Raw genomic sequence first — 288,358 nt, 5'->3', positions numbered from 1 at the left:
AAAAATCATAAAGGGTATATTCAAAAGTTCTCAGCTACACTTTTAGCATTTCTTGAACAATGTTTAGAATATCAAAAAAACACATGTACATACATGCATAAATGTCCCTAATGTCATTGGCTAATTATTTGACTAATTACTCTATCTTAGAATTATTCTAGCTTTCATAGTGATAGAAAAGTGAATAGAAAAGTGGGGTAATTGACAACACATAAATAGAAATGATTATAACATTCTAATGATATTTTAATTTTATTTATTTATTTTATTTTTTTGCTTTTTGGGTCACACCCACCAATGTTCAGGGATTCCTCCTGGCTTTGCCTCAGAAATTACTCCTGGAAGTGCTTGGGGGACCATATGGAATGCCTGGGATCAACCCGGGTTGGCTGAGTGCAAGGCAAACGCCCTGCCCGCTGTGCTATTGCTCCAGCCCCACATATTTTAATTTTAGAGAGATCAATGGTACACTAAACTCAGAGTACTCAACTTTGTATCCATGCTTGTACTTACTTATTTTCTCTCTCCTGATTTCAAAGTCTAGACTCTTCATCTGACATTCACACTACAACATTACTTTCTCCAGTTTACCATTCTGAATTGGTAATTGCTTTTATTCGTTTGAAGTTTTGGAGAAATTATCTAAATTCATTGATTTTTCTGAATTATGGGTATAAAAATATGTAATCAATACATATTCCTGAGACAGCAAAAAATATTTATAATGGTGCCATACAAAATAAAATTATTTTCTCCTTAGATCATTTTTCAGTAAGTGTTATACAAATTCTGCACTCAATATCAGCCTCAGCAATAACACCTGCTTTTCAGAGATGTGGGGCACAGTAGTACTGTAGCACTGTCCTCCCATTGTTCATTGATTTGTTCGAGCGGGCACCAGTCACATCTTCATTGTGAGACTTGTTGTTACTGTTTGTGGCATTTGGAATATGCCATGAGGAGCTTGCTAGGCTCTGCCATGTGGGTAAAATACTCTCGGTAGCTTGCCGGGCTCTCCGAGAGGGGTAGAGGAATTGATCCTGGGTTGGCTGTGTGCAAGGCAAACACCGTACCCACTGTGCTCCAACCCATGGAGCACAGTAGAAGATAAAAATGTGTCCACTGAATGATACTATATTTTTTACTTTTTATATGGGTGCCAGTGTTCCAATGATATAAATCTATTTTCAAATATGTTGACTTGGCATTTTAGATAAAGAGTTTGAGACATGAGTACATTCTCTCCTACTCAGGGTTGGGATTAGGAATGGAGGGATGTTCCATTTAAATAAATTTAGAGCTCTGTCCTGTATTGAATAGTACTGAATCACATCATTTTCTATTCCAATATTTTCTCAATCAGGAAGTAGTTGGCTTGTATCTGCTGAAGATGATTGGGTGTTCAATAGCAGCAGGGATCTCTTTGACATTCGGTTCTAAAACCTGCAGGGCATGCATAGCCCTATATGACAAGGAGGGTACTATTATGAAATTGAATTATTCTGAACTTGGGTTCTAGACTACTCATATCTGATGTTGCTCGTTCCCATTACCAATTTCTTTGTCAATCACCTCAATAGGCAACTCTACAAGTTGATTAATCATCAAATTCAACAAATATATTTTATAAGCCTTACTCTTTTAGTGGGCTGGAGCGATAGCACAGTGAGTAGGGCGTTTGCCTTACACACGGCCAACATGGCCGCCCCGATCTCGCCCACACAGCAAAGCCTGGCAAGCTCCCCGTGCCGTACTAGATATGCCAAACACAGTAACAAGAAGTCTCAAAATTTGTTGTGAGATGTTACTGGTTCCCGCTAGAGCAAGTTGATGAACAACGGGAGGACAGTGCTACAGTGCTACTCTTTTAGTACCAAGAGAGTAGCAGCCATCACTTAGAATATTGGCCATTACTGATATCAGCCATTCTTTATTAAATGGAATTTTATGTTTCATAGCTATCTCTATGAGATCCCCACTTTACATGCGCAGATGACAGCAGTGAGTTTTATTTTGCCTTTTATTAATGTAGCACTGTAGCACTGTCCTCCCTCCTGTTGTTCATCAATTTGCTCTATCAGGCACCAGTAAAGTCTCCATTGTGAGACTTGTTGTTACCATGTTTGGTATATCAAGTATGCCACAGGGAGCTTGCCAGGCTCTGCTGTGTGGGTTGGATACTCTCGATAGCTTGCTGGGCTCTCCAAAGGGATGGAGGAATTGAACCCGAGTTGGCTGGGTGAAAGGCAAACGCCCTACCTGTTGCTGTATTGCTCCAGTCCTTTATTAAGGTAATGGTCAAATATCTTGACATGTATATTATACAACATAGGCAGTGGTTTTCACGCATAAATGTTAAGGAACAGTAACTCTGATTGCTTTCCTCCAAGGCCTTGCTAAGTATGATCATTAACAATTACCAATATTCAAAGTTTCATTGAAGATTTATTTCATTCTCATGTTTATTTGATGGTGTCAGCATTTTAACATCTCTACTCTTTAGAGTAAATGGTGGAAAGAGACTTATTACAGGATTACATGGTCTAATAAGTCAAAGGTATTTTTGTTTGTTTTGTTTTTGCTCATCTGAACCTTGCAATTCTGTGCCTTATACCTTCTTGATGACTTTCTTAGTGGAGAATTCACTATTACTATGTTCCAGGAAAATGATCCTACAGATTTAGCAATTAGGTGTGTGTTGAGTAGGTGAAAACTATACAAGAGGGACAAATGAGAAGTATTCAGAGATCTGGCCGTCACAGTTCTTTAAAGGCACTAGGGGAAAAAAAAAGATTTCCTGACAATGCTTATTCAATAATGCAGAAGTTATATACTCTGTAGGCATGCTGGCAGGATAAGCTTCCTGATTAAGATTGAGAAACAATGTAAAATTTAAATTACACATCAAAATGAATACATGGCCTAAAGGAAAACAAAACAAAGTCAAAACCATAAGCAAAAATATATTTATAATGTACATCACATATATTTGCATGTTATGTCTTAAGTTTATAGAACTCTGCCCACTACAAAGTAAATATTTGTTGAGTGAATATATGAATCATATGGAAAAATTTTTCCAGACTACACTTTCTAGAAAACAAAAAAAATAGCTTTTACACATATTTTGGAATGTTCAACCACAAGTCATAATATGATATATTATTCCATTTTCCACCTAATAAATTGGCAAAAATTGAAATACCTGTTTTAAAGGAAAAAAATCCCTTCCTTTTGGCAAAGCTGGGAGGAAATAATTATTACGCTAGATCTCTGATGGGCATGTAATTTATGTAAGATTTATGAAGAGTAACTTGGCAATATTGAACAGAAGGAGAAAAACATATACCTTTGTGACACAGTAATTCCAATTTGGTAGGGTTGAGAGCCCTACTCCTATTATTATTAATAGCAAAATAATGGGGAAAATTAAATTCTCAGTGATAGAGGATGAGAATTATAAAATTAATCATATCTACTTGGTTAAGAGCTATAGAAAGTAGGAGAGAACACTGCTACGATCTCCACTACATAGGACTAAATGAAAGAAATATTATTTAAAACATCATTTATATTATCTTTTGGTTTATAATGGTAGAAACATTGATTTGGGGTTTGTGGCACTAGGTGGTTGATGAAGTGTGGTAAAATAAACCATAAATTTAATATTATTTAAATCCATGACATAAACTATAATAATAATAATAATAATAATAAATATATGATAAAATAATAAAAACTAAAATTAAAAGGTAGAAAATACAAAACACGGAGGTAGTTTAAATGGCACAACACATGTGTGACTTGTGCAAAATCCTGAGTACGACTCTCATCACCCCATGGCCCACCAGTACCTTGAATCCCCCATCCCAGCACCACAGTGTCCAAATACTACAGAGCCTGAGCTACAATTCATCAGCCCCCATTAGCAGCCAAATATTACTGGGAATAGCATCTAGGCCACTTAGATGAGATGAGCTTAGATTTTTCATAGAATAGTTTAAGTCTATACACAGTAATACTTTAGGGGAGGGTGGGCCATACTCAGGGTTAAACAAAGCTTACTCCTGGCTCTGTGCTCATCAGAAATCCCTGGTACTCAGGAAATGGCACAGGAAATGGTATAGGTGCTATGATTGAACCAGACTCTGCTGTATGTCAGGCTAGTGCCTTAACTCCTATGCTATCTCTCTGGTCCACACAGAATAACCCTTGAAGGAATTTTGAAACTAAGTTGACTGTTAGACATGAGAACTGAAGAGAGATAACAAAGAGCTGTGGAGGAGACTTAGATATGCAGCATTTTTATTTTATCTTATTTTATTTATTTATTTATTTTGCTTTTTGGGTCACACCCAGTGATGCTCAGGAGTTATTCCTGGCTCTGCACTCAGGAATTACTCCTGGCAGTGCTTGGGGGACCATATGGGATGCCGGGGATCGAACCCAGGTCGGCCACTTGCAAGGCAAACGCCCTACCTGCTGTGCTATTGCTCTGGCCCAGATACATAGCATTTTTGCAGCTGAAATCTTTGGAGCCATGAAGAGAAATTTCTCTCAAGGATCTTAAATTAATGAAAAGTTTACTTTGGGAATAAAAATATAGAAAGAACAATAAAATGCCATTTATCCAGATTAATCACAAAATGGCATACTAGGATTTTAGCATTAAAAACACTGACGTATTTATGAGCAAATGTTTATTTACTCTGAGAATTCCAGATGTCAGAGATACCAGGCTGAGCTCAACAGGAATAGGCAAGACAGCTATTCTTCTGGAGCTTCCATGTCAGTAGGGAAAAAAAAAAAGCAAGTGGGTCAGAGTGATAGTACAGCAGGGAGAATGTTTGCCTTGTATGCGGTTCGATCCCCAGCATCCTGTATGGTACCCTGAGCAATGCCAGGAGTCATTCCTGAGTGCAGGGCCAAAAGTAAGCCCTGAGCATTGCCAACTGTGACCCAAAAAGCCTATATATTCACATATATACGTATGTGTGTATAACAAGTTATATTTTAAAATTCTGATGCTTTGGGATGGTAATAAGCTTACTGTAGATATGCTGGGGGTGGGGCTTGGTGGCCAGACGGATAGTGGCGATATTGATGGTGAGAAATGTATACTGATGGAGGGGTGGGTGTTGTAACTCTACATGACTGAAACATGATCACGACCAGCTTTGTAACTGTGTATTGCATGGTGATTCAATTAAAATTATAGAATAGATAAAAGCATGATTTTCTTTATGCACTGACTTGAGAATTTGGAGGTAGAGTGATCTGGGAAATTCTCTGAGGAGACAAATAATGGAGGAAGTGACATCTGAATGCTGATTTAAATAGTAAAAAAGAGGTCAACATTTTATGGATCAAAAGGATTCACACTATACTCATAAAGACCTGCAGAAGCCAAAACTGGGAGAGGTAGCAAGTGTAGCATGATTAAGGCAGAAAAAAAATGCAGTGTGAAAACAGAGCCATGAACAAGTACTCTGTAAATATGAATTAAAGGTAGATGTGGACACTTATTATGAGCCAGGCCTTGGTAGCCTACTAAAAATTTGAATTTCAATTTCAAGTGAATTTCAAGTGGAACAAGAAGCTACTGGGATGATTCATGTGGTCTAGATTTTTAAAAGAAAAGGCTTAGTTCTTCTATTTGGCTGCAGATTTTAGAAGCAAGAATTAAAAGCAGGTGGACACATGTGAAAGTTAGCTGATATATGTTTAATAGTTGGGAAAAACATGAAGATTTAGGAATATCTATTTGAAGTTAAAGGTGTGGAAGAGAAGTGTGAACCATGCATAAATCAGAATATATGTAGATGAGATGTTAAACAAATTTATACCTCTCTAGAAATAAATAAGAATATTTCTTTAAAACATAAATTGATTAGCATATAAAATAATCAGTCTTCAAACTAAATACAAAAGTAGTATATTTGGAAAATATTTGCTTCTAACATGATTTTCCAAGTTTTTATATGTGAGTTTAAAAGACATAAAGTAGAGTTTTACTCCCATTCTAAGACAAAGGTTATCAATAAATAATTTTCATAAAATATTATAAAGGCATGGTAAATTTACATTTTGGTATTATTAGAGAAATAGAAAATTAATATTTCTCATGAAATCATTGTATTCATCACCGACAGGGAAAACAACTTTGCTTGAATAAAAACATTCAAGGCTTGTGAGATTGTGGTGAAACTAATACAATTGGGAACAGTTGTTAGCATTTTAAAAAACAATATGCACCAAAAGACATGTTCAACCAATTTGACTCCTAATTCCACCTTTAGGATTATATATCATGAAACAATAATTCCATACAAGAGAACTATTCAAGAGGACTATACATAACCAGATTTTCAGGTCAATATATTTTCACTTCAAGAAATCAAAAACCAGTAATGTCACATACAGAGAAGTAGTTAAAATAAAAATGTTTGTGTAGACTAGCTGATTTTTTTCTTTTAATTTTTATTAAGACACTATGATGGCTGATTATTTTAAACTACTAAAATATTTCTCAGTGACACAAAATACTATTTTTATTAAAAGTGATATAAAGAGATCCATGAGATTATTGGTAATTCAGGATTTTTTAAACTGGAATAAATGATATTTGTATTATATTTTTCTTTTGTTTTCTTTTGTTTTGGGGTAACACTCAGGGTGCTCAGGACTTATTCCTGGCTTAGTGCTCAGGCTTACTCCTCCCAGGCTCTGAGTATTAAGTGGGTGGCAGGGGTTGAACCTGGAGTGGCTGCATGCATGGCAGATGCCTACCTTGCTGTACTATGTTTTCAGCCCTTGTATTTGTATTGTTGTAGTGCATTCCATTTTTCTGTTCCCATTCCCAAGATGTGAAACTCAGGAGGACAAGTATTCTATCCCTTTCCTCCTGAGTACATATTCTAGCATTTTTTCAATTACCACTTTGTTGACATATACTATAGTGATGAGACAGTAACTTACAGAGGTCAATGAACCAAGCAGAAGTCTTCAAAAGTCATGATTTGATGTTTAGAGGAAGTTCCAGTGAGAGAGAGAGAGGTGAGCCAGAGGCAAATTTTAGAGTGTTGCTTGAGCTAACAAGATAGATTGTACTCCTAGTAGTGTTAGGTGGAAGTAGGAAAAGTAGATAGGTTTCTACTAAGGACATAAATGCTGAAACAGGAAATGCTATGAGAGTGCAAGATAAAAATATTTAAATACAGGTTTTAGCCCATCAATGTGAATGAAGAATAGAGGTCCTAGAGATGATGTCTTGAACTAATTTTTGGTTTATTTCAATGGACATTTATTCTAGCACAGCAGTAGGGCATTTGCCTTGTGCGCAGCCAACCTGACTGAGCCAGGTTCGATTCCTCCGCCCCTCTCAGAGAGCGAGAGTATTCAATATGCCAAACACAATAACAAGAAGTCTCACAATGGAGATGTTATTGGGCCCGCTCAAGCAAATCGATGAACAACGGGAGGACAGTGTTTCAATGAAAAGCACTGAAGTATTCATTCTCCTCTAAAAGCATTTTTGAATATTCAAAGAAAGTCAATGGAGACTCTCTTCTTTCTTTTCCATTGAGAGTAAATGGAATCTATTAATTTGTAGGAAATTTTATATACACGTCGTAAAATTAACAGGACTTGCTACATATAACGAGAATTTCAATACTGCTCTTCTGTAAACCAAATTTCTTTTTTTATGTTCAGGAAAGGGATTTCAACCTTTCTCTACTATTGTTTGGATTGGAAACTGGGGCAAATACTCTGGACAACAGCACAGGAGGCCTACAAAATACTAAACAGGGAACCAGCATGTGATTTTTTGCCATCCCACTTGTGGGTCAAAGAAAATAAGAAATCTCAAAGAGATATTTATCCTCCCAGGCTCCTTGCAAAATTATTCACTATAAAGAGTGATCCCTGAGTGATCTGGAATACACCTAGGAAATGAATGTATAAACTGAGAAATAAATAAGTCAAACTACGAATGACAAACGATGCTTGGTATTATGTATTATCTCAAAAAGCCAAACTCATAAAACAGACAAGGGCAGTAGTTACCAGGTGCTGAGTAGAGTGCCCACCAGAGCAAAAGCACTGAAAACCATAAATGTCATATGTGGGCATCTTTTGTGTATATATGGTGGTGGGGAAGTCTCAGTGGAGATTGGGAAATGTTAAACAAAGGGCCCAAACTATTCTTATGACTGAAAGGCAAAATATGAACAATTCTGGGGATGTAATATCTAACATGGTAAATACTGTATTATATATCAGAAAGTTACCAGGAGAGTAAAAGTTACCAATTTTTATTGTGTTATCTGGTACAGTTAACTCTAAGAATAGGACTTTTTCAAGATGAAAATATATCAAATCAGTTCTAGAGAGAGTACAGAAGGCAAGATACTTGTCTTGGAAATGGCGGGCCTGGGTTTGATTCTAGGTTACTATTATACCACTACACATGGTCTTCCAACCACTGCCAGGAGTCATCCCTGAGCACAGAGACAGGAGTAATCCCTGAGGACCATTGGATGTAACCCACATTTCCCCCTCCGCCAAAGAAAATACAATATATCAAATTGAGATGCTATGCATCTTTTGCGGTGGGGTGTTGGTTGGCCACACTCTGCAGTGCTCAGGGGTTACTCCCAACTCTGCACTCAGAAATCACTGCTGATAGTCTCAGGTGACCATGTAGGGTGCCAGGGATTGAACCTGTGTCAGCCACAATGAAAGAAAGTGCCCTACCAACTGTACTATCTCTCTAACCCTGTTGCTATGCTTCTTAAGTGTCACCTATCAATGAAATCTCATTGTGTCTGGTAAGAGAGAAATAAATTCCTGGTAAGAAATGCAAGGTATTGCTGTGAGAAGCCTTAAGAGTGTATGCCATTCACTTCAAAAATGCTCTCAAAGTGCCCTCCACGTAGTGTACCCTGAGTTCAGAATTTCTCTTCTCAGAACAAGAGACATTCTTTCAGAGTGACTACCCTACAGGTAAACCATCAAAATGACTAGCTTGTTCCTTTGTGCATCTCTGCCCCTCGTTACATTTCATCGCACTGCATCTTAGTTACAGTAAAATTCTGAGTCTTGGGAAAGAAATGGAAATGTAGATCTCCCCTTCGTTACTACCACTGTAGCACTGTAGCACTGTCCTCCCGTTGTTCATCAATTTGCTCAAGTGGGTACCCATAATGTCTCCATTTTGAGACTTTTGTTACTGTTTTTGGCACATCGAATACACCACAGGGAGCTTGTCAGGCTCTGCCATGTGGGTGGAATACTCTCAGTAGCCTTCCCGTTTCTCCTACAGGGACAGAGGAATCGAACCTGGATGGGCCACATGCAAGGCAAGCACCCTACATGCTGTGCTATGTCCAATTCCTAACAAGAAAAATTGGAACAGCATACAAAACAGGTCACTTGAAATAAAGGTAGATGCAATTCTGAAAGAATTGATGCACTCATCATTCACAAATGGTGCCCAGAAGCTACAATTCTGTGAAAGAACTCACAGCTCTTAGTGAAGTGTTGTGAAGTGGCAGAGTCAAAGCTGAAACTAGTGTACTCACATCTCATTGCATCCCTGCTGAAATAGTTTAACAAGAGCAGGAGAAAATAAAATGTCTAAATTCAGTATCTTGCTTATTGCTGGGTGTTCACTTTCCTATATGTTAAATGTCGCCCCAAGATGAATCATAATATTTCACTTTAATTCTGCATAGTATTTTCTCTGTTGAATGTACCCACCAGAACAACAGCACTGATTCTGCCGTAAATGACGTGTTTGGGCATTCTTTGTCTTCGATCCCTCCCATCCTCCAACCTTGCCTATTTTCTACAGTAGATATTAAAGCAAAGGCTTAGGCATTACTATGGTCTTTGGAAGTGTGACCCCCAAGAATTGAGTTGAGGAACTGAGGCATGAAGTAGAGCATAAGAGTCTATTACAAGTACAGATGAGGGAGGTAATGATTATTCTTTCCTTATTCTTATAGAATTATTTTCTGAGGGGTCATACAAGCCACACCTCTAAATAGTCTATCTGAAGGGAGAGATTAAGAACGTCTTTCTTAGATCCTCTCTCCAGAAGCCAACGATCTGTACCTAAGGAAGTTTGGGATATGGGTACTTTTGTATTTTAGGAACCCAAAAGTCAGCTCTAACATAGGAGGTTGGACTTGCAGAATCCAGGCAGTAGGCAAGGCTGTGTCTTGTGGGAAGTCTGTTGGAACAAATAGGCAGGTAAGGATAGACAGGAATGAAGCCATTTTATCCAGTGCAGGAAAGGACTTGTGAATACACAGATGGCTTACTGCCATCCCACAGATTCTGAATCCATGGATCTATGGTAGGAAGTGGCATGCAATTTACCTAACAATTTTGTAAGAAGGTTTCCATCTGCTAGTCCCAGTCCCCAGGTTGGTAAACTGTTATGTCTTCAATCCACCTTGTCCCTCCCACAATGGCAGCCCCACCTGAGTACCATCTGTTTGGCATTTATTTCCTCTAAACTACAGGCCATCCCTTCCTGCTAAAGCTGAATATTGACTCTAGTTATTCACATATCTCTGGAATCTCATTCTTCTCTTCTTTTCCTAGGCTATCTACCTTTTGTCTCTAGCAATGAAGAGTTGACATGATCATCAGAAGGAGGGGAAAACAAAGCAAATCTATAGGTAAATTATTTATTTTTCAAGCTTACTCTGTTAATAAACCTTATTTTTAAGAAAATGCTTTGGGCACTTGTGACTTAAATGCTTCAAACAGAAGAATTTGAGGAACTAATTGAGCAAGAGGTCAATCTGGAATTGGAACTGTGTATAACCCACAAACTATGTATAACCCACTTTACACAGCAGATCATGAATGGAGACAGGATTCTTTTTCTTCTTACAGAGTATCTGTTAGATACTTTCTGAGTTTCCCTTAAAGCAATTAAGATAAGTACCACAAAAATTATAACATGTTACCCCTTTAATACTATATCTGCTAAATAAAAAAAAATGAGGTTTGGAGGTGAAGAAAATAAAACACTCATTGATATTTCAGTATCAAAGTCTCTTTTTTACAATGAAATTTTATTAAGATTTTGTGGCTCATAATGCTATTAATAATGGCTTCTAAAGCACATAATTACAGCACCACACCCATCACCAGTGTATTCCCTCCCTCTCCTAAGGATTCCAAGACCCCTTCCTCCCAACCCTCCTAACTCAAATTGTGTGGATTAATTCTCCCACTATGTTGTCTTTGAAGCTTTATTGCTATGTTTAAGTCCACAAATGAGAAATATCATTCTGTATCTATCTATTTCCTTCTGTCTAACTTCAGTCAGGATGATATTCTGTAGTTCCATCCATGTTCCTGCAAATTTTGTGACTTTGTTCTTTCTTCGGACTATATACGAGTATATACATACACTGTGTATATATAAACAACTCCTGTAAATAGACATTAGTTTTTGTTTGTTTTTGCTTTTGTTCTTGGATCATGCTCAATGATGCTCAGGTGTTACTTTCTCCTGGCTATGCACTAAGGTATTACTCCTGGAGGTGCTCCAGGTATTGTAAAATCTTATCACGCCGAAGGTTGTGTGTTCACGGGCTCACTGGATGGCACTGTCTCACTGCCTGCGTTCGGTGCTCTTGAGCTACTGTGTGTGGCCTGGATTGGAACGGCTGTTGGCCAAGGGCAGACGGAAGAAGAAACAAGGGCCAGGCCGGTCTATATCAATAGTAGTTTATTCCAATCCTCTTCACTCCTGTCTTTCTCTGCCTCCTTTTCTCCTGGGCCCCAATTTTGGAACCTCTCTCCTTCTGGCTCTGACTCTGGATCTCTGGAGCCCGAGCTCTCTCGCTTCTGACTCCCTTTCCGAGCTTAAGTCTTAGTTTATATAGCAGTCACATAAGGCGGGGACATAAAGGTGGGTTGAATACTGACGAATCAACAAAGAGAGGTAAGACCACTCCTCCAGGAGATTAATTTAAGGATAAAATCTCATCTACAGAGATTACTTCAGATTACTAGGAGATCCACCCAAGGGTGGGATCCCAACAAGGGTGTGTTCTTCCCTCAGTTAGTAATCTACTTAAATAGTTGTAACAAATCTACTTCCAATATTTCTAGCAATGTCATTCTGTATGAGCACAGTAAGAGATATAAATTTAGTTTGGTTCTTCCTGAGAACATCTCACTATACATTTCGCAGTCCTCAGGCCAGGTTAATCTTCCTAGCTACAGCAGGGTCCTAGTCTCGTCGTTACTTACTTTTGGATCATGACAGCATTTGTCCATGATCATGCCCTCAACTTATAGTTGAGTATCGTGGCGATGCCAGGGTAGCTCACTGCTTGCCCTGGGCCCATTCAGTCCCTCGTCGGGACCCTGCTTTTGGGGTGCTAGGAACTAGGGACAACTGAGTCAAGAAATCAGATGCCCAGGAGTAAATATTATTCGGAGTCAATCAACTCCCAAGTTACAAAGCATAATATTAACTGTCTTCCTGTGTCCACACAGAAAGGACATTGCTTACAATACAAGTTCAGTGTTCTTAGATGGGTGTGACCTGACAAACCTAAGCTACCTGAGGAAGGACAATAGAGTGTTATCCTACAAGGTATGACATGGGATGCTAAAGATTGAATCTCAGTTGGCTATGTACAAGGTAAGCATCCTACACACTACACTGTAAAATCTATTCACAATACTATCTCTCCAGCCCCTGTAGTTGGATGTTTGGGTTGTTTCTGTATCCTGGCTATTTTACTGTATATAGTGATAAACATACCTATGCATATGCCCTTTCAATTTAATGTTTTTTGTGTTCAGGGGATATATGCAGAGAAATGGTACTGTAGGATCCAATGGTAGTTTTTTTTTTTCTTTTTGGGTCACAATCAGTGATGCTCAGGGGTTACTCCTGACTCTTTACTCAGGAATTATTCCTAGCAGTGTTCTGGGGACCATATGGAATGCCGGGGATCGAACCCAGGTCAGCCACATGCAAGGCAATCACCCTCCTTGTGGTAATATGGCTCTTCCCCCTCCAATTTTTTGATATATCTCCATATTACTTCCCATACTGGCTGAACCAGAGGACATTGCCACCAAAAGTGGACAACTCTACCAACAACTGCTCTTTACAGATTTTTGGATACATACCATTCTTACCAATGTGAGATGATATCTTATTGCCTTGATTTACATTTTCTTGATCATGAGCAATGATGAGCACTTTTTCACATGCCTCTTTGCCATTTTTATGTCTTCTTTGGGGAAATGTCTGTTCATCTCCTCACCTCATTTACATAGAAAATTGTTGGGTTTTGGTTATTGAGTTTTCAAATGTTTTATAGATCATAGGTATCAACACTTTATATGATTACTGTGTGCAAATATTTTTTCCATTCAATAGGTTGTCTTTTTTATTAGAGTTTGAGTTTTTTTTCATTGTGCAAAGGCTTTTTAATTTCATGAAGTCCCATTTGTTTAACTAGGTTTTTGTTGTCTTTGCCATTGTGATCATTTTGTTGAAGATTCTTCTGTGGTCAATTTCTTGGAGAGTTCTGCCAATGTTTTCTTCAATGTATCTTATGGATTCTGGTCGAAATATAGAGAATTTTGTTAATTCACTCTGAGTTTACTTTCAGTAGCAAAGGCTCTTTCAAACTTTGCAGCTCTCCCCAAGAGAGGCCCTGCAGTAGCCTGAGGGAAAGTTCCTATTTAAGTGAAGTAATAATTTAATAATAACTAGAAGAGGATCTGTAATGTCAAAAGGAGAGGATAAAAAGATTCTACAGAAAGCAGAACCTTTGGACAATTTCCACTCAGTCATTCAATATTTATTGAACACCTGTCTTACATTAAGAACTTTGCTAAGTACCACAGAGTACAGAGAAGATAACAAATACTTTTGCCCTCCCGAAGTTCATGGTTTACTCTAGGAGATGATTAATATGTAATTAATTGCATAAATTTGTGGAAAAGGAGCTTCTAACAATTGGGGGCAAGTGAGATGGAATTTCTTTACAGAAGGCCTTTTTAGTAAGACATAAGCCAGAGCAGAAATATTTACTGTGGTCTAAAACAACTTTATATACATAGCAGATGTAATATCTGTTTCATAAGATGTACTCACAACTGCACACTTTAGACCTACAAATACATTCACATATATGTAACATCCTTCATGGCATATAGTTTACAATGGATAACTCTCTGAATCTTCTTCTGAATCTGCCTTGCACCTCAGTCTCACAACTGACATCTGACTGATATTCTTGTGGAAATGAGTGGGAGAGTAAAGGCAATAAATGAGTATCTCATGTTTGTGGAAGCGTGTACATTTCTATGAAATGATAGTAAATTTGATAGTATAAATAATAGTCTTTATGTTCTGGTAAATGCGCAGAGCAGGAATTATGCAAATATCCACGAACAGGCCACTTCTTAGCCACTTCTGTTATAAAGTGTAAGTTGAACCACTGATAGTTGAGTGACCCTACCAAAATATGCAGCTAGAATGCAAATAATAAAAGGAATATGTAAGCCCCAAGACAATACCTTAGGAAATCATTTCCCCTTCTTTAATACAAAATATGCATAAGTTTAAGAAATCATATTCAAATTTACCTCTAAATATGAATTATCAAGAGTTGTTAAAAAGATAAGATTGATAGAGAGAAATCAACACATAGTAGTAATATTATTGGATAAGAATTGTCATTCAGAGAGACCAAGAGCAGTGTAGAAAAAAATCCTTTTACGGTTCTGGGAGGGATGATCACACCAAACAGTGCTCAGGGATCCTTCCTTTCAGGGAATGGGTGATCAAATCCAGGCCTGAAACATGCAAGAAGTGTTCTGACTTCTGTACTATATCCCCAGCCCAACTTTTCCCCTTTACTTCTCAACTTTACCCATTTTTTTCTTCTTCTGTCTATATTCCATCCTTAGTGTTTTCTTTTTAAAAAAAACTTTAAAAAATACATGTTCTGACTTTATCTGGTAATAGCCATGTATTCCAGAGGCCCAGAAGGCCATGAAACTGTACCATTTAACAGGCTTTTATCCATGAGGAACTACCTTGCGGTAGTCTTTTACTAGAACAAATGACAGGGGTGTCCTAAGTCACAAGCACTCAACACAGCTGCCTTCAGGAATTTTCTTATAACACTTCAGAGAAGGCAATCAGTGGATACAGATAATTAGATTATTAAGGATTTCTTTTGGGAACTCTGAGAGAAATAAGAAGACAATATAGCAGTAAAAGCCATGTAGTTTCTTTCTCTGGACATAGCAGAGGACCTCATGGAAAAAAGGAGGGTGTTCTCAAGAATTTCAACCTACAGCCCAGACCAAAAGTCCCTGAGAGATTAGTCTGATTGCTTATTCCAACATTGTCCCCCAGCACTACCACGCACACAGATTGTACACCCCATCCACAGGAACAGTATCTCTCTCCTGTTTGTCCTACTTGATGACATCTTGTTCATTATCCCAAGGCAATGGTTATTTAAAACTTGGATATAACTATGTTCCATACCATAGCCCACCTAGGGAAATGTGTACTGAAGTGACCCTGGTAGTTTTCTCCAGGATTCTCTCCATTAATATTCCTGTTTCTACAAGAAAATGTGTTTCTGGTTTCAGAGACACAATAGCTCCATCATTTGAGCTAGGAAAGGTCATTGGTTTATTGGATCCTTACTAAGAAATTGGTACTTGGGAAAGGTGGGATACCAGCACCACCTGCTATGCAGTGTTTTTATATTCCACAAGTCTGGACAAGGACACTGGGTAACAAATACTGGAGGAATCTTTTATATCTTTGAATTTCATACTTGATAAGGCAACAAGGTCATTTAAATGTCATCCTCTGCTGATTATTTTGTTACTTTGCTGATTCTTTCATAACATAATCTTTTCATAAAGGTCTACCCAAAAGAAATGAAATAACATTTTATCTCCAAGGGCAAACTGTGTAAATAATTATGAAAGTCAAAAAAGTCTTTAAAAAGGTAAGGCCCATGAGAAATATTAAACTAAAATACTAAAAGGACATTGTGTTCACTACTGCTCATATTCCGAAGAGGAAGCTTCAAGCATTTTGAATCCTGAGTGAGGAATTGGACTGTAATTGATTTTCTTTTACTATGCTAAAATGTATTTGAGGCTATCACCAAGAATCATCCATTTTTCTCAGAGTTCTATGATCCAAATCTAACCTCTTTGCTAGCTTCCTCCCTTTTTCTCACACGGTTTTACCTTCAATCTCCTTCTAGTCACCCACTAATATCTCTGTGATTGATCCCAAATTCCTTCCTATTTTCTTGATGTGTGTCTCTAAATCTTCATTTTTTGAGGATTACATGCTATTGCCCTTATCAATGACCTTGTAATTTCTAAAACATATCAATATAAATAAAATACATTTTTATAAAGTACTTCTTGCTATGAACTTCAACATGTTGCTTTCTATTTGAAGTTTTTTTTTGCTTTTTAGGTCACACCCAGTGATGCATAGGAGTTACTCCTGGTTCATGCACTCAGGAAATACTCCTGGTGATGCTCAGGGGACCATATGGGATGCTAGGACTTGAACCCAGGTCGGCCGCATGCAAGGCAAACACCCTACCTGCTGTGCTATCACTCCAGCCCCGAACTATCTGAAGTTTAAAGATAGTTTTAATACTTTGCATACAAAAGATGTATTTGGGGGGATAATGGATTGCCAGGTAATGCACAGGTAACACAGGACTACTTCCTGTTATTCTCTGCTAACAGGACTGGAAGGAAGGCTAAGTCCTGAGAGTCTGGATGTTCTAAGCTCCAAAGGGTCTTAAAAACCATCAGCACCATGCAGTGGTGCTCAGAGACCATCATGACCATTCTAGCCATTCTAGCAATGCCGGGGACCTGTAGGACCACACCCAATGATGCTGGGGAGTCATACAGTACCAAAGGTCCAACTGGAGGCTCCACACATGCAAGCATGTGACCTAAGCCCTGTGCTAACTCTCAAATTCCCTAAGAGGTACTTTCCTAGCAAAGGAAATTAGTTCCTCTGTGATGCTTTCCTGCACCTGTGTGGAGAGGTTGACTGAGCTGGAAACCACACAACTTGAAATTCAAGAACTCTTTCCATTTGTCGAAAACCAGCATGTTGAGTTTCTACTGTCAAAATAATCTGTACGTGGGTTTATTGGAACTTTGGGAAAGCAAGCACTGACTAAAGGAACTCCAACACTTGGAAGGATATTCAAAGACACAGAAAACCTCTGCCAACAGAACAAGGAAAGCAAAGGAAACAGCTGGGGAGAAGAATTTTTCAAGTGTATGAATAAAATGGGGGCTCTTTCAAAGAGAGCTCACCTTAGAGAGTATTTGATGCCCAAGCCAAACCCCATATTTTTAAAAAATCTATTAATTTTTCCATGAACTAGAAATAAGGCCTCATAGAAAAAGGTTCCATACCAACATCTCTGCAGTTTCCTGAGTATAATGAAATATTAGGCAGAGACGCAGCCAATGATTTTGAAATAAACTCAGTCCTGAACTTAGACAGGAGAAAAGATCGTAGTTTCCCTGTTGCTCATACAAGAGTGTTGTGTGTCTTGCAAGCTCAGACGGAGGAAATTCAATAATTTGCTTGCCTTGTCAAAGCTCCAGGAGTCCTGAGGATACTTGAGATTCTCTTGTGTTCTTCCCTGCATTCTCTCAGGGTCACAGAATCTGACATGTTTTCTGCAGGTTATGACTGATGCAATGTTGAATCTGTGTTAGCTTCAACAACTCCCAGGAATTATTTGCTTTCTTTTAGGGTTTTTCTTAGGCTTGATAGGGTTGTGAAAGAGCATATAGAGTGCACACATGTACACACATTGCTAACACACTCAGGAAAGCAATCAAAATTATGGTGGCACATGCTGCTTCTTGGAAATATCACTGTATCACTGTCATCCTGTTGTTCATCGATTGCCTCAAGCAGGCACCAGAACCATCTCCATTCATCCTAGACCTGAGATTTTAGCAAGTGCCACATTTGAGGTTCCTTTAGGGTCAGGGGAATGAGACCCATCATTGTTACTGGGTTTCGGCATATCGAATATGCTACGGGGACCTTGCCAGATTCTGCTGTGCAGGCAGGACACAGTAGCCTGTTGGGTTCTCTGAGAGTGAGAACTAGACAATAAGAGGTTGAGCAGCCACATTCACGTCAACGCACTTCTGGGAGCTGGGTTTTATAGTCCCTGGGTCTTGGCTGTTGAAGGAATAACATGGCACTGGGGGCAGTTGGTGGGTGTAACGCCTAGCTACTGGAAGATGGGGTTTCTTGGTGGAAGAGGCCCAGTCCCCATCTGAGCAGGCTTGGAGATCTCAGCCCCATGTCCCACACACCTGGGTTCCTCTGCCGGTTCCTTCATGCATGAGGCTTGTCTGAATATCTGTGACTGGTTCCGGAGGTCTTCAGCTGCTGGGGCTCTGCTTGAGGCAGGGAGGGAAACTCAACCTGCCCCCACTCTAAGGGGCCCTGGTGAGGATGCCAGGTGCGGGGGGCAGGAGACTCTGTGCTGTTCTTGAAAATATTTGTCAGCAATTTAAAAAACATTCTATTTATTTCTTCTTAGGTTTCCACAGGCTGTAATTTCAATGGGGACATCCAGCTGGCGATCTGACAAGACATTTGTATAGACTCCTTCCCTCTCTCTGCTTTCCATCATTGGTGCCTCAGTTGTGTGCCACAGAGTGGTCTCCTATTTTTTACACCTTATATACTAGCCCTACATAGTTTGGGTAGTAAACCAAATCTTGTTACAAGGGAATCTGTAGAACACTCAAAACAATATGGTGGGAGCAGTCTCTCTTCTCACTCTACAGAACCAAGATTCAGCCACAGTCTGGATAGCAAAGGTAAGGTTTTCTTTAATTCTACTCTAGGTCTTACCTACAGATGCCATCAAGTGAAGGCTCTTCTCTTTTCATTTAATAGTTTTCTCATTTTTCTTCCCCTCCCCTCTCTTGAATCTCAGCTTACAGACTTTTCTTTTATCAAAATATCTCTCAGAAATAGGTCTTCCCTAGTATTTTATCAGAAATCATCTAGCCAACTATTCCCCTTCTCTAAGTCTTCTTTATAAGAGTGTGAAGTAACATTTCAAATTGAACATCCTGTGGCCAGAGAAATAACTCAACAGGACAGAAACCATGCTTTGTATGTAGGAGGCCCAGGTTAAGTCCCTGGCACCACATGTTCCTCCAAACATCAATGGGAATTACTCTTGAGCTGAGTCTGGAGTAAGCCCCTCAGTGCTTCAGGGTACGGTGAAAAAGAAACACTCCTCCCCACATCAAGAAATAAAATATCTTCATTAATTGAAACTATAGGGTCAAAAGTTGGTATAATACAGTTCTCAGAGCACATAGCTACATATGTGAATACACAGCATCTCCAAGTTCCATAGTACTGAAATACTAGTAGAACCACAGAAAATTAGATGGGAAAGCTGCATAGAAGTACACTAAGATCAATGAGTGAAAACAATGGCACATTAGGCTTACCTAGCACCTAATAGTTCAGTAAATACTCAATGACTTTAGGACATTGTGAGAATATGCTGTAACAAGCAATATAAAGTAAATTATTTTGTGCGTTCCCAAGGAGCAGTTTGGTGGGGCACTAACTTGGGACAATGATAGAGGAAACATCATGGAATTGGAGTTGGAATATTGAATACCTGAAATGCCTTCACTATGTTATGAGCAACTTTGTAAATCACAGAGTTTAAAGTTTCAGACATTTAAAAATAAAATAAATTCCTTTATTTTATTAAATAAAAGTGTTAGTACAGTAGATGAATCAAGGTCCTTTGAATGGTTTATAGCCTCAATAAATCATATTGTCTACTGCTTTTATTTCAAATGGGTAAAAATAACTACAATTATTCCTGAAAAAAATAATTAGCATTAAATCAATAAAAACAAAATTTCACACTTGATGCATGTTAGTATTTTAGTGTAATCTTTTCTGCAAAATATAGTATTTCATCCATTTTGGTAAAATATTTCAATAATGCAATGAATTAAATTTTATATTTCATTAGACATTTAGTAACATTTAACTGAGAAATTTAGACTAAATAACATTCTAGACAAAAATCTTCTTTTTTTTCTTTTTTTTTTTTATTAGTGAAACACCATGAGGTACAGTTGTAGATATACAATTTTTTGTGCTTGGGATTCGACTATACAATGATCAGATACCCATCCCTCCACCAGTGCCCATTTTCCACCACCATGGAATATCCACCCACCCCCATCCCCCCATCCCCCCCTGCCTCTGTGGCAGGGCAATCCCCTGTGTTCTCTCTCTCCTTTTGGGTGTTGTGGTCTGCAAAAGAGGCATTGAGTGGCAAACATGTTCAGTCCATAGTCTACTTTCGACATGCATCTCCCCTCCTGGGAGGATCCTCCAAACACCCTTTATTTGGTGCTCCCTTCTCTATCTGAACTGCCCTTTCCTCTAGGATACCCGGCTGACCTCTAAGTTATGGAGTAATCCTCCTGGTGCTGATCTCAGCTATTCTTGGGTATTAATCTCATATTTTGTTACTTTATATCCCCCAGATGAATGCAATCTTTCTATGTCTATCCCTCTCTTTCAGACTCATTTCGCTTAGCATGATACTTTCCATGTAGTACCACTTGTGTGTAAATTTCATGACTTCATCTTTTCTAACAGCTACATAGTACTCCATTGTGTAGATGTACCAAAGTTCCTTTAACCAGACATCTGTTCTTGGGCATTCAGGTTTCTTCCAGTTTCTGGCTATTGTAAAGAGTGCTGCAATGAACAAACAAGTGCAGATGTCACTTCGACTATACATTTTTGCCTCTCTGGGATATATTCCCAGGAGTGGTATTGCTGGGTCAAATGGGAGCTCAATTTCTAATTTTTTGAGAATCGTCCATACTGTTTTCCAGAAGGGCTGAACCAGTCGACATTCCTACCAACAGTGAAGGAGTGTCCCTTTCTCGCCACATCCGCGCCAGCATCGGTTGCTTTTGCTCTTTTGAATGTGGGCCAGTCTCTGAGGTGTGAGATGGTATTTCATTGTGGTTTTGATCTGCATCTCCCTGATGATTAATGATGTAGAGCATTTTCTCATGTGCTTTTTTGCCATTCGGATTTCTTCTTTGAGAAAGTTTCTGTTCATTTCATTGCCCCATTTTTGGATGGGGTTGGATGTTTTCTTCTTGTGGAGCTTAACCAGTATTTTGTATATCCTGGATATCAACCCCTTGTCAGATGTGTATTCAGCGAATATCCTTTCCCATTCTGTAGACTGTCTTTGTATTTTGGTCACTGTTTCTTTGGAGGTGCAGAAGCTTCTTAGTTTAAGATAGTCCCATTTATCTATCTCTGTTTTCACTTGTTCGGCCAGTGGCGTGGGATCTTTGAAGATACCATTAGCTTCAATGTCATGGAGGGTTTTGCCAGCTTTATCTTCAATGTACCTTATGGTTTCTGGTCTGATGTTGAGGTCTTTAATCCATTTTGATCTGACTTTTGTACATGGTGTTAGGCAGAGTTCTGAGCCTATTTTTTTTGCATGTAGCCGTCCAGTGATGCCAACACAATTTATTAAAGAGGCTTTCCTTACTCCACTTCACATTACTTGCACCTTTATCAAAGATTAGATGATCATATGATTGAGGGGAGATGTCAGTGTATTCAACCCTGTTCCATTGGTCTGCAGTTCTGCCTTTGTTCCAGTACCATGCTGTTTTAATTATTACTGCTTTGTAGTACAGTTTGAAGTTCGGGAGGTTGATTCCTCCCATTTTCTTTTTCCCAAGAATTGCTTTAGCTATTCGTGGGGGCTTATTGTTCCATATAAATTTCAGGAGTGTTTGCTCCATTTCTTTGAAGAAGGTCATGGGTATCCTTAAAGGGATTGCATTGAATTTATACAATGCTTTCGGTAGTATTGCCATTTTGACATTGTTAAGTCTCCCGACCCATGAGCAGGGGATATCTTTCCATTTCCTCATGTCTCTTTTATTTCCTGAAGTAGCGTTTTGTAGTTTTCTTTGTACAGGTCCTTTACTTCCTTAGTTAAGCTGATTCCTAGGTACTTGATTTTCTGGGGCACAATTGTGAACGGGATTGTTTTTTTCATGTTGCTTTCTTCTCTCTCACTGTTTGCGTATAGGAAAGCCATGGACTTTTGGGTATTGATTTTATAACCTGCAACTTTACTATACGAGTCTATTGTTTCTAGGAGTTTTTTGGTGGAGGTTATTGGGTTCTCTAAGTAGAGTATCATATCATCTGCGAATAGTGAGAGCTTGATTTCTTCCTTTCCTACCTGAATGCCCTTAATATCTTTTTCTTGCCTAATCGCTATTTCAAGTACTTCCAGTACTATATTGATCAGCAGTGGAGAGAGTGGGCATCCCTGTCTCGTCCCTGATCTTAGAGGGAAGGCTCTCAGTTTTTCCCCATTGAGGATGATGCTTGCTGTAGGCTTGTGGTAGATGGCTTTAATTATGTTGAGGAAGGTCCCCTCTATACCCATTTTGGCTAGGGTTTTCATCATAAAGGGGTGCTGGATCTTGTCAAATGCTTTCTCTGCATCTATTGATATAATCATATGCTTTTTATCTTTTCTTTTGTTGATATGATGGATTATGTTGATTGTTTTTCGAATGTTAAACCATCCTTGCATCCCTGGGATGAATCCTACTTGGTCATGGTGTATGATCTTTTTGATGAGTAGTTGGATTCTATTTGCTAGTAGTTTGTTGAGGATCTTTTCATCTGTGTTCGTCAGGGATATCGGTCTGTAATTCTCTTTCTTTGTGGTATCTCTGTCTGCTTTTGGTATCAGTGTGATTTTGCTTCGTAGAAACTGTTCGGCAGTGTTTTTGATATTTCAATTTCGTGGAAAAGCTTAAAGAGCATTGGGAGTAAGTCCTCTTTAAAGATTTGGAAGAATTCACTAGTGAATCCATCCGGGCCAGGACTTTTGTGCTTGGGGAGACTTTTTATTACCATTTCAATTTCCTCGATGGTGATAGGTCTGTTCAGGTATTCCAGGTCTTCTTGTTTCAGCCTTGGGAGTCTGTAGGAGTCTAGGAATTTATCCATTTCCTCGAGGTTTTGATGTTCCGTGGCATAAAGCTTCTCAAAGTACTCCCTGAGGATCCTCTGAATTTCTGTGGTTTCTGTTGTAATGACCCCCTTTTCATTTCTGATTCGGTTTATTAGGGTTTTCTCTCTCCCTTTCTTTGTGAGTTTTGCTAGAGGCTTATCGATCTTGTTAATTTTCTCAAAGAACCAACTCTTGGTTTCATTGATCTTTCGGATTGTTTTTTGGGTTTCCATCTCGTTAATCTCTGCTCTGAGTTTTATTATTTCCTTTCTCCTGTTCGGGTTGTGCTCCTTTTTTTGGTCCTTCTCCAAGCTCTTAAGCTGTGAGGTTAGGTTACTTATGTGTGCTCTCTCCTCCTTCCTGAGGAATGCTTGTAGAGCTATAAACTTTCCTCTTAACACAGCTTTTGCTGTGTCCCATAAGTTTTGGTAATTCGTGTTCTCATTTTCATTCGTTTCTAGGAATCTTGATTTCCTCTTTGATTTCCGGTCTAAGCTACTCGTTGTTCAATAGTGCACTGTTTAATTTCCAGGTGTTTGATTTAGTTTTCTGTTTTTGTGTGTGATTTACTTCTAATTTCAGCGCATTATGGTCTGAGAAGATTGTTGATACAATCTCTACCTCCTTAATTTTATGGAGGCATGTTTTGTGGCTCAGCATGTGGTCTATCTTGGAGAATGTTCCATGTACGCTTGAGAAGAATGTGTATTCAGCTTTTTGTGGATGAAGTGTCCTGTATATATCTACTAAGTCCCTTTCTTCCATTGTTTCCCTCAAATGAAGTATGTCCTTGCTAAGCTTGAGTCTGGTTGATCTATCAAGAGGTGACAAAGCAGTGTTGAAGTCTCCCACTAGTATTGTGTTGCTATTGATGTCTTTTTCCAAATCTATGAGTATTTGTTTTAAGTACTCTGCTGGTCTCTCATTAGGTGCATATACATTTATTATTGTAAGTTCTTCCTGTTGTACAGATCCTTTGATCAATAAGAAATGGCCTTCACTGTCTCTTATGACCTTCCTCACTCTGAAATCGATGTGGTCTGATATAAGGATGGCTACCCCAGCTTTTTTATGGGAGCTGTTTGCCTGTAGGATTGTTTTCCAGCCTTTGACTCTGAGTCTGTGTTTGCTTTGACTATTGAGATGCGTTTCTTGCAGGCAGCAAAATGTTGGGTTCAATTTTCTAATCCATCCTGCCACTCTATGTCTTTTAATTGGTGCGTTTAGCCCATTGACATTGAGAGAGATTATTGTTATGGGATTTTGTCCCATTGTTCTGTCAAAATTTGGTGTATTTGAGGGGCCTTTCTTGCCTTAAAGTAGCCCATTTCGTTGTTCTTGTAACCATGGTTTTGAGTCTATGAAGTTCCTGAGCTGTTGTTTGTCTGTGAAACTGTGTGTTGTTCCTTCTATTATGAATGAGAGTCTTGCTGGGAAAAGTATTTTGGGGGAGGCATTTATTTCATTGAGTTTTTTCACTATGTCCCACCACTGTTTTCGGGCCATGAGGGTTTCATCAGAAAAATCAGCTGTGAATTTTAAGGATGCTCCTTTGTAAGAAATTTCTTTCTTCGATCTTGCTGCTTTCAGAATTTTGTCTCTGTCTAAGGTTTTGGTCATTTTGATCAGAATGTGTCTTGGGGTATTTCTATTTGGATTTCTTCTAGCTGGTACCCTTCAGGCCTCCTGAATGTGGTCACAAGTTTTCTTTAGCTCTGGAAACGTTGTAGCAATGATGTCTTTGACAGTTTCTTCTTCATCAAGGTTTTCTTCCTGTACCTCTGGGACTCCAATAATTCTTATGTTACCCCTCTTGGCTTCATCACGATCTTCTCTTGCCATCTGTTCCCGAATTGTGAGTCTCTTTTCCATTTTCTGCTCTTTTCTGGAGAGTCTCTGAACTTCATCTTCGAGCTCACTGATTCTGTTCTCAGCAGCTCTTACTCTGCCTTCCACTGAGCTTTTCAATTCGCCTACGAGATTTTTCAGGTCTTACATTTCTGATTGCATTTTCCTCATTTCTGCCTTCAAATCCTCTTGTCTTCTATTGGCATTGCTTTCCATTGTTTCTTTTAATTCCCTAAGCATCCTAAGTAGCTCCCTTCTGAATTCCCTGTGACAGAGGTTGTCTAACACTACAGTACTGTTGGTGTCATCTGGGCTACACTCTTCAATATGAAAGTTTGGTGGGCTTTTGCGTTGCTTTACCATTGTGAGAGGTGTGGTTCAGTCCTTCACGTTCACTGTTACTATTCTGCTTGATATGCAGTGTGAGTTAAGATAGGCTTATGAGTTATTGGCTACTGTGTTTCTAGTGGCTGAGCTAAACTGGAGAAGTTTCCATCTAAGAAGGTAGCTTATGGTTCCTATGACATACGTAGTGGGAAAATATTTTGCGGCCGCTAATGCGGCCGTGGCTCCGGAAAGAGTCCCTGGCACTGGGCGAGGAGTTGGGAACGTCTCCTGCTTGCAATGAGGAGCCGTTCAGCTTTGTTGCCCAGAGCTGGGCCTCCGTGCCCGTCCTGCGCAGATCAGGGGAGAAAAACGGCTTTCTAGGAGCTGTATCTAGCTGCGCATGCCCAGAGAGGGTCCCAGGCCCTTGGGGGTGGGCTGTCCCTATTTGGAATTGGAGCCGTTCAGCTTTGTTGCCCAGAGCTGGGCCTCCGTGCCCGTCCCGCGCAGATCAGGGGAGAAAAATGGCTTTCTAGGAGCTGGATCTAGCTGCGCATAGACAAAAATCTTCTAACTTGTTCAATATTATGTAGAATAGATAAAACAAATAGAACAAGGTAATGCCATATAACCTATTTTGTAGACTTTTTGTTCATTAATACCTGCTAGATCTGGTATTTAGGATGAGTTAATCAAACTTTTCATTTTATTACACATAATCAAGCTCACTAAATCCTCTCTTGCTCTAGTGATTTTATTCATTCATTCACTTATAACAAACTACCTTCCCCTTCATCCCCAGGCACCAATTTTAATGTATGCAATGTGCTTCTATTCATTTGAATATGTTTTTACAAAATAGGCAAAAACTTAAACTTGGCTAAATAGCGTTAGTTTATGTATCTCATTACAGTTCCCATTGTTTTACCATTAAGGATTATGCTTAAGATAAATTCTGAGTTTTTTCTGCTTAGAATGTAGAAAAACACAAGAGAACATTGATTGCCACCTCAATAATTTTTTTTAAAAAAGAACATATGCCCTCGAATTTCTTTTTGTTCTTCTGTGAACTGAGGTCTCCAAGGAATGAAGTGAATTTTCTTGCATTGGCTAAACTCAAGAAAGATATGTAGCACTGACTGAGTTAGGGAGGGGAAAAATCATAGCAAAGGTAGCACATGAAGATAGATTATATGCTATTTGCTTCACGTGAAACCCTAAGAGTTCCAGACTCAATAGGAACTTATTGCTGCTTGCCACAATTTTCTCATGAGCCTTAAACAGGTGTCCAAAAGCAAGAGTGGATACCTGAGAAAGTCTTTATGAAGCAAGGATGACCTCCACCAGCTAACAGGAAACTTCTCTGCCACAAATAAGGGAGTTATACCCAGAGAAGGTATTGACCAAACCTTATCTAGAAGAGCCCAAAACTCTCTCTGCTCCCTTGTAAAGGTCACTGGAGCCAGGGATATGGAATGAAATGCAAAATATCTGCTTTGGGGCTGGAGAGATAGCACAAAGGTTAAGACTCTTGCCTTGCATGTGGTTGACATTGCCCAGTTCAAACTGTGGCATTGCATATGGTCCCTGAGCACTCCCAGGAATGATCATAGAGCCAGAAGGAAGCCCTGAGCGTCTCTGGGTGTGGTTACCAGAACAAAAACATAACAGGAAATAAGAAATCTGCTTTTGTTCAAAACCTCCTAGGCATGACTACTTACAAAGGCAGTTTGATCTATGGAGAGAGACAAAATGTCCTTAGATTGAAACCACACAATATTTCCTAGAGTTCAGGAATACAACAAGGTCTAAAAGATCTTGTGCCTCAATACTTATACAATCTAAATGAATCATATGAACATTAACTTCTAGAGATGAATAACATTTACATCACATTACACTTTCCAAAAGTCTAATAAAGAAATTATAAAAGACACAAATAACCACACACATAAAAGAACCTATCATCAAAAGATATATCAGTCAACAGTACCACATTCACAAGGTCCATATACTGAAAACATTTACAAGGACTTTCAAATAAATGTAATAAATATTAATGAATCTAATGGAAATTACAATCATTTTCCATGTTGGAATCAATATTGATGAAGAAATAGAAACTTAAGCATAGAAAGTCACTCTAAAGAGAATCAGAGTAATGACAAAAGATTATATCAAAGCTGATTAAAAAAATACTTTAACAGGTTTATTTTTAGAGGAGAAAACTTAAAGAACATAGGTGAAAAATTGTAAAAACAAGCTCAGAAGAAAAAGACCAGCATTGGCAGTCATGGAAATATTAAGTATTAATCCTAACATATCAATGCTTGTTTGAAATGTATTTTATCTAAACACTAACAAAAAGGTGGAGACATTCTATGGTTTATGTTTAACAAAATCATATCCAATTATATGTTGCTTAAAATGATAAAATTTGACACACCATGAAAGAATAAAGAAAACTGAAGTGGCTATGCATCCAGAAAAAGAACAATTCAAAGAAATTTTCCAGAGTTAAAATTTAAACATTTGATTCAACAACAGTTGTGTATATATATTTATACACATACTCTTAATTGGACTTGGAGCATTCAACAAGAGGCCATAACCTCACAAATCAAACCTCAATAAACTTCAAAGAATTAAAACAATATACAAAATATTAAACATTATTTGACCTAAAAAATGAATCATAAGCAGAATATATAGAAATTTGTCTTGCATATGACCCTGGGACAATGGTGGAGGGTATGATGCTGGAATAGCTAATATATGAAATTCAATTATATCAGTTTGTAAACCACTGTACCCCAAATTTTAAAAAGTATAAGAATAAATGGTATATAAAAAATTTTCAAGAAATAACGGTAAACAAAGTAACATATTAGTATAGTTCAATAAGATAATGGGCAAATTAAGAAAAAGTTTCACCAAAATTTATAGAACACATTAAAGTATCTAAAATAAAATTCAGAGTATTTAATGTCTACATTTATAAAATTATAGGTCTCAAATTAATGACTTCTCAAATAATAACTGGAAATATAATAATATGAAAGAAAACAGTAATAAGTATATTAGCAACTTTAAAAGAAACAAGATAAATCGAAAGGAAAATTTTAAAAAGCCAAAATAATTTTGTTAAAAACAGTGAACTGCTACAATCCTAGGAAGAAAGATTAAGAAAAATATAGCTTGACAATTATTATTATAGAAAAATATACAGAACTGTATCTTTATAGTCATTCAAGGAACAATATAAAAATAATATAAACAACTTTATGAAGATAATTTGATAACTAAATAAAATAGGCAATTCTTTGAAAAATATAAATTACAAAAACTCAGCAGAAATATTTACTCTGATCATCTAAAAACAAATAAATATATAGATCTCAAAAGGAAAACCTCCAACTTGTATGTTTTTAAGACAATATCTTGCAAAAAATTTAGGAATAATTATCAGTTATATTCAGACTTCATTCAAGTAGAAGATTACTAGGTAGTTCTCATATCAATATCCACATAAGATGCTGAGAAGGAGTTAAAAGAAAAGTGACAAGCCAGTATTCATTGCAATCATAGACTCAAAATCTTAAACACATTATTATAAAATTAGGCCCAACAATTTGTAAAAATAAAAATGGCTTCATCCAGGAATGTATATATTTTCAAAATTTAAAAAATAAATATGATTCACCAACAAACTAGAAAATTATCTTTTGTGCATAAAAGGCATTGAAAATTAATTTTTATTTATAATAAACATTCTCCACAACGCCATCTTCTGATATATTAGATCATTTAACATATACTTAGATGTAAAAGGTGAAATTTCTTACCTGTTTAATAAGAAGACAAGGAAGTTTCATCTTCTTCTCATTAAACCTGTACTGGAGTTTCTAGAAAATAAAATTTAAGGCAGTAAAATAAATGCAAAGTACATATAGAAAAAGAAGATATATAGTTGTCCTAATTTGATAAGCATAGAAAATTTCAAGAAGTACAAAAAAATCAACTTAATAGATGAATTTAACAGAGTAACCAATATACCAAAAGAAGGTATTAGTCAAGTTACAAAACATCAACCATAGGGGCTGGAGTGATAGTACACCGGGTAGGACATTTGCCTTGCAAGCTGCCAATGTGTGTTCGATTCCCAGCATCCCATATGGTCCCCTGAGCACCGCCAGGAGTAATTCCTCAGTGCAGAGCCAGGAATAATCCCTGAGTATCACCGCGTGTGATCCAAAAAAGGCAAAAAAAAAAATCAACTATATTTCTATATACCATTATATATTCACATTTTGAAATCAATATATTTGAATTCTCCATTAGAAAACACGCATATGAATCAAGCTATTAAAATATAGGGATGAATAACATTGTAAATAACAGCTTTTTAAAAAATAAATTTAAATGTGTATAAAATATACACAAAAATATTTTGTGTTAAAAAGAAATTAGGCAAATGATGATTTCAACCCATATTCATCATCAGAAGACTTATTATTTTTATTTTTTATTGTTCTACAAACCAAATAACCATCTCTACAAAATCTAGGACTATCTTATATTGAGAGGTTGAATTTAAATTTTACTCTGAAGTGCAAAGGATACAGAATTTTAAAAAGTAGTTTTAAAAAGAAACAAAGTTGTAGGGCAGTGCCACTAAATATCAAAATTCACAAAGATATAGTAATCAATAAATTTAAAGACTTGAAATAAGAGGGAATGAAGGGGAGATCAAGGTGATAAATCACTTGGAAAAAATGGGGGTGAGGTGGAAAAATTTGTAATATGATGGTGGGAGTGTGTAATGATGATGGGATTTGTGTTGGAATATTGAATTTATTACTGTCAACAACTTTATAAAAATAAATTTTGAATAAATAAAAATCACCTTACATATATAAACTTATTTCAAGTCAATGACTAAATTGATATTTTCTACATGAAACCTAAATAAAAATTGACATCCACATAAAAAAAACCTTCCTTGATTCTTGTCTAATACCATATTTTAAAATATATAACATCGCAAAGCAGTGCAGAGAAGCGATAAAGGAAGACCACAGAGAGAGAAGAGCAACAGTGTTGGCAGATGTGGCAGAAGCTGGGAAAAGCATTCACAATGCTCACCTGACCTTTGCCAACTATAAGACCAAGATGATTGCCCTGTGACATCCTTATGGATCTATCGCATGTTCCAGAAGGGCAATGGAAATTATCCATCTTTTCTACTCAGATATCTTTGATAGCCACGTCCACCTGTCCACATACCAAATTCTGCAGGATGGATATGTTGTTCCCAATGTTCTCCCTTCTGAAATCCAACATGCTATTTTGTCCGTAAAGAAGTGAACAGCACCTGGCCCAGACAAGGTCAGATCTGAACACCGAAAGTACCTGCTGTCAGTACCCATTAATACACTGCCTCAGCTCTTCACACGCTTCTTTTTTCCTTTTTTTTTCTTTCTTTTTTTTTATTTTTACTTAATCATTTTTTTTATTAGTGAAACAACATGAGGTACATTTATAGACTTATAAATTTTTGTGCTTGGGTTTCAGTTATACAATGATCAAGTACCCATCCCTCCACCAGTGCCCATCCTCCCCCACCACGGGTCCTAGCATCCCTCCCTCCCCCCAACCCCCCCCCCCCCCGTCCCACCCTGCCGCTGTGGCAGGGCATTCCCCCTTGTTCTCTCTCTCTTCTTTTGGGTACTGTGTTTTGCCAGAGAGGCATTGAGTGGCAATCATGTTTGGTCTATAGACTACTTTTAGCATGTTTCTCCCACCCTGGGAGGGTCTTCACAACACCCTTTATTTGGTGCTCTCTTCTCTATCTGAGTTTCCTTTTCACCTAGCACATGTGGCTGGCCTTCCATTCATGGAGCAAAATTCCTGGTACTAATCTGAGCCATTCCTGGGTGTTAGTCTCCCGTTTTGTTGCTTTATGTTCCCCAGATGAATGCAATCTTTCTGTGTCTATCCGCTCTTTCTGACTCATTTCGCTTAACATGATACTTTCCATGTAGTACCACTTGTGTGTAAATTTCATAACTTCATCTTTTCTAACAGCTACATAGTACTCCATTGTGTAAATGTACCAAAGTTTCTTTAACCAGTCATCTGTTCTCGGGCACTCAGGTTTTTTCCAGATTCTGGCTATTGTAAAGAGTGCTGCAATGAACAAACAATTGCAGATGTCACTTCGACTATACCTTTTTGCCTCTCTGGGATATATTCCCAGGAGTGCTATAGCTGGGTCAAATGGGAGATCAAATTCTAATTTTTTGAGAATCGTCCATACTGTTTTCCAAAAGGGTTGGACCAGCCTGCATTACCACCAGCAGCATGGCACTGAAACAAAGGCAGAGTTGCTGACCAATGGAACAGAGTTGAATATACTGACATCTCCTCCCAAACATATAATCATCTAATCTTCGATAAGGGGGCAAGAAAAGTGAAATGGAGCAGGGAAAGCCTCTTTAATAAATTATGCTGGCAAAACTGGATGGCTACATGCAAAAAAGTGGGCTCAGATCTCTGCCTAACGCCATGCACAAAAGTAAGATTGAAATGGATTTATGACCTCAACATCAGACTGGAATCCATAATGTTTGTTGAAGACAAAGTTGGCAAAACTCTCCACGGTATTGAAGTTAGTGGTATCTTCAAAGATGTCACGCCACTGGCCGAGCAAGTGAAAACAGAGATAGACAAATGGGACTATCTTAAACTAAGAAGCTTCTGCACCTCAAAAGAAACAGTGACCAAAATACAAAGACAGCCTACAGAATGGGAAAGAATATTCACCAAATACACATCCGACAAGGGGTTGATATCAAGGATATACAAAATACTGGTTAAACTACACAAGAAGAAATCACCCAACCCCATCAAAAAATGGGGCGAGGAAATGAACAGAAACTTTCGCAAAGAAGAAATCCGAATGGCAAAAAGGCACATGAGAAAATGCTCTACATCACTAATCATCAGAGAGATGCAGATCAAAACCACAATGAGATATCATTTCACACCACAGAGACTGGCCCACATCCACAAGAACAAAAGCAACAGGTGCTGGCGCGGATGTGGCGAGAAAGGGACCCTCCTTCACACGCTTTTTATGTCACTTTCTTCTCTCTATTTACGTATAGGAAAGCCATAGACTTTTGGGTATTGATTTTATAGCCTACAACTTTACTATACAAGTCTGTTGTATCTAGGAGTTTCTTGGTAGAGGTTTTAGGGTTCTCTAAGTATAGTATCATATCATCTGTGAATAGTGAGAGCTTGATTTCTTCCTTTCCTACCTAAATGCCCTTAATAACGTTTTCTTGCCTAACCACTATTGCAAGTACTTCCAGTACCATATTGAACAGCAGTGGAGAGAGTGGGCATACTTGTCTCGTCCCTGATCTTAGAGGGAAGGCTCTCAGTTTTTCCCCATTGAGGATGATGCTTGCTGTAGATTTGAGGTAGATGGTTTTAACTATATTGAGGAAATTCCTTTCTATCCCCATTTTGGTGAGGGTTTTCATCATAAAGGGGTGCTGGATCTTGTCAAATGCTTTCTCTGCATCTATTGATATGATCATATGCTTTTTATTTTTTGTTTTGTTGATATGATGGATTATGTTGATTGCTTTCCGAATGTGAAACCATCCTTGCTTCCCTGGGATGAATCCCACTTGGTCATGAACCATACTTGGTGTATGATCTTTTTGATGAGTTGTTGAATTCTATTTGCTAGTATTTTGTTGACAATCTTTGCATCTGTGTTCATCAGGGATATTGGCCTGTAGTTTTCTTTTCTCGTGGTGTCTTTGTTTCCTTTTGGTATTAGAGAGATATGGACCTCATAGAAACTGTTCGGGAGATTTTCTATTTCTTCAATTTTCTGGAAAAGCTTGAGAAGAACTGGCAACAGGTCCTCTTTAAATGTTTGGAAAAATTCGCTAGTAAATTCATCTGGACTTGGGCTTTTGTTTTGGGGAAAAATTTTGATTACAGTTTCAATTTCTTTGATGTTATTAGGTCTATTCAGTTAATCCAGATCTGTTTGATTCAGCCTTGGGAGGTTATAGGAATCCAGAAATTTATCCTTTCTTCCAGGTTTTCTGTTTTGTGGCATACAGACTTTCAAAATAGTCTCTGATGATCTTTTGAATTTCTTTGGTTTCTGTTTTGATATCCCCCCCTTCTCCTTTCTGATTCAGTTTATTTGGGTTCTCTTTCTTTGTGATTCTTGCTAGTGGTTTATCTATCTTGTTTATTTTGTTGAAGAACCAGCTCTTGGCTTCATTGATCTTTCGGGTTGTTTCTTTTTTGGTTTCCATGTTGTTGATTTCTGCTCTAAGTTTTATGATCTCTTTCCTTCTGCCTGGTTTGGGCTCCTTTTGTTGGTCCTTTTCTAAAATCTTGAGCTGTGAATTCAAGTTACTTATGTGGGTCCTTTCTGCCTTCCTGAGAAATGCTTGCAGAGCTATAAATTTTCCCCTTAACAGGGCTTTAGCTGCATCACATATGTTCTGGTAGCTCGTGTCTTCATTCTCTTTGTTTCCATGTATCTTTTGATTTCGTCCTTGACTTCCTTCTTGACCCACTCATTGTTCAACATTGGGTTGTTTAATTTCCAGGTTGTTGATTAGGTTCTCCGTGTCTGTGTGTAATTAACTTCTATTCTCAGTTCATCGTTGTCTGAAAAGATTTGTGATATTATTTCTACCTTCCTGATTCTTTTGAGGTATGTTTTGTGGCCTAGCTCATGGTATATTTTGGAAAATGTTCCATGTGCACTGGAGAAAAATGTGCTTTCTTTCTTTTTTGCCCTGAATAGGTCTATAAGCCCACTCCTATTTCTTTCCTCAAAGACAAAGTTTCCTTGCTGAGTTTTGTTCTTATTGATCTATCCAGATTTGATAAGGCGAACCTTGTGTTGCTAGCAATGTCCTCCTTAAAATCTGTTAGCAGTTGTTTTAAATATTTAGCTGTTCTCCCATTAGGTGCATATACAATTAAGAGTGTGATTTCTTCCTGTTTTATTATTTCCCTTGATGAATAGAAAATGGCCTTCCCTGTCCCTTCTAATCTTTTTTAACCTGAAATTGATGTTATCGGATACTGGTATGGCCACCTCAGCTTTTTTGAGGGAGCTGTTTGCTTGCAGGATTGTTTTCCATCCTTTGACTTTGAGTCTGTGTTTGCTATGACTGTTCAGAAGAATTTCTTGTAGGTAGCAGAATGTTGGGTTCTGTCTCTGAATTCATGTTGCCACTCTGTGTCTCTTAACTGGTGAATTTAGACCATTGCCATTGAGAGAGATTATTGTTATGGGGTTTTGTGGCATCTTTCTGTAAGAGTTTGTTGTGCTTGCAGGGTTTGTCTTGTCTTATAGTAGCCCTTTAGCCCTTCATTTAGGTTTGGTTTTGAGTCTCTGAAGTTCCTGAGCTGCTGTTTGTTCAGAAAATAGAGTACCATTCCTTTGAGTTTGGGTGAGAGTTTAGCCAGATAGTGTATTCTGAGTGAAGTGTTCATTTCAGTGAGTTTTTTACTATATCCTACTATTGCTTTCGGGTTAGGAAGGTTTCCTCTGATAGGTCTGCTGTGATTTTAAGGGGTGCTCCTTTGTATGTGATTTCCTTCTTTGCCCTTAGTGCTTGCAGTGTTGTATCTCTATTCATGGCATCCATCATTCTAACTATGATACGTGCTGGAGTGTTTTTGTTAGGGTCTCTTTTAGCTCGCACCCTTCGGACTCCTTGAATCTGAATGGCTGCATTGTCCAGCTCTGGGAGCTTTTTAGCAATGATTTGTTTAACCGTGGTTTTTTTCATTGAGATTGTTTCCCTGACCTTCAGGTACTCCAATGATCTTAATGTTGTTCCTCTTAGAATCATCTCCTAGGACTCCGATCCGTTCTAGAGCTATTTTGAGGTCCTCTGCCATTGTTTGTTGTTGCCTGTAGGCTTGGTGCAGCTGATCTTCCAGTTCACTGATTCTGTCTTCAGCTGTGGCCATTCTACTGTTGAGCACACAGACTGAGTTTTTTTATTTCATCTATGTAATCTTTGATTCGTGACATTTCTGTACGTAGCTTTCCAATTTCTGCTCTCATTTCTTTTCTTAATTTCTCAATTGTTTTTCTCATGTCCTTTAATTTACTGGATGTCTGTCTCTCTGTTTCATTGAGTTCATTGAACATATTCATTACTTCATATCTGAATTCTTTGTCAGAGAGGTCCCTTAGGTTAGTAGCACCTAGTGAGTCTTCTGGACTCTTTTCATCGTCCTCCCCTCGTGGTGGGGATTTGCATTATTTCTTCATGTTGGTGTGGAGGTATGGAGACTGAGATGTTACACAATATTGCTGGGTATGGTTAACTGCGGCCGTGTGAGTGTCAGCCAGCCTAAAAATTAGGCCACGCCCAGTTCTACAGAGGCCACATCCCCTATGGGTACCAGGTGTCTATGGGGGGTACAACCTGGGGGTGTAAACACATGGAGCATAGCGTTGGGAACAAACAGGAAGAGGATTAGGGATAAGAGCATCTCAGGGTCCTAGAGGACGCCTGGGGCACGTTTGCTGGGAAAGTCAAGTCCTGGGTTTGTGTCACTGACCTGGTGGTGGCGGTGCCGGTTTGCTTACTTCTGTACTCTCTACGATGGTCATATAAGCATAAATCAGTGTCAACTATTTTTTGACTACTACCAATAATAAAAGTTCTTTGATACCCTAAGAAAAAAAAACTATTAAGTCAAAGGTGTCCAATGAGGTAAGCAAAGTTTCCAGGTCCTCCCTGGGAGATTCCACAATTCCTAAAGTTCTACAGAATGATGTTTATAGAACTTTTCTCATTTGGTTTCATGATTTGCATAGAGATAAGTTCAGAGGCATGAAAAATAAGACGCAGAAGTATCTTAGGGTTGCATTCTTCAACATTTTTTTTGTTTGCTTTGGGGTCACACCAGTGGTGCTCAGGGCTTACTCAAGGCTCTGTGCTCAGGAGTCACACCTGGCAGTGCCCAGGGGATTTTATATGGTGCTGTGATGGAACCCAGGTAACTGGCATTCAGGCAAACACTCTACCCTCTACCCACTGTTTTATCTCTCTGTCTCCTTCTTTACACATTTATACCTGTCCTGATAATGATCTATATACAGACCAGCACTTACTACCAAGGAGGTAGACCAGTGGTTTTCAATTGTTCTATACCTGTGGACCAGCACCAGTTCTTAGTCAGTGGTTGAAGATGCTGTTTTAGAAGATGCAAATATATCCCATCTGTTATATGACACAAAGATAAGGGGATCTAGTCAATGGGCCAGAATTCACCCCACTTAAACAGCTACGACTCAGCTGAGGTTTCTCATTCCTTGGTTAAAATAAGTCTAACCCAGTTTCACCTGCTACTTTCACTGTTAACATTGACCAAATTTACATCCATATACTGGAATCACATCAGGAGTCTGTACCTTCTCTAAATGCTGTTCAACATAATCTCTTTTCGTTAGTGCATAGACCATAAAGAAGTCAATACTGCTCTGTAATTTATTGAGATGTCAGCTACACAAGCTTCGTTGGAGCCTGACTACTGCTTCTTTCTTCCTTTTTAAAGATGCATTGACCTCATGCAGAGACTCTTCAAAGAGTTGTATTTGGATGATCGATACCATTTTTATATTTATAAGGCTAATCAGAGCCCATCTGCTTTTCTACTAAAGTGCTGCTCAATAAGAGAGTCACATAATAAAAATTATAAACTTTATTATATTGATTGGGGGGGTTCTACTTGATACTCTGACCACAAATATAATTAAATATTTTATTTTTAATAACTGCAACTTGACACAAAATCATTTCTTTGGGAAATACTTCCCCAATGTCAGAACTGCAGCATCTAATGCTCCCAGTCCTGCCATTTCTCATTCTAATTATTAGACTTGAACAGGTCTAAGACTTGTTTCAAACGCTTCCAGTCTTGAATTTGAACAGCTGTTCCCCAGGCCATATATAGAAAGGCAGTCAGCTGTCTACACTGACCTCAATGGTGCAGTCACCCCAAGCCAGAGCTCCCCCAGAGAGACTCCAGCCCAGATGATAAATACTGCAGGGTCAACTATAAATATGCGAATTTCACCATGTTTCACCTGCTGTTGTTTTGCTGCAGCAAGGGCCTGCTGCCCTTCTTCATCTAGCAGTGAGTACCGCTGGCACTTAAAGCCACATTTCTTTCCCTTCAGAAGTAGGATGACAGAGTGCAAAGAAAATGGCTTCATCAGAAGGTGGGGAAGAGGGTTCAAAAGAAGATACAGCAGAGGCATACAGGATTGAGTAGGAGGAGATAGAACAAGCTACAAGAGACATCTCACAATGAAAAAGGCAGGCCTAACTTTAACTTGTCCATGTTCCCTGCCCATCATTTAGGTTCCCACTGGCCTAGACATGTGTAATGCTGACCCAGATTGTAGACTGTTTACTAGGTCATGTAACCAGATCCTTTCTTCCTGCTGCATCCTAGTCACTGCTACACAACTGGGCATTTCCTCCAAGGGGCAGCTTTTCCAGGGAAGCAGATGAATGACATCTGAAGGCACAGAAATGCTGAGCCTTCAGTTTTCTATCTGAATATGCACATAGGCTAATTTAGTCCATATGGTGTCTTCAATTGGCAATCAATATGTCCTTCCTGACTGTTTTCTCAGCAATAGAATTTCCAACTTCCAGTCTGAAGTTCTTTCTTCCTTCCTTCCTTCCTTCCTTCCTTTCTTCCTTCCTTCCTTCCTTCCTTTCTTTCTTTCTTTCTTTCTTTCTTTCTTTCTTTCTGACTTTCTTTCTTTCTGACTTTCTTTCTTTCCATTCCTTTTTTCTTTATATATATATATTTTATTTTTCTTCACCTTTTTATTGATTCACCATGAGGTACAGTAACAAAGTTTTCATGTTTGATCTTTGATCATACAATCATCAAACACCCATCCCTTCTCATCCCTTCTTTAGTGCAAGTTTTCCACCCCCTCTCACCCCGCCATTCCACACCTTCCCCTGCTATGTGCAGACAATTTGCACAATACTCTCTCTCTAATTTAGTTGCATTCATTATTTCAACTGCAGTCCCACCACCACTCATACCTGCTGAAAAGGCAATGCTAAACAATTTGTTTTGCATTGCTTATCATGGATAAAATATAAAGTTGCACAGCGTGAGAGTGGCCGTGTGCTTTAAGAATTCTAAAATTTTAATAATTAGGGTCTGGAGGGGGCTGTAGTGATAGCACAGCGGGTAAGGCATTTGTCTTCCATGCAGCCTATCTGGGTTTGATTCCTCTGCCCCCTCAGAGATACCGACAAGCTACTAAGAGTATCCCACTTGCATGAAAGAGCCTGACAAGCTACCCGCAATGTATTTGATATGCCAAAAACAGCAACAAGTTTTAATGGAGACATTACTGGTGCCCGCTTGAGCAAATTGATGAACAATGGGAGGACAGTGCTGCAGTGCTAGAGGGTCTGGAGAGATCTCTGCAGCATGTTGATCAGTTCCAAGATTTGTGTGTGTGTGTCTCCATGGCCATGGGGGAGCTTAAGTAGACAGTGGCTGTAGATGGGCATCATCTCAGAATCCCATCCAGGTGGGGGGAAGGAGAAGGCCGACTCCTCCCCTGTCTCGTGAAGACTGGCATTTGCTGGCACCGACACTCCATACCTGGAGCTTTCGCTGAGGTCTAGAAGATGGCTGCCGCCAGGATTCCTAGGGGGCAGGCAGACGGACACTACCTGCTTCAATCTGGAGTGGCTCGGCAAAAGTGGTCTATTGCAAAGTCCAGAGCTATCACTGCAGCAAGTTGCTGGGGCCCAAGATTCATGTGTGTGTTCTTCTTTTCCTTTTCTTTCCCCTCCAGTGAGGAGCTAACTTAGATCTGGAGCAACAGAAACTACTCTCAGCAGAGTTGGAAGAGGTATTGGTGTCAGGAACCTAACACAGGGCCCTGTATAGGTGCCCAACCCCTGAGCCATCCTCCAGGCCTCTCTACCTGAATTTCTAACGCTCTCCAAAGATATCCATCAATCATCATTTCTTTTCTCACTAGACCAAATTACTAGTTTACTAAAAAAAGTCGGTATGGGAAATCAATACCTTAATTTTAAGTGAGAGCCCGGCAAGCTACCGAGAGTATCTCGTCTGTACAGCAGAGCCTGGCAAGCTACCTGTGACGTATTCAATATGCCAAACACAGTAACAACAAGTCTCACGATGGAGACATTACTGGGCCCGCTCGAGCAAATTGATGAACAACGGGAGGACCATGACCGTGACCATGAATTTTAAGTGTTTAGATATTTTATTAAAGCATCCCTTTCATTTTGGTAGAGACAAATAAAACAGGAGTGGTTTCTATCATTATTTACAAAGATTTTTTGTGCACACTACTTAAGTCAATATTCATGGTTTCTTTTGTTATATCACCATGTAAAATGTATATATTAATAATGCAAATAAAAGTATTTTCTATTGTAAGTTTACTTAAAAATGATGACCAGCCCTATAAACTAAAAATTAACTGTTAACTTTTCAGTTACTAGAAAAATCTTACTCATTTTTCTATAGCAATAGAGAGTGGTGAGTTTCCAGTAAATATAGCTATGCCTTGGATGAGGAAGACATGCCTTAATATAATGTAAATTAATGTTGAATGTTAATGTGCACAATATTACTTTTTAAGATCAAGAAAATTACAATATCAGAGAGGAAGTCTTTTATAGTAAGTATTGCCTTCAAGATGTGGTATTGCCTGGACATGAGTAGTAACAGCAATAACCTCTGAGAAGACCATGATTCTAAATGTCATTTAAGCTGAAGCATTTCAGTTCCTCTACAGCACATTCAAAATCTACAGCACTTAGCTGGTCTATACTTAAGCTCCATTCTATCCTATGACATATTCCTACATACTGACATAGGTTTCAGTGTTCAATAGAATTGAAATTTGGGACCTACCTCTGTAGCACACAGTTATGGATAGTGAGTACCAACTAGGTTTCTTAGAATTGAATTTGCACGTCTCTCATGAACAAAGGATTCACACAATAGAAAAGTCACTGACCTTGGAGGGAATAGTATGTATGACAGTGCAAATTTACATTTATCAGAATGATTAAAATCTCAAAGAAAAATCATTAATTGGCAATGAAAATGTTCATGTTGTCAATGTGTAGAAGATTACATATGACATAAATAAATATCTAGATGTCATTTAGCCATCGTGAACAAAATAACTTTGAAATCTCAACTATCTTCATAGGTCAACTATTTCCACATTTCACTAATTTATAGTGCTGGTAAAACCTGATGGATGAATTGCTGGAACATCTATACAAAATGACAAAATACACAATACAAGAGCAGAAAAAATACCATACAACCCCCAAATATATTCAAGAATAATGTTACCAATAATAAAATATCACTTAATTGTATCCTACATTATATTTATTTGCGCTCTCCTATATTAGATTTGTTATGATTTGATTAGCAAGGAGAACTAAGGTGGCAGAAGTTTAAATCTAATCTAAATGTATTCCTGTTTCATATTCCTCTTTCTGGGCCACTGAGACTAATAGGCCAAGTCAGCTCTACAAAATCATGTAGAGGCAAGGGTCCTTCCATCTTGGAACCCTACTATAAGTTACATCTCTATAATTTGAACGACCCACTCTCACCACATCTATATTCAAATACTCAACACAGAGCCAAAAAAAAAGACAGAAGTAGAGAACAAGCAATTTAATTGTAAGGATCATCCCAAAAATTGAGTATAAAATTTTATTAACATCTCGTTGACCATTTTATCATCTGGCACATATGGCTTTGAGGTAGGGTAGGAAAGGTCATTTTGAGCCCTGTACCATAGTCATTAAATCTGATGATAGCTATAGAAAGTATAGTGAGTCGTATTATTTGAATTAAAAAGGAAATGATTGACAACAGAGGAGAGTTTGTAAACTCTGAATTGGAATTCTCTTTCAGTATCATCTTAGAACGTCTAGTAAACTAAGTATTTAACTGTCAATATTCATCCCCAAATAAGAATTTTCAACTTTCTAAGATCATTAATTATATTCAGACAAAATAGAAAATCTAAGATGATTACAAGAACTTTTTTGTTTTTTACAAAGAAAAAAACACCCAACCTGAAATAAAATTCTCTTATCTAAACTTTATCTAGATTATCTAAGGTTATAACCTTTCTATATTATCTAGAGTATTCTGCCTACACAGCAGAGCCTGGCAAGCTACCCCTAAAGTACTCGATATGCCAAAAACAGTAACAATGATGGTCCTCATTCCCCTGAAACTGAAAGAGCCCCCAATATGTCATCGGGCTACACTAACACATGACAGAGCTGAATAGAGGGAGACATTACTGGTGCCCACTCAAGAAAATTGATGAACAATAGGATAACAGTGATACATTGATACAGTGATCTAAACCTTTATGCATGCTATAATTTTTAAATTATTTCCTCAAGACAAAGTTTCAGAAGTGCAAGTGTTGTGTCAAAGAGAATGTAATTTAAGGTTCTCCATCTATATTACTCAAATTTCCTCCAGAGCTCTGTATGAATTTATATCCTCATCAGAAATATGAGAAATAAACCAGGGTATGTTTATTTCAGTCATTTTTGTAAAGAGTTTATAGAGGTATAATTTATATACTATAAAAGTCACATACTGACGTTTACGTTTTAATGACTTTTGTAGATTTACACAGTTGTATAACCATCATCACACGATTAGAATGTTTTTATTACCCTAAAAGCTTCCCTCTCGATATGCTGCAATCATTCTCTGCTCCCACACAGTCCCAAGAAAACACTGGTATTCCTAGAGATTTTAGATAGAAAAATTTGAATTAGAAATTCAGAGATTGTACATAAGTGTCTTATATGATGGTCTTCAACCTTTTTAACATCTAATGCCAGTTGGCATCAGAATTTTTTTGTGTCTGGTTTAATAATTTCATATATTTTCTATATTTCACTATTTATAATGCTTTTTAGGTTTATCCATGTCACATCATATATCCATTATCTGTCTATTCCTACTCCTGACAATATTTCATTGTATAAATAAGGCTTGCCATTTCTTTGCCATTTCACCAATTGATAGATATTTGGATTGCTACCAGTTTTCCTGAAATTATGCCTATCAAATACTGTGAATATTTCAAACCTTTTTTGGACACAGGTTTTAATTGTTTCAATCTTGTTAGAGTCATCTCAATACATCCGTTTTATTTTATTTCATTTTGGGGAGGCCTCCCAAGCAGGTTCAGAATGTCTAGGGACATCTCCAAGTAATAACAGTCAGAGCCATAACAGATGGTTCAATACTGGAGCCCCCAGTGTTCAGGACCCCCACAACCATACCTACCAGTGTTCGGGAAGACATACAGAGCCAAACATTGAACTGAGTCCTTGTGCAGGCACTTCTGACCCTGTGCTGTCTTCTCAAGTCCTTATTTCATCAATTTTAAAAACACTTATATTCACGTTACTTGAAATATAAAAAATAAATTTATTCCAATGACCTGAGAGTAGTGTTTCTTTCCAAAAAAGGATGTCAATTTAGGGTGAGAGTTTACCTTGCAATGCCATCTCTAGATGATTCATTTTTTCCCCCTTTCAGATTTTGTTGTTAGGAAGGGTTTGTTCTCCTGATTGACTTGAGAAGATGTGATCTCATATTTCCTGAATTCTTGGTCTACATTACATTAATTGGTGATATTTTGGTCTGGGTGGGGGTGGTTGGGGAGACTCCCAGCAGTGCTCAGAAAGTTCTCCTGGCAGGGATCATTCCTGGAGGTTACAAGGGTCTATATTTGGTTCTTTGAAATTGAATTTAGATCAGTCATGTGAGAGGCAAGCACCTTATCTGCTATACTATTCTTCGGTTCCTGCATTTGGACTTTTATGTTTTTTTTTTTATAAGAGTTATACCTACTTTTTTCGTTTGGCTTTTTGGGGTCACATCTGGAATTGCACAGGGGTTACTCCTGGCTCATGCATTCAGGAACTACTCCTGGCAGTGCTCGGGGGACCACATGGGATGCTGGGAATTGAACCCGGGTCGTCCATGTGCAAGGCAAATACCCTACATGCTGTGCTATCACTCCAGCCCCTACTTTTTGTATTTTTTTTATTAGGAGTTCAGGAGAGCTGAGAACTACTTATTACCTGTGACATTCAGCCAAATAGGGCCGGGGGCCTCAGAGCTAACCCTCCCAGCTGCATTCTGGGACAGTGGAGCACAGGATGCCAGCAATCAAACTCAGGGACTCACCAATACTCCAATACTTGAGCTTTCTCCTCTACCTTGGAGTTTATTTTTTTATTGTAAATATATAAATCTTGACAAATGTTTGTGGACCACCTTCAATACACCAAGCACTGTTTGGACTAAAGGAAATAGAGTAAGAATAGAGTAAGAACCTGTTTTTTCTGGAGATTTACCCACTAAATATAAAAAATAAATATATTCCAATGAGCAACCAACAAACACTACTTTTGTGAATTGATGGAGACTATATCCCCCAAAGAGCCAATTGTTGATAACTACCCCTATAAAGAGAAAGGCAAACTCAATCAATTTCAGGATGGTTTGGAAGTTATAGCATAAGGAACATCCAAACAGACCACAAAGCCTAAGAAAGTCAGCCTTATGGGAGAAAATAACATAGTCAAGAGAGTCTTAAGTCAAGGTAATCAGGAGAGAAGAGAAATTCTTATGACCTAAACAAAGATTTTGAAAGGACAGTAGCAACAAAAGGAGAAGCAAACTAGGGATTTAGCATGAGAGGCCTCAGAAACCACAGTAAAGACTAAGCTAAATCTACTTCCACAAAAGCAACCAGAATTTTACTTGGTTATTTATGATCATATCCTCAGGATTAGTTTCCCTCAAAGACAACTAATTCTGGGGCTTAAAGCCTTGATATAGGCTTTCACTGTTTCTCATCACCCTAAATCCTATTTTAGGAATTAAGAGAGTGATGCATAAGCTGTATTTTGTCCCCCGTATTAGAATATGCCCTCCACGTGGTACTGGGCTGCTTATATTTCCCTGTTTTAGTATTATTTCACATGTGTTTTGTTTGTAAAAGTTTATCAAAAAATTTTGGATCAAAGAAACAAAGTAATTTTCTCTTTATCATAATATAAATTGACTGAACACATGATTTTAAGCATCGTTTTGCTGACAGAGGCTATACTTTTGTAGAGAGGATGATCTAAAGAAACAACAGGTTTGGCTGGATGTAAGAGTGAAGACTGGCGGATTATTCTGATGACATTCATATAGTAAAATCTCTTGATTGTCACAACTATATAAAGCAAGTCCTACTAGAATTTTTAACTAAACTGGAAACTGAGGCACAGAGGAGTCATACGTCAGGTAAATCACACAATGTGCTGAGGTAGTAAAGACAAGATCCATGGGGTTCTAATCCAAAAAATATCCTCTCAACTCTGGACTATTCCCGCTCTAAAATGGCATGCAATATTGATCTGAGTGTGCAGGGGGCCCAGGTAACCACTCTCCGGCCCACGGAGGTGGCCCAAGGATTGATCCGATGGTGCAAGGAGGGACCAACCGAATGAACACGAGACACAAGAGACAGAGTACAGCTTAGAAACAGAGAGAAAAAGGGACAGGCTTTATTGAGGGATACAGGCTGTTTATATAGGGTCCAGGTAGCTCAGTCAGGAGCAGAGGCAATATAACCATATATGGTAAGGTCAGCAACAAGAGCTTTACCTAACATTCAAGGTAGACATTTGCACATCAAAGGGTCTTGTGGCAGTAGGTGCATCCTGAGCTTTACATTTGTATATCAAAGGGTTTTAGGGAGTAGATGCATCCTGGAGGTTACTATAGATAAGGCCAGATAAGCTGTCAGCCTGATGTGTGGCTATAGATCAGGTATCTGCTGAGATCAGGAAGTCCTGGGAGACTGTCACCAATGTCTGTCCCAAGCAGTTCCTAACATGGGAACCATGGCCAGGGTCTATGAGAGGGCTCTTGGCTTCCCACATCTCCCCCTTCGATATTATATAAAAGCCTCGTTCAGGGAGGTAGTGGCTGGGTCCCCCCGAGATTGCAAAATACCTCTGTTTTGTGGAGGGGAGGATGAGATGCCCATCCCTCAATTCTCCTTGCTAGAAGGGAATTGTGGAAAAAGGCAGGGACAGAGGAACCTCCATGCAGACCCAGCATGCCTCTCAGGGAGTCGGAAACTGGCCACAGGGCCATCCCTTGCAGTGCTTTGCCTTGCAACTGACGGGCTCCAAAAAGAAAAAAAAGGGGGTGCAGGGAGCGGGTCCGACGCCACTACTCCCGCGACGGGAAGGTCCATTTGATAGACAGGTGGGAGAGCTCAACTGACCCAGCGGAGGCCTGTGACAGCCTAGCATCTTCCATAGCCTGGCGAATATAGTGCACCTATATGGGGTTGGTAGATAGAGAAGCTATCTGTTGTCTAACAAAAGCGACAATTCGGTTAAAAATGCAGGGGCCCACTGTAGCAATCAATAAAAGGGCAGTCAGGGGACTCAAGGGTGGCAACAAGTAAGGAAGTAGAGTGTGCAGGGCCCGCCCAGAGCTAGAAGGCTCAGGTTGCCAGTGTCTCCGCTCCAAACCTTCCCTTAGTTCTAGCATGGAGTTTTTAATCACTCCACTGTGGTTAACATAAAAGCAACACTCCTCCCAGGGCAGCACACAATCCCCCCTCTTTCATAAAGAGCAAGTCCAGTCCTGGGTGGTTTTGAAGGGCAATCTCCGACGTTAGCGAATCCTCGAGGTGAGAGATGGATTTTTCAAGGCGCTCTAAATCGGTATCCACGGCGACACGAAGTGTAGCTAAACCGGAGTGCTGTGAGGTCATGGTGGTGATGCGCGTACCGGTGCCCGCAAGGCCAAGGGTGAACAGGGCAGAGATGGTGAGGGCGGTGACAGGCTCCTGGTGGACGGTGGGGTGTGGCAACATCGCGCCGGGACCAGTAATCATAAAGGGTGGAAGTTGGGTGGTACAAAATACGGGGACCACCAGAACAGTCATACAGAACTGTGAAGAGGAGTCGAAAACAGAGGCAGCAAAATGAGGAGTCAGGCCTGTCACTAAGTAGAGCCACCAGGCATCCTCAGTCGGGTCAAAGGAGGCAACCACTAGGGCCCAGAGAGTGTCTGCAGAGCCAGACTGGAGAGGAGGCAGAAATGGTGCTGACCTTATCTTAATCTCACTTAACAAAAACTGTACTCTGCAATGCTTCCATAGATACTCAAAAAGCCTTAAAAAATGCTCACAATTAAAGATCTTACAAGGTATGTTCACTGGGCAAAAGATCACTTTACATTAGAAATCAACCAGAAGACATCTTAAAATTCTGATTTCCAGGAAAACACAAATACAAAAGATTAAAGCACTCATAGATTATTATGAAACATTAAGTATTTCACACTTGTGTACAAAGCTTTCTGAAAAACAGGGCTAGGTTGATACCTGGTGACAGGGTTTTGCATGAAATAAATAATAGCATGTACTTTCAAGCACTGGACAGGTTGATTAACAATGTAGTTAATAAAATTTCCCACATTTTCCATGAAATTCTCCATTCTCAGACAGAGACCATTACAGAAGGCTGACATCTGAGATTATTCCACTTTATAACTCTTGGAAGTTCTAGAAATTTTAGTTACGAAGAGTCTCAGAGATCAGATAGAGCACTGGTAAGACTAATTTTGCAACAAATTTTATAACTCTAGAAACTCATGTTTAAACTAAACCATTACTTTTTTGAACTTGTTTTCATGTGTCACAGTTATTTTAACACCTTCTAGATCAAATATTCTAATCCAATGCAGATACAAATATGTACATTAACATAACAACATAACATAACATTAACATAACATGATCAATTTTTACAAAACATGATAAAACTTCTTTGGCTTAATTACAGTAGTTCTTGTACCTTAATTATTTAAAATCATGAGCTTTCTATACCAGATATTTTTAACAATTCCACAAGAATACAAACATGCTTTCAGACACAGAAAAAAACCCTTTGGATTATTTAACCAAACTTTGATATTAGCATAAGAAAATATTTGAATTGCTGTGTGAACACAAAAAGGATGGCAGCAATCTATCTTTCCCACCGCCCGCGTTCAGTAGTGTCCCCAACTCCAGGGAGGTGGATGGCAATGGGCAGGAAAAGGAAGGAAACCTTATGGCCAGGCTGCTTGACCTTAGTTGCAGTTTATTCCAATCCTCTCTTCATTCACTCTTGTATCTCTTCTGCCTCTCCCAGCCCATTCTTACAGTCTCATTATATCCCATAAAAGAAACTCAGGTTCTCTCAAACATGTTTTCCCCTGTTCTCTCAGACCTCTAGTAGAGAGCCCTGAAATCTCCTCATATAGATCATGGTACCTCTAAAAGGGCAATATAGTGATGTCATCAAAAGAAAGAACATTGAGGCAGCAAAACATACATTGCTTCTTTACATCTGCAGGCCAGTAATTTTGGCCTCACCTTTTACAAGCTACAAGCACTTGGATTAGCACAAAGACCAATCTACATCTCAAAGATCAGGCCTGGCTAGCACCTGAGTGAGATCTGCTCTGTGAGAGAAGCTGCCTCTAACAGCAAGGTTTCTGTGAGATAAGGGAAGCTGCTTCTTGCAGTATACTGAAATTTTTTACTGAAGGCAGTTTGAAAGGGAAAAAATGTTTAGCTTCATCCAAACTAGTCAGGACATTCTTCTAGGACAGATTCTCACTTAGCAGATTGACTCACAATTTACAATACAAGTTCAGTGTCCTAGAAGGATCTGATCTTACAAATTAACAGATTCTGACTAGGGGAAAAGCTGATTAACTGGTTGGGGAGGAGAGCATATATAAGTGGTTACTGAAAAACAAAGGAATAGAGGTGACTCAGGAGCACTGTGATGGGTGTAGCCTGATAAACCTTAGCTCCTTGTATCAAGGAACAATGAACAAATCCAATTGTTATCCTATAAATTGCCACTGTTTAGGAAAATAAGGAAACTTCATTTTAATGGCTTCTGTACCTCTGTAGTTTATAAAAGCGGCCTACTTTTTCATTAAAGTTAGGTCTACTTTTTCATTAAAGTTAGCTGAGGCTTGTAAGATAAAGTCTTGCTTTCTCTGAACTCTTATTTCACTTTAGTTTCAGGCTCTAGTTCCATAGCTCTTCTAGATAGTACAAGATTCTTAAGTTCAAAAGGATTTCAACTGTTAATCACATAATCATTAATGTTATTCTATCAAGAAATTTAGATTGAGAATTCTGCTTTCTCTATAGGCTCAACCTTCTAATAAGGATTCACCCTTGTCTGACAGGTTCCAAAAACAACTGCATTTCTTAAATCACTGGGTAGCATATCACTAACTTCTCTAAAATTTCTATTACTGATTTCAGTCTGGTTCCAACACTCAAGTGTTCCACATAGACAGATAGACAGACAGACAGACAGACAGACAGACAGACAATGAACTGACTAAAACACCAAACATACATATGCACACATCTGCAATTGATCAATCAATCTGACCCTTCAAAAGATGACAGGGAGAAACTGATGGTCTGAGAAAGCAAGGGACAGTCCCCAGGGCAAAGAAACCTTATCAGATTGGGACCACTGCTCCCCATTTCCCAGCCTAAACAGCCAGTCTCCTGCTGTTAAAAATGGATCAGGAAAGCACTTGTTGGTATAAGCTGGCAAAATAAATTATCACAAAGATGTTACCACTTTTTGGCCAAGGCTAATTCTGAGGCAGGAAGATTCTTATCAGACATGGGGATAGGCTCCTTAGTTACACACTTCTTTGTTTCCAATGACAGTTAATCATAAGATCTTGCATTTTCCTGCCTCCTCTGCTTTGATATTCCTATTTCTTTTGTTTACCTGCAAAGATCTGACTCCAAAATGATCTGGTAATGCAAACTGCCATTCACTGGCTATCTTTCCCCACTCTACTCAGGTGACATGGTGTTATGGTGGTCAACAAGATACTCTTTATCTAAACTGCCTAGTTGGAAGCTCCTAGGATATTTTTCTAATTGCAAGCAATAATCTAAAAAAAAATGGATGGTTCCTTGGCAAAACTTTTTTCCAGGTCTATACTTTGGCCTTTCCAGGGGATTCTAACCCCCTGTAAATTGGCCTTTACTTTGGCCTTTTACCCCTTTTCTTTTCTTTTTTTTTTTTTTTTTCTGAACTGCCTTCATTAGCATTTCAATTGACCTCTATCTTCTAGTTAGACCTGGGTGGGGAAAAGGATCTTAAGCCTGGAAATTGGCCTACCTTAGTTTCCCAGAGTCTTTCTCACTAGTGGGCTTCCTCCTAGTGGAGGGTGACGCAAAACAGACAAAAGAGGGGTGCCTCTTTGCAGAGACCATTCACACAGAGATTATCACATTCCTTCCCTATGCCCCCTAGAGATTTCCAGGGGAGTATACCTTCACAGCAGATTTTCTACAGATTACCTCTTTTACTGGAGCCACATGGTTTGTTGAGAAGGAATCTTGTGGGGGCCAATCCACACCAAAGGAAGGTCATTCTGATGAACAATAAATGCCAAACTTACCTTTCTTGACCCTCAAGCCCAGATCCTGAGCTTTCCTGTGGCTCTCAGAGAAGTGATTAAGAATTAAAGCCTTGGGGGTCGATTGATTCTGACCCATGTCAAACAATCTTAACAAGTAGAAAGATATTAAGGCAATACACACACTAGGAACACACGCACAGATCACACTCCTACACTCACTCGGACCGGTCCTCCACTTACACGGGTGCGCACCACACTCACCAGTCACACAGAGATATCCGAATTTGCCCAAAGGGTGTGTACGTGATTTTCACCTTCAGGGTTTCAGTTCTTCCAAGTCTTCTCCTGGCGCCAGGTTTTCCAGATCAAGTTACTAATTAGTGGTGCATAGCTCTGGAATTCTGCAGCCAAAGAGAGGTCATTTTCTCTTGCAAATACATTTTAGGGTTGTAAGGGGGAGGTCAGGAAGAAAAGGTAGGGAGGTGTGGGGGCCATTTGGGCTCTTGATATCGGGCAGCCTCCTGCTGCCTCATCCTTTGGGGATAGGACAGAAGGGGAGTCATGGTGGGGAGCAGAGGGTGGATCTGTGGGATTGTCCTTAAGAACTGGGTATAAACGAGGAACATTAGCCTCAGAAACAGACATGAGGATAGTAACTGAGGGGTACTGGGACATGTACTTCTTCACGGGAGAGGAGGCCCGAGAGATTTTTCTCTCGAAAGAAGGCCTCTGAATCTTTCACAGCATCCTCTACATCCGATTCAAAATGCCCTACAATCCACAAGGCTCCGGGGACCTCTCCTGGGCCGAGGGTCAGATAGAAATCATTCAGGCACTCCCAAGTTTTTTTTTCCTCAATCTCATTTAACATGACAAAGCTACTCTGTAGTGCTAGTAACTGGAACCTGGAGAGAGTCCCTAAGACCCACAACAAAGAGTTTCCTTTTGCTAAGCAAATTTCCCAAGGTCCTAATAAAGGAGGGTGGAGGGAGAGGGAAAGAGAAAGGCGGCGTTTTCAAATCTGGGGACGTGGATGTGCTTAACTGACGAGTACCTAACGACGCACAGTTTTTCTTCTGCGGGGGACGCGATTTTATTCTGGGAATCGCGGCTGTGACCCCCTCATCCTGTCACGGGAGACTTCTAGCTGCGAGCGCCCTAGTGGCTTTTAAGTGCTCGACCCGTGCCCGCAGGGAGGAAACGCCGGGAAATGAGAGAGTGAGAGGGAGAGAGATCGGCCCACTAACTGGGCCACCTGAAACACATTTGGGCTGATAGAGGGGGAGGGGATAGAGGAGGCCGAGAAGGGCCGGGGACTGTGGAGCAGAAGGGCCGTAGCCCTTTAAGAAGGTCTCTAAGTTTCATTGCCAGTAAGAAAAGGCCGAGATGGGGATTTAAGACAGTCACAGCCCCTACATTTTCAAGAAGAAAGAAATTGACAAGGTCCTTTTTCTTTACGTAGATTCCTCGGTGCTTAAGGGAGGTCTTTAAACAAACAATTCCTTCTTGCTTAAACTCTGACCCATTTTCGGAGGTCAGGAAAAACAGTGTTCAAAGATACAGATACACACGAATATGGAAAATGAGAAATATAGGAAGGAGAGAAGGAGTGAGACAGACTAAAGAAATAGAAGGCAGACAAGACGTAAAGAGAGACGAGACAGGAGATGGGTCACTGGAAGGCTGTCCCCTGCGTGAATACCTGGGAAAAACAGACGCAAGACACGGGGGAGGCCCAACAAAGGGGCCCACTCAGTTGCTTGCCTGGCCAATGGGAAACTTAGCCGTAGTGGATCAGCCAAAGGTGACTTGCGGCCGACGTCTAAGTCAGCACCACCATAGACCATATGTTTCCCGTGGATTCGCAGGCAGCCCAACCAGGTTCCGTAGCCTTTTCGGGGACCTTAAGGGTGCCCAGCCGTGGAACCAAAAACTCAAATCAGAGGCGAGGACGCCCCTGACCGCTCATTCACTCACACACACATTCCACAAAGGACACAACAAAGGAGCGCAGGGTGGCCTTATCCAACCCAGTGACCGTCTCATATACCTCATATGAGACTGAACACTCAATCCTCCCCTGATGCTGCCCCCTCGGCCTCGATCATGAGGTGGGGATTTTGATTAGGCACGCACTCACCTTTCTGTGCGTCCCGGCGGCCGCCGCTTCCTGCTTCCTGGAGGGGAGTTCCGAGGTCGTCTCCTAGACACCGCCCCGCTTAGGCGCCAGTTGCAGGGGGCCCCGGTAACCACTCTCCGGCCCACGGAGGTGGCCCGAGGATTGATCCGATGGTGCAAGGAGGGACCAACCGAATGAACACGAGACACAAGAGACAGAGTACAGCTTAGAAACAGAGAGAAAAAGGGACAGGCTTTATTGAGGGATACAGGCTGTTTATATAGGGTCCGGGTAGCTCAGTCAGGAGCAGAGGCAATATAACCATATATGGTAAGGTCAGCAACAAGAGCTTTACCTAACATTCAAGGTAGACATTTGCACATCAAAGGGTCTTGTGGCAGTAGGTGCATCCTGAGCTTTACATTTGTATATCAAAGGGTCTTAGGGAGTAGATGCATCCTGGAGGTTACTATAGATAAGGCCAGATAAGCTGTCAGCCTGATGTGTGGCTATAGATCAGGTATCTGCTGAGATCAGGAAGTCCTGGGAGACTGTCACCAATGTCTGTCCCAAGCAGTTCCTAACATGGGAACCATGGCCAGGGTCTATGAGAGGGCTCTTGGCTTCCCACATGAGTGTAGGTTCAATGAGGGCAGACCAGATAAAGAGCAACGCAGCCAGGACTCTGCACGTGGCAGATACAAGTTTTAAGAAACACAAGTGATTCCTCTGAAAGTCCACCAGTTGTCACAGGGACTAAAACAGGATCAGGATGACTGAAAAGACAGAAAAGCTAGAATCAACAGACTTTTTCTTTTAAGTCAATGCCAGGAGTTTGGCCTTCATCTCCAAATCACTAGCTATCTAATGGAAGATTTTAGGTTGATCGTGTGTGAATGAAGACAGCATAATGGGACTTGGTGGGTGGATTTGGGGGAATAAAGGAAAATTGGTACATTTAGAGATATGCAGATAAGTTAGCAAATATTCCAGTTATCTGGGCAGAGAATGTTGATATCCTGGCAATAATGATCACAATATAGACAGGAAAAAGTGGATATATCAGAAACAATTTATAAGGAATACTTATAGGACACCAAAGTAAATGGACATGTCATGTTAAAGAATAAGAGGTGATGGCTTTGGATAACAGGTAATACATAGTTCAAAAGAGAATAATTTTCTTTTTTTTTTTCTGAAAGAAGAACTACTTTCGGATTTTGGTCAGAATGTTGCTACATTTTTTTATATTCTACTTTGATGTATTCTATTTAATATGTGAAGTACATATGTGACCTACTGAGAATGAGGTCACATAAGATTCACTGTAAATCAGAAGCTGAAGAACAGGAGTATTGTTGTCTCATAACATGCTGTTCAATCTATAACCAACTCTCTGAAGACAAGATCAAAATAATGTATATGTCCCAATAGGTAAGCCATCCTCCTTGCCATTCTTGGAGAAACATTGAACATCACAAATAGAGTAGTTTTAATACTTAATTTCAATTAAAATGTCACAACAAAATGTCAGAATACTTGATCTTAGATCTAAAAAGAATATAAAATTCATATACAAAGATGAAAATAGGATAAATATTCATTTAAAAACACAATAAGGCATTAGAGTAAACAATGATAGATATAAGTAAAACAAAGAATATCAAAAAGCATATGTGTAGGTGTATATTTTAGTGTATGTGTGAAATAGATGAAAAATTTTGCAAATGGTGAAAATATCATTTTTGATAAATTGCTTTCTAATAGTTACATTGTCTCAATCTCTTTAAAAAACCAAAACAAATAAAACTATTATTTTATCCTCTTCACTAAAAAACAAGAGCAAAAATATATATACAGATTAAAATTGCATGGACTAAGTGTAGCACTGTCACACTCTCCTCCCATTGTTCATTGATTTCCTTAACGGGCCCAGTAACATTGTGAGACTTGCTGTTAATGTGTTTGGCATATCAAATTCCTCATGGGTAGCTTGCCAAGCTTTTGCCATGCAGGTGAGATACTCTCGGTAGCTTGCCGGGCTATCCGAGAGGGGCGGAGGAATCAAACTCGGGTCTGCTGACCGGCCGCACACAACACAAACACTCTACCCACTGTGCTGTCACTCCAGCCCAAGTGTAAAAGTAGAAATTTATTAAATGATGATTTTGTGAACATGATAGAAAATCTAGAAACAGAAGTTTTAAGAGGTGGACCATGTGAAAATAATATACTACCTGAAAGGCTAAAATAAGTGAGAAAAAGAGACTGCTATATATGAAGGATTAAAGTTGATTGTTCTCAAACTATAAAAAGCTCTGTGAAAATAACATTTCTAAATAAAATCACAATAGAAAAATGGATAAAGGACACTGAAATTGTTTCATTTAAAATAAATTACAGATATTCCTTAAAATATGAAAAAGTACATAATCTTATTTATGTAAGTCAGAAGGTAAATGGAATTGTAATTAAGTTGGACTGGAGCAATAGCACAGCGGGTAGGGTGTTTTCCTTGCACACACCAACTGGGGTTCGATTCCTCCGTCCTTCTCGGAGAGCCCAGCAAACTACCGAGAGTATCCCACCCACATGGCAGAGCCTGGCAAGCTCCCCTTGGCATATTCGATATACCAAAAACAGTAACAAGAAGTCTCACATTGAAATGTTACTGGTGCCCACTTGAGCAAATCAATGAACAACGGGAGGACAGTACTACAGTGCTACAGTAATTAAATTAGATTTTGCCTATATTGTTTTCCCTGTGTTGTATTGGAGGTATAGGAAATGTAAACAAATGTATTCTTGGTGGAAATATAATCTAACATGATTTTAATGGTGAGTAATATGTCAGTGTCAAAATATGAATCTACCTATCCATATATCTTTGTAAAATTATTGAAAAATTTCTGGAATGTATCACAAAAAGTTGTTATTGGCATTTATATCCAAGAATATATATATATATACATATATATATATATAAATGCTTGAGCTCCATGAGTGAAATGTAGTTTAATTTCTTCAAAAAGCTGGTTCTTTGTAAAAATAATATTTCGCTTATGATCAAAGAGGCTTTTGTCCTTTAGAAGAATTTTAAAAGTTAAATGGGGAATTTGTAGGATAACACTGTTTTGTCCTTCCTGCATAGCCTCAGGTAGTTTAGGTATATTGGGTTGCTCCCATCACAGTGCTCCCATTCCTCTGTGTTTATTTGTAACTTGTTTCTTTGTGCTCTGTTGACTTGTAAATATTATTTTTCTCTTCTCCCTAAGTTCTTTGCATAGCTTATTCAGAGCAATGTCCTTTTTGTATGGTCACAAGAAGGCATACATTTGTAATGTGACTCTCAGTGATATTTTCCTCCTTGGCATCTCTTCTCCCACCTAAGCCTCAGCTACCTTTACTTCCTAGCTCCCCCAAAAGCAGAGTCCCAAGGAACTGGATGGAACCAGGGCAAGCGGTAAGCTATGTGCTACCCTGGCATCAAGATGGGCCTGGCCAAGCGCCATAATGCTTATGCTGTCTTGATCAAAAACAACAACAACAACAAAACCAAAACAAAACAAAAAAAAAACAACAAGATTTGGACCCTGACAGGGTTAGGAATGATTAATTTGGCCTGAGTGCTATAGTCTGAGATCTGTGGCAAGCTGTTCCCAGGAGAGCTGCCCTATAAGCCTCAATGTTACCTTTTACTGTGTCCATATAAAAATAACTAGTATTGAGATATTGATAGAGTTATTGAACTAGGGAAAAGAGAAAAACACCTTAAGGGGTATTTTGCCCTTGGGCAGTCAGGAAGGGATTTGGAATATCCTAGGTGGTGTTCCCTTTAAACTTGGTGGGCCCTCAGGTAGGGTTTTCTTATGTTGATCTGACTACCTGACTGGGTGCAGTGTCAGCCTGGAGAGAGAAGGGAGTTGGAGAGGCAAGAGAGCTGGGGAAAGGAGAAAGAGCAGGGCGGCAGGCAAGATGGACTGCGGAGAGGTTAGCAAGGGGGAAATAGAGAGAAGAATGTAGAAGAAATACAAGAGCAAGCACATGGAGAGAGAGAGAGAGCCCAAGCTGCGAGATGGAAAGTGTAGAGAGGGGAGGGGAGACAGGAGTGAAGGAAAAGAGGATTGGAATAAACTGCAACTAAGACCAACCAGCCTGGCTCTCGCTTTTTCCTTCATCTGCCCTTGGCCAACAGCCTTCCCGATCCAGGCCACACACAGCAGCTCAAGAGCACCCAACGCAGGTGGTGAGATAGAGCCGTCCAGAGAGCCTACCAACACACAACCATCAATGTGCATAGTTTTTACAGGAATTCTAGTACATGGCTTTTGAAATATTTGACCGAAAAACTTATGTTTTGCTTGGTATTTGGCTTCCAATGAGGTATTATAAATTAAATAGAGAAGAGTTTTGAATATTATTCCTGCAGAAAGAGGTGGGCCAATGAAATTTGTATAATTTAAGGAGTATCTGACATGGAGATGTTTTGTAAAAGTATTGGAAAAGCCACCTGAGACAATGCAGTATCTGTAGCTATAATTAGGAACCAAGCTACCTCTGTTATGTTAAAAATGGCAAGGGAGCAAAGTGTTATCCAGATTTAGAAATGGATTGTCTGGATATGGTCCTTAGAGCAACAGAACCTTAGATCACTGATCATGTAGCTTAACCAAACTATGGCAACATAGCAGGCAGGGAGCTGAGAAAATATTCTCCTTACTGCCCTCCCTCCCTGCTTCTCATACCTTGCTAGAATTACCCACCAGCTAAAAAATTACAATGAAATCCATTGATATAGTCAGCCTCCTAGGACACCAAGAAGAAGAGCAAAAAAAATGAAAGCAGATCTGGAAAGGAAAATAAATGGTTAACTGCACAATAGTAAAATGGGTTTTTGTTCAAACACCTTCAAAATGATCAATTGTGTGTCTTTTCATAAATCAATTTTCTAAATTTTACATATTTTCTATCAGGGCTCACTGATAGAAATTAAGAGATAGAAATCTTATCAATAATTTGAAAAATAGGAATCTAATACAAAGAATTATTACTAGCCAAAATGTGAGTAATTCTGTGTAAAGAATTTTAAAGGTATAGAAATAGCAAAAATGGCAGCAATGGAGCTTCAGGAGTGGAACAAGAGTGAGCAATGAAGAAACTGTTATATATCATTAGTGAATAAGTGGAATGTATAATTACTAGCATAATAGCATTTACATTAATAACCCCCAAACTGAAACACATAGATATATATCTTAAATGAAAACATGTGTAAGCCCTACGTGAAGTAAATATCAAAATCTAATGAACAAAATCTAAGACAAGTAAACAAATAGAGCGATCTCCATGGTTATGGAAAGAAAGATACACTATTGCCAAAATGTCACTCTTTTCCAATTTTATCTATGTTGTTACTGTTGTTACTGTGTTTGGCATATCGAATATATCACAGGGAGCTTGCCAGGCTCTGCCATGCGGGCGAGATACTCTCGGTAGCTTGCCGGGCTCTCCGAGAGGGGCAGAGGAATCGAACTTGGGTTGGCCATGTTGGCTGCATGCAAGGCAAAAGCCCTACCACTGTGCTATCGCTCCAGCCTCACATTGGGTAGTGCATTGGACTTCTAGAGGCTGAAGGCATTCAATTTTATCTATAGAGTCAATAAAATCCCACTCAGAGTCTCCACAAGATTTTATGAAGAGCAACAAACTAACTTTAAAATTTATATGGAGAGCCAAAAGATCCAGAATAGCCAACATATTATGGATGGAGAAACAGAGTTGGAGTATTGATGGCTGCCCACGTCAAAGACAGTAATCTTCAGTAGTGCTCAGGCAGTGTAGGAAAACAGACAAAACCATGGACAGAGTAATAATAACTGCACCATTTTTTGACCTTGGGGGTAAAAGAACAGAGGCAATGCAATGGGCCAGAGAGTCTCTTATGATCTGACAAATAAGACACAGAACTGTGGATGTTTTTAAATATCCATATAAAAACAATAAATCTAAACATGACCTTATATCCTTCACAAATACTGATTCAAAATGGACCACAGACCTAAAAGTAAAATTCAGGAGTATAAAATTTCCAGGGTACAGAAGAAAACTTAGATAATAGTGGGTGTTGTGAGGATTTTCAGAATATAATTTGAACACCAAAAGCACCATACTTGAAAGAAATCACTGGTGAGCCAGACATCATGTAAATGAGAAACTTCTACTCTGGAAAAAAAAGGTAATGTAAAGAGAAGGAAGAATCAGGGCACAGACTAGGAAGATTAGGAGAAAATATTTATAAACTGCATGAAGGACTGTGATACAAAATGTGCAAAGCACTCTTGAAATGCAGCAGTGAGATTAGAACCTGAGCCAAATGTCTTCAGGAGCATCTTATCAGAAAATATAGGCAGATGGTAAATAAACTGATGAAAGTTACTCTGGTTTATGTTAGTGGGAAATGAAAAAACAATGATACCACCACATACTTATTAGAATCTAGAATACAGATACCATGAACCCTGAAAATGAACTCCCATTCATTGCTGGTGGGAATACAAAAATGCTAGTCACTCTGATGAAAATTGGGTAGTAATTTTGGTGTTTGATGGTTACTGTTTCTTTTTTTGAAATGTAAGTACCTGATCTAAACTGTGATCTCCCAGAACCTATTTCAAAGGGTGTCCAATTCAAAATAAGACTATCTTAAAAAATACATTACACACAATTCCAGCTATATTTTGTTAAAGTCATCTGGTTGATTCAGATAACCACTTGTTGGGGTCACATGCTTTTTCCATTCCAATGCTTCAAATTCCCTCCATCATGTTTTGATTCACCACTAAAAAGGGAAGCCTTGGTATCCCTGACCCCCAGCTTGACTTTAATAAAAGCAGAGCCTCAGTGGAGGAAGCACTCACTCTCCACAAACTTTCTATATGATGCACAAGTAGCCATGAAATTCCCAGGATCACTAAGCAGTAATTATTATGTTGTTCACAGATTCCTGATAGTCATTTCTAAGTGAGCCTTGCCACTATAGTAAGTATTGCAAGAACTGGTCTAACCACAGCATTCATTCTGGAAATGCTGAGATTGACACAAATCATGGCTGACAATTTGTCTCCACAAAACCTGCATGTCCATATTGACAGGAAATTTTGTTTTGAGTTTCCAGAATTTGAAAGAAAACCTGATATTCATTAGTAAGTGGACATACAAACTGTGGTATATCAAGACAATGGAAACTATTAGAAATGGGAGTTATCAACCAGTGAAAAGTAACTAAGGAAATGTAAACATTTAAAGATGCCACTGTGACATGACTACATTGTATGGTTCTGGTGACAGCATTCTGGAAAAGGCAAAGCTTTGCATATAGTACATAAACAAACAAAATGAATGGTTACCAAGTGGACCCATAGGAAGTATAAAAATGAGCCTTACATAAACTATGAACTTTGGGCTATTATGATGTGTGAGTTTATGAGTTTAGTAGTTGTAGCATTGTGACTGAGCAATGCTGATATAAAGGCAGAGGAACTACACACATTGAGGGTCTGAGGCTATTTGAAATTTTGTTTTCTCAGTTTGACTGTTAACCAAAGAAACTAAACAAAACAGCAACAATATGTACACATACAACATAGGTACAGGTCACGGTCATGGTCACAGTCCTCCCATTGTTCATCGATTTGCTCGAGCGGGCCCAGTAACGTCTCCATTGGAGACTTTGTTGTTACTGTGTTTGGCATATCGAATACATCACGGGTAGCTTGCCAGGCTTCTTTCTTTCATCATTGTGATAAGTGAGAAAAGAGAAAGTCTTGAATACCCTCAGGTACTGCTCTCAGGTGTGTTGAAGGTTGGGTGACTTGATCACCAATAGTAAGTTTCTCACTATTGCAAAACTTAGCAGAGAAATTTGTAAAGGGTTCTTGAATAAGTAGAGATCATGCTGAAAACCAGTGGCAAAAAAAAAGAAGTGAAGAAGAGCCTTCTCTTTGAAAAGCTTTCCATGAGGTTCTCCAGCTAGTCATTAGTCAAAAAATAAATGATTCTCTCTTAACATATTTAATTTTATGGTATAAAGAAAAGATAAAGCTTAAGCATACAAAATTAGAGAGAAGTACTGACTCATCACTCCATTCGTTTAAAAAATACTCATTTATTTTAAAATCTACTGTGTGCTATTGGGTTCTGCTGCCTTATTATTTGAGCTTATGCATGGCTCATCTCAAAGAAATCTAAAGCAGTATGAAATCAAATGTGGTTTGAATTTTACAAAATTTTTTTGATATACTTAAAAAGTATATTTAAAATTAAGTCTGAAACCTCTGGTTCTGTTTTGTTGATTAAGATTAGAGAAAGAGAAATATTTGAAAATAACATTCCCTTTCTGAAAAGCATAGATTCTGGACAGAGAAATTTGTATCTCTTTTAGAGAAACCCGTTGTTTTTCTCTACAGAATATACACAGTGTTGTTCCCTTGAAAAATTCTATGATGTTTATTCAACTTCTCAAATTTTCCTAGAATACCCACTGTTAGTTTTGCTTTCCTTGCCTTTGTCATTACTATGTCTTCGTATTTACATTTTTATCTCAATTCTGTTCTATTGATCAGTGTATGTTTTATTCCAAAGGCATGTTTTATTTATTGTTATAAGGGCTTCCTATTAGCCTTAGGACTACTTCAGTGATACTCAATCTGGTAGTATGGGGTAGATGACTTTCTGCTGCTCTGGCCTGATATTGCTGGCAGCTATTAGGATCATCCCAACATACCTGGGAAGAGGCAAATTGTGCTTGGGATCAAACTTGAGACCTTTCACACGGAAAGTAAACACTCCACCCCTTTGAGCTATCTCCCTGACCATGTCATTCTATTTTAATTACTATCACTCTATACTATAGTTTGAAGTTTAGGAATTTTTTTTTTCTCAAGAGCATTTTGCTATTTAGGATCTTTTGCAGTTTAAAAAAAACTTTATGATTCTTGTTTGATGATGTGAAGAATGTTATTGGGATTTAAGAAGGATTACATTTAAATCTGTATATTCCTGGATGAAATACAGCTTTTTAATATTGCTAATCCCATCAATCCATGAAAGCAGACTACCTTTCCAAATAAACTGAATTCATAATGGCACAGAATCTAAACAGACACCTCTTCAAGGACATACAGATGGTCAAGATGCATATATAAAAGATGTTATCATCTTAATATTAGGGAGATTTAAATCAAAGCAGCAATTATATATTACTCTACATCTGTGACAATGGCTATTATCCAAAATAAAAGAAACAAGTGCCTGAGAGGGTATGAAATAAAGGGAATCGTAATATATTGCTGGTGGGAATTAAAATTTCTACAGCCATATGGAAAGCAATATGGAGATGCCTCACAATATTAAAAATAGAAAGTCAATATAATAAAGTTATCCCACCTTTGGGTATTGTCCTGAGAAACATACAAAAATAATATTTAAAAGAGATCTCTGCAGTCCTGGTCATATTTACTGTAGTCATATTAACAATAGCTGAGTTAAAAACAACTAGTAACCACTGACCCATGATCATATAAAGATGCCATGTATATAAATAATGAGGCTAGTATAAATATATTTAAAATTTTAGAATTCCTGGAGCATGCAGCTACAAATGCAGCCGTGTGACATTTAATATGTTGGTAATCTCTTATACAAGGGTTTTATTGGCTCCAGGGTAAGATACAACAATCTTCACACACTTTCCTCTAAGGAAACATTTTTGCATCATTTTTAGTGGATTATTCATAACAAGCAATACAAAATAAATTGTTTAGATCCTGCTTTGGGGGCAGGGTTTGGAGGTCGAGGTGGAAACATTTGAAATATGGTGGTAGGTAGGTGTAATGGTGGTGGGTTTGGTGTTGTAATATTAAATATAACAAATTACATAAAAACTTTTTTGTGAATAACTTTAAAAAATAAAATAAAATCAATGAAGCTCTACTCAGGAAAAAAAAGATGATAAAATCCTACCTTTTGCATCAACGTGGATGGACCTAGAAAGTATTACAATTAATTAAATTAGTCATACAAACTTTGTATGATTTCACACAAACTTTGTATAATTTGTATGATTTGTATGATTTCATATAAGGCTAATAAAGAAAGTAAATAAATTAAACAAAAATAATTAAACAAAAAAGTAAAGTAAAATTAAACAAAAAAGTAAATAAATAAAACAAAAATAAATTTTAAACTCTAAAACCAGTGACCAGTAACAAGTCTCAAAATGAAGACGTTACTGGGCCCGCTCAAGCAAATCAATGAACAACGGAGGACAGTGACAGTGACAAGAACAGTGACTGGTTACCAGAAAGTAAAGGGGAAGACGGTGGCTAAGTTAGATAAGTGGGCAAGTATCTGGTGAAGAATGGAACTGAATTGCTAGTGGTGAAATTAATGTACCAGGGCTTCTTAACCTTTCTCCCATCATCCTTTCACCTGAACAATTTGAAAACAAATTAGGTATTCCATGCAGATGCTACCAGAAACACCTTATATTCATCATGCTGGTGATTTTGAATTAATTTTAGGATGCTGCACATTTAGAAACTTTTTTGAGGAGTGGTTGTGAGTAATGGCCATACTTGCAATGCTCAAAGTATTCTACAATCTATGATCAGTGGAATTCGGAGGACCATGTGGTGCCAGGGATCAAACGCGAGATCTTACATGCAAAGCATGTGCTCAAGCCATTGAACTGTCTCTTTAGTGCAAAACTATTTTACTGTTTCCAAACTTTTCACAACCCTTATGTTTTGGGGTTACAACCCACAGTTAATAAGCTACATTCTATACTAAATGTTAACGTTTAATGTACATATGAAACATGTTTAATGCAATTAAAAAATTAAATGGGATGAAATTTTAAATCAAATATATGAAAAACTTGGGCTGGAGCGATAACACAGCGGGTAGGGCGTTTGCCTTGCATGCAGCCAGCATGCAATCGACCTGAGTTCGGTTCCTCTGCCCCTCTCGGAGAGCCCAGCAAGCTACTGAGAGAATCTCGCCTGCACAGCAAGGCCTGGCAAGCTACCTGTGGTGTATTCGATATGCCAAACACAGTAACAAGTCTCACAATGGAGACATTACTAGGCCCGCTTGAGCAAATCAATGAACAATGGGAGGACCGTGACCGATATGAAAAACTTAGGCAAAACACTCTCCTTAATGACACAGAGTACTGTAAATACTACTTGCTTTTCTTGTCTGCATATCATGACAGCTCATTATCACAGAATAAGAAATTCATGATTAAAAAGTTCACACCTTAATGTTTGCAATACTATTAGAGAACATCACTCCCTCATAAGCATTTTCCTATTACTATATACTCAGTATAGTGATAGGGCAATGTGCTTAAAAAATATATCTTTGCAGTTGAATTTTTGTTTACCCTTCACCACACAGGCAAAAGTTAATTTGCTTTTCCTTCTTAAATTTGAAGGGGAAAAAATCCTCATTGTTAATTACATAATTTTTACTTCAAAAACTCATATTCTATCAAATTAGCAAAAATTATATCTAGTTGGATTACATTCATGAGTGATGAGCAGTTCTCTCTTTTAAAGTCTGTTCCCAAATTATCTTCCTTCCCCAGTGGAAAGAAAACCATGAATGTCCCATGTTCCACCATTGGCACCATGTAAACTCATCTACCATCCCTGTTCCAGAGACTCATAAATAAATTTTGAAAAGATGAACTAGCCTCAAAAATTTCTCAGATACCGAGTCCTGACTGAGAACTCCAGGGAATTCTCAGAAGGGGTCCCAGGCCAAGTTCCTACCCTACCAAAGCCTGGTAGCCATACTCACCCCCAATAGCTAACTCCGTGTCTTCAACCGGACTGCCCAGTTAAATATTCTGCATTTTCTGGAGTAACATCTACAAACCGTACAATACTAACATCCTAGTAGGAGCACATCTGATTGGATGGTAATGTAAGGTAGAAGCCAACTAATCTCAACTAACAACATTAACAGAAGGCTTAGCTCAGAACAGCTTAGTAAACCCTCAGACAAAGACTTAATGTCCCCTTGGTGAGATACAACATTTTTCACAAATTTTCTTTGACTAAAGTATTTTTTTAATTATCCCATTAGTCATTTAGTGCTAACAAATAATATAAAATAAATTATTGTGGACCTGCTAGAGGGGCAGACTTGAGGGGTAAAAATAGTGGCAGTGGTGGAGAGAAGGTGACAATTGGTGTTGGGACTGGGATTGGAATACTGAATGCCTGTAACAAATCGTCATCAAGAACTTTGTAAACCATGATGTTTAAAAAAGTGGGAGAAAATAAATTTAAAAATAAAGCATGCGTGACATCCTTTCTTCTTTTGCAAGCAAGTTGGGCAAAGGTTCTAGCAGATGTGAGCTTACACAGAACCCAATAAAACCAGCAGTTCATCAAGATATATGAGGGTAGCCATTTCCTTTTAAATTACAAGGCTACTTCACTCATTTTAGATATTAAAGAATGACAAATGATGGTTATTATCCAACACAGACTTTCCTCACTATTACTTAGAGGTTTTCATGCCTGCTAAAACATACACAAGGAAGTCATTAGATTCAATCTCCTATTTGCTTGCTAAACACAAAGGCCAACCCCCTGCGGTCAGCCAGTTTCACCCAAAATCAACTACAGCTACTGAATTGTCTCAAGTGGTGAAGTTTACTTATCAGTACAGGTACTAGAAACACTGTTTCTGGAAAGTGATGAGTATACTCATCCTCTGAAGCATGATGATCAAGGAAACTATGGAAAAACTGGTGTAATTAGAAAAATCTGTTTTCTTGACGATATTAAAAATAGGGGTAGGTAAACTTGAAACTTGACCACATCAAATTGAATCACAATGATCAAGCTGAATATTGTTTTCTTATTCTTGTGGCTGGAGAAGAAAATGGGAGATAACTTGTAGCAATGCATTCAAGATACAATAGAACTGGAAGGAATTGTAAGAGACAAGATGTGTGCAGAGAATGAAAATCCACAGCATCATCTTTTCATGAGGATATGTTGTGCTTGCTCAGAAACCAAAGGATTATGGACTTGTTTTTAGAGAAATTCTTATATTATAAAAGCCCTTCTCTCTTTGACCCCTTCTCTCATACTTCTCCATCTCTTTGTTAAAGACTATGTACATCTGATTTTTTAATTTAAAAAAGCTTACAGAAGCTATGTAATTTTGATTAGCCATTAACTTCAACCTAGATATTTATTAGTTTTCTAACCTTTTGTTAAGACTCCTACCATGAAGCTTGCTCTTACTGCTCTACCGATGTAAAGATAATATGGGATGATATAATTGTTTTCCAGGACATTTATTTTAAGATGTGGAGGTTAATGTTCAGTTGCCACTCAGATAAAATTTAGCTCTATAATTAAAATCAGTAAAAGCCCTGCTATAAATCTAAAGAGGTTTTATTTTAGTAGAATTGCATTTGTATTTGAGGGACAGAATTTTTCTATGCTAATAACTAATAAACAAATTAATATCTGAAAGAGACTTGTGCCAATCAAACTAAATTTTCACAAATTAAAATGGGTTATACCACTTAACAGTTGCAAATGTTTGGTAATTTTTAAAAAAGTTTCAAATGGAATAAGGAATAAATGAAAGATCAAACTTGTTTGTTTCTTTCAGTTTAATAAGTATTTCTCATTTATATGAGGTTTTGAGTGAAGTGTGATTTAAATTATATATTATCTGTGGATCATATATTTTTATTATTTCCTTTATTCTTCCATGTTCTTCCACAAACACAGTATCAGATACTGATTAAAGGCTTTTTATGACTTAATTCATGGCATCTGTTCTCACTCAAAGAAAGAAAAAGCAGCTTCAAAGTCTATTACTCACTTAGTCTACCTATCTTTGCAGGGGGTTAAACATATATATATATATATATATATACACATATATATATATATATCAAATATGCTGAATTTAACTGTAGATTCCTATTTGGATGTCCACAAATGAACAATTGGCTTTCACAAGTATCAGTGGAAATTCTTAGCCAAACAGGTGAAGCTCAGTCCTGACTGTTCTCATAAGTGAGCTCTCTGTGATTTATTTGCGTGAATAGAACTTAACATGTTCATAAATATTTTATACTCTATTCTCAGAATTGGGCTGGAGCGATAGCACAGCGGGTAGGGCGTTTGCCTTGCGTGCAGCTGGCCAACTGAGCTGGGTTCGGTTCCTCCACTCCTCTCTGAGAGCCTGGCAAGCTACTGAGAGTATCTTGCCCGCACGGCAAAGCTTGGCAAACTACTCATAATGTATTCGATATTCCAAACAAGTCCCAAGATGGAGATGTTACTGGGCCCGCTCGAGAAAATCAATGAACAATGGGAGGACAGTGCTATAGTGCTATTCTCAGAATTGTTCAGGTTTGTGAACAAACTATTGAGAACATGTCTCTCTATAAATGATTATGACAAGGGAGGAGAGGAGATGCTCACTTAAAGATTCAAGCACAGTATTCATGAAGCTAGAACGCCATGATTTTGGCAGTTAATGTTCATTAAAGTGTTTTCTTAAGAAGATATGCTATCTATTTTCAAAGAACTAAAGTTGCCAGACCACTGGATGGGGTGCTTAATACTGAAGTTCCTCTCAACTTTGGAATCATTCATTGCTTACTGATTTGGAATAACAATGCTTTGCCAGTAAAGAAACTTTATTTTCCAAAAAATTTAAAAGGTATTTTTTATCCACTCTAGGTTAGTCTATGCTGTGATCAGTTAACTCTAGAATCGAGGTGGTTTAGCAAGAACACTATAAGCTTCTCTGCAGGGAGAAAAAGGCACACTTCACTGATGAAGCCTAAAATACTTATGGTTAATATCCAACAAAATAACAGTGCTTTTGTCTATGAAGAAGCTCTTTTCCAAAAAAATTCAAAAGCTTCTTTTATTTGTTTTAGGTTAGTCTGCACCATGATCAGTTAACTCCAAAATTGAGATGGTTTAGAGTGTTAACGTTGATAGCTAATTTCTGCTCCACAATCTACCTTAGGTGATTTCAGGTTAAGCTGTGTATGGTTCATATTCTAGAGCCAAGTAAATGAAATAGCTATAATTAGGTACGAAGTTAGAAAGAAAGAAAACTTCTATATCAACAACAAAAATTCTGTACCAGCCATCAAATTTACCATCAACATGACAGAAGTATTTTTCTTTTGTTTTTTTTGTTTTGTTTTGTTTTGTTTTGTTTTTAAACTCATTTTTGTTCACAAGGGCAGAACAGGTCACACATCCACCAAATGTTTAAAAAGGCCAGGAAGTATGTGTTGAGGAGGCAGAGTGCTGGAAATGTTTGGGCAAAGTACTAATGATGTCACTCAATGGAAATATTATGTGAAAATAGGAATTAATGAGCAAAAACTGAGAGTTTTAACTGTTTGGATATTACAGACTCGGCCTACTCACTCTGGGCTTTTCATAAGCCTACTGATATCCAAATCATTTTCTTCTCCACAGAATATTTAAGTGTAATCAATTTCTACAATTTGAATTATAATTTAAAGCATTCTTTGATTTCCTTAGGACTTCAAATAGTAAGCTTGCAATGAACTAGCAACTCACAGATGCCAATCATCCAGGTCCATGATTATCTGAGTTTTCAATTATATAAGTACTTTCCCATATGGAGGGAAACTTCATAAGAAGCAGAGTTCTTTGCAAAGAAAATCCCACTTTCTTAGGATTTTTGCTTTTTGGACCACACCCAGCGATGCACAGGGGTTACTTCTGGTTCATGCACTCAGAAATTATTCCTGGCTATGTTTGGGGGACCATATGGGATGCTGGGAATCAAACCCGGGTTGAGCCGCATGTAAGGCAAACGCCCTACCCGCTGTGCTATTCCTCTGTCCCTCTAGGAGAGCCCAGCAAGCTACTGAGAGTATCTCGCCTGCACGGCAAAGCCTGGCAAGCTACTCGTGACGTATTCAATATGCCAAACACAGTAACAACAAGTCTCACGATGGAGATGTTACTGGGCCCGCTCGAGCAAACCGATGAACAACGGGAGGACTGTGACTCTGAATCTTAGGATTTAGGTCCAGTGAAATGTCTTTAGTTCTCCTCAGTCTCTGGTAGTATATGCTCACTGTGTACATGGAGGAAAAACAAGCAATAGAAATAAGAGTTTCTCTTGAAGTTCTCTAGTCCTAGATGTTATTTATTTCATCAACTGTTGTATTTTTAATGTTATTTTTGGGAGAGCCATTTTCCCTTTTTAGTGAGCAGCTAGAAGCTGAACAGTTTTTCTTCCACAAACTATAAGTTTCTTAAAACTTGAGAAGTTGGGAAGAGGAAGAAATGCAAGGCATTTCAAAAGTCGTTTACATTTAGTCAGTTTTTCCATCTCCTCTTCTGAAGATAACAAGGAGTAACTAAGTTTACCCTGTTCTGGAAAACTCTATTAGGGAGAGTGTGGCCACAGTCATCTGAAACCTGGTTTTCAACCTGTGTCCAAACAATTTCCTTTCCTGTCAACATCAAGGACCCTTTTCTCAACCATGTGCAAGTTTTCTGACAAGAAAATTTTTAAGCTGCTCGTAAATAGTGACTGCAGTTCCTTTATCAGAGTATCCTATGCCTGATTGGCCAAGGCTACAAGAGTTTTAGTTAAATTCTCTACTGGGGAAAGAGAGGCTCTCATATCCTTTCCCTGCTGCTATAGGTAAATTATATAATATGACTTGGCAAGGGCAGTTGACATCTCATTACATTTATCCAATATTAAAGGAGCATGCCTGCTGCATAGCAATCTGTGAAAGTGCCTCATATACAGAACTTATTTTAATGGAAAGCACTAGTTGTAATTTGAAGTTCAAAATAATAGTCACTTAATTTTGTGAACTAGAGTATGTTTTATAAGAAAACACTCACTCATTTACCAAAGCCAGCTATCATTGAAGTCATCTGAATCTTTTATTAGATAGATGTTTTTGGGGCGAGTGACAGTATATTGTACATAGTCAAGATGTGTTATACACAAACCACAAAGTTCTGATTTCCCTAACGGACAAGATGAAATTTTTCCTCTAGGGAATATTCCAAAATGAACTATTTTGTAAAGTAAAATATTAGCCAGAAGCAAGCTAACACTGATCAGAAGTTTGCTGTCCTTTAATAATACTTATTCACTAACTTGTATATGTAACTTTTCATAGAGGATTGTGTTCTTGCTCTTTCTTAATTTACAAAGACTTTTTCTTTAAAAAAAAGGCCCCATTTGAAAATCAGTTTACAAGGGTATTTAAAATAGCAATAGCAGAGAGAACTCTTGAGAAAGTTTTCTCTGTTGTGTACCAGCAACTACCAATCAATGGCTTTGAATCTTCATGGAAAGCTTTTGTTGTCTTTTTCCTTCTGACAATCAAAAAATGGTCCCACTTTGAGCCATTTTATCTATTATCCTAATAAAATATTCATATATAGAATATATAGAACCTTGCAAACCATAGATTTGAAATTCCACTTCTGTAGTAATTTTTGTAAAGTGGTACAATTCTGTGCAAACTCTGATTACTGACTTAGATTCTGGAGGGGGTTAGTATAATTCACCCTTATTATCTGTCTAATGAGAGTATAAATGCAGAATGATTTTTACCTTCAGGCGAAAATTCTCTTTAGGCCCATGCTTTCTGTTTTCATCTGAGTGGTTTAGTGCACTGCCCTGGAGGGTCTTTATTTTCTTAGTAACTGGCAACCTCAGCTAGAAACTCCTCTTTCCAGGGCTTCCACTGGTGCTTTATAAATACTGCAAGGTATGACTAGAAGCTTCTCTTGCCTCCTCATACTCAGCAATTGCAGCTGCTAAAACTACCAACAACCACTTAGTTTCACAACTGTTTTCTGTAATCTAAAACCACATAAGCACTGGATTTATGAAAAATGAAAATAATATCAGCAGTACTATGTGAAAATATTGACAAAATCAATTTGCAGAGTTGATCATAACTTTGAAAGGTCATAGACTTAAAGAAAGAATGCTTTGTGGAGGGACTTCTTTATCACATTTTCTTTACACTTCGGGAGATTGTTTACAATGGAGCTGTTGCTCTACAAACATAAACCTGCCATTCATTAACAATGATAAATGAGGGACTGTAGCAATAGCACAGCGGGTAGGGCATTTGCCTTGCACACGGCCGACCCGGGTTTAATTTCCAGCATCCCATGTGGTTCTCTGATCACTGCTAGGGCTAATTCCTGAGTGCAGAGCCAGGAGTAACCCTGTGCATCACCGGGTGTGACACAAAAAGAAAAATAAATAAATAAATAAATAAACAATAATAAATGGTAGAATTAAAAACACTGATTCTAATATAAGAATCGACATATCTACATAGCACTGTAGCACTGTCCTCCCATTGTTCATCGATTTGCTCGAGTGGGCACCAGTAACGTTTCTGTTGTGAGATTTCTTGTTACTGTTTTTGGCATATCAAATATGCCACAGGGAGCTTGCCAGGCTCTGCCATGCGTGCAGGATATTCTCGGTAGCTTGTCAGGCTCTCCAAGAGGGATGGAAGAATCGAACTCAGGTTGGCCGCATGCAAGGCAAATGCCTGAAGTAAGGTGAGGCAAAAATTATTTTTAAAAAGACATAGAAAAGAACAGCTATTAGCACAGAAACAATTGTTGGGGCTTACATATTATCCCCAGGCTCTCCCAATGGTTAAAGAGTGTATTCATTTATGCCTGTAAGAAATATATTGAATGGTGAAGGGTAGTTTCATATTTGCACTGTAATGAATATTTTAGTAAAAGTGAGTTTATTACCTGAATTACCTCAGTAATTGTCTCAACACTGTAATTTGTCTGTGAAATACTGGCTACAAACAAGGAGCAAACCTAACCTGACTACAGGGCATAAGGTACATGATCCCATAAGCACTGAAGCACTTGGTTCTTGCCACTAAGGAAGGAACATAAAGAACTTAGAAGATTCTTCCCTTTGGAGATGGGTATCATTGTGTCCAAAGGAAGGAAGTTGAAGAGTGAAGTTAACATCTTAACCCACTCGAACAACTTAACCTGCTTAATTTTTTGAAATATTCATCCAAGCATTTTCAGTCCTGTATTTCATATGTTAGACTCTGTATAGTGTTTGAGGGACCTGCATATAACATGTATAGATTCTATTTGCATACATTTTCTGCAATTTAAGTAAGTAGCTGAGATATCAAAAGATAAAGGAAATCATTCAAAGCCGTGTTAACATTTTGAGCAAAGGCAAGATTGAAGTTAAGAATATACAAATCATCAAGTGTATTGTAATAGTGCAAATGAATAACAAATGTTTTTGGTTTATTCAGCTGCTCATGCTCTGACCTCCACTCATTCTCATTGCAAGCTACAATGTACCAAGAATTTAGGAACTGGAAAACTGTAAGAATTGTGTAGCTTTAAAAAATGGGTATCTTTAAAAAAACATGCCCCCCTCCAATAAATAGAATTTGCTTTTGTTTTGTTTTCTTTTGTTCTTTCGGGGAGCCATACCCTGTAGAGCTGCAGTACCTGATAATCCTTGGGGGACTATCTGTTACTAAGAGGGTTAAACCAGCATCAGTCACAGATAGGATTTGTGCCTTAATCTCTGTACTTATCTCTAACCTCATAAATTATTTCCTTTTTAAAGCTAAATGTATAAAGCTAAATGTCATATTTTATAAAATAGGTATCAAAAATTCAATATACAAAAATATATACCCAGCATACAATTCACACAAAAAACATACAATAGCATACAATAAACATACAGCTCAACAAATGGGAGATGATCTAAATAGACATTTCACCAAAGAAGTATTTAGATGGCCATCAGACACATGTAAAAGTGTTCTACATCACTAAAAAACACACACAAAACAAAACCATAATGGCATTGCATTCGACCCCATAACAGGTAGGATGACTGTTATCAATAAGTTGAGTAAGAGTAAGTGTTAGTGAAACATAAAGAAGGAAGATTTCTCCTTCACTTTTGTGCAATGTAAATTTTCTAGCTGCTATGGAATAAGGTATATAAATTCCTCAATAAACTAAAAATCAGAACTATTTTATAGTCAGAAATCCACCCCACTTCTGAATTATGGCCCCAGACTATAAATATTATTTGAAAAGAAATATATGTGAAGAGCAAGACTAATAGTGAAGATAGGAAATATCTAAAGTGAAGATATGAAAAAATCCCAAGTTCCTGGCTTTGGAAAAGGATGAAGATATAATGTACAATGCATGTATATGTATTGGAACACAACTCAGTGAAAATAAAAGTAATTTTGTCATCTTAAACAACCTAGAGAAGATTATGCAAGGTTAGGAGAACAAAGACAAGTACTATATGATTTTATTCATTTCTGAACTCTATGGAAAGCAAGCAAACCAGCCAACAAAACACAAACAAACTTTAGGCATGAGAAATTGGATACTATAGGAGAAGTGGGAGAGCTGCTGAAACAGAGAGAAATGGGAGAGCTGCTGAAACAGGCTGGTTGGTAGCAGATGTTGAATGGACATCTGGTGACAGAAAGGGTGTGATATATATGTGTATACATATACATATACATATACATATATGACACATATACATATACATATGTATATATGAGATAAAAATCTATACATCTGGAGTTTACAAAGTATTTTAAACTCATGTTACCTCAATTAAATGAAACTATAACATTAGAACTAAAATTTCTATGATTATGCCACTATATACCTGAAACTAAACTTCATTCATGATACAAACTCTCAGTAAATAAGGAATGAAATAGAATTATCTCAAGTTTAACATAAGCATCTACAACAACCCTAAAACTGACATTTAAAAACAAGAAACTTAAAGTTTTCAAAAAATCAGGTACAAACTAAAGGTTTCTCCTTATCAACATCATATTAGAAGTTCTACCTCTGCAATTAGACTAGAAAGAAAAATAAAGTTAGACATATTAGAAAGGTAATTCAAATGAGGTTTCTAATAGTAATTCTTACCAATGCTAGCATAACTTCAAAATATTACTTTAGAAGATAGTTTAGTGTCCTATTACAAAAAACCTAACACACTAAGAAGTTAATGTGAAGGACTGACCTAAATATAGCAAGCAGCATTATCTTGTTAATAATCCATTTCTGAATTGCTGAAGTACAACAATGAAAACTCAAAAATTGATCAACAGTTGTGACTCACTGAATACTTCCTCTGTGCTTTATTGTAGGATTTACAATAATTGTACAATCGCCAACATCCATTTAATAAAACGTACACATTTTATCTATACTTTCTCAGATGTCCAAATCAGGATTATGAGAGACTGTATTGTACAAGAGCAAAACATCTTGTGAATGGGGTCATCCATATGGAGACCAAGGTCTGTCTAAAACCAGCACCTGTGTTCTTAGTAGTTCAATGTCAGAACAGGTGTGGAAGTCTAGCTCATTCTTATAGCTAATTCCTGACCAAAGTTTATAAATTATGCATAAGAAATAAAAGATCCAGTGTGTCTAGGAGGATACCCAATGGTAAATCTATTGTTGTATGTAATTAAGTTGATTTCCTATGATATACACCTGACACATATAACAATGAATGTCTCTTCAATGAAAGAAAGTGATCTGATTGAAATTAGGATTTTATGAGCTCCCTCACCTACAAAGTAGATAGAACAGAGAATGAGAAAGAAACAGATGCAAATGACATAAATGGTGATGTTCCACTACAAGAGCAACATAGTCAAGTGAAAGGGAAATTGACTCTTAAATAGAGTTTGTTGAAAGCGCAGGAAGCAAAGGAAGAATCCAAGTCTGTTAAAATTAAAAGGGGAAAGGAATGGGGGATGGGATTAGAATTGCAAGTTAATGATTTTACTTTCCAAGAGACACACATAAAATTAAAGAAGAAAAAGAATATAGAAACTGGCAATTGAAAAATGTGTGGGTAGATAATAGAAAATTTAGAACTAATATAAAATGCAATACAATTAGTATAGTTAGGATTACTTTAGATATATTTAAAACAAGAAAAATAGGTCAACATAATGGTTGAGTGGTCACATCAAAAATTTTAAGCAAGATTAATAAAAGGAGAGGACTTTTTACATAATAATATAATAGGGTTCTACTTTATATGTTTGGCTTATAGTGATTTCAGTAAGCAAAATATTTGTCAAATAAATTCTTTCCTGCTAATGCTAAATTTCTTGCAGATAAAAAAACTTATTATTATATAATTCTAATTTATTGGAAATTGACCAAATTCACTTCCTATACATAATATTTTTCTATATTTAAATAAGTATGATCTCTATATGTAGATGTTTCCATGCATAGTTTTTAATTCTCTCAATGTAAACTACAAAATTGAGAAGAAAAGTTTTAAAAAATTATATACCATCACAATGAGAACTTATTTATAAAAACAAAGGCATAAATTTATGAAGTCCATACACTCCAGAAAGTTGCACATGTAAACTGCAAGCATTTCTGCCTTTAAGGAAGAACATCCAGGAGTTCACTATCTTTTAGGGGAAGCTTTGAAGAACTCGGGATCATACTAACTATTGGTACTATAAGAAACATAGAGAGTATTGGACTATGTAAGAATAATAAGTACTGGTAACACATCTCCTAACCACACACTAGGGGAATATGTGAGTTTTAACTTCAGATCTGTGATTTGTTTCTTTGATCTACTATTGAATATTTAGGAAGAATGCAAAGGGAAAACTTCAAATGCCAACAAGTACAGTACAAGCTTTTTTTAAGTCTGTTAAATTTCTAAAATTGAGACAAATGGGTGAAAAAAATTACTTGCCATAAGTAGTTGGCTTTGGGTTCTGATCGATCTCACAGATCAACAACTTGCTCCAACTTCTTCAATTTAATCATTTTAAAGAAATATTAAAGTTTTCCATAGACACATGCTCTCTCAAAATGAAGCCTGTGTTAAGTAGCTCACCAAACTTATTACATACTTTACTGCCATGATTTTATTTAAAAAATATGTAGGGAGTCAGAGAAATAGTAGAGAGGTAGCATGCTTACCTTGCACGTGGCAGATGTGGGTTCAATCGCTGGCATCCTGTTTGATTAAACAGAGTGCAGGAGTAAGCCATGAGCACCACAAGCTGAGGTCCCCAAATCATAACCCAAAAAAGCCAAATATGTCATAGAGAAATTGAGTAGGTTGCCTACATATGCACTTTAGCACTGTAGCACTGACCTCCCACTGTTCATTGATTTGCTCGAGCAGGCACCAGTAATGTCTTCATTGTGAGACTTTTTGCTACTGTTTTTGGCATATTGAATATGCCACAAGGAGCTTGCTAGGCTCTGCCATGCGGGCGGGATACTGTCAGTAGCTTGCTGGTTTCTGAGAGGGACAGAGAAATGGAACCCGGTCAGCTTCATGCAAGGTAAATGCCCTACCCGCTTTGCTATCACTCCAGCCCTTGCCTACATATACCCAACCAAAAGTTTCATAGCTAGCAATAAATCTAGATACTAAGAACTCTTCCTGTAATTTTAAGTTTCCTAAGGAATACTTTTGGGGTTTAAGTTTAATATTCTGAAATCAGATATATAATCATGACAAATAGTCACTACCATAGACCTACTGTGAGGACAAATAGTAGAGCTAAGCCTTTGCATTTTTGAAACATCACCGTAATGAAGATACCTAAAATACTAAAAATTTAAACAATCCATCACATTATTTAACCTCTAACTTCCAATCAACCTTTGTCTAAATGCAAAGGAGTCAACTTATGTAATTCAATGGGCTCATATATACCAAGCTTGTCAAGCTCAGTCTGATATACATGGGTCTCTTGGGGATATTTAGCCAGCAGCCCCTTCTCTCTGCTGAGACATCTGGATTTCTCCCCTTCCACTTACTCAGCTAAACTCCTATGTCTCCATGTCAGAGCCACTAAAGCAGGGAATGCACAGTGGGGGAAAATGTGCTTTTGATACCCTAATGTTCCTTTGGAAAAAAAAAAGTGATGAGTTATATGAGAAGGGATCTATAAATGCAAAACTACCAACTTCTGCCCAAGTTGCACTTCTCTCCGTTCAGTCCACCTGTAGAAAAGGGTTGCTTTCTGAGAGCATTTTATGACATATGCCCTCTTTTTCAATTCTTTAAGCATTAAGCTGTTTAGAACATGAGAAAATTTTATTTTGGAAAATAAGAAAAATTTAGATTGGAGACATAAGCCAGACAAAAAGACAATAACAGAAAAGATAATGACTTAACAAGAGAAACATTAAATACTCCCCAACCCCACACCATCAACTTCAGTGCACTTTCCTCCAGCTGGAAAGGCTGCAAGGCACAGACCATCTCTAAGAAGGAGAATGGGGGAAGAACAAAGACAAAAGAATACAAATAAGAATACCAGAGATTCTTGAGTCTTCTAGCACCCACAGTCACAACTCCTTGCTGGATAAAAGTAGAAATTTACACCAAACACCTCGGTTCTGCACACATCAGATGTGTCTATGAACCAAAAAATTATAAGCTATGTCAAAAGGCAAAGAATAGTACAGCTAGAATCAAAAGTCAAAACCACACTTGGCGGGGGGGGGGGGGGTCACATAAATGTTAGAAATATCAGATAAGGAGATAATGATTAACATGACAACTGCTTCAGCAGAAGAGGCAGTATTGCAATATAAATGGGTGGTATAAAGAGAAACTCTAAGAATAAAGCAGAGGAAATGCTAGAAAAAATTCCATTTAAACATAAAGAATGCCTGCAGAAAGCTCCTCAACTGACACACATTCTACAAATAATTGGTGAGCTTTAAATAAGGTCAAAAGAAATTTCAAAATCTGAAATGCACAAAACATAAGGGAATGTACAAGAAGAACAAAATATCTAACATCAGTTACAGAACAATAGGAAATTTTTGCAAGTATCACATACATATAACTGGAATCTCAGAGAGAGGGATAAAAGAGAGTAAACAGAATATTACAAAGAATAATAGCAATGTAGGATTCTGGTAATCAAGAACATAAACATAATATCAGGTCACTGTCACTGTCCTCCCATTGTTTATCGATTTGCTCGAGTGGGCACCAGTAACATCTCTATCGTGAGACTTGTTGTTACTGTTTTTTGGCATATTGAATATGTCATGGGTAGCTTGCTAGGCTTTACCAAGCTACTTTCGGTATCTCTCCGAGAGGGGTGGAGGAACTGCTGTACTATTGCTCCAGCCCATAATATCAGGTAATATATATATATATATATATATATATATATATATATATATATATGAAATGGTAGACAAAGCATGGTTGTTTTCTTGGGATGGAGGCGAGATATACCTGACACTGTTCAGAGACTAGCCCTGTTCTATCCTCATGACTGATCCCTGGCAGTGATTTGGGGATATGTTGTGCTAAGGATTCAGTGGGATGCAAAGTTGAGCCCAAGTACTCTCTTTTACCCCAAAAGATGGTTTTTAGTTAATTATTTGGCAATAATATTGGCTCATTTTTTATGAAAAATGTATCACGTTAAAATGTCAATTAAGGAAGCTGGGTGTGGAATAGCTAAATTACACGTTATTCCAATGAACAAGAATCAATAATATATACAAAAACACAAATATTCACATATATATGTAAATACATATGCTTATGTGTGTGTAAATAAAGAAGCAAAGTTTCACTATATGCCTTATATAAGCTAGACACCAAGAAAAACTTTTAAGTTCATTTGAATATAAAGACTCAAAAATCTGGGGATTCTGTGATATAAATCCCAACCTAAGCACAGGAGATGGCTCAGCAACACAGAGAGATAAAAGCAGGATGTCTCTGCTTCTTCCTCTGCATCGTGTTCAGTTCAGAGCCTCGGAGTCTAATGGTCCTTACTATGAAGAGAGTGTTCAGCAATGTTCATGATTCAAATTTTCGATCTCTCCCATCACAGACATCACCCCTCACAACCCCTCACTTGAACCTACCTGCCAGGAGGAAATGTTTGATCAGATTACTCCTGTGCCATGCTTTTTTTTTTTTGCAGATGCTATTCTAAAATTAATTGGACTTTAGAAAGAATTTAGGAATCCAAAAACAGCCACATAAAATGTCTGAATATTGATGTGATTCCGATAATTTAAAATTCTATTTATAAGGCCTTTAGAATTTTGACAATAACTAAATAGATGATATAATTGCGTTCTCTATTAATTTAGGGGATGATAGCATATATATTTTTTAGAAGCTTACAAAACTTAAGGTATGATGTTTATAATAGTGAATGGTATATTGGCATTTACAGTTACCTCAACACCACCAAAGTCCCTAAGAACCCCTAACTGTACCCCTGCATCACATCCCATTCATCCAGCTACCCCCCCCCTTAATCTGGTAGTCTATTTGTAAGAATTTAATTTTATTACAGAACTTTGAGCTCTACTAAATGGTAAAATTACAATATTATGGTTGCAGTAAATTAAGGGGATAGGGGAAAATGATAAAAGGTCTAGAGAGGTAGTATTAGGAGGAATTGATATGTCTGCCTAGAACTCTAGTTGTTTGGAGTTCGTGGTGCTCCTCCTGCTTTGGAGCATGATAGATGTTTAACAAAAGATTTTTTAAAGGCTCATAAGGAAACATCCCAACTTTGTTAACAGTGTTATAAGGAATTCAGAGCAAACAAACACAAAATAGATATCTAGAAGAACCAAGTTCTTCTCAAAATTCATAAAGAATCATTTAGCAAAAACACCTTAAATGTTTTGAATATTCTATCAAAAGTCATAAAGAATCATTTAACAAATACACTTCAAATGCTTCCAATATTCTAGTTGGAAGACAATGTAATTTCATTATACTTATGGTTAACATGTAAACATAATTCATTAATTAAATGTCTGGCAGCTTAACTTCTTGCCAGACCTCTGCTGGAGGCCCAGATTGCAAGGTCACAAACAATCATGTGCATACAAAATCAAAGGAAAGGTGTCTGAGTGAATTTTGAGTTAAATTGACAAATGGGAGCTTCTGTTGATGCCTGTTGGGACAGGAGCTACAAGAGTAATGAACTCTACCACAGAAGGCTCAGCATAGAACTTGCTTCTGCTTCTTTAACTTTAAAAAATATTGGAAATAATTAGTAAAGAGAGTTTTTTGTTTGTTCTTTGTTTTGTTTTGGAGCTTTTGGGTCAGACCTGGTGGACCTCAAAGCTTACTCCTGGTTCTGTGCTCAGCGCTCACTCTGCCAGGGCTGGGGTTTAAACTAGGGTTGGCTGCATGTAAGGCAAGCACCTTAAAACTATATCTTCATTCCAAGGGGATTATTTTAAAGAACAAGTCCTCTAGTACAAAGTAGATGAAATCACAAATGGGTACTAAATTAATGCTTTTTCCCTAACTAGAAAAGTCAGGTTTAAAATATATATTAGAGTGAATTGGGGTGGGGGAGGGGTGGGAAACTAGTAATAAGCAGACGTAGACACGCAAACACACGTACCATTTTAGATGCAAAATCAAAAAGCCAACACATCCAAATGTAGACATTATGCTTAGTGTTAGATGAAAATTATTGATGGGGGGGGACAGAGCCTTTATGAAACATTAAAGAAGGATCTCAGCTGTAACTGAAATTCAAGTTGTATAATAAAAAGACGTTTAAACTCTTCTGACTGTAAGCTTTTTACACATCATTAATATCTAGCAAGTCACTTCACATCAGACATCTCAGTAGTTAGGTTCACATTTTCCTTATGTCTGGAAAAGAATGAAAATGAGACAGAAACATAAATTTGAAATTTAACATTTCAGGGCTGAAATAGGGGAACACAAGGCAACCCATACAGGAGCTACTGAAATGAAATTCTGAATTTCTACAGATGTCATCTCACTTCTATAATTTTCAGCTGTGTGAATATTAGTAATGGTTGGAGATGTGTAAAACTGTCACCCATGTTGAACAAGTGTCTGTATGTCACTGACAGGGACTCCGGAGAGACAGAGTGGCTGCTACTTAACAGCATTGAATTAGAATTCTTAAAGGACATGTCTCCACATTGAAGTTGAAATCGAAGAGATTTTAGAAGGATTTATTCTACTGAGATGTCTAGAGTGAAGTTTGCAATTTAAAGTCATATATCACATGTTGTATTTTTTTCTGCATTAAAATATATACACACAATGTCTATGCCCTGGGCTGTAATTTATGAGTATGGAGGAATTTCAGCACAAGTTCTGATAACCAAAATTGTTTCCAACAAAACTTTTCCATCTTGAGAAATGTACGTAAAAATATGTGACCCAAAACACAGCAAGGAGCATAGATTGATTTGAGCTATGCAAGATGAAGGAAACAGAGAAGCAGTCTGCAACATCTTGGAGTCCAGGATACAATCACAAAAATTATTGTGATGTAAATCATCGAAATTTAAATGATCAGAAAAACACAAGGAGATCTCTTCATGAATACCTGGAAGATCACCAAGCAAAAAGGAAACAGACTATGTATAAAGGCTGATATTACTTCTTCAAAATTACTGTTGCCAAGAGTTTCAATTATTACACACAAAATCACAACAGACATAATAGATGTAGTAATTACTAAAGTTTGCAATATATTGCCTCAAGGCATCCTGCTGAAGATAGAACATGAATTGGCATCAAAATAAATATATCACCTCATGAAAATTAAAAGCTTGCCTGAGAGAACATAAATAAAGAACGCTGATCAAATTGAGGTAAGTGAAGTGAATAGAATGAATGGTAGACATATACAAGTCAATTATTTGGTTAATCTTTTTTCAGGTTGTTCTCTCTTTGTATCTGAGAAACTCAAATGAGTGATATTTCTCATCTTTTATAGGAATGGCCTCAAAGGCCCATTAACCTGAAGATTTCCTACAGGAGATGCAGTGATCCTTGGGAGCCAGGTTGGAGATGATGGCATTTATAAGAAGAAAGCACAGAGGAAAATACTCCCCCTTTTCAAACAGCACGGAGACTTTAAATAAATATCAATCTCTTGCAAGGTGTCAGGAAGAACTTGGTGTGAAACTCAATCATGAATAACTCTGTAACTTTGAAATTCATGGTGATTCAATAATTTTTTTAAGAAATAGTAGTAGAATGAATGATCCTGTATTCTCAAAAAAAAGAGTGACAACATCAAACATGTTTCTAAAATCAATAAAAGCTTAACTGAAGAGCATCTGAGCTTAGAAGATCAAAAAAATTCATAATTGCTAAAATCATGGGGATTTTATCCTGGGAGAGGTCTGTTTATAATAAACTCATAGGGAAAGTAAGAAATGGAGCTGAGGGAGGAGGGGAGGACTGGTATGATATCATCACAGTTGATTGGAAAGCCTAGTTTTGATTGAAATATAGAGTTACAGCCCATGAACATACATGGTGCACAACTTTAAACTCTTTCCTTGGAACCGAGCTACCAAGAGTAAGGAAAGATTTATTTCTATACAGCCTGTGTTGCCAGGAAAGGTACTGAAGAGAATGTTGAAAAGGAAATAGAGGAGGACATAAATTTTTTATTGCAATTTGAGAAGGTTTGGTAGACATACAATGTCCTTTCTCTAATAAAGGCACGGAGAAAATTATGGTCTAGAGCTAATTTCATCTGAAATAAGTTTTGATATCTTTCTTTACTTCATAATGTAAAAAACAAATAAAATATAAAAGGTATAACTTGAAGTAACTCATCATAATATATCTCACTCAAAAATTCAGTTGTAAATAATATTTCTTCATCAAATTCCAATTTCCCTATATTACTTTCAGGTAAGGGTTGTAAACTAGGTAGTTCTTGACTAATTCTGGCCTATCAGTTTTGCCAGTAAATTCTTAAATGCAATAAAATTTTATTACTTTTTAATGTTGGAAGAAAACTCAACTTTGTCATCTCAGGGAATATCAAAACAAAACACCAACAATCCTAGAACCATATCACCAAGGACTGACTCACCATGGTTAGTTCTAAAAAAAGGAGCCTTCTGCTTCCCCATACCTCTTCATTTGAGTCACATTTTCCATTTATATCTGCTGCCTACCTCTGTAGGTATTTCAGATTTGCATAATGAAAAATAAACATACTATAACTGATATGTTATATTCTTTAAATAGAAAATAATTTCACCTATATTTGATATTAATTTTTTTTGTTTTTGATTTTTTTCTTGGCAACACCTGGGAATGCTCAGGTCTCAATCCCAGCTCTAGTCTCAATAATTTCTCCAGGCAGGGCTCAGGGGAACATATGGAACGTCAGGAATCAAACCCAGGTCAGGTGTGTGCAAGGCAAGTGCCCTGCCTGCCGTACTATCTCTCAGGCCCCTTGATATAAAATTTTTAAATTTCTGGGTATGGAAAGATAATACAGAGGATAGGACACTTGCCTTGCATGTACTCCACCTTGATTTGATCCCTGACATAACTTATGTTCCTCTGAATCCTGCCAGTAACGATTCCTGAGTGCAGAACTGACAGTAATCCCTGAGCATTGTTGGGTGTGACCCTACAAAATAAAGCAAAAGCAAAAAAAAACAATTAGTAAAATATAAAAATTTTATGGCAAGAAAAAACAAAACTAGATCCTAGACTCCATGTTAAACCATGGCAGAGTGAGGCATGAGCAGAGGTGTTTGGCTCATCAACAGTGAACTTTAGGGATAAAAGTGGTGTGGATTACACATATGTGAAGGTATGAAGCTAATTCCAATTGTTGCAAACCGATAATTAATCAATGAGAAAAGAAAGTGAAAACCTAAAAAAAACTGAAAAACAACCAAATGTTCTAGTTGCATCAAAAATTTTAAAAAGACGACATTGAGTTTTCTCAGTACTATACACTAGAGATTGAAGATATTAGCAGAGTGCAGTCTCCTATTGTGGAGTCTCAATGAAGAAAGATCCATATAATTTCCAAAATTTAAAAACAATGCAGAAAACTCCTTCATGTAATTAGTCAATGGCTGAATGGCATATTCTTCTCAAGATACTAATGGACATCAATTTCCTTGATAGCACGTGCTTCTTAACTGTTTGGCCACATTTCTTATTTAAATGTTTCTCCAAATCCTAAAAGACTGAAACAACTGAGAATTTCCTGTTGAAGGCAGACTTTGGCAAAATGTCAAACATGTCTAGAGACTAGAAGAGTCAGTTGAGGTAAAAAAGGACAGGAATGTGGACAATAAACAGAACTCAGAGGATCCACTGAATAATAAAGTTTCCCTGTCTCTGTTCAGTGAAGTAACTGAGCCTTGCATTTGGGAGCTGATTAGAATTATGGATCAGCCCAGTTCTCTCTACCTCTTACAACCCCATCACATACTGCTCTGCACTACATGGCAACATCTCTCCCATTTGCACCAACACTCACACAACAAAGGAGCAGTTTCAGGAAAGAGCTCTGGGTTTCCTTTCCATGCTGAATATCCTGCAGAAACTTTTGAGATGATTTAAGACACCACCTCCAGAAAACAAGCCCTCATTAAGGTTGCCAGCAGGGAATAAAATAGTCACTGATTCAACTGTCCTCTGTATACTCGGGGGAATTTTCTTTAAGGATCCCCAAATAGGGCAGGTTTGATGGCACAGAGAACTGGACACTCAGGCCAGGACGTCCAACCCCTTGCTGGTGCAAATACCTATAAGGAGCAAGCTGAGTAAAGGAGAAGTCACTTCAAATGGATCCTTGTGCTGGAGGTGCAGATCCCAGGGGTTCAGGTATGCTCCCTGTGAGGGAGCCTCAGGAAGTGAGAGCTTAATGCTCAAGTGTGAGGAATGTCAAAGAAATCAGGACATGTATAAAAGCATTGGGACCCCCCAAGTCCAAAGGGTGATTGTCTGCTCTGTTAGAAGACCAAGAATCAGGAAAGAATCACTGAGATATAGAGCATAGAACTCAGGGGTAGTCTGAGAGGGGGAAAATTTGAGAGGACATGTAGTGCAACATGCAAGAATGTTTCTGCTTCTTTTGAGAAAACTTAAAAAGACAATGCCTGCAAACACCATGTACTAATAACTAATACAATGTAGTATATTTGTTATAGCATTATTTTTGACTAGTACAGTCTTCTTTTTCTTTTTATATTATTCTTATACGGTGGTTTCATATTTCTGGAAAAATACTGGTGTTCATAAAAATATTTCAGTGCATCATGAATCTCTAAGGCAAAATACATTTTCCTCTATCCACAGATTTTCAAGCAATCATTCAATTATCTAATGTTTATTGGAAACATAAGATGTGTTGAATACTTAAAAGGTGAAGAAAAAGAAACATTAGAACTCAAAACCTTTTTTATTTTTATTTGTTTTTAATTTTGGTTGCACCTGGTCATACCAATGCTCTCTGCATTCAAGATTTACTCCTGGCAAATTAGATGGGGTGACTGAGAGAGAATAGAAGTCATTCACGTGCAAGGCAAGGGCCCTACCCACTGTGCTATCACTCCAGCCCTTCAAAAGATATTTTTAAAAAGCTTTACTCTATTCCCACTACCCTTGTAACCTTCCCTCAACCTTGTCCCTAGTTTCCCACCTATGACACTAGTCTGTCCCCTTAGGCAGGTATAAAGTAGTTTATTTTATATTGCTTAACTAAATTGTTAATGAAATTATAAAAAATACTTCATTAAAAGAAAATTTGTGAAATCATTATATCTAACCATGGGGTTATTAAGTCAATGTCTGAGGATTTACTAAGCTTTGCCTGTTGAGCCTTCTGTGTTCAACTGTTTTTGTTTACCGAGTTTATGATACTTTCTATGTGCTACTTTTCCATGTAATTTGGTGTGCTCAACTGGGTTGTCAGTATTGTAGAATTTGGAGGTGCTGTGCGGCCACATACCTATACAACACCTCCAAATTCTGCATATATGTATAAGTGGCTGTACACTCCAGGAACTCCAAGATTGTCATTCTGGCTGATAAGTCTACATAGCAGCAGCTATGGGATATGGGTTTTGCTGTCAGGGCTTCCAGAAGTCTGGGGGCAGGGAGAGGCTGCCCAACCTACTCTAAGACCCCAGAGATTGCAGCCTAAAAAATCATGTTTCTGGAATTTTTGTCTTTTTGGCTTCACTGCAGAGATTAGTCGTAAAGAAGTGAGGTTGGGCTGTTGGCATGGTGGCAGCTGTGGGTGTGGGTGCAGCTGCTAGAGCTTTGGCAGGGCGGAGCATGGTGATGAGCACTGGAGCAGATAAAACCCGACCTTGCAAAGCAGCCCAGAAGAGGCGCCTCACAAGAGGGAGTATCTGGGCAAAGTTGGCAAGAACAGGGTGTCAGCCAGTACCAGGTGTTTGGCCTTGAGCCTCATTCAACCACCTAGTCATATGAGCTGTAGACATAGAAATTGTCATGTATGCTTAGCAAGCCATCCTAACTGAAGCATCTAACCTTGATTGGGGTTGGACCAGGGCAAAGCAGAGTGGGAGAGGTGATAGGCCACTAATGCTGAACTTTATGTAATTAGATTTTCTTGTAGCCGAGACCCTCTATAAAATATGTGTGCATCTGGCAATAAGGTAAGCAGCCATCAGCTGCTCCCAAAGTGTGTTTCTCCACACTTGTCATCCTTCCGCCCATGTCTGCTGGACCCAGAGCACATGTTGGAGGAAAACTGTTCCCCAACAGAAGCAGCTGTAGGTGTGGGTGCAGCTGCTGGAGTTTTGGGAGGGCAAGGGACTTGGCCTGCCTCCTTCTCAAGGATGCCCCAGAGTTTTCAACAGGAAGACCGATGTACCCAATAATTTTAATGGCTTGTCTTGCATCTCTTCCAAGATTAGTTGTGACTCTCGAAAGATATTTATGAGATTAAAAAAATTTTAAGAGATTAAAGCAAATCTAACTTTAGTGAATTTTTTCTTGAGATACCAAACTAATTTTTTTCTTAATTGAAAGTCTATAATTAATCTGGCTCATTACTTAGTATTTACAGAGTACATTAAAATCTCTTAGTGGTTTACAACTACTGTTGTATAACACCACTAAAAGGGTATAAGAACAGCTTCTTTCCAGGAACAGAATAGGAAATTCTGAACTTTCACCACAAAGGATGTTCTTATAAGAGGGTTTAGTTGTTAAATTAGATAAAGAAGTTAGTTGATGCTTCTTCTTACTGATTTAGTTTAGGGTAAATTCCTCCAACATTTATTTGAACTCAACCATGACAATAACCCTATAAGGTTTCATTTTGATAAATTCTAACAAATTCTGGCAAAAGGGGATATCGATTGAGTCTAGGATTGAAAGCACAGAAAGCTATGGAATTCTGGAGTAACTCTGAAAAAGTAGACTAGCTGAAAATTAAGCTAAAATTCTTTAAGTAATATGCAATCCCCCCCCCCAAATCAGCTTCTAAGGACATAATTTACTTTGATTATGTACTTTATCAATAATCCCTTTAATTGATTTTTATAGTTACAGTGAGTTTTACTAAGAATTTATCAAGTTACTACTATGACAAAGAACAATACTGACAGGTTAACAAATGTCAGATCTTTGGTCTACATGTTTCAGACATCAGTTGTTTGAAATTCCTAAGTGAGAGTAATTTCTAAAGGCATGAGAGCACTTGCCAGATTTTTTATGAGGCTATATATTTACTGTTTGTGAGACACTTCATATGCTCTCTTATATTCTCTGTATCATTTCATTCATTATGTACCAAAAAAGACATTAAATCTAATTACATGTTTTTGTGTGAATTCTTAAAAAATAATTTATTATGTATTAAATAAAACAAAATAGGAATCAAGTCAACTGAAGTGCTATCTACACAGAGAAAATTGCTCTATAGATGCTAATTATACAAATATTGAGCATAGTCAACTGAACTCTATTAGAACACATGTTGGTTGCATCAAGTAGAATAGAAAACTCCGTAAGAGTTCTAGGGCTTTTAGGAAAAACATATGTTAAGGAATAATTTAAGCACTTGTAGTCAAGCAAACCAACTGATGCCTCAATTTTCAAGATGAAATGAAGCAATGTGTCCAGAGAAGTTAGCACAGAGTTACTGGTCTTGACTTATTCTGAGTATAATTGCATTATCTATAAAGTAGGAGAAAGGAGATAACATGGGATTGAGAGTTAGATCTAAGATCAAATATGTGCTAGTTGTTTGAACAAGGAGAGTTACTTAACTAAACCACCTTTTTTTCTTAACTGTTTTCATAATTAACATTACATTTAACCTCAAAGTTTTAAAATGAGATAGACACTGAAACTGATATGAAAATTGACACAGAAGACACAAGGGGAAAAAAGTTTATTCCCTTCTCTTTCTCTAGAGCACTGTTGTTTTTAATAGTATAAATTGTACAGATACAATAGTCTGTACTAATTATATTAGAAGATAACTGTTTATTTATTCAGAATAGTAATGATTTTATTATGGTTAGCTCTGGCTAGAGAGACCCTTTATCACAATGGTATTTAGATTCTGAGTTTTCTAAAATCAACCATAAATAAACAGAAATGTCTGTTTAGGGGACATAAGAATTACACAAATACAGAAACATTTCAGAACGTAACTGGCAATTCTATACAAGTGGCTCAAAAGACCTTAAAATGCCAATTATTTTTGCCCCTTGTCACAAAATCTAAAAACAAAGTAACTGTTATGGAGCCTTGTTAATCCTAAACAACAGTGACAACAGTCACTAAATATTACCAGTGGAAGGCCAGAGTATATGGATTAGAGGCCTGAGAGATAGCATAGGTACTTAGGTGCTTGCCTTGCATGTGATTGCCTTTGGTTACCACAAATGTACTCCTCTTACCCCAGTACTGCCAGGAATAATTCCTAAGCAGAGAGCCAGGAGTAAGACCTAAGCCCCTCTAGGGGTGATCCCCTTCAAAAAAAGAAAACACTGAAGTATTTCCAATAATAAGTAGATTTACTTTAAGGAATGTGAAGTCATGTAAATCATGTAAACAATTCATTTTCGGGTTTCTTTAACTCCATTTTTGAGTATTTGGACAAATAATACAACCCCAATATTTTTCACCAGTTCTAGGGGAAAATCAGCCTAAAATACTAAGAGTGGTAACCAAAAGAGAGAGGGGATGCTTTCTTGATCAAACTTCACTGATTTTTAATGACATATATGTACATTTGTAGTTATCACTGTAAATAATGGAGCAGAAGCAATGGATATCATGCTTTTTGTTTTATGATATCATACGTAGCCAATAACTCAGGATGTCTTAATAGACCAGATGTGTGTCTATCCTCATTGGAATACAAGCATTGAGGAAATTAAATGGTAGTTTTTAAAATCCATTTGTAAAGCATGTGAATATTCAATTTTTATACAATCTTCTGAGATAGCCTAAGCAGACTGTCACTGCCACTGTCCTCACATTGTTCATCAATTTGTTCGAGCGGGCCCAGTAACGTCTCCATTGTGACACTTGTTACTGTGTTTGGAATATCGATTATGTCACGGGGAGCTTGCCAGGCTTTGCTGTGCGGGCGAGATACTCTTGGTAGCTTGCCGGGATCTCCGTGAGGGGCGAAGGAATTGAACCTGGGTCAGCCAGGTCAGTTGCATGCAAGGCAAATGCCTACCTGCTGCGCTATCGCTCCAACCCAAGCAGACTAAGTGATTTTTTTCCCTAATTTGTGTCAATAAACTGGCAAAAACTGGAAGAGAACATTGAATTTTCCATTTATCCCACTAGGACCTGCTTTCTTCAGAATCCTCTTTTCTGCAAATCTCATTTGTTACAGTTAGAAAAAAATAATTTTGATTAATGACCTAATTTGAAGAGAAATGAGTTTGATTAATCAACATTTTCCCACAGAGTGTCAGTTGCAGAACCTGGCCTCCTTGTGGCAGTTTATGGGTATTTACAAGCTCTAAGTACCTGCTAAGCTTCCTAAATATACTCACTGTACCTCTATCTTTTTTTTTTTAATTTTTATTAGTGAAACACCATGAGGTGCAGTTGTAGACTTACAAATTTTTGTGCTTGGGTTTCAGTTATACAATGATCGAATACCCATCCCTCCACCAGTGTCCATTATCCACCACCACCAGTCCCAGTATCCCTCCCACCCCGCAAACCCCCATCCGATCCTACCACTGTGGCAGGACATTCCCCTCCGTTATCTCTCTCCTTTTGAGTGTTGCGGTTTGCAAAAGAGACACTGAGTGGCAATCCTGTTCGAACTATAGTCTACTCTCATCACGCATTTCCCATCCTGAGAGCAACCTCCCAACACCCTTTATTTGGTGCTCCCTTCTCTATCTGACCTGCCTTTTCCCCTATCGTGTGCGGCTGTCCTCAAAGCCATGGAGTAATCCTCCTGTGTACCTCTATCTTGATCCATTGATTTTAAAGTGCTTGTGCTGTGTTTTTTAGAGAAATAAGTTGATGCGAAATGTGATCAGTAAATAGTTCCTATCTCTCACACCATGGCTTTGGTGGTATTGAATCAAAATTTGCATTCCCCTTGCAAATAGAGCATTATTACAATTTCCTTGGATAGATTCAAAGAAGGACAGACGGGCGTTACAGATGCTTTTCCCAGCTTCTGCCATATCTACCAGTACTTTTGCTCTTCTCTCTTTGAGATCTTCCTTGATCGCATTTCTGCACTGCTTTACGAGCTCGGATGTTCGCTCGCAGTTGCCTGAGACATGCACCAAACCACGATGGCGAATAAGCTCAAGAGTTTTCAAAGACAGGTGTTTTTGTTTTGTTTTGTTTTGTTTTGTTTTTGTGGCTATCTCTCTCTTGGCATTCCTCGTACAATCATGGAGGTGCTGAACCAGTTGATAGTATTCCTCGTTAATGTTGTCAACAATGGCATCTTCCCATGTTGCAGCATGAGTGCCAAAGAGCTCCCAGTTGGTGGTCATTCTGGGAGTTCTCTTCTTAAACTTTGCATTCCTTTCTCCCCACTCTGTGAAGTAGAATTTTGCATGAAGGAGACAGTGGTTCGATCCTCTTAGGAATTTTGGGACAAGAGCGACATCAGTTAGGCAAAACCGTCAATTGAATATGATGTGGTCTATTTCGTTGTGGAACTGTCCACCAGGAGACTCCCATGTCCAACGTTTAGATTCGTTGAACTAAACGTGAGTTACCATGGATGGAACTGTGAGTTACCATGGATGGTCTTGGTCGACATGAGGAACTCAGACAGTCTCTCACCCTGTTCATTCCATTCTAGGTCATGGATGCTGATGTGGAGTTCTTCAGTTGATCTTCTTGGTCCTATCTTGGCATTAAAATCACTGACAATGATGTTGTAGAAAGTGTGGTCTTCTTTATAGAACTTCTCCAGCTTCATGTAGAACTTCTCAATTTCTCCTTCATCATAATTGGATGTTGGTGCGTAGACAACGAAGATAGAAACTGCTGGCAGTGAGCCACATCTATACAAGTGTAAATGTCTTATTCGGGTTGTTAGGCATTCTAATGAATCAATACTCATGGCCAATTTTGTGTTAACAACGACACCAACGCCCCTGACGCCTCTTTTATCGCAAGTTCCGAGGAACAATTCTTCTCCAGTGTTGAAAATGGCATGATCTGATTGATGCCTTCTTGTCTTGGTCAGACCAATGATGTTATACTTGAACGTTCACACTTGTACCACCAGGTCCTCGATGGATGCATCCGATGCTAGCATACGCGCATTGAATGTACAGACAATCTTTTTTGTCTTCCTTCGTTTTGGCCCGCCTGTCCTTCACCAAATACAAGACCAAGATGACTGTTCTCCGACATCCTGATGAATCTATTACATCTTTCAGAAGGGCAATGGAGATTATTCATGACTACTACTCAGATCTCTTTGATAGCCACGTCCACCTGCCCACATACCAAATTCCACAGGATGGATATGTGGTTCCTAATGTTCTCCCTTCCAAAATCTGACACGCCATTTTGTCGGTAAAGAAACGAACAGCTCGGCCCAGACAAGGTCAGACCTAAACACCTGAAGAACCTGCCGAGCTGGCTCGGCTCTTCACACACTACCTGTCTGAATGCAAGTTTCCGTCCCAGTGGAAAACCAGCAGGGCTGTACTATTGTACAAGAAGGGAGACATCCATGACATTGGCAACTATCACCCAATCTGCCTATTGTCTGTCATCGACAAACTGTTCACTCGAGTCATCGTGAATAGGATTCGCAGAACACTAGATGAAGGACAACCATGCGAGCAAGCCGGGTTCCAAAGAGGATTCAGCACCATCGACCATATCCACACGATAACCAAGCTCATTGAGGTTTCTCAGAAGTTCAAGATGCCACTTTGTCTAACGTTTATTGATTTAAAGAAGACCTTTGATTCTGTTGAGATGGAGGCGGTCATTGAAGCCCTAGCCAATCAGGGCATTCAAACTCAATACATCAGGATCCTCCATGAGCTGTATTACAGATTCATTACCAGGATCTCACCATTCTACAAAGAGGTAATCATTGATGTCAAGAGAGGGGTTCGGCAGGGTGATACCATTTCACCGAAACACTTCAGTGCCATCCTCGAGATCATCATGCTACAAACTGGAATGGAAAGGAATGGGAGTGAAGATACATGGTAAGCAACTACACCACCTTCGCTTTGCTGATGACATTGTTCTAATAACACCAAACATTAGCCAAGTGGCACAAATGCTGGCTGACTTGGACCGTGAGTGTGGAAAGGTCAGACTACAGCTGAATCTTACGAAGACAATGTTTATGAGAAACAGCCTCATTCCTGATGCTCCTTTCACTCTCAACGGAATGACCATATCCGAATGCAACAGTTATGTGTACCTAGGTTGAGAAGTCAACATAATGAATGACCTGGCACCTGAGTTGCACAGGAGGAACAGAGCAGCTTGGAATGCCTTCAAGAGCGTTGAAGAAATAGCTAAGAGGACCAAGAACCTCCGGCTCCAGGCACATCTCTTTGATTCCACTGTTCTTTCCGCATTAACATATGCCTCAGAGACCTGGGCCCTACAAAATAGGATGAGAACACTATTTGGGTCTCCCGAAGAGGAATTGAAAGTGCTATGCTTGGAGTATCACGTTTCACTCAAATGAGAGAAAGAATCCGGAGTTCTGACTCCGTCAGTGATCAAGAATCAGGGATGCTGTCTCATTTGCCAAGGTGTCGAAAGTCAGATGGGCTGGTCACGTAATGAGATTTAAAGACGACCGCTGGACTAGAGCTGTTACCGACTGGATTCCACGGGACGTCAAAAGACCACGTGGCCGCCCACCTACCAGATGGTCAGACTTCTTCATCAAGATCCCCAATGATCGGTTTGAGGCTCTTCGTGTTTCTAGAACGAACAGACGCCATTGGGCTACAGTAGCATGCGACAGGGACAAATGGAGACGTTACTGGTGCCCACTCAAGCAAATAGACGATTAACAGGAAGTCAAGTGATCAAGTGATCCAAGTAAAAGATTTTATCTGCTTCTCCACTGCATATTGCCATTGATTTTCTGTTTTTCAGTCATTCTGTTTGGATTTCAACAGTAGGCATCATTTGTCTTCTGATCTGGTAATAGTTGGTTAGTAGATACCTTTGATGCCCTGAACTTTTACATCTCTCTCAGCCTTTGCCAGTGTAATTCTGGGTGTGTTAGAAACCCATCTTCAGTGTCTAACAAGTGAATGGCTTGTGATTCTGCCTTTGTATTTATTTCCTGTTTGCAGAGCACCTCCAGCTCAGCCCCGTTGAAAGATTAGTGTCTTTTTCTTGTCTTTCCTGAACTTAAACAGAGTTCTGCCTGTGCATCATTTCATACTTACATGTACATATCAGAAGACCTTTCCAAAGATGCCCTTGTATACCTCATTTGCCAATTGAAAACAAACTTTGGGTTTAGTTTCTTATTGCTCCAACTTGATCATATAGCTCTCAGGTAACAGTTCTATGATCCAAATGCTATTTATCGTTTGGGTTGAATACCCTGAGGGAAAGGCTGAAGAAAGAACATACCTATGGGGCTGATGAGATGGCAAGGGGAAGAATGGACTTGCCTTTGCATGTGGCTGCTCTTGGTTCCATCCCTGGCATCACTTATAATCCCCAGAGCACCACCAGGAGTGATCACTGAGCACAGAGGAAGGAATAACTCTGAGTACTGTCAGGTGTGGGCTCCGAACAAAAACAATGAAGCAATGGAATGTAGCTGTTTGCATAGGTTCAATTATGGAAATCAGGTCATCTGGAGCAAGACTTGTCAATTAGGGTTTTCAGGGAGGTTCATACTATAGATAGTTCTCTGGGATCAGGCCTGATCATGAGTTCTCACCAATTCTGCCCTCCAATGTTTGCCAAACTCCTGATTTTTACAGGTACAGACGGCAAAGGTTTCAGTTTCAATAAACCAAAGATCTTGGAAGAACGAATTGAAGAAAGTGCAAGTTAAAATTACAACTTTTCTGGTTTTGCTGAGATTTCACTTCCTTTTATGAACAAATCCTCCTTGGTTTACTACAAAGCCTTTGCTCAATTTCCAGCATTCTGAGTTAGTTAATTAAGATTTTTTTCACTTATAATTAATTTTTATTGAAGGGTGGATCTGGCACACCCACTTTGGAGAGCAATCTCTTGATAACAGGTTTTCCACTTTCAGTTCAATTGTTTGCTGCTTTCCTTTCTCAAATGTCTGTAGAGGGCCTACCAACCCATGCCTAACTTTGAGAGCTCAATACAAAATCAAAAAAAAAAAAAAGAAGACCTATTTTCAATTGCTAAGTATCTAATCATGAATATCTATGAGTCCAGAGGAGAGCAGTGCTCTTGTTCTATGCATTGCAATCATTACACATCACAAGAGATGGAACTTACCAAACGGAGCTGTTAGAGTGAGGTGGAGGAATAAGGGGAGGGCCACCCAGGAATTTAGCTATAATTAGTCATTCTCGATCTTGCCACAATGAGTAGTAGCTAGTAAAACCAATAATGCGAATGGCTAATGCGCAGGAATAAGAACAATTGCAGGGAAGACACAGAGTAGGAAAGTCTTTCTTGGTCTCTTTACCTGTGCTTGGGAAGAAAGTATCAACTGCTTTCACCCATGTGTCTGAGTATAAAATAATAGCTAAAGTGACAATGAGCTGCAAAGCTATGTGCCTTGAGGGGCAGGCATGAACCCTAGTGATACAGTTGCAGGAACGGGGAGCGCCAGATCACAAAGCATCAGCAACAGAGCAGGAGGACATCGGTGGACCTTGAGAAACAAAACCAAGTAAGAGAGCAGTGTGAATCAAGAACTAAAAGAGGAAAGAGCTAGAAGCTAGTGTGATCCCAGGCTTTGGACGTAGAATATTGGTATCCAAAAGTACCTTCTAAAAGCTGTTCAATAACTTTAGTCAATAACTTTAGTATAAGAAATACTGGGAATTTTGTGTGCTAAATTTACAACAAAACTCAAGGAACCCATTCAGGAGTTAGCCGGTTTCAAGGTTTAGAATGTTGAATGAAAGTGATTATTTCTTTATGAGGATGCTGATGAAGAGATACAAGGAAAGGAGACTATCAGTGCCAACAGATCAAGCCCCAGACTGAACGTAACACTGAGGCAGTAAGTCAATCTGAGATGCTTTGGATTCTGTGTCCGCAGATCTCTGAAGCCTCTTCCAGATGCTGGCAACAGCTTCTGCAGGCTCTGCCCACAATGGAGCACCTCCTCCCCAGGGCACTGAGGTCTCAAGGGAAGTTCTGGCTCTGAGTGCCAAAGCTTTGTGCATCGGTCTCCTGAACCATAGTGATTTGTAACTTCCCCACTTTTACTGCCAAGTGAACACTATGCTTATGTTCTTGTAATGGGGGATTTCCTCTAATAAATCCTAATTATATGAGACTGACTTGAATTGAAGTGGAACCTTTCCATTCACATATAAAAAATTCAAGTCACAGATAACAGCTGTGTGTTACAAAAAAAATTATAAGTGACATAACAATTATAAATAATAAAATAAAATTATCCACAATTGTGAGATTAAAAATTACTTACCCAACTGTACAGTTTCACAGTTTCCAGATAAAATGTAATAGATTCTGTGACTTTTTTCCCCCCAAATCACATTATGGTAGCAGCAAGACTTGTTACTAAAGAATGGGATTTCTCATTCTAAACCAAGTGATTATTCTTCTCCATCCATTAATCCAACTTCAATTAACCTTTTTTTAAAAGTCTACACAAATTAACTATCTCATAACTATATCATAGAAGGCAAACCTAACTGCATAAGATACAATTTTTCTTATAAATATATAGCCTACACTTTAAAATACAATAAAACACATGCAAAGTATACAATACATTATATGTGGCTAATGTCCAGAAAACCCAATTATATATAAAGTCAGTTTTTAAAATTTATAGGGGTTTTACAAAATTATAGATATAGTGATTATCATAATTTGAGAACTAAGGGAAACACACAAGTAAAGTTCTCAGGTCAACTTTTAATTGTGAAGAACATCTTGAACCTAAATCACAAAGCCATCTTGCCCAAATGACCATAAAAGTTTGTCCCAAAATTGTTAGCCAGAGTGTCTAAAGATATATCATTTACTTTTTTCTATCTGCCTTTCCAAGTTTTGGAAACAGGTGGCATCACTGTGTCTCCAAGATAGGAAGGAGACAAGCAACATTTTACAACCATTTCTTAAATGGATGAATGGATGAAACAGTGTTTGAATTTAGCTTTTACTATGCTTGAGTAAATAGATACAATGAATATACAATGCATTTCAACCTAACAGTGAATGTGGGTGCATTCAAATCAATATCTCTATTGACACATGTTAATATCTCTATTAACATGGTAATGGTGTGTGGTACTGGTACAGGGTACTGGCAAAGATCCCAACACTTCCCCAAGCTCTGAGTTCAAATGTAAAAACTGAGTTCTGCAATTTAAGGTGAAGTGGTAACTAAAAGGAAAAAAAAAGAAAAAAGAAAAAGAATGACATAGATTTTTTAAAAAATATTTGCTTAAATAAACATAAGCACTGAAGTTATGCCTGGTAGAGACCTAAATAAACTGAAAACTTTAGGAAATTGATTTCCTATAATGCAGGAAAAGTGAGTCAGATAAAAAGAGTATGGAGTATGGATTAAAAAATATATACCCTGACCTACTGCCATTTGGGAGGCCTTGAAGAGCTTTTCACTCTTATACTTCTATAATAAATATAAATAAGAGGTATTCTAGGATGGTACATAGCCCCTTTTGCCTATTGGTTTTAAATGTATTTATTTAAACATTTACTCATTTCATTTCATTTCATCATCCTATTATTCGTCGATTGTCTCGAGCAGGCCCCAGTAACGTCTCTTTCATCCTAGCCGTGAGATTATATTCAAGGCTATTTAGGAGAATGAGACCCATCATTGTTACTGGTATTTGGCATATTTGGTACACCACGGGGAGTTTGCCAGACTCTGCCCTGTGGGCAGGCTACATTTGATAGCCTGCAAGTTTGTCCAAAATAGGAATGAGACAATAATATGTCATAAAAAAAAAAGTTCTGATAAGATGTTGCGCGGCCGCGAATGCGGCCGCTCGGTTCCGGGATCTGGATTTTATAGTCTCATTAGTGCTTTTATTGGTAATAACATTGCAGTTAAATTAACAGGGAAATTCGCCACCTTTGCAAAAAAGAGTGAGGGGGAGCTTTCTATCAACATATATAGAATGCTTATCACTTTTTTAAGCTTTTGGTAGTGGGTGATTTTTAAAAATTATTGATATTCTATGGTTTATTATACTAATAGTGGTTTCTTAGGCACTTAATTGTAACACCACACCTATCACCAGTGTCCTCACCTCCCTTTTATAAGGACCCCAACAGCCCTCCCTTTTAATCAGTTCTGAATTTAGTATTCTCAATACTAAAAATCTGCCTTGGAAGAAATAAAGACATTGAATTCATGACTGTAAATCACTTGCTGCAGACACTTTCTGCTCACATTCCCAAATTTACCTGAGAGATGTCCTCAAGTAAAAAAAAAAAAGCAGACACAAAGCATGGTGGATGTAATATCTTTTGTGGGTACAATGAAATAAAAGGTTAAAGAGAGGGTATACCTTATCAAGAATAAAAGACTTCACCCAGTTTATAAGTGAAGCTCATTTCAAACACAAGGGTTGTAAGTGAACTATAAATGCAACATTTTCACTTCTCTAATAAGAATAACCCTTTTTGAAATTAGAATTTCTCCAAAAAATCCATGAGGAATACACATTCATAAAGCTAAATCACATCATATTATCTACATGTTTCATCCATTATTTTTTTAAAAAGCCAGATCATCTATTTTGAGCTCTTGGCTGCCTCATTAAAATTAGATAGTTATATATTATTTGATATTGCTTTGGGAGCACTTACTATCCCATTCTTGCTATTAAATGCTATCAAGTTTTAAAATTATTTTTATATTACTAGCATTCTGTTTTCAGTCACTCACTTGTTTTTACTTTAACTTTAATGATATCCAATAACTACAACTGTCCAAGGGGAAAAGAAATCTCCAAAGTGTTCTCTATTACTCTCGCTGCACATTTTTGTGTGTGTTGTATTGCATTCAGACAAAATGACTTCACTCTAGATGAGAGAGGCCTTTGAGTCTATTTTTTAACAGATGTGTGTATATACAAATCAGGAATGGTAAAGATAATTGCTCATAAATTGAGCGTGGACCCTTTTACCTGGAAACTCAACTGAGAAAGTGAAGAACCAGAACACTTTCATTTGCAACACATGTACTATGACCACAGATGTGCAGAGAAAATGTTTACCCTTAATTTGTGTTAGAGCCTAATTTCATAGTTTTTCTAAGTTGTTTTGATTCTCTATTAACATGGTACTGGTGTGTGAGTCAGCACTAGTAAATCCCAATATCAAGGTATTACTGTATTATTTTTCTTAAATAATCCTCCCCAGCAGAGAGAGAGAGAGATGGGGGACCACAGCATGATGGTAAAATTGGCCCATTTAATACAGAGCTGACAGCATACTTACAGAACATCTGAGGGGGCTTGAGGCAAAGATATAGGTGTGACTGATCATTTACATAGATAAGACATCAGAAAGTTTACATGGATCATTTACATAGATAAAATATAGGAAATTCTCTTTGGGGAAGATTAAAGCAAGGAGGCACTCTGTCTCCCTGGGACATCTACATTGCTTTTATGTGTATGTTATCAATACTTAAAGTTGTTTAGATAGACAGAGTAAGAGGCAAAGATCCCAACACTTCCCCAAGCTCTGAGAGCATACAAGGCTTTTAACACTTAATTCTCTGGGCTCTGAGCTCAAGCAAGGCTTTTCAGTAAGTCCCAGACTAAGTTCTCAGGCTTATCCTTCCCCATAGGGTCCTGCCTCTTAAGTTGTAACAGCTGGCATCATGACAATGCATTTTTGCTTTCTAGAATGTTGCAATTTGATGCTGGAGTAGTTGCCTTTCGAAGCAGTCCATCCCAGTTTCATGATTGGACCTCCCTTTTGGGGTGTTAGGAACTATAGGAACTGAGGCCTGAGTCAAGTAATTATGGCCAAGTAATTATGCCCAGGATTAGATATATTTCAGAGTTAACCAACTCCCAAATATTAGGAGCATACCATTAATGGCTTTTCTGTATTTAACCAGAGGACATTGCTCTATAGTAAAACACAAAAGGCTACAGGGGAAATAGAAAAGCAGGTACAAATACACAGCACTTCAAATACAAAGCAGTACAAATACAAAGTTTAGAATTACCAGAAAGTTTTGGTTTACAAGTAATCAAGACTGACTTGGGGAACTTTGACAATGAGAAGTAAAACACAAAGGAAAGGTTGAAGATAAACTTTAACTAAATTAGGGATGCTAGCAAAAGCATGATAAACTTCTCTGGAAGGAAGAAAGAAGGCAATTCACTGATAAAGCCAAAAGCACTTAGGGTTAATATCCAACAGTTAACTGTACACAGCTAATTTTTATTTTTATGCCAGTTTTGCTCCAAAGTACAATAAAAAATTACTCTTGTTACAAGTTTTGAAATGCTAAGAAACTGGGAAGATTTGTTAATTTAGTGCACTATAAATTTTTTCAAAGTATCCTAAAAACCTGACTTGAAATGAAAAACAAAAAAACACCACTAGTATAATCCTACCTCTCTAAGATGCCTGCAGTTGAGGAACTGCCTGGAAACAAACATCAAGTCCAATATCAGGCTATCCAGTTATTTCAGGCTGTACTCATATAGGTAGTTGAAAATAAAATTGGAATTAGGACACAGAAAAACAGAGATTAGTTCCATTTTTTTCTATTACCATGTATGTGGCATATGTGTATAGAGCAAGAGTGAGAGAGAGACACACACACAGACATAGGGTATACAGAGTCTTGGTTACTAGTAGCTTTATGCATTTTCCTGCTGATACAGAAAACCAGATAATGTATATACATAAAAAAATTAAATAACCTCTCAAATAAGGGACATCTGTGAAAATTTGGAATGTTCAAAGATGCTTTTGTAGTATGCAAAATTTTTCTGATTTTGACTGCTTATTTCTTCTTGAATTTGACTGGGAAATAAGCAATAAAACTCATGTAACTCAGCTGGAATAATTTATTTTTACACTTCTTTTGTTGCTTAGTCTTTAACAAAGTCTGTTTTTCCCTCTTATGCCACCTCTCCACTGATTTCTCTCACTGAAACAAGAGCATACCTGATTAAGGAGCAGATGTCTTGTCCCTGGGTGGTTGGTTTATTTTTACCTCACTATTCTATTACAGAAAAGTGACTAAATTAGCTAATGAAATAGCTGCACTGTGGTGAAATATGTCTTTGATCTGGTCTTTTTCATTCCTTACTCCACATTCAGAACCAAAGTGCTGCCATTACCAAATGCAGCTGAGAGTTTATGAGAAAGAGTATGCTTTAACACAGACATCCTTACCAGCAGATTAACCATGGAAAGGTCCTTTATCCATCCCCAATCTCATTTGCTTATTGGTAACACCTAGGAGTTTGAAGATATAATTTTTAGAGTCATTATGGAGGACTAGACACTTTACACTATGGTTCCAATGAAAATATTTAAAAATAGGGTAGTCGTAACCTACTAGAAAAGAAAGTTTCACGGTTTGAAGTAATTCTTTCAATTTGGACACAAGAACTTTTTCAGTACAGAAATTAAAACCCCTACTTCCTTTTGCCCTCAAGGCAGAAAGGGTGAGCAAAAACTTTATGGGAGTCAACTTTAGAGGCTCTTTATTCCATTTAGAAAGCCTGGAAGTTACTGAATTACAGACTGAATCTCACCTCTAACACTATTAATCAGTTTTTTAAAAGGAGAAAACAATAATGTACAAATTAATGCCTTCTAAATGAAGACAGGGAAAAAAGAACACACCCAATATAAGGAATGCTAGTGAAATAAATAGATGAGCAAAGACAAAGAGCTAAATTTGACTGACAAATTTTCTCATGAAGCAAAAGCACATTGATCCCTCTACACAAAAAAAAACCCAGACATACACTGAGTCCACTTACATTAAATTTTTGCCACAACATGGGGCTGGAGCGATAGCACAGCGGGTAGGGCATTTACCTTGCATTCCCAGCATCCCATATGGTCCCCTGAGCATTGCCAGGAGTAATTCCTGAGTGCAGAGCCAGAAGTAACCCATGTTCTTTGCTGAGTGTGACCCAAAAAGCAAAAAAAAAAAAAAATTGCCACAACTGCATCAAACACAGACCTTGCCCATCATAAATGTTGAGCATAGAATAGCAAGAAGGCAAAAGGCAAGCACCTACGGTGTTGTGAAAATATGTATAAGTGTTTTAAAGCAGAAACATAAGCTTCCACATCAAAAGAAAGGTCCATTACCAGGAGACTAAGAAATATTTTATTTTTTTTTAATTAAAATGCCATTATTCACAATTTTTTTTACAGTTCCATTTTAGACATACAACATTGCAGCACTGATCCCAACACCAGTGTCAGCTGCCCTCCACTAATGTTCCCAGGTTCCCTCCCATTGTCCTCTACTCCCCAACACCCCAGCCCCCAATACCAACCAGGCCTGCCTCTGTCTGTCAAAGGTGTCTGTCAAAGACACCTTTCTAAGTTCAGCTGTTAAAGTTTGGGTGTCTTGATTTCAGTGTTGTTGACTGTGGGATTTGCATATTTGGCTCTATCATTTCATAACACCACCTTTGTACCTGATTCCTGTGATCTGGTAACATTGCTCTTCTCCCACTCCCTTCCACTCTTTCTTTCTCTTTACTGCTGTACTCTGGCACCAAAGTTGATATGGTCATGTATCCTTTTAAGCACTGCATTCCTTTATCCAGTTATTCTAATACGGCATATAAGTGATATCATCCTATTCTTACCCTTTAACTTCTGTCTTATTTCATTTAACAAAATGTCTTCCAGTTCCATCTATGTTTCTACAAATTGCATGATTTTATCATTCCTTACTGCTGTATTCCATTGTGTGCCTTTACCACATCTTCATGATTAGCTGATCTGTCATTGGATTTACAGGTTGATTCCAAATGTTAGCTATTGTACTGAGTGCTGCAATGATTAAGGATTTTTGTATGTTCTTTTGAATGAATGTTTATCTATCCTAAGGATAGATACTCAAATGTAGAAAGGCTGGGTCATATGGGAGGTCCATTCTGAGTTTACTGAGTATCACCATACTATTTTCCATAGGGATTGGACCAGACAACATTCCCACCAATAGTGGATGAGAATTCCTTTTTCACCACATCTCTGCCAATAGAAATTGTTCCCATTACTTCTGATATGTGCTGTTCACACTGCTGTAAAACGATATCTCATTGTCATCTTCATTTGAATTTCCTTAATAAAAATATTTTACAAACATTTTCTCATGTGCTTGGTGGACATCTGTTAGTCTTCCTCAGGGAAGAAGCTCTTCATTTTCTCTACTTTACATTTCTTAGTTCTGTTGCCTGGAGACTTAGCCTCTGGGTTCAAAGAACTACTGAAATAAAGGATTATTTGCCATGACAGGAGGAAAGATGATATTCAGGAAAGAGAATAAATTCAGGTAGTTATCTACCATGATTCAATGACTACAGTATTTTAGTTCATCATGCAACCTTGCACTGTCTCCCAGTTCACTACCCCCTACACCTTTTCAAATGAGGTATCTACGTTGCATGATATGTCTGGGCTGAAATGTGCTAGGTAATACTTAGGATACCTGATAAATTTGTCCTAACACTACCTCTCTCTTATCTCCTTTCCCACTGAAAGCATTGAGTCTCTGGGAACCCTGACACTTGTCAGGACAGTGTTAAACCCTGTCCCTCAAAAGAAATGCTGATAAAACAGTGCTTACTTGAGCTAGACTGTACAAAACCTGAGCCTTTCCAGGAGATTCCTGAGATAAAGTGACATCTCCATGATAGGGGGCTGCATGTAACAAATATAAAGTGGTTTCCAGAGATCAACTTGTAAAATTGCATGTGATGGAAATCAAAAGGGATGAAAATGGATCCCTAAAAGTGACTGATATATTTCTTGATCAATGCCAGCATCATGGACCGATTTAGGGTAAACCCCTGAATGAGTTCAATACTGAAACATTCATATCTAAGGTTTTAATCACCCTTTATGGACAAGGATATTTTTCAAGAAAAGTTTGCAATGAACATGTCTCATATAGGCAAAATCACTGTTTTAGCTATCAGAACGTTTGAGCAAGGTAAAGATGGATATTTCATAATTTACTGGGGTTTTTTAAGTGAGCTACCAGTGATTGACAAGTATATTTGAGGGGAAATTTAAAGAAAATCACATAGAAGACAAATAATAGTTTAGATAAAATTAAATATTTGAATATGGGCTGGAGCGATAGCACAGCGGTAGGGAGTTTGCCTTACGTGCAGCCAGCCAGGCCGAACCGGGTTTGATTCCTCCGCCCCTCTAGGAGAGTCCGGCAAGCTACTGAGAGTATCTCGCCCACATGGCAAAGCCTGGAAAGCTACCTGTGATGTATTCAATATTCCAAACACAGTAACAACAAGTCTCAAAATAGAGACATTACTTGAGCCCGCTCGAGCAAATTAATGGAACAACAAGAGGACAGTGTATGTTTGTTTGAATATAGCAAATAACTTTAAATAATGGTATTTTATTGATTAAATTTTAAATAGGAAAAGATTATTTCTTCCTAAAACACTAAGATTTTGAGGGTAAGAAGAAATTGCTTCAAAATATCATTTGGATTTGTCTGAACACAAAGTTTTTAAAAAATATATCTGAAGATGAATGAATTCTTACTTCTAAGAAGCACTAGGAGATTCAATGTTAACTACATACCATTTCTGGAAGAGCACAATGCAGATAAATGCTAGACTCATGGAAATAATGATGCTATACTTCAGAAAGATGCCCCAGTCTTAAATCTGTCATCATAGATTTCCCCTCTAAAACCAGAAAAGAAATGAGTTTGCTAAACAGAGAGCTGTGCAACAAGTTAGCTTGTTGGTATCTTTATTAAGGAATTTATGGCCCCAGAAGGAAATGGAGCTTAGGAAAACTATTCCTGAGGTACTCAAGTCTAGTGAAACAAGACTGATTTTTTTTTGAGTGACCCAAAAGATCTTTGTGTCAGAACTTCTATTAAATATATAGATCATTCTTGTAAATTTTATGGCTTATTTTTGGTGCAGAGGGTACAGTGAGTAGTGTTCAGACCTTACTCCTAGCTGTATGCTCAGGGATTACTTCTAGGGATCCTGGGGAGCCATAAGTGGTACTGAGGATTGAACCGAGGTCAGCTGCATGTGTTCCATCCCTTAATTCCTGTACTATCTTCCCAGTCCTACACTCATTTACTTTTTAAACTTGATTTTCTTTGTTAAGCATAACCCGCACAAAATTCAAGATTGGCACTAAGGTACTTAAACAGCATCTTGGAAAGAGAGTTTTTATGAGTTTATGTACAACGTCCTGATGGCTGTGCAATTATTTGTGGCTCATGAGAATGCACTTTTAATGTAATTCAGAATGGCGACCTTTTGTTTCTCTTTTTTGTTTGTTTTGAAATAACTTATATGTACCCTATTTCCTTAGTTAATTGTAGTTTTGGTCCACTGTAGTAATAAAATAGTTATATATTGAGTATCAAGGGTGGACCACTCTGAACTGTTATAACTGTTTATAACGTTGTAATGCCTTCATAAATGTGATTCATTACACTAATAAACATGCAAGACAACTGCAGCATCTTCCTGCTTCTTTGCAAAAGTTACTGTGGCCTTAGTACACAGACATGACTTTCATCTCAACCTTGAAACAAAACTTTGTCTCTGATTTGTTCTTCAACTTTTGTGAGTTTATTTTTTCAACCAATCATCCAAGAAATGAGTTTGGATTGCTTGCAATTAAAATTAAATATTCTTTATGAGAGAATATAAAAATTATGAGAAAATTTAAAAAAACCGCAAACTCAAGAAAAAATAAGAAAAAAAATTCAATTTTGTTAGCTCTACACAAGAAGACTAAGTGAATTACTCACTTTTCAATGAATAAGGAAAGGGGCAAAGGGAAGAGAGCAAGCATTTTTACTGTATTTCTAGTAGACAGAAATAAAAGGAAGAGAAATGGCAGAGTAGGTTTTAATGAGGGAGGCAGAGAAGAATTATTTTGCATTTTCTGTTTTTAAGGCTACTTAAAGTATTAGAAAAGCATTATATAAAGGGATCTACAAGTTATGTGGAATCTTTAAAAATAAACTAGCATTCAAGTAGAAAATAAATATTGTGTGTGCATACTTTGTTGTGAATCTGTTCTTGATAACTCTGTTTTGGGAGAATGCAGTTTCTTACATTTCTACTATACTAGGTATTCTGATGTTTCCAGTCAGTGGCCATCAATTATAAGAAAACATGTGGGGAGAAAAGGAAGCAAGACATTGGGGGACTCCTCTTCAATCATAATAGAAATTAACTCAGTGTCTCATCTTTACCCTGGACCAGCTATGCTATGTCCCTACCCTAGACCCAGACCATAATTATGTATCAAGTTTATATGATGCTGTGTGGTGGATTCTTACTGAAATTCTTAATTTATTTAAAATATAGCTTGCTTGACTGTGGCCTTGATTGTCCTCTGTTTCTATCCAAGGCCTTGATATTCTTTTCTTTCCAAAGTTTAATAAATTAGGGTTTGGATCTTATATCATATACCCACAATTGCCAACTGAGGACTTCTCTAGCCATGGTCTTCTTCCCCAATACTTATAAGATATCTGAAATTTATATCCTTGAAATAAGAGTGATAAAATTGGACTTGTGTCATTTATCTGAAAACTGGATTATTTTTGAGATTAGTTAATATACAATTTAAAATAAAATACATATACCAAACTTTTTCTTAGGCTTTCAAGAGTCATAACCAAGTTTTAATGACACAAGCTAGCTAATAAACAGACCCTACATAGACAATGACAATAGCCCAAGTTTACCATAACCCTTGGAACTTGAGTACTGGTCATTAGGTCAATACTATTAGTTGCTGACTCCTTCCAGTTTTATCTCTAGATATTATGTTTTCCTCAATACCTCCCCTATATTAGGGCTCAGTATGATGCAACATAGCTGAATAAGACTTGATTAAGATAAAATGACTCGGTGATAATAAAATTGTAAATGAAGTTTTGAGTCCAAACAGGATATAATAGGATATACCCACTTTACATGAAAAGTTAAAAGAAGCTTTTGCAGTCTAAAGGGTAGTGACAGAATTGTACTGTGGACTTTCATTATGTGTCGCTCTAAACAGATTTAATTACTAAAATAGAAAGGGGATGGGGGTGAAAACTATATTATACTCTGGTATAATACATGCTTTTTAAAAGGAAATTACTTGTTTAAGCACACATATTCCAGTTTCGAGAATGGCCACACAAACGATAAAAGTGTTACACATAAGAATATTAAGAATACATGATAGGCCCCAAAGCAGAACACAAGAATGTCATGAACAAAGCAGGAATGGGACATATATTTGTAAAAATAAAAAAAGGATCAGAACTGTGGACTAAAATTTGTGGACCATGATTTAAGAATTCTTGTTGAGAACTAGGAAATAAAACTGGCATTAAAAAATCCACAAGATGGTGGAAAATGAGCACTGGTGGAGGGATGGGTACTTGATCATTGTATAACTGAAATCCAAGCACAAAAATTTGTAAGTCTACAACTGTACCTCAGGGTGTTTCACTAATAACAATATTTAAAAAATCCACAAGAAACAAATAAAAACATAATTACTAAGAAAATCAAGTCTAATTTGAGTCTTTGGAGAATTTAATGTAAATAATTACAAAACAGAATGATGAAGAAATAGAAAACACAAATTAAGAACAAAAAGAAATGAATAACATGTCATTGTCATGGATCCTGCCAGTAAAACAAAGAAATATAAGGAATAAATTGATGTCAGTATCACTTAATCACTTAATCACTTAATCCCCGTTATTCATCGATTTATTCGAGCGGGTGCCAGTAACGTCTCCATTCCTCACGGTTGCGTGCTAGCGTAGCCCAATGGTATCTGTTCGTTTTAGGAACATGTAGAGCCTCAAACCGATCATTTAGGGTCTTGACGAAGAAGTCTGACCATCTTATAGGTGGGCGTCCACGTGATCTTTTGATGTCTCGTGGAATCCAATCAGTAATGGCTCTAGTCCAGCGGTTGTCTGTAAACCTCATTACGTGTCCAGCCCATCTGATTTTTGATGTCTTGGCAAATGAGACAGCGTCTCTGATTCTTGAGCGTTGACGAAGATCAGAACTCCGGATTCTATCTCTCATTTGAGTGAATCGTGATATTCCAAGCATAGTTCTTTCGATTCCTCTTTGAGAGACCCGAATAGTGTTCTCATCCTGTTTTCGTAGGGTCCAGGTCTCTGAGGCATATGTTAATGCAGGAAGAATAGTGGAATCAAAGAGATGTGCTCGTAGTTGGAGGTTCTTTGTCCTTTTAGTTATTTCTTCAATGCTCTTGAAGGCATTCCAAGCCGCTCTCTTCCTCCTGCACAACTCAGGTGCCAGGTCATTCATCATGTTGATTTCTCGACCTAAGTATATATAACTGTTGCATTCGGAGATGGTGGTTCCGTTGAGAGCGAATGGAGCGTCAGGAACAAGGCTGTTTCTCATAAACATTGTCTTCGTAAGATTCAGCTGTAGTCCAACCTTTCCACACTCACGGTCAAAGTCCGCAAGCATTTGTGCTGCTTGGCTGATGTTTGGTGTTATTAGAACGATGTCATCAGCAAAGCGGAGGTGGTGTAGTTGCCGACCATCTATCTTCACTCCCATGTTTTCCCATTCTAGTCGTCGCATGATGTTCTCGAGGGTGGCACTGAAGAGTTTTGGTGAAATGGTATCACCCTGCCGAACCCCTCTCTTGATATGGATGATTACTTCTTTGTAGAATGGTGAGATCTTGGTAGTGAATCCGCAATAGAGCTCACGAAGGATCCTGATGTATTGAGTTTGTACGCCCTGATTGGCTAGGGCTTCCATGACCGCTTCCGTCTCAACAGAATCAAAGGCCTTCTTTAAATCAATGAACGTTAGACAGAGCGGCATCTTGAACTCCCGAGATACCTCAATGAGCTTGGTTATTGTGTGGATATGGTCGATGGTACTGAATCCTTTTCGGAATCCAGCTTGTTCACATGGTTGTCCTTCATCTAGTGTTCTGCTAATCCTATTCAGGATGACTCGAGTGAATAGTTTGTAGATGACAGACAATAGGCAGATTGGGCGATAGTTGCCAATGTCGTGGATGTCTCCTTTCTTGTATAGTAGTACAGTCTTGCTGGTTTTCCATTGGGATGGAACCTTGCATTCAGACAGGTAGCGTGTGAAGAGTCGAGCTAATGTATTGATGAGTACTGATGGTAAGTTCTTCAGGTGTTCAGGTCTGATCTTGTCTGGGCCAGGTACTTTTTGTTTCTTTACCGACGAGATGGCATGTTGGATTTCGGAAGGGAGAACATTGGGAACGACATATCCATCATGTGGTATGTGGTATGTGGGCAAGTGGATGTGGCTATTAAAGAGATCTGAGTAGAATTCATGAATAATCTTCTCCATTGCCCTTCTGGAAGATGTGATAGATCCATCATGATGTCGGAGGGCAGTCATCTTGGTTTTGTAGTTGGTGAAGGACAGGCGGGCATTACGAATGTTTTTCCCAGCTTCTGCTGCATCTACCAGTACTGCTGCTCTCCTGTTTTTGAGGTCATCCTTGATGGCTTTTCTGCACTGTTTTGCCAGTTCGGACGTTTGCTTGTGGTTGCCTGAGGCACGTGCCACGCCACGTTGGCGAATAAGTTCAAGAGTGTTCGAAGAAAGACGGTTTTTTGTGGTTATCTCTCTCTTGGCATTCCTTGCACAATCATGGAGGTGCTGAATCATTCGATCGTATTCCTCATCAATGTTGTCAATGACGGCATCTTCCCATGTTGCTGCAACAGAGCCAAAGAGTTCCCAGTTGGTGGTTGTTCTGGGAGTCTTCTTCTTAAACCTTGCATTCTTTTCTCCTCGTTCTGTGAGGTAGAATTTTGCACGAAGAAGACGGTGGTCTGATCCCGTTTGGAATTTTGGGACAACAGCAACATCGGTTAGGCAAAACCGCCGATTGAATATGATGTGGTCTATTTCATTGTGGAACCGTCCATCGGGAGACTCCCATGTCCAACGTTTAGATTCAGCCTTTTGGAATTGTGAGTTACCATGGAAGGTTTTGGTTGACATGATGAACTCAGACAGTCTGTCACCTTGTTCGTTCCATTCCAGGCCATGGGTTCCGATGTGGAGTTCATCGACTGATCTTCTTGGTCCTATCTTGGCATTAAAATCACCAACAATGATCTTGTAGAAGGTGTGATCTTCTTTATAGAATTTCTCCAGCTCCATGTAGAATTTCTCAGTTTCTTTTTCACCATAACTGGATGTTGGTGCGTAGACAACAAAGATAGAAACTGCCGGTAGTGAGCCACATTTATTCAAGTGTAATCGTCCGATTCGGGTTGTTAGGCATTCAAATGAATCAATGCTTGTGACTAAGTTTGTGTTGACAAGGATACCGACACCACCGACGCCTCTTTTATCACATGTTCCAAGGAACAGTTCTTCTCCAGTGTCGAAAACAGCATGATGGGATTGATGTCTTCTCGTTTCGGTCAGACCAATGATGTCGTACTTGATCTTTCGTGCTTGTACCATAAGGTCTTCAATGGATGCAGCAGATGCCAGCGTACGAGCATTAAAAGTACAGACAATCATTTTTGTTTTTCTGCGTTTTGGCAGCCCATGTCTGCCTTGGTGTTTTATCAGCTTCTCCTTCCATATCCTTCTCGACTCTGCATAATCAGGGCTAGGGGAATGAGATCCATTTATTACTGGATGTCAGTATATTAACTGTAAAAGAAAAATGGGCAAAATTATTGACAGAAGAAAAAAATCACAAATAATTTAAAATTGAAAATCTCCTCACAAACATAATTATGATCACAAAAATGGGCATGATATCTCTACTGAATAATATGAAATATGTTAAGATAAAATAATGCTAATATTACTCAAACATTTTTTTAAAATAGAGAAATAAAATACTTCTTTAAATTTCTTATGTTAAGTTAGATTGATATCAAAACCAAAGGCAAACAAGAACATATGAGAAAAAGTTATAGAACAACATTCCTTATGAATATAAAAACTTCCTTACAAAATCTAAGCAAATTAAATTTATCCATATATAAAATAAGATTATATATCATGATAGTAGAATATGTCTGGAATGCAAATTTGACTTGATAAGGGAACATCAATAAATGTAACAGAAAACAGAATGGGAAGAAAGAAATTATGTTATATTATTTTTTGCAGAGAAACTCATTTGAGAAAACACAACTACTTGTGTCTTAAAGAAATCATATTATGGGGGGTGGGGAGAGGGATACTGGGATCATTGCTGGTGGAGAATGGGCACTGGTGGAGGGATAAGTATTCTATCACTGTATGACTAAAATATAAGCATGAAAGTTTATGTCTGTAACAGTTCCTCATGGTGATTCACTAATAAAAAATTTAAAAAAATAAATGAAATCAGATTTACCTAACAATAGAAGAAAATTTCCTGAAGATGATATATGCCCCATGAAAATTCTGTAGCTAACATGTCTGTGTGTGTGAAATCATAAATATTTTGCCTGAGGCTTATAATCAGGATTAAACAAAGATGTCTCAGGGTCAGAGCAATAGTGCACCAGGTAGGGGGTTTGCCTTGCATGTAGCTTATCAGGATTCGATCTGCATTATCCCATATGGTCCCCTGAGGACTGACAGGAGCCATTCCTGAGTGCAGAGCCAGGAGTAACCCCTGAACATTGCTGGGTATGACCCAAAGAAAATAGACAAAAAAAGATACCCCTTCTATTTAGTTTTGTTCTAGAAATTCTAGTAAGAAAATAGTCAAGAAAAGCTAAATACATAAAGTTATAAAGGTAAAATATGACACTTGCAGAAAACATGAACACACATGAAGAAAACTGGAAGGAATCTACAAAATGAAAGTGTTTAACAAGTGAATTCAGGGAAGTCTCAAAACAAGGTCAGCATACAAAGCAACAATTTTATTGTAATTCACTGGCAACAAAACGCTAGAAAATAAAATTTTAAGTGACTATCAGAAGAAATATAGAGCACTTAGGGACAAATATTATAGGATATACAAAAATACCACATTAAAACTACAAAATATTACTGAGTTCAAAGAATGAAGTAAAACAAGTATAAAATGTTTACACGTAGGAAACACTGCCCCCCCCCCCCAATGGGCACAAATGAATTTACTTCATATAGCTACTTATGACAAGATAGCAAATGGAATTATCATAAAATTATATCAATAATAATCAATTTGTGATTATTATAGTTCACAATATTGTTACTAAAGTCATTATCTGGGAGGTTTTACTGAACTGGTGATGGTACTCATTGAACTATCTGTGTTATTGGTTTTGCTCATTGAGCTTGGTGGGATTCTATGCAAATTTCCCATCAAATTTGCTATGCTTCTACTGGGCTTTTAGTACTATAAAATTTGAGGTGTTCTGTATTCATGTATGCAGCCATGTGCACTTTCCAGGAGCCGTGGACCTGTGCTGTTTTCATGTCAAAGGAGGTTGGGTGTGGAAGCTGTTGGACCTATCTGGAAAGAAAAGATATCTGACCACCCCCATTCCCAGAATGCTGCAAGCATTTGCCTTGCAATGGCCAATCCTGGTTAGATCCCCAGCACTCCCTGGTCCCCTGACCACTGCAATATGCAACCTTGGCAACCCTTTAGGAGAGCAGCCCTAAGTAGCATCTCCAGGTGTGTTCCAGTCCTCTACCCATCACCCTTCCACACAATCCAAGATCAGTGTCTTTCAACTTTCTGTTTATTTCCTCCTGTATTTTGTCTGATTTATATTTCTGCTTTCAGATTCATTGTCTTTCTCTCTCTGATAATGCCCCTATTGCTGTCTTATAGCCATTGGCTTTCCAGTATCCGTGCTGCCTGTGAAACAGCAGCATGAGATCAGGAAATGTCTCTGAGCAACTTCCTTCTAAGTGAAGAGTACAGGGAGGAAGAAATTTGCTCAGAATATTAAAAATGAACTGTCCTGGGCATCTTTTGGTCCTACTTCAGGCCCTTGACAACCACATTCTATTTGTTGAATCACCTCTGTGACCACAGAACACAATCTGTGTATGTTTCCTGCCCCAAGGCTCTGAGTTTCTTGTTCCTGTGCTGCTGTGAGTTTAGTTGATGAGCTGCTGCTGGCAACTCCCAAAGCACCTCCCTGCCACCCCACAACCCATCCACTCACACAGACTGAATGAGACAGGGTTGCACATGGTGAACTCTGACCAATGCTGCACGAGAGTCAATGGACAAGGGATCTCTCTTAAGCAGACAATTTGGAGCTCATTTTATATGTCAGAAGGGGCCCTACAAGGTCAAGTCTTGGTCCTTTGTGGTGGAAGCAACTTGGCTCAGGGTCCTTCTTCTTTGTGTCTTTGTATTTTAACCCAGTTCCAGCCTGTCTGCTCCTGATGTACTGTTGCTTCTTAAATGATACCCTGGAGGCATGCCCCCATTTCTAAAACTGTCACTGGAGAGTCCCAAAACCAGCATAAGAGGCTTCATGATTTTATTTGGTGCAAGGTGACGTCTTTCCACTGTCCCAATATCCAGGAACTCATCTAGTTTCACACAGAACATACAGCTGCCAAAGAAGACAAAAATACAGAGAAGAAGAGGACAGTGTGCTCAGGAGAGAAAGATAAAGGTGCAGGATTGCAGTGATTTATTCAGCTTAGACTGGGGCATATTTTAGAATAGCAAAACTTTAGATAGAAACTGACTGATAGATTCTGAGCTCTGATATCATCAACCTCACTTTTATCAATGTCCTAAATCTAGAAGCACTTGGCACTATGCATCTAAGAGAGAGGAACCCCAGGGACACAATAAAACTTGGGGGTTGAGCTAAAAAAGTTCTTGCTCAAACTCCCCTCCTGCTACAGAAGCTGGTGAGATGGAAAAGTGGTAGAAAACATTTCACATCAATGTGCTACATAGATGCATACAATTGCCATTCAGTGCTGCTTGAAAAAGTTCCTCTTAATGCTTTTATCCTCTCAAAAACTAAAATTAGAATAGTCATCATCACAAATGAGCAATTATAATAGGGGTTCATTCAGCCACTCTAGCTCAATTAGAATGTAAGTAACAGAAACATTAGCTTAAACTGTAATAAGGAGGACAAAAAGAAAAAAATAACCACATTTTTGTGCTGCAGAAAGAAAATGCAAATCCTCTTCCTCTAGTTGTGGTTCCAAGATGCAAGGTCTACTTGCATAAGGACAGGGCTAGGAATTTGGCTTCTTTTGTCCTACATCCTTCCTGGCTGTCAGCAACTTCCTCACTCTCCAAATAAGGCAGCCAGAGTTGACCCCAGTGTCATTTTCCCGTTGCATACAAGGTGATGGGGACGTTCCCTCAGGAAAGTGGATTTTTTTTATCCTGAAGTACTGATATTTCATAGGCAAAGGTTTAATGATGAACCCATTAAGACTTCTGCTTGGTGATGGAATGAAATCCACAGGGCTGACTTAAGCTAAGAATGAATTGGTAGGAACACTGAGGAATCTACCACTGCATCTATAACACACATGTTACTTAATTTATGAGATTCAAAGGTGCATCACCATCCAGAGTAAATGAGGTCAGGTAAAAGACCTGCTTAACCAAATGAACTTCACTTTGCTGCACACAGCAACAGCATAAAATTACTCTTCTGTCACAGGAAAACCTAGCTCAGAAGGATTTCTATGCAGTTTCCAAGATCAAAATCTTGTCTGCAAGACTCAAGTCATTATCTAAACACAGTGCATAATGAGGTCACTATCAGCAACACTTCTCTTGTGGGTTTATTGGCTTCCATGTCTAAAAGTTATACACTAGAGAAGTTCTTTGAAGCTCCAAAAGGACAAATCAATAGCTGATCTAATGAACCTGCCTCATACCTTTTAGATTAGATCTCTATATAATTTATGTATACCATATGTTTGATTGGTTATGATGCAATTTCTGTCCAGAAGCCAAATTGTTGGCCTGAGGTCAAGCCCAACACAAATGAGCACTATTAACGTGCCAGTTACAATCCACCCAGTGATGAAGTTCTGACATTTTACTGGGGGCTTCTTTCCTGCTTGAATCTTCTGTCATTTTGACAATTGAATCTCATTTGCAAGGAAAGGATAAAAAAGACAAATCTACATCTTGACATCTTCTGACGTCTCTCTGGAGGTGATGAATCCCTGTTTGGGGTAAGGCTCAAAATAATTGAGCAATGGAAAGTAAATGAGAGAACAGTTTCACAGTAGCTTCAGTCTTAACAGTCTGTCAAAGCATCTTGTCAGGTTACAAAACAATGATTTAAATCCCAAATGCAACTCATCATTCACCCATGTGAGGTAGCTGCACATTCATGCTCAAGACACATGCATATCTGTAATCAGAGAAAGTCTCTAGAGTTGTACAGTAAGCCAAGTTCTATTTCCATATTGATAAATAAGACCAAAGAAATGTTCATATTCAAAAATCCAAATTAGTACTGTAAAGAAAACACAGTGAACTATATTTACATTATTATTGAGAGTAAATTTGATTGACATTCTACAAAAACATTGACCTAAATGACAAATCCCTGAGCTTCAGCTATGGCGAAGCTCATCAAAGATGACAGCACATTTGTCTTTAGAGACTTAATTTTTTTTATTTTTAATATGTTTTAATGATTTAGTGTGTGTCTCTGACTATAAAAAATAATTTTTTAACTTCAATTAAAAACTAACTCTAGCAAGAACCCAATTCTGTCGATCATTACCAATTTAAAAAAATAATATTATTTCTCACAAAATTCTTACAAAATTGACAAAATATATCAGTTCTCCCTGTATAACTTCCATTGCAAACAAACATAAATGTAAAAGTTATATTCATTGGTTTAAAAAATAGCTACATTATATATAATATTTCTGAATGCTGAAAACTCATGATATGTTACTTTTTTGGCTTATTATAATCTACACTCCAGGGTCGAAATTTATTTATTCAGTTTCTTAGAATTGGGAATCCTAAGTGTTAATGCTTAGATCTCCAATCATTTCTAGGCTGGAGTTCTTGAGGGTGCTCCTTGAGCACCCCATAAAACCAATGGTTACAAAGCAAGCATAAAACTGTGAGCTAATAGCAATGTTGTTTTCCATTATTAAAAACTGTCACTTTCCATTGACTTCTTTTTTAAAATTAAAAAAATAATTTAAAAATTATGTGACTTTAAGTCATCCTTCAGTTGGGACTAGAGAGATGTTACAGCAGGTAGAAGGTTTGCTTTACCTCAGCTGGATCTCTGGCATCCATATTGTTGGTTATTAACGCTAAGTGCCTTAGGCTTCATCAGTGAATTGCCTCTTCTCCTCCTCCCAGAGAATCTTACTGTGCTCTTGCTAGCATCCCTAATTTAGTTAGTTTATCTTTAACCTTTCCTTTGTGCTTTACCTCTCATTGTCACAGTTCCCCAAGTCAGTCTTGATTACTTATAAGCCAAAACCTCCTGGTAACTCTGGACTTTGTATTTGTAGTGCTTTGTATTTGAAGTGCTTTGTATTTGTAGATATAGACTTTTTATATTTAACTATAGAACAATGTTCTTTGGTTAATTGCAGAAAAAGACTGTTAATGCTATGCTCCGAATATTTGGGAGTTGATTGACCATAAAATATATCTACTACTGGGCTTTGGTAATAATTACTTGACTCGGTTATATAATATATAATATTATAAATGTTATATATAATATATAATAATTACTTGGCTTCAGTTGCTGCAGTTCCTAACACTCCAAAAGCAACGTCCTGCCATGGAACTGGGACGTATGTGGGGCAAGTGGTGAAGCTACCCCAGCATCAAAATGGGACAGTCTAGGAAACATAAACACATGGTTTTGATGCAAGCTATTATGACTTAAGAGAAAGGACCGCCATGGGGAAAAACAACTGGCCTGGGATTACAGTAAAAGACTTGCTTTCTCTCTGAACCCAGAGTACTACTGTTTTGGGATCTTTGTCTCTTACTGTGTTTATCCAAACAACTGCTAGTATTGATAAGGTAAAGGTAAGGTAAAGGTAAAGGCCCTCCCGTTGTTCATCGATTTGCTTGAGCGGGCCCGGTAACGTCTCCATTGGAGACTTTGTTGTTGCTGGCTTTGGCATATTGAATACGTCACGGGGAGCTTGCCAGGCTCTGCCATACGGGCGAGATACTCTCGGTAGCTTGCCAGGCTCTCCGAGAGGGGCGGAGGAATCAAACTCAGGTCGGCCATGTTGGCCGCTTGTAAGGCAGACACCCTACCGCTGTGCTATCGCTCCAGCCCATATTGTTTAACATATTAACAACTAGAAGGAAAGGCAAAAGCAATGTAGATGTCCCTGGGAGACAGAGTGTCTCCTTGGGTTAATCTCCCTAAGAGAATTGCCTGTGCCAAATATATTGTTTGTAAATGATCAATCACACCTAGGTCCTATACCTCAACCCTCTTCAGATGTTCTATAAGTATGCTAGCACCTCTTCATTAAATGGGCCATTTTCACCATCAAACTGTAGCACCCCATCTCTCTCTCCCTCCCTCCCTTCCTTTTCTTCCTCCCTCCCTCTTTCCCTCCCCTCCCCTCCCTCCCTCCCTTTTTCCTTCCCCCCCCTCCCTCTCCACTCCCCGCCCCCCCTCCCCCACCCCACTGGGGAGGCCTGAGGAGGACGGAGGTGGCTCTTGGCCACCAAACATATGGGTCATGCAGCAGCCACACTTTTTGTGAACTCACATATATGGTCCCCAAACCCAGGAGGAGTTATTCCTGAGTGCAGAGCCAAGAGTAAGCCCTGAGCACCATCTGGTGTGACCCAAAAAGCAGAAACCAAACCAAAGCAAACAGCCAAACAAAAATCTATCCTTCAGTAAATAGTGGCATCTGAAAATCACTAATTGGCAAGTAAAATAATATACAACATTAAATATCCAAATCATAGAATCAACAACACTGAAAACATGACATCCAAACTTAAACAATCAAACTTAAAATAATGTGCTTGTCAAGACGGCAGGCTGGGCATTGGAAATGGGAATAGTGGGGGAGTGGGGGTGTGGTGTGTGTGCAGCAGGTGGGAAGGAACCTGGGATCCCTGGTGGAGGGAAGATGACATTGAAAAGTGGGATTGTGCTAGAACATAGTATGTCTAAAACACAACTATCAATGACTTTGTAAATTACGAATAAAATTTGAAAAAAAAAAAGAAAAGAAAATTCAAATAAAAATTACCACCAATTTTAATGGTCTTTTTCCCCACCCTGCTGAGTCAATGAGAAGCAAGAAGATATCTCTCAGACACATAAAAGCAGAAAAGATTGGGGGATAATAAGAAATTGAATGTCACAGGAGCACATATATGCTGAATATTTACTAAAAATCTCAAGATAAAAGATTAAAACTTTTAAAGCAGTCTTCTCTATCATCCTACCAATTTTAAAATAAATTAAAAATAAATAATATTATTTGTATTGTCTCATTGGGACAATTAGAGTGACAAACACACAAGTAGTTCATTTTTTACTTATCAACCCTATAGTTTCTTGAGTGCTTACTATGGACTGCATACTTTTAGGAGTTTGAGGGTATAAAAACAGACAAAAAACTGTGACTCTTGAAAGCTTGCATTCACTTAAAAACTTTTCCAACCTCTTCAAAAGTATTCCACTCTTGATATCACTTTTTAGAACAGAAAGAGGTTTAGAATTTAATGAATTTGCCCAAATGTCATTAAAAGCTGTTATTTCCAAAGACTCTGTATGAGTCTTGAATTCTTAATTGCCTTAAATATGAAAAACAATGTTAGCACACAAACTGTTAGCAATTTTCTTAAAGACTTGAAACTTCTGAAAACACAGAGTTAATTATGACAGGAAGAGCTAAACTCAGTTAACCTACTACTTCATTCATGAATCTTTAATCACAATCATTAGGGGCAATAAGTAAGAAAGGGTGAGTTCCCAGGGTTATGGAGTTATAAACTTTTGCTTCAGTCTTCTTTGTGTTGTTTACTAGACTTGTGATATTCAAGCAATTACAGAATACCTCAAATTGGTGATAAAATGAAGTAGGCAAAGAGCCAGGAAAGTAGCTCCACAGTGAAGTGTTGGTCTCAAGTGTGTGAAGTCCCTGGGTTCATAACTGGCAACAAATACCAAATGCTGCACACAATAAGCAACTGCCCAGGAAGTTGCTGTATAGCTTAAGAGGCCACTAGTACAGAGCATTGCCAAGATACATAGTTTATACTCAGCAGAACCTTGACCTGATTCTTCCTACTCTCATCTCTGAGAATAAACACCTAAGGCACAGCTACCCTTGCTATGGATAAAGAGCCCTGGTACAGTTAGTCAGAATAAATGTTTTTCAGAGCTCTTGGCTTTTCATAGCCTTAGAAGTTTTTCAGGGATATAACCTTGAGAGAAGCAATGTGAGGCGTTCATCTTAAAGACACCTAATTAGTTGCCTCTTGCTTAATTTATAGGCACATGAAAGCATTCATTTGTGAAAGTATGCAGTAATTCATTTAGGTTAAGGATGTGCAGTACAATTTCTAGAGGATTATCTTAAACTGAAAACACTTTTGACTTCAGACTTATATTTCTGATAAATAATGAACTGAAAAAGAATTCAAGTGGCTCTTTTCCTTTTTAATGCTAATAGACTTGATGACTGTAGTCTTCAGCTTTGAGAGATTAACTATAGGCATAATTATTACATATATTATAAATTATGTATATATAACTATAATGTAGATAAGCAGACATATATATGTGTATGTGTGTATTTTTATATACACATACACACATAATCCTAGAATGAGGCCAGTCTAAGTTAACACTGAAAGAAAAAATCACTTAAAGATGTTACAAGCCAGGGACTGGAGCAATCGAACAGCAGGTAGGGCGTTTGCCTTGCATACAGCTGACCCAGGTTCAATCCCCAACATCTTATATGGTCCCCCAAGCACTGCCAGGAGTAATTCCTGAGTGCAGAGCCAGAAGTAACCCTGGAGCATCGCAGGGTGTGACCTGAAAAGCAAAATAAATAAATAAATAAAAATAATAAAATATTACAAGCCACAATTGGAGGAATACTTAATGACAGACAAAATTATTAATAGTCTATATAAAATTATGTATTCTATAAATATAAAATTATTAATAGTCTATATTAATATTCTATACAAAACAAGAAAGAAAGAAAGAAAGAAAGAGGACAGAAGGCATAAAAGTCATTTTTCATACAAGAAAAACAGAACCACAGTCACAAAATATATTTGAAAAGTGTTCACATGTACTTACAATTAAAAACTGCAAACTAAAACAAAAAAAGCCATTCTTTTAACCTATGAGAACAGCAAATAGCAAAAAAGAGTTAATTAACTCCCAGCACTGAAAAATGTTTGAGAAAACAAGCATTCATTGTTCGCAGGAATAACAACGCATCCTTCTACAAAGCAACTTGACAAAAAAAAAAAATTAAACATCTCACACAAATGCCAAAATTCTAGAATTATCTTACTCAGTAGTTCTAGTTCTGTATCTAGAGTTATACAGACTATATAACACAAATTTATTCACTAAAAGTTTTATCATTCTTTTGTGGAAGTTAAACACCAAAATCTATGTAAATTGCCATTAAGACTAGATTAGTGTTACCAGAGAGATAGCAGGTAAAGCTTTCACTTTACATATCAATGACCAAGGTTTGATCTCTGATGCCACATATGGTCCCGCCAAGCACTGCCAAAATTGGTTTCTAAGCAAAGAGTCAGGAGCAAGTCCTGAGCACTGTCAGGTATAGCCCAAACTGCCTGCACTCCAAATAAAGGACTGAGTTAGCCAATTATATTAGGTCCACACAGCAGTATATCAAAATAGTGAATAGTAGCTCTACTTTATAAGCTATGGTATCTCCAACATTCACTATGAGAAAAAATGCAAGAGAGAGAAACATATTTAGGATAGTTAGCTTGCATTTGGGTAAAAAATGATAACTCAGAGGGAAACAAAGGCAATTTTTTTCTGTATATATTCTACTTCACTATACAATCATTGTAGATTGTATACCATACTTTTTTGCAAAAAGTGGGATGTTAACATTATATTAAGATTTTTAAAATGTTATAAACCAATTTTGGAGCAGAAAACCATGGTCTATGATAAGGCAGTGGCAACAATAAAGCAAACAAAAACCTGTGTACTAAACATGCACCGTTTTTCCATTGTTAATAAGTATTTATACACTTTAAATATCTATAAATACCATATATATAGTATTAACCCCCCAAAAGGTAAATATAAAAAGCATAGTTAAATGTGTTTGGATGTACTGAAGGTGGATGAGTGGCTTGTGGGTAAAAGAGAATGAAGGGGGAAAGAGAGAGAAAAGAGGAGAAAGAGACAGAAAATGAACTAGTGATAGAAAAATATAAATACATAGCACAGCGGTAGGGCGTTTGCCCTGCACGCAGCCAACATGGCCGACCCGAGTTCGATTCCTCCGCCCCTCTCGGAGAGCCCGGCAAGCTACCGAGAGTATTCGATATGCCAAACACAGTAACAACAAAGTCTCCAATGGAGACGTTACTGGGCCCGCTCGAGCAAATCGATGATCAACGGGAGGGCCTTTTACTTTACTTTACTGAGTAGGGGCCAGAGAGATAGGCATTTGCCTTGCAGAGGGCTGATCCAGATTCAATTCTATCATGATAGTCTCCTGAGTCCCACCAGGAGTGATCCCTGAGCACAGAGCCAGGAGTAAGCTCTTGAATGCAGTCAAGGGTAGCGCAAATTCCCATACCTTCATTTCCTCCCACAACCAAAAAAACAATAATAATAATAATGACAAAGACAAACTTGTTTACAAGTATTCAAGCATCTATTTGTTCTGTGTTCTGGCAAAGTTTTATAAAAATAAATTATGAATAAGAAAATTATACAATTATTAAATTAATAATTCTAATGTCAAAGATCCTGGTCTTTTTGGCTTGAAAAGAGTTAAATCATAAAAATGTGATTAATATGCTATGTGAAATGAGTCAGAAAGAGAGGGACAAACACAGAAAAATTGCGTTCATCTGGGGAATATAAAGTAACAAAATGGGAGACTAACACCCAAGAATAGCCAAGATAAGTACCAGGAGGTTCACTCCATGGCTTGGAGGCCAGCGCACATGCTGCGGGAGAAGACAGCTCAGAGAGGGGAGCACCAAGTAAAGGGTGTTGGGAGGATCCTCCCACGATGAGAGATGCATGCTGAAAGTAGACTATAGACCAAACATGATTGCCACTCAATGCCTCTTTTGCAAGCCACAGAACCCAAAAGGAGAGAGAGAACAAAAGGGAATGCCCTGCCACAGGGATGGGGTGGGATGGGGGGTGGGGGAGTGGGAAGGATGCTGGAAGCATTGAAGGTGGGAACTGGGCACTGGTGGAGGGATGGGTGCTCGATCATTGTATAACTGAAACCCAAGCACAAAAATTTGTAAGTCTACAACTGTACCTCATGGTGTTTCACTAATAAAAATTTAAAAAATAAAAATATTTCAACATAAATATTTTAATTTTATTTTAACTTATTTTAAAAATGCCACTTCAGAATGCAAAAATTAAGAAAATTGGTGCCAGAAAGACAGTGCAACAGAGATAGTACAGCTTTGTATGAGACTGTCTCTGGTTTGATCTGCAGCATCTCATATGATCCCCAAAGCACCACAAGGATTGATCTCTGAGTGAAGAGACAGGAGTAAGGCCTGATCATAGCTGGATGTAGACCCCAATCAGAATAATGACAAAAAGAAATTTCCAGAGAAAGAAGAATATGTTCACTACCAAAAAACAATTTAGTATTGACAATAATATCTCACATTTTGTTTCTCAATATTAATGATGGAGTCAATCACAGCTCAGGTGAGTAAGGCAATTGGTAATATATAATTCTATGTTCAGCCAATATTTTAACAAGCGTGCAAAGCAGGAAAGGGCCTTATCAGACATGAAAAGAACCAGCGATATTTATTCAAGAATGTACTCTAAGAGAAAACAATGCCAACAACAAAACATGCAATTCAAAAGAGAATGAAACTAAGACTGGAAAACAAAGGGAAAAATAATCACAATGAAGGAACTATCCCCAAATTTGGATAGCAGGTCACAGATTTTTAAGAAATATTTCATTAATATGAATTATGCTGATTGTAGACAGAGCAATAATACAGCAGTTAGGGCAATTACCTTGCATGCAGCAAATCCAAGGTTAATCCTGTCATCCTGGGGTCCCTCAAGCACCACCAGAAATAATTCTTGAATGCAGAGTCAGGAGTAATCCTTGAGAATCATTGGTGTGACCCAAAAACAAAATAAAATAAAACAAAATTATGCTGATTATACTGAGTAGAGAATATTAGATGCAGTAATATTCTGATGATAATAGAGTAGTACAATGTTCTATTCCTATTAACTATACAGAATTTTCAATGCCTGACAAGGACACCGACACCACTGACACCTCTTTTGTCGCATGTTCCAAGGAACAGTTCTTCTCCAGTGTCAAAAATGGCATGATGTGATCGATGCCTTCTTGTCTCGGTCAGACCAATGATGTCATACTTGATCTTTTGCACTTGCACCATCAGGTCCTTGATGGATGTGTCCAATGCCAGTGTACGTGCATTGAAAATACAGTCATTTTAGTACTTCTTCGTTTTGGCAGCCTAGTTCGGCCTTGAGATTTTATCAGCCTCTCCTTGCTCATACTTTTTAACACTGCCATATTGGGAGCTCTCTCAGGGGAGCTGGGGAATGAGACCCATTGTATTTACTGTTTTTCACATATTAAATATGCCACGGGTAGCTTGCCAGGCTCTGCCAAGGTGTCGAAAACCAGATGGGCTGGACACATAATGCGATCTGGAGATGAATGCTGGACTAGAGGCATTACGGACTAGATTCCAAGGGACGTAAAAAGATCGCATGGCCGCCCACCTACGAGATGGTCAGACTTCTTCGTCAAGATCCTGAATGAACAGTTTGAGGCTCTTCATGTTCCTGGAGCATACAGACGCCATTGGGCTACACTAGCACATGACAAGGACAAATGGAGACATTACTAGAGTCCGCTCAAGCAAATCAATGAGTAACAGGATTCCAAGTGAGCAAGTGATATAGTATTTATTTATTTTTTTAATCATTTTTTTTATTAGTGAAACACCATGAGGTACAGTTATAGACTTATAAATTTTTGTGCTTGGGTTTCAGTTATACAATGATCAAGTACCCATCCCTCCACCAGTGCCCATCCTCCCCCACCATGGGTTCTAGCATCCCTCCCACCCCCCATACCCCCTGTCCCACCCTGCTGCTGTGACAGGACATTCCCCCTTGTTCTCTCTCTCTTCTTTTGGGTTCTGTGTTTTGCAAGAGAGACATTGAGTGGCAATCATGTTTGGTCTATAGACTACTTTTAGCATGTCTCTCCCACCCTGGGAGGGTCTTCACAACACCCTTTATTTGGTGCTCTCTTCTCTATCTGAGCTTCCTTTTCACCTAGCACATGTGACTGGCCTTCAAGTCATGGAGCAAAATTCCTGGTACTAATCTGAGCCATTCCTGGGTGTTAGTCTCCGGTTTTGTTGCTTGTGATACAGTACTTAACACCTCTGATGATACCTCTAGTATGTTTAATATCTGAAATGATTATTGCCTATCTTTAATACTAATACCTGTATTTCATTATTATAATGTCCTTTTTAAAGTATCTTGTTTAATTCTTGTAGTGAAATATTTATTCATCTTAGCAAACATTTTGCTTATGGCAGATAGAAGATTTGATCATTTGAAAAGCACAGTTTTGTTTTTTACAAGTGACTTCATTTGGAGCTGAAAGAAAAACTAATAGTAAAAATCTCCAAGAAATGGTACAAATTACAACAGAAACAAGGAACTGTAGATTTGGCATGTGTCTTAAAAAACTTCATTAATTTCTGAAAACATTTTATGTCTTTTCTTAATAAATTATAAAGAAAGAATGGAATTTGACAAACATGTCACAGTACACTGGGTGTTGTTTTTTTTTCCATTAAGAGAAATAGAAGTTTTTATTCTGGAGAGCTTTAAAAGGTGAAACAACTAGGTACAGTCAACTTAGCTCACACACAGAGACAGATGAAGCATCACTGTCATCAGCTTCTTGATTTCTACTCAGGTGATGTTTCAAGAAAGAAAAGGTTCAGCAGTGTGTAATTATATGATTTTATCACACTGCTCTGCAGGAGTTATGATACAAAGAAACAGTTTAAATTGGCTTTTTCTGGATCTAGGCATTTGGTCCTACTATCTCACTTTGCTCTCATCACCAAATATCTACATATTTTATGAAATGAAACTGTAAAGAAAATTTAAACCAAAATTGATCCTTAAGATCATATGATATCCAAGGGTCCAAAAGCCAGCTGGCATCAACAATTTACTATGCCATAAACGAACAGGCAACCATAGAAGTGAATGAAATCTAAAACACTCATGACCCAAAGCCATCCAAGGCTTTTCTCTAGGCTTCCAGTGAGTATCAGTATCTGCCACACTGGAGAGGGCCTCACGAAACTGTTATATCTCTAATCTCTGAGTTGCATAAATCTGGTTAGATTTTTTTTATATTGCTGCCTGTACAGGTAGGTAAATGGGATTATGGCTGCCCAAATGTAAACTCAAGAGACAATGATAGCATTTCCAGGATTGAAGATAAAGTTGTCCTTTTATCAAATCCTGTGGAATAAAGTTTGATGATTAGCAGAACCAGCACCATACAGGTACATAATTATTTCCAGGACTTTGATTTAATAGCAAAAGCCTGTGGTGTTATCATATTAGTAGATAATGGATATTTCTTTACACGAGACTCTGAAAACTCAGTTTACGTATAATGGACTATGTGCAGCCAGTTCCGGTGCTGGCAAGTTCTATACTCAATGAGGACCATGATTAAACAACACAGGAAATTGACTTAATTAAGTAGGTGTGGAAGAAGAGGGAATTATTTTGGGACAAATGCCCCTTCCACCTCTCTTGATCCACATTTTTTTCCCAAGTGAGTTAAAGGTATGTTAAGTCAAAGATTTTTTTTCAGATCAAAAGGAGTAGACTCCAGCCATTGATAATCTAATACATTTATTTTCTAAATAGAAGAAATAAAAAACTCTCATGTAATCAGACTCTTCACTCTTTTTATAACCACCTAAACCATAAGACCCGAGATGGGAATATAAAGAGTGATTCTTTAGCCATCAAAGATGGCCTTAATTATAAGCAAATTAGAATAAGATCTATGCCCATTTAAATAATACAAATCAGGTCTTGGACCACAATGTATATTAAGTGTTCTTTGTTCTTAACTTGCCCCCTGTACTTTTCATTAAGGAAATGGGAGTGGGGGGAAGGAAAGAAGGGAGGAAGGGGTGGTGGGAGGGAGGGAAGGAGAGAGGTTGGGAGAGAGGGAGGGAGGAAGGGGAGAAAGGAAGAATGGAAGGGAGGGAGGGAGGGAGGGAAGGAGGGAGGGAGGAAGGAAAGAAGGAAGGAAGGAAGGAAGGAAGGAAGGAAGGAAGGAAGGAAGGAAGGAAGGAAGGAAGGAAGGAACCACTCACGTAGGTGCTGGTAAATGATGAAGCAATCCTCATTCACACCATGCTATCTCTTCTTCTATATAATCAAATGCCTAAAGCAACTGCTATGTAATATAAGGAAGAGTCCGTATTCCTTCTTCTTCCCCCTGTATCAGATCCCCTATATTGAAACTTTAATTAAATATACCAATTATAATAAATTACATAATTCCTATTATAGATATAATATTTTCATTAATTGGTATTCTGTGATACAATTTTTTGTGTATTTCAGGCAGAGATATTAAAACTACTACCTTCAAAATTAATATGCCTTTAGACATAAAAATGGAATGTGTATGATTAATATCAAACATACAAGCAATTGACTTTAGCAGGGTATTGGAAAATAGAGAATTGAGTCTCCCAAGAAAACAAACTTCTCTTCTCAAGGTGGATATATTTACATTATATGTTACATTTAAAGTTCTCATTGCAATAACCTCTAGCAAGTAAAAAGCAATGAAATGTAATACCAATTAATATGTAAAATACTACTGATTTGCGTGTGGGCAAAGTCACCTACAACAATATATTTTGAGGAATTCAAGACTGACTCAAAGCATTTTTCTTTCCAAGATTGAGCTTTAAATGATTTCAATATTATCATTCATTAAAATGTATAACTTTTCTAATCATACTGTACTTAATGTGAAAGAATTTATAATTTGCACCCCTTTATTATCTAGTTATCTTCATTGAATAATCTTTAAATAGCTTCTAATTAGCATCCAACTACCCTAAATATTTATCCATCATATAAAGTATCTATCTGAGGAATTGGAGATTTCATTGCAATTTTATGAAATTCCATATTCCAAGAGTTGTAACTTGGAACGCTGTGCTGGTCTTCTTCCCCACCCAGGTCAGTTTATTCACTGGTATTCGAACCCGGGATTTGTCTTTCTCCATGCAAGCACCCCAGGCATCCTCTTGGACCCTGGGACAAAAACAGCCCTGAGCTTCTGCCTCTTCATCCCCAAGGCTGTGCCCATGTTCTTCCCCACCCAGTCTTTACCCACTCACACACACACCAGGTTCCTGTGGGGGCATGGCCTCTTTAGAAGCAGACATGGCTTTGGTAGATGTGGGCGTGGCCTAATTTTAGGCAGGCTAACGCTCATATGGTCACAGGTAGTTTAATCATACCAAGAAATCTAGTCCCCATACCTACACATCAACGTGAAGAAACAACGCAAATCCCCACCACGTGGGAAGGACGATGAAAAGAGTCCAAAAGCCTCCATGGGTGCTACTCACCTAAGGGACCTCTCTGACAAGGAGTTCAGATACAAAGTCATGAAGATGTTCAGTGAACTCAATGACACAGTCAGACAGATATCCAGTAAATTGAAGGAGGACATAAAAGAAACAATGGGTCTGACAATCGAGAAAATCCGGGAAGAAATGAGAGAGAGCAGAAATTGGAAAGCTAGGCACAGAAATGTCACGAATTAAAGATTCCGTAGATGAAATAAAAAACTCAGTCTGTGCCCTCAACAGTAGAATGACCATAGCTGGAGACAGAATCAGTGAGCTGGAAGATCAGCTGCACCAAGCCAACAAGCAACAACAAACAATGGCAAGGGACCTCAACATAGCTCTAGAGTCAATCAGAGTCCTAGGAGATGATCCCCAGAGGAACAACATTAGAATCATTGGAGTACCAGAAGCTCAGGGAAGCAATCCCAATGAAAAAGCCACGGTTAAACAAATCATCACTGAAAAATTCCCAGAGCTCAACAATGCAGCCATTCAGATTCAAGGAGCCCGAAGGGGGCCAGCTAAAAGAGACCCTAACAAAAACACTCCAAGACATATCATAGTTAGAATGATCGATGCTGCCAATAGAGACACAATACTGTAAGCAGCAAAAACAAAGAAGGAAATCACATACAAAGGAGCATCCCTTAGATACACAGCAGACCTATCAGAGGAAACCTCCAAGCCCAGAGGCATTCGCAGGATATAGTGAAAAAACTCATTGAAATAATGCTTCACCAAGAATAATCTATCCAGCTAAACTCTCACTCAAACTTGAAGGAACGGTACACTATTTTCTAAATAAACAGCAGCTCAGGAGCTTCAAAGAAAACTACAAAATGCTACTTCAGGAAATAAAAGAGGATATGAGAAAATGGAAAAATATCCCCCTGTTCATGGATCGGGAGAATTAACATTGTCAAAATGGCAATACTTCCCAAAGCACTGTACAAATTCAATGTGATCCCTATTATGATACACATGACATTCTTCAAAGAAATAGAGCAAACACTCCTGAAATTTATATGGAACAATAAGCTCCCACGAATAGCTAAAGCAATTCTTGGGGGAAAAGAATGGGAGGATCAACCACCCTAACTTCAAACTCTACTACAAAGCAGTAATAATTAAAACAGCATGGTACTGGAACAAAGGCAAAGCTGCAGACCAATGAAACAGAATTGAATATACTGACATCTTCCCCCCAAGCATATGATAATCTAATCTTTGATAAGGGAGCAAGAAAAGTGAAGTGGAGCAAGGAAAGCCTCTTTAACAAATTGTGCTGACAAAACTGGACGACTACATGCAAAAAAAAGTGAGCTCATATCTCTGCCTAACAACATGTACAAAAGTAAGATCAAAATCGCTTAAAGACCTCAACATCAGACCGGAATCCCTAAAGTACATTGAAGACAAAGTTGGCAAAACCCTCCATGACTTTGAAGCTAATGGTATCTTCAAAGATATCACACCACTTGCTAAGCAAGTGAAAACAGAGATAGGCAAATGGGACTATCTTAAACTAAGACTCTTCTGCACCTCAAAAGAAACAGTGACCAAAATACAAAGACAGTCTACAGAATGGGAAAGGATATTCTCTGAATACACATCCGACAAGGGGTTGATATCAAGGATATACAAAGTACTGGTTGAACTCCACAAGAAGAAAACATCCAACCCCATCAAAAAATGGGGCGATGAAATGAGCAGACACTTTCTCAAAGAAGAAATCCGAATAGCTAAAAGGCACGTGAGAAAATGTTCTACATCATTAATCATCTGGGACATGCAGATCAAAACAACAATGAGATATCATTTCACACCACAGAGACTGGTCCACACCCAAAAGAACAAAAGCAACTGGTGTTGGTGCAGTTGTGGCAAGAAAGGGACCCTCCTTCACTGCTGGTGGGAATGCTGACTCGCTCAGCCCTTTTGGAAAACAGTATGGATGATTCTCAGAAAATTAGAAATTGAGCTCCCATTTGACCCAGCAATACCACTCTTGGGAATATACCCCAGACAGGCAAAAAAGTATAGTCGAAGTGGCATCTGCACTTGTTAGTTCATTGCAGCACTGTTTACAATAGCTAGATACTGGAGAAAACCTGAGTGCCTGAGAACAAATGACTGGTTAAAGAAACTTTGGTACATCTACACAATGGAGTACTATGTAGCTGTTAGAAAGAATGAAGTCATGAAATTTACATATAAGTTGTACTACATGGAAAGTATGATGCTAAGCAAAATGAGTCAGAAAGAGAGGGAAGGACATAGAAAAATTGCATTCATCTGGGAAGCATAAAGTAACAAAATAGGAAACTAATACCCAAGAATAGCTGAGATAAATACTAGGAGGTTTACTCCATGGCTTGGAGGCCAGTCGCACACTCTAGGGGTAAAGGCAGCTCAAAAGAGAAGATAACACCAAATAAAGTGTGTTGGGAAGATCTGCCCAGGATCAGAGATGCATGCTGAAAGTAGACTATAGACCGAACATGATTGCCACTCACTGCCTCTGTTGTAAACCACAGCACCCAAAAGAAGAGAGAGAACAAAAGGGAGTGCTCTGCCACAAAGGCAGGGTGGGATGAGGGGATGGGATGTGGGAGCAATACTTGGATTAGTGGTGGTGGAGAATGGGCACTGGTGGAGGGATGGGTACTTGATCATTGTATAACTGAAACCCACGCACAAATATTTGTAAGTCTACAACTGTACCTCATGGTGTTTCACTAATAGAAATAAAAAAAAATAGTTGTAAGTTGGGAGTTAAAAGCAAGTCTTTGAGAACGAAAAGAAAAAACACCAAAAATTACAAAAAGTGAATAATAAGTATAAGGAATGAAAGTAAAACAAACAATAAAAAGAAAATGTAAAGGAAAGTGGCGGGGGCATCAAGATTTTGTAATCTCTTCAGAATTTGCTTCCAGAATAAACCCCATCTTGTCACAAAATCTTACAACCCAAAAGACTGATGATCATTCACTTATATGAAACATGTCTTAGAGCTGGAGCAATAGCACAGTGGGTAGGGTGTTTGCCTTGCAGACAGTGGACCCAGGTTGTATTCCCAGCATTGCATATGGTTCCCTGAGCACCTCCAAGAGTAATTCCTGAGTGGAGAGCCAGGAGTAACTCCTGTGAATCGCCAGGTAAGTGACCCAAAATGTAAAAAAAAAAAAAAAAAAATATCTCTCTCCTCAAAGATAGGGTGCACAAAAGAACAAAGGATATAAAAAAAAAAGCATGCTGCTCAGTTTCAGGATGCTAATGCTACTTCACTGCCTTTTTGTTAAATCAGGGGAAAAAAACACAGGCAACTTTGGAACTTATAAATGTTTTACAGTAGTAACATCCTTCATTTTAATCTATCTTTGTCTTTCTTACATCACATCGAATGAGAATGAGATTTGCATTGAATTTAGGGGCCAGCTGATCTCCATTGATTCTTCATTACTAAGAAGTCCTAAAGAAAATAGAATACATGTGAAGTATTTCTAGTCTGTATATATGTATTTTGAAAATGGGCTGGTTTGCATTTTTTAGTTAACTATTGGATATTTCTCTCTTTTTGTAAGCAGACTCTATAATTTGACAAAGCTCCATAGCAGTGCACCACGGAAAACATGTATTATGGATAAGAACTGTCATCTTCCCCTTCCCACTTGCAGCTGCACATGGAAATGTATGAACTTCAGCTTATACACTATTTTATTTCTTTGTGCTTAAAAAGACAGCCAGGAACAATGCAAAAGTGTCAATCCTGCCCAGCTGTATTTTAAGTAAAGCTTTCAGCTAATATTGACTAAGTGAAAATTTATTCTATTCTGCATTGCTTTGATTTAGTTGAAAAAGGAGTAAAGGTGATTCTGTGGCAAGGAAAAGAAATTTCCAAGGTATTTAAAGAACTTCTTTTTTATTTGATACTGACTTTTATGGTTTCAAAGTCCTAATGTTTTAATAATAAAATTTCCATTTGAAAGAGATCACATAGGGTTAAAAATTACCTAATGGTTCTCACTAAAGTTTTCCCTTACATAAGCTCATTAAAGCCCAAGTCTGTGTCCATTTTCAAATACATTTACATTGCTGCTTAAAATATATGTGTCCCTATAAAAGCATGAACATCAATGCTCATGGAGCTTTATTCATATTCACTTAAATCTCAAGTCAACTCAGCAACTGGGAAATGGTTGATGAAATGTAGCATCATGGGACAAAGTGATAACTCAGTGGGTTGGGCACTTTTCTCCCCCATGGTCAACCTGGGTTCAATGCATGGCACCCCATATAGTTTCCTGAGCCCACAAGGAGTTGATCCTGAGCACAGAGCCAGAAATAACTCCTGAACACCGTAGGGTATGGCAAAATAATCAATCAATAAAAAGAAAATGTAGTATGCCCCCCCACAAACACACACCCAATGTAGCAGGCACTACTACCCAAATAAAGAGAAAGAATTAGGATATCTGCACCAAACAGGTGAATCACAAAACACTCTGCTCCATTTCTGAGTTCAATACAAAAGAAAAGTAACACAGGCATCAGTAGGAGTAAAGAACCAAGGTTAGGAGATGGAGCATTTGCTTAAAGGGGCAGAAAGGAACTTCTTATGGTGCTAGAAACAGTTGATACCTTGATGTAAGGATGACACTATCCATTTGTCAAAAACCGCCAAGTTATATACAAATAAGATCCATTTATGTTTAATGATATTGCGATGCTGGAGTGATAGCACAGTTGTAGGGTGTTTGCCTTGCACAAGGCTGACCAGGCCGACTCAGGTTCGATTCCTCCGCCCCTCTTGGAGAGCCCAGCAAGCTACTGAGAGTTTCTTGCCCGCACAGCAAAGCCTGGGAAGCTACCCATGATGTATTCAATATGCCAAACACATTAATAACAAGTCTCACAATGGAGACGTTACTGGGCCCACTCAAGCAAATCGATGAACAACGGGAGGACAGTGACAGTGACATTGCAATAAGGCTTATCTTTAAAAAACCCAAAAATTTTCATCAAGAGGTTCAGAGAGTGAACCAGATAAGAGCTGGGAAAAAGCAGGTGAAAAGCAAAGTCAAACCAGTACAAAACCTGTGCATGTTAGCTTCTGAGAGTAATTTCGACCCAAAGTCAAATGAAGTTAAAATTTCAGTTCTTCCACATCTACACATTACAATAGAGAATTCATAATATTATCTAATTTTTAGGAGTTTTGAAAAATCAACCCTATGCATAATAGGCTTAACAGAATATTTTACAAATAACAAAAACTTAAGAAGTAGTAAATTACTTAAGCAGCATTAATATGCAACATAAATGTTTCTCCTATTTGTTAGCCCCAACTACTGTCTTAGTCAAGGATCCTAGTTCACTTAAGCGGATCCCGTGTTCTAAGTTCCTGCCATTCTTCATGCTTCATTTAACATCTGCACTGATTTACAAACACTGGGAAAACTGTATGAAACCTCACACATTCAATGGAAGGCAGGCATTAAACAAATATACAATTAGATATATAAATTCACTATGAAGCATATTACAAATTAAGTATGGCATTGGGCTCACTAATGACACAGGGAACTAATTTAGGTGAATGATGGTTTTGAAGCTTTTCTAAGAAAGGAAGAGGCAAACTGAGATGCAAAACAGAGTTTGAGAAAAAGCACCTGATCTGTTATCATGGGAACAGCCCAGAACCTGAAGAGGAGTAACGAAGAACTGGACAAGGAAACCAGCACTTTCTGGCTAGTAAGAGGAGAAAGTGGCAGGAAAAGAGCTTGGAAGGGTCGACAGGGCTGGTGAGCAGATAAAAAGCATTTCTCAAGAATGATTGCATTTCATGTAGATCCAGTAGCTGCCAGGAACAAGTGCTTTTCATGACTTACTTCCTTTCATCTGCCCACCAACTCTAGCTAGGTAGGAATTATTACAAGGCCTATTTTAGCATCTGGCTAACTAAGATTAGCAATCTGCTCAAGATCGTGTACAGACAGGCAAACAGGGAGCAGAATATCTAACTTCAGAACCCAAAAGGACCACTGTGCTATATGGCTTCTCCTTATGTGATACTGTGCCTCTGTTTCAGGCTAAAGCTTGTTATGACTTTCTGAACTGAAAATATCACTGCATTAGCCACAGGAATAAGGAATTACTGAGGATTAAGAGAGTACAGGGAAGACACGGCTCTTTCTCCCAGAAGGGAGCAACATGATGCCCACCATAGCCATGCCACCGGACTACACTCCAGGCTGTTTCACTCAGGGCGCCCTAGAGGGAGGTCGGGTGAGAGCCCTCCCTGCCCCAAGGAACCAAGCCCCAGCAGACAAAAACCTCCAGAACCCAACCGCTGCCACACTCAAGGCCGCTCCCCACACACTAGGGCCAAGCCTCACATGCTAGTGAATGTATTCCTGGACCATCATAAGACATTCCCTACCCATTCTTCATAAATACTACACTACATTTGATGGGGTTCAAATAGTAGGCAACAAATCATAGAGGGAAATATATATATATATATACACATATATATATGCATGTATACATAGTTTCAGGCTGGAGCATTAGCACAGCGGGTAGGGCATTTGCCTTGCACGTGGCCAGCCTGGGTTCGATTCCTTCACCCCTCTTGGAGAACCCAACAAACTACCAAGAGCATCCTGCCTACATGGCAGAGCTTGGCAGAGCCTCATCATGGCATATTCCATATGCCAAAAAATAGTAACAAGAAATCTCACAATGGAGATGTTACTGGTGCCCACTTGAGCAAATCGATGAACAACAGGAGGACAGTGCTACAGTGCTGCATACATAGTTTCATATATATGTATATAATATATATATTATGTATATATGCAAGCTCACATAATTCAACCTTTAACAACGTATTAATGATGTTAAGACACTCTAAAGAATGGCTTAATGGCCCCTGCCAAAATAAAATAATTGTCACACTGTCTCCTCTATGGATACTTTTTGTAGCATTTTCAGTGGTTTTTCATACCAGACAATACAAAATATACTATTTCAGTTGTGCTTTGGGACAGGGATTGGGGCTTGGGATGGAAGCATCCCAAACTTGGTGGTGGGAAGGTGTAATGGTGGTGGGATTGGTGTTTGAATATTAAATGTAATCAAATGTTGTGAACTGCCTCATAAAATTAAAAAAAATAAAAAGAGAGTACAGGGATAACTGACAATAACTGCATAGTCAAGGTCATTTTAAAAGCATACTGAGTCAGGGTACTAGAATGTCCATAGATGGACATCCATTCTTGGTGTAATTCTACTATAGCTATCTTGAGTAGATTTCAAACAAAGGCCCTTTGCTTTTTCATTTCTTGCACGGCCCCCTCAACTATAGAGCTGACCCTGGCAGCATCCTCAGTAAGATATTCAAATGACTTGGCTCTTTAGATTAATCCCCTCACATCTCATGTCTCTGTACTGCCCTTACCAATATCCTTCCTTGGGGGCCAAAGAGCAATGCCACTTATTAAGCATTGAGCCAGGCAAGATCCCAGAGCTTTACATCTACGATTCAATTAATCTCCTCAGTCACTTTATAAAGTAGATTCTATTATCAGCATTTTGTTCAATGAGAAAACCAGGGCTCCAAGAGGTTAAGTAATGTGACAGAGCTGATAGATGACAACACAGAGGCTGTGATTCCAAACACATTCTTCTAAACCATGTTTCATTGTTAAGGCTTTGGAATGTACTATCCTCCCAGATACCAAGTCTGTTCTTGACCTGTCCATCTGGATGATGATACACCAGAAATAAAACCAAGTCTCCGTGCCATGCTTGGATCCTCCTAAAGCCTAATTCCCAGGCTCCAGCTATATGCCCTAGTAGATAACTCTTACTAAGAGTTTATAGAACAAATGCACCATTTCCAAAAATCTTAACATAATTGCAATGTTTTTTTTTTAATTTTACATCCCAGAACCTACCCCCATGAGACTTCTGATGATCTCACAGTCTTTTTTGTGGGAAATGGGTTCCTAAGAAAAGGTGAAGGAGCTAAGGAGCTACTTCTGGTGTTACTTGATCAACTTGGCTAACAGTTCAATTCTTGGTTGATGATGTGGTGCCGGGGACCTCCAAAGTTACAACTAGTGGTACTCAGGTGCCTTTTCCTTTGTGTCTCTCACCTGTTCCTTTCATAATCTGTGACAAGTTGCATTTTGCTCACTGCTCCAGGTACTGGCAGATCTATCTCAAGGCAGAGCAATCCTTAACTTTTATTGTAACTCTGCCTTCTTTTAGACACAGATCTACCATAGTCGGGGGTATAAATCTAAACTCAGCACTCAGGGAAGCTCTGCAAGTTCTACTATATGTAAAGTGTTTGGTTATTGCAAAATGCAAAGGCCAGACATATACTACTTATTATACAAGTTATAAAATCTGGTCCCATATTAAAAACAATAAAAATTACAATTCTATTTTAAAATAAAATTTTAATTATAAGTGTTAACCAGTTCAGCACTATAATTTTTCCCTGACAATTTTTGGTTCACGTATAAAACCTAAATCAGTATGATAGCTCTAATTACATGGAATAATATTCAATATGTGCTCTACTTACTAATGAGAATTGGGTCTCAAAATTTCCATTCCTATTCTGCTGCATGATTTGAATGTGAAAACAGTGTTATTGCACTGTTTTGAACACAGGATGAGAATAAGACAAAAGTGCTCTCTCTTCTGCAAAGACAAACTTCAAGATGTATTATTTCCAATTTATTGGATATTTAGGGCACTGGGCAGACACTTAAACTCACACCTTTCTATTGTTTTCAAGAGTAGAAGTCTCATAACACAGATTGTTTTGCTCATGAGGAGCAAACATCAGTGACTGTTAAGACATTGGAGATGTAGCATAGAACTTGAGTACTGAATCTTGCATTTTGCTGTGAAACTCAGTTCAGCACGTTTTATTTGTATGAAGTTGACAGTTTCAGCTTGTGGGAAAGTTTTCTGGAACACTAAATTCCAACACAGACAAAATGCCACCTGGCTTATTTCCCAATTACATTGAACTGAATGTTCTGCTTAAACAGGGATTTTCTTTGTGGTTTATAGTTCATTTAGCAATTAACAATGAGCAGAAAGTTTTTAAAAAGGTGTATGTCCATTATTAATCATTAGGTCATTTCTTTTCTTTCTTCTGCCACTTCTTAGGTGAAAGAAATCACTTAATCACTTAACTTCCTGTTAGTTGTCAAGTTGCTCGAGCGGGCACCAGTAACGTCTCCATTTGTCCCTGTCACATGCTAGTGTAGCCCAATGGCATCTGTTTGCTCTGGGAACATGAAGAGCCTCAAACCGATCATTCATGATCTTGACGAAGAAGTCTGACCATCTGGTAGGTGGGCGGCCACTCGGTCTTTTGAAATCCCGTGGAATCCAGTCAGTAATAGCTCTAGTCCAGCGGTCATCTTTAAATCTCATTATGTGACCAGCCCATCTGATTTTTGACACCTTGGCAAGTGAGACAGAGTCCCTGATTCTTGATCGTCGACGGATGTCAGAACTCCAGATTCTTTCTCTCATTTGAGTGAAATGTGATATTCCAAGCATAGCTCTTTCTATTCTTCTTTGGGAGACCTGAATAGCGTTCTCATCCAGGTGAAAGAAATAAGTAAGAAATTTTCCCAATTGATCTTTGGATGCTTTAAGTGTTATTAGGAGACCACACTGAATTGAGAAGTATAAAAGGACCAACTAACATCTTGTTTACTAACTAATGAATTAAACAGAGATAATAAATATAGCTGAATTTATTGGAAGGTGATAAAATTGTACAGATTTGGAACCTGTACTTGGCAAAATAGTTTTTGGGGGAACATTAGGACTGAAAAATGCACATTTCTCCCTTTTTAAATAATATATTATCTAGAGATATTTTTAGGTCATAGATTATAAATCAACAGTATCTAACTGACTATTAAAATGCTTTAGCCTGTGTGTATACAAATTAAAGAATATAACTCAAAAATTATCAAACACTACAGACATGCAAATAAATATCGGGCCATGTAAATAAATTACATATGAAATGGCATGTGCTTTATTCTTAGAAGCAGAACTCTGACATAGTTCTATTTTAAGAGAAAAGAAATACTAAGCATACAGTCTTTGGATACAGTGAAGAATGTTGGAAAATAAGGTAAGACAGATAGGATCAAAACTGCAACGAAAGAAAAATAATTAATCTTGGGGATATTAAGCATGGGAAAAGAAGATTAAATAGTGGGTCTTTAAAACTATTTGTAAATCTTTTGAGAATTGCCCCAAACTAGATGGTTATTTTCATTTTCTGTGCCATCAGAGACCAGAGTTAGGATGAAAGGCATAAAAAGTGAGGGAAATAGATCTTTGATCAATAAAACAAGATCATTTTTGAATGTTGGAGAGGACTTTAGAACAGAATAGTCAATCCCACAAACTAGCAAATTCCTTAACTCTATAGTTCATCAGTAACATCTGGACAATCATTGATTTCCCTTGAAAATACAATATATGCTACAGACCCTGATACACAGTGAAAAGGAAAATCCTATTTGAAAATAATGGTAGTCCTAGAATGTTGGGCATTATTATCCTCATTTGTTTCATAAATGAAGATCCCAAAACATATACAAAGACATAACCCTCACATAATATGGTATGCAGTTGAACTACAATAATTTCTAGATTTCCTTTTGTAGTTAAGATGATGTTTGAACCATGGCTTAACCTGTCTTAAACATTCCTATCTCAAATGAGAAGTCTGGCAAGAGTAGAACAGTAGAACATCAAACATGCTGCTTGTGTTTCCTCCCATAACTTTGCCTCTGACCTTCTCCCAGTGCTGGCTTCACTCACAGATTGGCTGCAAGACACTGTTATCATTCCAATGATGACTTCCAAAACCAGAGAGAGCATCTACTCTTGTACTGCTTCCTCTTTCATTGCTTTTCCAAATACCCTCAAGCAGATCCTCCTTCACTGACCAGAGCTCTAATTTGTGATTGCCTGTAGCCAATCACTGACAAGGAAAATGGAATCACCATGAAATTACTCATGATTCACATGGAGAGCACACAGGCACAAAGGAATAGAAGAGAGAAAAGTGGACATTAATGGGAAATGTAGTAGATATTGCAGCCTTCCTATTCAAAGTGCAGTTCACAAAATTGCAGGATCTTCAGTACTGAGAACTTGCTTGTAAACACAGGTTCATAGACTCTACTTAAAACTTCATGAATAAAACACCTGTGTTTGCAGATGAGTTTACTTTAAAGAGTTTTTTTGGGGGGGCATGGAGGGGCTTTTTGGCTCATACCCAGTGATGTTTGGGGGTTATTCCTGGATCTGCACTCAGGAATTACTCCTGGTGGTGCTCGGGGGACCATATGGGATGCCAGGATCAAACCCAGGTTGGCCACGTGCAAAGCAAATACCCTACCCGCTGTACTGTTGCTCTGGACCCTCCTTTAAAGAGTTTAAAAGATCTTTCTTATAGCATTAATTAGCCCTAGATCATGTAATCTTATCACAATGCCACATGAAGGCAAAATTACAATGAGAGGACAGAATTTGAGCTCAGATTCTCTGGATATTCTATTGTATAGGATCAATAGCAGAGTGAAAACAGAAATTGTCAGCCAGAATTCAGACCATTAATGTGGATTCTGGTATTTTATCTTTCTTTTTAACGCATTATGGCCATTGTCATGTCAGTTATCAATGACCTTTATGAAGAGAAAGTGCACCTATGTCCACACACATTATCACTTTTTCAGTTTCAACCCCCACTCTGGCTGCTCAGTCTAAAAAGCAAATATGTTGTTCAATCCTCCAACCTCTCTAAATCTGGAAACTGAGAAAATGCTTTATAGATAATTGAGTTTGGGGAAGAAAGGTGAAAGAAAGTGGTGATTTATAAATTTCTATTTGAAGTTGGATCACTGGACAATTCACATCATTTTGAAACAGCTAATATGTAAGAGACAGCATGGTTCTGTGGAGCCTTGGACAGGGTGGCACAGTAATTAATTGGTTGCATCGTGGCCAAAGGTTATTACAGGAGCAGATGCTTCTTCGCAGAGTCCATATGATCTGTAGCCAAAGAGTTATCATGAAAAGAAAAAAATAAAGGAAAGGGAGTTTGTTTACTTGTGATAGCGTTGGTTCATTCCAACTAAGAATTAGTTTTATGTTCTGTTTTTTTTTTCTAGGCAGCCTTCTGCAAACTTCGTCACCTAAGAAACAGGAGAATCAACTCAACTCCAACGTTGAAATAATAATCCAGAGAGAGAAGGGGAGAGAATGAGAAAGAAAGAGAAGAGTGACAGTCAGATTCTATTGACGGTTTACCTCTGACCCTAAAGATAGATGCATATATCCTTCCTTTTGAAGAAACAGCATTAGACATGCTTCTGATGTAATAAAAATCACCACTGTAAATTACAAATGCATGCATTTCAAGAATGATAAGCCTTTTATTAACTAAGAAAAATTCTTTTAAGGGTCTTTCCAAAACCTATGCGTATGCCACTTACTGCTCATAGCCACTTACTGTTATGCCCCCTGCCAGTTTTGGAGTGGAAAACTGTAACATGCTGGTTGAGTTGTTAATGTATCTACCATAGCGGAGTCTTTCGTATGGCCAATAATATGCATGCAAACACTAACATTTTATGCTCATTTCTATACCATACATATTCAAGGCTACCTTATCAATTATCTCTTTGTTCTTTGTCTTCTAGAGCACTGATAAAAAGGCAAGGCAATTACTCTCTGCCAAGAATGAGAAAGATTTTTTACCTTGGAACAGATCTTTCAGATTCAGTACTGCAACACTGGAGAAAGCACTATGCACGGGTATAACACTTCTCTCCCCACTGTCTTTCAGAATAACTTCTGAATGTGGCTGTAAGGCAGCCAACATCCACATTTGTCTTTGGACCCAGAAACTCAGATTACACATGCCCAAACCAATTCAGACTTTTATCTCATTGCTTTTCCTCATACAGGAAAGTTCATATGACTCCAGGTATACTAATGATGGTAAGCAGTGTTGGTAGGCAATGTGCAACTCAACTCATGGCTCAGAATACAGCATGGGCTCACTTCTAGACATATCATTGTCATCTTACAATGTTCAGGTTGATGCTGAGTTCATTCAATGGAATGCCTTAGGGAGTCCAACAGAATACAGATGCCCGGGCCCTTTGTGCCCATGGTGAAGTACTCCATCTTCACCGGGGCTCAGTAAAGCTATTTCTCGAAGGTCATTTTCTTTAAATGGCTGTCCTATTCTCAAATTCCAGGATGTGCATTGTAAAAAATTCCACTCAGACATGTCCTGGCTGCCATCTTTCCCTTCTACTCATGTATATGACACTACAGCATCTGCAGGATTACATATGATGAGTGGCAGTGCCGCTTGCATGGACTGGAATTATTGCAGCTCCTTTCCCTGTACTGGTCTCCAGACAGAGCAGGAAGCCCTCTCTGCCACCTGCTCTATGGACATCCAGTCTCCAAAGTGGCATAGCCATTATAAAAGTCTTCTCAGTGGTGCAGAATGCAAGATGGCACAATGTGCCTTTTATTTTAGAAAGGCTATACAAGTACTCCATTTGCAAATTCCACTGGTGTGGAAATCTTCCTAAAGAATGCAATGGAGGATTGATCTTTTACCTCTTGGAGGAACACATGTGATTTACCAATAATTCCAGTTTACCTTTGTTTCATTGTGTTTTATCAGAATAATATCATCAATATAAAAATAGATAATTGTAATAATCTTGTCATAATTTTAGTAGTAAATAATAATGTGATGTTATATATTATTAAAATACAATCTTTTAATTATAAGATTATTATAATTATATCACAAAAGCTACTTTTAGTGATGCGTGGTCTGGAATTTGGTGCCACCCAGGGCCACCAGGTCTACTCTATCAGTGTCTGGGGAGGCATGTGGTACAAGAAATTGAAATCAGGGCCTCATTGCTTACTAAGCATATGCTCTACCAGTTGAGCTATCTCCCTGATCCTGATTTTCAGTGAAATAGAGATGCAGTTCACATTTATAGATTATGGTCCAGAGAGATAATACTATACTATGGCAGGGTACTTTTGTTGCACACAAATGACCTGGGTTGGATACCCAGCACCCCATATGGTCCCCACCAAATTCTTGAGAACAGAGTCAGGAGTAAGCTCTGAGTATCACTGAGTGTGGCCTAACACTCAAAAACCACAATTAAAGCCAAAATTAAAACAGATTGCATAGATAAGGAAGTGAGAGACAACAGGAGGATTATATAAGGCAATAATTCTGTTGGTTTTATATGCAAACAAATGCTTTCTGATCGTCTCCTCATTCCAAGGGGAAAAATGTAGATCCCCAGTTAATGGTGATAAGACATCTACCTGAGATACTAATAATATACAGAAGAAAGGATACCACATAAATCCATCAGTTCTAATTGGGTCTTGTACTTATTAACTGTTGATAGTCTTGTCCAGGGAAAGAAGACTTGTAAAAGAGGCATGGTGGTTGGTAAGGAAGTATCAGCCAAGAATCACTGGAGAAAATGTCTGGTATAGCTTCCTTTTTCCCATGCTATTTTTACTTGAGTAAATGGCAACCGAGTTCTTGGAGACTCACTTAGACACTTAAGTGGTCCTTGGAAAACAAACTTGCCATGATCTTTCAAAATTATTCTTCCAGCAAGGCTTCTCAGTGACCAAACTGTATCAAGTCTAAAAACTTTAGCCATAGATCAGGACCATGATACCTCTTTTATTTTTCTCCAGGTAGTCATTCTTTGAAAACTGTATTTGTTAAAGCAGCACTTCAGACACCACTGGGAAACTATGAACGGTTTTATAATTAGTAGCTGATTAGAGGCCCTTTCATCATTGTAATGCTCTACAGGTCCTTACCCAGGTTCCTTGAGGATATAACTCAAACGAACAGCCTCAGAACCAGGAGACAAAGTCGCTAAGGAAACCTGTGAGAGGAAACTAATGGCTCTAAGAAAAAGTTTTCAGTTTTTATTTATCAAGTGTTTGACTCTCCATCATCATTCCTATCTCTGTCTTCCTCTGCACTGTGACATTCCCCAGGCTACTCTGGGAAATCCTTATGAATAAGATCATGCCATCTCCATATACACCATCTACTTCCTGACTGACACTCTCTTCACCTGCTCATACATGGACTATTTTCTCAAACCAGTTGGTGCTTTTCTGTTGAACTTTGTCCCCAAAACAGTTACCTAGAAATCATGGAAAGAGGTTAGTTTGTGATGCATGACTCTAAGGAGAGGAAAGATGCCTTGCACAACTGAGCAATCCAAGACAAGGTCGACAAGTCCTTTCAGAAGGGGTCAAACCAAACTCTTGTCAATCGATTTCTAGGTATCATGAGTGGGCCTGATACGGCAGCCCTACCATACTCTATTCCTGTGTGGGAAACCCCCATAGGAAGTAGAACCTGGACCAGAGAGGTGAGGGATTGCCCAAGACAGCATCTGGTTCAGAGCTATCTTCATAGTAGGTCACACAACCTCAAAACCCCTTCTACTTAGTAAGGGCCCTACTTGTCTTGAAATTCTTAGTTACTTTGTCTCTCAACTTGTACTTTCAAAAGTACACTGATCACATAGATAGAAGACAACCATGCATATGACAGGCATGTCTGCCATTCCCAACTACTCTTCCACTTTCAGGGCTCATAAGAGTTCACAAGCACAGAGTTCTACCAGACCCTTGGTGGACAGGAGTTAAAGCAAGACCTCAAACCAGTCCAAGTTTAGCTTGTTGCATAAAATGTTACTCACATAGGCAAGGAGGCCCCAAATCAGAATTTGATTAAAATGATAAGGAAGGCAGTAGGTTATAAAAAAAACCAAGAATGACAAACTACATCATAACCTATGTTACTATAAGTTTTTAATTACCATAAATTATCACATCAACCACTTCTGCTGAAAAATATGACACAGAAAGAAAGGATAGGGGCAACTAATTGCTCCCTTTTCTTCCCTATTTCCCTATTGATTAAAAAAATCAGAAAGAAAGGATAGGGGCAACTAATTGCTCCCTTTTCTTCCCCATTTCCCTATTGATTAAAAAGCAGAAGATAGGACATATTAATAGAACACGTGTTCATAGAGAGGTAAAAAACTTCATGCTTATTATCAGGGAAAGGCAAAGCAATAACTACAATGTAATAACATTTCATATCTTATAAAAGTCTATCAAGAAAGATTAGAAAGAACAAGAGCTGGTGAGTATGTACAGATATGGGAACCCTATGTACAATGTTGCTGGGAATGAAAATCAGTGCAGAGATGATGGAAATTCCACCAAGAAAATGTTTATAAATGTTTTAATAATCCAGTTACTCTACTTATGGGTTTCTGTTGAAAGAAGTAAAGGTAAAAAGGCCCTCCCGTTGATCATCGATTTGCTCGAGCGGTAACATCTCCATTGGAGACTTTGTTGTTACTGTGTCTGGCATATCGAAAGAAGTATGAACACTATTTTGAAAAGATCTGTATACCCCTTTCTCTACTGCAACATTATTTTCCATAACCAAGATACAGAAACTGACTAGCTCTCCATCAGTAAATACTAGCACTGCACTGTAGCACTATCCTCCTGTTGTTCATTGATTTGCTGGAGCAGGCACCAGTAACGTCTCCATCGGTACTTTTTTTGGTGTATTGAGTAAACAAATTTTTTAAAATGATGTGTTCTAGAATATATAATAGAATATTATTCAGCTCTAAAACAAGACAAAATCTTGCCATTTCTGACAACATGGATGGAACAAGATGGAGACATGAGAAATACACTAAGTCAGTAGGAGAAAGACAAATATCATATGATCTCATTCAGAGGTGAGAAATAAAGAAACGAATCAAGGTGATAAACAAAACAAAAGCAAACTCTTGGATTTTATAGAAATGAGGTTAGCAGAGGATGAGAAGAGGTTTCACATATTATGATCGAGGGCTATTTTTACCTTACAAAGGGTATGGAGTTTAGTGGATCAAAATTAGAATTTTTGCAGAGAAAAATATAACAGTACATATTTTAAGTATAATTCTGTAGCCCTAGAACTTGCGCAAGGATATTTTAATAAATAGATATATACATATATCTGTGTAGATACCCAGAGTTTCTAAATTTTAAGCCAAAAAAAGAAATAAACTAAAAACACTTGAGTTACTTTTGTCCACTTCCCATTTTTTCCTAGCTAAAAAGAACATATATGCAAGTGCAAACTGGCAACTCCATTAATCCAGCAAGTAACATCACATATAACATTTGTCTGATTATATGTGTCAGCCAAAATGGACAGCAACAGAACCTCATCTGCCAAGGATCTGCTATTTTTCTTTCCACCACCTATTCAAATGTTGAGCTCCCTAGTTAGATGATTAGGCTTCAGTTCTAACTTGAAATGTTACCTCCTGTATCATTTAAACTTGAAAAGCATTTTTTTTACCTAAAAATTTAGCTAATCTGAAACAACATGTAGATAGAAAAGTGATTTCTTTTGGAGTAGTGAGCATGTTTTTCAGTGTATTGTAATGGCTTATGTTTTTCTATGCTAGAAATACTTATACATTTGACTCTTCAGAAACAAAGATCCCCCCAGCCAATATCAGACAAAAATTCAGCTTCCCCCACAGATCATCCTCATGTAACTAAACTAATGATGTATTTGACCTCCCAAACCTGTACTTACTTAAGTCACCCTGAGTTCAATATGTATTTCTGAAAATAGTGCACCCTCCTGAATAGATTGATCAGAGGTTACTCTCCCTTTCTAGATGACCAAAGATTGAATTAGAAGGCCACTCAGCAATCAGTCTCAGATACTTGGAATTTGATCAGAACAAAACAAAAAGACTCATCTACTGGATCTTTGACATGTTCCCCACAATAAATCTATTATTAAGTGGTCTTTGGGAACATGGTATCCACTTTCACTTGGCAATTTTTAAAATGAGTTTCTAGGTTTCATTGTATTGTAAGAACTCATTTTGTAAAAACATTTCTGATTAGTGCCTTCATTGATTTTTATTCACTTTTCAGTGTTCCTACTAACACAAACTTGACTTAAACTGAAAGTACATCAGAAAACAAAACAAAATAATGGTCATGGGCACTGTAATTAAAGCCCAAGAATAAGGTTGGGAGTTACAGCTTATCCTCAAATCTAGAGTTGATATTCAAACCAACTACTTGATACTCTCATGGATTAAAGGCAAATTCAGTTTTCTTTGCCATCATGATTCAGCTCATTTATAGTAGAAATGATACTTTGGGAATATATTTCCCTAATTATCCAGGAAAGATCATAATTGTGGGAAAGTAAGTTCCAAATTCTCTTGACTATTAAAGATTTTCTTTCAAATAAATCCTTTGCTTCAGTGTCCATGAGGTAAAATCTATGGCCCAACTCTTTTCTGCTAGGGTGATTTTCCCTTTGTACTTCTGCAGTTTTTCAAAGACCAGGATTAAGAGGTTGGCTCTTAACACTGGTATTTTGGATGAATAAGAAGCTTTAAGGGAATAAATCTAAAATGTAAACCACCCAGTTTGATCTTTCCCTGGACTTTATTCCAGGATATCCATGAAAGTATCTCCACAAGGCAGTATATATACTCCTACATACTGAATTGCTGTTGAAAACAATCAAAATAATCTTACTGTCTGATGCTATTGTCTTCTGTGTTCTTGTCTAGCTTTTGAACCTTGATTTTTGTCTCCAGGGACTTTTCCCTTAATGTTCATTGTTTGATATTTGTATGGACTTTCCTCAGACTAAATCTTTCTGGACTCTTCCATTCCTGTTGATCTCATATTTATAGTATCTATTCAGTAATCACTTTCAAGCTCTTCCTATGCTGACAACCATTGCCCATTCCTGCTAGTATTAGGACCACACAAACCCACAGAGGAAGCCAGAAACAGAGCTCTATTTCTCACCAACTTCTTGCAGTATGCCTTCTGTACATGATTTCTTTCTGTTTTTCTAACATCTTTATTATATGCTACCCATGGTATCTCCACTGCCTATTTCCCCTGTTCAGAGTATGCTAAGTGCAGAATTTTGTATAGAGGTTTATTCACAATACAACCCCTAAACTTTCTAGCAGTAGAGATATTTTCCTGCTTTTTCTAAAGAAGTATCCTGGTATTCTACATTGGATCAGGTGTTTATTTTCTTAAGCACACATATACATTGAATAAGCCTTGATAAATATAAAATATAATGTCTTCTCTGCTGAATAAAAGCTTCAGAAGGGGATGTTTATTTGTCATTATGCTTCCAGCACTCAGTATTGCCTCATCATTTATTAATTCAAATTTACTAAATGAATTAATAAATGAACATAGAAACGACAGAAAATAAAGGAAGGAAAAAAGGGTGTATTAATCAAGTGGTATCTTACTCCTGGGAACATATCCCAGAGAGGCAAAAAAGTATAGTCGAAGTGACATCTGTATTTGTTTGTTCATTAAAGCACTCTTTACAATAGCCAAAATCTGGAAAAAAAAAACGGAGAGCTCGAGGACAGATGACTGATTAAAGAAACTTTGGTACATCTACACAATGAAGTACTATGTAGCTGTTAGAAAAGATGAAGTCATGAAATTTACATAAAAGTGGTACTACATGGAAAGTATCATGCTAAGTGAAATGAGTCAGAAAGAGGGGTACAGACAGACATAGAAAGATTGTATTCATCTGGGGAACATAAAGTTACAAAATAGGAGACTAACTCCCAAGAATAGCCGAGATAGGTACCAGAAGGTTTACTCAAGGCTTGGAGGCCAGCCACACATGCTGGGGGAAAAGGCAGCTCAGATAGAGAAGAGAGCACCAAATAAAGGGTGTTAGGAGGATCCTCCCAGGATGGGAGAAGCATGCTGAAAGTAGACTATAGACGGAACATGATTGCCACTCAATGCCTCTTTTGCAAACCACAGCATCCAAAAGGAGAGAGAGAACAAAAGGGAATGCCCTGCCACAGAGGCAGGGTGAGACGGGGGAATGAGGGGTGGGAGGGATACTGGGATCTGTGGTGGTGGACAATGAGCACTGGTGGAGGGATGGGTACTTGATCATTGTATAACTGAAACCCAAGCACAAAAATTTGTACCTCATGGTGTTTCACTAATAAAAATTAAATAAAAGAAATCAAGTGGTATCTTCCCCATGCCATGCAAACTCAAGTAATAATCACATTTGTGTTTCCTTTTGACTCACTTTTGCCTTGTCGTACATCCAAACACAGCAATATACACATGGAACTCTAACTGTCGTACTTGCAAATACTAACTAGTATTTGATACCATTTAAGAATATGCAAATACAAAGAAAGTATCACAATCAAATTAGCTGTTATTGACTAATGTGATCATTTTAAAGTGCACTTTAATGAATTAAGATAATTCAGCTCCCTGAAGAGAACAGTCCAGAATTTCCTGCCCCAGTGCCTGGCTGTCCTCGCTGGGGCCCTTTGGAGGGGGGCGGGTCGAGTTTCCCTCCCCACCCCGAGCAGAGCCCTGGCAGCCAAAGACCTCCAGAAGCAGCCACAACCATGCTGAGACCACTCTCCACACACATGAAGGCATTGGCAGAGGAATAAAGGCATACGGGTCCCGGTGCTGAGATCTCCAAACCTGCTCGGATCAGGGCTGAGTGTCCTCCACCCAGATCCTCTATCTTCCAGTAGGCAGGGGTCACACCCACCAAGTGCCCGCCCCCCACCCCAAGTGGTGTAATCTCATCAACAGCCAAGACTCAGAGACTATAAAACCCAGCTCCCAGAAGCACACGGCCACGAATGCGACATCTTATCTCATTCTTACTTTGGACAATCTGGCAGGCTACCAAATATAACCTGCCCACATGGCAGAGTCTGGCAAACTCCCCGTGGTGTACCCAATATGCCAAATACCAGTAACAATGATGGGTCTCATTCTCTTAACCCTAAAAGAGCCTTGAATATGGAACTTTTTAAAATCTCAGGGCTAGGGTGAAGGAGATGTTACCAGTGCCTGCTCGAGGCAATCAACAAACAACAGGATGCTTGTGATCGTGATTGTGAATATAATTCAGAAATTATTAAATTTTTTCAAAAGAAAACATCTGCAATTGGCTTCCTAGCACCCAATTTCCTCAGTTAATAATTTTATCTGGGGGACCAAAACCCATCCATGAGTGTGCATACCTGAAGAGTGATAGACAATTTAAATTTATCATGACTTTAGGTAAGAACACCATGAAGCAAGAAAAATCATTTAGTAAAACTTTTTTTCCATAATTTTATTTATTTTTTTCTTCTTACATTTATTTATTGAATGACTGTGGGAAAAGTTACAAAGCTTTAAGGTTTAAGTCTCAATCATACAATGATCAAACACCTTTCCCTTCACCAGTACTTTTTTCACCAGTAAGAACCCCAATATACCCACCTCCCACACCTCCCAATGCCTGTGGGGCACATGATTTCTACTTAACTCTTCTCTACATTGATTACATTCATTATTTTGACAAAAGATGCACCATTATTATTTAGAAATTCCCACCCAACAATCAGAATTGTTGAAAAGGAATTGCAAAATACGTTGTTTTCTATAGCTGTTTATGAGAATCATATAATGTCATGTGGCCGTGATAGCAGCCACACCATTTTGTATTTCTGCAAAAAGCCAGACAATTACGACATTGGTTTCTGTGCATCTGGTGTTATGGCCGTGCAGGAGAGCCGCTCATGGCGGCAACTCGTGACCTCAGTAGGGTATGAAGGACTAACCGGTACCGCCCTCCTTCCCATGAGACTGCAGTTGCCTCATCACTGCTGGCTCATACCTGGCTTTCCTATAAGCTCTGAGGCAGAGGTCACCTTGCTGCCAGGGGGGAAAAAGGTAGAAGGAAGCAACACCCTTTCCCTCCCAAGGAGGCATGGTGCCGCAGTTCAACGCACAGTCCATTCTCCTCTCTGACACAAGCTGCCAGGCTCTGAACTGTTCATTTGCCTCTGGAGCCATGGCTGTGCCAGAGAGCCTCTCACAGGGGGCAAGTCGTGACCTCGGTAGGGCATGAAGGACAATCCATACTACCCCCCTTCCCATGGGACTGCAGTTACCCGTCACCACTGGCTCATACCTGGCTTTCCCATAATCTCTGAGGCAGCGGCCACCTTGCTGCCGGGGGGGGAAAAAGGCGGAAGGGAGCAACACTTTTTCCCTCCCGGGAAGGCATGGCACCATAGTTTAACACATGGTCCATTTGCTTTTCTGCCACAAACTGCCAGGCCCTGGATTAAGTCCTTTTGCCTCTGGAGCCATTGCCGTGCCGGAGAGCACGGAGGGGCAACTCGTGACCTTGGTGTGAAGGATAAGCCAGTACTTCCACCCTTCCCATGAGACTGCAGTTGCCCCATCACTGCTGGCTCATACCTGGCTTTCCTATAAGTTCTGAGGCAGCGGCCACCTTGCTGCTGGGGGGGGGGGGGGGTGGGGGGAGGCGGAGGGTAGCAACACCCTTTCCCTCCCGGGAAGGCATAGCGCCGTAGTTTAACAAATGGTTCATTCGCTTTTCTGCCACAAGCTGCCGGGCTCTGGATTAGATCCATTTGCCTCTGGAGCCATGGCCGTGCCAGGAGAGCCGCTCATGGGCAGCAACCGGTGACCTTGGTACGATGTGAAGGACAATCCGGTACCGCCCCCTTCCCCATGGGACTGCAGTTGCCCTGTCACCGCTGGCTCATACCTGGTTTTTCAATAAGCGCTGATGCGGCGGCTACCTTGCTGCCGGGGAGACGGGGGGGGGGGGGGGTGGGGGGGGAAGGCAGAAGGGAGCAACACCTTTTCCCTCCTGGGAGGCATGCTGCCATAGTTTTATGCATGGTCCATTCACTTTTCTGCCACAAGCTGCCGGGCTCTGGATTAAGTACTTTTGCCTCTGGAGCCATGGCCATGCCAGGGAGCCGCTTGTGGGTGCAACTCGTGACCTCGGTAGGGTGTAAAGGACAGGCTGGTACCGCCCCCCCTTCCCATGAGACCGCAGTTGCCCCATCACCACCGGCTCATACCTGGCTTTCCAATAAGCTCTGAGGCGGTGGCCACCTTGTATGCGGTCCAGATGCATTTCTGTCAAAAACCGCTGGGTTTTGAGATTTGTTTCTGAGTCTCTGGGATCATGGCCATTAATCAGCTAGATCAGGAGCCAGAGAGGCAGTTTGTAGGCAGCGACTCAGGGTCTCGTTGGGATGGGGAGGAAAGGGCCGATTCCACCCCCATCTGGTGAGGCCCTGCCTGTCTCATCACTGCAGGCCCAAACCTGACTGTCCAGAGGCCTCTGGAGAATGACAGCCACTGACCGCCAGGGGGAACAGACCAAGGCACAAAACCTATTCCTACCTGGAGTTGCCCAGCGCCAGTAACCTACTGCAGGAACAGGACTCATTTCTGCAAAAAGCCTTTGGGTTCCAAGATTCATTTCTGAGTCTCTAGGATCATGGCCGTTAAGCAGTTTGATCAGGAACCAGAGAGGCCTTGCCTCTAATTATATAGCTGAACCAGAGGTGGTTTGTAGGTGTGTCTCCCACATACCTAACTTTTGGTTACTTTTACTTTCTTGGTTCATTTTGCCTCAAGTTTTTGGGGTCTGGCCAAAGCCACAGCAGCAATTTTGGGGTATCTGAAAGTCTGACTCGCCTCACAGGTACAGATTGACCTGCTGGCAGCACTTTACCCCCCACTTAATAAAACTTTAAATAACACTACAGTAGTTCATAGCATCATCGACCACCTGGCTATGAAGAAAAATTAGCAATTTAAAAGAAGTAATAAAAATCTCATCTTCGGATAAGAAAGATAAATGCTTATTTTTTTCTTCTTATATGTCTTCCTTAGTGACGAAAAGCCTTTTAAAACTGGGGGAATGTTTTCTGGTTAATGTTTCCTTATGGAAACTAGTATAGAGGGTTCTCAGTAAACTTAAAATTGAACTTCTATATGACCTGGCAATTCCATTTTTTGGTATCTGTCCCCAGGACAGTAAAACATTCATTCCAAACGATGTATGTACACCATTTACTGCAGTACTCAGTAAAACAGCTAATATATGGAATGAACCTAGATTTGCAACAACAGATTAGTAGATTGTGAAGATGTGGCCTATATACATAATGGAATACTGCAACACTGTAAGAAAAAATGAAATCATGCAATTTCTTGGAACATGGATGAAACTGGAAGATATCATGTTAAGTCAGAAAAAGAAGGATGTACAAGAGGATGATGTGACTTATGTATGGTATTTAGAGTAACTGGATGAAGAATCACAATGGTTTAAAGGCGGGAATGCCTAGATGACCCTTGGTCCCAAAGTATGGGGAGGAGAATGAAAGATAATGAGTGGGGGGTTGAGGGGAAGAAACAGATGAGAAGCAACAGGGGACAAGGGGCAAGATACATGGATGGTATTAAGGAATGTCAGTTAAAATGCAAACCAAAGAGACAACAGAACTGAAATCATGAGATTAGAATTTTAATAATTAAACTTAAAAGTTGTTTATCAAGGTGGTAGACTGGGTAGAAGAGGGTACTTGTGAACGCTGGTAGAAGGAAGTTGACACTGGTAGTGGGATCAGTGATAGAACACTGTATGTCTAAAATACAACTATGAATAAAATAAGCCCAGCATTATAAATCATGCTACTTTCATAAAATTGGGGGGAAAAGTGGAATTTATCTACCAACTGGTTTGATTTTTCTACTTTCTGTGACTTTTATGTTTTATGTAATAATGGAAGCAGTTACTCTTTGAGAAGACTCAATATTTTTGTCTTACAGTCTTGTTGTCTGGGCTACTTGAGAGGTGTGTGTGTGTGTGTGTGTGTGTGTGTGTGTGTGTGTGTGTGTAAGTTTCCCACTCTTTTAAGCACATAGCTGGACTAATATTTTAGGGAAATTGCAAAAATACTAACCTTTTTGGAATCTTACCCTTTCTCTTTGTTTTGTTTGGGCCACACTCAGCCGTATCCATGGTTTACTTCTGGCTCTGTAATAAGGGATAATTCCTGAGGGGCTCAGGGGACTTTTAGGGATTATGCAAATCAAACTTGGGTTGGAATAATGCAAGTCAAGTGCCTTACCTGCTCAACTATCTCTCTCATGCAGAACATATCTAACCCTTTACTGATTTTTTGTTATTTTAATCTGGGTAAGTGGACAAGAGACAAGTCATTGTTTTTGAAATTGACTCAACATTTAAAATTTTTTTCAATATTATATATCTTAAAGTAAAGCTGAAAACAGATACAAGGGAGAAAATAAGGAATTATGTACTTAAATACTGACAAAAACTGACCCCCAAAATTCTATACCCAATTTATTTCCCCTCCATTCATATAGTTACATATGGTGTCAGTGCTTGATGAGATCACCAGTCATAGGCCCTGTGATAAAAGTCCAAGTTTGGACTAGATCCCCAAATGTTACCTAAAATAATAATTTCAGGGCCCAGAGACATAGTACAGTGGGTAAGGTATTTCCTTGCAAGCAGTTCACCCTGATTCAGTCCTCAACACTGCATATAGTCCCCTAAACCCTGCCAGAAGTGTTTGAATAAGTCCTGAACCCTGGTGGATGTGGCTCCAAGACAAAAATAAATCCTCTAATTCTAGCACATACTACCATCATCTTTAATATATATTATATATAATGTATATATTATGTTGGCCATGTTGGCTGTGTGCAATGCAAACGCCCTACCACTGTGCTATTGCTCTAGCCCAAACAAACGTATATAATATATATATAATATATAATATATATATATATATATATATATATATATATATCCTTGGAGGAGAGCAGATTGAGTTTCCCTCTCCGCCCTGAGCAGAGCCCCCGTAGCCGAAGAGCTCTGGAACCCAGCACAGTCATACTGAGACCACTCTCCACACTCTCAGACAAGCCTCACGCATGAAAGAACCAGCAGAGGAACACAGGTGTGCAGGACCCAGGGCTGAGATCTCCAAGCCTGCTTGGTTTCGGACTGAGCCTCCTCCACGCAGATCCCCCCATTTTCCAGTAGATAGACAGTTACACCCACCAACTGACGTGTAACCGCATCAACGGCCAGGATCCAGAGACTATAAAACCAAGCTCCCGGAAGTGCACAGCTACAAATGTGGCCACGCAACCTCTTATTCTCTAGTTCTCACTCTCAGAGAACCCAATAGGCTACTGAGAGTATCCTACCCGCATATATGCCTGACTGGAAACACCTGTAAAGGTGATTTAGAGGCTGCCCCCAAAGCCTCCATCCCTCTCACAGAGCCCAACAAGCTAACAAGAGTATCCCGCCCACATGGCAGAGCCTGGCAAGCTACCCGTGACTTACTCGATATGCTAAAAAAAAGTAACAATGATGGTCCTCATTCCCCTGACCCTGAAAGAGCCCCCAATATGCCATTGGGTTACACTAGCACGTGACAGGGACAAATGGAGACGTTACTGGCACCGGCTTGAGCAAATCGATGAACAATGGGGTGAAAGCGATAGTGTGTATGTGTGTGTGTGTGTATGTGTGTGTGCGTGTGTGTGTGTGTGTACACACAGTCATATATAATCTTTTCTTGTTGGCACTGTAGTTTACCCTAATGTTACTGATAGGGTATTATGCATGTAAGTTTATCTCCTTTAGCATCTACTCCGGATCCAGAGACACCACTCCCCTCTATCCTTATAGTAGCTGTCCCTTCCCTCACCTCCTATGTCTCTACTGGCAAGCTTCCTACAAAGAACAAGTTCTCCTGCTCTTAGCTTTCATTACCTTCACACTTTATTGCCCTATTATGCTTCTTTATATTCTGCACGAGTGAGATCATTCTGTATCTGACCTCCCTCTGAATCATTTCACTCAGCACGATACTTTCCAGATGTAGCAGTAAATTGTGTAACTTTATCTTTCCTCATGGCTGTATAGTATTCCATTCTCAATCCCAGGTGTGGAATCTCTGGGTTGTATAAAGCTGAATTCCTAATTTTTTGAGTAATGTGCCTACCAAGAGGCACTCAGGTGGCCAAAGGGATAGGAGGTGAACTAAGGGACATTGGTGGAGAAAATGGACACTAGTTAAGGAATTGATGTTGGAATACTTATACACCTGAAACTCAATAATGAATAACGTTGTAATACTGCAATTCACAGTGAGTCAAAGCCACGCGGGTTCCGAGGCCGAGACCTCCAAGCCTACTCGGATTGGGGCTGAGCATTTTTCCACCCAGGTCCTCCAAATTCCAGTAGGCGGGGGCCACACCCACCAACTGGCCCCCTGATGCCATGTAATCCCATCAATGGTCAAGACTCAGAGACTAAAAAAACCAGCTCCTGGAACATCTTATTATGACATCTTATTATCTCATTCCTACTTTGGACAAACTGGCAGGCTACCGAATGTAGCCTGCCCACACGGCAGAGTCTGGCAAACTCCCCGTGGCGTACCCATTATGCCAAATACCAGTAACAATGATGGGTCTCATTCTCCTAAAGAGCCTTGAATATAATCTCAGGGCTAGGATGAAGGAGACATTACTGGGACCTGCTTGAGGCAATCAACGAATAACAGGAGTCAATGTAATTTTCAAAAATTAATTTCTTTTCAAATAAAGCCAACTTAAATAAAACTGTGCACATAATACTTTGAAATGGGGTAGTAAGTCTCCTAAAAATTTCTCTAGTGATCTGGTGTACCATTCCTGAGGACACAGTCAACCAAGCCAAATGCATCAATGCTCAGGTCTGCTAATGTGGCACTACTCAGACCCAACAGTGCTGGGGACCACTGAAGCAACATCTGGCAGTGCTGAATGTGGCCATGCAGTGCTGGGAGTGGGAGATAAGCACCCTGACTCCTGAGCTATGGCCCTGGCCATTACACCACCCTTGAATGAAATAATTCTTCCACATTCACCAAGAAGAATGACATAGGGCCTACAGTTTCCTCTATTCAATAACATGTCAGTCCTGAGCTTAAATTTTGACATAAAAGAAGGGTCCCATTTATACAAGTGCATCATACACTGAATTGTGACAAAAATTGTTTTGCAGAGAGCCAAAACCTTTTTGCATAGAGCTGTGTTTAAGACCATGATCTTTGAGGGGTGGATCAGGGTGGGGGGACTTGTTGTGAAAGGTGAGATGAGAAAAAAGCAATGCCATGGGGGCTGGAGTGATAGCACAGCGGGTAGGGCGTTTGCCTTGCACACAGCCAACATGACCGACACAGGTTCGATTCCCAGCACTCCATATGGTCCCCTGAGCACCGCCAGGAGCAGTTCCTGAGTGCATGAACCAGGAGTAACCCCTGAGCATCGCTGGGTGTGACCCAAAAAGTGAAAAAAAAAAAAAGAAAAAAGCAATGCCTGTTAGGGATGTTTTATAAAATTGCTCCAGAAGACCTCTACATGGTGAGTTTATAGATTTTATGTCGAGAGAAATCTGTGGTACTCAAGATGGGCAGAAAACCAACCGAAATTTAAACATGCCTTGTCTTGGCTAAGGGAGAACTTGACCATTTGTCTTCTGTCCACCAGACAGTGCACTCAGTTGGACAGAGGCAATACCTGCCGCTTGGGAGCTAAGAGCAACAAATGTGAAGCCTGAAACTGACAGGCTGTAACTCACAAGTGTCCAAAGCCTGACCCCCAGATCCTCCCAGGCAGCTCCCCCTGGGGCTCTAACTGGGAAGTCAATTGAATTTCAGTGCCTGAAAGGAACTCTGGGTCTACTGGGAGCAACTATTCTCTGCTGAAAACGTGGACAAGGAGTTTTAGGTAATAATCCCACACTAACATTAACCATCTGGATACAAATGCAATTGTTCTCTTTCCCATCTAAGAAGCCTCAGGCCTCAAAACACATATCCAGAGGCAATAGAATGAACAATGCATCTTCAGCCTCTGTTTCAGATTAGATGCCACACAGCTTGTAGGTTAGTTTCACTTACTATACTCAACAGTGAAGAGAATTCTACAAAAAGCGTTCCTTCCCGTGAGAACCTGTGTCCTCTGACCCCTGCCGCCCAGGAGACATGGAAGTCCCTGTTTGTATGAGAAGGTGACTGGAAGATGAATTGTTAGGGAGGAAAATCAACCCTCAACAATCAGCACATTTAAACAGTTTTTTTTTTTTTTTTTTGGCTCTGTGGCCAGAAGCTGTCTGGCAAAATGGCATGCATATGGAGAATTTTTAAGACCTAGGGAGTGATGGTGAACTCTTCATTAAATCAGTCAATCTAGCAAATATTTATGATGATCAACCCTCTCAACATTTCAGGATAACATGTGTTCTGGGAAAATGTAATAAAAGGAGATGTCAACTCGGGGCTTAAGTCTAGAGGCAAAACACAGCTGATATCATAAACATAGGCTCCTAGCCTTGTGGCCAATGGAATTCTAGAACAAAAAGTATTAAGTGTGAGACTGTAATCCAGACAGATTTGGAACAAGGTAAGTTTCAATTGAACCATTCACCAAAATTGGGATATACTCAGAGGAAAAAAAGCACCGCATGAATAAAAAATTATATATATATATATACATATATATATATATGAGGAGAGTATGAGAAGAGACAATCTAACAGATTAAATGTGCGTTTGCATGTGAGAAGCCTGGAGTCCATCCCTCATGTCCCCCAAAATACTGCTGGGAAAGACTCCTGAGCACAGAAGTGAGAGCAGTCAGCCCCTTAGCACCACCAGATGTTATCGTAAAACCAAAAAATAAAGAAAAAGGTTATGTAGAAAAGAGCTAGTCAAAAATCACAGGTAATTTTCTCAAAGCAAAATAACTTTCAGTAGATGCAGGAAAAAACATAGTGTAAGACAGCAGCATTAATGGTTATTTTCGGTACATTAAGAGAAGTTTGATATTAATGAGGAAGACAACTAAAAAGATATTATAAGTTATAAAGACACTATAAGTTTCTTTTTATCACTTTTTTCTCTTACAACATAATTGTATATATGATACCCTAACATTTCAATTAAGCTTACTTCTTTCAGGTTACTTTGTGGCACTCAATAATATACCTCATACACTCACATAAATCATGACTTCCAAATCTTGTTCTCTTGGTTTAGTTGAGCCCAACTTGTCAGACCTGTAAATCAGGACATGGCCACACATTCTAAGAAAGGGTGCTTACAACAGGAATTCCGCATGATCTTTGTTTCGCCTGGTCTCAAATGTTGGTCCCATAATAAGCCAAATGCATTGAGCATCCTGCATAATCAGTTGTCATCTCAAAATTCTGTCAACAGAGATACCCAGGTGGTGAATAACTGTTCTGGTGAATTATCCATGGACAAAGAAATTATCCACTTACTACAAACACTCTATCTGATTAAACCTTCCCCCAAACTGGATTAGATAGTCAGATTTGGAAGTACTTAGCGCTGAACTAGAGATTGCATTTGGCAGCATCTAAATTCAACATGAGTTCCAAATGAAGCCGCATGTGTCATCCTTAATGAAAATTGATGTTGTAGCTTCTGGTATTTAATAGTAGAAAATGTTTCATTTTAAGTGGAAAAAAGAGAAAGGAAAAAAAGAAAAGATGGAAGTAAAAGAAATAAATGAAGTATTTTTAAGTTCCCTGAGTTCAGAAAATAATCCCAGAACTGGTAAAATCAATATTCTGCTTTCTCGGGCAAAAGAGAGTTATTGTTTTTCAAAAGAAGATAGGGTTATGATGGGGCCTTCAATCATGACTACTTAGATATACTAAGGTAAAGGTAAAGGTAAAGGCCCTCCCGTTGTTCATCGATTTGCTCGAGCGGGCCCAGTAACGTCTCCATTGGAGATTTTGTTGTTACTGTGTTTGGCATATTGAATACATCATGGGTGGCTTGCCAGGCTCTGCTGTGTGGGCGAGATACTCTCGGTAGCTTGCCGGGCTCTCCAAGAGCGGCGGAGGAATCGAACTCAGGTCAGCCATGTTGGCTGCGTGTAAGGCAAACGCCCTACTGCTGTGCTATCGCCCAAGTCCTTTTTTTTAGATATACTAAATTAAAACAAAACACCCTTACTCACCTTGATCCTTGATCACCTGTAATCCTGTTATTGATCGATTTGCTAGCATGGGCACAAGTAGTGTCTCCATTCGTCCCTGTTGCGTGCTAGAGTAGCTGAATGGCATCTACTCATTCTAGGAACATGAAGAGCCTCAAACCGATCATTCTGGGTCTTGATGGAGAAGGCTGAGCATCTTGTAGGTGGGCAGCCATGCGGTCTTCTGATGTCCCATGGAATTGAGTTGGTAACTGCTCTAGTCCAGCGGTCATCTCCAAATCTCATTAGGTGTCCAGCCCATCTGATTTTTGACACCTTGGCAAACGAGACAGAGTCCTTGATTCTTGACCATCGATGGAGGTCGAAACTCCAGATTCTTTCTCTCATTTGAGTGAAACATGATACTGCAAGCATAACTCTTTCAATTTCTCTTTGGGAGACCCGAATAGTGTTCTCATCCTGTTTTCATAGGGCCCAGGTCTCTGAGGCTTATGTTAATGCAGGAATAACAGTGGAATCGAAGAGATGTGCCCAGGGCCAGAGGTTCTTTATCCTCTTAGCTATTTCTTCAATGCTCTTGAAGGTGTTCCAAGCCACTCTCTTCCACCTGCACAACTCAGGTGCCAGGTCATTCGTCATGTTGACTTCACAACCTAGGTACACATAACTGTTGCATTCGGAGATGGTCATTGCATTGAGAGCAAATGGAACTTCAGGAACAAGACTGTTTCTCATAAACATTTTGTGAGATTCATCTGTAATCCACACTCATGGTCAAAGTCGGCCAGCATTTGTGCTGCTTGGCTAATGTTTGGTGTTATTAGAACGATGTTGTCAGTTAAGCAAAGGTGGTGTAGTTGCCGACCAACTATCTTCACACTCATTCCTTCCCATTCCAGTCGTTGCATGAGGTTCTTGAGGGTGACACTGAAGAGTTTTGGTGAAATGGTATCACTCTGCCAAACCCCTTTTTTGACATGGATGATCACTTCTTTGTAGAATGGTGAGAACCTGGTAGTGAATCCATAATACAGCTCACGGAGGATCCTGATGTATTGAGTTTGAATGCCCTGCTTGGCTAGGGCTTTGATGACTGCTTTTGTCTCAACAGAATCAAAGGCCTTCTTTAAATCAATGAACATTAGACAGAGTGGCATCTTGAACTCCCGAGAAACCTGAATGAGCTTGATTATTGTACAGATATGATCGATCTTGCTGAATCCTTTGTGGAACCCGGTGCATGGTTGTCCTTTATCTAGTGTTCTGCCAATCTTATTCGGTATGACGTGAGTGAACAGCTTGTAGATGACAGACAATAGGCAGATCGGCAATAGTTGCCAATATCGTAGATGTCTCCCTTCTTGTATAGTAGAACAGTCTGGCTGGTTTTCCTCTGGGACAGAACCCTGCATTCAGACAGGTAGCATGTAAAGAGCTGAGCCAGTGTATTGATGAGTACTGATGGCAGATTCTTCAGGTCTACGGTTCTGACCTTGTCTGGACCACGTGCTGTTCGCTTCTTTACTGATGAAATGGTGTGTCGGATTTTGGGAAGAAGAACGATGGTAACAACATAGCCATCCTGCAGAATTTGGTATGTGGGCATGTGGACATGGATATCGAAGAGATCTGAGTAGAAGTCATAGATAATTTTCTCCATTTCCCTTCTGGAACATGTGATAGAACCATCAGGACATCGGAGGGTAGTCATCTTGGTCTTGTAGTTGTCAAAGGACAGGAGGGCATTGCGAATGCTTTTCCCGGCTTCTGCTGCATCAGCCAGCTTTGCTGCTCTTCTCTCTTTGAGATCTTCCTTTATCGCTTCTCTGCATGGCTTTGAGAGCTCGGACGTTTGCTTGTGGTTTCCTGAGGCTTGAGCCAAGCCACGTTGGTGAATAAGCTCAAGAGGTTTTGAAGACAGGTGTTTTTATCTCTCTCTCTCTCTCTCTCTCTCTCTCTCTCTCTCTCGGTGTTCCTCACATAATCATGGAGGTGCTGAACCAGTCTATTGTCTTTCTCGCTCATGTTGTCAATGACGGCATCTTCCCATGTTGCCGCAATAGTGCCAAAGAGCTCCCAGTTTGTGGCCGATCTGGGAGTTGTTTTCTTATACTTTGCAGCCCTTTCTCCCTGCTCTGTGAAGCAGAATTTTGCACGAAGGAGACAGTGGTCTGATCCCATTTGGAATTTTGGGACAACAGCAACATTGGTCAGGCAAAACCATTGATTGAATATGAGGTGATCAATTTTATTGTAGAACCATCCACCGGGAGACTCCCATGTCCAACATTTAGATTTGGTCTTCTGGATCTGTGAGTTACCATGGAAGGTCTTGGTCGACATGATGTAATCAGACAGTCTCTCATGCTGTTTGTTCCATTCTAGGCCATGGGTCCTGATGTGGAGTTCTTGGGCTGATCTTCTCAGTCCTATCTTGGCATTAAAATCACCAACAATGATCTTGTAGATGTTGTGATCTTCTTTATAAAACTTCTCCAGCTCCATGTAGAACAAATTTCTACTTCATTATAGTTGGATATTGGTGCGTAGACAATGAAGATAGAAACTGCCTGAAGTGAGTCACATCTATTCAAGTGTAATCATCTAATTTGGGTTGTTAGGCATTTGAATGAATCAATGCTCATAGCCAAGTTTGTGTTGACAAGGTCACCAATGCCTCCACACCTCTTTTGTCGCATATTCTGAGGAACAGTTCTTCTCCAGTGTCGAAAATGGTGTGATGTGATTGAAGCCTTCTTTCTCGGTCAGACCAATGATGTCGTACTTGATTTTTCACGCTTGTACCATCAGGGCCTCGATGGATGCGCCCAATGTCTGCATACATCTATTGAAAGTACTGACAGTCATTTTTGTCTTTCTTCATTTTGGCAGCCTAGTTTGGCCTTGAGATTTTATCAGCTGCTCCTTCTTCATCCTTCTCAATGCTGCCATATTGATGGCACTTTCAGGGTCAGGGGAATGACACTCATTATATTCACTGGTTTTGTCATATCGAATATGCCAAGGATAGTTTGCCAGGCTCTGCCATGTGGGCAGGATATTCTCAGTAGCTTGCCAGGCTCTCTGAGAGGGATAGAGGCTTTTAGGGCAGCTTCTAATCATTCTTGCAGGTGTTCCCATGGTTCAAGCCATATTTGAACCCTATCAAATATGGTGCAGCAATACTGGATGATGGATATTAAGTGTCTTATGATGTGTCCAGAAAGCGTCCTTGAGTGTGGCGGTGGCTGGGTATTGGAGGTAGTGGATGTAGTGGAGGTCTGTCGGTGAGGTACCAGTAGAGTGGGTCTTCTGTGTGTAATCCCTGGGTTGCCCGTGGTTGGTGGAAGCAGAGACAGGACAGGGTAGGGTGGGGCTGATGGTTTTAATCCCTTGGTCACCTGTGGTTGGTGGGAGCAGGCAGAGGATCTCTGTTCCCTGGTCCATTGAGCCTAGAGTCCACCTTATCTGGTGTAAAGGGTTTCCTGTTGTGGAAGCCACACACAGCAGTACTGTGCTATGTAGGACACTGGGGCCATACTCTGGAGTGTTGGGCATGGGAGGATAAGGTGAGGAGCATGTGTTCCTGGGGATTACACACAGAACCACACACATGCAAAGTACATGCTTTGCCACTGAGGCCATCCTGCTGGTCTTGAAAGCTAAAGTGATAATACAGATGGTAAGGCATTTGCCTTGCATGCAGCTGACCCAGGTTTGATCCCTGGCATCCCAGATGTTCCCCTGAACACCACCAGGAGTGATTCCTGAGTATAGAGTCAGGAGTTACCCCTGAGTATTGCCTGGTGTGGCCCAAAAAGCGATATATATTTATATATATAAATATATATTTTTAATCATGAATGAGTTAACCAAATTTTCATCTTATTGAAAACTATCAAGTCTGAAAGTTGGATGGAAATAATGTTCTGGTTATTTGGTGGTGTTTTCCTGAAGAAGAGTTGTAGAAAGTAAAGTAAATAAAGCTTCTTTTTTTATTTAGATATAATATATAATAAAAAGTCAAAAAAGAACTTTGTTTAAATATTAAAAGAGCAATTATCATTTTGTGAGTCTGAATTTTCACTGAATTAACTCAGTTTATTTTAATCTCTTGCATGTGGAATTCTTTCAATAACAACTGTAGTGACATTATTTTTACAGAATTAAATCATTTGAACATTTAAATGTATTTGTTTAAAATGGCAACATTCTAAAGTCCTTCAAAAAAGGATCATCACATATTAAAAAGGAATACCTTCAGAAATTTTATCTTAAAATGTATTTCATATTTAGGATTTTATTTATCATAAACTCAAAATTCATATTTGAATAGAATATTTTAGAAGTAGTACATTATTTCACCATTTGATTTAGTACATTATTCCACCATTTGATTCTAGAAATTTTTTCATAGGAATGAAAAGCTGTATTTTTAGAAATAATGTCCGCTCCTATGAGTGCCATTTAATATACAGAGATAGTTCAGATATGGATTGATGAGAGATAATTGTTCACTACTTTTTAGTACAAAGGGAATAGAAGATAAGGCACCTAATTGATGCATTAGTAGTCACTCCCACCTCCAAGAGTTGCAGGAGGCACTTTTAACAACCTTCATTTTCTTTGTAGGGGACCTGCTCTGAACAAAATGGAATATTCACTGCTTGTTCTATCCCACATTTATTTAGCAAGGACTATTATCATCCATTCTAGTAAGCCCATTTACCCAATAAGAGATATATAATGAAACAATGTTTTGAATAAGCATCCCTTTTTATTATTAAGTGCTTTCACTTTTGCTTGAGGACATTGTCAACTTGAGAAAGGTTCTTTTTCCTTTCTCTGAGGTACACATAGTCCATCTGAATTCATTATTATATGTAGTTCATCTACAGTGATGGGTAAATGAGTAGATACTTTCTTTGCTCTTTTCCTGAGAAGTCTTCCTTGGGGGTAAGACACAAATAATTCTTTTTTGAGAAAACAATGAAGATAAACAAAGTACCACTTTTAGTGATTCTGTACAGGCAAAATAAGTCAGGTTTTCCTTCATAAAAAATCTACGTCTAAAATTACATGGAAAACGCAAAAAAATGGTCCCAAGACTGGAATTTAATATTTTATTTTGCATTTACATATCCCTCCATTACCTCCTTCTGTTTTTAAGAAGGGGTGAAATATCTCGAGAAAAAAAATTTTTCTGCTTAAGACTGGCAGATGTTAGAAGGACAAAATTGTTAAATTGAAAAGAAACTTCTATCAAGGTCAAGTATATATTTAAGCAATGTGCAAAACGATACTTGCCCTGGAGAATATTTTTTCTCCAAATAATAACAAACAAGTGATAACTGTGTGTAAACTCTCACTTTAAAAATTACTATTTCACCTGAGTCAAAATGCACTCTGACAGTTCACATTCTAAAATGTTCTCAGGTGAAACCTGAGAGAAGGATATTACACTGAGGCTCCCTTCATCATAGTCTATAATTTTCTTAATATTCCCATCTAGAGTTTGCTAACACTATACAGGGTGACTGAAAAGAAAAATATATCTGTGATACAATAAAAATTAAATTATAAATTAAATTAAAATTAAAGCCAAGCTCCCAGAAGAGAACAACATAGAGGCTCCTGCCCCTGGCTGTCCTCACCAGGGTCCCTTGGAGGGGGCACGGGTTGAGTTTACCTCCCCAGCCTGAGCAGAGCCCTAGCAGCTGAAGATCTCTGGAACCCAGCCAAAGCCTTGCTGAGATCACTCTCCACATGCTCAGACGAGCCTCACACATGAAGGAACAGGCAGAGGAGCCCAGGTGTGCAGGACCCGGGACTGATATATCCAAGCCTGCTCGGATCAGGACTGGGTCTCCTCCACCAAGATCCTCCATCTTCCAGTAGCTAGACAATTACATCCACCAACTGCCCCCAGCGCCGTGTAATCCCACCGACAAGCAAGATCCAGAGACTATAAAACCAAGCTCCCGGAAGCACATGGCTGCATTTGCAGCTGCACAACCTCTTATTGTCTAGTTTTCGCACTCAGAGAACCTGGCAGGCTACCAAAAGTATCCTACCCACATATATGCCTGACTGGGAACACCTGTGAAGATGATTAGAGGCTGCCCCCAAAGCTTCCATCCCTCTCAGAGAGCCTGACAAGCTACTGAAAGTATCCTGCCTGTAGGGCAGAGCCTGGCAAGCTATCTGTGGTGTATCAATATGCCAAAAACAGTAACAATGATGGTCCTCATTCCCCTGACCCTGAAAGAGCCCCCAGTATGCCATTGGGCTACACTAGCATGTGACAGGGACAAATGGAGATGTTACTGGAGCCTGCTTGAGCAAATCGATGAACAATGGGATGACAGTTACAGTGACAATGAAAATACTGAATATCGAAGCAGACACCAGAAAACTTCACTTATACTTTATAAACATTGCATGATGATGATGATGATGATGATGATAATAATGATGATAATTGTTGTTACTACTACTATTGCTATTGGGAGTCCTTAAATATTTACTTAATAAATATAAGAATAAAGCATGCAATCTCCCTGTGTCCAAGCATGTGAAATACTAAATAATCCTACAAATAACTAAAATAATGGCTAATCCCATTTAGCAATCTGTTCTTTCATTTAATTACTTACTTAGTCAATCATGAAACATTTTTCAGGTCACGATCACGATCACGATCACTATCACGATCATCCTGTTGTTTGTCGATTGCCTCGAGAAGGCCCCAGTAACGTCTCCTTCATCCTAGCCCTGAGATTTTAAGAAATGCCATACTCAAGGCTCTTTCAGGGTTAGGAGAATGAGAGTCATCATTGTTACTGGTATTTGGCATATTGGGTATGCCACGGGGAGTTTGCCAGACTCTGCCGTGTGGGCAGGTAACATTCGGTAACCTGCCAGGTTGTCCAAAGTAAAAAAGAGATAATAAGATGTCGCGCAGCTACAAATGTGGCCACGCGCTTCCGGGAGCTGGGTTTTATAGTCTCTGGGTCTTGGCTGTTGATGGGATTACAACTACACACAATTTTTCAGGTACCCACAGTAATTGCCATATTTTATGTTATATCCACAAAAAATTAATTTGTTTCTGTCCTTTTAGAACTTATAACTTAAGAAATATGGCAGATGTTAATTACAACAAAACTCAGTATTCTGATGGGGAAATTATTTCCCTGAGGATTCCCAGAAAAAATAAAGTGTAAATGAGTCAAGCACCTCTCCATAATAAGTAATCACAAAATGCTCATCTGTTGTGATGAACCTTTAGGGAAATGAGAGAAATATAGAACAAATAATAGACCTGGGATAAAGAGGTAGCTCAGTGGTAGAGAATTTGTCTTCCATGCATGATATGAGGCCCTGAGTATGATCCCAGGCAATGCACAAAAATGAGAGACAGAGAGAGAGAGAGTGGGGTGGGTTGGGGGGGGAGGGGAAGCATGAACACCCACAAGCTTTTATCTACTTATATCTAAATTCTCTGACAATGACCCATGGTATATTGTGTTGTTGAGGTTTTAGTCAACTTCTAATCTTTAATTTATTCAATTATTTAATTCAGACAGAAAGGAGAGTAATTTGACTGTGGATCTTTCTAAAGAAATCTAAATAATAGGTTGTCACACTCCCAAAGGACAAAAAAAGTGTGAAACAACCAACTGAACTTTGAAATTCCGAGATGGAGCTGACTTCCATCATTATTCTGATGAGAGCCCAAAGGCATCCAGGCACCAATGTTGTTACTGTTAGTGTCCTTTGCTTGTTTTTTCTTTTCTATTACCTGCGGGATGTTGTACAATAGAGTACCAATGATGGAAAATAAAATATGATAATACCAGAAATAGTACAAAATAGTCCACATGTTTCTGAAATTAATAACAAAATTAATGGATATGAAAGGTAAATTCACTAGGGTGTGTCTTGATTAAATCTGTAGCACGTGAGGCAAAGCTATTGTGGGTTATAAAAAAGTTTGCCTTTATAAAACAATAGGCAATCTGGGTAGCAGATACAAACTTCAAAATGTTTTTCACTTTCCTTGATCACGCAAGCTTTTCTCTTCCACATAAAAGTAGAGAAACTGGATGGGAGACAATATAGTATTTCTCTAAAACTTGTAGGAGTCAGGAGAAAAAAAGGGTGAAACCTGAGAGTAAACCTAGTTCCTTTATGTCACTTCCAGAGTCTTGTTTCTGTGTATATAACACATGCACAAATAAATGATTCCAATTTTCAGCTCCCTGAGAAAATGAATGGTTTTTAAGGTGCAGGAGTGAGACGGTTCCAATTTCTGCTGTGACAACAGGCTCCTTGGAAACAGAATTTAATTACCAGTGAGTTCTCCACAAGGTACAAGCAAAGGTTTTTTTTAGGAAGGGCCTGATCTTTGGAAGTAAAAACTAACTTTTGAATTTTACTTTTTCTTCTATCTCAAAGTAGAAAGTGCTTCATGTGGTTGAGTTAAAATAAAATTTCTATATGTAACATTTTTTACAAGAGTCTGAACAATTTCCAGCCATTTTAACTCAACTATCCTTCTATCTCCTGAGTAGCCAGCACTGACAAGAAATTCTTAAAATATTGAGGCAGTATATACCATCTCAAGGAATATCTGATGAAGACATTAACAAATGACTGAATGTGGGGCTAGATATACACAGGGTATGTTTGTATGTACCTTGCAAGCAGCTGACCCCAGTTCTCCTATATATGGTGCTCTGAGCACTACCATGTGTGATCCCTGAGCACACAGTCAGGAGTAAGCTAGCCCTGAGCATCCCTGGGGGGTGGGGGGGGCTCAGAACCCCAGCAAATTATTGACTGCTTGGAAAACATACCAATAAAAATACATTTGAGTAATATGAAATTTTGAATAAGACTTTTTTGTTTATTAGGTGATGAATATGTAAACAACACTGAATGTGGATGGTTAACACTGAAATGCTGAATAATCAATGTGCCTGGGGATGTGTAGGCTAGGTGAAGTTTCCTGGAACAGTTGGGTGTTTGAGTGTTGTGTTTAGATCAGATTATCTGAGGAATTTACAAAGGAAGGAAATTAAGGGGTAATAAAGAGGGACAGAGTGCCCAAGTCTCTGAAAGTGAAGGATAATTAAATAAGGGTCAAAGCATAGCTGAGGATAAATTAGGGCTGATAAAGATTTTTATGAGGATTCCTTCTGTTGGGACAATGATCCAGCTTGAACTGACTACATCAAGACCTTTAATGGATTAGTTTACATCCCTGAAAAGTACATGTTCCCATGAATATATTCCTTGTTCTTCTTTGACTTTAACTACTCTTTTACGGGCTAATTTAGACATTAGATGGGGCAACAATGGGCTTCCAGAAGTCTGAGTTAATCATCTATTAGCTTAACAATTCAAGAAGACAGGATGCTGACACCCTGAAACAGTCTGGCAATTAAACACAGATAAATTAAAGTCCAGTCTGTGGCTTGTTCTTGTTTCTCTATCTCCGCACCTACTTTGTGTATACCCTGGAAATTGCAATCAGTCCCCATAATGATAATGTTCAAAAAAGCCAGATTCTTCTTTTCTCTTCATGTACAAAATCAAGAACCCAATTCTAACTCTTATATGGATTAACAATTTTGGAAAGAAAGGCAGGAAATGACACTGTCATTATTTATGTTGGATAAAATTATCTGAATAGAAAACCTAACACACTAAGAGAGATCATTCTAACTAGTATTATGGTTGGTCAGGTTGCTGCATATAAAAAATAGCATATATCAACCAACTGTATTCTGATGTAGTGGCCACATAAATGATAAATTCTTATTAAAGAAAAGATAAGCTCTTAACTGTAGCTTATCGGAGATCACAAAAGAAACATAGGATACAAGATGAAATAAACTGATTTGAATAATATTAATGGAAAATTTCTAAAACCTTAAGAAAATTTAAATGCTGGAGAGATATGTGCATTAATGAATAGATAAATACAGTAGCATAAAGTTATTAGTTAAAATAGAAGGAAAAGACAAAGAAGTGAACAGAAAAACAGCAAATGTATCTAGATCTTTGCAGAACGAGGACCTGTTCACAATCAGAATTGATATATGAAAAATTTGCTCTATTTAAAACATATTCAGACCAAAATAAAATACCATTTACCCAGAAGACTGTCAAGTACTTTCAAATTCTAATAATACAAAACACAGTTGAATGAGTTAAAATCTTATACTTATTAAAGAAAAATATAATAAACATTTAGAGGATTATTTGGCAAAACATGAAAATATAATGATATAGCAGTTTAATTTTATGTCTAAATTCTTCCTCACAAATACAAAAGGCTCAAGCAAGAATGCACATAGAATGTTATTGTAGTAGCAAAAAAAGAATTAAATAGTGGAACTAACAAATCTCTAGTAACAATAGAATAGAAATATATGTGTATACACAATGGTAATGTTATAGACATAGACATGTATTGGGACATTATACAGCAGTATAAATTAAATGTTTCAATATACATATATCCACATAGATATTTCTTAAACATTAAATTTTTTCTTAAAAATTCAATATTTACTGAAAAACTGACACAATATGTGCATAATATTTGATATTACAGATAAACACACTGCAATTATGTAATAGAATTTTACATTTACTAAGAATATTCACAAGTTAACAAAAGTACCAACCTGTCAACGAGATGATGAGGCCTTCCTGAAAACAGCATTTATCTTCATCTAGGTGGAGGGAACAGAATTGGTAAAAGATCTTTAGAAAATGTTGCCCTAGTAAAAAAATATTTTATAGGAGTGTGTTACTTAGAGACAGGATGCATCATTAGGCAATTTGTCTTCTTCATTGTGCAAATGTCATGAGGAGTAATTAAGCAAGTCTAAACGGAAAACCCTACTACAGACCTATTGGGACCACCTCTCTTATCCTTGACTAAAAATTGTTAGTTGTCAAATAATCTATATTATTTCATTTCGATGAGCGCTGATAGCTTTTTTTTTCCTTTATTTTATTTTATTTTTTTTTAAGTTGTAGATTTACAATTTTTTGTGCTTTGGTTTCAATTATACAATGATCAGATACCCATCCCTCCACCAGTGCCCATTTTCCACCACCATGGATAATATCCCTCCCACCCCCATCCCCCCATCCCCCCTGTCTCTGTGGCAGGGCAATCCCCTGTGTTCTCTCTCTCCTTTTGGGTGTTGTGGTCTGCAAAAGAGGCGTTGAGTGGCAAACATGTTCAGTCCATAGTCTACTTTCGACATGCATCTCCCCTCCTGAGAGGATCCTCCAAACATCCTTTATTTGGTGCTCCCTTCTCTATCTGAACTGCCCTTTCCTCTAGGATACCCGGCTGGCCTCTAAGTTATGGAGTAATCCTCCTGGTGCTGATCTCAGCTATTCTTGGGTATTAATCTCATACTTTGTTACTTTATATCCCCCAGATGAATGCAATCTTTCTATGTCTATCCCTCTCTTTCTGACTCATTTCGCTTAGCATGATACTTTCCATATTGTACCACTTGTATGTAAATTTCATGACTTCATCTTTTCTAACAGCTACATAGTACTCCATTGTGTAGATGTACCAAAGTTTCTTTAACCAGTCATCTGTTCTTGGGCATTCAGGTTTCTTCCAGTTTCTGGCTATTGTAAAGAGTGCTGCAATGAACCAACAAGTGCAGATGTCACTTCGACTATACATTTTTGCCTCTCTGGGATATATTCCCAGGAGTGGTATTGCTGGGTCAAATGGGAGCTCAATTTCTAATTTTTGGAGAATCGTCCATACTGTTTTCCAGAAGGGCTGAACCAGTCGACATTCCCACCAATAGTGAAGGAGTGTCCCTTTCTCGCCACATCCACGCCAGCAACGGTTGCTTTTGTTCTTTTGAATGTGGGCCAGTCTCTGAGGTGTGAGATGGTATCTCATTGTGGTTTTGATCTGCATCTCCCTGATGATTAATGATGTAGAGCATTTTCTCATGTGCTTTTTTGCCATTCGGATTTCTTCTTTGAGAAAGTTTCTGTTCATTTCATTGCCCCATTTTTGGATGGGGTTGGATGTTTTCTTCTTGTGGAGTTTAACCAGTATTTTGTATATCCTGGATATCAACCCCTTGTCAGATGTGTATTCGGTGAATATCCTTTCCCATTCTGTAGACTGTCTTTGTATTTTGGTCACTGTTTCTTTGGAGGTGCAGAAGCTTCTTAGTTTAAGATAGTCCCATTTATCTATCTCTGTTTTCACTTGCTCGGCCAGTGGCGTGGCATCTTTGAAGATACCATTAGCTTCAATGTCATGGAGGGTTTTGCCAACTTTATCTTCAATGTACCTTATGGTTTCTGGTCTGATGTTGAGGTCTTTAATCCATTTTGATCTTACTTTTGTACATGGTGTTAGGCAGAGTTCTGAGCCTATTTTTTTGCATGTAGCCGTCCAGTGATGCCAACACAATTTATTAAAGAGGCTTTCCTTACTCCACTTCACATTACTTGCAACTTTATCAAAGATTAGATGAGCATATGATTGAGGAGAGATGTCAGTGTATTCAACCCTGTTCCATTGGTCTGCAGTTCTGCCTTTGTTCCAGTACCATGCTGTTTTAATTATTACTGCTTTGTAGTACAGTTTGAAGTTCGGGAGGTTGATTCCTCCCATTTTCTTTTTCCCAAGAATTGCTTTAGCTATTCGTCGGGGCTTATTGTTCCATATAAATTTCAAGAGTGTTTGCTCCATTTCTTTGAAGAATGTCATGGGTATCCTTATAGGGATTGCATTGAATTTATACAATGCTTTCGGTAGTATTGCCATTTTGACAATGTTAAGTCTCCCGACCCATGAGCAGGGGATATCTTTCCATTTCCTCATGTCCTCTTTTATTTCCTGAAGTAGCGTTTTGTAGTTTTCTTTGTACAGGTACTTTACTTCCTTAGTTAAGCTGATTCCTAGGGACTTGATTTTCTGGGGCACAATTGTGAACGGGATTGTTTTTTTCATGTTGCTTTCTTCTCTCTCACTGTTTGCATATAGGAAAGCCATGGACTTTTGGGTATTGATTTTATAACCTGCAACTTTACTATACGAGTCTATTGTTTCTAGGAGTTTTGTGGTGGAAGTTATTGGGTTCTCTAAGTAGAGTATCATATCATCTGCGAAGAGTGAGAGCTTGATTTCTTCCTTTCCTACCTGAATGCCCTTAATATCTTTTTCCTGCCTAATCGCTATTGCAAGTACTTCCAGTACTATATTGAACAGCAGTGGAGAGAGTGGGCATCCCTGTCTCGTCCCTGATCTTAGAGGGAAGGCTCTCAGTTTTTCCCCATTGAGGATGATGCTTGCTGTAGGCTTGTGGTAGATGGCTTTAATTATGTTGAGGAAGGTCCCCTCTATACCCATTTTGGCTAGGGTTTTCATCATAAAGGGGTGCTGGATCTTATCAAATGCTTTCTCTGCATCTATTGATATGATCATATGCTTTTTATCTTTTCTTTTGTTAATATGGTGGATTATGTTGATTGATTTCCGAATGTTAAACCATCCTTGCATCCCTGGGATGAATCCTACTTGGTCATGGTGTATGATCTTTTTGATGAGTAGTTGGATTCTATTTGCTAGTAGTTTGTTGAGGATCTTTGCATCTGTGTTCATCAGGGATATCGGCCTGTAATTCTCTTTCTTTGTGGTATCTCTGTCTGCTTTTGGTATCAGTGTGATATTTGCTTCGTAGAAACTGTTCAGAAGTGTTTTTGATATTTCAATTTCGTGGAAAAGCTTAAAGAGCATCGGGAGTAAGTCCTCTTTAAAGATTTGGAAGAATTCACTAGTGAATCCATCCGGGCCAGGACTTTTGTGCTTGGGTAGACTTTTTATTACCATTTCAATTTCCTTGATGGTGATAGGTCTGTTCAGGTATTCCAGCTCTTCTTGGTTCAACCTTGGGAGTCTGTAGGAGTCTAGGAATTTATCCATTTCCTCGAGGTTTTGATGTTCCGTGGCATAAAGCTTCTCAAAGTACTCCCTGAGGATCCTCTGAATTTCTGTGGTTTCTGTTGTAATGACCCCCTTTTCATTTCTGATTCGGTTTATTAGGGTTTTCTCTCTCCCTTTCTTTGTGAGTTTTGCTAGAGGCTTATCGATCTTGTTAATTTTCTAGAAGAACCAGCTTTTGGTTTCATTGATCTTTCGGATTGTTTTTTGGGTTTCCATCTCGTTAATCTCTGCTCTGAGTTTTATTATTTCCTTTCTCCTGTTCGGGTTGTGCTCCTTTTTTTGGTCCTTCTCCAAGCTCTTAAGCTGTGAGGTTAGGTTACTTATGTGTGCTCGCTCCTCCTTCCTGAGGAATGCTTGTAGAGCTATAAACTTTCCTCTTAACACAGCCTTTGCTGTGTCCCATAAGTTTTGGTAACTCGTGTTCTCATTTTCATTCGTTTCTAGGAATCTTTTGATTTCCTCTTTGATTTCCTGTCTAATCCACTCGTTGTTCAATAGTGCACTGTTTAATTTCCAGGTGTTTGATTTAGTTTTCTGTTTTTGTGTGTGATTTACTTCTAATTTCAGCGCATTATGGTCTGAGAAGATTGTTGATACAATCTCTATCTTCTTAATTTTATGGAGGCATGTTTTGTGGCTCAGCATGTGGTCTATCTTGGAGAATGTTCCATGTACGCTTGAGAAGAATGTGTATTCAGCTTTTTGTGGATGAAGTGTCCTGTATATATCTACTAAGTCCCTTTCTTCCATTGTTTCCCTCAAATGAAGTATGTCCTTGCTAAGCTTGAATTTGGTTGATCTATCAAGAGGTGACAAAGCAGTGTTGAAGTCTCCCACTAGTATTGTGTTGCTATTGATGTCTTTTTCCAAATCTATGAGTAGTTGTTTTAAGTACTTTGCTGGTCTCTCATTAGGTGCATATACATTTATTATTGTAAGTTCTTCCTGTTGTACAGATCCTCTGATCAATAAGAAATGGCCTTCACTGTCTCTTATGACCTTCCTCACTCTGAAATCGATATGGTCTGATATAAGGATGGCTACCCCAGCTTTTTTATGGGAGCTGTTTGCCTGTAGGATTGTTTTCCAGCCTTTGACTCTGAGTCTGTGTTTGCTTTGACTATTGAGATGCGTTTCTTGCAGGCAGCAGAATGTTGGGTTCAATTTTCTAATCCATCCTGCCACTCTGTGTCTTTTAATTGGTGCGTTTAGCCCATTGACATTGAGAGAGATTATTGTTATGGGATTTTGTCCCATTGTTCTGTTAAAATTTGGAGTATTTGAGGGGCCTTTCTTGCCTTAAAGTAGCCCATTTAGTTGTTCTTGTAACCATGGTTTTGAGTCTATGAAGTTCCTGAGCTGTTGTTTGTCTGTGAAACTGTGTGTTGTTCCTTCTATTCTGAATGAGAGTCTTGCTGGGAAAATTATTTTGGGGGAGGCATTTATTTCATTGAGTTTTTTTACTATGTCCCACCACTGTTTTCGGGCCATGAGGGTTTCATCAGAAAAATCAGCTGTGAATTTTAAGGATGCTCCTTTGTAAGAGATTTCTTTCTTCGATCTTGCTGCTTTCAGAATTTTGTCTCTGTCTAAGGTTTTGGTCATTTTGATCAGAATGTGTCTTGGGGTATTTTTATTCGGATTTCTTCTAGCTGGTACCCTTCGGGCCGCTGATAGCTTTTTGATTCTTGTTGTGAGTGCACATCTATGAGTACAATTTATATCTGCTATGTTTTATATATATTTAAATAGCAGATATAAATGTGTACTCATAACAATTTATAACAAGTATATATACACATATATTTAATCTATTTTTAAACTAGAAACCAAATATTAAATTTCCTTAGTAAAATACAATATGTATATAAAATAATTAAATTTAAAGACCTTCAAATCGTAACTATCAATTGATTTTGTAAAACATTTCACTGGGACATGGTTCTATCCATTTGCTTACTGTCTAAGGTTGCTTTTCTGGTCAAACAGCAGTAATGAGTATCTGTGAGAGACCACATAGTATCCAAAACATATAACAGCATCATGCCCTTTAGTGAAAAAGTTTGATATAGCTTTTGGAGATTAGTAATACATTTTAGTTCATCATATGTACCCTCCTACTGCTCAATTCTCAATGATAAATCTTAATCTCATTCACAATTTCCAGGAAACTTAAAAGTATATTGGTTAAAATATTTAAAAAAATTTTTTTTTATTAGTGATTTGCTCAAGCGGGCCCAGTAATGTCTCCATTGGAGACTTTGTTGTTACTGTGTCTGGCATATCGAATACTCTAGGAAGCTTGCCGGGCTCTCCGAGAGGGGCTGAGGAATCGAACTCGGGTCGGCCATGTTGGCCGCTTATTAGGCGAATGCCCTACCTGCTGTGCTATCGTTCCAGCCCCATGAGGTACAGTTGTAGATTTACAATTTTTTGTGCTTGGGTTTGATTATACAATGATCAGATACCCATCCCTCCACCAGTGCCCATTTTCCACCATCATGGATAATATCTCCCCCACCCCCATCCCCCATCCCCCCCTGCCTCTGTGTCAGGGCAATCCCCTGTGTTCTCTCTCTCCTTTTGGGTGTTGTGGTCTGCAAAAGAGGCATTGAGTGGCAAACATGTTTAGTCCATAGTCTACTTTCGACATGCATCTCCCCTCCTGGGAGGATCCTGCAAACACCCTTTATTTGGTGTTCTCTTCTCTATCTGAGCTGCCCTTTCCTCTAGAATGCCCGACTGGCCACTAAGCTATGGAGTAATACTCCTGGTGCTGATCTCAGCTATTCTTGGGTATTAATCTCATATTTTGTTACTTTATATCCCCCAGATGAATGCAATCTTTCTATGTCTATCCCTCTCTTTCTGACTCATTTCGCTTAGCATGATACTTTCCATGTTGTACCACTTGTATGTAAAAAATATTTCTGAATAATGACAAAAATAAGCTTCCCAGATTCTAAATCATATGCTGACTCCAATATTGATAGAAAAAAGTGAAACACTGAGCCCAGAGCCTTCAATTTCCAGATGTTCGTAAATCTCAAAATAGAATAGGAGACTGGATCAATTATTAGATGACAAAAACTAAGCCAGATCTGAAAACTGAAGTTGTATAGAAACAAAAATCTGTCCCAAATTAATAAAGGGAAAAAGAATTCCTAGAAAAGGAATCACACAAACAGATCCAAACACAAATTAGTTTCTGTGCCATATAAGTCTCATAAGACCCGGAGAAAGGGTGTAAAGAGCCAATTAATCATATGACCATAGAACTCAGTGGAGTACTCTTGTTGCATACTGTTTTACGCAAATCACTTGCAAGATGCAAAATTTCACTGATAAAAATGAATTTTTAAATAATGAAGTTATGTGGGTCAGATACAGTACACCAAGTAGTCTTCTTGCCTTGCATGTGGTCAACCCAGGTTTTATCCTCAGCATCCCATATGGTCCCCTGAGCCCAACAAGGGTGGGCTGATTCCTGAGTGCAGAGCCAGGAGTAACTCCTGAGCACTGCTGAGAGTGCCCCACATCCCCAGAAAACATTAAATTATGTAAAAATATATAAGTTGACAGTCTAGCAATGATTCAAAGGGTCCCCTAAGTACTAACAGAGCAGACCTAGCACTATCATATATAATGCTCCCCTCGCTCCCCAAAATAAATCAGAAATAGGGAGATCATTTATGAGGTAGAGTACATGTCTAGCAGGTGAGAACTCTGTTTTCCATCCCTTTCTCCACATACTCACCACCAGCCTCACTAGGGGTTGCCCCTATAATGAATACATGAATACACAAGTAAACTGACTCCTGACACATGGCTTGGGAACTTAAATGACCTCAATACAGATGTCCAAGGATTGAATAAATGATATGAACTCAACCTGTTATATAGTACTTGGAGCAGAGCATAAGTGTTATAACTAAACCAAAGACACTTATCCTAGTTCAGAGATGAGACACTGATTTTGAAAAACCCAGGGGTCTCAAGAAAATGTACTGGTCAAGAAGATACTATCACAAGAGAGAAAGAAAACAACTTGATATTCACTTTAAACTTGAAAAATGAGTGGATAGTTTCTGAAGATAAGCTTCACATTGAGATTTAAAACTTAAAAGGATTGAGGCAGGGATAGAAGGAAGCACAGCAATGTAATGGGAATTTTATATTTCTGATAAAATGCTGAAGACAGAAGTAATCCAAGTGATTATATCAGAGGTGTGAAATAAACTTATTTTAAATCACTTTCATATTTGTCTTCTGAGCGATAGCACAGCGGGTAGGGCGTCTGCCTTGCACGCAGCCAACATGGCCGACTCGAGTTCGATTCCTCCGCCCCTCTCGGAGAGCCCGGCAAGCTACCGAGAGTATTCGATATGCCAGACACAGTAACAACAAAGTCTCCAATGGAGACGTTACTGGGCCTGCTCGAGCAAATCGATGATCAACGGGAGGGCCTTTACTTTACTTTACTTTACTTTGACTTGTTTTGAGTCAAAACTTCATCACAAACTTCATCACATGCTAAGAAAATGAAAAAAAATTGCCTAAGACCTAAAGTAGTTACAAAGTCTGATCACTTACTTCCCTCTTCCCATGCCCAAGCTCGTGCTTCTGTGCCCGGAGAAGTATGGCATTTGGATAAAATGTGGATTGTGCTGTAGGAAACCGTAATAAATTACGGAGCATCTTCATATAAGTTCTGCAAATAAGTACCTTCCTCTGGTCAAGTCTCTTTGAGAGGCTGATATTGTTTTTTTGTTGTTGTTGTTTTTTAATTTTTATTAGTGAAACACCATGAAGCACAGTTGTAGACTTAGAAATTTTTGTGCTTGGATTTCAGTTATGCAATGATTGAGTACCCATCTCTTCATCAGTGCCCATTTCCCACCTCCAATGCTCTTAGTGTCCTTCCCACCCCCCACCCCCCTATCCCACACCACCCCTGTGGCAGGGCATTCCCTTTTGTTCTCTCTCTCCTTTTGGATGCTGTGGTTTGCAAAAGAGGCATTGAGTGGCAATCATGTTTGGTCTATAGTCTACTTTGAGCATGCATCTCCCATCCTGGGAGGATCCTCCCAACACCCTTTACTTGGTGCTCCCCTCTCTGAGCTGCCTTTTCCCCCAGCATGTGCGCTGGCCTCCAAGCCCTGGTGTGAACCTCCTGCTACTTATCTCGGCTGCTCTTGGGTGCTAGTCTCCCATTTTGTTACTTTATATTCCCCAGATGAATGCAATCTTTATATTTCTGTTTCTCTCTTTCTGACTCATTTTACTTAGCATGATACTTTCCATGTTGTACCACTTGTAAGTAAATTTTATGACTTCATCTTTTCTAACAGCTGCATAGTACTCCATTGTGTAGATGTACCAAAGTTTCTTAAGCCAACATTTGTTCTCGGGCACTTTGGCTTTTTCCAGATTTTGGCTATTGTGAGTAGTGAAGCAGTGAACATAGATGTGCAGATGTCATTTCGACTGTACTCTTTTGGAGAGGCTGATATTGCTGAATGTGGTAGCAGGCCTAATGATCCCTGACATTAGTGTGCTTACATGCAATCCATTACACTTGGATTCAGGAGAAATATTCAATTAGTAGAACAATAAAGTTCTCAGTATATTGTCGGAAATCTGTTCTTTATTGCATATGTACAAAAAGAGTCATTTAAGTTTAAAGTTCAATTCCTTCAGATGGGGAAGGATGGGCACAGGATTTCTGAAGATTTTTGAGAAGTTCAAGGGTGATTTATGTTAATACCCTAAAACCTTAGTTGTGGAGCAATAATTTATGCTTCCGGGAAATAAAAACACAGAGCAAGAGCACTTTATTACACATTTTCTTTGATTTTCAAAAACGTTCCAAAAAAGAAAAGGTCACAGCAATCAATAGTTATTCAACCTTTAAAGTCCCCTAACTTGACTGATTATTGGTTTCTCAATCCCAAAGGTGAAGGGATTATAGGAATCCACATTTGAGATCCTTATTTGCAAATTGAAGTCTGCTCGTTAATAACACAAATGTAGCTAGGCCTAATTATGGGAATATGTAAAACTTCACAATGCAAAAATCACCTTAGCCTGATCCCTGAGGAGAAACTCCTGCTTGGTGACTCACTACAACCCTGTAGTGCTCGGATTTCAAAGTTGGATTTGGAAGGGCTACGGGGCAATGCAGTACTCACAGGTGCTCCAGGCAGCAAAATCCTTCAAGGAATTATTTTAGTGAAAAAGTTTTGAGTAAAATGCAGAAATAAAATTACTTGTAGTGGAAGATGGCTGAAGATCTACAGAAAACCATACCTTAGGTGGAATTCATTTAACTCTGGGCAAAATCTGCAGAAGGAGATAAGAGCAGAGGAAGTGGGTTGTAGGGCCCGAGGCAAAGAAATAATTCTCTTAAAAGGTGAAAGACTTGGCCAAAAACATTTTAATGTACTCTTTCCAAGAGGAGAGAGGTGAACAAAAGTTCCAGCAAGCATAAACATTAAAAGAATATTATGTAAAACCAGATTTATTCATAAAAATCACATTTTCATATTATTAAATCTGAAGCATACTTCATCTTGACCATAATTACAAAGCCAACAGTTAAATTTCCCTTTGAATCTTTTCATGTTATTCTGATGGTCTCCAAGAGTTGCTAACTTAAATTTTAAAGGGAGATTCAAAATTCTGTGGTGGGGGGGGGGGGGCGGCGGGGAGTAATACATTTTGATGAGTTGACTAGCCTTTTCTTTCCACCCTGTGACTCCAGAGCTCAAGTGCTCCTTTTGTCTGGATGCCTCTGGAAGGTAAGCAAGAGAGCTGGCTGCTAATGTGAATCCCTTAGTGTTCAAACAGCAAGTCCAGTCAGATGGCACAGCTCCAGCATGGTCCCCAGAAAGGAACTAGACACCTTCCTGAAGAATGAAAGCAAGGCCATATTTCCAAATAAAACAGAAATCCAGAATTGGACAAGCTCTGTGACCTCATGCAAATTTTTTATTTCCCTTGAGTTTGGGCCATTTGCCAGAGAGCAGCTATGGCACCCTCCAGTTCGACTTGGTCCACCCTTTGAGCCGTCAGTTCCAATGTGCTGACTCCAGTGGGTCCTATTAAAGGGAGTCAGTGCTGTTGAATCTGATGTTCCAGCCGGGTGTGCTGAACAGAAAGTTGGGGTCACGAGCAAAGGGCGGGAATAAAGCAACATCGGGATCTTTATGTCCCTTACTGCTCATTAAAGGCTGTTGTACTGCTCAAAGAACTACAGTATATCCAACTGACTTCTTTTAAGACTTGGCAAATACTTGGTCCCTTAATCTCTTCAGATATGGGAGTGATAACTGCTTTAGTTTTTTTCTATAAATACCCTGATTCCTACACTAAATGTTGCCTCCCACCTCACCCCCACTTTGAGAATATCACCTCAAAACAAGCCTGATGTCAGAGAGCCACCACATCCAGTGAGACCCTGACTACTGCCCCTCACTTGAAATGTTGATAATAGTAGCCATCATCTTGGGGATCGTGTGTTGTCTGACATCTTCATGAGACAAAGCCTTCATGAATATTTTTATGTTCTCCAAAGAGAAGAGCAGGAAATAGCATCGTGATGGTTGATGCTTAGGATGGTGGAATCCTAGTAATCCTAGTCAGCAAAAGTGAAGAAAGGAGCTAAAGATCCACTCCAGCCCCTGCCACAGAGGAGCCCAATTTCCAATGACCTGCTTCCCAGCTGCTTCTCCAGTGGAGAAAATTAGTAAGAGCCCTGAAAAGGACCAGATGAAGCACTGAATTCACCTTCTACTGCTATAATATAGAGCCTGCTGTGCAATACTTCTATTCCTTTAATTTCAAACAGAAGACACCTATATCCCATGGAAGTTCACAATTCTGAGATGCCCCTCAATGTCTCATACTAAGTGTGTTCACTTGGGAGTGAACAATGAAAATTCACCTCAGAAAAGTGTAGACACAATGGGGAAGCTGCATAAAAGACCATAAAGTCCAAGGATTGAAAATAAGAGCCAGGAATGTTCTCTGGGTACTAATTCTATAACTTCCCAATGAACTCAGCAACACCATGATATGGGAACTGAGTCTGCGGGAAATCTAAGCAGGTCTTTTATGGGGTTTGAAACCGGAATACTGGAAGTGTTTTAGCAAGATGATGGTAAATGCCTAGAAATGTATCAAAGGCAACAGGATGATGAGCAGACCTAAGGCTCAAGGAGTATGCTTGAACAATAAGCATATAGCACTCTGATTCCTATCCTCTATTACAGGATCTCTTGATGTGGGGAAGCCATTGCTAGGCAAAAGTGGAGAATCAAACACAGAACTGGTAGTGTGCAGAGAGGAAGAAAGCAGAAGTAAATTTTGAGAAAGCAGCAGAGACAAGAGGTTACTAGCATCACAAGGAATAAAGAATGAAGCCATGGGCTAAGTGTTCTGACTCACCCAGTTTAGAAAGCATTGTTTCCTACTTTTGTAAATATAGTACCCTATGGAGTTACACAGAATCTTATAAGCAGAGCATGAACTCTACCCAAACAAAGGAAAACAAAAACAAACAAAAAGATATATAGGCTCAATATCTAGAGAATGTCCAGCTTGGAGTATGACTTGACCTAGAAATTCATAGTACTGCAATTATATTCATTATAAAATCTACTTACTTTTCTCTTTTTGCTCTCTTTTCTCTTGGCAGATCCCAACTTTCGCTGTGTTCTCTTCAAAGTAGCAGCAAATGATAATCCTTCATGATCATCAGTGGCTATGATTATCTGATGATGAGTCTTAAATCTCTCTGCCCACTTCAGTTCCTCAAAAAGAACTCTGACTATTCAAAGGACTGCTTTGGATAGTTCTGCCTTTGTTGACTTAATAAGTGATTCCTGAGGGTTAGGGATCACTCACAGACTGGTCTAATGCTAAGTACTTTAGTACTGAAGGTGATGCAGGGTAACAGTGAGGTCCAAAAGGAAGGGAAATGTCTAAAGGGAAAAGTTTCTATGCAGATCAAGAGATAGCAGGAATCTATAGCAGTCCTCTACTCTTAGAAGGAATCAAACAACCCTTGACTGAGGCTGTTGCCTTTTTATAGCTCCCAGTATGCCTAATCCTTAATATATATATATATACATACATATTATATTTATATACATATATGTGTGTGTGTCTGGTGCTTGTGTGTACATACACAGTCATTTCTAATCCCAAATTCATTGCTAAAATTCATTGCCTAATTGTACTACTTAACGGTACAAAATTAAATGACAATGCAATTAATCTCAACAGTCCCATATGTAAAGACACAGATTAGTCAGGTCAAGGTGATTTTCTCTTGGTCCTCATGCTAAACTTGCTCTCAGATCATCAGTCCAGAAATGCCTACTTGAACTTAGTGTTTAGTGTTTTTTTTCCCTGAATTAACATATTTTGAGAGGACCCAAAAAATGATAAAAAAGACAATCTTGTGATTAGCTAGATGATGGGCATTCATTATCTGATAGAATTGGGAATGTTATTCAAGATGAAAAGAAAGGAAGGAAGGAATTATTGGATCTCTTAGAATAGTGCTGGAGTATCTATTCCAAAGAAATGTCCTGATTTTTGCAATCAGAATTCTCTTAATGCACCAGCACAATGAGTAAGCAGGAGAGAGGTTATGGTAGGTTTCTCTTAAGTGGACTGTGGTCTGTCATGGCTATAGATGCTTTTCTTGGAAATGTTCTCCCTGACCCACAGAAAACATAGGTCTATGCCCTCTTCCACTCAGTATCAAAGCTTCTTGATTCTCTTTCATGTTTTGCTTTTTTGCCTCCAGTGTCCTATTTCAACATTTCCAACAGACATTACAATTCATCTCATAATTCTGTGACACCTTTTAGGATTTTATCTAGCTTGTAAATTATAAGCTAGATAATTATATATCACCCAGATCCTCCGAATTCCAGTAGGTGGGGGGTCACACCCACCAACTGGCCCCCTGGCGCCGTGTAATCCCATCAATGGCCAAGACTCAGAGACTATAAAAACCAGCTCCCAGAAGAGAACAGTGCAGTCTCCTGCCCCCGCGCCTGGCTGTCCTCGCCGGGGCCCCTTGGAGGGGAGCGGGTTGAGCTTTCCTCCCTGCCCCGACCAGGGCCCCAGCAGCCAAAGACCTCCAGGACCAGCTACCACCATGCTGAGACCACTCTCTGCACACATGAAGGTACAGGCAGAGGAACAAAGGCAAGCGGGTCCCGCCCGGGGCTGAGATCTCCAAGCCTACTGGGATCGGGGCTGAGTATCCTCCACCCAGATCCTCCGAATTCCAGTAGGCGGGGGTCACACCCACCAACTGGCCCCCTGGCGCTGTGTAATCCCATCAATGGCCAAGACTCAGAGACTATAAAATCCAGCTCCTGGAACTGCACAGCCACAAATGCAGCCGCTCGACATCTTATTATGACATCTTATTATCTCATTCCTACTTTGGACAAACTGACAGGCTACCGAATGTAACCTGCCCACACGGCAGAGTCTGGCAAACTCCCTGTGGCGTACCCAATATGCCAAATACCAGTAACAATGATGGGTCTAATTCTCCTAAAGAACCTTGAATATCGCACTTTCTTAAAAATCTCAGGGCTAGGATGAAGGAGACGTTACTGGGGCCTGCTCGAGGCAATCAAAGAATAACAGGATGGTCGTGATTCGTCGTGATTCGTAAATTATAAACATATATGTAAATTGTCTAATGAATCTGAAGTAGGACGGCAATAGCAACTCCTATGACACATACAAGCTAAATATAAGATGATTAATTTTATAATAAATGGTTCCATTGTTATTTAGTAGGCAAATGGTAGACACCACAAAGTACTAGTTTCCTCCTGTTCTTAAGAACTATTGAATTGTGTTGTGTGTATGTTTGTGTGTGTGTGTGTATTACATACAAGGCTTATTTGAGAGGGTTTGGGAGTGTAGCTCAGTGATAGAGTTTATGCTTTAAAATTGTAAAACAATGGGGCCAATAGCCCCCAAGTAAACTGTCTGTGTAATTTTTTTGATGTTTTTGAACCACATCCTGGTACTCAGTACTTGCTTCTGACTCCATGTTCAGCGATCACTCCCAGGGTTTCCCAGGAGACCTCAGGATCAAATCTGAGTCTGCCATATGCAAGCCAAGCACCTTATATGTGCACTCTCTCAGTGTAAATGGGACAATTTTGAAAAATAATTTTTGTTCAGTTATTTCCATAAGTTTGTCTTGTTTGAAGGAAAATCAGCCACAAAGAAAAATATAATCAAATTGCTTATTAATATTTTACAACAACATAAATATCTCTTCAAATTTACGTCATACCCCATTTAATTAGTCCCTCTGTAATATATTTGTTTTATATCTGCTTAGACAAGAGCAAAGTTCTATAACATACTTTAAGCCAGCATTTACATTTTATACTTAAATGACATTTATAAGGATCACCAGCTATACATCCTACTTTGTTATTTTCTTCATTTGAAAGTGATGCTTAATTTTACCACAGAATCACTGATGCTGTATTGAAATGCCTCAGCCTTATAATATGGATCCTGATAAAGTAGACATACAAATACTGTTAGATAAATGTCAATCCATGAGTCTATAAACATTTGATCTGTCCAGAAAGTATGTGCTGACTGAGTCAGTTCTGACAGATTCAGAGAACTCTCTGACTATTTTTTCCTGGGATGTTTCCTTCATTAATATTTAAATTTTTCTTGACAGCACAGATTCTGCAATCACATATTAGGCAAAGCCATTCTACAATTGGCAAATTCAGATAGGCACAGACTTGCATGCGATTTATAATCCAATACCTTAGATAAAAATATAGACCTGATTACTCCTGAGAAAATCCTGGACCTTAGACCTTAAGGACACTAATGTAGGAGCAAAAAAAAAAAAAATCCAGGACGCTTATTTTTAAGCATGGAGACATACATCACCAATTAACTTGCAATATTTTTTTTTGAAAAAAGAACAAAGGCTGCAGCTTCGATTCCTTTCCCCCACCCATTCTTTTCCTTTTCCTCATTATTCATTCTGCTTTAAGCCTTGGCTATAAATATGCCTGGTCAATAAGGGGCAGGTAATATTGAAAGGGGTTGCTATAGGAACACAAAGTAATGCAGAGAACTACCACTCTAACGCATCCCGTGTTTCTCCAGTCTTTTCTTTGTACTTTAGCTTGACTTCAAAAGACATTCCTCAAGAAAGAGGTTAACCTGAGATGCAGGACACTTTGATAATTGTGCACATTAACTTAGAAAAGAAGAAACCCTAAAATCAAGTAGAGAGACAAATAGAGAAGTGACCTCCTTTTTATTTCTTCCATTCTCTATTCCATGACTTCAGATATAGCCGTTTTATCCATTGAAAACTGGGGAATTCATGTTAGAAGCAAGGAGAATAGGAATAAGAAGCTGCAGCATCTGTAGCCGTGAAAGCTCCCTTCTCCCCATCTGCTCACATCCATTTCACCAGGAGTCATCTCATCTACCTTCCAGCCTGGAGACCCTCATCATTCCCCAATCTGCTGAACTATGTCACTCAAAAAGCAATTTGTTTAAAAAATTCTGTTTTCCTCAAAAGTTTCAGACACTAACCTCCTCCTCTCTGACCTCCCTCTAGGGGCATGCAGGGAGTGCGGTGGATATAGTAACTTATGGAAGAGGGCATCTGTAATTAATCCACATGCAGAATTTTTTTTATAGTAAAACAATCAGGCTCCAATTACTCAGGGTAAAATATTGAAAAGTTTGGTGCAAGTTAATGTGGCCAGAGGACTATATAAATGTCTTCTCTGGAACTCGGAATCAGGAGTGTATAAACATGCATCCGACAACAAGGAAAAGCAAGTAAAAGAAAAAATTCCATAGCAGGACTTCTAATCAAACAACAAAGCAGTAAGATTCAGGCTGTTTGCTGTATATCTAAGGATTGGATCGATTGAAGAAACTAATATACATTATAACATGACCTACTTTTTTGGTAAGTTGTATATACCATTTGGTAATGTAATTTTAAAGTCATTTCCATAGACAGAAATAAAGAAGTTATGGAGAATCTTGGAATGAAATGTTTTCCCCTAACAAAGCAAATGTCTTAAGCAAAAATATATCCTATAGGCCACCTCACTGGAGACAGAGAGATAGTACAATGGATAATGTAATTGTTTTGCATACAGTCAACCCGGGTTCAATCCCCCTTACTCCATATGGTCCTGAGCACTGCCAGGAGTAATACCTGAATACAAAGTAAAAAATAATCTCTGAGCACTGAAGGACACACACACACACACACACACAACAACAACCAAAACCACTTCACAAGAAATAGAAAAATCACAAAAAGTTTTCTTCAGAAACAAATTCCAATGTGTTTATGATGTTACTTTATGCAGAGTCATTTCATTGCTTCCAGTGGATATCAAGGAGGGTTGAAGGACAGGAAAGATGTTAGAAAATGGGTCTTCAAAGGCAAATGGGATCAGTTTTATAAACAAGGCTGTTAACTTGAGGACCTTGATGCATGTTTAGTCTGAAAAATTGAATTCAAATTGCTCTGCAGAATAAAGACAGGCAAGTTAAGTAAGAGCTCTGGACTTTTCGATACAACTGTACTTTTCAACATAACTCCTCATAACCTTTAAACAAGGCAGAATCTGTCCACTAGTAAAGATCACATTCTTATTTGTTTTAAGAAGAGACTCAGCCTATTTTTAACACTCATCACTATACCTACACAGAAGAATGAATTTCAAAAAGAATGAAGTGACTTGTGGCAGTGAACAACTATGAACACTGTGTAAAAAGTAAAATTTCTCTTCCCTACCAATGTATACAGAGTTAGGATGCAGAGCAGGATTTGGTGCGTTTTTTTCTAAGGCAACTGGTACTCAGCTTTCCTTAAAAATTTACTCATGTCCCATGTTTGCAACCACCACATACAATGTGCCAGGCACATGGCATCCCTGCTCAGAAAGGAGAGTCTGGAAGGTTCTGAAATGAATATATAACTGATAACTACTGCCTTCCAACAAGAGAAGGAAGAAAAGAGGTAGAACAACAATCCCCCCGCTCCATTTTTACTGAGACCAATCATATTTCAGTGGGTGGGAGGGTGGGAGGAAATGGGGTTGAAATACTACCTATGTCACTCTACGTGAGTCCTGTCTACAGTGGGAAAGTAACCTGCTCCCTTTCCAAATCCCAGTCCGGCTCTTTCTCCCACTAAATGTGTGATGGATTAAAGCACTCAAGATGAAAACTTGGCAGTCTGAAATATTTATTTGCCAGCTAAGTTCTTCAGCTAGTACTCAGAATTGATTTAAATATTGCAGATACTAAAATCATTAGTTTCCAATATTCAGCCATATTTCTACTAGAAATTTCTACTTTGATATTAGCCTTATCTATGGGTACGAGGCAAACCAATGTCAGATTCTTCAGTGTTCACATACTTGATAGTATTTTATTCTCAGCTAAAAAACAATACAATACATATACTTCAAGTGCTTTGTTTCTGAGTCTACTCTCTCTCAATCATTGTTCAATAAGATGATCTCAAACATCCCAACATGGTACAATGTAGCAAAACATGCTTTATGCATCCATAGCTTATCTTTTTGCTAGAATATTCACTACACACTACCTCCTGATGTGCAAAGGCCACTAGCTCTTTTATATGCTGCATCAATATGGTTTGTGCCTCAATGCATTACAGTGATGTTGACTGCAGAATAAAAATTCTCAGAACCTTGTCTTTGATTTACAAATGCTTCGTATTTACAAAGACAGAAGGAAAAGGCTGTGCATCCAAAGAAGTGTTATATAATGAATGATGCAATTTGTAAGTCTCAATTCTTTTCTCATCAAGACAACAAATAACCAGTCTAGAGCAGGTTTGACTGTCTCAGCACCTCAGAAATATCCCATCCAAAGTAATCTTCTATCAATTAGATGGATGATTAAGTTAATTAAAATGAGCAATTTACTCTTTCCTTATACTATGTGTGCCTGGGAAATAATCACTGAACCCTTCAGGCCAGGTGCTTGAATACATAGATAACCCAAGGACTTAAAGACACTTATGAATGAGCAAAGAAGGTCAATTTATATCAAGTTAAAGTTGAAGCTGAATTGCTGTCATAGGAGAGATCATCATGTTGTAGCTTTCTTCCTTGAGTATAAAGATGGAAGTTACCATGAGAAAAACTTCCCATGGTGCCAGAGGCACCTTGGAAAGCAATCTGAGACTACATACACATTATCTCTAATTTGAAGGGAAAGTAGTATTTGGATCACCAAGCTGGAACTGTTAGTCCAGCTGAGAGCGAAGAGAAGGAACACTACATGCCTCAGGGAGACAAAGGCAAATCTAGGATCTTGGGCTGGCTCTCTGCAGATGTATGAGTGTGGGCAGAGGAGCTTATGAGATCTTTTATTAGTAGGGCAACAAGGAAACAAGACTAAGCAATGAAGAGAAGTAGAGATGTAGGAAAAACAGCTATGAGTATACAGTCTGCTACCTGTGCTCTAAATAACAACCTTAAGAACACATCCCCAGAGGCCCAATGGATGGTAAAAAAGGGGTAAGTGGTAGGTCAAAAATAAAAATTGGGAAAAATTTCACAACATCTTTTAGCTCCCATGCATCAAAACTCCTCTGGACATAACAGCAGTCCTTTCACAATTCCCCACTGGACATGTGTGAGAATGGACCTGTTGTCTCCATTTATTTTATCCACAATATAATTGTGTTAGACAATTATATTCAGTATTAAATTCATGTTGAGGCATTTAATGCTAATGAAATGAATAAACTGGGGGAGGAACTGGAAGATTATCAACAGGAATGGGAATAATTCTTATGCACTTTCCTCCAACCCTGCCTTGGTTTTGGGACCACACCCACACCCACACCCAGATGTGCTTAGGGTTTACTCCTAGCTCTGTGCTCTGGAGTCATTCCTAACAGTGCTCAGGGGTCAATATGTGGTGACAGGGTGGAAATCTGGTTTAGTCAGATGCAAGTCTTCCCTGTTGTAATATATCTCTGGCCTCCCATTGATTCGTTTGAGAGGTCATGTGGGCCAGGGCCAAATCTGAGATAGTGATGGATGAAAGTGCCTGGCCAAGGTCAGATGTCCTGAGTTCTAGTCCCTATCCTACTTGAGCTCACTTTCGGATCTCAGATATATGGGATAACTCTTATGGCCCTCTACTTTCTAACTTCTATAGAGGAGTCATGGAACTTGCCCTTCTTGTCACACGAAGTCAGAATATTCAAAAGATGGTGCTAGAAAGGCATGACTAACCCATAAACTGTTCCTGCTATTGCCAAGAGATATAAGAAAAGTAGAATAGAAATATTTTCCCACTATAACCTTATCTGGACTCACAGGACTAGAGATACTCAAACAGCAGGAGGAATTCTGGAGTCCATACATTCAGCTTCATGCAAATACAATCTGCTCACTGGTATAAAATAAATATAGTTGATGTAATTACCTAGATTATTAGGGGGTACAGCTACTAAAATAACACATTATAAAACAACAAGAAACAGAAAAATTCCTGTTTTTTCCAAAAAAACAGAATAATATTGCTTTCAATTCAGTGTTTCTGATTGCTGATAATAAAGAAACTCTGAAGTCCTAAGTTATCAATCACAGTTCACTTTGTTAGCACAAACTACCGTAATCTATAGCTGTGGAAACTTAATAGCTACTGCTTTTCCTAAAACCAGCAAAACTCAATGTTAAAAATGAGAATATTTAGATAATAAACTATTTCCAATCCCATTAGTCTCATTCATCTTAATTTTAGGTAAAAATATGGTCTTTTACCTAAATTACCAAGATAATTACTCCAATGTGCATTTAACAAGCAAACATAGATGGCTCTATATTTATCTTTATTACCAATCTCGAATTGCTAGCAGCACTCTATCAAAGCTTTGTCACCAATTTGCCTCTCTCCTCTAATCCCATCTCCAGACCACCCTACTAGAAATAGCAAATGGCACATCCAGTTAACAAGTTAAATAATTAACTTCTCTCTCTGGTTTTAGCATCTAGTAGACATAAGAATTGGTCTCTGTATAAAGAAGGGGATAGGAGGTATGGAACACATCCTACAGAGAGAGACAAAAGCAGGTATTCTGAGTGATGTGGGCCATGATTTCAGTGATTTGTTATACTGATAAGTTATGAACTTCACTCTTAGCAACTATTGCTACACCATAAGACTGGATGCTCCCTAAGAGATTTTCAATCTCTTGTATGCAGATGTTATTCAAAGTGCAAACATGATGGTTTTCTCATGAAGATGACCTGCTACAATCAATTATGTTTAATTAGCTATGTTTAATTAGTCAAATCTGACAGTATCCAATCAACCGGGTATGATAAAGCTAGATCAGTCCTTGCTCAACACTGCGTAGCTCACTGGAGCTGACTGATTCACATGAGATTGAGACTATTCCTCTTCATTCTTCTGGTGTTTGTAATGAAGACAGAACCTAATGATATTATAACAACATAGAAAATAGATCCCCTGTGTTCATTTACCAGGAAAAAGTAATCGCTGATACATATAGAAGAAGGGCTGGAGCAATAGCACAGCAGGTATGGCGCTTGCCTTGCACATGGTCGACATGGGTTTGATTCTTCCATCCCTCTCAGAGAGCCCGGCAAGCTACTGAGAGTATCCTGCCTGCATAGCAGAGCCTGGCAAGCTCCTGTGGCATATTCAATTTGCCAAAAACAGTAACAACAAGTCTCACAATGGAGACATTACTGGTGTCCGCTTGAGCAAATTGATAAATAGGAGGACAGAGCTATAATGCTACATATAGAAGAAAAAGTCTTGGAATAGACCCTGTGAGTCTCTTCCCATGAGTTGTTGTTACCGTCTGGCATAATAGTCAAAGCCAACCACAGATTTCAATGACCTAAGTTTGGAATATATTTTGGAAAAGGATTCATTGGAATGCATGGAACCAAATTAAACAGTCTTAGTTCATGAAAACAACACTCTCTCTTGAAGAGTGAAGAGCAAGTAACTGGGAAAAGCTGGGCCCTCAGTGCCTTTGGATCCACTGTAGGAGCCACAGATGACCTCAGTGCCACTGTTTTTTTCTTATGTGTGTGTGAGAGAAATACACATCATTTTCTCTTGGCATATATTTATGAGACTGATTGTGTGCCCTGTTTGTCCTTAAGAATGAAAAATTGGGGCTGGACCATAAGCACAGCAGGTAGGGCATTTGCCTTGCATGCTGCCAACCTGAGTTTGATTCCAGCATCCCATATGGTCCCCCAAGCACCGCCAGGAGTAATTCCTGAGTGCAGATCCAGGAGTAACCCCTGTGCATATCTGGGTGTGATGCAAAAAGAAAAAAAATGAAACATCAACATATGCACGCACATGTCTATACCACAATATGTACAAGGAGAAACCATTTATGCATAAAATACTTTGAAGTGGATATATGTATATATAAATGCCAAATATATGTATATGTAAATGTCAAAAGTGATACTTATGGGATGCTAAACAGAAAGTGCAAGAGAACAATTCATTCCTATGCAATATATGAGTGGTGGCACCAGCATGTGTTTTCATGAAAAAAAAATAATATTTCTATTTTCATGAAGAAACTGGTCCTTGCCTTGCAACTCAAAACACTGGATATTCCAGATTATGTTTAGCATTCTCCCTTCTAGAAACATTCTCTCTTATCTCTTTTTATTTTTAATCCTTTTAAATATTCATTTTTTAAAAATGTATACAACTTTGCAGTACTGGAAAGGCAGTACAGCAGATAAAATGCTTGCCTTGCATGTGGCTGACCCAAGTCCTCTCTCTGGCACTGAAATTGGTTGCCAAATTACAAATAGGAGTTATCCCTTAGAACAGAGTCAGCAGTAACCCTTGATTATTGTTGGGTGTGGCTTCCATAAATTCCTCATCTCCCAAAAAGCACATTCTATTTACATTTGAATTCTGCATTATTAAAAATTGGCATATGGGTATACTACAATCTATTTTGGGTTACATACCAGGTGGTGTTCAGGGCTTACTCTAGCTCTTTGCTCAGGGATCGCATCTGGTTGTGTTTTGGGGACAATATGCAGTCCCTAAGATTGAACCCAGGTCCATCCTATGCAAGGCAAGCACCTTATTCTCTGTATCATATCCTGAACACAACTATCTTATTTTATCAAAGTTTCCAAAGTTCTCTCTACCTCAATTTCCACTCTAACCCACCTTCTTATTGCAACTAGACTTTGATTTCTTCATTGTCATGATTTTCAATTTAATACTTAGGCCATTCTTTATCAGCAAACAAACAAGCAAACTAATGTTGAATTGTATGCATTGCCTTGTTTTGGAAATAAAATAAAGACATCTCATAAAGACTAAGAGGAAAAATGAAATCGATTTTCAGAGGGAAAGACAGTGGGGACAAGAAAAAATTAAGGAAAAGAATCATGATGGTATGAGGAAGTAAGTTTACATTTATGCCCTAACACCCTCTGCAGACAGCAAAAATAATCGTAGATTCATCCTTTTCTTTAGATTGGTCATCAGGAAGAGGAAAACAGGACTGGTTATATAATTTGCTGGATTCTTAAGATAAAGTTGCACCCATTACTCTAGAGAAGCAAAGAGATTTTTCACTCAGCTCCTGATGAGAAAGATGTTCTTTTATGAGCTGAGTCAGCCACTTAATCTATAAAGATGTCACAGAGCTGAGGGACTAGATTCTGATGAGAAAGACAAAGATGTCAAAGACAAACCAAAAGGAACTAGAATAAAATCAGTATCTTGGGATGTTGATAAAGTGTGGTTATTTGCCTTGATCCGAGGAGAAAATTTAAAGTACCAAGAAGATTGTATCTCTCAATACTTTCAACAATCTCTCAATTTTAAAAAAATGAACTTTTTCTTTATTTGAAAAGATTTATTTTTAAGGTATCTTATAGTTTTCACAATAGTCTTAACATTGATGATTTTGATCACTTGATCACTTTACTTCTCGTTAATCATCGATTTGCTCGAGTGGGCACCAGTAACATCTCCATTTGTCCCTGTCACGTGCTAGTGTACCTCAATGGCATCTGTTCGCTCTAGGAAAACGAAGAGTCTCAAACCGATCATTCATGATTTTGATGAAGAAGTCTGGCCATCTGGTAGGTGGGCGGCCACTCGATCTTTTGACATCCCGTGGAATCCAGTTGGTAACAGCTCTAGTCCAGTGGTCGTCTCTAAATCTCATTACATGACCAGCCCATCTGATTTTTGACACCTTGGCAAATGAGACAGCATCCCTGATTCTTGATCTTGGACGGATGTCGGAACTCTGGATTCTTTCTCTCATTTGAGTGAAACATGATATTCCAAGCATAGCTCTTTCAATTTCTCTTTGTGAGACCCGAATAGCATTCTCATCCTGTTTGCGTAGGACCCAGGTCTCTAACATTGATGATTTTGACAGAAATTACTATATCTCACCACCACCAAATGTCCAAGACCCTCCCTTCACTGCTGTCCTAATTTAATCAAATTTAAATAGCTTTTGGGTGTGTTGGTAGTTTAGGAAGGTGACACCTAAAATTGCTGGGCCCTGGGAGTCCAGGATTATTCCAAGCAGAAGCTGGTCTTTAAGCAAGGACTGAATTCATATTCTTCAACACGCTAGGCATGTTCTCTATTGCCTATGATATCTCCCTGACCCTAGCTATTGTGCCTCTACTAGCTATTGTGGTATCAAGTTAATGATCAATATGTCAACTCAAATGCATGTCTAAAGAACAGGGGTAAGTGATCAGCCAAGTGCTTCATTCACTTGCCACACCTGGAATAGAAGAGCTATTCTTTTATGGAAACAGAGTGGTATAACAGGGGTAAGTACAACACAGAAGGCACTTGTTCCAAGGAAGATCTCTCAGGAGATTACCCATGCCCACCTGCAAGGTAAAGCTCAGTTTTCCAGTAAAAAGATGACAACAGGTCCTGTGAAAACCTCCTTATTACAAACTGCAAAATAGAACTAAATTTTAGGAAAATTTAAAAGCAACTAAGACCACTGTACCCAGTCCATTAGACAATAACCCGTTCTCTGATTGCATCTATTTTCAGACTAGATCTTTGAACATTGAAACTTTCTGACAAGTCTGAGAAATATGGAAAGGGTCATTGACTGGATTTCTAAGCATCAGGGAGATAAGTCAACTCAAGAGCAGAAAAGCAACATTACTTAACCACCAAATAGAACGTGAGAATCTGTTAAAACAAAGAAGACAAGTCCACTGGGAAGAGAGAACATGTGACCATTTCTCCCAGGAAGTTTGTTTCCCAGCTGGCATCACCTATCTTAACACATAAGGAAATGCAGAGTTCCCAGGAGGCTAGAACCTCAGGGGGAAAAATGAAGAGTTCTGATCCTTATGATAATAATCCAGTCATTTTCCTCTTCATTCCAGAAAATGTCGAGATTCTTAGCAAAGGGCTCAGTGCTCCAACTTTTGTGATGGAGATGGGATTGATGAGTATTATGTCAAGTGAAATAAGTCAGAGAGATAAGGATAAGTAGCAAATGATCTAACTCATCTGTGGTCTTTTGAGAGATAAAACTTAGGATAGACAGTTTCAAATGGTGACAACCCTTGGTCTTATCAAGCACTGTATGGCAGAGGATGAAGCCATAGAGGTGAAGAGGACCAGAAATAATAGGAGAGTGGTGTTCTGTCCCAGGCATGTTAGCCGTAGGGCAAGGGGGGGGATAATTGCATATAAACCATAAAGGTTAACACTATTATAAATATGTGACCCAAACTATAATAATTAAAACAATTTTAAGGACCTTAATTTTTTTTAAAAAATGTTATTAGTGAAACTTCATGAGGTACAGTTGTAGACATACAAATTTTTGTGCTTGAGTTTCAGTTATACAGGGATCGAGTACCCATCCCTCCACCAGTGCCCATTCTCTACCACTAATGATCCCAGTATCCCTACCATCCCCCATTCCCCCACCCGACCCCATCTATGTGGCAGGGCATTCCCTTTTGTTCTCTCTCTCCTTTTGGGTGCTTTGCTTTGCAAAAGAGGCATTGAGTGGCAATCATGTTTGGTCTATAGTCTACTTTGAGCATGCATCCCTCATCCTGGGAGAATCCTCCCAACACCCTTTACTTGAGATTCCCTTCACTATCTGAGCTGCCTTTCCCCCCAGGATGTGCTGCTGGCCTCCAAGCCATGGAGTAAACCTCCTAGTACTCATCACGGCTATTCTTGGATGTTAGTCTCCTATTTTGTTACTTTATATTTCTCAGATGAATGCAATGTTTCTATGTCTGTCCTTTTCTTTTTGACTCATTTCCACTTAGCATGATACTTTCCATGTAGTACCACTTCTATGTAAATTTTCTGACTTCACCTTTTCTAACAGCTGCATAGCATTCCATTGTGTAGATATACCAAAGTTTCTTTAACCAGTCATCTGTTCTCGGGCACTCAGGTTTTTTGTCCTTGAATTCCTTCCTGAGCCACTCATTGTTTAACATTGAGTTGTTTATTAAGGACCTCAATTTTTTAAATTCCTTCATTGTTGGGGCAGGAATGGGAGGTGGGGGGCAAGATGGTCAGCTTGGGTGCCAGGCACACCGGGGTGACAGGGGCGGAGCGATAGCACAGTGGTAAGACGTTTGCCTTGCACGCAGCCAACATGGCCGACCCGAGTTCCATTCCTTCGCCCCTCTCGGAGAGTCCAGCAAGCTACCGAGAGTATCTCGCCCGCACGGCAGAGCCTCGCAAGCTCCCCATGACGTATTCGATATGCCAGACACAGTAACAACAAAGTCTCCAATGCAGACGTTACTGGGCATGCTCGAGCAAATCGATGATCAATGGGAGGGCCTTTACTACTTTTATCTTTATTGTTGGGGCAGTTTGTGATACAGTACACCTGCCAAAAAATAGTAAGAATCAATATATATCCAATTAAGAAAAACATTCTTCATTTACTGCACTGAGGAGAATAATTACTATTTCACAAAGCCCTTCTAGATATTAGGTTCAATTTATTAAATCCTTTGATAAAAATGCATATCCATTGGCTCACTCTGAGAAATTTTGATTGATTCTGTTTGTGGAAATGTCCATTGGTCTTTTAGCACGCATCCTCAACAACCTGGACTCAACAGATAAATGTATTAAAATTTGAAAAAATCTGTAGTGAATATTAACGTTCTATAGGAATAACTTTAGCCCAAGGTCTTGGCCCTATGTAAATTCTATCCCTCAGCAAAGCACCACAGGGTTCAATAAAACTGTGAAGGATCACATTAATGCTCACGATTGCTTCTTAAGTCGGTACAGTATAAACACCTGCCTAAAAAGTTCAGGCTTATAATTTATTGGGCCAAATATTTTAGAATGAAAAACACATTAACTAGTAAGTCTATAATTTGGTGTAAATTAAGGGTATACCATCTAAGTAGCAAGATTAATACTTCTGGCAAGTATTATGATGGCCCAGCAAAAAGGCTTCCTGGCATGTGCCAATTTCAGGGCATTAGCAGACCTTCCCACCAAATTTAAATCCTTCACATAGATTTCTTATTCCTAAGATTTTGTTTATGTTTTGTTTCTCTTTACTTCCCCATTGAATTTTTTTTAAAAAAGCTTTTGGGATTACCTAAAGCTTCAAATATACATAAGGTAAGGACTGAAGCTGATACTACTTTAATTTCCAAAGCCCAGATTAAAAAAAAAGTCCTGGCAATACCCTTGATTACTAGGAACTATTCTTAGGAAGAGAGATTGAGTATTTCTGGAAAGGTGACTTTAGAGCAGTGAGTTTTTTCTTTGTGGCAACGACATGCAATTAAAACTCTGTCAGGAGTTAAGGACTTAGACAGGTAGAACATGCCTACCATGGGCAAGACCCTGAGTTCAGTCCCTTGCACTACATGCCCTCTTATCCAAAACATCATCAGACTGAACACCACTGACAGAAAAGGCTGAGCTCTGCCAGAATCAGCTTCTATTTAAAATGAAATGTGCAGTGGGCAGGGTGCTTCCCTTATACCCAGTTAACCCCAGTTCAGTGTCCATCACTGCATATGGTCCCCTGGGCACTGTCAAGAGTGATCCCTGAATGCAAAAGTAGGAGTGAGCCTTATTAACTTATTAACTTTAACTTACTATTAGTAGTTAAAACAACAATAACAAAACAGACAAACAAAAATACCCAAAGCCCAAACAAATTAAAATGCCCTTTGGCTGGTAACATTTATTTATTGAAACAACTATTGAGCTTTTGCTTTGAGATACAAACTCTGATAGGTGAAAGAACTCAAGTCTCTACATTCAAAAATATTGCATGTTGTGATTTTGTTATAATAGCAACAAGAGTTTTATATAAACAGATAAAATTATGTGAGAATATCTATGCAACATAGATACACTATCTCAGACTCAAAGAAAGTTAGAAAATTATATATGGGAATATATACATATATTCAAGTATATTAGAATATACATAATGTATTTATATGAATAAATATTTGATATATTGAAGATGTATTAAAATATGTATGTTTAAAATATCTGAAACAGTTGAAACCTTAATGACCTGAGAGGGAGGATAGGAGCTTGACAGGACTATAGGGAAGCCATACCCCATACACGCACAGACGAAAGAAGAGAATAAGAGCACATTAGACTCAAGAAACCAGATCCATGATCTATTATCAGATAGAAAAAGAACTCTGAGAGGTAAGACTGCAGAAGTCAGATCCTTGTGTATTTTACCTTATACATCACAAAGAGCCTTTGAAGTCTAGTGTTAGGAAACAGACCAAAGTTAGAGGTGGGGGAAGAGGAATATCATTGCTAAGAAAATATACTGAGAATGAAATTTATTTTAACTGTCCTCCTGTTCATCGATTTGCTTGAGCGGGTCCAGTAACGTCTTCATTTTTTGAGACTTGTTGTTACTGTGTTTGGCATACTGAATACGTCAGCTTGCCAGTCTTTGCTGGTACTCTCGGTAGCATGCTGGGCTCTCCGAAAGGGGCAAAGGAATCGAACCAGGCTTGGCCGGGCTGGCTGTGCCCAAGGCAAATGCCTTATAGCTGTGCTATCACTCCAGCTAGGAAAGATAATTTGTCATGAATATTCTTTGCATTTACAAATGCTGGTCTGAGACAAAGATAAAGTAAACAGATCTTAGTACTAAAATTGAACATAAACATATCACAAGATAAGATTATTACTCGGGTATTACTTATTCTTTTTGAGTTACTCTCTCTTTAATTAAAATTAGTTAAAATAGACAATGATTCATATCTTTTCCTAGGACTTTCCAGATTGGGACAGGATGTGGGTAGGCAGCATATCATTAGGGGTCACTTTTTCTGCAGGATGATGGGATCAACTGAGAGAGAGACAGAGAGAGACAGAGAGAGACAGACAGACAGAGAGAGAGAGAGAGAGAGAGAGAGAGAGAGAGATTTTCCTTATATCCCCGTCATTGGAAGAATCTTAGTATTCTGTGTTCTGGCAATAAGTCAGGATGAACTTCCCATCACATTTCTTTAACTCCTTTCATTCCTATACACAGTGTGTAGTTGTGTCCTTCCGCAACTCCCGTGCCCTTATTCCAGCCACTCTACTCCTTTTCTCACTGTTTTTCATTTCAATGAGAAGAACTAGAGACATCCTGTGGATCCATTTATTTGAAAGGAAACCCAAATTGAAGCCTGCAGCAAAGCAGGCATTAAAGGGGATTTGTCCACCAGATTGATCTTTCACTCATGAGTGACCTCATCACAGAGAGGAATTAGCATAATTTATATCAATAATTTATTTCTGTGATGTGTGAAGAAAATAATACCCCATAATAAATGAGAGATGCCACTATGACTGCATTTGATCAGTTTATTTGCTTTATCGTGGCCATCATCATGCAGTCAGATTAAGAGAGTTGTGCAAAAGGCCCCCAGGTAGAGGTCCTGGGGGTGATCAATCACCCAGAAGCAATGGGACTTCCTTGGTGGAGTGGGTACAAAAGCTTTTCTGCATTTATTTGACTTGTTCCTAATAACACTGCTGATTGTGGAGAGTCTATTCCAAACACTGGCCCTTCCAAACACAAGCTTTCCTATGTCACATTTCTCTCTTTGGTGTCAACTGGACAAACACCTTTGCCAAATGATTTGTCTTTTCAAGTGACATGTTGACTTGTAATCATCCACACGTGCTTCTTACTTTATTTCATCTTATTTTACCAGGAGAGCACCTCTGAATGTTTGTCATGAAAAAAAGTGACATAAATATTAATGTATTGATAGTGTTATGGCTTTGCAAACTTATATTTCATTTCATAGGTTTTATGAGCTACAAAAATTTACTGACTACATGAAAAATATAGGTGTAATGGACTTAGTGAAATACCCCAAATGTGAACAATATATGAATTATTAATCTTGTCAAAGTAGAATCCTGTTGAAGTGCCAAATTTATGAAACTGAACTAAGATTTCTTTTTCACTTTTAGAAAAAAAGTTGGAGGCGTCAGATGAAGATGGCAAGCCCTCTAACTTTTGAAGCGTAAGGTTAACTTGAAGATGAATATTGTAAAGTAAACAAACACACCAACTAGACCCTAAAGAGAGGAAGTTAAACATTCTAAAGTTACAGGGTCATTTTTTAATTCCTCTTTTTTGTTGTCTTATTCAGAACCCTACAACAGAGGCCATGGGGTCAGATGTTAACAGACCAAAATGGCATGATCAGGAACCACCAAAAGACATGTTTTAGATTAAAAGAGAGAGAGAGAAAAAAACTGTAGTCTACCAAAAATCAAAGTTGTTCACAGGTTATAGATATTACCTGTTGTAACACAGAGGAAAATCTCCACCCACAGAAACTTTATATAATAAAACTGCTCTAGTTAAATACCTTTACTTTTAGTTAAATACAGAATTTTCTCTATTTAACTGAATAAAGCTGCATAAAACTGACAATTTACTAAATGCCTTTGGATTAACAGGCTAGCTTTGAAGACACTTTGTAGTCAATAAAGGGCAAAATCCAAAGGAAACACAAAACAGATAAACTGACTACTGCTTGTTCTAGAAGAGTTTGACAATGACTCACCATCAGGACTGTCTTGTCCTAGTGGTGTACATAACTTAAAATAACAATGCCTCTTTTGCAAACCACAACACCCAAAAGGAAAGAGAGAACAAAAGAGAATGCCCTGCAACAGAGGCAGGGTGGGATGGGGGAAATAAGGGGGTAGGAGGGATACTGGGAGCATTGGAGGTGGAGAATGGGCACTGGTGGAGGAATGGGTACTCGATCATTGTATAATCAAAACCCAAGTACAAAAATTTGTAAGTCTACAACTATACCTCATGGTGTTTCACAAATAAAGATTTAAAAAAAATATGTAAGAATGATGAGTTTCTTGTTAACAGTGCAGCAATGAACATAGAAGTACAGATATCATTTTGACTGTACTTTTTTGTCTCTCTGGGATATATTCCCAAGAGTGGTATTGTTGGGTCAAATGGGAGCTCAATATCTAATTATTTGAGAATCGTACATACTGGATTCCAAAAGGGCTGAACTAGTCAGCACTCCCATCAGCAGTGAAGGAGGATCCCTTTCTCACCACATATGCACCAATACCGGTTGCTTTTGTTCTTTTGGATGTGGACCAGTCTCTGTGGTATGAGATGATATCTCATTGTTGTTTTGATCTGCATTTCTCTGATGATTAATGATGTAGAGCATTTTCTCATATGCCTTTTAGCCATTTGGATTTCTTCTTTGAGAAAGTTTCTGTTCATTTCATCACCCCGTTTTTTATGGGGTTGGATATTTTTTTCTTGTGGAGTTCAAAAAGTCCTTTGTATATCCTTGATATCAACCCCTTGTTGGATGGGCAAATATTGGGCGAATATCCCTTTCCCTGGCTGGAGCGATAGCACAGGGGTAGGGTGTTTGCCTTGTGTGCAGGCAGCCCGACCTCCACCCCTCTTGGAAAGCCCGGCAAGCTACCAGGAGTATCTCGCCCACACAGCAAAGCCTGGCAAGCTCCCCGTGATGTATTGAATATACCAAACACAGTAACAACAAAATCTCCAATGGAGACGTTACTGGGCCCGCTCGAGCAAATCGATGAAAAACAGGAGGAGAGTGTTACAGTGCTATCCTTTCCCATTCTGTAGACTGCCTTTGTATTTTGGTCACTGTTTATTTTGAGATGCAGAAGCTTCTTAGTTTAAGATAGTCCGATTTGTCTATCTTTGTTTTCACTTACTTAGCCAGTGGTGTGACATCTTTGAAGATACCATTAGCTTCAATGTCATGGAGGGTTTTGCAAACTTTGTCTTCAATGTACCTTAGGGAGTCTGGTCTGATGTTGAGGTCTTTAATCCATTTTGATCTTCCTTTTATACATGGTATTATATAAAGATCTGAGCCCATTTTTTTGAATGTGGTTGTCCAGTTTTGCCAGCACAATTTGTTAAGAGGCTTTCCTTGCTTCACTTCACATTTGCTCCCTTATCAAAGATCAGATGATCATATGTTTTGGGGGAGATATCAGTATATTCTACCCTGTTCCATTGGTCTGAAGCTCTGCCTTTGTTCCAGTACCATGCTCTTTTAATTATTATTGCTTTGTAGTAGAGTTTGAAGTTAGGGAGGTTGATTCCTCCCATTTTCTTTTTCCCGAGAATTGGAGGCCAGTTGCACATGCTAGGGGAAAAAGTAGCTCAGATGGAGAAGGGAGCACCAAGTAAATGGTTTTGGGAGGATACTTCCAGGATGGGAGTTGCATACTGAAAGTAGATTATAGACCGAACATGATTGCCACTCAATGCAAACTAGAGCACCCAAAAGGAGAGAGAGAACAAAAGGGAATGTCCTGCCACAGAGGTGGGGTGGGATGGGGGGACGGAAGGGAGAGAGGGATTCTGGGATCATTGGTGGTGGAGAATAGGCACTGGTGGAGGGATGGATACTCGATCATTGTATAACTGAAACCCAAGCACAAAAATTTGTAAGTCTACAACTATACCTCATAGTGTTTCACTAATAAAAATTTAAAAAAAAATAATGAATTTCCCTTTTTTGTGGATTTAAAAGTGTTCAGAGAGACAATGCAGACTCAGCAGGAAAATGCAGTGTGAGGCAATCCAAGACTAAGAACCAGTGTGAGATAACCAAGATGCCAAAGTGACCAGTTCTACTTTAATAAAAAACTGAAAGAGGCTTTTGTTTTGCACAAAATGGTATGCACATTCATCTCCATGTATTGCTGTGCCAATATTTTAACATTGGTTCCATCCTTACCACCTGCCTATCACAACAGCTTTTTCTATTTTATTTATTTATTTTAATTTTTATTAGTGAAATTCCATGAGGTACAGTTGTAGACACACAAAGTTTTGTGCTTGGGTTTCAGTTATACAATAATTGAGTACCCATCCCTCTACCAATGCCCATTCTCCACCTCCAATGCTCCCAGTATCCCTCACACTCCCCAAACCCCCCCATCCACCCCACCCCTGTGGCAGGGCATTCCCTTTTGTTCTCTCTCTCCTTTTGGGTGCTGTGGTTTGCAAAAGAGGCATTGAGTGACAATCATGTTCTGTCTATAGTCTACTTTCAGTATGCATCTCTCATCCTTGGAGGATCCTCCCAACACTCTTTATTTGGAGATCCTTTCTCTATATGAGCTGCCTTTTCCCCTAGCATGTGCAGCTGGCCTCCAAGTCATGGAGTGAAACTCCTGGTACTTATCTCAGCTATTCTTTGGTGTTAGTCTCCTATTTTGTTACTTTTATGTTCCCCAGATGAATGCAATCTTTCTATGTCTGTCTCTCTCTTTCTGACTCATCTTACTTAGCATGATACTTTCCATGTAGTACCACTTGTATGCAAATTTCATGACTTCATATTTTCTAACAGCTGCATAGTACTCCATTGCATAGATGTACCAAAGTTTCTTTAACCAGTCATCTCTTCTTGGGCACTTGGGATTTTTTCAGATTTTGGCTATTGTGAATAGTACAGCAATGAACATAAAAGTGCAAATGTCATTTTGACTGTACTTTTTTGACTCTCTGGGATATATTCCCAGGAGTGGTATTGCTGGGTCAAATGGGAGCTCAATTTCTAATTTTTGAGACTGTTTTCCAAAAGGGCTGAACCAGTCGGCATTCCCACCAGCAGTGAAGGACATGGTACTGGAACAAAGGCAGGGTCATAGACCAATGGAACAGGGTGGAATATCTGTACACACAACCCCAAATGTATGAACATCTAATCTTTAATAATGGAGCAAGAAATGTGAAGTGGAACAAGGAAAGCCTCTTTAATAAATGGTGCTGGCATAACTGGACAACCACATGCAAAAAAAATGGACTTAGACCTCGACTCAACACCATGCACAAAAGTCAGATCAAAATGGATTAAAGATATCAACATCAGGCCAAAACCCACAAGGTACATTGAAGAGAAGGTCAGCAAAACCCCCACAATATTGAGGCTAACAGTATCTTCAAAGACGATACTGCACTGACCAACCAAGTGGAAAAAGAGATAAACAAATGGGGCTATCTTAAATTAAGAAGCTTCTGCACCTCAAAAGATACAGTGAACAGAATATAAAGACAATATAAAGAATGGGAAAGGATATTTACCCAATACCCATCTAATAAGGGGTTGATATCAAGGATATACAAAGCACTGGTTGAACTCTACAAGAAGAAAACATATAACCACATCAAAAAAGGGGATGATGAAATGAACAGTAACTTTTCCAAAGAAGAAATCCGAATGGCTTAAAAGGCACATGACAAAATGCTCTACATCACTAATCATCAGGGAGATGTAGATCAAAACAACAATGAGATATCATCTCACATCACAGAGACTGGCCCGCATCCAAAAGAACAAAAGCAACCGGTGTTGGCGTGGATGTGGCAAGAAAACAACAGCTTTTTCTCGAATACTATTTACATGCAATGCCTTGTATTAGTAAATTTACATTCACATCTATGCATGGATCACATAATTTTAGTAATAGTTTGTTTTACCCTCCTTCAGCAGAAAAAAAATGAACAAGTCATACACATCTTCTATTGTAAGCAATACAAGTTGAGGAAACCAGAAAACTTTATCTAAATTTTCAAAAACCTTTTCTCAAATAATCGCTTAAATTCTTTTCAAAAAACTTTGTTGAATCACTGTGAGATACACAGTTACAAAACTGTTTGTGATTGGGTTTCAGTCATATAATATTCCAACACTCATTCATCCACCCACGTACATTTTCTAGTTTCCCTCCAGCCACCCCTACCACCAGCCTATTTCTTTTGTAGGGATCTCTCTCTCTCTCTCTCTTCCTCCCTCCTCCCCTTCTCTCCCTCTCTCCCTCTCCTCTCTTCTCCTCTCCCCCCCACTTCTTCTCTCTCCCTTCCTCCTTTTGGTCACTATGGTTTACAAAATAGATACTCAGAGGTTATCATGTTTGTTCCTTTACTTATTTTCAGCATGTATTTCTTATCAAGAGTGACCATTTCCAAATATTTTTGTCACAGTGGTCCTTTCTTTATCTCAACTGCCAGCTCCCCTAGTGCTTCTAGTTGGCTTCCAACCATGGACCAATTTTCCTGGCCCTTGTTTCTATTGTCCTTGGGTCATGGAGTGAAATGCTGAATGAAGAATGAAATGAGTCAGAAGGAGAGGGACAGATATAGAATGATTGCACTCATTTTTGAGATTAAAATAAACACTTAAATCTTAATGTCAGATGTCTTCTTCAAAAATGAAAGATTGGGCCAGAGAGATAGGACAGCAGCTAAGGCCTGCTTTCCATACAGCAGATCTAGACTTGATCCCCAACTCTCTCCATAACTCTCACCTGAATCTGGCAAGGAGTGACTCCTAAGCACAGAGGGAGGAAGGAAGAAAGGAAGGAAGGGAGGGAGGGAGGGAGGGAGGAAGGAAGGAAGGAAGGAAGGAAGGAAGGAAGGAAGGAAGGAAGGAGGGAAGGGAAGGAGGGAAGGAAGGAAGGACTGGACCTGTTTTTCAAAGCTTGTACCAACTCTGAATTTTAGGAACAGCCTAAGTTTTATTCCTCTTTTCTTTGCTTTTGGACATAGTAATTCTCCAAAAGATCAAAACAAAACAAAAATGAAGCCTAGAAACATTGAAATTCTCTCAGATCAAATGCTTAGATGTAGAGGGTAAAGTAAACTGAAGTCAATATAATAAGTGTTTCTGCAAGAGATAGTGTAATAGATGGAAAAAGAATATACAAAGAAAGGCTAGATAAAAATGAGCAATAAATAGAGAAAAACCCTTAATTGGTAATTGAAAAAGAAATAATCGTTATTCAACCTAGCAGGAAAACCAAATCATTCAAAAATGGCTCATGAAGGCGTAGCTTTGTTTGCAATTTTTAAAAAATAATTTTTAATATTAAGACACAAAAAATATCCAAAAATTTATGTTAGGGCTCATATACATATTGGATGACATATCTATATTGAAGATAAAATTTTATCAAATAATTTTTTCAAAATTTGATGCCAAGGAATAAGATTGTAGATAAACAGATACAAAATATCCTGAGCATATAAAGATTCATTTGCTTTAAAAATATCAAAACCACACTACATTTTATATGAGATATGCTAGGTAAAAATGATGAACAGATATTAAAAATAATATGATGGAAAGATTTAGACCACATGAATTCTATAAGTATATAAACATTGAATTTTCAAAGAAAGTTTTATTGAAAGAAAAACATGCTATTAAAGCAAAGCTATGAGATTTGGCGGGACGGGCACGGAGGCCCAGCTCTGGGCAACAAAGCTGAATGGCTCCAATTCCAAACAGGTACAGCATGCCCCTAAGGGCTGGGACCCTCTCTGGGCATGCGCAGCTAGATCCAGCCTCTAGAAAGCCGGTTTTCAACCGCTGGTCTGCGCGGGACGGGCACGGAGGCCCAGCTCTGGGCAACAAAGCTGAAAGGCTCCAATTCCAAAGAGGTACAGCCCACCCCCAAGGGCCTGGGACCCTCTCTGGGCATGAGCAGCTAGATCCAGCCCCTAGAAAGCCGGTTTTCAACCCCTGATCTACTCAGGACGGGCACGGAGTCCCAGCGCTGGGCAACAAAGCTGAACGACTCCAATTCCAAACAGGTACAGCCTGCCCCCAAGGGCCTGGGACCCTCTCTGGGCATGCGCAGCTAGATCCAGCCCCTAGAAAGCCGGTTTTCAACCCCTGGTCTGCGCGGGACGGGCACAGAGGCCGAGCTCTGGGTAACAAAGCTGAACGGCTCCATTTCCAAACAGGTACAGCCCGCCCACAAGGGCCTGGGACTCACTCTGGGCATGCGCAGCTAGATCCAGCCCCTAGAAAGCCGGTTTTCAACGCCTGGTCTGCGCGGGACGGGCACGGAGGCCCAGCTCTGGGCAACAAAGCTGAATGGCTCCAATTCCAAACAGGTACAGCCCACCCCCAAGGGCCTGGGACCCTCTCTGGGCATGCGCAGCTAGATCCAGCCCCTAGAAAGACGGTTTTCAACGCCTGGTCTGCGCGGGACGGGCACGGAGGCCCAGCTCTGGGCAACAAAGCTGAACGGCTCCAATTCCAAACAGGTACAGCCCGCCCCCAAGGGCCTGGGACCCTCTCTGGGCATGCGCAGCTAGATCCAGCCCCTAGAAATCCGGTTTTCAAAGCCTGGTATGCGCGGGACGGGCACGGAGGCCCAGCTCTGGGCAACAAAGATGAACGGCTGCAATTCCAAACAGGTACAGCCTGCCCCCAAGGGCCTGGGACCCTCTCTGGGCATGCGCAGCTAGATCCAGCCCCTAGAAAGCCGGTTTTCAACCCCTGTTTGGCGAGGGACAGGCAAGGAGGCCCAGCTCTGGGCAACATAGCTGAACGGCTCCAATTCCAAACAGGTACAGCCTGCCCTCAAGGGCCTTGGACCCTCTCTGGGCATGCGCAGCTAGATCCAGCCCCTAGAAAGCCGGTTTTCAACCCCTGGTCTGCGCGGGACGGGCACAGAGGTCGAGCTCTGGGCAACAAAGCTGAACGGCTCCATTTCCAAACAGGTACAGCCTGCCCACAAGGGCCTGGGACCCTCTCTGGGCATGCGCAGCTAGATCCAGCCCCTAGAAAGCCGGTTTTCAATCCCTGATCGCGCGGGGCTGCCATGGAGGCCCAGCTCTGGGAAACAAAGCTGAACGGCTCCAATTCCAAACAGGATAGGTTTCCAACTCCTCGCCCAGTCCCAGGGACTCTTTCAGGAGCCGAGGCCGTGAAATATTCTTCCACTACGTATGCCATAGGAACCATAAGCTACCTTCTTAGATGGAAACTTCTGTATTTTATCTCAGGCACTAGAAACACAGTAGCCAATAACTCATAAGCCTATCTTAACTCACACTGCATATCAAGCAGAATAGTAACAGTGAATGTGAAGGACTAAACCACAACTCTCACAATGGTTAAGCAACGCAGAAGCCCACCAAACTTTCATATTGAAGAGTCTACCACAGATGACACCAACGGTACTGTAGTGTTAGACAACCTCTCTGACAAGGAATTCAGAAGGGAGCTACTTAGGATGCTTAGGGAATTAAAAGAAACAATGGAAATCAGTGCCAATAGAAGACAAGAGGATCTGAAGGCAGAAATGTGGAAAATGCAATCAGAAATGTCAGACCTGAAAAATCTCGTAGGCGAATTGAAAAGCTCAGTGCAAAGCCTCAGCAGCAGAGTAAGAGCTGCTGAGAACAGAATCAGTGAGCTCGAAGATGAAGTTCAGAGACTCTCCAGAAAAGCGCAGAAAATGGAAAAGAGACTCACAATTCGGGAACAGATGGCAAGAGAAGATCGTGATGAAGCCAAGAGGGGTAACATAAGAATTATTGGAGTCCCAGAGGTACAGGAAGAAAACCTTGATGAAGAAGAAACTGTCAAAGACATCATTGCTACAACGTTTCCAGAGCTGAAGAAAACTTGTGACCACATTCAGGAGGCCCGAAGGGAACCAGCTAGAAGAAATCCGAATAAAAATACCCCAAGACACATTCTGATCAAAATGACCAAAACCTTAGACAGAGACAAAATTCTGAAAGCAGCAAGATCGAAGAAAGAAATCTCTTACAAAGGAGCTTCCTTAAAATTCTCAGCTGATTTTTCTGATGAAACCCTCATGGCCCGAAAACAGCGGTGGGACATAGTAAAAAAACTCAATGAAATAAATGCCTTCTCAAAAATACTTTTCCCAGCAAGACTCTCATTCATAATAGAAGGAACAACACACAGTTTCACAGACAAACAACAGCTCAGGAACTTCATAGACTCAAAACCATGGTTACAAGAACAACGAAATGGGCTACTTTAAGGCAAGAAAGGCCCCTCAAATACACCAAATTTCAACAGAACAATGGGACAAAATCCCATAACAATAATCTCTCTCAATGTCAATGGGCTAAACGCACCAATTAAAAGACATAGAGTGGCAGGATGGATTAGAAAATTGAACCCAACATTCTGCTGCCTGCAAGAAATGCATCTCAATAGTCAAAGCAAAAACAGACTCAGAGTCAAAGGCTGGAAAACAATCCTACAGGCAAACAGCTCCCATAAAAAAGCTGGGGTAGCCATCCTTATATCAGACCACATTGATTTCAGAGTGAGGAAGGTCATAAGAGATAGTGAAGGCCATTTCTTATTGACCAAAGGATCTGTACAACAGGAAGAACTTACAATAATAAATGTATATGCACCTAATGAGAGACCAGCAAAGTACTTAAAACAACAGCTCATAGATTTGGAAAAAGACATCAATAGCAACACAATACTAGTGGGAGACTTCAACACTGCTTTGTCACCTCTTGATAGATCAACCAGACTCAAGCTTAGCAAGGACATACTTCATTTGAGGGAAACAATGGAAGAAAGGGACTTAGTAGATATATACAGGACACTTCATCCACAAAAAGCTGAATACACATTCTTCTCAAGCGTACATGGAACATTCTCCAAGATAGACCACATCCTGAGCCACAAAACATGCCTCCATAAAATTAAGAAGATAGAGATTGTATCAACAATCTTCTCAGACCATAATGCGCTGAAATTAGAAGTAAATCACACACAAAAACAGAAAACTAAATCAAACACCTAGAATTTAAACAGTGCACTATTGAACAACGAGTGGATTAGACCGGAAATCAAAGAGGAAATCAAAAGATTCCTAGAAACGAATGAAAATGAGAACACGAGTTACCAAAACTTATGGGACACAGCAAAGGCTGTGTTAAGAGGAAAGTTTATAGCTCTACAAGCATTCCTCAGGAAGGAGCAGCGAGCACACATAAGTAACCTAACCTCACAGCTTAAGAGCTTGGAGAAGGACCAAAAAAAGGAGCACAACCCGAACAGGAGAAAGGAAATAATAAAACTCAGAGCAGAGATTAACGAGATGGAAACCCAAAAAACAATCCGAAAGATCAATGAAATCAAAAGCTGGTTCTTCGAGAAAATTAACAAGATCGATAAGCCTCTAGCAAAACTCACAAAGAAAGGGAGAGAGAAAACCCCAATAAACCGAATCAGAAATGAAAAGGGGGTCATTACAACAGAAACCACAGAAATTCAGAGGATCCTCAGGGAGTACTTTGAGAAGCTTTATGCCACGGAACATCAAAACCTCGAGGAAATGGATAAATTCCTAGACTCCTACAGACTCCCAAGGCTGAACCAAGAAGACCTGGAATACCTGAACAGACCTATCACCATCAAGGAAATTGAACTGGTAATAAAAAGTCTACCCAAGCACAAAAGTCCTGGCCCGGATGGATTCACTAGTGAATTCTTCCAAATCTTTAAAGAGGACTTACTCCCAATGCTCTTTAAGCTTTTCCAAGAAATTGAAATATCAAAAACACTTCCAAACAGTTTCTACGAAGCAAATATCACACTGATACCAAAAGCAGACAGAGATACCACAAAGAAAGAGAATTACAGACCGATATCCCTGATGAACACAGATGCAAAGATCCTCAACAAACTACTAGAAAATAGAATCCAACTACTCATCAAAAAGATCATACACCATGTCCAAGTAGGATTCATCCCAGGGATGCAAGGATGGTTTAACATTCGAAAATCAATCAACATAATCCATCATATCAACAAAAGAAAAGATAAAAAGCATATGATTATATCAATAGATGCAGAGAAAGCATTTGACAAGATCCAGCACCCCTTTATGATGAAAACCCTAGCCAAAATGGGTATAGGGGGGATCTTCCTCAACATAATTAAAGCCATCTACCACAAGCCTACAGCAAGCATCATCCTCAATGGGGAAAAACTGAGAGCCTTCCCTCTAAGACCAGGGACGAGACAGGGATGCCCACTCTCTCCACTGCTGTTCAATATAGTACTGGAAGTATTTGCAATAGCGATTAGGCAAAAAAAAAAGATATTAAGGGCATTCAGGTAGGAAAGGAAGAAATCAAGCTCTCACTATTCGCAGATGATATGATACTCTACTTAGAGAACCCAATAACTTTCACCAAAAAACTCCTAGAAACAATATACTCGTATAGCAAAGTTGCAGGTTATAAAATCAATACCCAAAAGTCCATGGCTTTTCTATACGCAAACAGTGAGAGAGAAGAAAGCAACATGAAAAAAACAATCCCGTTCACAATTGTGCCCCAGAAAATCAAGTACCTAGGAATCATTTTAACTAAGGAAGTACAGGACCTGTACAAAGAAAACTACAAAACGCTACTTCAGGAAATAAAAGAGGACATGAGGAAATGGAAAGATATCCCCTGCTCATGGGTCGGGAGACTTAACATTGTCAAAATGGCAACACTACCAAAAGCATTGTATAAATTCAATGCAATCCCTATGAGGATACCCATGACATTCTTCAAAGAAATGGAGCAAACACTCCTGAAATTTATATGGAAAAATAAGCCCCCACGAATAGCTAAAGCAATTCTTGGGAAAAAGAAAATGGGAGGAATCAACCTCCCGAACTTCAAACTGTACTACAAAGCAGTAATAATTAAAACAGGATGGTACTGGAACAAAGGCAGAACTGCAGACCAATGGAACAGGGTTGAATACACTGACATCTCCCCCCAATCATATGATCATCTAATCTTTGATAAAGGTGCAAGTAATGTGAAGTGGAGTAAGGAAAGCCTCTTTAATAAATTGTGTTGGCATCACTGGACGGCTACATGCAAAAAAATAGGCTCAGAACTCTGCCTAACACCATGTACAAAAGTCAGATCAAAATGTATTAAAGACTTCAACATCAGACCAGAAACCATAAGGTACATTGAAGATAAAGTTGGCAAAACCCTCCATGACATTGAAGCTAATGGTATCTTCAAAGATGCCACGCCACTGGCCGAGCAAGTGAAAACAGAGATAGATAAATGGGACTATCTTAAACTAAGAAGCTTCTGCACCTCCAAAGAAACAGTGACCAAAATACAAAGACAGTCTACAGAATGGGAAAGGATATTCACCGAATACACCTCTGACAAGGGATTGATATCCAGGATATACAAAATACTGGTTAAACTCCACAAGAAGAAAACATCCAACCCCATCCAAAAATGGGGCAATGAAATGAACAGAAACTTTCTCAAAGAAGAAATCCGAATGGCAAAAAAGCACATGAGAAAATGCTCTACATCATTAATCATCAGGGAGATGCAGATCAAAACCACAATGAGATACCATCTCACACCTCAGAGACTGGCCCACATTCAAAAGAACAAAAGCAACCGATGCTGGCGTGGATGTGGCGAGAAAGGGACACTCCTTCACTGTTGGTGGGAATGTCGACTGGTTCAGCCCTTCTGGAAAACAGTATGGACGATTCTCAAAAAATTAGAAATTGAGCTCCCATTTGACCCAGCAATACCACTCCTGGGAATATATCCCAGAGAGGCAAAAATGTATAGTCGAAGTGACATCTGCACTTGTTGGTTCATTGCAGCACTCTTTACAATAGCCAGAAACTGGAAGAAACCTGAATGCCCAAGGACAGATGACTGGTTAAAGAAACTTTGGTACATCTACACAATGGAGTACTATGTAGCTGTTAGAAAAGATGAAGTCATGAAATTTACATACAAGTGGTACAATATGGAAAGTATCATGCTAAGCGAAATGAGTCAGAAAGAGAGGGATAGACATAGAAAGATTGCATTCATCTGGGGGATATAAAGTAACAAAGTATGAGATTAATACCCAAGAATAGCTGAGATCAGCACCAGGAGGATTACTCCATAACTTAGAGGCCAGCTGGGTATCCTAGAGGAAAGGGCAGCTCAGATAGAGAAGGGAGCACCAAATAAAGGATGTTTGGAGGATCCTCCCAGGAGGGGAGATGCATGTTGAAAGTAGACTATGGACTGAACATGTTTGCCACTCAATGCCTCTTTTGCAGACCACAACACCCAAAAGGAGAGAGAGAACACAGGGGATTGCCCTGCCACAGAGACGGGGGGGATGGGGGGATAGGGGTGGGGGGATATTAACCATGGTGGTGGAAAATGGGCACTGGTGGAGGGATGGGTATCTGATCATTGTATAATCGAAACTCAAGCACAAAAAATTGTAAATCTACAACTGTAAAAAAATAAATAAATAAATAAAGGGGAAAAAAAACAAAGCTATGAGATTTTAACTGTAATAAATTATTTAATTTTTTAAAAAATCAATTTGCTTTGGGGCCTCCTGAGAAGTGCCCTGGGATCCCTTGGTCAGGCTACATGACGTATCAGTGCTCAGACCTGGAGCAAAGGTGATCGGAACCACCCTGGCAAAGCACGAGGGACATCTGGGCCAAACCTGCTTGTGCTTGGTGCCTCATGAGGTATTGAGGTACAAATTCAGAGCCTTGCTTATGCAAGCTAAGCACTCTAGCCCTTTGAGGTATCTCCCTGGCATACTCTAAGCTTTGCACAACAAATAGCAAAGAGCATATCACCTAATTAATTAAATGTAGGAATACACAACACACAGGAAAGTAATAGAAAGCAAACTAGAACTTATATCAATGAATCGATGAAAAGTATAGCAAACAAGACAATTAAACTCATTTAAAATTCATGCATGCTTATTTTTCATTTCATAATTATTATTTATACTTAAAATGTTTAAAATATATGTGAATGTTCAGATCAACCCCATACCTTCTGAACAAAATATACACTTTTTTCTCGTATCCGTGAAGTATTTTTCAAACAGAGAAGTATTTTCGACATATTGGGAACAGTCTTGTATTTCCCAAAATGTAGGGTTAATGGACTATATATCAATGGAACAATTATTTGATAAAAACAATAAGGTAAAGCAAAAATAACTGGCAAAGTACATTTCAAAGAATCCCCCCAAAAGTAGAAATTTAAATAATAAAATTGCTAGAAATTCATAATATTAATGATATGGCTAATGTTATGCTCTAAAAGAAAATTATATTAAACCAGGAAAACTAAAATGGATCTGCTAGGGATATAAATCAAGTAGACAACCTTAAAAATTACCTACAGAACAAAGATGGGTAAAAGAGGAGGAGGAACAGTGAGAAAATTAATGCATTAATTAAGAAAGAAGAAAATATCATGGTTCTTTGGAAATAAAAATATAAGAGACTATAGAGGAAATTATTAAGATTAAAGGGAAATAAAAATATTTTTATAATAAAACAGAATATGAACAATAGAGCTTGAAAAACTGAATGAAGCAAATGCAACAATTTAAAAGTTCTATACACTATTTTAAGCTAAATTAAATGATCTTCATTAAGAACCAAAATAACACACAATGGACCCTGAAGGCACATTAAGAAAAACCTTAAAGTAAGCAGATTTAATACAAAAATTTCTCAGTTTTCAAGTAAATAATTTTGACGCTACCATATAATAGGGAAAGAAGGAAATTGCAGTTTTCTTTTGAAGTCATACAAATACACCATATTCATTTTCCTGTCTCACGAGTAACTATTAATTTTCATGCAAAATTTTCAGATGAAAATGTAGAAATTATCAGAATATTAAATAAAGAAACATAACTCATCAGGCTCATGAAATCTACTACATAAAAACAAAAAAATGGTTCAGTAATAAAAGGTCTATGAACACATTGATGATGGCTCAGTAATTTGGGTTAATTAAGGCACATGGAAGTGGAAGCCACCAGCAATACTCATTGCATCAGTATGTTAATTTTATACATAATATTAATCATCAGATGTACACAAACATCTTCTTAGTAAACATCAGAAAGTTGTCTAAATTTGAAATCTATTCCCAATTAGGAAAATAATGAAAAGTCGTAGATGTTTCAAAGAAAACTAAATCCTTGACGTGATATGAATGTGTTGTAATATGTTTACCCAAGGTGAAAAATAAAAAGCATTCTACTGTAAAACAATAAAAAGGGAGTGAGTTGCTTTAGATACGATGTACTTAGCCTAGGAAGTGCTCAGACAGATACCCACCACATTCTCACTTCCCAGTATCTACTGATGTGAATCCACACCAACACTATTGGTTTCTTGCTTCCTCAGTCCTTGCAGCCAAAGAGAAGAGAAAGCATATGGCTTTAGCAGGAGCTCAAAATGCAAGGAAGTAAGAGGGGAAGGAAATGAAGGAGTAGAAAATTAGGCAGATAGCAGCAGCATGTTACCCAAGTTCAGCAGTCTTGTATCAGGTTCTGGTGGTCTTGGAAAGATAAGCAAAGGCACTCTAAATCAATGTTCCCAGTGGACTGTCACCAAGACTGAGTGGCATGATTTTACATTTTTAACTTTATAAAAGCTTTAAGATAACCTTCCATGTGTTTTCTTGACTATATTCAGCTATGATCAAATGAGCCAAAATTAGTTGCTATTTCTCTATTTAAGAGAAAATTGACAAGAGAAAGTACTGAGTTGATAAATAAGGAGGCAGTAGACAAAAATGTATGAAGTGATGCAACTGTGTCCCCAGCAATCTTGAGTCAACTGAATATATCAGAAAGAAATCACTAAAATATAATAATATTTATATATGAAAATGAAGCACATAACTGCAATACTAATCAAAAACTTTCCATTTATAATGGCTTCACAAAAAATGCAATACATTGAGATAACAATGTGCAGGACATATGTGAAGAAACTATAATATATTAAATAACACCGAATTATTTTTAAGTGAGTGTGATATTGCGATCCTTAGGTAGAAAAACTAGCGTTTTCATTCATTCCAAACCAATACATATCAGAACTGCTGTCATAATTAAATTAAAAACAAAAACATCAAGCTATCCATTGTATACAAATAAGAAAGTTATCTAAAATAATTCTAAGGTTGAAAACATGGAATAATTCTACTGGACATTAAGACACCTGTGACTAGCCAAACCTTGATCATTAACACATGAAATCTGAATTGGGTTCAACACAAAGACTTATTGGAACTATAGAAATAAAAATGATTGAATAGACAAGAGTAGAGGCCAAAGTAAATTCTACCAAATATAGGATTCTTCTACTACAAGGTTAGCACTGCAAACTAGAGGGGACAAGTGGGCTTGATGAAATAGGTTCTGGTATCTGAAAAACAGGCCGCCATTAGAGTCTGTGCCAATAGAAACTGTCCTCATTTCTGAACCCAGCAGTTCAAAACTGCTTTTCTAGAGTTGTCATAATAAACATCACAGAACAAGGGTTTCCAATAATTTATTTTCTTATAGTTCTGATACTTAAAAGTTGTTTCCATTTCTTGGTTATTGTGATTGCTGCAATGAACAGTGCTGTGCAGGTGAATCTTTGAAACATGGATCTCATTTCCATTGGTTACAGACCCTGGAGCAGGATTGTTGGATCATCTGAAATTTCTGTTTGTAATAGTTTGAGATATTGCCCTACTGTTTACCATAATGAGCGCCAATTTACATCCCCACCGGTGGTGTTTAAGAACTCACTTTAACCCACATCCTCGCCAACATGTTATCTCTTGTCTTGGCAACAATAGCTAAAATAAATATGTAGGACTACATCAAATCAAAGAGCTTCTGCACAGAAAAAGGAACAATAGCAGATCGGAAAGGCAAACTACTGAACCGGAGGGGAAAAAAATGTCAAACCTGGTAAAAAGTATCTAAAGTACTTCAAGAATTCGTCAAACTTAATAGTCAAAAAAGGCAGAAAATATAATTAAAACTTGACAAAGAACTGAGTATTTTTTTCCAAAAGTTATAGTTAATAGGTTTATGAAAAGGTTCTTAAGTCATTTTTATTAGAAAAATGCAAATCTAAACCACAGTGAGCTATCATAATACATGTATGAGAATGGCTACTATCAAATAATAATAATAATAACAACAATAGACAACAAATCTTCTCTGTCTCTAAGAGAAGTAGTCATGCCCAATTACTTCATTTTACCCAAATTGCCCATCTAAAGGCTCTCTTTGAAGTATAGTCTGCAGCTAAAGTACTGTAGATTAGATTTCCACACACAAATTTTGGAAAGACACACTTCAGTCCATTACAGGATCCCAAAGGACGATACCCTAGACCAGCAGCAATCTGCAGCTGCTCTCCACTGAATTGTTTAACAAATCCTCCTGGTGAGGCCATGTAGGATTCAATCTGAAAAGATGTGCATCAAACCAAAATATTTCCAAGTGGATCTAAGGTTAAAGTGAGAACACAATTTTAAGAGCCTGTCTTTGGTTGTTAAGTGTTCTCCCAAATTCATTCTCAATCCAGAACCTCAGAAAGTGACTATGTATGGGAAAAGGTCTTCGTAGATATCTTTAATGAAATGAAGATAGGCCACAATAAATTTGGGAAAATTCTACTCGATAATCAGAGTCCTTAAATGAGAGGAAAAGCTTAGATACAGACACAGAACACTACTCGGTGGGGATGCGGCAGGGACTAAAGTGAAGATTCCACAAAGATCCTTCAGGTTGAAAACTGCAGGTGAATCTTCAAGAGCATCAGTGTCCTATGGAAGCCTTGATCTCAGATGTCAGACTTTAGAACAGTGGCAAAACAAATCACTGTTGTTTTAGGCATCTACAATGCTGGTTCTTATATACTACGAATGTCAGAAAATTATCACAGAGCTATATTAAACACTGGATTATTGATTTAAGCTTCTCCTACCAAATGGAACATTGTTATATTATTACCTACATTTGGTAATTTTTTAGTGGATTGTTCTCTTTTCTAAATGCATAAAATAACTTATATTAAGTAGAGCTGGGAATTTGGTAGATATATGCTACCTCAAGAAATTGTGTTTTGAAATCAACCTAAAAAATAAATGCCATTTACCTGATTAAGATATATGCTACCTCAAGAAATTGTGTTTTGAAATCAACCTAAAAAATAAATGCCATTTACCTGATTAAAGAATATTGCAACCAAAAGCTAAACTGGAGAAAAATAATTACTGGACACATACATGACAAAATTTACAAAGTATCCATAAAAATGAATAAGAACACCTAATTGAGGTGGTGTGGGGAAATGGTGAATGAGTGAGATGATACTTTACAGAATACAGGTGTGCATAATGCCAAAAATGTGTTACAAATAATAGGTGGTATTATTGAATAAATGCAAACAAACAGGATACTTTTTTTTTATATGTCAGAATGACACATTAAAGTTTACTTGTCAAATACTATCAGCTTGCAGGGAAATAAGCAGTCCATCATATCCTTGATGGAAAATAAATTTTGGCAAGGCATTTTGATGATTTCTATTAGATTTTTAGCTGCAAACAGAAATGACATGTCTAGGAATTTACACACAAACTATTTCAAGATACATGTAAAAAAATACCATGCCCTGTCATTAACCTAATTGTCCACCAATAGGATACAAGTCAATTTTATTATGATGTATAAAATTAAAATAGTAAGCAGACATTTAGAAAATCATATTATTATGACTTCATATAGATTGCTATGCCTTCATGTTAATCTTTTTGTTTGCTTGTTCTGTTTTTGTGCCCCACCTGGCAATGTTCAGTGGTTATTCCTCAAGGTGTTCTGGGAATCATTATGGGATGCCAGGGATGGAACCTAGGTCAACTGTGTGTAAGTCAAGAGCCCTGCACTATACATCTCTCCTGCCTCTCATGTTAATCTTAAAAAAAAAACTTTCAGAAACATATAAAGGGAACTTTTAAAAATATCTTTGGTGTCAATAAGAATGGGATTCACTGCTTTTTTTTCTGAAAGGAATGATTAACAGGGGAAATCTCTGCAAATGGAGTTTGAGGTCTTGAGAAAACAGCCCTCTCTCCTCAAATATTACCTATCTGCACAATGCACCCTTTTTAACATGTCTTTAGATATAAAAAAAACTTTCAGAAATATTTATGTGATATTATAACATCTAGATGATAGAAATATGGATTTTTGCCTTCTAATTTCCTGTGCACTCATATTGTAAAACATTCATACTGGAAAACTTCAAAAAGGTGAAAGCAATTAGATTTTCATTTAATTGCCTCATAAACTTTAGAAAACCAAGGGCAAGGTTTTTCTCACTACTTTTCTTTGTAACATAGCATAAGTAACTTCATCAACATGCACCACTCATGTGTTTTAATATCAGAACCAGTAAAATGAACTGATTTGTGGAGTGACCAGCCTAGATTTCAGTACCACAAGTAAGTCCTCTGTTGAAGAAATTGAACCTCCTCCTAAAAATCTGTCTCAGGACATGGCTTTATAAACTAAAGGACAATATTATCTATCACAAACATAAAGAGGCAGTATTCATACTAACCCTGATCATTGCTTTGGAAACTGAAGATACCTTTTTTTGTGATGTTACTTCTGGTGGTCTGTGATCGCCCATTGCTCTAAGGACTTTTTGGGCCCTTCATATTCCACAGACCTTAATCACCATCTTTATTATCATTCCCATGAGTACCTCTGCCCAGCATGAGGATGGGGAGAAGGATGTTTGGAAGGAAGTGTGCTTTGGAAATTTTGGGTAAATGAGTTCTTCTGTATCACATGTACAGAGATAAGGACAGTAGGAGAGCAAGCTGTGAGTGAGGAAACCAGGTTTTTGCCTCCTTATCTTATCTGGAATTTAGTGAACCTGGAGCAATCCACTTCCTATGTCTATTTGCCCATCCAAGTGAGGAAACCACATCCACCTCGTCTATGGCTTCTCTGAGTATTAAAGAAACCCATGGAGATGCTCAGCACAGGGTCTGAGAAGAGAGCCAGATTCTAAAAATGTTCACCATAAAATAAAGAATATGAGAACTATACATTAAACCTTGGTTTTAATTTGATTGGCTATAATAAATAAAACAGATATGTTAAACAGTGCACAGTCTTGGGACAAAGATGATGATATTTATTTATTTTTATTTTATTTTATTTTTTTGCCTTTGGTGGAAAAGGGATAACATTTTTTTTTATTATTAGTGAATCACCATGAGGTACAGTTCTAGGCTTACAAATGCTCATTCTTGCATTTCAGTCATACAATGATTGAGTATCCATCCCTCTACCAGTGCCAATTTTCCAACACCAATGGTCCCAGCATTCCTTTCACCACCCCCACTGTCCCCTCTACCCTGCCCTGCCTCTGTGGCAGGGCATTCCCTTTTGGTCTCTCTTTCTTTATGGGTGTTGTGGTTTGCAATAGACGTATTGAGCGGCCATCATGTTTGGTCTATAGTCTACTTCCAGCACATAAAAGTTGATGATTTTTAATGAAACAGATTCATACTTATGAGACTAGAAACAAATTATGTGCTGCATTTTCTACATCTTGGACCCACTTTCACCCCATAAAGTGTGTTTAAACTTAATATCCAAAATTGAGAAGGGGCATACAATTTTTCAATAGTTAGCAAGATAAAAAAATATGAACATGTGCCCCATTTCAACCCATGGTAGTCCTTTTCACTATAATTAATGCATTAATTCATGGCTACATGGTTTTCATATTCCTTGATTATTTGCATGTTTGTTTTGTGAACCCCCAGGTGACCCTATGCTCTGGGGCAGGTAATGTCCTGATAATCCACTATATTCATGAAAGCAATTCTGTTTTATTTTTCAGAAGGAACAATTCTCAGGATGGGGAGAACAAAAGGCTCCCTAAAATCTTTAAATGCAGACAGATATTTTATTTACTTTTTTACTGGACAAAATTTACTTAGAATAATGGTGATGGGAGAGAAAGAGAGAGATACATGTCCAAGAAAGAACCTGGGCATCTCCAGACTGGAAAAAAGCAGAGGGAACACAGGCTTAAATGCATAAACTGCAAATGGATTTTTGAAGAACAAAGTAAGACTTTTTTTTTTACTCAGAAACATTTTTAGAGGCTTAAAAGGACTTATTGTTCGGGTGCTACCACACAATCTAAGGAGAACTGCAATCTGAATGTGTGCTTCAGCTGAGAGGAACCACAACGGGAACAGAACAGGGGTCCCTGGGCCCTGAATCTGTCCATATGCTTCCCGTGTTTGTGAAACACTCTCATCAGATATTCAGTGGGTTCTATTATCCAAAGAGTTCCCAAATTATGCTATTGTACTGAACACACAAACCCCTACATATTTACTTTATCTATGTGTTCATATAATTTTGATGTGGGGGATCCACATCCAACAGTGCTCAGAATTTACTCCTTGTCCCATGTTCAGGGATCACTCCTCTGATACCACCATGGAACCACCGCCAGCAACACACAAGGCAAGTGCTTCACTCCATCCTATCTCTCAGCCCCAGCACCCCAGTGTATTTTAAAGCCTGCCACATAATGAAGACTGGCAGAACTTAACACTCTGCTACAGAAGGGTCAGTGAGACAGGTGATGCTGAAAGGAGCAGTGGCAGTGTTCTTGTTTGGGGGTTTAGAAACAACCACTGAATCATTCACTTAGGAGAACATGAAAAACTCCCTTTGCAGACTATTTAACTGAGGAGCTATTTGTTGAAGGTCTTGATTTTTGCCTAGCTCACTGAGTGTAAAAAAGAATGTGATTACTAGGCCAGCATATATTCAATATAGAAAGTGAAGTTGGAGTCTAAGTATTCATATTCATATAATGTTTTTGTCCTTGTAGCTGGATTTGTCTTCTGCACAAGGAGAGCATCAAACGCAATGTGATTTTTAAAGAAAAATACGATTAAATCCTAGTGAGGCATGAGGTGTGCACGTGTTTAACTTGTGTTGGGTTTGGGGATTCAAAGGATCATGCCTATGTCAACTTAATTGGAAAAGGCACTGGAAAAGCAAACTTTTTTGTCCTGTTATTGTAACAGTACATCACGAAGAAAACATTTGTGGGTTGGCTTGAAAAGATGCTGGGGGTCATTAGTGAACTTTTATTCTCTGCAATAGGGATTTGGAATCATCATTGACTCCATTATAGAATTTGAAGAGTATATTCATAAATTTTTCTCTGAGGGTCTTATGGAAAACAGTTGGAGAACTCCATCTATTCAGGTTTAAATTACAAGTGTTTTGACTCCACTTGAAGCATGTGAGACAAATTACACATCCTGGTCAAGATACTCCTTTAGGGATGAGGCTGCCTGTTTCTATGATTGTTGATATATTCATAAACAAAGAAGGCCATCTTTTCCAATAAAGGATTTTAAGTATACAATTTACAGTCTTGAGTGTAATATTCCCCCAAATAATGTGGATAGACAAAACAGCTTAAATTCCCTTCTGATTAGAGGTCATAAAATATGAACCTGCTATTTAAATACCACTCAAAAAAGAAAAATGGGAAACAGACTAGGTTTTCTTATAGTACATATGCTTAGGCTTGCACACACTTGTGCAGAAAAAATCAAAAGCATGTAAAGCAAATGCTCGTGAGGATGAGATGCCGATGAACTATACCCTCTCTGTGGACCATACGTGGATTAAGAAGAGCACACATCTGCTTTGCCTTCCAAAGATATCTCTCTCTCTATCTTGGCTTTACCTAGAGTCTTACTCTTCTTGGTATTAATTGTACAAATATATTTTGGGTTAAAATTCAGCTGTCATTCACACATGTAGATTCATATTCAATTTCAAAAAGTAACTATTGTGTTTCTTATTGTTAGAAGGATGAAAAACATGGTTTTTAATGAATTTATATACTGAACTGAATGTGGAGCCCGGAATTTGATGTCAAAGAGCTCTAAATCTCAGCACTTTTATTTACACGGACAATTTATTTTCTATGTGTTTTAATTTTCACCTTCTGTTACGTATAATCATAGAATTAATACATTATAGCAATTTTAGATCAGTATCCTATAATCTATTGCCCCAAGCAAAGTTTCTGAGAATTAGATAAACTCCAATAAGGGAGTTAATTTTGTTTTCTTTTTTAAAAAATGAGCTATTAATTAAATATATAACGATATCTTTCTTTACATATATCTTATCAGTAAACTTACATTTCCAAGCAATAAATAAATATATATGTGTATATATGTATATATATACATACACACAAATATATATTTATATTTATATTTGAATATGTGTATATAAGTATAGTAAAGTAAAGTAAGTAAAGGCCCTCCCGTTGATCATCTATTTGCTCGAGCTGGCCCAGTAACATCTCCATTGGAGACTTTGTTGTTACTGTGTCTGGCATATCGAATACTCTCGGTAGCTTGCCGGGCTCTCTGAGAGGGGCAGAGGAATCGAACTCTGGTCGGCCATGTTGGCTGTGTGCAAGGCAAACGCCCTACCTGCTGTGCTATCGCTCCAGCCCTATATAAGTATATATACACATATATTCATATTTTCCAAATGAGGTATTTGAAGTATTTTTTTATTTTACATTTTATTTTAGCTCATGGTTTACAATACTGTTAAGGTTAGGGTTTCATGCATAACACATTCTACCAACATGCCCTTCCCCAGAGTCTCCCCTTCTTCCACCATCATCCGGCTGTTTCCCTCTCTTCCCTCCCCTGTGGTAAGCTTCATGCTAAGGCCAGTTCTCAGCTTCTCTTGCCTTTGGGCACTTGTTCATGCATTGCTTCTTTACACCCCACTTAAAAGACAGATCATTCTGTGCCTCTCCCTCTTCTATACAGAGTGATACCCCATGAGGGACACTAACATCAGGCATCAGGCTCTTTAAATAACAACACTTGAAACAACATCACATCATGTCTTATTTGCTTAAATTCTAGACAACTACTCCAGCAACTGTGGAGTCACTCATATTTATTTGATCTTTTATATAGCAAATTTTATTCATCTACCCTACTGTAAAAGGGTAGACAACTGAGTCAATTTAGATAACTCCCCTTATCCTATCAGTTCTGATAGATGACAGGTATGGATACCAGTCACCTATGCATGGTCAGTAGTGTGTCTGAAAAGATTACAATCTGGGCAGCCTGAATCTTGCCATTTGTGAGAAACTGGATAGAATTTGAGGTGATTGTGCCAAGTATAGTAAGTTAGAAAGAGGTGCCAGAGAAATACAATGGCAGGTGAGGTGCTCAGTTATTTTGTGACCAAATTCAGTTTGATCTCCAGTAGACAAACTGTAATTCATGGGCTCAGTGTTTAACTGATTTTGAATTTTATAATTTTGATAATTATTCAGCATAATATTTTAAACTAAATTCACACTTTTATAATATTTATTGTGACATGGTGAGTAATTAAATACTTCTTATTAAGAGAAGAAATTCTTGCCTATATATTAATTTTGACACCAGATATACAGCTAATTTAATAAGGGTAACTTTATATTATGATGAAAGTAATAGCAAACTAAATTTCTTGTGAATTGTGAATATTTTTATTAAAGTACTATTTTAATCAGAGTTCTAAAGGTTTTATTGCGTATAAAATTATTAGGTAGCTTTATCCAACTCTTGTCTCCCAGAATCTGAGCACTTAGCCATCTATGAGGTTGTTTCAATCGTCTCTTCTAGATTGTTAGGTTCAATTGCTGTAACTTAACAGGAAATGAGACTTAGAAGGAAAATCCAAAGAATTAAACTTCCCTAGGTCATACCTGATTACATACAACACCCCAACACCACACACACAGAGAGCACTTCATTTTGAGCTGAAGAAACCAGTAATCATATTTCACTGCATGTGGCATCAAAGTGACTCTGGTGTAGAAGTCCATTCCATTGTATCCTTTTGCAGCCCCATCTTTATGTTGCAAATGACCAGATTTCTTTTCTACTTCTAACAATCTGGGCACTCATCTTCCAGAGGCCATTGGACAGTTAGGTTTGGGCCTGCAGTGTATAGACATGCAGAACCTCACGGGATGGGAGTGAGGATGGAGTCAGCCCTTTCCTCCCCACCCTAATGAGACCGCGAGTTGCCACCCATGAACGGCCTCTCTGGCTCCTGATCAAGCTGCTTAATGGCCATGATCCCAGAGACTCAGGAACAGATCTCGGCACCTAGCAGGTCTTGGCAGGAAATCTCTCCAGATTTAATTGTTAAAATTTCGGAATTTCAAAATTGCACAGCCACTACTGTAACCGCACGACATATATATTATTCATGACCAGCAATAGAAAGCAAATTGTCTACTGTTGCCTTTTTGGCAGATCTGAGTGTTGGGGTAAAATCCCAAATAGTAATGGTGGGTGTGGTATCGAAATGTTGAATGTGATCAAAGTATAGAGAGAGTGATTTGGACATCATCTGCCCCACGGGTAGTGGGAGGGTGTGAGATGGGGGTACACTAGGGTTCTTGGTGGTGGAGAATAGGCACTGGTGAAGGTACGGTGTTTCATTGTATGACCGAGACTTAAACCCAAAAGCTTTGTAACTGCTCTCATGGTGATTCAATAAATAAAATTATAAAAAATAGGGGGAAAAAGTAAGGTGGAGTTCATGAAAAATTCAATCAGCCTAATCATTGACTGAATAAATAGCAGTACTCCTACATAAAAATAATAATAATAATAATAAAAACAATCTGGGCACTAAGTTTCAACCAGTCTCTATAAGGACATGAATCAGGTCAGCATTTTTCTTTCTGACTTACATTCTTCATCTAACCTTCCAAGAGGCTGTCAATCATCCACCTAAACTATGACTTATGTAATATGCAATGTGCCTTGTAAACAATTCTCATATAATCCCCTTGTTCCTATTATTCTAGGAAGAATAATAAAATTATGTATATTTTTCAGAGAGGCAATACAAAAGACATTCTTTCTTAATTGAAATGAAATATGGGACAAAAAATATACTTTCTATATTGACCTAGCTTATCACTTCCAAAAAGACACATATATAATTCTCCAACATATGTATGAAGATAGTCTACTAAAATGTGGAGTATTTGGCCAACACCATTTTAAAACTGAGAATGTCCACACCCAAATAAAAAGTCAGAAGAGAATGCATGGCCTTTGGAATCTGTTAAAATGTCATTACTGCCAAGAATGTGATGTATGGGGATAATCAGCTATTGTATTTGCCATGGATAGTATAGACTGTATGCTGGAATGTTGCTGGAGCAAATCTCAGCATAGCTGACATAATTTGGTAACTTACTTGACAGAACAATTTTAAAAGAGTAGGACACAAATTAACACCATAAAATTACATTTTAAAAAACTGCCCATTGATTCACTGTTCAGCTTGTTCCCTCTTAGGCACTTTTAGAGTAAGATTTGTATTGTTTGGTTTTGTTCCTGAATAAGTTAACACTCTACAGTCTTCTCTTGAGAAATGGATTCACCATCAGTGCTTGTATATATGCAATATCTCTAGTTTCAATAGCTTCGGCAAACAGTCACTAAGTGAGAACAATATACCTTATGGACTGTAAGGCTACAATTCCATAAAATACTAATATCACCATATGAACACCTCTCACATCTATATTTTCTTTTTCTAAACCCAATGTTAGTGCAAATGATCCATTTAGTAAGACTAATATAATCTATCACAGTAACCTCAGAAAGGCCTTTAACAACTGATATGTTTGAACATTCATTAAGCCAGAATTTAGCCAAATACCCATGGAGTTACTCCAGCTGATTCCGATATTGAAAATGAAGTTTCAGGGGATCACAATTTGATACATTAGTTCATGCAATGTCTTTGTCTGATTACCCTGAGATAAGCACACTTGAGCAGGTGTAGCAGAGACAATGAAAAGTCTAAAATATGTAAACCTGGCCTGGACAGAGAAAAGTTAGCTAACCTCAATTGAAACATTGTTATTTTTGAACATCTGCTTTATATTAGGCACTGAACTGGGCACTAAAAAGTATAACTGCTATAAACATTCTGGCCGATTCACAATTATGACATATTTGGAAAAATAAAACATGAATAGGCAGAATAATAAAATTATGTATATTTTTCAGAGAGGCAATACAAAAGACATTCTTTCTTAATTGAAAAAAAAACTCAAAGATAATCATTAAATGACATTCAGCTTAGAAAAAATGATACAAAAAAATGTGAACTTACTCTTTCATTCTTTTGACTCCTGATAACTTTGTCTTCAAGGATCACAAGAGTGAAGAGAAGCTATCCACCAATACTGCACCAAGGATTCTACCTCAAAGAAGTGTCTGGTGAAAGAGAAAAAAATCAATTATGTGTTTCTCTAATAAATTTGTTCTCCGCGATATTTATCTTTTCAGTAGATGCAAATCACATCATCAAATACCCCATTGTTCTTTATGACACAAAGAGTGAGCATAGAGTAGAGAATGACATTGTTGACATTATGTGCATTTTTGTCTATCTAGTTTGAAACAATGAAACTGAAGTTTTATGTGGCTATGTCTAATTAACTCTTGGCTGTGACAACAGGCCAGTCACGATGTCACTGACCTGACCCAACTCCTCCAAACTTGACTTTGACATGTCTCTTACAGAAATAGAGAACAGAAAACCAACACAATCCAATTAAGTAATACACAACAGTCTGTTTCCAAACACAAATTAAAAATACACATGCAGGGCTTTATTGTGTGTTGAGGACTCAAACCATCCTCCATGTAGTTTGTCTTGTGGCTATCAAAATACAAGAAAGCTTGCTTCTGAACCAGGGAACATTCTCTGCATTGTATAAATTGCCAGGGGCATGCTTTAACACACAATGAAACTAAAAACTTTAGCGGCCTTAATAAGGCAGCTTTTTCCCCTATATTCTTTAATCCTGTTTCATTCGTATTTCTGAGAAAATATTCAGGGGGTAAAAGTTCCAAGAGGTCAAGGAGTCTCTTTAGACCTATTTAAATAGGTCTAAGCAATTTAATGTTCGCAACCATCACTAAATAAAATAGCTTTCAATTTAAGTTTGTTATATCTTCCCTTCCTCTGCAAACTTGATGAAATAACCGACAATAAAAACATGTACACAATATGTCTGTAAGCAATTAAATGGAAGTCGCAGGTAGGGGTTCATATATAATATGGAAGAGATGGAGATAGCTGATGATCATAAAATTAGAAAGTAAATTAGCTACACACTAGTGAGTGAATGCATCAGAGGGAAACCATGGAAATATAATTTCAGAGTTAATGAATAGAGGTAGTTTCTGTAATGAAAAAGTTATTTATAATTTTTCAGAATAGCAGAATGTTTGTGATTGAGTTCAAAACACAATATCTGGCACACTCTGGCAATTTAAATATTTTGGAAATGAAAGCACAGATGTGTTCAGCAGTAATTTTGACAAAGTTTATTCTATAAGTTAAATGCTAGTGTCTTTGTCTGTGGGTTTCTAATGAGGCTATACTATCCAAAGGCACAATATAATGTGTTTTAGGCTCAAACAAGATTACATTTCCCTTCTTCCATTGTCATAGTCTTATATTTTCTTTATACTTTCTCAATTATTTAATGATGATGATATCATCATAGGCTAGGGTTGAGTGTGTCAGATAACTCAGCATCAAGATATTAAAGCAAAAGTAACAAAAATAGCAATCTCACCTCCATGGAATCTGTTGAGCAAACTTTGTATCAATTTTGGGGTCTCCATTCTTTTATGAATTAATCTAACATTTTTTTGCAAAAGAGGTGAGCTCAAGTTGCTTATTTTCTATGATAATACATCTACCTACAGAACCAAACTTTAGTTTGAATTTTTTGAAATTTCAAAACCATTAATAAGAGCAAAAGAAGTTTCTTTCAGTGAAGTCACAGAATTTTTTTAAATAAAAATAATCATCTAAGTTAATCTGGCTTTACACATGACTGTCACTGTCCTCACATTGTTCATTGATTTTCTCGAGCGGGCCCAGTAATGTCTCCATCCTGAGACTTCTTGTTATTGTGTTTGGCATATCGAATACATCACGAGTAGCTTGCCAGGCTTTGCCGTGTGGGTGAGATGCTCTCAGTAGCTTGCTGGGCTCTCCAAGAGGGGCGGTGGAATGGAACTCGGGTTGGCCATGTTGGCTACATGCAAGCCAAATGCCCTACCCATGGAACTATCGCTCCAGCCTGCTTTACACATGATATTAATAGAATCATATAATATATATCCTTTTATGATTTTCTTTTCTAGTTCCATATTATAAAATTCATTCTTACTGATATTTTCAATGGTGTTCATGTCATTTTAATTAATTAGTAATATTACATGGTATAGGTATTACAAGTAATTTATTACCGAATGACACTTGACTTTTTTAAAATTTTACTATTTTTACTAATGGTATTTTGTACATGTAATTTTGTTAAACAAAAGTTTTTCTAGTGCAATTACTCAAAGTAAGTTTTGAGGGCCATTAATAGAAACTTTATTAAGTTAATTATAAGTGATCAATAACTTATATGTTGTTATAGAATTAAAGATATGAAACTATTAGACTTTTTAAAAGCAATTATAATTTCATGACATTTTATTTGCATGTATGCTGTTCTATGGTCATACTATAAAGTTCAGAAAATTGTTTGAAGATACTGTACATAGAGAATACAACTGTAAATGTAACTGGGCAAGAGTAGTTACTGCAAGTTTAATGGCATAAGGCATATTCTTCCAACAGCAATGCAAAATAGTTCACATTTCTCTACATCCGAACCAACACATATCAGAACTCAACTTTTTGTGTGTAAGGTTATTCTGGTTTCATAGACTGTACATGAGTTGTTCCATCTGTTCACATTTTATGAAGTAAAGTAAAGTAGAGTAAAGGTTCTCCCATTGATCATCGATTTGCTCGAGCGGGCCCAGTAACGTCTCCATTGGAGACTTTGTTGTTACTGTGTTTAGCATATCGAATATGTCACGGGGAGCTTGCCAGGCTCTGCCGTGCGGGCGAGATACTCTCGGTAGCTTGCCGGGCTCTCCAAGAGGGGCGGAGGAATCGAACTCGGGTTGGCCAAGTTGGCTGCGTGCAAGGCAAATACCCTACCGCTGTGCTATTGCTCCTGAAGAACATATCAAAATTGAAAATATTGCTTTCTGAGAAAAACAACTTGTCTCTAAGATCCTTACATTTCTATTTATGTAAATTTTTATCAATGCATGCAGAATTTTATTTCTTTCATAACCAACTATGATATTCTATTAGAAGATAATTTTCTTCTAGAAGTTTGTCAAACCTCTTCTAGGTCTTCAAGATTATTATTATAAAAGTATTCTTAATTTCACTATTTTCTTTGCATCATCTCTTCCCATTTTTTTCTTTATTGGTATATTTCTTGATGTATGAATATATGTTTAAGAAATCTTGGAAGGCAATCTGATTTATCAACTTTATGGGGTATTTTTGGTTTTTTTGGTTACACTTGGCTGTAAACAGGGATTATTCCTGGATCTGCACTCTGGTTCACTCCTATTGGGCTCAGGGGATCATATGGAGTGCTGGGGATCAAACCTGGACCAGCTGCATACAAGGTAAGCACCCTACTTGTTATACTATCACTCTGACCCCTGACTTATTGGTTTATTAATTACCAACTTATATGTAAGTTTATCTTCTGTTACTTTAGTGTTTCAATTTTATTAATTTCTTTTGTTTTTAATGCCAGATATGACATCATAAGTTCAACATTTTGTCCTAGTGACTGACAATTTTCTACTCATGATGTGTTCATAGAGTTCAGGAGACATGGTAACACAAAGGCAGATGAAAGAGCAATGACACAGTGAAAATGTAACACTGTAGCACTGCCATTCCACTGTTCATTGATTTGTTCGAGCAGACACCAGTAATGTCTCCATTGTGAGACTTGTTGTTACTGGTTTTGGCATATCGAATACGCCATAGGGAGCTTGCCAGGCTCTGCCGTGTGGGCAGGATACTCTCGGTAGCTTGCCAGGCTCTCTGAGAGAAAGGAACCAAACCTGGGTCGGCCACGTACAAGGCAAATGCTCTACACACTGTGCTATCGCTCCAGCCCAGAGCGATAATCAGAGTAAAAATAGTGATTTTTTAAAAAAAAAAGTCACAAAGTGAGTAAGCTGAGGCACAATTTTCCTCTTCCCTTTATTAGTATTGCTGCTTGCCAGATGTGGTACCTCTAGTTGTGGTGCTCATATATGCCAAACTGTAAAGAGACATCACACAATTTACTGTAGTACCGGTGATCCAAGACAGCAAAGCCATGATTATTTCATTAAGTTAGTGCATGTGGATGGAAACAGGGAAAATCCAAGTTCTCCTGCCTGAAGGGCAGGCACTTTAAAACACTCGAACATTCTCTATGTCCAGACACTATTTTTTAAAACTGTATTGTAATACTGATTAAACACGTACACTTTACTTTGGTTCATAAAGTGGGACATGGTGTCACAATGCAGAGAGGTCTGATGTTTAAGATTTGGTTTACTATTGAATGGAATCTTAATGGAAGAATGGGAAATGGAGTGAACGTTGGCAACTATGAAAACTGGGCACAACAAAAAAACCATGTTTTTAATATGACAGAGAGCTAACAAGTTTTCAAAGAATTACTGACCCAGATCTTAATAAAAAATCCAATCAAAAAGATATACTATACTTCTAAGGTTACATTTCATCCTCTTGAAATTCTTAGAGTCAGGGTACAGTGGTGGAAGAAATTCGACAACGATGGTGGGATTAGAGCTGGAACATTGTATGTCTAAAACTCATCTATGAATAACTAAATTATGGTACTTTGATTAAAAAATAAAAAATAGCTTATTTTTTTCTCAGCACAGAAATATGGAGGACAACATTAAAAAAAATTTGTAAAGATGTTACCAGAGTGCTAGTACAGCAGAGAAGTTGCTGTTTCTTGTGTGTGACTATCCTGAATTTTACTGCAAGCATTGCGTATGGTTCCTGGAGTGATTCCTGAGTACAGAGCTAGAAGTAAACTCTGAATACTGTTGGGTGTGGCCTACAAAATAAAAAATAAACAAAAATTCTGTGAAGGAAAACTCTTTAGAAATGATAAATTTAATAACCTAAATTGGGAATTCAGCAGATAATTTTATCAGTAAATTAAATGTAGCTGGAGAGAGATTTAGGATACTGGAAGTTGGTTAAGAGAAATTATAGGGGAATAAAGAGTGAAGACCAAAGATGATACAAACTGTGTGACAAAGTAGAGATAAGAATACAGTGAGAAAGTTTAAAGATGTTTCTAAGTGTTCTCCTTGAGAAGTAGGGAAAGGAACAGACGTTGTTCTTCAGGAGATAAAAATGGCATAGAAATTTATAAAACTTTATAAAACTTTTCAAAACTCATAAGTAAAGATGAACCCACATATTTAAAAAGCCCCAGATACCCAAACACATCGTAAAGCAAATGCTTAAGATATAACAGATAGATTTAAAATATCCAGAGTAGAAAAAAAAAGACCATTACTTAAAACAACAGTTACTCTATTTTTCAACAGAAACAATGAAGGCCAGATGACATCTTTAAATTGCTGAAAAATGGAAATTTTTTACACAAAAAAATATCATTTGGCATTAAAGATGCAAGAACAATATTTCAGACCTCGATGTTACCTTTATGAGTAGCATCCATGCATTAAAAAATTAGTAAGTTTCCAAGTAAAATAAAAAATCACAGATGGTATGTTAAAGATACATTAAACACTTTTAAAAACAGCAAATATGGATTTTAAATGTTATTACTGAGACATTTGGTGAAAAACAAAATACCAATAATTAAATCATATTTTTTAGAATAAATGTGGAGCATTGTCAATGCACAATACTGGCTCTTCAATAGGTATAACTTTTACATCCTCTTATTTTCCATGTGACTTTGGTATGTAAACTTCAATTCCATATTGCATGTCCAAGAAGCAAACCATACAGAAAGTTCAACTCAATGCAGATCTATAATATCTGCCTATGATGAACTTAGAATCAGGATTTCTAAATAGTCTGTAACTAACCCCCCCCAAGTAGAGTAAAAGTAGTCATTACTTGAAAACCCAAGATCTAAAACATTTTAATGAAGCATTCATTCCTATGCTGATTTAGAAAATATAAAACAATAAATTTAAAGGCTAAAGTACAATTATTTGAGGTCTCAGGTAATAGGTCAAAATCTGTTTGTGCTAAGAGTTGGGAGACACTAGCTGACTCAGATTCCTGCTGTACTGTCAAGATCACATTCTGGTTGCAAGACCTATAGCCAGTCAGCATTGTCTGTACATTATAGGGAAATTAACATTTCTCTGCCATTACCAAGGAAGCAGCTGGTTTAGCCTAAATCCTGCAGGATTGGTGATGACAGTCCTAGTTCCAGGCCCACCTCTCTCATGTAATGTCTCTGTCCTAAAAATAATAGAATTGGAAAAGGAAGTGGTAAAAAGATCATACAAATCATGTGGGTGAGAGAGAATGGGAAGTGGGGGATGGGGGTTGAAGAGTAAGCATGCAAGAGTGCAAGAGAGGCGTATGGAAGATATTTTAGCACAGAGAAATTTCAACCAAATGCAAGAATAAGTAATCCAACCAAAAGTATCAGTTGTGAAATATTTAGATTCTGAAACAGCTGGAGTGAAATGTACTTACTAATCATTAATTAGACAATGAATTAGGTGCCATATCAAGACAGGCAAATCCCTTATAGAAAACAAATAAAAAAATCACTTGACAACAAGTTGAAGGTATATAGCAAATTTCTAGTCAAACAAAAAATTACTGGACATCATATATTTTCTTGGAAATATGTTTATGCATGGGTGGAGCGATAGCACAGCGGTAGGGCATTTGCCTTGCACGCAGCCAACATGGCTGACCCGAGTTCAATTCCTCCGCCCCTCTCGGAGAGCCCGGCAAGCTACCAAGAGTATCTCACCCGCATGGCAGAGCCTGGCAAGCTACTCGTGATGTTCGATATGCCAAACACAGTATCAACAAGTCTCACGATGGAGATGTTACTGGGCCCACTCAAGCAAATGAAGAACAATGGGAGGACAGTGACAGTGATGTTTATGCATGTAAGATGCTTAGCAAATTGTTTTTATACTCTGAAATTTAAATTTTGGTTCACTTTTTGCAATGAAATAACATTATCGGCAGCACTGCACTGCACTGTCCTCCAGTTGTTCATTGATTTTGCTCGAGTGGGCCCAGTAACATCTCCATCATGAGACTTGTTGTTACTGTGTTTGGCATATTGAATACGTCACGGGTAGCTTGCCAGGCTCTGCCATGTGGGCGAGATTCTCTCGGTAGCTTGCCGGGCTCTCTGAGGGGGCAGAGGAATCAAACTTGGGTCGGCCGCCTGTGGACCACATGCAAGACAAATGCCCTACCTACTGTGCTATTGCTCCAACCAACATTATCGGTAATAAAAAATGAATGTATTTATGCCCATTTTAGAAATAACTTCCAATGCCTATGTCTGTTGCTATACTGAAGCTACTTTCTTCAATGTAGTAGTCAAATAAACTTAGCATTTGCAAATCCGTAAAGGTGCAAAAACAGTAGAAATCAACAGACTCAGCTATTCTTGTATAAGATGTCTCAATTTTTATTTTTGAAAACTGACTTTCCTAATCATTTACTCTTTATCCTAAAGGATAAACCCTGCTTCTGTAAAAATGCTGCCAACCAGCTTCCCCACCGCCCCCCCACCCCCCGGGTAACTCTCTAGGCAAGAGAACAAACTGCTTTAGGAAAATGTTTCTTAATCCTGGCCAATATTTTACTATAGCCATGGTCACAGCTAACATTCATACAGGGGAAGCACTGCCAAATATTTCAAGCTTCAGAGAACATCTGAAATTTATTGTTCACTGCTTTCATGGAACACCTTTATGAATACTTGATTCCATGGCCAGTCACAAAACTCTCAGTCTGCACAGAAACAAAGAATGATTGCCCACTGCCAGTCTCTAAAAACTCCACAGCCTCCTAGACTCAGCAAAAGCTGTCTTGGCAGGGTGGGGACTCAGAAAGGAATCCGGGAGTCATTTTTGCCTCCCAGCCAGCATACATCGAAATAGTCGTCATTTATTATCCTCCTTAAATGATTGTCATAATGTAATTATGTAAATGAGGACTTGCAATCACACTGAGTATTTGTTCCGGTTTTGAGGCAAATACTTATTAGATCAGAGCAGTTTAAAGAAAACAAGAGCTCCCAACCAACTGAATTCAGGCAAGGGAAAGAGCATGAGAAATTCCCATTGGAAGGGTTCCCAATGTGTTGCATAAATAAAGGTAGCGGCAGTGGCAGCATCCCTGCCATCCCCTCCACCTCCCGAGAAAGCAGCCAGCTTATTTGGAGGGAGGCAGTCACCCCTGATCGATCTTGAAATCTGGAGGGAGGTGGAGAGGGTAATGCATGCGTGCATGTGTGTGTATGTGTATGTATGTGTGTGTGTGTGCGCACGTGCATGCAAGTGCATGCATGCACGAGTACTTTTTATAGCCACCAGCTTTCTCCAGCTCCCTCCCACTGTTCATGCCCCTCCACAAAGGAGCTCCAGCAGCGAGCAGCTGGTGCCCCTTATTGGCTGCCTTCCCTGGGTCGGGGGCTTTCACAGGAAATCAATGGCTGCTTCTATCCCCCTGTCTTGCAGTTTTATGTGTGGACTGACATGGCCCCCACCGCCCCAATCCATTCTGTGGAGCTATTTCCATTCAGATGTGCCTCTTTACAAATAGCGGAAATTAGTGGAGGGCCAGTGTCAAACGGCTTGTCACATCTTGTTTTCCATCTGTGAAAATCAGGTTTATAGTGTCCTATTCACAAACCCAGGCTCCTTTGGAGTTGCACAAAGCATTTCAGGAGTTCCATCAGGCAATAAAAGCAGAACCCCACATTGCCATTAAAAACTAATCAAAATCATTAGACTTTTGAAAAAATTGGGGGTGAGGGAACTTATTTGCATCAAATGTGTTATTTTAATTGCACCACGTCATTAATTCCCCAGTATTCACCTCTCTAATGCGTAAAAGTATTCCTAACTCATTTGTCAGTATTAGGGCTGCGGGGCGTGAATGGTTCTGGTGATTTAGTGACAATGAATGAATGACTAACCAAGTAGTAGGAGTGTGAACACTGTCAATTTCATACTCTACAATGCTAGCATCCCCCAAACCTCCAAATAACAATTAGTATTTATGGAAGCCAGGCCCTCTTCCAGGCCTACCACTAAATGCTTAGCAACTCATTCATTCCTCACAAGCTCCCTTTGTGGTTTCTATTGTGATCCCTTTCTACAGATGAGGTAATTGAGGTTTAAAAGTGATTTTAAGTAGTGCTCCCTGTGTTAGAGTTTGTTAGAGACAACCAACTCCAGAGTCTAGCAAGTGACCACTCACTAAAGTATTGACTTTCCTCGAAAACTTCCTTGCTCAAGCCCCAGGCTTATTTTTTTGGTGCCTAGTGAGCAAATGTGCCAACAAAGCTTAGTAAAGCCCAGATCTGGATGTGGTGCTGGAATTAGTTGATGTCTAGGGATAGAAAAGTGAAATCAAATGTGATACATTTAACTGAGCCTCACAGATGCTGAGGCTGTGAGAAAACAGGTTGTTTTTATTTGTTTTATTTTTTATTTTTTAAAATAAATCACCACAAGACACATTTACAAAATTGTTTATGACTGGGTCTCAGTCATATGGTGTTCCATAACCCATACTTTCACCAGTGTATATTTCCTACCACCAATGTCCCCAGTTTCCCTCCCACCCCACCCCCCAGTCCCCTGCTCCTTCTCCTCCTCTTATTGATCACTTGATCACTTGACATCCCATTACTCATCGATTTGCTCAAGCGGGCGCCAGTAACGACTCCATTCATCAGTTGCATGCTAGTGAGGCCCAATGGTATCTGCTCATTCTAGGAACACAAAGAGCCTCAAGCTGATCATTCAGGATCTTGACAAAGTCTGACCATCTCAAAGGTGGGCGGCCATGCGATCTTTTGACATCTGTGGAATCCAGTTGGTAAAGGCTCTAGTGCAGCAGTCATCTACAAATTTCATTATGTGTCCAGCCCATCTGATTTTCAACGCCTTGGCAAACGAGACAATGTTCCTGATTCTTGACCGTTGACAGAGATCGGAGCTCCGGATTCTTTTTCTCATTTGAGTGAAGTGTGATACTCCAAACATAGGTCTTTTGATTCTTCTTTGGAGACCCAAATAGTGTTTTCATCCTGTTTTTTGTAAGGCCCAGGTCTCTGAGGCGTATATTAATGCAGGAAGAACAGTGGATTGAAGAGATGTGCCCAGAGCTGGAGGTTTTTTGCCCTCTTAGCTATTTCTTCGACGCTCTTGAAGGTGTTCCAAGCTATTCTCTTTCTCCTGCACAACTCAGGTGCCAAGTCATTCATCATGTTGACTTCTCGACCTAGGTACACATAACTGTTGTATTCAGAGATGTTTATCCCATTGAGAATGAATAAAACATCAGGAATGAGACTGTTTCTCATAAACATTGTCTTCATGAGATTCACCTGTAGTCCGACCTTTCCACACTCACGGTCCAAGTTGGCCAGCATTTCTGCTGCTTGGCTAATGTTTGGTGTTATTAGAACAATGTCATCAGCAAAGCGGAGGTGGTATAGTTGCCAACCATCTATCTTCACTCCCATTTCTTCCCATTCCAGTCATTGCATAATGTTCTCGAGGGTGGCACTGAAGAGTTTCAGTGAAATGGTATCACCCTGCCAAACCCTTCTCTTTACATCAATGATCACTTCTATGTAGAATGATGAGATCCTGGTAGTGAATCCATAATACAGCTCACAGAGGATCCTGATGTGTTGAGTTTGAACGCCCTGTTTGGATGGGGCTTTGATGACTGCTTCAGTCTTAACAAAATCAAAGGCCTTCTTTAAATCAATGATCGTTAGACAAAGCAGCATTTTGAACTCCCAAGAAACCTCAATGAGCTTGATTATCGTGTGGATATGGTTGATCGTGCTGAATCCTTTGTGGAACCGGCTTACTTGCAAGGTTGTCCTTCATCTAGTGTTCTGCCAATCCTATTCAGGATGAATCGAGTGAACAGCTTGTAGATGACAGACAATAGGCAGATCAGGCAATAGTTGCCAATGTCATGGATGCCTCCCTTCTTGTATAGAACAGTCCTGCTGGTTTTCCATTGGGACAGAACCTTGCATTCAGACAAGCGGTGTGTGAAGAGCTGAGCCAGTGTATTGATGAGTACTGATGGCAGATTCTTCAGGTGTTCAGAGCTGACCTTGTCTGGGCCAGGTGCTGTTCTCTTCTTTACCGAAAAAATGGTGTGTTGGATTTCGGAAGGCAGAATGTTGGGAACGACATATTCATCTGCGGAATTTGGTATGTGAGCAGGTGGATGTGGCTACTGAAGAGATCTGAGTAGAAGTCATGGATAATCTTCTCCATTGCCCTTCTGGAAGATGTGATACATCCATTAGGACATCGGAGGGCCCTCCTCTTATTATTATTATTATTAATTACCATTATTATAGTTTTCAACACAGGTAAAGGTTATCATGCATTTCCTTTACCTACGCAGTTCTTGTCCAGAGAGATCACTTCCAACTATCTTTGTCACTCTGGTCCCTTCTCTATCCTAGCTGCCCTCCCTTCACCATGTCTTGTGGTGTAAAAAAATAGATTTTAATATGGTGTTGAACTGCAAAAAAAAAAAGGAGAGGGGGACACTCTGGTTTGAAGGAGGAAAGAGATGGAGAGATGTACTTCTTTGGACAGAGCCATGGTTATTCACTTTCCAGTAATGCCCCTGTGGTGTGGGTACAGATTGAGACAGAACACCTAAATGTGATGTTTCTTGTAGCATCAAGTCTAGTGTTTGTTCTGCATGAAGTCAACCAGGATTTGATTCTGGGCACCATACATGATCCTGTGAGCCCTTGAGCACAGGAGTCAACACCTATATGTGCACTCATAGGAGTGAACACTGCTGAGTGTGGCCCTCAAACTAGGGTGTGGTTCATGGAGACATGCATGGTATGATGAAGAGTGTGCAGAATTACCCTTCCACCCAGAGTACAACTACTTCCCTCTTAAAAACCTTTGTTAAAATACTGACTGCTTGAGCGATACTATATAGGTGAAGGCACTTGCCTTACACGCTGCTCACCTGGGTTTGATCCTTAGCACCAAGGGCCCCCTGAGCAGAGAGCCAGGATTAAAGACTCAGCACGACTGGAAGTAGCCTACAAACAAAAGTTAAAAATACTTAAAGAGTAACTGTTTTAAACAAAAAAAGGGTAATATAAAAACTGAACATTAGTTACATGAGAGATTGCTAATTTTGGGGAGAGGGGCAGCATTTATAAAGAATAAGATATTATGGACAAGCATCAAGTTAATTCTGTTTTTTTCTTCTCTTGTTCTCCCTGGAGAAATGCATCAATTTGAGAAATAAAAAGAAATAGTACTTGTCTTAAATATTTTCACTCTCTGAATACGTATCTGGAAACATTAGGCTAATTTCAAGAATAAACGTTATGGAGTTTGCAGCAGTCTGGTTGCCATTCCCATTATCATTATTTATTTCAGCAGTTCCAAATATTAGCATTTAACAGTGTCTCTTTTGACTTTATTTTTCACTGAATTACATGAACATTTCTTCAATATTTCCTATTTTTTTAAATAATTTACATACTTATCAACCCCAACTGAATCTATATGACATTATCTTTGTTGTTATTCTTGTTTGAGAGCCACACTCAGCGGTGATCACTCCTATGAGTGCACGTAGAGGTGCTTACGCCTGTGCATGTAATAGTTGTTAAATGTAAAGCATGCACTCTCAGAAATAAAAAGGAACTATCTCAAGATGTGAGCTCTATAGCTCATCAGTAAGTGATATATCAATTTAGACTAGAAAGCCACACATTATCTACTAGAATAATACAAAGTATGTTTAAGAATCCAAATTATCTTGTAAATTTATGTTAATTGCATTTTCCATTAATAGAAACAGTTCGATGACAAAGCAAAACGTGCCCATCACTTGAAGCCATTTGCACCACTTGATTCTATAATTAGTAATATTTATGTGATCACAATATTATAAATGCTGATTCTCAGCTTCAATTTTAGGTTCAAATTACAAAGCTCAGACGCTTAAATTGTATGTATTATAATTGTAGATCATCTAAAAGAATAATATGATGCATCAAATTAGCAAGATATCAAAAGAAAGAGAGGGAAAAGGAAGTGGGCAGATACCTTTTCTCATCATAAAGAGCAGTAGGGCAGTGGTAAAGCAAAGTGGGGCTGAAGAGATAGTGCAGTGAATATGGTGCCTGCCTTGCACACACTGACCAAGGTTCAATTCTGGCACCTCAGTTGGTTTCCCAAGCCTCCCAAAAGTGATCCCTGAACACAGTACCTAGACTAAGTCCTGAGCGCAGCCAGGTATGCGCCCCTCCCCCCAAAATAGAATCAGTAAAATGGCCAAGCAAGTGGGAGGAAAAAATATGGCTGATATGACTTAGAAACTGAGTTCTTGATTCCTTAACTTAAGTGAAAATATTTACATGTTTTATAGCTGTCATATTAGTCAGTACATTTCTAGATAGATTAATCCTAATAGACAGATTTTTGATATAGACTTTTGCTGCCAAATGCCCATTGTTTTTCTTCACCTCTGTATTTTAAAAGATTTTTGCCAATTATATTTCAGTAGCAGTTGTTTAATGTTCATAATCAAGGACCTATCCCTGTTACAGAGGAAGTGAGGATGGAGGGGCGAAATCACCAAGAGAATGGCATTTTACAAAAAAAAAAAAAATCACTTGCACAGGGCAAAATCACTTGCGTGATCTGTTTGATTGGCTATTTTACAAAATCTTACTTTCCTAGGACATAACCAATCAGATAAGCAGAAACAGCTAGGAGTGGGGTGTGGATATGTGATATATGTAAATGTAGGTCATTGTATAGGAGATCATACAGGGGAGAAATTGACAGATTGGCAAAATGGTGAATAGAGCTGCAAGAAGAGGAACTGTGGTCAGGTTTTCTGACCCCGACACAGAGAGTCTGTTTCTGTGGTGGTTGCAGCCTGCAGAGATAAGCCTGTCACTGTCACTGTCCTCTAGTTGTTCATCAATTTGCTCGACCAGGCCCAGTAACGTCTCCATTGTGACACTTGTTACTGTGTTTGGCATAACAAATAGCTTGCCAGGCTTCCTTGTGCAGGTGAGGTACTCTTGGTAGCTTGCCGGGCTCTCCGAGAAGGGCATAGGACTCGAACTCGGGTCAGCCATGTTGCTGCATGCAAGGCCAACACCCTACCCGCTGTGCTATCACTCCAGCCCAGAGATAAGCCTACAAGACTTGTAAAATAAAGAGTTGTTAATTAAGAGAACTGTAACTGTGAAGACATCCATTCACTGTGTTAATCACATGTGCCACCCTCAAGAATTCAGAAGCTGGGCGAAATCCACTATAACATCATTGTTCATTAAAGCCTGAAGCACTGTCTGCACTGTCTGCTCACCTAACCTAATAAAAGTCAAAGAAGCTCCATGTTTTAGAGGAGAGGAGTTTATTCCTTTTTGAAATAGTGAAGCAGTTCACAGACACTGCTACTGTCATAAGAAATCCCCAATATTTGGCCATATGTTCCCTTTTTGGTCCCTGATGGAACTATGAAGGATGCTGAACCGCAATAGATCTCCACATGTTCTTTGCAGTTGCAAAATCCTGCATTTCCTGAGAGACCCCAGTAGTTCTTCAACCAGTGCTTAGCTGAAATCAGTGAGGTCAGCTAAGTCACTGAGACCTGATCCTGTTTAAGACACTGGGGACATTAGCAATTCCTAGACGCTTCCTAAAACAAGTAGTAACATGATGGGCCTAGTTACCTCTCACTCCATCTCCAGAATCCTTAACAATGAACCATTTCCTCTGTTCAGTTACCCTCTAAAGGGTAAAAACTGCTATTCTTTCTTATCTTGTGAAAGAATGCACTGAGGGGAAAAATGCATTCTGTGAAGCAACAGTCTGGCATGATTCCATTTTCAATCAACTCTCTCCAGTCAGTCTGGAAAACTAATAACCTGAGTGCAGAGCAAATAAGAGTAAAATACATTCATATGCAGCACCTCAGTCACCTAGACTAGCTAGCTACCAGGAGGGCAAAGATTCAGGGGCCAGATTTTAGGCTGATTATAGTTGAAAGTAAGGCGAGTACCATTTTAAGGGTGAAACTGATGACATAACAGGTGGCAGAAATGAGAAAAATAAAGTAGGCCTCAGGTTCAGTTTCTGGAACTGTACCAGATTCAGTTTCCCAGCAAAAAGTCAACCTGAACCTACCTGGGAAAGTTCCTGGGCTCAGCAAGTGGACTCAATTAATCAATTCTCACAATGCCCCAGAACCCAGAAGTTGCTTTTTGTTAACCCTAAAAGAACAAGAAGTCTATGTATTTATAAAATTGGTACTGATACTGGAAATTATTGTTTAATTGTTGCCCAACCACTATTACCCTAGACACTTGCCAAAACACCTTTGTTTGGTAACTAAGTAGGATTCTTCTTGAAACAATGAGGCACATGCTGCTTATGTAATCAAACCCTATATAAACTGCTTGTTGCCTGAAGTCAGGGTCGCTACCAAGAGACTATTCTGTGGGTGAGATAATTGACCCCAGTATACTGGAATAAAAGTCCTACAGCTTTTGCATTATTGAGTTAGTGTTTCTGTCCATCTCACCACTTAGGAACCCAGAATCCTCGGCTTACCACCATTAGCTATAACTAGATACTGAGGACATGAAGGTAACTTTACCCTGGTCCATGGTCTAAGCATTGATGAGGTGGAGCTGGAGAACTGCTCTACTTTAACCAAAGACTATGGGCTGAGTAGCTTCTTGAGGAGCACTCAGACCTAGTGAGAAACAATGGGAGGTTATGGAAAGAGCAAGCAGGTGTTCCCCTATAAGGAACTTATAATCATTTTAACTGTTATCAAAAGTCATTTTCTTTTTTTTAATTTTATTTAATCACCGTGAGATAGTTACAAGCTTTGATGTTTGGGTTACAATCACTCAATGATCAAACACCCAACCCTCCACCAGTGCACATTCTCCACCACCAGTATCCCCAGTGTACCCCCTATCCCACCCTCCCCCTGCCTCCATGGCAGATATGATTCCCCATAATCTCTCTCTACTTTTGGGTATTACAGTTTGCAATGCACACACTGAGAGGATATCATGTTTGGTCCTTATCTACTTTCTGCACACAACTCCCATCCTGACCAATTACTCCAGCCATTGTTTTCTTAGTGATCCCTTCTCTATTCCAGCTGCTTTCTCCCCTTTGCTCATGAAGCAGGCTTCCAGCTATTGAGCAATCTATCTGTCTCATGTATTTACTATCCTTAGGTGTCAACCTCATGTTATGTTGTTTTATACTCCACAAATGAGTGCAGTCCTTCTATGTCTGTTCCTCTCTTTCTACTCATTTCACTTAGCATGATACTCTCCATGTCTATCCATTTATAAGCAAAGTTCATGACTTCATCTCTCCTGATAGTAACATAGTATTCCATTGTGTAGATGTACCAAAGTTTCTTTGACCAGTCACCTGTTCTAGGGCACTTGGGTTGTTTCCAGATTTTGGCTATTGTGAACAGTGTTGCAATGAACATATGGGTACAGATGTCATTTCTACTGTGCTTTTTTGCATCCTTGGGATATATTCCCAGAAGTGGTATTGTGGGGTCATATGAAAGCTCAATTTCCAGTTTTCGAAGGACTGTCCATATTTAAAACCAGAAACGCTGGACTAGTGGGCATTCTCACCAACAGTGAAAGAGTTTCCGTTTTTCCCCACATCCATTCAGCACTGGTTGCTTTTGTTCTTTTGAATGTGTGCCAGTCTCTGTGGTGTGAGATGATATCTCATTGTTTTGATTTGCATCTCCCTCATAGCTAGCGATGTGGAGCATTTTTTATGTGCCTTTTGCCACTTGTATTTCTTTTTTGAGGAAACTTCTGTTCATTTCTTCTCCCCATTTTTCATGGGGTTGGAGGTTTTTTCTTGTACAATTCTACTAGTGTCTTGTATATCCTGGATATTAATCCCTTATCAGATGGGTATTGAGTAAATATTCTTTCACATTCTGTGGGTTCTTTCTGTATTTTGGTTACTGTTTCTTTTGAAGTTCAGAAGCTTCTTAATTTGATGTAGTCCCATTTGTTTATATTTGCTTCCACTTGCATGGTCATGCTGTTTCATCTTTTAAGATGTTTTTAGATTCAATGTCCTCTATTTACCTTATAGATTCATGTCTGATGTTGAGGTCTTTAATCCACTTTGATCTAACTTTTGTGCCTGGCATTAGATAGAGGTCACAGTTCATTATATGCATGTAGCTATCCAGTTTTCCCAGCTCCACTTGTTGAAGAGGCTTTCCTTGTTCCACTTCATATTTCTTGCTCCTTTGTCAAAGATTAAGTGGTCATATATTTGGGGGTCTGTGACAGTATACTTAACTCTGTTCCATTGGTCTACATGTCTGTTTCTAGTCCAATATCATGCTGTCTTAGTTACTACTGTTTTATAATATAGTTTGAAGTTGGGGAGGGTGATGCCAACCATCTTCTTTTTCCCAAGGATTGTTTTAGCTATTTGTGGGGGGGGGGGGGTTATTGTTCCATATGAATTTCAGGAGTGTTTTGTCTATATCTTTGAAAAATGTCATGCGTATCCTGATAGGGACCACATTGAACTTGTATAGTGCTATGGGCAGTATTGCCATTTTGATAATATTAATCCTCCCTTTCCATGAGCAGGGGATATGTCTCCATTTTCTAGTGTCCTCTTTTATTTCTTGAAGTAGGGTTTTGTCATTTTCCTTGTATAGGTCCTTTACCTCTTTGGTTAAACTGATTTCAAGGTCCTTGATTTTCTGAGCTACTATTGTGAATGGGATTTTTTAATGTCCTTTCTTCTCTTTCTTTATTTGTATATAAGAAAACCATGGACTTTTTTGGAGGTGTTGATTTTGTAGCCTGCCAATTTACTGAACTGACCTATTGTTTCTAGGAGCTTTTCTGTAGAATTTTTACGGTTTTCTAAGTATAGTATCATATTGTCTGAAAATAGTAATAGTTTGACCTCTTCCTTTCCTATCTGTATTTCCTTGATACCTTTCTCTTGCCTAACTGCAATGGCCGAACTTTCAGTACTATACTGAATAGGAGTGACAAAAGTGGGAAACCTTGTCTTGTGCCCGATCTTAGAGGGAAGGCTTTTAGTTTTTCCCCATTGAGAATGATACTTGCCATGGGCTAGTAGTAGATGGCTTTGACTATATTGAGGAAACTTCCTTCAATGCCTATTTTGCTGAGAGTTTTCATCATATACGGTTGCTGTATCTTGTCAAATGTTTTCTCTGTATCTATTGATTTGATAATATGGTTTTTATGTTTTCTTTTATTGATATGATGTATTATGTTGATCTATTTCCAAATGTTAAACCATCCTTCTATCCCTGTGATGCATCCTACTTGGTCATGGTGTATGATCTTTTTGATGAGTCATTGGATTCTATTTGCTAATAGTTTGTTGAGGATCTCTGCATCTGTGTTCATCAGGGATATCGACCTAAATTCCCTTTCTTTGTGGTATCTCTGTCTACTTTTGGTATCAGGGTAGTATTTGCTTCATAGAAACTGTTCAGAAGTGTTTTTGTACTTCAATTTCATGGAAAAGCTTAAGGAGGATTGGGAATAATTCCTCTTTAAAGATTTGGAAGAATTCACTCATGAATCCATCTGGACCAGGACTTTTTTGCTTGGGGAGACTTTTTATTACCATTTCAATTTCCTTGATGGTGATAGGTCTGTTCAGGCATACCAGGTCTTTTTGGTTCATTATTGTGAGACTATAGGAATCTAGAAATTTATTCATTTCCTCAGGGTTTTCGTGTTCTGTGGCATAAAGCTTCTCAAAGTACTCCCCAAGGATGTTTTGAATTTCTGTAGTTTTTGTTGTAATAATCCCCTTTTCTTTTCTGAGTTAGTGTATTAAGGTTTTCTCTCTCCCTTTCTTTGTGAGTTTTGCTAGAGGTTTATCCATCTTGTTTATTTTCTTGAAGAACCAGCTCTTGGTTTCATTGACATTTAGGAATTTTTTTCCATCTCATTAATCTCTGCTCTGAGTTTTATTATTTCCTTCCTCCTGTTCGGATTGGGCTCCTTTTGTTGGTCATTCTCCAAGCTTTTAAGCTATGAGGTTAGGTTACTTATGTAGGCTCGCTCCTCCTTCCTGAAGAATGTTTGTAAAGCTATGAACTTTCCTCTTAACACAGCTTTTGCTGTGTTCCATAAGTTTTGGTAACTCCTGTCCTCCTTTTTGTTCATTTATAGGAATCTTTTGATTTCCTCTTTGATTTCCTTTCTAAGTCACTCGTTGTCCAATAGTGAGCTGCTTAATTTCCAGGTGTTCGATTTAGTTTTCTGTTTTTGTGTATGGTTTACTTATAGTTTCAGTGCATTATGGTCTGAGAAGATTGTTGATACAATCTCTATCTCCTTAACTTTATGGAGGAATGTTTTGTGGCCCAGGATGTGGTCTATCTTGGAGAATGTTCCATGCATACTTGAGAAGAATGTGTATTTAGTTTTTGTTTTTGATGAAGTGTCCTGTATATATCTACTAAGTTTCTTTCTTCTATTTTTTCCCTCAGATGAAGCATATCCTTGGCTAAGCTTGAGTCTGGTTGATTATCAAGAGGTGATAAAGCAGTGTAGAAGTCTCCCACTATTATTGTGTTACTTTTGATGTCTTTCTCAGAGTCTATAAATAGTTGTTTTAAGTACTTTGCTGGTCCTTCATTAGGTGCATATACATTTAGTATTGTAAGTTCTTCCTTTTGTACAGATCCCTTAATCAATAAGAAATGACCTTCACTGTCTCTTGTGACCTTCTTCATTCTGAAGTCAATGTAGTCTGATACTAGGATGGCTACCACAGCTTTTTTGTTTTTTAAATTTTTATTAGTGACAAACCAAGAGGTACAGTTGTAGACTTACAAATTTTTGTGCTTGGGTTTCAATTATACAATGATTAAGTACCCATCCTTCCATCAGTGCCCATTTTTCACCAACACGGATCCCAGTATCCCTCCCACCCCCCATCCCCCCATCCCACCGTGCCTTTGTGTCAGGGCATTCCCTTTTGTTCTCTCTCTCCTTTTGGGTGCTGTGGCTTGCAAAAGAGGCATTGGGTGGCAATCATGTTCGGTCTATTGTCTACTTTCAGCATGCTTCTCCCATCGTGGGAGGATACTCCCAATACCCTTTATTTGGTGCTCTGTTCTCTATCTGAGCTGCCTTTTCCCCTAGCATATGTGACTGGCCTCCAAACCATGGAGTAAACCTCCTGGTACTTATCTCGGCTATTCTTGGGTGTTAGTCTCCTATTTTGTTACTTTATGTTCCCCAGATGAGTGCAATATTTCTATATCTATCCCTCTCTTTCTGACTCATTTCACTTAGCACAATGCTTTCCATGTAGTACCACTTGTATGTAAATTTCATGACTTCATCTTTTTTTTTTTTTTGCTTTTTGGGTCACACCTGGCGATGCTCAGGGGTTACTCCTGGCCCATGCACTCAGGAATTGCTCCTGGCGGTGCTCAGGGGGCCATATGGGGTGCTGGGAATCAAACCTGTGCCAGCCATGTTGGCTGCGTGCAAGGCAAATGCCATACCCGCTGTGCTATCACTCCAGCCACAGACTTCATCTTTTCTAACCACTACATAATACTCCATTGTATAAATGTACCAAAGTTTCTTTCACCAGACATCTGTCCTCAGGCACTCAGGTTTTTTCCAGATTCTGGCTATTGTAAAGAGTGCTGCAATGAACAAACAAGTGCAGATGTCACATCGACTATAGTTTTTTGCCTCTCAAAGATATAATTCCAGGAGTGGTATTTCTGGGTCAAATGGCAGATCAATTTCTAATTTTTGGAGTATCATCCATACTGTTTTACAAAAGGGCTGAACCAGTCGGCATTCCTACCAGCATTGAAGGAGGGTCCCTTTCTCACCACATCAGTGCCAACACCAGTTGCTTTTGTTCTTGTAGATGTTAACCAATATCTGTGGTGTGAGATGATATCTCATTGTGGTTTTTATCTGCATCTCCCTGATGAGTAATGTTGTAGAGAATTTTCTCATGTGTCTTTAGCCATTCGGATTTCTTCTTTGAGAAAGTTTCTGTTCATTTAGTCACCCCATTATTTGATTGGGTTGGATGTATTCTTCTTGTATAGTTCAACCAGTACTTTGTATATTCCTGATATCAACCCCTTGCCAGATGTGTATTTGGCGAATATCCTCTCCCATTCTGTAGATTGTGTTTGTATTTTGGGAATTGTTTATTTTGAGGTGCAGAAGCTTCTTAGTTTAAGATAGTCCCATTTGTCTATCTCTGTTTTCACTTGCTTGGCCAGTGGCGTGACATCTTTGAAGATACCATTAGCTTCAATATTATGAAGGGTTTTGCCAACTTTGTCTTCAATGTAACTTATGGATTCAGGTCTGATGTTGAGGTCTTTCATCCATTTTGATCTTACTTTTATACATAGTGTTAGGCAGAGACCTGAGCCCTTTTTTGCATGGTACCATCCAGTTGTGCAAGCACAATTTGTTAAAGAGGCTTTTCTTACTCAACTTCACATTACTTGCTCCTTTATTAAAGCTTAGATTATAATATTTTTGAGGGAATATGTCAGTATATTCAACCCTGTTCCATTGATCTGAAGTGAAGCTCTGCCTTTGTTACAGTACCATGCTGTTTTAATTATTACTGCTTTTTAGTAGAGTTTGAATTTAGGAGTTTGATTCCTCCCATTTTCCTTTTCCCAAGAATTGCTTTAGCTATTCGTGGGGGCTTATTGTTCTATATGAATTTCAGGAGTGTTTGCTCCATTTCTTTGAAGAATGTCATGGGTATCCTTATAGGGATTGCATTGAGTTTATACAATGCTTTGGGAAGAATTGCCATTTTGACTATGTTAATTCTCCCGATCCATGAGCAGGGGATATCTTTCCATTTCCTCATGTCCTCTTTTATTTCCTGAAGTAACGTTTTGTAGTTTTCTTTGTACAGGTCCTTTACTTCCTTAGTTAAGCTGATTCCTAGGTACTTAGTTTTCTGGGGTACAATTGTGAACGGGATTTTTTTCCATGTCACTTTCTTCTCTCTCACTGTTTGCGTATAGGAAAGCCATGGACTTTTGGGTATTGATTTTATAGCCTGCAACTTTACTATAAGAGTCTAGGAGTTTCTTGGTAGAGGTTATAGGGTTCTCTATGTATAGTATCATATCATCTGCGAATAGTGAGAGCTTGATTTCCTCCTTTTCTACCTGAATGTCCTTAATATCTTTTTCTTGCCTAACCGCTATTGCAAGTACTTCCCATACTATATTGAACAGCAGTGGAGACAGAGGGCATCCTTGTCTTGTTCCTGATCTTAGAGGGAAGGCTCTCAGTTTTTCCCCGTTGAGAATGATACTTGCTGTAGGCTTGTGGTCATGGTCACGGTCCTCCCATCGTTCATCGATTTGCTCGAATGGGCCCAGTAATGTCTCCATCATGAGACCTGTTGTTACTGTGTTTGGCATATCGAATACGTCGTGGGTAGCTTGCCAGGCTCTGCCGTGCAGGCAAGATACACTCGGTAGCTTGCCGGGCTCTCCGAGAGGGGTGGATGAATCGAACTCGGGTCAGCCATGTTGGCCGCTTTTAAGGCAAACGCCCTACCGCTGTGCTATCGCTCCAGCCCAAGCTTGTGGTAGACGGCTTTAACTATATTGGGGAAAGTCCCCTCTATACCCTGGGTTTTCATTATAAATGGGTGCTGGATCTTGTCAAATGCTTTCTCTGCATCTATTGATATTTTCATATGATTTTTATATTTTCTTTTGTTGATATTGATATTGATTGATTTCTGAATGTTAAATCATCCTTGCATCCGTGGGATGAATCCTACTTGGTCATGGTGTTTGATCTTTTTGATGAGTCATTGGATTCTGTTTGCTAAAAGTTTGTTGAGGATCTTTGGCCTGTAATTCTCTTTCTTTGTGGTATCTCTGTCTGCTTTTGGTATCAGGGTGATATGTGTTTCGTAGAAACTGTTTGGAAGTGTTTTTGATATATGAATTTTGTGGAAAAGCTTAAAGAGTATTGGGAGTACGTCTTCTTTAAAGATTTGGAAGAATTCACTTCTGAATCCATCTGGACCAGGATTTTTTTGCTTGGGGAGACTTTTTATTACCATTTCAATTTCCTTGATGGTGATAGGTCTCTTCAGGTATTCCAGGTCTTCTTGGTTCAGCCTTGGGAGGCTATAGGAATCTAGGAATTTATCCGTTTCCTTGAGGTTTTCATGTTCCATCGCATAAAGCGTCTCAAAGTACTTTCTGAGAAACCTTTGAATTTCTGTAGTTTCTGTTGTAATGACCCCCTTTTCATTTATGATTCGGTTTGTTAGGGTTTTCTCTCTCCCTTTCTTTGTGAGTTTTGCTAGAGGCTTATTGCTCTTGTTCATTTTCTCGAAGAACCAGCTCTTGGTTTCATTGATCTTTCGAATTTTTGGGGGGGTTTCCATCAAGTTAATCTCTGCTCTGAGTTTTATTATTTTCTTCCTCCTGTTCAGGTTGGGCTCCTTTTGTTGGTCATTCTCCAAGATCTTAAGCTGTGAGGTTAGGTTATTTATGTGGGCTCACTCCTCCTTCCTGAGGAATGCCTGTAGAGCTATAAACGTTCCTCTTAACACAGCTTTTGCTGTGTCCAGTAAGTTTTGGTAACTCGTGTCCTCATTTTCATTTGTTTCCAGGAATCTTTTGATTTTCTCTTTGATTTCCTTCTAAGCCACACGTTGTCCAACTGTTTAATTTCCAGGTGTTTGATTTAGTTTTCTGTTTTTGTGTGTGACTTACTTCTAATTTCAGCGAATTATGGTCTGAGAAGATTGTTGATACAATCTATATCTTCTTAAGTTTATTGAGGTATGTTTTGTGGCTCAGGATGTGGTCTATCTTGGAGAATGTTCTATGCATGCTTGAGAAGACTGTATATTCAGCTTTTTGAGGATGAAATGTCCTGTATATAGCGACTAAGTCTCTTTCTTCCATTGTTTCCCTCAAATGAAGTATGTCCTTGCTAAGCTTGAGTATGGTTGATCTATCAAAAGGTGATAATATGGCATTGTAGTTTCCGACTAGTATTGTGTTGCTATCAATGTCTTTCTCCAAGTCTATGAGTAGTTGTTTTAAGTACTTTGCTGGTCCCTCATTAGGTGCATATACATTTAGTATTGTAAGTTCTTCCTGTTGTACAGATCCCTTGATCAATAAGAAATGGCCTTCACTGTCTCTTGTGACCTTCTTTAGTCTGAAGTCAATGTGGTCTGATACTAGGATGGCTACCCCAGCTCTTTAGTGGGAGCTGTTTGCCTGTAGGATTGTTTTCCAGCCTTTGACTCTGAGTCTGTGTTTGCTTTGACTCTTGAGATGTGTTTCTTGGAGGCAGCAGAATGTTGGACTCAATTTTTTAATCCATCCTGCCATTCTGTGTCTTTTAATTGGTGTGTTTAGCCCATGGACGTTGGGAGAGATTATTGTTATGGGGCTTTGTCCCATTTTTCTCTTGAAATTTGGGGTACTTGAGGGGCCTATCTTGTCTTAAAGTAGCCTATTTAGTCAGTCTTGTAACCATGGTTTTGTGTGTATGAAGTTTCTGAGCTGTCGTTTGTCTGTGAAACTGTGTGTTGTTCCTTCTGTTATGAATGAGAGTCTCACCGGGTAAAATATTTTTGGTGAGGCATTTATTTCATTGAGTTTTTTCACTATATCCCACCACTGTTTTCAGGTCATAAGGGTTTCATTAGACAAATCAGCTGTGAATCTTAAGGCTGCTCCTTTATAGGAAATTTCTTTCTTTGATCTTGCTGCTTTCAGAATTTTGTCTTTATCTAAGATTTTGGTCATTTTGATCAGGATGTGTCTTGGGGTATTTTTATTCAAATTTTTTGTAACTGGTAACCTTTGGGCCTCCTTAATGTGGTCACACATTTTCTTCAGCTCTGGAAACGTTGTAGCAATGATGTCTTTGACAGTTTCTTCTTCATCAGGGTTTTCTTCCTGTCCCTCTGGGACTCCAATAATTCTTATGTTACTCCTCTTGGCTTCATCAAGAGAAGATCGTGATGAAGCCAAGAGGAGTAACATAAGAATTATTGTGTTCTGTTCCCAGATTGTGGGTCTCTTTTCCATTTTCTGCTCTTTTCTGTAGATTCTCTGAACTTTCTCTTCAAGCTCACTGATGCTGTCCTCAGCAGCTGTTACTCTGCTGTTGAGGCCTTCCACTGAGTTTTTAATTCGCCTAACAAGTTTTTCAGACCTGACATTTCCGTTTGTAATTTTCTTTGCATTTTCCTCATTACTCTCTTCAAATCCTCTTGTCTTGTTTTTTTTTTTTTTTTTGGCATTGGTTTCCATTATTTCTTTTAGCTCCCTAAGCATCGTCAGAAGCTCTCTTCTAAATTCCTTGTCAAAGAGGTTGTCTAGCACTTCATTACTGTTGCGGTCTTCTGGGGTAGCCTCTTCAATAAGTAAGCTTGGTGGGCTTTTGCATTACTTTACCATTGTAACCTGTGTGATTTAGACCTTTACGCTTACTGTTACTATTCTGCTTATGATGCAGAATTAATTGAGATGGGCTTAATGAATTATTGGGTAATGTGTTTCTGGTGGTTAAGCTAACCTAGTGAAAATTCCATCTAAGAGGGTAACTTATGGTTCCTATGGAATATGTAGGGAGAGAATAACTGGTGGCCGCATTAGTGGCCATGGCTCTGGGAAGGAGGCCTGCCACCAGTAGGGTACCTAGATGAGTTAGCAGAGGGTGCCCAGAACAGTTTAGCTTTGGATGTGCATGGTCTGCCTCAATTCCCGTCCCCTGCAGACCAAGGATGAAAGTCAGCCATTTTGGGGGTGTCTAGTTAGACACGCAGCCCCAGGAAGGGGCCCTGCCACCAGGGGGGTACCTGGATAAGTGAGCAGAGGTGCTTGGAATGCTTCAGCTTTGGGTGTGCGTGGTTTGCCTCAATTCCCATCACCCACAGACCAAGGATGAAAACCAGCTGTTCTCTGGGGGTCTAGTTAGACACACAGCCCTGGCATGGAGCCCTGCCACCAGATGGGTACCTGAATGAGTTAGCCAAAAGAGTCATTTTCTAAGATTTGGAATTTTAAGCAAAGATACAATGAATTGTGGTTGGGTTTTTTTTTTTCCGTTTTTTTTTTTTTTTAATTTTTGGGTTTACATCACAATGTTCAAGGTTTACTTTTTTTTTTCTTTTTGGGTCACACCTGGCAATGCTCAGGGGTTACCACTGCCTCAGCACTCAGGAATTACCCCTTGCGGTGCTCAGGGGACCATATGGGATGCTGGGAATCGAACCTGGGTCAGCCGCAGGCAAGGCAAACGCCCTACCTGCTGTACTATTGCTCCAGTCCCCCAAGGTTTACTCTTGACTCTTCAGTTAGGGATCAATCTTGTCCTCAGGCCAAATATTTAACATACATACAGGTCAAATATTTAACCTGAGTCAGTCACATGCAAGGCAAGTGCCTAAACCCCCTTTTTTTTTTTTTTTTTTTTTTTTGCTTTTTGTGTCACACCTGGTGATGCTCAGGAGTTACTCCTGGCTTTGCACTCAGGAATTACTCCTGGCGGTGCTCAGGGGACCATATGGGATGCTGGGAATCGAACCTGGGTTGGCTGGTTGCAAGGCAAATGCCCTACCCGCTGTGCGATTGCTCCAACCCCTCTTTTGACATTCTTAACAAAAATAGCATTCTTAACTCTCCTCTCTTTTCTATTTTTATCCCCACCAATTCCATACAGATTCATTTTATCTCATAAGATTAATTTTAAAAGATTTTCTATCTCACACAGAGTATAAGTGGTCTATGAATTGTAGTAGAGGAACATTGGCATTTTAGTGCTGGCATGGTGTGGTAACCCAGTACCCTTGAAACATACACTCCAGTAGAAAAATTCATTATACCATAAAAAAAGAATTTCTAGCTGGTTCCTACCATCAAATTTTCCCATCTACTCTGACCAGATCATTGAGGATTTCTCGTTGCCAACAGAGTTGACAATGAAGCCAAGTGATAAAACTAAAAATGTGGATCATTCTTAGAGCAAATAAGGAAACTATGTCACATTCTGACACTTTCTTATTTAGAAATACAGAGTGCAAAGAGGAAAATGACAATATAATGAAATCCCCAAATATGAAAATCTTTTATGGAAGAAAAAATGTTGCTTGGGATAATAATATGGCACTGTTTCTGAAGTGATATAAATATGTTTGTCTAATCATTGGAGTTGTTTGTTCCATTTTATGATTCCACATTCATCATACAGTTTTTGAAGGCAAGAGATTCCATTTCTTATGCCAAATTGATATGAGATATTCACTCTATGGTTGTTTTATTGTTTCATAGGAGGAAAATGTGAATTGAACATATAGCAGGAAAATCACTGCATTATGGTTACTACACAATAAGTTGCACAGCATTAATATCAATGAAGCCATTTTTCTCCCAAATTAAAGACTAGGTACAGTACTGAAAAAGCAGATGTTGGACTTTGGCGGGGCTAAATGTGCTTTATGATAGTTACACCTAATCCATTCCACTTGTTAACATGAGTAGAGCCATAGCAACAACACACATTTTTCGGAAATACTGAGGGAGTTTGCAAAAATCAGAGGGGAGTCCATTTTCATTTAGTATTTCCTTACAGAACATAAATAATTTTCCTCTGACAACCAAGATGGTGAAGTTGAAAATAAAGGAAGAAGCAGCACATTTGAAGGGAGAGTAGGGTGGAGAAAATCAAGTTGAGTTTTATTGCTTGATAAATAGCTGCTAACAGAGATAGTATTTCTATAGGACTGGTATTATAAATTAGTGTGTTTTTATAAGACTAATTTTACAAGTCTAACAACAGACTATTGCTCTTAGTCTGTTTATAATATTATAAGCCAATATTCATATTCAGTTTTTAAAAAAATGAAAATCAAATCAAATTCCAAATTCTGGCCAATGAACATGGCTATGTAATTTTTTTAATATTTTATTGATGGCATTTGTTTTATAATATTTTCCTATAGTTCAAATATCAAAAGAATATAAAATGATTCACAGTAAAATTTTTAGCTACATCCCCAGTAGCCATATGCCTTCTTCCCAAATCTTTTAATCTCTTATATTAATTCTTAAAAATATTTCCAGTGTTTCATGACTCAAATACTATCACTGTTACTGTCCTCCCATTGTTCATTGATTTGCTCGAGTGGGCCCAGTAACGTCTCCATTGTGAGACCTGTTGTTACTGTTTTTGGCAATATGCCACAGTAGCTTTACAGGTTCTACCATGTGGGCAGATACTCTCAGTAGATTTCTGTGCTCTATGAGAGAAGCAAAGGAATCGACCCGGGTTGGCTATGTACAAAGCAAATGCCCTACCTACTGTGTTAATGCCCCAGACCAAGAAATATAAAGAAAAAGAAAATCAGGCAGGTCTCAAATTTCTGCAAAGCGACCATCAATATCAGAATAAAGTGCAAACTGTATTGTCAACCCACTCTTTCACTGTTGGTGGGAATGCCCACTAGTCCAGCCTTTCTTGTTTTAAATATGAACAGTCCTTCAAAAACTGGAAATTGAGCTTTCATATGACCCCACAATACCACTTCTGGGAATATATCCCAAGGATGCAAAAAAGTACAGTAGAAATGACATCTGTACCCATATGTTCATTGCAGCACTGTCCACAATAGCCAAAATCTGGAAACAACCCAAGTGCCTTAGAACAGGTGACGGGTCAAAGAAACTTTGGTACATCTACACAATGGAATACTATGCAACTATCAGGAAAGATGAAGTGATGAACTTTGCTTAAAAATGGATAGACATGGAGAGTATCATGCTAAGTGAAATGAGTAGAAAGAGAGCGATAGACATAGAAGGACTGCACTCATTTGTGGAGTATAAAACAACATAACATGAGGTTGACACCGAAGGATAGTAAATACACGGGACAGATAGATTGCTCCATAGCTGGAAGCCTGCTTCAGGAGCAAAGGGGAGAAGGCAGCTGGAATAGAGAAGGGATCACTAAGAAAACAATGAAGTAGAGAGAGATTATGGGGAATCATGTCTGCCATGGAGGGAGGGGGAGGATGAGAAAGGGGGGATATAGTGGGAATACTGGTGGTGGGTAATGTGCACTGGTGGAGGGATGGGTGTTTGATCATTGTGCGATTGTAACCCAAGCATGAAAGCTTGTAACTATCTCACAGTGATTCAATAAAATTAAAAAAAAAAACTGTCTTGTCACCCAAGATAATTATAATCAGCCAACATGCTCATGTATAGTGGGAACAGTTTGAAGACCAAAGTCTATGTAACTTGACTTCTTTCAAATGATCCTTGAAAACAAAATCCAATCAAAACTAAATTCAATGCTTCAGCATTTAATTTAAGCTCATTAAAATTTGTGGTGGTAATATCACAGTATTTCAAGACAAAGTTAAAAGAAATATTTAATAAACTGTGTATGATTTATACCTAATACCAAAATGAAAATACTGTGTACAATGATAACAAAACTACCAATGGAAGATGAAAACATGAAGGAGAGGAATCTTTAGTTTAATATTTACATCTATATAGGAATAAATCAGAATTGTCCAAAGTATAGAATTATAAAATATGAAGACTTGACTCCTTCAGAAAATAAAATATTGTGGCAAATGCATAAATATAGTTATTTCTTGAATTACTTTTTTTTGTTTCTTTAAATAGTTAATCCCAACTGGCAATGCTGGGGGAGGAGGGTGCTATGGGGCCACACTACACAGTGCTCAGGAACCAGGTAGCACTGAGAAATAAGCCAGAATCAGCATGATAGGCATGTGTCTTAACTACTGGATTATTTCTCTGGCCCACAAATGTAAGTGTTCTTTGAAGAATGATTTTAAATAAAATATATTAAAGATATATTTAAATACAATATTGTAGAAAGTCTCGCAATGTTACTGGGCCCCCTCGAGCAAATCGATGAACAACGGGAGGACAGTGACGGTGACAGATGGAGAATATATTAATTAATGCTTTTTTCCATAATTATACTAGACAAATGAATAGTCCAATATTTAGGAAATGATTTAGTCAAGGAAGTGTTATTGAGCAAATTATGTATGATGTAAAGCATTCAGGTCGATCGTATTCCTCGTCAATGTTGTCAACAATGGCATCTTCCCATGTTGCCGCAATAGTACCAAAGAGTTCCCAGTTGGTGGTCATTCTGGGAGTTCTCTTTTTGAACTTTGCAGCCCTTTCTCCCCGCTCTGTGAAGTAGAATTTTGCATGAAGGAGACGGTGGTCCGATCCCGTTTGAAATTTTGGGACAACAGCGACATCAGTCAGGCAAAACCGTTGATTGAATATGATGTGGTCTATTTCGTTGTGGAATCGTCCACCGGGAGACTCCCATGTCCATCGTTTAGATTCTGCCTTCTGGAACTGTGAGTTACCATGAATGGTCTTGGTCGACATGATGAACTCAGACAGTCTCTCACCCTGTTCGTTCCATTCTAGGCCATGGGTCCCGATGTGAAGTTCTTCAGCTGATCTTCTCGGTCCTATCTTGGCATTAAAATCACCCACAATGATCTTGTAGAAGGTGTGGTCTTCTTTATAGAACTTCTCTAGCTCCATGTAGAACTTCTCGATTTCTCTTTCATCATAATGAGATGTTGGTGCGTAGACAACGAAGATAGAAACTGCAGGCAGTGAGCCACATCTATTCAAATGTAAACGTCCGATTCGGGTTGTTAGGCATTTGAATGAATCAATGCTCTTGGCCAAGTTTGTGTTGACAAGGACACCGACGCCTCCAACACCTCTTTTATCGCATGTTCCGAGGAACAATTCTTCTCCAGTGTCGAAAACGGCATGGTGAGATTCGTGCCTTCTTGTCTCGGTCAGACCAATGATGTCGTACTTGATCATTCGCGCTTGTACCATCAGGTCCTCGATGGATGCATCTGATGCTAGCGTACGTGCATTGAAAGTACAGACGATCATTTTTGTCTTCCTTCGTTGTGGCAGCCTAGGTCGGCCTTGAGATTTTGTCGGCCTCTCCTTTCTCATCCTTCTCAGTGCTGCCATGTCGGTGAAGCCTTCAGGGTCAGGTGAATGAGACCAGTTGTAGTTACTGGTTTTGGCATATCGAATACACAGCGGATAGCTTGCCAGGCTCTTCCGTGCGGGCGGAATACTCTCGGTAGCTTGCCAGTCTTTCCGAGAGGTATAGAGGCTTTTGGGGTGACCTCTAATCACCCTTGTAGGTGTTACCATATTTGAACCCTATCAAATATGGTACGACAATTCCAGAAGATGGGTATTTAGTGTCTTATGATGTGTCATAAGACCACTTGCGGCCGCGCGGGTCCGGAAAGCGTCCTGGAGTGTGGCGACGGCTGGATAGTGGAAGTAGTGTCGAGAGTGGAAGTCTGCCAGTGGGGTATTTATCTGGGTAGGGTGGGTCTTCTGTGCACAATTCGATCCCTGGGTGGTTTTTTTCTTCACAATGCTAGGTGGGCTACCATAGTTAATTGGTGACTCAGGTGGCCTTCCACAATGTAATGCAGCAAGAGCAGATCCTTTCCACACAACATGTTTGCAACTTTTATTTGTGCGAAGCAAGGACTGCCTTCCAGCTCCTAACAAAGTTTGTACTCCAGGAACACTCTGGGGAATTTCTTGTTCAAGAAGCGGTCCTAATCGATGACATATTTGCAGCAAATGATCAGGTGCTAAATGTCTGTAATACTTCACCAGATTCTGGTAGGTCCGGGGGTGCTCCTTGCCCGTCCAGTCGGTGCCCGGGGGCAGCAGCTCCTTCTCGGCCACCTCGCGGATCAGCACCTGAGCCGCCTGCTGACACGGTCCATCTTCCAGAAAGCGGGCGATGAGGAAGTAGAGCTCCGATCGCAGCTCCGAGAGGCCCTTCCTCTCGCAAGCCATGGCTCGGGGTCACTCGGGGTCATTCAGGTTTCCCAAAGAAGAATAGAAAGAGCTATGCTTGGAATATCACGTTTCACTCAAATGAGAGAATGAATCCGGAGTTCTGACATCCGTCGACGATCAAGGATCAGGGACGCTGTCTCATATGCCAAGGTGTCGAAAATCAGATGGGCTGGTCACGTAATGAGATTTAAAGACGACCGTTGGACTAGAGCTGTTACTGATTGGATTCCACGGGATGTCAAGAGACCGCGTGGCCGCCCACCTACCAGATGGTCAGACTTCTTTGTCAAGATCATGAACGATCGGTTTGAGGCCCTCCATGTTCCCGGAGCGAAGAGATGCCATTGGGCTACACTAGCACGCGACAGGGACCAATGGAGACGTTACTGGCGCCCGCTCGAGCAAATCAACGACTAACGGGAAGTTATGTGATTAAGTGATTAAGTGAAAGCATTCAGGGTAATATGGGAGCCCAAGAGCTTAAAAGAAACAATGGTCAAGACCTGCCTCAGGACCCTGCCCAGGTATGCAGGACACTTCAGGGGGGACCAGTAGGAGTCTCACCCACCCCAACAGAGCTTTAGTGACTGAAAACCTCCATAACTCAATCACCACCATGCTCATGGCCTCCATAGGCTCAGATGAGCTTTATCAATGAGGGAATCTGATGAAAAACTCAGGTATGTGGGTTTTGTGACCAAAATCTCCAGGCTCACACTTAGTCAGGAATGGGTGACTTCCCCTCAAGTCCCTGTGCTTCTGGTAGCCTGGCAGTCACACGCACAAACTGTCTCCAGCTCAGAGACGCAAAATAAATATTGGAGGAGAGCAACAAGCTGCAGAAATGCCTCTGTACCCCAAAGTCACCATCTAGTTAAAAACTGTATGAACCTATTTAAAATTAAAAATTTTAGAATTTCTAAAGCACAGCATTTCGTACTCTACACACTGATATATGAAGAATAGCACATCACATTGGATGGGATGTAGAGTAGAAGGCAACTAATCTCAATTTTAAAAATAATTTATATATATTTACATATATATATACATATATATGGGCTGGAACGATAGCACAATGGGTAGGGTGTTTGCCTTCCACATGGCCGACCTGGCCAACCCAGGTTAGATTCCTCTACCCCTCTCAGAGAGCCCTGCAAACGACCAAGAGTATCTCACCCACATGGCAAAGCCTGCAAGCTACCTGTGACATATCTCGCCCATATGGCAAAGCCTGACAAGCTACCCATGGCGCATCCGATATGCCAAACACAGTAACAAGTCTCAAAATGGAGATGTTACTGGGCCCGCTCAAGAAAATCGATGAACAATAGGAGGAACAGTGACAGTGATATATATATATATATATATATATATATATATATATATATGATTCAACCTGTAATCGTAGTAAAACTCTTATACAGGGGCTTAATGGCTCCAGGCTGAGATACAACAATTTCACACGCTTTTTTCTAGGAAACTTTGATCATTTTTAGCAAATTATTCATAACAGCACACAGCACACAGCACAGTCCTCCCATTGTTCATCGATTTGCTCAAGCGGGCCCAGTAACGTCTCCATTGTCACAGTTATTGTCACTGTGTTTGACATATCGAATACGTAATGGGGAGCTTGCCAGGCTTTGCTGTGAGGGTGAGATACTCTCGGTAGCTTGCCAGGCTCTGCAAGAGGGGCAGAGGAATCGAACCCAGGTGAGCCAGGTCAGCAATGTTTGAGGAAAACGTCCTACCCGCTCTGCTATTGCTCTAGCCCATAACAAGCAACACAAACAAATTATTTAGGGCCTGCTATTGGGGTAAGCTTGGGTGGTGGTCAGGAAAATTCAAAATATCGGTGGTCAGAAGATGTAATGGTGCTGGGATTGGAGTTGGAATATTAAATGTAATAAATTATTGTGAACAACTTTTTAAAACTTTTTAAAAATAAAATTAAAATTAAAAAAGAAACAATGGTCATCAGATTACATGGAATGAGAAAAAAAGTCCAAAAAATATTACAGGTACATTATTTGTACAACAATTTAAAATATACCAATTGTTAAAATGTATGTTTAGTAACTGTTGTGAATTATAGTCCTAATGATAGTTCTAACGTTTGTGCAAGTTTATTGGCAGGTTTATAGTTTACTTGTTTTTTTTTACAAAAGGACTTATATTAGTATTCAAATGCCTGAACTAACTCATAATAATTTTTGGCTTTCACATAATTAACTGTGAAATATTTTAGCTACTTATGATATACAACATTTCTAATATAACTAAATTTGTAAAGTTTCTTTAAAATCATCTTGAGGAGGTCAAGCAAATGCCAATTCCAATTTGCTTGTATTTAAGTTATGAACACATCATCCTAGACAGTGATAAGAACACATTAAAAATCATGACCCATATTTCTTCCTAGCTGAGGATAATGTTGTCATCATTGGAAATGTGAGAACATATGTTTTTGATTTGAAATGTTTTCTAATTTGAGAACTTTTCAGTTGTAAAACTCTGAGAATTGAGCATGTATTTAATTCACATGACTTTTTCATTCAAGATATTTCCAAAGACTGGCTAGTTTTAAATACATATATATGTATGCATGTATATGTGTGTATTTTTGTATATAAATATACACATACATATGTTTATATATATATAAATTTGTGGTTCATAACCAATAGAGAGAAAAAGTCAGAATCTATGATTTCTATCGCCTGCACAGTGACTGTCCAATACATAGGCTGCATAGAAGTTATTATCTACTCAGCCTTGAAGCTTGAGTCCTATTTTGCTGAATTTGAATATAACTTATTTCCCATAAAACAGTGAGACTGTTAGATACACGTTAATATTTTCCTTTTCTAAAAAAAAAATTGATCTCTTTATATGGGGGGTTCTCTTTCATCAGAAAAATAACTCTTCCAATGTCTAGTGTACAGGGGAAGTCCTGACTTTGCCCTTCCACTTTGATTATTTGGCACTAAAGGATTGCTGAGGCATTTATTTGACCCTCTGTGTGTCCCACAAGAAAATGTGTTTATATCTGTCATCATTTTTCAGGCCTTCTAGTGGGCAGCTTGATACCTATATAGAGTATAATCTTACAACTGATAAGGTGCAAGAACAAAAACAGAACTGAAAGGGACGAGTGGTCACTCATGGTGTGCCTTTAGAGGCTATGAGGGAGGGAAAGGCAGACAGTCGTGAAGACTGTTATCAATATGCATGTATATGGTGATGTTCCTAACAGACTGTTTTCCAGAACTCCAGCAGAAGTGAGAAATGGAATAGCATCCCATATTTTTATTTAGTGGAATTCCTCAGGCTCTACTTCTATAGAATTTAGCAAATCAAAAATAGCATCTTTCAACAAGTCCTTTGTTCACCACTCTCTTGCTTCACAAAGATGGTATTGAGGAATTACACTTGTGCAGTAAAAAAGGGAAGAGCAGGGAGTCGGGGGTGAAATCCAATATTCCATATTTAAAATAAAGCTTCACAGTGCATGCTCTACTCAGACCATAATTATGTTGAAAAAGATTAGAATATACAGGTGTGTAAGAGTGTGTATGGGGGGGGGCACAGAAAGAGTAACATTGTATATCGTGCACTCTTACTTCTCTCTTTCCATAATATGAGCATCAGAATTCGTGAAAGCAAGCTCCAGGGAAAGAAACATGGGCATGCATCAGAAACTACTCAAGACTATTTCGGCTTGTTTGTTTTTTTGGTTTGGGGCCACAACAAAATGCTCAGGTCTTACTGCTAACTCTGTTCTCAGGCATTACTTGTGGGCATTGCTCCAGAACCACACGCAGTCCTGGGAATCAAAAAAGGGTCATCCAGGTGCAAGGCAAGCATTTTAACCATAGCACTATATCATCTGGTTCTAAAAATATTTTATATGATAAGAGAAGGGCTGGAGCAATAGCACAGCGGGTAGGCGTTCGCCTTGCACGCAGCCAACATGGCAGACCCAAGTTCGATTCCTCAGCCCTTCTCAGAGAGCCCGGCAAGCTATCGAGAATATCTCGCCAGCACAGCAAAGCCTGGCAAGCTACCCGTGACATATTCGATATGCCAAACACAGTAACAACAAAGTCTCACAATGGAGACATTATTGGGCCCGCTCAAGCAAATCAATGAACAACAGGAGGACAGTGACAGTGACAGTGACAGTGATGATAGAAGAAAAGAAAAAGTTGTGAGGTTTTAAATCTGATGATTATTTTCAAGAATATTTATCAAAACAAGAAACTTTGATTTTTGTTGCCTGCTACTAAGTCTAGACCACTATGACCACTGACCAGCATAACTAGGAGATCACAGAGAGGTGTTGTTTGAAGAAGGTGATAATTTATTACAGAGCACTAGAAAGAAAAAACATAAATATTACATATCTCTATTTCTAGAAGTATCTTGAGAGTAGAATCTATTTGATTCAAAGTTGAATCCTTAATACCAAATACAGTGCCTGACAGAGACCAAACAAATTTGGTAACTCAAGACAAGTGACCTTAAGTGTGCAATATAATTGTGCAATTCATTTTAGAAGCAAAACAAAAAATGTTTACTAAATTAGCCTTGTCAGCATCCAAGTGCTCAAGATAGATCTCAACATAAAAATTTGTCTTTGAGGAGAAAACCCTAATGGACCAGAAAAAAAGTAATGCAAAATCCAATTAATCAGAGCCTAGAGCTTTGCTTCTACTTGGATCTGTCACAAATGCAGAGATCATAAGCAAAGAACTCATTTTTGAGTAGAGATGGTCATTTCATTTTTTAAAATGAGGGAGAGTCAGGGTGATATAGTTCATCAGTAGGGTAGATGCATATGTGGATGAGGTGATGCTCTGTCTGACACTCTCTCCCCCACCACAAAGAAAATATGGAAGATCCTAGAGATCCACATCCAACTCAACACTGCATGCTTCTTAAGTGCAGTGCTATTCACATGAAGTGTCCCTCCTCCCTGGGACAGGCAGCCCCTGCTTTATTTTATTTGGTCAAGTAATGTGCTTTCAATAAAGTTCCTTGTTTTCAAGTCATGGATTAGGCCACCATATCCTTAGATCACCAACTTGCTTAGACTACCAGCTTGGCTACACCTGGTAGCCTATTAAAAATACAGAATCCCTGTCCCTGTACCTGAATGATTAAAATCGGGTGTTGCTAGTGGGCTGTTCATATTTTGATGACCTGAATCTTGTGTTGGGCTGGAGCAATAGCACAGCAAGTAAGATGTTTGCCTTGCATGCGGCCGACCTGGTCAACCTGAGTTTAGTTCCTCCACCCCGCTCGGAAAGCCCAGCAAGCTACTGAGAGTATCTCGCCCACACGGCAAAGCCTGGCAAGCTACCCATGACATATTTGATATGCCAAAAACAGTAACAAGTCTCACAATGTTACTAGACCTGCTGGAGCAAATCGATGAACAATGGGAAGACAATACAGTGAATCTTGTGTTGTGAAAAGGTTAAAAATTTGCTTTCAAATCCATCAGTTCTTGTGTATGAAACCAGTGTATATTGTGAATTCTAAAGGCATTTCTGATGGCCTTATACATAGGCTCACTGAACTCTGCATTCATGTCTACACATCGGAATTAAAAAAAAATCAGCATGGCTACCGAGAGCCATGAAATTATTCATCCACAATACTGAAAATAGACTCTGGCATACAAAATATGCTTCCTGAGTGTTCGCTCCTCAGCACCACAGTTCTCAGGGTTGGCATAGAAGGCCAGCCAGTCAACAGCCTTCAGCAAATAACATGTTCCAGTCATTCAGATCACTCCTGAAAGATTTCGAGAGACCAAGTTGTAATCGTATGTGAATTTATGCTGAAAAATTATTTCACTGGGGAACAGCCTTTTTTACCTTCAAGGACACTGAAAGAGTGAGGTGACTTTGTGGTGACATCTCATAGGACCCAACTGTTGGAATCTATTTTAGGGAATGGATCAATAGCTCTTTGTCTAGGACAGGGCGGCAAGCTTGGAAACAGTGACATCTCAACCAGATTCATATGGAAACTACGGAAAATAGCTTTCAGTCATAAAGAAAAAATTCCAAATGGAGAGAACCCCCAGTTAATTAGTCAGCAAGGAAAAATTTCTCTCTGAGCAATGATTTTGACCAGTCAGTCTTGGAAAAGAAAATGACAATACAGTTCTTGACATACAATGTGATATTATTAGTGGTAGTTAGCTTATGACAGCTAATGAAAACTAGTGAAGTCACATGTGGCAATTTTGCCTCTTCAAAGATATAAATGAAAGGTAAATATACATGTTTCCATAATTCCTTCACTACTATGTGCTAATGCTACTTTATAGAAATTACTTGGTGTAGGAGAGTTTAAAGCTAAGTGAGCTGTCTAAAGCAAGTATTTTATCTCTGGGTTGGAAACATGATGAAGATGATACTGTTTAGCAGCAGAAACTAATGTTCATGAATGTCCATATTAATTAAATGCCATTTTAAAAATCAATCCTGGTCAATAGATACTTTAGCCTATTCTTCTCTGGTGGCACAGTATTAGCTGGTGGTGTAGAAGACCTGGCATTGCATCTTTTACTGTCATTTGAAATCCTAAACAACTGTGAACTAGTTTATAAATACTTGGCAATAAAGACAAACACTCACAGAAGTCTCAGGGCTGGGTGGAGTAAGTCTTAAAGATCAACAAAACAGTCATCTCAAAGCTCTGCTGTGCTGGAGTCAAATATTTCCCTCAAGTCTCTGGAAAACAATATTATCAGGAAAGAAAGCAGAGGAAAAGGGGACGGGAGAAAGGGGAGCAAAAAAAATGTGAGAGCAGTTACAATGCCTACCCCTGCCAGAGGCACTTCAGATCTGGAGTCTTTAACTAAACCCTGATCAAATTTTTGGTTCTTTTCCATGGCAACTATTTCCAGCTCTTCCTGTGCTCTATGCTTTTCAAATGGCTACTGTTGGCCAACTACAACAACACTTCTCTCTCCAGTTCAAATACACTGACCAAGAAGCACTTTCCCTTACCTCGTTTTTTTTTTCTTGAGTACAAACTCCCAAAGCATTCTGTCACTCTCTCCTTTTGTTAATGTAGGATGCAATTTTATTTCACATGAGAATCCATGTCCATTTAGTCAAAAGGGACCCCCCTCCCTTACCCCCTCCCCATTCATTTTACTCCATGAGAACCATTAATAAAATGTTATGATGTCAATCCCTCTCTTTTTCAGGGCCTTGAACACATAATAATCACTCTTTATTTCAGGTGGCACCAACTCCACAGATATGACTTAATAGAAATCATTTTAGCTCTAGGAAAAGAGGACTGAACAGAAACCAAACTGGTAGAAATCTCTGTCACCGTCTCATGGGCTCACTGTGAACACTAAAAAAAAAATAGCAGATAAGTTGGATCAAGAAGGTGACAAGTCACAGGGAGAAAAGCAAATGATTATAGTCTGGATTTTTTTTATTCAGGAACAATGAAAAAACTAGCAAAAGCCAAATTAACTCATTTTCCTCCAAACCCTATACTAGATTTTCTAAGAAAGTTCCCATGGTCTGCAGACTATACATTCCCATAGTTTAGGAGGAGAATGCACACCCAAATGCAATTCATCTGCCACAAGCATTTCCACCAACAGCTCAGTCCTGTATTCTCAGTCAAGAATCTTCTTAGGTGGCACATTTCTCTCCCTACAAAGTGTGGACACACAGAGCTCATACCTCTCTCTTCACTCTTTACTAGCAATTCAATCAGACACTTGTATTGTTGTGAGATGGACAACCCCCGCCCCCCAGTAAAATAATGCTGAAGTTAGATAAAATTTATCTTGCATCACAAAGTGAAACCTGCCTACAGAAACTTGGCACTTTGCATTTGAGATTTAAATCTTTTATTTTCAGGATTGAGATCTCTTTTCTTCACAGAGCAGTACCATTTTGATCTGCAGAGATCTTCAAGTTACTGCTGTTACTGTTACAGTTCATCTCCCAAAGGGAAACCTGAAGTAGAGAATGTGTTTCTAAATATGTGCCACCCCCAAGCAGCAGCAGAAGGGTTGAGACCAGAAGCACCCAAAGTGCCGTGTCCAGCATGAGTTGAAGGCACCTGGAATAGCTGGAATACCTTGTACTGTAGAAAAGAACAAATGGATTGCAAACTATAAGACTCAAAAAGGGGACGGAAATGGAGAGGGAGAGGGAGAAGGAAAAAAAGAGGGAGAGGGAGAGGGAGATGGAGAGAGAGAGAGAGAGAGAGAGAGAGAGAGAGAGGCAAAAATTCCAGAAATAATCTAAAGATGTGGCCAACAGCAAAGAGAGTACATTTTATTTTTCTCTTTAACTTTAGTGACATGGAAATTTTTTTCATAACAACATAAAAGAGACTTAATAATTAGAGAGAGACAGAGAGAGAGACTGAGAGAGAGAGAGAAGAAAAGTGCCTACCACAGTGGCAGGTGGAGGGACAGTGGGCAGGAGGAGGGAAATGGGACCATCGGTGTTGGGGAAAAGTACACTGTTGAAGGAACAGATGCTGGAACATTATATCACTGAACAACTTTGTAAAAGTGTATATCACTGTGATTAAGTTAAAAGAAAATGGAAAAAATTTAAAAATTAAAAATTAAAAAAATTATATATACATATAAAGGAATATAAGTATAGTTTATAAAATATATTTCATATATATATGAAACACAATTTTAAATGCTAGAATAAGTGTCCAGTGAAGCAAAATAACTATGATACAGGGAGGTAACAAGAGTCCCATAAAATAAGCAAACTAGAAGTTTGGCAACACTAGCTAGGACCATATACTGAGACTAAAAGTAAGGATGTTTGCCTTGTGGGTGAGAAGTATTGATGCACGAAAGGCTTTGGACCAGAATGAACCACCAAAGCTCATGACAGTAACCTCAAGAAATGGAGAAAAACAAAGTAGCAGAGCAAGTATTGAAAACCATTTGGGAATTTTGAGTTACTTTAAGAGATATAAACAATGAATGCTTACATTTCACTGTCACTGTCCTTCTGTTGTTCCTTGATTTACTTGAGCGGTCCCAGTAATGTCTCCATTGTGAGACTTGTTACTGTTTTTGGCATATTGAATATGTCACGGGTAGCTTGCCGGACTTTGCTGTGCAGGTGAGATACTCTTGGTAGCTTGCTGGGCTCTCCGAGAAGGGCAGAGGAATCGAACCCGGGTCGGCCAGCTTACATTTAAAAGTATAAAAAATAGCCCTAATTCTTAAATGACCATCAAGAAATTAGGCGTGTCTTTGAGGCAAAAATTCCAGAAATAATCTAAAGATGTGTCCAACAGCAAAGAGAGTACATTTTATTTTTCTCTTTAACTTTAGTGACATGGAAATTTTTTTTCATAACAACATAAAAGAGACTTAATAATTAGGTACTTTTCTATTCAAATGTCTCTTTTCAAAAGTTTTATCCACTTGCACTACCATTACTATTTAAAGAAACCAGACAGTAAGTCTTCCTTCTTTTTCAAACACACTGCTTGTTCAGTTAAATATGTGGTCTCTCTCAAGCATACCCTTGGTCTGTTTCCAAGGAAATTTTTCCTAGCTTCCTTCAGAACCCATCAGTAAACAGATCTCAGGCTTTACAGTCATCTAGTCATTCTGCCCTAGATAGAGCCAAGTTTAGCAACATTGGCATTAACATGTGTTGCTCAGTAGGCCAGGGAGATAGCACCAAGATTAAGGCATATGTACCAGACCCCAACATTTGGGTGTTCAACCGCCAACATTGCACAGACCCTGATCATTGCTAGCTATAGCTTCCCTGCTGTGGCACAGTGGCTCTGGTGGTCCTAGATCAACCCAGAGTTCAAGCAATACTTCATCCTCAACCCTTGAATTGAACTGCCAATTAAGCCGGTAATGCTCAGGACTTTATTCCTGGCTCTGCACTCAGAGATCATTTCTTGTGAGACTGAGGGGACCACATCAGTTTCTGAGGATCACCTAGGTCAAATTCATGCAAAGCAAGTGTTCGACCCCATACTATCACTCCATCCCATGGATTGACTGGGTTCTGCTGGGACTTGAACCTCCTGAGTCTGCTTGGAAATGTGCATGCACGTACATGCACATACACACACACACACACACACACACACCCCTCAAAAATATTATAAGAATAAGGTTAAATAAAGCCTAAAAATAAGATGAAAATTAGGCCACGCCCACATCTAAAAGCCACGCCCACTTCTAAAGTGGCCACACCCCCACAGATACCTGGTGTGTGTCCGGGGAGTAAAGACTGGGTGGGGAGAAGAGACCAGCTCAGCTTGGGCGACAGAAAGGGAGAGGCAGAGAGGCTCAGATATGCTTTGTCTCCCGGTGTCCGGGGGGATGCCTGGGGGCTTGCAGGGTGAAATCCAAGTCCCAGGTTCGAGAAGTGGAGGAAAAACTGACCTGGGTGGGGAGAAGAGACCAGCTCAGCTTGGGCGATGGAAAGGGAGAGTCAGAGAGGCTCAGATAAGTAACAAAATAGGAATAGGAAACTAACACCCAAGAATGGCCGAGATTAGTACCAGGAATTTTACTCCATGGCTTAGAGGCCAACCACATATGCTGGGGGAAAAGGGAGCTCAGATAGAGAAGGGAACACCAAATAAAGGTATTGGGAGGATCTTCCCAGGATGGGAGAAGCATGCTGAAAGTAGACCATAGACCAAACGTGATTGTCACCCATTGCCTCTTTTGCAAACCACAATGTCCAATAAGAGAGAGAGAGAACAAAAGGGAATGCCCTGCCACAGAGGCAGGGTGAGATGGGGGGGAAGGGGGGGTGGGAGGGATACTGGGATCCGTGGTGGTGGGAAATGGGCACTGGTGTAGGGATGGGTATTTGATCATTGTATAATTGAAACCCAAGCACAAAAATGCGTAAGTTTGCAACTGTACCTCATGATGTCTCACTATTAAAAATTTTTTAAAAAAAGATAAAAAAAACCCAGACACAAGGGTGCTGTCATATGAATCACTTCTACTTTGGAATAAAATGAGTTTTGATACATAAGGTCCTCAGATGTGCATGAATAGAGAAACAGAGTCCAAGCTCACCTATACCCAATTTGTACTATATAATATGTCTTCAGCACCTAAATCTCGTATTTTCCATAACTGGGGGTCAATCCCCTTAGTATGTCTGAGATCAAACAATATGATAAGTAGGACAGAAAAAGTATAACGAGGAAAGCAAACAGATATGACAGAGAAGAAATTAGGAGAGCCAAAATGAAGTGAAACGAGTTTCCAAAATCAAAGAATGTGTGAAGCACACCACAAACAACTACACGATTTGAAGGCTATTGAAACACTTTTATATTTGGGAATAAAAATAACCTGGTCGCATTTTGCTTCTCAAGCCTGTGTTCACTCTTGAACACAAATCTCCCTTTCTTGTTTCTATGCTTTTTTGCTTGCTTAGTTCCATCTGGAGAAGCCTGTGCTCTCTCTTGAACACATGCTTCCTCTCTTTCTCTGCTCTCACATCTATTTAAGCAAGTTTCATTCAATAAAATGTACCTTTTCACATACACACACACACATACACACAAATTAAAAATGGCCTGGTCTCAAACTGCAATTTCAGAACTAAGGAAGGCATTAGATTTTAGAGGTTAAGATGAAGTTATCAGAGACAATGGGAGAAGTCCCCAAATTATCCAAAAATCAGAAATCCAACAGTAGCTAGAAGCACCATATGTCTTCACTTAAGTAATACCCTCTAACTTGATGTCATTTTTAATTCTCACAGGGCATTCTAGGTTCCAAATTTCAACACAAATAAAAAATAAAAATAAAAATCTTACTTAGGCAACACTATAATTATACTTGGAACCAAAAGGGAAATATCATTGTATTTGAAATAAATGATCAAGAGGACATGAATTTTTCCTGGAAATCACTGAGTAATTTCACACTAGAGTGAAGTTTCAATCATGAAACAACACCATTTCTAGAGCTATTTAAGAAGTTGCAGAAACAGTATCATTCATTTGGGTCAATTATTGAAAATCTTCCCCCGAAACACACTGCTATTATATAATGATATAATATCAGGACTCGCATGTGTTTAAAGACAAATTAAGGGAGAGTATTTATTTGCATAATTTGCTTCAGATTCACTGCCACTTCAGTGTTTTTATATTTGGAGTTCATGCTAATAGCAAATACAGTAGTTGCTAGAAATCACGAAAAGCTTTAACATTGACAGAACCACATCCATTCTCTTTAAACAGGTCTAAAATTAAATGGGCTATGCCTTCCTTTTTCTGTCAATTCCTTAAGGTGGAAAAATAAAGAAACTACTCAATGGGAATAAACCTTTTTGTATTTCTGTTGAGGACACAACCTGGTCAACTGTATTGAGCAGACATTTGATAAACACAGGGCAACTATGTTTGTATATAGCCTCTCATTAGTCATTCCATTCCAAACTTGTACAATAGAGCAGCGATCACATTGATACCTGCATGGTTCTGATGTGTGGTTGCTGAGAGCAGGAATTCAAAGTACCCAAAGTATTCAATTCTGGTAGGTGGGATAAACTGAGGTGACTGTGTGTCACACAGAATCCTCTGGACCAAGAAGTAATGATGTAACTATGTTTATTAATAGGAACAGGACTTTTCTGTCACTGGGATGGTGGTACTGGAACAGTCTGTGGTGGTTTCATAGGGCTTGGGGAGTAGAGCTCAGGCCCTCATGTTCTATTCCCTGAGCCATGTTCCTAGCCCCATATCCAAAACAGTATTAGATTAAAACAGAAAAACAAAGAAAGAAAAGAATCCATGTGATAACTCAATGTGCTGAGCAAAAGATTCTGTACATGAGGGAGACGCAAGTTCAATATTCAACATCACACAGTTCCCTTTGCAGTGCCAGGAGAAACCACTGAACACACAGTGGATAGGAATCTCCAAGCATAATGGGGTATGGCTTCTAAACTTAACAAAACCCAACTTGTTAAGAGAATGAAATCTAAAATCCTGTATCATTTAAGAAAATGAACACACACATAAATGCATAATATACAACATATATATGTAAATCATTAGGATACCTCTCTTAGGCTATGAAGAAGAGGTGATAAAGGTGAGGATGAGAGGTAAAAATACAAAACAAATAAAAATTTAATAAAAACTGATACAATGCACTGAGAGTCGTGAAAATACCAACTTGATTGAAATTACAGAAATCTAGAAGTCATAGTGAGAAATAAAACATTGAGTAATGTTAAAATAGGAATGGACAGGGAAAATGTGTTATCTGATGAAATATTTAATGCCATTTTAGGATTGCAGAAACATTATTTACCATGTATATGTTAAGATATAAATAAGAAAATAAATCATTAATTCAAACTGCATCAGTGAATAGGAAAAAAAAAAGTCAAGATATTCGTCTGCACAATAGAAGTACTTCAGTATAGCATACTGACCAAGCAAGATAAAGTGGTTTTCCAGAATTTCAGGTCATAGATCTAGACAATAAAAAAAATAAGTGATATTATGCCTTGCATGCAAGAAAGCCAAGATTCTTAGAATCTTCACATCTCAGATTCTAGAATTTTGAAACAGCAGACCAGGATTAGCAACTACATTTTCTTTAACTTCTTAGGCAAAAAATAGAACCAACTTCTGACATATTTTTTTGTAGAAGAGTAAAGGATATAAGATTAAACTGTAGGCTCCCCACATCTAACATCAACCTCATCATTACATTATAGACTGAGCACTGTGGTTGATGATATCATTAGCATTTGCTTGGTACCAATGATGAGGGATTGTATTCTCATGAAGTTCTAGTGATTTTATAAAATATAGCAATTATTAGAAACCTCTTCAAGGTTAAGTAGGGAAAGATCTGATGACAAAAATAAGTAGGGAGTTGAAGTAACTTCCAATGATAAAATAATTTTAAAAATATCCATCAATGCTGGCAAAATTGGACAGCTACATGCAAAAAATGAGCTCAGACCTCTACCTAACATTATGCACAAAAGTCAGATCAAAATGGATTACAGACCTCAACATCAGACCAGAATCCATAAGGAACATTGAAGAAAAGGTTGTCAAAATGCTCCATGATGAAGCTAAAGAAATTCTTCCAAGAAAACAGGTCACTGACCAAGCAAGTGGAAACAGAGATAAACAAATGGGACTATCTTAAAATAAGAAGTTTCTGTACCTCAAAATAAACAGTGACCAGAATACAAAGACAATGTCCAGAATGGAAAAGGATATTCCCCTATATCCATCTGATAAGGGGTTGATATCAAGGATATACAAGGCACTGGTTGAACTCTACAAGAAAACATCCAACCTCATCAGAAAATGGAGCAATGGAATGAACAGAAACTTTCTCAAAGAAAAAATATGAATGGCCAAAAGGCACATGAAAAAATGCTCTTAATCACTAATCACCAGGGAGATGCAGATCAAAACAACAATGAGATATCATCTCACACCACATAGACTGGCCCACATCCAAAAGAACAAAAGCAACTGGTGTTGGCGCGGATGTGGGAAGAAAGTGATTCTCCTTCACTGCTGTGGGAATGCTGACTGGTTTAGCCCTTTTGGAAAACAGTATGGACACTTCTCAAAAAATTAGAAATTGAGCTCTTATTTGACCCAGCAATACCACTTCTGGGAATATATCCTGGAGATGCAAAAAAGTATAGTAGAAATGACATCTGCACTGTATGTTCATTGCAGCACTGTTTACAATATAAGAATTTGGGGAAAAAACCAAGTGCCTGAGAACAGATGACTAGTTAAAGAAACTTTGGTACATCTACACAACAAAATAATATGCAGCTGTTAGAAAAGATGAAGTCATGAGATTTGCATGTAAGTGGATCAACGTCGAGAGTATCAGGTTAAGGGAAATGCGTCAGTAAGAGAGGGACAGACATAGAAGGATTGCACTCATTTGTGGAATATAAAGTAACATAATGGGAGACTAACACCCAAGGATAGTAGAGATAAGGACCAGGAGAATTGCTCCACCGCTTGGAAGCTGGCCTCACATGCTGGGGGGAAATGTAACTCAGATAGAGAAGGGACCACCAAGTAAAGAATGCTTGGAGGGCCTGCTCAGGATGGGAGATATGTGCTGAAAGTAGACTATAGACCAAACATAGGTATTAACATGGCTACTTAATACCTGTAATGCAAACCACAATACGCCAAAGGAGAGAGAGAACAAAAAGGAATGTCACAGAGGCTGGGTGGGGATGGGAGGGATACTAGGATACTAGGAACATTAGTGGTGGAGAATGGGCACTGGTGGAAGGATGGATACTCGATCATTGTATGACTGAAACATAAACATGAAAATTTGTAGGTCTATAACTGTACCTGATGGTGATACATTAAAATTTTTTTTTCAATTTTCTTTAAAAAGTCCATCAAGGGGACAGCAAGATGGTGCCACCTCAGAGCTTTTTGGAAAGCCAGGTATGAGCTGGTCGTGATGGGGCAACTGAAACCTCATGGGAAGGGGGGTGTTCCCGACTCATCCTTCACGCCCTACTGAGGTCATTAGTTGCCCGCTACAAGCGACTGTGCAGCATGGCCATGTTTCCAGAAGCACAGGCACTTAATGCAGAGCCCGGCAGCTTGAGGCAGAAAAGTGAATGAACTGTGCATTAATCCACACTACCATGCCTTCCTGGAAGGGAAAGGGTATTGCTCTCTTCTGTCTTTCTCCCTCTGGACAGCAAGACAGTGGTCGCCTCAGAGCTTTTTGGAAAGCCAGGTATGAGCTGGTCGTGACAGGGCAACTGAAACCTCATGGGAAGGGGGGTGTTCCCAGCTACCCCTTTATACCCTACTGAGGTCATGAGTTGCCCCCCACGAGCGGCTTTCTGGCACCACCATTGCTCCAGAGCCATAGAAACCAATCTTATAATTATCTGACTCTTGGCAGAAATACTTCCAGGCTTAATAAGTAAAATATCAGAAATCCAAAATCACTTGGCTGCTATTGTGGCCACGTGGTATAATTTGGTTCTTGTAACCAGCTGTAGAAAACAAATTATTTCACAGTACCTTTTGGCAGGTCTGATTTTGGGGTGTAAACTCTAAATAATAATGGTGCATCTTTTGTTGAAACAATGAATCTAATCAAAGTAGAAAGAGTGTTAGCTAGAATTCATCTGCCTCACAGGCATTGGGAGGATTGGGAGGGGGCTATATTGGGGTTCTTGGTGGTGAAAAATAAGTACTGGTGAAGAGAAATGTGTTTGATGATTGCATGACTGAGACTTAAACCTGAAACTTTGTAACTTTTCCCACAGTGATTCAATAAATAAATAAAGGGGGAAAAAAAGTCCATCATATCTCTCAAATCATAGTTTCAAAAGTCCACACATATTGTATTGCCCATATGAGTGATTGCTTCCATATTGATTGGATTTTTCTTAAAATCTTGTTGTTTATGTTGTTGTTTCGTGGTCATATCTGGCAGTGATCAGGGAACCATATGCTTGGGATTGAACTGGGGTCAATCATGTGCAAGACAATGCCCTTCTCAGTAGGGCATTTGGGTTGTTTCCATATTGTTTCCATATTGTTTGGCTATTGTAATTAGTGCACTGAAGAACACTGATGAACATAGGTGTGTTATATACTTTTGAATAAATGATTCTGCTTTAGGGATAGATGCCAAGTAGTGGTATTGTAGGGTATAATAGCCAAGATATGCAATCAACTCAAATGCCCAACCATGGATCAATGGATGAAGAAGTTGTAATATAGGCACACACACATATATGTGCACAATGGAATACTAGACAACAATAAGAAAGAACAAATTATGCAACTTATTGCCACATGATTGGTGCTAGAGAATATCATGCCTTGTGAAGTCAGTCAGAAGGAAAGAGACAGAAGAAACAGAATAAATTTTCTCATATGCAGGTCTTAAAGGTAGCAACAAAGTGCCAAAGACAGCACAACAGTAGAATTTACACACACAATTGGGGTTTGGAGGTTGAAAGGCGGAGTATTGGGGGTGTCGTCAGGGGAGGAGGTGGGTACACTGGTGTTGAGTGTGGTGTTGGAATTATGTGCACGGTGAACTGTAGGATAACATTGGTTTTTCCTTTCTGCCTTGCCCCAGGAAGTTTAGGTTTATTGGATTACTCCCATCACAGTGCTCCCAGTACTTTGTGTTTATTTGTAACCTCTCTCTTTGTGTTCTGCTTCCCCAACAGGTCAATCACCTTTATCTCCTATTCAGACTCTGTTAACTTGTAAATATTGCTTTTCTCTTCTCCTTAAGTCCTTTGCATAGATAATTCACAGCAATGCCCTTTTGGTATGGACACAGAAAGACAGTTAATGCTATGCATTTGTAACTTCAGAGTTAATTGACTACAAATAATATTCATTCCTGGGCATATGTTTTCTCGACTTAAGCCTCAGTCACCATTACTTCCTAGCACCCCAAAAGCAGGGTCCTGATGAAGGACTGGATGGACCCAGGGCAAGCTGTGAGCTACCCTGTAATCAAACATCATAATACTTAACTATAAGTTAAAAGCATGGTCATGGAAAAATTCTGTCATGATCTAAAAAGTAATAAATAGATTCGGACTCTGCTAGGGTTAGGAATGACTGATCTGGCCTGAGCACTGTAGTCTGAGTCTGTGGTGAAATGCCCCCAGGAAGTCACCCTACAAGTCTCAATGTATCTCTTACTGTGTTCATACAAAATAATTAATATGAAGAAATAGAATTAAGATGTTAATTAAGATGTTAATTAAGTTATTGGACTAAGGAAAGGAAAAAACACCTTAAGTGATTTTTGCCTATGAGCAAAGGAAGTGCTTTCTTATGTAGATTTTGCTGCCTGATGTGGTATGGTGTCTACCCCCTTAATGTGGGGAGTTGGAGAGAGAGGAGAGAGAGACCAGGGCAGCAAGATGGAGTGCAGAGAGACTAGCAAGGGGGACAGAGTGGGAAGAACATAGGGGAGGAATTCAGGAGCAGGAGTGCAGAGAGACAAGAGATGTCGCTGCGAAATGGAGCACAGAGAGATGAGCGGAAGAAACAGGAGGAGACCGGAATGAGGGGCAGTGTGAAACTAGGATGGGAAGCTTAGTGAGACAGGGACAGATGCGTGCAGAGAATGGAATAAACAGCAACTGACCACCAACCAGTCGGGCTCTCGGTTCCCCCTCCCTTTATCCATGGCATGGGCCACCCCAGTAGCGGAGTGACATGAGACCACGGAATGCAGGTGGCGAGAGAGAGCCAAGCGTTTCCTAGTCACATGGTGATTACACAGGAAACAATCATTAAGATTATTGTGAAGCACAGAACATTGAATTAAAAAAAAAATTAAAAAGTAGGCAACCCCCTTAATCTCTGTACTATCTTGTCATCCCCTAAAATTTTCTCATCTGTCTCTACTCAGACAGCCCCCTTACCTTTGCAACACACTACATCCCTCTATGAAGAAGGTGCTTGTCTAACAGAAGTTCCTACTATCAAATACTTTGAATAGAAAAAACAGTACAAACCAAATTTCACTTTCTGAAAACTTGACTTGCTTAAACAAACAGACTTTGAAAACAGCAGCACTGCACTGTGGCCAAGATCAGGATAACAGCCGCTAGATTTCTAAAACACATTTCATTAGCAGGACTATAAAAATACGTCACCGAGATTTACACTGGCTTTTTCTCGGCAATCAGGAAATTGCATTTCCTGGCTTAGAACAGTTACAACAACTGATAAGATTTTTTGGTTGTTCACTGCCTCCATCCTTCTATGCTGTTCACATTCAGTAAGCTGGAATCAGGGAAATCCATTTGTGGACACAGCCAAGGTCACTATCACTTTTTTTCTGTCAACTTTTAAGAGTGCTTTGAATAACCTCTAAACTTGTATTACTGCTTTTCAATGGTCTGGGAATGAATGCAGTTTTCTTATGCTATGTGTTATATCTTTCTGACATGGTTTAGTCCTTTAATGGATTAAAGGAGATTGTGGCATTACAATACCTATAATATAAATGAACTCTGAACAGGGCAGTAAACTCTGCTAGAAGATTAGAATGGCAAGCATGCTGGGAAATTCCTGGGCAGCAGATGCCAATCAAAAGACAATGCTCTCCTAGAATGAAGTTTCTGTTGGCCCAAGTAAAAGAAAACCAGTATTGTGAGTTTATCACCAAGAGTTCTAAAAAAGGAAAGGGATAAGTAGTCAATATTGTAGTGAAACAATCCATCACAAATCTAGAGTCTGTCTGGAAAAATTAAAATAAAAACTTGCATGAGCATTTTTCCCATGCAGTCATGTGATCAGTACTCTTTAGGGCTTCCTTCTTAAAGTCTTGCAACTTAACATTATTTTTCCAGGATCTCGGCAGCACATTTGGAAATTAAAAAAAAATCTTCAAAAACAAGTTTTTACATAAATTGCTGGATCAGAGTCTGTAAAAAAAAAAGCTCACAAAACTTTCTTTGCCAAAATTAAGATATTTTTCAAAAATGAGACAAAAATGTAATCCATGCCAAATTCTCTTGAATGGTCTCCCTTAAAAAATTGCTTTGGGAAATGCACATAAAAAATGCTCTATATCACTAATCACCAGGGAGATGCAAATCTAAACAACAATGATATATCATCTCACACCACAGAGACTGACATACATTCCAATGAACAAAAGCAACCAATGCTGGCATGGAAAAGGAGAGAAAAGGAAGCTCCTTCACTGTTAGTGCAAATGCCAACTGGTCCAGCCTTTTTGGAAAACAATATGAATATTCCTTCAAAAACTAGAACTTGAGCTTCCATATGATCCCGAAATACCATTTCTGGGAATATATCCCAAGAGTGCAAAAAAGGACAGTAGAAATGACATCTGTATCTGTATGTTCATTGCAGCACTGTTCACAATAGCCATACTCTGAGAACAACCCAAGTGCCCAACAACAGACCACTGGTTAAAGAAACTTTGGTGTATCTACACAATGGAATACTGTGCAACCATTAGGAAAGATGAAGTAATGAAATTTGCTTATAAGTGGATGATCATGATGAGTATAATGCTAAGTGAAATAAGTCAGAAAGAGAGGGACAGACATAGAATGACTGCACTCATTTATGGAATATAAAATAACATAATTTGAGACATCCCAGGACAGTAGACATAAGGGTCAGGAATATTGCCCCATAGTTGGAAGCCTGTCTCATGAGCTGCTGGAGAAGGCAACTGGAATAGAGAAGTGATCACTAAGTCAATGAAGGTTGAGGAAATCGGTCAGGATAAGAGATGTGTGCTGAAAGTAGATAAAGGACCAAAAATGATAGCCTCTCAGTATCTATATTGCAAACCATAATGCCCAAAATAAGAGAGAGACTGCAGGGGAAACTATCTGCCATAGAGGCGGGAAAAGGGTTGGAAAGGGGGAGGGTATACTGGGGACTTTGGTGGTAGAGAATGTGCACTGGTGGAGGGATGAGTTTTTCGATCACTGTATGACCGAAACTCAAACATGAAAGCTTTGTAACTGTACCTCACAGTGATTAAATTTTTAAAAAATTAAAAGAATTACTTTACAAGAAAAATTTAATATATAATCTGACCTTAGAGCCAATAAACAAATGTAACATCTTTCTTTTTTTTTTTTTTTGCTTTTTGGGTCACGCCCAGCAATGCTCAGGGGTCACTCCTGGCTCTGCACTCAGGAATAACTCCTGGCGGTGCTTAAGGGACCATATGGGATGTTGGGGATTGAACTCAGGTCGGTCGCGTGCAAGGAAAACGCACTACCTGCTGTGTAAATCTATGTTTTCTGTGTGCAAAGAATTTATTGCTGATAAAATGTAAAAAGCAACTATAGCAATCTACTTGATTAAATTCTATGGTCTGCCATAATGGTTTAATTTTTTAATATATTGGTAACAATTTCATTGTGGAACCGTTTTTTTTGGTAGACTCCCATGTCCACCATTTAGATTTGCCCTTCTGGAACTGTGAATTACCATGGATGGTCTTGTTCGACATGATGAACTCAGATAGTCTCTCACCCTGTTCATTCCATTCTAGGCCATGGGTCATGATGTGGAATTCTTTGGCTGATCTTCTCAGTCTTATCTTGGCATTAAAATCACCGATAATGATCTTATAGAAGGTGTGGTCTTCTTCATAGAACTTCTCCAGTTCCATGTAGAACTTCTCAATTTCTTCTTCATCTTAATTGGATGTTGATGTGTAGACAATGAAGATAGAAACTGCCGGCAGTGAGCCACATCTATTCAAGTGTAATCATCTGATTTGGGTTGTTAGGCATTCAAATGAATCAATGCTCATGGCCAAGTTCATGTTGACAAGGACAATGACACCACCTACACCTCTTTTGTCACATGTTCCAAGGAACAGTTCTTCTCCAGTGTCGAAAATGGCATGATGTGATTGATGCCTTCTCATCTCACACCAATGATGTCATACTTGATCTTTTGCACTAGCACCATTAGTCCTCAATGGATGTGTCCAATGCCAGCGTACGTGCATTGAAAGTACAGTCATTTTAGTACTTCTTCATTTTGGCAGCCTAGTTCAGCCTTGAGATTTTATCAGGCTCTCCTTCCTCATCTTTCTTAATGCTGCCATACTGGGGATTCTTTTAGGATCAGGGGAATGAGACCCATTGTATTTACTGGTTGGTTTTGGCATATCAAATACAAGATAGTTTGCCAGGCTATGCTGTGTGGGCGGGATAATCTTGGTAGTTTGCTGGGCTCTCCGAGAGGGTTAGAGGCTTTTAGGGTGGCCACCAATCACCCTTGCAGGTGTTTCCATGGTTCAACTCATATTGGCACCCCATCAAATATGGTACAGTAATCTTGGAAGATGGATACTAAATGTCTTAATACTGGAAAGCAGCCTGGAGCATGGTGGCGGCTGGGTAGTGGAGGTAGTAGAGGTAGTGGAGATTGGCTGATGAGGTATTTAACTAGTACAGGCATGGTGGGGCTTCTGGGTGTGATCCCTGGGTCGCCGGAGATTGGTGGGAGCAGACAGAGGTCTCCATTTCTGGGTCCCGTTGAGCCTGAAGTCCAAGGTCACAAAGGTCCGCTTACCTGGTTCTGTGTGGCTTCACTGTTGCATGAATCTCGGCTTGAGCATCCAGAAAGCTGCCTGTAGCATAGCACAGTCAATCGATGGTTTTGCCTGACCCATGCTGCTGTTGTCCCAAAATTCCAAATGGGATCAGACACCATCTCCTTCATGCAAAATTCTACTTCACAGAGAGGAGGAAAGGGCTACAAAATTTAAGAAGAGAACTCCCAGAACAACCACCAACTGGGAGATCTTTGGCACTCTTACGGCAACATGGGAAGATACCATCCTTGACGATAAATATGATTGACTGGTTCAGCACCTCCATGATTGTGCAAGGAACACTGAGAGAGAGAGATAGCCACAAACTGACACCTGTCTTTGAAAACTCTTAAGCTCATTCACCAACATGGATTGGCATGAGCCTCAGGCAACCATAGGTGAACATTGAGCTCACAAAGAAGTACAGAGAAGCAATAAAGAAAGACCTCAAAGAGAGAAGAGAGCAGTGCTTGCTGATGTGGCAGAAGCCGGGAAAAGCTTTCGCAATGCACGACTGTCCTTTGCCAACTACAACATCAAGATGACTGCCCTCTGACATCCTGATGGATCTATCACACCTTCCAGAAGGGCATGGTGAAGATTATCCATGACTTCTACTCAGATCTCTTCGATAGCCTCATCTACCAGTCCACATACCAAATGTTGCAGGATGGATATGTCATTCCCAACGTTCTCCCTTCTGAATCCAACACACTATTTCATTGGTAAAGAAGCAAGCAGCACCCGGCCCAGACAAGGTCAAACCCAAATACCTGAAGAACCTGCCATCGTTGCTCATCAATATACTGGCTCGGCTCTTCACACACTACCTGTCTGAATGCAAGGTTATGTCCCAATGGAAAACCAGCAGGAATGTTCTATAATACAAAAAGGGAGACATTCCCAACGTTAGCCACTATTGCACGATCTGCCTGTTGTCTGTCATCTACAAGCTGTTCACTCAAGTCATCCTGAATAGGATTGGCAGAACACTAGCTGAAGGACAACCATGCCAGCAAGCTGGGTTTCCAAAAAGGATTCAGCATGATTGACCATATCTACATGATAACCAAGCTCATTTAGGTTTTTCGGAAATTGAAGATGCCACTCTGTCTAACGTTCATTGATTTAACGAAGGCCTTTGATTCTGTTGAGACTGAAGCGGTCATGGAAGCCCTAGCCAAACAGAGTGTTCAAACTCAATACATCAGGATCCTCTTTGAGCTGTATTACGGATTCACTACCAGGATCTCACCATTCTACAAGGAAGTGATAATCAACGTCAAGAGAGGGTTTGGCAGGGCGATACCATTTCACCGGAACTCTTCAGTGCCACCCTCAAGAACGTCATGCAACAACTGGAATGGGAAGGAATAGGTGTAAAGATAGATGGTCGGCAACTACACCAACTCTTTGCTGATAACATCATTCTAATAACACCAAACATTAGCCAAGCAGCACAAATGCTGGCCAACTTTGACCGTGAGTGTGGAAAGGTCGAACTGCAGCTCAGTCTCACAAAGACAATATTTATGAGAAACAGTCTTGTTTCTGATGTTCCATTCACTCTCAACAGAATGAACACCTCCAACTGCAGCAGTTATATGTACCTAGATTAAGAAGTCAACATGACAAATGACCCAGCACCCGAGTTGCACAAGAGGAAGGGAGCCTTTAAGAGCATCGAAGGAAGAAATAGCTAAGAGGATGAAGAACCTATGGCTCCAGGCACATCTCTTTGATCTACTGTTTTTCCTGCATTAACATATGCCTCAGAGACCTGGGCCCTATGAAAACAGGATGAGAATGCTATTTGGGTCTCCCAAAGAGGAATCAAAAGAGCTATACTTGGAGTATCACACTTCATTCAAGTGAGAGAAAGAATCCAGAGTTCTGACCTCCATTGGCAATCAAGAATCAGGGACGCTGTCTCTTTTGCCAAGGCATCAAAAATCAGATGGGCTGGACACATAATGCGATTTGGAGATAACCACTGGACTAGAGCATTTACCGACTGGATTCCATGGGATGTCAAAAGATTGAATGGCTGCCCACCTACAAGATGGTCAGACTTCTTCATCAAGAACCTAAATGAATGGTTTGAGGCTCTTCATGTTCCTGGAGTGAGCAGACGCCTTTGGACTACAGTAGCACATGACAGGGATGAGTGGACGCATTACTGGCACCCGCATGTGCAAATCGATGTGTAACGGGATGTCAAGTGATCAAGTGATTGGTAACAAAATTTTCAAATACTATTTTCTAATACTATGTTTCTAATATCACTATTAAATTGCCTGACTATTTTCTAATACTATTTTCTATTATCAATAAATTATTTAATTACCCCCAAATTTTTCTTTATTTTCATTTAAAAATTAAACTGATAATTTTGGGGAAATTATTTTGAAACAATATTAATGGAGATTTCTTTTAATTGGCCATATAGCAAATGTTTTCAATACAGTTTAAAGAAATTTGGCCTTCCTAAATATTTTTATTTTAGAACTATAATTTGATTCATGTAGCAGAGATTATAATTGTTGCTCCTACTATTATTTTTGGCAAGAGTGGAGGTGAGTTGAGGGGTATAAGGCCATCCCCAGTAATGTTCAGGGACTTACATTCATGGATCTCATGTTCCAGGCACCATGCGGTGCTTGGAATAGAACCAGGGCTGGCTATATGCAAGGAGACTGCCCCAATGTCAGTACTATTACTCCTTGCTGTCTCTTAGATTTTAAATAGGGGCCCCTCCCCAAGAGGTTGGGAGACTCCTGGGCTGCATGCCTATTGTGCTCAGGCTTTCATGTGGTACTAAATATTGGACACAGGGCCTTGTATACAAACACTCTAATACTTGAGTGATTACCCTGGTCCTGCTCCTCTTTTTTCTTTCTAAGAGGATTACAAAACCTTCACAGTCATCTCATGTCTCCAGAAAAGACTGTATTTCCCAGCCTACTCCAGAGTCAAGCCAGGATGGCTGTGTGATTAACTTTATGCTAATAGGATGGAACTTGAGAAAAAGTAATGAGAGAAAAATATGAGATGGTCTGAAAGAGAAGGTACTCTTTGCACTTTTTCCTTGATCCTGCTAACTTGGCTGAAGACAGTGTGGTACAAGCTGGAGCAGCCATGTCTGCATAGCCAAGCAACATGGAAGAAAGGGCATTGGTTTCCATCGCAATTGCTAGTCTTGTAGAGAGAAGAATCTAGTGCTTGTTACTTAGGTCTTGACTAAATACCACAAAGGGCTCAGCAACTCCTTGTTCAAGCTACCTTTATTTTGACTTTTTTTTTCCTATTCAGAGTTTTAAAACCATCTCATTAAAATAGAACTATGACAGAATGAGTGATTTGGAAAAGAACTGCAGTAAATTTCTATCTTAGTTCATGGGAAATAATTAGAAATGTATTAAGTGGAATTTTCCCAACATCTACAAAGTTGACAATGGAAGGTTGAGGGATTTATTAATTCAAAGGTCCCAGTCTTACTATTCTGCCTATATCATATGTAGGCAACACTCAGCATTGTCCTCACTTCTATCAACTCATTACCTGGTCCCCAAGTTCTTTCTCTCTTTGATCCATGGACTAGGAAAGTTTTATTTCCATTTAAAATTTTGAAGCACACAGCATCATTCTAGCTTGGGAATTGCTCACCCGTTTCTTGGATCCTTAACCTTTTTCACTCATTCTATATTTCCCACCTAATGAGAAAATGTTAGAGCTGGAAGAATCAATTGTGATTGAGTGGCCACACAGAAAACCTCTTTTAAATGTTAAATTAGCCATTTCCTATCAGTGGACAGCTACCCTGTTCCATCTATGTTCTCTCCTGTCACCCATTCTGTGCTTCCCTCTCTAAATCCTATATAGCTACTCTGTGACTAAGATTCTGGAGCGTATGCAAGGAAGAAATGAGGAAGAAAGGAGAGTGGGTATGTGTGGGCTAGTGCCCCAAATGAAAACATTTTCTCAAATGCCATTTATTTATTTGGGATGAAGTGTTGGGGGCTATACCAGACAGTGTTCAGGAACTATTCCTGGCTCTTTGTTCAGGGATCACTCCTGGCAGTGCTTGGGGTTCTATCTGACATTAGAGACAAATGGGTAATGCAAGGCAAGCACCTTAACCCCTATACTATCTCTCCAGTCCTGTTTTATGTTTTCACTATCCTTACAAAAGAATCTCTGCAAATAATTAGTTTATTTCTAAGGAACTGATTCTTCTTAATTCAATTTTTCAGAATTTTATCAAGGAAGAACTCTGTCAGTTTCTAAACTCATTCCAAATTCCAACACACAGAGAATCATTGGTAGCCTAAGAGAAAAATATGAGTGTTATCCTTTACCTCTCTTTAGAGCATACCCATCCCATCTAATTAACAATTATCAATTCTACCACATCACTATTTCTTGAACTCAATTATCTCCAACTCTGTTATTGCTCTCTTGGTCCTTGACTATGAAAGCCACTTTCTAACTGGTTCCCAGTATCCAGTCCTGCCTCCATTCAATTCGTTCTCTAGCTTGCACCTAGCAGAACCTCTGTGATTTGCAGAGCAATCCATGGCTATATTCATTCCTGTAACAAATGCTCAAATTTTAGGAACTGATCTTTAGTAGTACAGACATAGATCTCCATGATTCCTAGATCCATGGATGGAACTCTTCAAGCTCCATCTTCTATCAAATCACTATGATTCTACACTGCAGCCTTCCATATTATTCCAAGATCTTGGGATGTGACAAGTGTACTCTGGCATAGATTGTTACTTTTGTGTCTAAGATCAACTTTCATTAGCTCTTCTAGGATAACCTTCAAAAGTCTTTAGTTTAAACCTCATTCCTACTGCGGCCAGTGAGATAGTACGATAAGTAAGGTCCTTGTCTTTAATGCTGCTGGCCCAGGTACGTTCCATCACATCCTGGAAGGTTCCCCAACTCACCAGGATTAAGTCCTGTGCACTGCCGGGTTCGGCCCCTAAACTAAAATACAAACCACCTAGTAGGAATTGGCACTCACAGGCTAAAAGAAAAATTTCCAAAAATGGAAATGACCAGTGTTCTGGATATTTGAATTAGAGATATTCATCCAATTCAAGGGCTGGAGCAATAGCACAGTGGTAGGGCATTTGCCTTGCATGCAGCCAACAGGGCTGACCCAAGTTCGATTCCTCCGCCCCTCTTGGAGAGCCCGGCAAGCTACCGAGAGTATCTCACCCGCCCGGCAGAGCCTGGCAAGCTACCCGTGATGTATTCAATATGCCAAACACAGTAACAACAAAGTCTCCAATGGAGACGTTACTGGGCCCGCTCGAGCAAATCGATGAACAATGGGAGGACAGTGACATCCAATTCAAAGGTGTTAAAAAAGAAATTGTGTAACCTTCCCTACATTTTTTTATGAAAGAGCTATAGAATATGATTAAAAACTTTAAAAATTGGCTAAAGAGTACTCTTAACTTTCTCTTGTTTTTGTTTTATCATTAGCAATTTATGTTACTATTTGGATTGTTTTAAATATTAGATCCTATTGGCCACCTGCTTCCATTTGTTAATTTTATTTTGATCTCCGACTTTAATGATACTTGCTAAGTTTAATTGTTCATGGTGCATATGAACACATATATGCATTTTGTATTTAGAATCATTAAGATTGCTACTAGAGTAATAGTTTACAGAAATGGTTCCCATCTCCTAAAACCAGTTACAAGTTACTATGTTTTTTATAAATAATGATATTTTTTAATACAGAAAAAATATTAGATGTTTGAACTGGAGGGATAGTACTGCAGGAGATTAGGTGGTTTCCCTGTATGTGGCCAACCTTGGTTCCCTCCTGAGCACAGAGTCAGGAATAGTCAGTGAGGAGTGCAGGATGTGGTCTAATTTTTCCAAAAGAATTTTTATTGTTGCAAACTCTTGGTTAGCCTTCTTGCCAGTATGCACCTGATTGTCAGTGGTCATTTGATACCCACAGACACAATAGAGAACATTTTAAAACATCAAACACAGGTTGCTTTGGTTTTAAAATGCAAATTTAAATCTTTACCCTCCCATTAACTAAAAATTAATCAATAAAGAGAAAGCATAAATCAACTAATCAGATCATAAATAATTCTAAATTTCATAATATGCATGCTATTTATATATCTAGGGTAATAAAATCGGTCTGTTCAGAGAATGTAATTAAAAACTGTAATTGGTGCAATTATTTGATATGACTACACATATGAAATATTTCATTGCAGTAAATTATGTTTAGTAATAGAGAATAAGAACCTCACAGAATGGTGTAGATGCTGGAATGAAATTCTTCAGAACATGAGAAAGTCTTCAATAATTATTGAATATCTTGCCTTCAGATCTCATCAGTGTCCAAATGCTGTATTGCCTTGAATAAAGGGAAATTTTAGGTGGATTATATATTCCTTTTTACATTACATTAAAACTATGACCATTAATTTCAGTAGAGTTCCATATTTGACCTTAATAGTAACTACACTTTTAAAGGTCAGTGTTAGCTATGCCCATAAAAATGTTACGGAACAAGGAAAGGTTTAATTAAGTTAGGTTTTTTGTTTAATTTTGTTTTGTTTTTTTTTTGGGGGGGTCACAGCCAGCGGTGTGCAGGGCTTAGTCCTGTCTCTGTGCAGAGGCATCACTCCTGTGCATCTCTGGGACCATAGAGAGTGCTAGAGAAAGAACATGGTTCAGAGCTTTGAGGCAAGTGCCCTACTCACTGTATCTTCTCCACCCCTGCTTTCCTTTGTTTAAAAGAAAAACCTTTAATTATGCAAAAAATGCATCACTCTATTCCTCCTTTATTTTGTGTCTAAGGGCATTACTGCTCCTTAAACCCCAATTGCCTTCCACAAGAATTCTATTGAAAAGTTATGGGGGCCAGAGAGATAATACAGTTGGCAGGGTGTTTGCCTTGCACTTGGCCTACCTGGGTTTGATTTGCAACATCCCATATGGTCCCCTGAGCCAGCTGGAAGTGATCCCTGAGCACAGAACTAGTAATAAGACCTGAGTACAGTCAGGCATAGCTCACACCTTCCCCAGCCAGCCCAGAGAAAACCAGAAAAGTTGTTAAATGGGTGAAATCAGAGTGATTCCATTAGTTGTTATTAAGTACAAAAGGAATTGAGTATAAGAACCTCATAAAATGGTATGGATGCTGGAGAGAAAATTCTTCAGAACATGAAATTAATTGTCATGGTGTTTCCAAAGGTGGTAGATTTTATGGTTTCTGAAAGCACACATTTCTATGTTTTTTTGACTTTTTTATTATTCTGATCATTCTATGAAAAATTGAATCTTGCCTATAATACTTTAAATAAAAGTTTTCCTTTCAAATTATCCATGTAAGGTCCACGAAATTTTATCACTATGACTTGAAACATTTTCCAGAATTTAATGTACTCCACAATACTTGCTCTAGTTCTGTTCCCTAGAGAAGCATTTTAAAAAGTCTGTTATCGAAAAAGTAGATTCATTAGCCTACAAAAAACATGCACATATAGGTTACACTGAGGAGAAAGAAATTTGCTGGCACTCATGCTTCTAATAGTAATGATGGTTCAGATCTATCAAAAAAAGAATCAGGTTGGCAGGTCTATGAAATTTCTTACCGATGTCACTTACTAATAAGGGGGAGAAAAACACATAATTTTTACAAAAGCTGTTTTGAGAGGTTCTGGCAACCACATAAATACCACAAACTTCCTCAAAATAAGTAATCTTTGAAAGGTTGTTTATTTCTAATTTCAGTTATTTATTGCTTATTTTTTTAGTAAGATTACCTTAGCACATTGCAAAATAACACTGGGCATAAATGAGAGAACTGGAATTCAAAAACATTTGAGGAATAATTTTGAGATTAACAGGTAGTTCAGGAGTATATGCAAAGAATTTTTTAAATAACTTATATATGCATTTAGCAGCTCAGAGAGGCATAAAATAAACTTTACTCATCACTTTTTATTGCTATCAGAAAACTCAGATCATCTTGTAATCCAGTTATCAGCCAAAAAATTTTCACAGTTACTGGCAAATTTGCTTCTCAAATTTTTATCATGCTCCTGAAGATAATTTCATATGTTTGGCCTATAGCTGAAGCAGTCCTAAGCCATGATGCTATCTAGGAAATATGCCTAATGTGTCCTACCTCTTCATTTTCCCGTATTTCTTCCTTTAAGTTAGATATGAGATATGATGGTGAGATATTTTTGCCAGTTTTGTAGATATTTGTAAGTAACATTGTCGGTATTGTTTATTATGCTGAATCCCATGGGAGAATTAAAGAACTGTTTCTGTAAGGATGACTGGTAAGTTTTAATTGTAGTTATTATAATGCTATATTTGCAACTACACTTGTGAAGAAAGTCTGTATACCCACTAGAGAAAAGAAGGATGTCAGTTTGATTTAACAGTTTATGACTCATTATGTGTATGCCATGTGTGTGTATATGTGTGTGTGTTAGTGTGTGTGTATGCACACTTATAGTGGGT

The 288,358-nt window shown here is 38.8% G+C and overlaps 1 protein-coding gene across 1 annotated transcript; it reads right to left on the bottom strand.

The window, feature by feature from the left end:
* Window positions 1-112,314: 112,314 nt before the first annotated feature.
* On the bottom strand, window positions 112,315-257,668 carry LOC130033044 (PH-interacting protein-like). Its single transcript, XM_056124747.1, has 3 exons — window positions 257,244-257,668; window positions 112,881-112,938; window positions 112,315-112,516 (listed from the first exon to the last, which is right to left on the bottom strand). The coding sequence occupies exons 1-3, from the start codon at window positions 257,662-257,664 to the stop codon at window positions 112,315-112,317; spliced, it is 681 nt and encodes a 226-aa protein (XP_055980722.1). The 5' UTR covers window positions 257,665-257,668.
* Between the last annotated feature and the right edge of the window lie 30,690 nt (window positions 257,669-288,358).

This window comes from Sorex fumeus, unplaced genomic scaffold, assembly GCF_029834395.1.
Source record: "Sorex fumeus unplaced genomic scaffold, SorFum_2.1 ptg000051l, whole genome shotgun sequence".
NCBI lineage: Eukaryota > Metazoa > Chordata > Mammalia > Eulipotyphla > Soricidae > Sorex > Sorex fumeus.
This window is presented reverse-complemented; position numbering and strand designations above follow the sequence as displayed.

Bases quoted from the DNA above. Each gene is read 5' to 3' on its own strand.
- LOC130033044 (XM_056124747.1), bottom strand. From the start codon at position 257,664: ATGGCTTGCGAGAGGAAGGGCCTCTCGGAGCTGCGATCGGAGCTCTAC. The intron at 112,939-257,243 runs GTAGCCCACCTA...TTCTAATTTTAG, and splicing joins TGAGTCACCAATTAACTATG to TTTTTGAGAGGATAAAAGCA. The intron at 112,517-112,880 runs GTATGCATCTAT...CTTCTTTGGCAG, and splicing joins AGCAGCACTGAATGGCAATT to CTGTATGTTCTGTGTGAAAC.